The sequence below is a fragment of the Phoca vitulina genome, unplaced genomic scaffold (genome assembly GCF_004348235.1).
Source record: "Phoca vitulina isolate PV1807 unplaced genomic scaffold, GSC_HSeal_1.0 scaffold15, whole genome shotgun sequence".
Lineage (NCBI taxonomy): Eukaryota > Metazoa > Chordata > Mammalia > Carnivora > Phocidae > Phoca > Phoca vitulina.
In genome coordinates, this window is record NW_022589718.1 from 14,827,761 (window position 1) to 15,070,725 (window position 242,965).

Sequence of the window (242,965 nt, forward strand, 5' to 3'; positions counted from 1 at the left end):
TTTTCAGTCGTAAGAAGAGTAAGTTCTGAGGCTCTAATGTACAGCAGTGCCGACTATGGTTTCGTATACTTGAAAGCTGCTGAGAGTAGACCTTAAGCATTCTCACCGCCACAAAAAAAAAGTTAACTATATGAAGTGATGTGATCTTGGTAATCATTCCACAACATACACCCAATCATCACATTTACACTTTAAATATATACACTGACATTTGTCAATTATTCCTCAACAGTTTTTTAAAAAATGAGAACAGTAAAACATCACCAAATAAAATATCTGACTGAGAAAAAGGATACTGACAACTTGTAATGCTGAAAGCCTTAAAAAGAAATACAAGAGGAGTTTGTCAGTACCTGGGCTATTTTGCAAAAAGGAAAAATCGGCCCAGAAATTAGAAGTCTGACTTAAAAACAAACAAAACAAGAGGGAATATTTCCTTGCCCAAATCAGATTTCCCCACTGCAATTTCAGCTACTGATGAGCAACTACAGAAGCTGGCAACAGATAATTACGGTTTTGCTGTGGCATGAATTTGATTTCTAAGGTTAAGGCGGCTACGTGGAAAAAAATCACCTAAAAAGTGTGCCAGTGGACCTCCTGGCATCCACATCTCAACAGTGATGTGCTGTTCTCTACTACTCTGCCCTGGCCCAACTCAGTAAGGACTTGAAGGAAATTCTCTGAAATTTTCAGCAATACTTTATGGTATATTACATGGTGCTATTTAGGATTCACAAAAATTTCAGCATATACCCATTTCACCCCCAAAGTTTACTACATAAATGTAAAACACCTAGATTTCCTTGTTTTACTATAATCCATATCGGTTTGTCTAAGGGCATCACATTCCCTTGTGCCTTCTGTTATCCACTTGTTAGTCTTTATTCTTATTCTACAACTACCGCTCAAAGGCAAAATTCATTCTTCCCACAGCATTGTGGAAAGAATTCTCAGACCAAGAAAAATGCCTCCTTTTTTCCTATACACCAGGGCTGGAAGCTTCTATAAAATTCATTTAGTTAATATATAAATCATTAAAATAAAGTAGCAGCACAACTACTAATAGAAAGGAAAAGAGAAGAAGCAAATTGTTCATGAAAGCTATAGGGAGAAATTCAGTATTTTTACCTTCTAGATAACAGTTTTGCTTTTTCAACTCCGTAAACTCACTTATGTTTTTAGAATTAGTTAAGAATTAACTATTCAACATTTAGTGGTCACTATGTAAAATCAACTTGTAATAAAAACATAAGATATGTTAAAAAGCATTATTTGATTTTATTACCTACTCATAATGTTGGATACAAATGCAAAATTAAGTGGTGACCCTTATTTTTAGTCTATTTCAAAGCATGGTTTCTTAGATTTAAGAATTAGGGCAGATTTGTGTCACAAGAGGGAGCGGAACCAAAAAATGAAGTCCAAAAAACCCCCATGGATATGTTTATGTGTTATAAAGTCTGAGCTACAGCCCTTATATTCCTTCAAATGGAACTTTCTTCTGACTTTCTATTAACCTCACCAGTAACTGAATTCTTAACAAGACCCTATAATCCACCACAAGTCTTCCAACTACAAATTGAAAAGAAATGTAGGCAAATATGTGTATCAAGTACTTTATGAAATTCACCATGCACAGCTGAACTTCATATACAGAATTCAAAAACCAAAAGGACTGTGATATTCTTAAAACCCAAAGGCTAGACAAGGCCTTCCAATCTTTCCTGCACTGTAAGAAATGACTCGATCTAATGATGTTAATGTAGAAATACATTATGTATTTTAATATCAGTAAGATATGACATTCAAGGGGAGTGCCAATAAGCCTTTGCATTTTAAAACCAAAAGGGACATATCTTGGACACCTTAAATTATAAAAGTCAATTCTAAGCAGGAACTGTTACTGTGTAACAAATACTGCTCATATCAAAAGTGCTGGTGACAAAAAATTCAATATGCCCTCCCCACAGAATCTGTTCACACACATTTATATATAACTGTAACTGTAGTAAGATTGTAAATGTTTAAGGTGCTTAAATTTTGCACCGCAGGACTAATTCAATAAGTATTCATCTGCTACCTCTTTGTAGCAACTCCAGTTAGAGTGAATGATCCATGGGCAAAGGGCAAAAATGCTGTTATTTTCTAGAATGTGGCATTTGTGGAGCTGGAGTGCCCTCTATTGGTAACGAAGAAGACACACTCATCAGCTGTCCTGCATGCATTTTCTCATTAATTCGGAGTTCACATCCATCTTGAAGCATTCGAACTGCTATTCGGGCAATGTTCTTAGAGTCGTCAAGACCACTGTGAGGCCGCCCATCATAATCCATTCCTAGTTTTTCAAGCATTATTGTCAATTTGGTTTGGCTTCTAGGAACCTGGAAAATAAACAGCTTGGTAAGTAATTCCTTAGTATTCTATAAGTCACTATGAAAAATAAAATGAAAATTAACAGTAATAGCTAAAGTTAGGCAAAAGACAAATACTCTTATAACTCAAACCTTCAGAGCTTTAAAAAAATTATCTTAAGTTAGAGATGAAAATACATACAAATAGGTAGAATCCTCAAGACATCTAAAGAGTCTGCAGTTTTGTAATTTGACAAATCATTTATGAAAGGAAATGTATTGCTCTGGACATCTAAGTTGAAGCTCTACTATTTTTTTTTTTTAAGTAGGCTTCCTGCCCAGCATGGAGCCTAACACAGGACTTGAACTCACAACCCTGAGATCAAGACCTGAGCCAAGATCAAGAGTCGGACACTTAGCCAATTGAGCCACCCAGGCACCCCAAAGTTCTACCATTTTAACCCGAACATTCTTTTCCATGGTATTTTACTATGATGTATTATTTTATTTGACAGACTCCTTAGACAGATACACCCAAAAAAAAAAAAAAAAGACCTAGCCTTTCTATGACTAAAGATAATTAAGATCCAGCATGAAAGAAATTATCATGTGGTATTTTTCAATCTATTTAAATACCTGCTCCAATTTAATAAATGTAAAAATCTCACTCCCCAGATTCCAATATGCCCCTCCACTTTTGAGAACCACTATTCTATCTTCTGTATATGTTAAGTTTTATATTCTGTAGTTCGTATAGCTATGTCACCTATACATCTTGGGGCCTCAAGTTCTTCATCTGTAAAATAAGACTAATAGTTAGTTACACTCCTTACTCACTGGGTTATCGAGAGAATCACAAAGCAAATGATATAAAAGCACCATGATAAACATCAATAATTATCCTATTGTAATACCGCAATGCATTCTGGTCCTTTCGCTAAGTATCACCTAGAAAAATGTGCTTGCAAAAATAACTTTTCCAACACACTGAACAACTTAGGTGAAATGGACTATTCCTAGACCCATACAACCTACCAAGACTGAATCATGAAGAAAACAGAAAATATGAACAGACCTATAATAAGTAAAGAGGACTGAACTGGTAATCAAAAACCTCCCAACGAAGAGAACCCCAGGACAGGATGGCTTCAATGGTGAATTCTACAAAACATTTAAATAAGTCTTAACACCAACCCTTCTCAAACTCTTGCAAAAAACTGAAGAGGAAGGAACACTTCCTAAATCATTTGATGAGCTTAGCATTATCCTGATACCAAGGCCAAAGACACTACAAGAAAACTAGAGACCATTATCCCTTATAAATACTGATGCAAAAATCCTCAACAATACTAGCAAACCAAATTCAGTGGCATACTAAATGTATTATATGCCACAACCAAGTGAAATTTATTCTTGGAAAGCAAGGATGGTTCAACATACAAAAAATAATCAATATAACAAACCACATTAACAGAATGAAGGGAAAAAACACATGATCACCTCAATTGATGCAAAAAAGGCATCTGACAATAAACACCCTTTCATGATAAAAATACTCAACAAATTAGGAACAGAAGAAAATTACCTCAAAATAATAAAGTCCATATAAAAAAATTTAGAGTGAACATCATATTCAATGGTGAGAAGGCTGAAAGCTTTTCCTCTAAGATCAGGAACAAGATAGGGATGCTCACTTTCACCACTTCCATTCAAAATAATATCAGAAATTCTAACCAGAACAAGTAGGCATGAAAAAGAAATAAAAGGGATCTGAATTGGAAAGGAAGAAGTAAAGTGATCTTTGTTTGCAGGTGTCATGATCTTATATGCAGAAAGTCCTGAAGATTCCACCAAAAAACTGCCAGAACTAATAAGCAAAGATAGCAAAATCACAGGATACAAAATCAACACACAAAAATCAGGTGCATTTCTATACACTAACAATGAAGAATCCAAAAAGGAAATTAAGAAAACAATTCCTTTTCAGTAGGAAAAAAAAAAAAAATTTTAACCAAAGAGGTGAAAGACTTGTACATCAAAAACTACAAAATGTTGCTGAAAGAAATTAAAGACAACATAAATGGGAAGATATCTGTGTTCATAAATTGAAAGATTTAATATTGTTCAGCTATCAATAATTATCCAACATGATCTATAAATTCAAAGCAATCACTAATAAAACATTAGCTCAAAATGGATCAAAGACCTAAACCTAACAGTCAAAACTATAAAATTCTTAGAAGAAAACCTAAGGGAGAAGTTTCATGACACTGGATTTGGCAACGGTTTCTTGGATACAACACCAAAAGAGACAACAAAAGAAAAACTAGATAAACTGGACTTCCTAAAAATTTAAAACTTTTGTATATCAAAGGGCACACTATCAACAGAGAAAAGCAGCCCAAAGAATGGAAGAAAATATTTGGAAATCATAGATCTGAAAAAGGATTAACATCCAGAATATATAAAGAACTCCTGGGCACCTGAATAGCTCAGTCGGTTAAGCGTCTGTCTTCAGCTCAGGTCATGATCCCCTGCTCAGCGGGGAGTCTGCTTCTCCCTCTCCCTCTACACCTCCCTCCTGCTCTTGCTATCTCTCTCTCAAATAAATAAATAAAATCTTAAAAAAAAAAAAAAAGAATTCCTAAAACTCAACAGTAATTAAAAAGAAAAAAAACAGACTTGATTTCAAAATGGTCAAAGGACTTGAACAGACATATCTCCAAACACATACAACTGGCCAATAAGCACACAAAAAGCTGCTCAACATTACTAATCATTCTGGAAGTACAAATCAATAACACAATGAGATACCACTCCATACCTATTAGATGGCCATTATTTAAAAAAAAAGGGCAAGAAAATGGAAAATAAGTGTTGGCAAGAATGCAGAGAAACTGGAACGCTTGTGCATTGCTGGTGAGAATGTAAAATGGTGCCACTGCTGTGACATGGAAGTTTCTCAAAAAATTAAACACAGAATTACCGTATGATCCAATTCCACTTCTGGGTATATACCCACAGAACTGAAAGCAGGGACTCAGTTATTTGCACATCCACATTCACTGGAGCAGTATTTACAACAGCCAAAAGGTGGAAGAACCCAAGTATCTACCAACAGATGAATGGATAAACAAAATGTGATATAAATATAATGAAATATTATTCCACCTTCAAAAGGAAGGAACTTCTCAAGCAATGGAATTATTATTTAGCTTTACAAAGGAAGGAAATTCTGACACATCCTACCACACGTATGAATCTTGAAGACATTATGCTAAGTGAAATATGCCAGTAACAAAAGGACAAATACTGTATAATTCCAGTTATATGAGATACCTAGAGTGGTACAATTCACAGACAGAAAGCAGAATGGTGGGGCGCCTGGGTGGCTCAGTTGGTTAAGCGACTGCCTTCGGCTCAGGTCATGATCCTGGAGTCCCAGGATCGAGTCCTGCATCGGGCTCCCTGCTCAGCAGGGGGTCTGCTTCTCCCTCTGATCCTCTTCCCTCTCATGCTCTCTGTCTCTCATTCTCTCTCTCTCAAATAAATAAATAAAATCTTAAAAAAAAAAAAAAAAAAAGAAAGCAGAATGGTGGTTACCAGGGGCCAAAGGAAGGGGGAATACAGAGTCACTCTTTAAAAGGTATATTTTCAGTTTTGGAAGATGAAAAAGCTCTGGAAATGAATGGTGGTGATGGTTCCACGACAGTATGAATGTTCCTATTGACACTAAACTGTGTACTTAATGGTTAAAATGGTAAAATTTGTTATGCATATTTTGCAAATGAATCAGAGATAACATGAAAAGTCCTAGATAGTGCCAGAAAAATGATTAACTCTGTTAAACAAAGGCCAATTCACTCAATCATGTCTAAAACTTAATAGCTGTGTGAAAACCTGGATAAAGAACACATAAACCTCACACTTCCTCTGGCCTGGCAAGGAAAAGTTCTCAGCAAGATGACTGACTTGAAAAGTGAATGGTAGGAAAACAGTAGGCCAAAATTTGCTGAGTGGTTTGAAGAAAACCTACAAAAACTAGCCTAGACATTTCATTACATAAACCGATTGAAGAAATCTCTGTAAGACCCTGTAAAAAACATTTAATTTCCAGTGACAAGATTCTTGGATTTTGAAGAAAATTGAGTCTTCGGAAAAATCATATTGCAAAAAAAATCTTAAATGTCCACACTTTTGCTTGGGCTTGACAGTGAGAAAAGTTATTTGCAAGTCTCAAGACCTACTGAAAGCCATCTGGAAAAAAATGTAGAAAATTAGACAGTATTTTTCTTCCCTTTGAACACAGAGTACGACCAGGTTAAAAAAAAAAAAAACCCTGTTTCTCAGAATCTTCTGCTCAGCCACAGAACCTGACTCTGAAAAGAGCTTTGTAATGTAGTCTGATCATACTCTAGGGATGAGATTTACTGATCTGCCTTTAGAATAGCTGCAGATTTCTGCAAAAGAAGAGGGTCCAGTCATTCATAGAAAAGCAATGAACATTTTGCCACGGATTTCAACCTTTTATATGCGTAAGTAAGCCTCTTCTTATTTAACAAGATGAAGAGCAAGGGTAGAAGGTGTCTATTTTCAGTGGAAAACGAAATCCATGAGAACTTATCTCAAATCCAACCCAGAACTGAGTATTTGTACAGGAAAAAAAAAAGACAAAAAAGACAAAAACAAACATAGCTTTCGCCTTCCCAAAGTATATTTCATTCTTCACTTTTACTTCAAAAATGACATTTTAATGCATATACAGAACTACTAAAGAAATAAACATGTTTGTATAATTTTATAAATGCTGAACCTACACTGGAGTATGATCATACCATACATAAGTTTATTTTCTAAAATCTAGTATAAAATTGTCTATAACCTGTATTTTTATTCATATTGTTTCAGCCTACTTACAGAAAAATCAAACCCACTTTAAGTTTAAGCCAGCTATTAAGCAGAAAAGTATTATGCTTGCCCTATAAGTTTCTTAAACGTATGAAAAGGAAAGAGGTAATTTCAAATTTAACGATCTCCACTCCCAAGAAAGGTTGGGTAAAAAGTCATTTTTAGTTTTAAAAAGGAGAAAAGAATACTTTGTACATGCCAAAGACTATACATTGTTAGCATCCTATATAGTAAAAATTTGTGTCAAGACTTTTAGGCCTACTTGAATAAAGAAAACAAAACAAAACAAAAGAAGAAAACATTTTAAAAAGAAAAAATGTTACATTGACTCAACTTCCACTAATTGGCATTAGAGTTGATTAACTATTAGGAGCAAGGGAAAACCATATAGAAAAGAGCAGCCTATCCTTTCTGAACAGGGAATCTGCTTCTCCCTCTGCCTGCCGCTCCCCCGCTTGGGCGTGCGCTCTCTCTCTGGCGAATAAATAAATATAATCTCTAAAAAAGAAAAAAGGAAAGAGCAGCCTAACAAATTGGTCAACATAAACAGATCCACAAAAAAAGTACTATTCTCAAAAAAAAATAAAAAATACTACTCTCTACTTAAAAGAGCACTGGCAATGTTATTGCCTTACTGTATCTACAACTTTCTGAACACTCTAATGTATTGTGAGCTGTGCATGTTTTTATGCAGACTTGAAAATTATTTTATGGCTTTATTAATTATTAATAATTATCCTTAGAATAAATAGAGTTAAAGGTTTGAGAAAGACACCCTAATGTAAGAATGCATTGTCACCTGGGAGGTATAGCAAAAAAAAAAAAAAGCAAACCTAAAGATGACTGAGCCCCTACAAATTTACATGAAACACAGAGGATAGAGGCACATTTGAATTAATATCACAGGACATAATTAGCAAAATCCAGACAGTGGGAAAATGGAAAAATGGCTCCATTTCTTTCTTTCCTTTTTTTTTTAAAGATTTTATTTATTTGTCAGAGAGAAAGAGCACAAGCAGGGGGTGTGGCAGGCAGAGGAAGAAGCAGGCGCCCCCTGAGCAAGGATCCCTTTGCAGGACTCGATCCCAGGACCTTGGGATCATGACCCAAGCTGAAGGCAGACGCCTAACCGACTGAGCTACCCAGGCGTCCCAAAATGGTTCCATTTCTTAAAATAATAACAATAAATCACTAGAGAAAAAAAAGGAGGTGGAAAAGGAATTTAGAGATTAAAAAACTTAAAAGAGACATGTCAACCAACTTTAAATGTATGGACCTTATTCTGATCCTGATTCAAATCACAAAAGGTAAAAGGAAAAAAAAGAGGTGAAGGGGATTAAGAGGTATAAACTCCCAGTAATAAAAAAAAGTCACAGGGATGAAAAGTACAGCACAGGGATACAGTCAATAATACTGTAATAACGCTGTATGCTAGCAGATGGTAACACGTATCGTGGTGAGCATGGCATAATGTACAGAACTGTCCAATCACTATGTTGTATGCCTGAAACTAGTAAATGTCAACTACACTTCAAATTTAAAAATTAACTAATTAAATTAAATTTAAAAAGAAAACTATGACCATTTGATAATACTAAGGGATTACTGTTGATTTTTTTCTAAGTGTGATGATGGTATGATAGTTATGTTTTTTAAAACAGTTCCTTATTTTTTGGAGCTATATAATGACATGTTTACAGATCAAACGAAATACCATTTGAGATCTGCTTCAAAAGAGTAAGGAAGGGGCGCCTGGGTGGCTCAGTTGGTTAAGCGACTGCCTTCGGCTCAGGTCATGATCCTGGAGTCCCGGGATCGAGTCCCACATCGGGCTCCCTGCTCGGCAGGGAGTCTGCTTCTCCCTCTGACCCTCCTCCCTCTCATGCTCTCTGTCTCTCATTCTCTCTCTCTCAAATAAATAAATAAAATCTTTAAAAAAAAAAAAAAAAGAGTAAGGAAAGGGGAAAGTGGGTAGAGATACAGATGAAACAAGGTTGGCCATGAGCTTATACCTATTAAAACTGGGTCATGAAGGTTCATTATACCTGTCAACTTTTGTATATGTTTGTAATTTTCCCTAACAGAAATTTTTTTGAAAAATCACAAAATGAGTGAAAAGATAAATTCACAAAAAAGGAAAAAAAATTTACTAAATATAATCAAAGGACTAGTATCCAAGATAAATATCTATAAACAATCACAAATTATAATCTACAATTACAAAAGGACAGACCACCCAATTTTTACAAATGGGAAGATTTAAACAGGGACTTCACAAAATAAATTCGAATGGAAAACAAGCTCAAGCTCCACCTCAGGAGTAATTAGGCAAATGCAAATTAGAACCTTAATGAGATGGCATCCCACATCCACCAGATTTATAAACATTTAAAATGTCTGGCAATACCTGATGCTGGCAAAGACGTGGAGCAATTATAAATTCACCCACTCTTCTGGGGAGAGTGCAAATTGGTATACCCCCCTCAGAAAACTACTTTTGCATTACCTAACGTCAATGATGCACGTATCCTATGAACCAGCAACTCTACTCATAGGTTTATACCCTGGAGCAATGCGTGCACAAAGGCACCAGAAGACATGTGCAAGAATGTTTATAGCACCACTGCTCCTAAAAGCTCCCAAAATGGCCAACCAAAATGGCCAGGACAGATACACTCTTATATATTCACACAATGAAATTCTCCACGGCAATAAAATAAACTAACTACAACTATATACACAACCTCAATAAATCTCAAACACAATCTTGAGGAAAAAAGCAAAATGAACAATACAGCCAGTACGATGCTAATTATACCATGTTCAAAAAGAGGCAAAAGTAAACTATATGGTATAAGGATACACACACAAATATTAAAACTATAAGGAAAAACAAGAAAATGATTTCCATGAAAGTATGAACTATGGGGGGGGCCCCTCTGGGAGAAAGGAAAGGAGCTAAGTGACTGGAAGTTACAAGGGATTTCACTTCAAACTCCACTTTTCTGTATGTACATTTCTCAGCTTTAAAAAATGTTAAAACTACAAAAAATGTTTTTAAAGGAAAGCACCTTTTCTCACAAAACTACTTTAGGATTTGCTTCACCAAAATGAGGTTGTAAAGAAAAGAAGATGACACAAAGTCTAACACATGATAGAGAAGCAAGATAAGAATCTCCTGGGATGATTTTAGAAGAAGCCTGACGAACAAATAGTTCAGATTAGAACAGGATTAAAGGCTATAGGAAGGTAGCCTCCAAGGAAAAAGTTAAAGAAAGAAAAGAAAGGGAAAGAAAGAAAGAAAATGGACCACTGAGTGTTTTGAATACAGAGAATGATTTACAGTTTGAACAGAAAGTGACAGGATAAGAAAACAACTGAAGGCACTTGTAAAAATCTGGGGAGAAGTTGTGAACACTTTCCACTGCTATAAGAATGGAAGCACTGAATAATGATTTGATTATAAAGATAATGTAACTAATTAAGAAGACATGCAGAGGGGAAGGACATGCAGGTATGGGGGCTTTCTCATAGAGCTAAATCTTCATCTTCCACTGCAGGAACTCCATACATATTTCATACTGAAAATTTAAGAAATAGGATAAACATATCATTTAGAAGTATAATGGTAAATATTGGAAGAAATAGCTACAAAAAGTTGAAAGTGTTTGCCTCAGGAGAGTAAGGAGAGTAAGAACCAGTACTGGTGAGGTCCACCGTGGATGAATGCCATTTTTCATAAGCCTTGTAGTACTACTCAAAAATTTACACTACACATATGTATTAACTTTGATAAAATTAAAATTCAGTGGGGAACATTTGTTCCACAAACAATTCACATACTGAATACCTCCCCCAGTTTCAAACCCCTCCTGAAGATCATGTATTTACAGTTAACCTATTCAAATAATGGTAACAGATTGAAAGAAAAATAGCTCAACTTCCTAAACTCATATGATCATCCTCATGTTTGGATTATAAAAACTTACAACTAAAGTATATGGCCTTTTCCTGTGAAAAGCACCTAGTAAATAACAACATACATGCAAAATGTAATAAATTTATCATTAAGAGCAGTATAATCAATAAAATGGAGAAATTTTACCTTGTAAAAGTTTCCATATGACTTTCGAATATTGATCCACTTTTTAGCAAAAGGAGGATATTTGAGCCTGCTCAGCCGGCACTGAATGTTCAGGAACTTACTCATATCCCACGAACTTGTAAAATCAAAAACAGGGGTAGAAAAATGATAAAATAAATGCTCTACTGTTCTTACTAGTATTTTAAGTCATTCTAATTTGTTTATTTACATGTCACCTTTCTTTCTGATATTCACACATATCATCAAGGTTAGAAAATTAACCTACTTCCAAAATACCAATCCAAAAATAAGTAGAAGTCAGGTATATCGAATTTTTTTCATAAACAAATCTTACTAGGCTAATCATGATCACTTTCATGGTTCTGATTACTTGGGCAAACCTCTATCTTGTTAATTATTTTTTCATAATCCTAAAATAACTCTGCTAAGCTTATTTAATGCCAGGTTTATTTTATTAGGAAGTTCTTTGAGGGTATGCTTAGAAACAAAATAAAAAACAAATGAACAAAATATTTGAAAGATGAAAGTAGTTGGTAGTAGGTGGTGAATTTGAATACAATTTGTTCTGTTACAGCATATGTTTCTACAACACTGGTCAACTTACGTAGTTAAGTAGGAAAATACTGATTGTATAGTATGGAAATCGTGTTGGTTCATACACGGTTTTCCCCAGGGAAGGGAGTGATACAAGAGCCACACAAATTATAACCTTCAGCAGGAAAGGAAAAAAGCTCTCAATTCAGCTGTAGTGCCAGTAGGAGTACTTTCAGGTATATTTTTTTTAAAAAATTAAAAACGAGTGCCTGTCCCCAGGATCCTACTGCCTCTGAGGCAACTCCCACTAACTCTGAGCTGCCTGCCTGAGCTGTCCAAACTTTCTGGAGGTATGAGCTATGTCCCAGAATGTGAGGTTTTTACAGAATCACACATACTGTGTTAGGACAGAAACACCTATATACTTGAGCAAGAACATTGCTCATTCATGTTTAAAATCAACAGATTTCTAAAGAGGTCCACCAACATTTTCCCAAATTTCTATTTTTAAATTATAACGTGACTACACTCAATGCTTTTTTCCTATGTAAGGGTCACTAAACCCTTTATGTAAGTGACATCTCAGTTTTAGTGTACAATCTGTTCATAGTTTGAAAGAGAAGTTGATTAGGAGACTTCCTTCTTCAAGCTTAATAGCATTAGGGTATAGGAGCTGCCTTGGCACAAGGCCTATAATCCTTGTTTCAATCCTTCTGATCTTCCCTCTAAGCTTTCCATCTAACGAATGCTTTTGAGCACACATTCTGAGTTCAGACTACAAGAAGCATTAGGGAAAATGATCAAGTAGCAGAAGTCCTTACTTTGAAAGGATTTTTAATCTCCCTGCAAACAAATCTTACATAAATAAAGTTTAGATATCAGAATAGTCAGATGGCAGCACAAATGGTACATATATAAAGACTATGAGACATCAAAAAAAAAAAAAAGATCAGTGTGAGTTGTAGTATGTGGAGTAAAACAAAAGAAGGCTTTGAATAATAATAATGAAGCAGTAAAGGAAGAGAGCTTTCCAGTAGAGAGGAGAGTATGACTATGTGCACAGAGAAAGGACACACCATGTGATTCATGGCCAGCATGCACAGAGTGGACAAGAATGGCAGGTGGATCAGGCTACACAGGTGGGGTGGGTTAGATAAGAGAACCTTGAAAGCCAGACTAAGAGTTTGGATTTCTTTGAGCAAGGAAGTATCACGATAAAAACTGACTTTAGTAAAGTCATTTTAGTTTTACATATTAATATTTATCTTTCCCTAGTTCTCTAATTCTGGATTAAAGTATTATCATTCTTTCCCTCCTTATTTTTTGATCCTTAAGATGCAAAGCTTAAGTAGAACAAAACAAAACAAGTTTAAGTAGAAATAAGAATGTGAAAGGAAAAATATGGTCTCTTATAGGAGACCCCAGAACTATCAGAAAATACTTTTTTGTGGTTATTCTAAAAGTTAAATGGTTATGAACATCTTTCATCTTAAAAAAGTAGATAAAAAAGATAATTTTCCTAAATACTCACCCATCTGTCAATATGCAATATTTATACTTTGTTCCTAATTCCTTCAATTTCATCCAGTCAATTACTTTTTTTAGTACCTGAGGGAAGGTATCAGCTCTGTCTACCTGATCCTGAAGATATAAAAGTAAAATTTATAAAAATAAGAGTAGCTACATGTAGTCCTGCAAATACCCAGACACAAAAGTCAAAAGGAAACGAACAGTAAGAGAAAGTCTCATCTATGATATTTTAAACTCTACATGATTTCCTTAGCTGAGATCCACCTAACATTTCATTTTTAAGATAATTAAAAATTGTTCATAACCAGGCATTACGGACGCTTTCAACTGAAGCATATAATCCTCCCAAAATTAAGAATTATGATCATCCCCAGTGTTTTTGTTTTTTTTTTTAAGACCTCAACCCAGTGGCTTACTATTTATCCAGAGTGGAGAAGAGGGAACTCTCCTCCCAGCTGAAAGCCATGGCCTTCTAACGTGGTCTCCCTATCTCAAAGCTCAGATCTTTCCACAACAGACGACACACCACTGCCAGACTGATCTTCCTAAATTGATCCATCACATCACTTCCACACTTAAAATCCTCCAAACATTCCCCAAGGCTTTCAGGATAAGACACACAGGCTCTTCATGATGTGGCCTCCCTCCGCCTACCACTTTAGCTTTATTTTCAACCACTTTCTTACCAGCCCATACACACTTGAACTCTCCCAAACTACTTACCGTTCTGCTGTGCACACCTGAAATGCCCATTCTTTCCTTCCTATTGACCTATCATGATTCAGCCCAAGTTCACTAACTTGAAGAAGTCTGACACTGGCCAGCTCTCCATTCTCTCGTCGTAAGATGCCCATAATACCCAGATAAAACACTGACTTGTCAGTCTTCCTAACCATTCTGTCACTACCGGTCTAGTCTGTCTGTCCTCCTGATTATAAGTTGTTGAGTGAGCTGAGGAGACTGACTTGACCATCTCTGTATCCCCAGTACCCTGGCAAATACTGTAGTAGGCACTCAAATACTCGTTGAGTGAATGAGTAAATGAATAAAGGAACCAAATTAATGAACAAAGAGCAATTAGAATACAATAAAAAATCAGAGACCTAAAAAAACATTAAGCTATGTATCAAGTCAGGTTATAAACAGATACATTTCAATCTTCCTCTAAGTCCACCATGGTAACACTTACTTTACTAATGATCTAAACAAATTAAACCTTTGGTTTCATCATTACAAGTCCTTAAGAGGAAAGGCTGAGAAAGATTTTACTAGGTATAAAATTTGCTTTTCTACTTTTTTAATATTATAATATGAAAAATCTTTACCAAGTAAAGTACATTAACTTGTTTACAATAATAATTTTTTAAACTATGAAATAAAACCTAATTTCAGAACCTCTTTCAAACTCCAGAAAAAGGAATATAGACTTAGAACCTGAGTAATTCCAGTTAGGTTGATGCAGAAATCAGAAAGTTGTGTGTTAATCTCTGGTCTCACGTACTGCTGGAACGTATCTTCCTACAAGGGAAAAAGAGCAAGTTAAAGTATTTTCTATGACTTCAGATATAGGACACAAAATACATAAAACATTAAGCCACAGGAGACTTTAATTTTATAGGTGCTCATGGTATAGCCCTTTCTAGAATTTTAACAATTTAAAGATAATTCTCCACTCCCAAAGCACTCTAATTTTAATTATGTTTCATAGTTTAAAAAATTTTAAAGAGTGGCACCTGGCTGGCTCAGTCAGTCAAGCGTCCAACTCTTGGTTTCAGCTCAGGTTGTGATCTCATGGGTCATGAGATCCAGCCCCAAGTGGACTCCCCACTCAGTGGGGAGCTGGCTTGAGATTCTCTCCCTCTGTCCTTCCCCTGACTCATGCTCTCTAATAAATAAATATATCTTCAAAAAAAAATTTTTAAGATGGGGTGCCTGGGTGGCTCAGTTGTTAAGCAACTGACTCGTGATTTTGACTCAAGTCATGATCTCATGGGTCATGGGACTGAGCCCCCATCGGGCTCCGCGTTGAACATGGAGCCTGTTGGAGATTCTCTCCCTTTGCCCCACCCCCCCCCCACTTGCGTGTGCACACAGGCGTGCACTCTCTCTCTCTAAAATAAGTAAATAAATCTCAAAAAAAATTTTTTTAAGATAAAGCAAGTATCTGAAAGCAAGACTTCAAACCAAAGATTATTTTCTTGAGGAGCAAAATGTTGATAATTTTGTTTGTAATATTTGAAACCGTAAAGCTTAATAATGCAACCTCAACTTCAAGTTACTAACAGCTTTTTAAATAATAATAAATTCTTTGAAGAAATGCCAATCTTTGGTTATAATAAACTAGCTCTAGATTACTACTCTCTCATTTACTCTTGACTAGTCCTTATTTTTATACTGATTCCAGTAAACTGAATTCTGAACAGTCAAAACTGAACTACATGAACTACATGCAGTAGTTTAAAGGGTGATAATACTATATTTTGGTAGCAATTTTAACCTCTTCAAGAAGCTTTCACACTTGCCTTCTCATAATCACGACAACTGTTATCATCAAACCTCAGATCTCAAAGTGCTTTTTCCTCTATCCTAATAATGCCTCCCTAAACTAGAACATGCTAAGTCACTTGTTAAAACTTAAGACAATTTCAAAGCCTAAAGTGAGCAATCATTAATACCACATAGATACAGAGAAAAAGACAAAGAATATTTTTTGTGACAGAAGATTCAAAAATTAAGAAAGGTAAATGTTTCATTTCCTAAGAATAAATTCTTTCTTCACACTAGTGTATGAAGCCAATGAGTTATAAAGGTTACTATTATAAAAGCAAAATTAAAAGAACAGCAAAGAATGTTTGAACTTCAAAAGTTAGATGCTCTTTACTTACCAGACACACTGAAGAAGGAAAAATTCCACTAAATTGAATTTCACAGATAAATGAAGGCTTTATCCTTTTAAGTATCAGTATTTTTATAATTTTCAATGAAAATCTTCCTCTTTTTTTTTTAAGATTTTATTTATTTGACAGAGAGAGAGAGAGCAAGAGCAGGAACAGAAGCAGGGCGAGTGGGAGAGGGAGAAGCAGGTTTCCCGGTGAGAAGGGAGTCCGATGCAGGGCTCGATCCCAGGACCCTGAGATCATGACCTGAGCCGAAGGCAGACGCTTAAAGACTGAGCCACCCAGGCACCCCGAAAATCTTTCAAAAATAAGCTGCAACTTCCCTTACCAATACAGGCAGGTAATATCAAACATACTATTAATAAAACTTTATTCACTATTTAACACGTTTATCAGAATGATGCTATAGAGAACAACTATGCACTTGTTGACCAAATATTTAGGAATCACTTAAGTAAATTACATAGTAAGCTAACAGGTGATAAGGGTTAGTAAACATTTAAGTAGACCAGGTAAGTGGGATCAGAAAAATGGGGGGGGCTCAGCTACCATAGTAAATAGGTCATCACCTTTATGCAGAAGATGAGAACTAAGGAAGGCCTGGAAGGAAGAGAGGGAGGGAGGAATTAGCAGCAAGACCTCTGGAGGAAAGGAATTAGAACTAAAGCCCTGGAAGGTGAGAGGGTAGAACATGACTGGCATTTCTAAGAAACAGCAAGCAGGTCAATAGGGCATAATCAGAGGTAATAAGAGGCTAGCTCATGTTAAGGAATTTTACTGAGTTAAATGGGGAGCCACTAAAGGGGTTTAAGCAGAGAAGGAAAATGATTTGACTTATATTTTATAAGGCTCACTCTGGCCACTATGTTGAGAATTGGCTGTAGGAGACAAGGAAGGAAACAGAGACTGGTTGATGGTGAATGCAGTAAATCCAGACAAGAAATTATGGGGGCTCAGACTAGAGTCGTAGCACTGCAAGTAAGTGGCTGGGTTCTGGATGTATTCTGAAGGCAGAGCAAACAGGAGTTGCTGTTGGTCTGGATATATGATAGGAGAGAAACAGGAGTCAAGGATGACTCCAAGGTTTTGAACTGAGTAATTAGAAAGACAGAGTTGCCATCACTCAAGCTAGGGAAGACTGAACATACAATGGGTTGAGGATAAATTCAGTTTGGGACATGTTAAGAGGTCTGTTTAAATATCCAAGTAGAGACGTTAAATAAGCAGACTGGATTTGGTATAGAGGCCCAGGTTGGAAATATAGATTTGGAAGTCATTAGCATACAGTTTCTAAAAGCTTGGAAGTAGATGAGATTAAGAGATCTATATAGAGAAGAGGACCTAGGACTGAATCCTGGGGCATCCAGTATTAAGAGTTGTGAAGAAAAGGAACCAGCAAAGGAAATTATAAAGGGGAACCCAATGATGATGGAGACAAATCGAGAGAATGAGGTGTATTGATAGTCACTTGCAAAAAATGTTTCAAGGAGAGAGTGGTCTATTATACCAGGATTTAGGTAAAGGTCCAAGATGACACTAATGAGTGATTTTAGTGGAGTGATGGGATTGCAGACAGTGTGAATTTAAGAGAGAATTCGAGGAAAGGGCAGTATGTACCTTTTTCAAAGAACAAACAAATAGGGTAGTTGGCGGGGAAGTGGGACAGAGTGAAAGCTTTTTATGTGTGAAAAGTAACATGTCTGTATGTGATGGGAACAACACAGTGAAAGCAATAAATCATTACTGTCTCAACGAGGGAAAAGAATTGCTAGAGCAATGTCCTTGAGTAAGAAAGAGAAAGTAGAATCTAGTGAGTTATGCAAGATTATTACCTTCATAGCTGTCATTTTTCCTTTTAATTTACTGACTTTAATCTTCTTTGGACAAAGAAATTATATAAATAGTGTGATTATAACTAAGAGGCTCTGAACAACACTAAGAAAAAAATCTATGCATTTTAATACACAAGGCTTTTTATACTTGCTCCCAATGCGTTGGCAGCAACTGAGGATAGCACAGAAGTAACTTCTGGATAGATGAGATGTTGATATACCCTTGCTCAGATTTTACAAGGCAAACAGTACTATTTGGAGAATTCCTGCTGAGTTCCTGAACTAATAATGCAGTGACAGCAAGTATCTAAAGCATATACATTATAGGTCTCGAAGCCAAGGTTAGGAGTGTCATTTCCACACTAAACTTTTCACCAGAAAGATGGCCAGTTCTAAGTTGAAAGGCGATTTCTGTAATTTGCCATTTTTAGAGATCACAACATATAGTAGTCTACAGCAGTGGTTCTCAACCCCAACTGCATGTCAACTGAGAAGCTTTAAAAACATGCTGATGTCAGGGGCTCCACCACAGAACAACTAAATCAGAATCTCTGGGATGTGGGCCAGGCATTTTTCCACCCTCCCTAGGAGATTCTGATGTCCAGCCAGATATGTGTTCCAAGCAAACAGAAAAAAAAAACAAAAAAACAAAAAACAAAACCCTCTAATTTTAGCTACTGGAAAAGGAGAGAAGTAGCCTCTGAAATTATTTCATTACAGCTTTTCTATTAATCAAGGTGATACAAAGTACACAAGAGAAAACAGCCCACTTTAGAGTTCTCATTCTAGCTTTAAAACAGCAAATGAGATCCCTGGTCTACTGAGAACACCAGAATAATTGCTGCTAAAAATAAAATTGAAATACAACAATTCACTTACTATTTCTAAGGTATGGGTATTCAGTAAAACCACAGGAAATTCAATTATCTCATGTATAAATTCAGGTGGGTTACCCTCTTCACAAGTGGCTTCGAAATCAATGATACAAATGTAGTCGTAGTAACTGTCAGCACAACTGCCCTCTTTCAACATGAGCTTCTGCTTCTTGTAATAGTTTTTCAGCCTTTTCTTTAGCACATCCTTTACTCCTCTAAGGAAAGAAGAAGAAAATGAACTCTGAGGTGAATTCTACAATCAAGAATCTGAAGTCTTACCTGCTGGCACTGGGTTGAACACTGGCAGTCGCAGTATAATTTAGCAAATATTAGCTAAAATAAATGTAAAGAAAACAAGACTTAAAGCTAAGTTAGCAAAGAATTAAAATCAAATGTAACACAGCATCAATATTTTCCTTCCCAAGCACATAAGGGCATTTCTCCTATACTAGTATTTCAAACCATAAGCCTTGTTAGCATGTACCACCTACAAAGCCATACTGCCTTATATATCAAGGTGATCTATGTATTACAAAAACTGAAATTAATGTTGAACTCTTCTACAGGCCAAACACAAATTTCAGAGTATGACAATTTAGATAAATGGAACATTTATGCTGTCTCTTTCCTTTCTTTTGGTTTTTATAGGTTAAACAACTAAAATATCCATATGAGTACGAAAGTGCTATGAGCCTAGCATGTAAAGTTGAATGTCTATTAGCTACTTAACTAGGAAAACTCATTTAGAAGATATCCTAGTGTAAACCATGTCCAGAAGAACACTGTCATACTCAGTAGGTTCTTAATTGGAAGCAGGTTTCTTCATTTACCATGGGTAGAATCTAATTAAGGAGATAATAGGTATTTTCAAAATATATGTTCCACAAATGGTGGGTGGAGAAAGGGTTGTTCTAAAATAGATAACAATGGGGGCGCCTGGGTGGCTCAGTCGTTAAGCATCTGCCTTCGGCTCAGGTCATGATCCCAGGGTCCTGGGATCGAGCCCCGCATCGGGCTCCCTGCTCCGCGGGGAGCCTTCTTCTCTCTCTCCCACTCCCCCTGCTTGTGTTCCCTCTCTCACTGTGTCTCTCTTTGTCAAATAAATAAATAAAAATCTTTAAAAAAAAATAATAAAATAAAATAGATAACAATGGTTGGTAATGGTGGTCACATTCTTCAAACAGTAAATACTTCTAAAAATTTTTTAAAAGTCATGACCAGTGCTGACTTCCTTCAGGTTACTTGTATGAGTCCTATTAACAGTTTATAAATACAAAATGGCAGTATAAAATAAGAGGATCTAAATTGTAATTAGTGTGTAGTAACAACTCAGGTATTTTGGTCAGTGACTATTAAAAAAAATTTTTAACCTTTTATTTTCCTTTCTAAACTACCAATGAAAAGAAATCCTATTCATGAGAATATTAAAATGAGTGGTTTTAAGACAAAATGTTTTAATATGTTTATTTGCTTGAGATTTTCTAAGTTACCAAAATCTAGGAAGGAAATCCCTTAACCCCCTTCATATTAAGGTACTGTGAGTGACCTCTGTGTCATGGGACAGCTCTGATTCCTTCGTCTTAATTTCTCTTTCTTTCTTGGAGAAGCTACGCTTACTTAAAGGGCTAGCTGCAAACCTAGTGGCAACACGAACAATAACCAGGTGCTCCAGAGAGAGACCTGTCGTCTTCAACGTCTCCTTTGCCATCCACATCCAAATAACCACCACATTTGCCAATTCTAACTCAGAAACAGATTCAGAATCTGGTTCTCCTGAACTGTCTCTGGTATGGCTCCCATGAGCTCCTTGGACTCTCGCAAATGCCTCTAATGCCACAACCCTCCTTTTCATCCTTTACCCCACTTGAGAACTACCCACTAATGCCAACTTCCTGCTAAAATACCTGCAGTGACTCCCTTATGCTTATACGTTAAACAGACTTCAGCATACAGTTCCTTCACAACTTGGCTACGACCTATCATTTCAGTATCATCTTCACATGCTCCCACTCCCCATGGTACATCGAACACTGCAGGGAAAACACTATATGAGCCACTGCCTAATATGTGATACGCTTTCTTGTTTTGTAACTTTGGTTGTACAACAGCTGATGAGAAAGCAAGATTATTTAAGAGAAAACATACCTACAGAAATTAGTTTTGAGTTCTGTCTCAATTACTCTCCATCCCTTTTCTCTTTGGCTTATCAATTCAATCATCACTCCTGAATTCCTAAGCCAGACTCTCTTCTTTATTTGCATGCTGTGCTTGGCCAGACCTCCAACACAGCACTGGTCACACTGTATTGTGATTGTCCGTATATATTCCCAAAAGACTGTCTGCTTTCCAAAGTGGGGAATATACATACCTATCTTACTTTTATAACTTTAATGCCCAGTGTAGTGCTTAGAAATCAGTAAGTGCTTACTGAATAAATGTGCAAACATATAATTAGATCTCTAACTGCCATGCAAGTCACAAGTAAGCAACTGATCTTCACTCCTAGGAAGGACAAAAAATTTGCTCAGAAAATCTTCACAGGGGGCGCCTGGGTGGCTCAGTCGTTAAGCGTCTGCCTTGGCTCAGGTCATGATCCCAGGGTCCTGGGATCGAGCCCCACATCAGGCTCCCTGCTCAGCGGTAAGCCTGCTTCTCCCTCTCCCACTCCCCCTGCTTGTGTTCCTGCTCTTGCTATCTCTCTCTGTGAAATAAATAAAATAAAATCTTTAAAAAAAAGAAAAGAAAAGAAAAGAAAATCTTCACAGGTTGTATCTTCATAATAGAGTCAGGAGGAAATGAGGTAAAATTTTTTGTCACAAGTTATCATGCAGACAATCTAAAAGGGAAAAAAGTACATGTGTGCTCTTTTGAAAGCAGTGAAACTCTATTTTAAAGCAAAGAGGAGGAATTTTGCCTAAAGAGAAAAAGGATACAGGGGGACCCAGAAACAATAACAGTTTTCATCTATTGCATGCAGTCAATTTTTTTCTTAATGCCTGGCAATTGAACTGTCTATCAAAAATATGCATGCTTGGGGCGCCTGGGTGGCTCAGTTGGTTAAGCCACTGCCTTCGGCTCAGGTCATGATCCTGGAGTCCTGGGATCGAGTCCTGCATCGGGCTCCCTGCTCAGCGGGGGTTCTGCTTCTCCCTCTGACCCTCCCCCTTCTCATGCTCTCTCTCTCTCTCTTTCTCTCTCTCAAATAAATAAATAAAATCTTAGAAAAAAAAAAATATGCATGCTTTTCTGGATTCCAAAGGTCATTCTTACCCCATGCCCCAAGTCGAAATAAAGTGATTTGTTTTGCAAAAAATTACTAAAAACTGAGTATGTATACATCTCATTGAAGACAGACAGACACACACACACACACACACACAGAGTTGGCTAAGCTGCATTGTTTTCTCATTCAATATACAGTTAAACATAACACATACTATCATTCTGCATACTTTTAGAAACTAAAACAGAAAAAAATATTTCCTGGTAGGTGATTTTTTTAAATTACCTGGTTTCAAAGAAACCCTCTTTATAAAAATAACACAGACAGAATAATATATATATATCTCCAATCTCATTAATAAGATATAATTAAGCATCAACTAAATGATCAACTAAAAAAATTTAAAACAAATTTAGTATAAGATAGCTGCTCCTATACATTGTTGGTAGATTGTCAAAATATTCAGACTTAAACTCAGCAATCTTAGTCTATCATCTAAGAGACTCTCAGAAATAATCAGAGTTGCACATATTCACTTTAAGAATGTAAATTATAGCTTTTATCTGAGTATATGGTAGGATTACAGACGACTGTTAATTTTTCAGTGTTTTCAAGACTTTCTGGGATGAACGTGTACTACTTTTAAATTTTTAAAAAGTTATTTTTATTTACCTGGTTTCAAGCTTGAATTCTGAAAGTTTAGCTCTGAGTTCTTCCTTACTCATTCTATTAATGCATCCGTTTGTAATAGCAATCTCTTTGTAAACTGGGTCACTGAAATCACTTGCACTGGAGGTAATGAACTTAGATCCTTTTGTTTCTTGGCCATCGAATCTACATCGTTGCTTTTTCTACCAAAAAAAGATATAGCTTATAATTAATACAAACATCTTAAAGATTCAAACTCCTGAGGCCTACTCATGCTACATGTTCAGTGAAAAGTACATAGAAAGAAGAAAGACGTGTTTCCAATACAATTTACCCTGCTGTTCTGAGTCATGAAATTTCTTAAAGGAAATGAAGCTAAGTAAAAATTGTACTGGTGTTGGGAGAACTTCAAAACAGAGCCCCTGCTGACCATTTACTAGCAGCATGACCTTGGATAGTTACTTATTAGCCTCTGATCTTCAGTTTCCTTATCTATAAAATAAAGAATAATAACTGTTCCAAGTGGCATTTAGTATTTGGTAATTGTAAATAGTATTTAAACAAGGTTATTATAGGGGTGCCTGCATGGCTCAGTTGGCTAAGCATCTGGCTTCAGCTCAGGTCATGATCTCAGGGTCCTGGGATGCAGCCCTGTGTCCTGCTCCCTGCTCAGCGGGGAGTCTGCTTGTCCCTCTCACTCTGCTCCATCCCTGCCCACTCAAGCTCTCTTTCTCTCTAATAAATAAAATCTTAAAAAAAGTTTTTTTAAATAAACAGGTTATTTTAAGGATTAAATGAGATTATGTGTATCAGCTCCCAACACCATACCCACTGTGGCAATTAATGGGATCTTTATTACCATCATAGACTATAGAACAGACCTTTTCACAAATGACATTCTAAAATTTACAAACTCATTTTTAAATGAACTTTTACAACATTATGCATGTAAAAGTCAGTGACTTCCTGAGAATTTTTTTTTTTTAATGATTTTATTTGAGAGAGAGAGAGAGATCGCAAGCATGTGTGAGAAGGGTAGGGGTAGAAAGAGAGAGAATCTCAGGCAAAGTCCCTGCAGAGCACAGAGCCTGACTTGGGGCTTGATCCCATGACCATGAGATCACGACCTGAGCCAAAATCAAGAGTCGGACACTTGACCGACTGAGCCACATAGGTGTCCCCTGAGAATTTTTTAACCTGACTTCATTTCACTAAGTTAACAGAAATTGCCCAATATAAAAACAAAATGGACTAGATAGAAATCTAGTTCAAAACTTCCTAGAACCCAAAGCAAAGGAAGAAATGTACTCAGTTTTAAAACACACAATTTCTAAAACTCACATTTGTAACAATTATTCAGAAGAACTATAGTTACTGTATTATAAATCTTTATTCTTTCCTTAAATCAAAATCTGTGTTGAGAAAAAACATGACTCAACTGTAATCAGTCCACAGGTAGTCCAAAATTATTAATATGCTAAATATCAGAGTTCCATTTATAAGTTAATTATTTTCCAAATGCAATGTCACAAACATTAGGTATGTTCCAGAATTTTCTTTTCTTTTTAAGATTTATTTATTTATTTATTTGACACAGAGAGACACAGCGAGAGAGGGAACACAAGCATGGGGAGTGGGAGAGGGAGAAGCAGGTTTCCCACCGAGTAGGGAGCCTGATGCAGGGCCCAATCCCAGGACCCTGCAATCATGACTTGAGCCGAAGTGCAGGCGCTTAACAACTGAGCCACCCAGGCGCCCCATTCCAGAATTTTCAAAAAGACTTTGGAACTTACCATCAATCCACATTAAAATTTGTTAACTTAAGTCATAATTTACCACACTGTCCCCATGTGAACTTTAATGACAGATTAAGAAGGAATAACCATGGACAGGCCAAAGACCCTGACTTTGCACTAATCCTAATGGTTCAGGAACTGTTTCTCACTCAAAGTTCAATTTAATACAACACACATTTACTAGAAATGCAATGCTAGGTATTGTGCTAGAGTACTCAAGAATTACTCCTATCTCCTCAGAGGAAGAGATCAGCAATCCCAATGTGTGAACTGTCCATAAACTGAAGAGTAACTGTATTAAAGCTCCTTGTTGACAAACGTTTAAAAAAGTTTATTATGCTGATCTTTGACTAAAGCTAAGGAAATAACTAGCTTTCAATAATACTTTAAATTTATAATGCCTAGCTACTTTATCACTAGAATTTAATTACGATAATTTATCTCGTGTCTTTAAACTTACATTGAATTTTAAACTTCATCTTCAGTCAGGTTAAAATTTAGGTCAACAATGAGTAACAGTTCTTCTACCAAAACAGAACGGTCAATTTAAGCAAATTTACTCTTTGGCTAAGTCCTCTCTGATTCATTTGCTTAATTCTTATCTAAAACTGTAGCTACAAAAATTACCCACAAATAACACTAAGACCTCTTTTAAATCTGCTATAAATCAGATTTTTGTAAAGGAAGATCTGCTTCCTCTCCCAGATTCAACTCTAGCTCTTTCAGTGAAGCCCAGGGCAGTCAAGGTCCAGTTCTCAGTGATCAGTGTCTTCTCCCAAATTTAAGGTCTACGCTAATGGTTTCCGAAGGCTGCTCAAGTCAATCCACTAAGGAGCAGAAAGAAAATATTAAAAACCTCACATGTACTATTAATCTACTAAAATGCATAATTAGTTTACTTAATAATACATAGATTAACAGTGGCATCCTCCCCGATGTCTATGTCCCCCTGTCACACCTCACATAAAGTTCTGGACATATAAATGAGGAAAGGGTGGACAGATTCCATAGTATGGGGAGGAATATTCACTCTCACAGTTTTGTGACATTCTGCAATTTTCGTGTGTTCAAGTAAATGACTGTGTAATTTATATTATCCCAAATAAGAAGACGTTTACATTATGGGAAGTGATCATAAAAATCTTTTATACCAAAAAGAGGCTTACTATCTTGCCTTAAGTACTTAAAACTGTTTTGAACTTCAAGTTAAGTTACATATTTTCATTTACAAGACAGGTATTCCAAAATTGCTGTCATTTTCTGTGATGAGAAAGGGATTAATAGCTTGAAATTTAGAAGACCTCTTTTAACAAACACAACTTGTTATTTCAACATGAAAGAAAATGTTTTAACAATAAGATAAAAAGGTAACTTTGTCAAAAACTTTTCTCTGTGGCAATAACATTTTAAACATAGTTATTTTGGAAATGTTTTCATTATTTTATTGCCAAAAAAACTGCATTACCTACAAAACAAAAAACTTTTGCAACTACATACTAAAAATAAAAACCTTAGAAGTATAATTTAGCTTGATTAAATTTCTTCCAAAAGAAAAGTTTTGATGAAATTGGAACCTATTTGCTTAAAAATATAAAAATGCAACACCTATTAATTTACAAAAACAACTGACATTAGAGATAATGAAAATGGACTTAGCTGACTTCCAACAAAATACTTTGCTTGAGATTGAAAAAAAAAATTGTATCACCATTTATTAATGGTATCGACAGTAAGTTTTTAACAAATATGAGTCACTAAAACCAATTTGGAACATAGATCTAAGTCTTAAGTCGCTATATCTCAAAGTTTTAAGACTTTCAAATATAATGAAGTATATTCCATTATTTTTAAACCAACTTACATGATGATAATCTCAGGATTAAAGAGGGAGGTGGGTGGAAAAGTGGTTCTTTAGAGAAAAGAGGCATGGAAGGCCTCTTTACTATCTTAAAGAAAATGCAATAACTATGCAAAGACCCAAAAGAAGAGCATGCAGGACAAAGGGAGCATACAAAGATCCTTAAAAAGAAAAACCATCCACCATAAAAAATAATGAAGCCAGGGGCTCTGAGAGCAAAAGGGAAGAATAGTGTAAGGTGAATTCAGCAATGGAGGCAGGAGCCAGGTCCTGCAGGACGGCAAACTGAAGACTAGGAAGGGGAGAAACCCAGTCAGATTTATGTTATTAAGATTATTCTAGCTGCTATGTGGAGCCCTAACTGTAGATGCAAGAACAAGAGCAAGGTACCCATTCTATGAAGTGCTCAGAATACGTTACTGAAATGAAATGACCAATTTTAGTATTATTTACAATCTGCAGCGCTAGGCAACAATAACTTATATCTGTCAAATAAAATGAACAAATAAGTTTTAAGACCGTCTTCAAAATTTTGCTCTGTAACTCGGATCTACCAATAGATGTCAAAATCATTACGGAAAATAAGTCATACGATAGGTCTGTATGAAATAGTAGCAAATGGGCAAAAAGCTCCAACTAATAGGCACAACCACCTTCTGTTAAGGCTGGGAGGTAATGGGCTTCGGGTCTTAAGAAATGACATACCTAGAGCATAAGGGTGCGCTTTTTAAAACATAACCTACCAATCACCTATAAGGGCTAGACAGAATGACTACAGCAACAGTGTGCACAAAATATTTAGAGCAGAATTCCCACCAGAACTTGTAAAACCACAGTTCACACACTTCTCGACTATTTCCTCACATCCAGAGGGTAATTAGGGCGAGAGGGGGCTGCGCGACAACCAAGGCACCGGAGCTGGGGACAGGGGAAGCGGCCGGGGCTGGGGTCGAAGGGCACGCAGGCTGAGGTTTGTGCGGAACACCCTAAGAGACAGGTCTGGAAGGGCTGGGCACCGACGGCCGGGCGCGGGCGGACTCACCTCGGGATTCGGATGCTGCGGCTCCTCCCCACACTCCGACCTGGGAGACTCCAGCCGCGCGGCAGCCACGGCCTCGCTGCCAGGCTGTTTGCTCCGCTCATGCTCCATGCCGGCTGTCACGTAAGAAGACAGTTGCTGGAGCCCGACCCTCGCTCACTCTCACTCGGCCAAGACCGAAAGCCTCGCCTTTCTCCGTTGAAAAATTACCGGGCTCGCGTTCCCGCGGCGGCGGCCACACAAACTCGAGCGGACACCTCCCACTTCCGGGAGCGTGTGGCGTCCACACGCCGCGCAGGCGCAGTGAGCGGGCGCGCGCGGAACGCTATCGCATCTGGCGACCCGGGAGGGAGGAAGGCGGTGAGGAAGGCGCGCGCGGGAGAATATGGGTGTTGGCGTCTCCGCGCGGCGAGCGCGCGAGCGTTCTGTTGCCATTACGCAAGAGTCTAGCCTAGTCACTGAAGATACCACCAGAGCACACGATCTCATCACCATATTTTCTAAGGAGAAAAACGAGGCATACCGTGGAGAGAGGTGAACTTCAACCGTGACGAATAACATCTGTAAAACAGTTTACATTTTCCGTGAGGAGTTTAACGTCTGCTTCTGGGGGAAAGAAAATGGGACTGGACTTACTAAAAACTAAGCAAAATACATGAAGACAGCTGTTTTCAGACATTGGGCTACAGGCAATTCTGGACTGTTGGGCCTGAAAGAAAACAAGCAAACAACATGAGCCTTATATGGCTTTCTGCCCAAAGTCACTTTCCAGTTTGAGGTGCAGGGAAGGGGAACCCCGAAAAAGACCTAGAGTTTCACTAGGAAGACAGGTCTTATTGAGTTGAAAAGACATGGATTGGAGTTTAGGGAATTTGGGGAGGCCAAGCTGGTCGGAATTTATGAGTTGGAGTTCATGGAGAAAGAGCTTCAGGATCTACGTAGGAATACCCTTGAATCTTTAGCTGAATAAAAATCCGTGGATAGGTCATGTGAAATTCCACAAGGCCCAGAAGGAGCAATTTTGAGGAGCAGTAAGCCAAGCAATTCTCAAAGCTCACACAGGACTAGGACTCGTTTGAGTTCCCCACAGCCAGAGTGGAGAAACTGTTGAATATGCGGAATATGCTGTAGAGACCCCAGAAGTGTCATGCCTTAGTTGTGAGGTAAACTAGCCTTAGACTCTGGAGTCTAGAGTAAAAGCTGTTGTAGACCCTTCAAGACCTTAAAGCCCCCAAAGGATCGAACTGTTCAGTAACTCACCTGACTGCCTACCAGAACAAGAGACTACAACAAAACTCAGGACTCAACAACATTAAGTTGAAAATACCAGGCATCCACCAGTTAAAAATTAATAGACATGCCAAGTACGTAGGAAAATATATCAGAATAGGTCAGACACGCAACAGAAACATATTCAGAGATGACACAAATGGTGGCATTAACAGGCAAAGACTTTAAGCATCTACTCTAAATGTACTCAATATGCTCAATGATTTAAAGGGGGAAAATGATGGGAGAGGAAAGATTTTTTCTTTAAAGCAAATAGAATTTCTGGAGATGAAAATTATATTATCTGAAATTTGAAGCTTCTGTGACCTATGGGACAATATAAAAAAAAAAAATTTTTGGAAGAGGACTTCAGCTGCCTCCATTTTGACCTCGAACTTTCTAATTAAGTTCTTCTTTCCTGCTTATCTCATAACTTAGGCAGGAAACCCTGAGGGCAAATTATTCCCTGGTGGGAACTGAAACTACCCCCTCAAGCAGTAAGGACTGCCTTGAGCCAGCAAGACCCCACCCATGATTGACCCGAAGACTACGGTTGACTTGACTTTCATTGCCCACCTGTGTATACTCACCCACCTTTGTCCCACATTTTCCCTACATAAACCTAGAAGTATTTTCAGCACTTTGAAGCATCTTTGAGATGCTAGTCCACTATCTTCCCAGTGTTGGCCTCACTGAAATAAATTTCCTTCTTGTTTTACCACCACTAGTTTCTCTGCCTTTGGATTTTGTGAGTGGTGAATGGCCGGACCTGGTCTCTTTGGGACTACCCCTTAGAGCCAGGTGCTGATAAATATAAAGAATACACCAGGCCACATCATAATCACACTGGTAAAAACAGTAATAAAGAGAAAAAAACTTAAAAGCAGCTAGAGGGAAAAAGGCATAGAACATAATAAGAATTTTTATAAACTTCTCATTAGAAACTGCAAACCAAAAGTAATGAAATGGTAACTTTAAAGTGCAAAAACAAAACCAACTGTCAGCTTGGAATTCTACACTCAGCAGGTTGAAACAAAAACTTTTTCTGACAAGCCCAGGAAAGCCACATCCTGAAGTAAAGTCATCCCAGCTGACTTGCAGACCTGTGAGGAAGAAAAATAAATGCTTTTTGTAAGCCACTGGGGTGGTTTGTTATTCAGCATTATTTTAAAAATAGTTAAAGTACAGGATCATTTCAAGTCACATGGCCTTGGGTGAAGACAAAATTCCCTAACAGAGAAAGGGACACAATTGGAAGTCTACCACAAATGTTTTACTTCTGATATTACCGGCTTCCTCCATAGTGGACTGTATGTTTTCCCTCATAACTATAGATTTACCTTTGTGTTTACAAGCTGAGGTTTATAGACTCAGAAACTATAAAGATTTCTAAGATACAACTGAACCAATACTCTCTTTTTGCCAGATTTAGTCATTTTCTCTTTAGATTATGACTTTGAGTCCTGACACACAACTGCAGAAATTGATGAAAATTACTAATCTCATCTCTCTGTCACCTAGAAAATGCTTTTTCTCTCAAAGGAGAAGAAAATGATCCAGTAAACACATGTCAGGATCCACACTACATTAACATTAATAAGCACTAGTTAACTGTTCCACTTGAACTTTTTGGTATATCAATGTCAACTGTTAAGAAGATTCACCATCAAGGAGTAATAATTTATCTACATTGCAAATTAGGTGCTTATACCTTAAAAAAAATGCCTGTATGTATGGGAATAAGATACAATAACCATTCATTTATTCAACAAATATTTATTGAGAACCTTTTATATGCTGGGAATGAGCATTGAACAAAATAACAAAAACTCTTTGCCCTAGTGGAGTTTACATTCAAGAAGTGGAATTAGACAATAAACAAAAGAAATGAGTACAATGTTTACACTATGGAGAAAAATTAAGCAGGTAAGTGGAATGGGGGGTGTCCTTGGGGTGGGGGGCAGGAGGTGGTTGCAATTTTAAATAGAGTGGTTATGGGAGGTTTCTCTGATGATGTACTATTTGAGCAAAGACCTGAAGAAGGTGAGGAGTGAAGGAGTGAACTGTGAGGATATTGGGTAAGAGAATTTCAGGCAGAACAAGTAACAAGAGGCCTGAGCTGAGAATGTGCCTGGAATGATCAAGAAATATCACAGTGTCCCATACTTTTCTTTGATTGTATGATATCCACATGTAGGAGACACAGATTTTTTTTTTTTTTAAAGATTTTATTTATTCATGAGAGACAGAGAGAGAGGCAGAGGGAGAAGCAGGCTCTCCACAGAGCAGGGAGCCCGATGCGGGACTCAATCCCAGGACCCTGGGATCATGACCTGAGCCGAAGGCAGATGCTTAACCAACTGAGCCACCCAGGCATCCCCACACCGATGTTTTTAAATGTTGACTTTGCTGTTACTTTCCACATAACACTGAGGGAGAAATGTCAATGATCCTAGTGCCTTCTGCCTAAGAAGATATGTGCCCTAGTTAGCTAAGGAAGAAAGCCTCCCTGAATGTTTGAGGTATGGCACAAGCCTGAAAGAGAGGTTTAGAGTTGCTTATTCTCTTATTAACCCCAGTAAAAAAATGTACCTGCTCCTGGATTAACCCACTGTCAGTGATAGATCTGGGTATAGGTATTGTTAGATAGTGGAGTTTGTAAATTGTTCTAGGCTGAACTAAATATGTGAGCTTTGCAGAATTAAATTTGTTTCTAAGTCATTTACCCATTGCTGCCTGGTGCTACAAGTTGTGTTTCTTGTTCTGTGTTTAGGTTTGTATCTGAGCACACTTCCGTTCTATTGGTCTGTGGTGTCTGTTCTTATATCTTTCCCATGTTGTTTTTATTGCTTGGCTCTGCAATGTCTTAATATCTTCTTAAAAAATTCCTCCTTTTTACTCTTCTTTTTCAAGACTGACAGCTATTTATGGATTTTTGATGTTTCACATACATCTTAGGACAAGTTTATTGCTCCTTAAAAATTCATCAAAAATTTTTATTAAAATTGAATTCACTAGATTAATTTGAGGAGAACTGACATATTAAGTCACCCTATTCAAGAGTGTAACTATTTATTCAGGTAATTTTATATGTCTTTAAAATTTTATGATTTTGTCCATAAAAGTCTTGTACATTCTTGGTTAAATTAATTCCTAGATACATTATGATTTTTGTTGCTATTATGAATGGTGTTTTCTTTTTACTTTGGTTACTTGTGGTGAAAAAAATACTACTGATTTTTTATAATTCCTAAACTTTCTTATGAATATTAATAGTTTTTTAAAATTCTGTCGGTTTTTTCTAAGTTGGATGACTATTTCTGCAAATAATGTTTTAGCTTTATTTGTCCTACACTTGGACCGCTTTTCTCTTTTTCTTTCTTATCCATTGGCCAGGAGCCTTGATAATTTGTTAACGGTAATGGTGCTAGTGCTGGTCTCATGGGAATTGCATATAAATAAATCTTCTCTATTTAGTATAATGTTTTCTGCAGGTTCAAAGGTCTTTTCCTTCAATATTTTAAATATAATACTTTATTTTCTTCTTGCATCTGATGTTGCCTTGAAAATCTGATATCAACATGATTCTTGCTCTTTTTTAAATGATCTGTTCTTTCTCTCTGGAAACTTCCATATTTTATTTTTGTCATCGATGTTCTTAAATTTCTCCACAATGGGGGCACTTGGGTGGCTCAATCGGTTAAGTTCCCAATTCTTGATTTTGGCTCAGGTCATGAGATCGAAACACCCCCCCCCCCCCCGGTGGGGGCCCCCTCGGGGGGTAGAGCCCGCTTTAGTTTTTTTCCTTCCCCCCTTCCCCCCCCCCCTGCCCCCCCCCCCTCACTGGAGCTCTCTTTAAAAAAAAAAAAAATCCCCACAATGAATCTAGGTAAGGATTTTTTTTTTTTTTTTGTCTGTTTCGTTTTCTGGATGCCTTTCATTTTTCTTTAATTTAGAAAAACTAGCCTTCATTATTTCTTTAAATGTATCTTCTTATCCAATTTTTTTCTCCTTTCTGGGACTCATAATATCTGGATATTGGCATTCTGCTTCTACCTTCCATGCCCTCCATATCTCTTATCTTTCTTTTTACATTTTCCATATCTATATTTTTGCTCTGCCTTCTGGGAAAGCTCCTCAATCTGATTTTACAAATCTCCAACTTATTTTCCAGCTGCATCCACCCTGCCATTTTTCCTATTTTTGTTTTTTCCCTCCTACTATTTTATTTAGTCAAAGATTAACGCAGGGACCTTCAGTTAATTTGCTTCAGGAATTTAGTTATATGAGGAAGGCAGTCATTAGACTATTATTAAGAAACAAAGACAAAAACTGAACTTAAAAGACTGGAGAGAGGGAAACAGCCACAGACATTCTGGAAACAGTGATTGGTATACACATTTCAGGTATATGGTTAGCCAGGAGGTTGAATAAGACAATAGAGGGGGATCAAAGAGAACAATTTTAGTGGCTTGTGGATTTTTAGAAAACCTTGAGGATTTTAGTTGGGAGCCTGTGTACCAAGCTGTCATGCCTGCCAGTGTCTTTGCAGCAGCACCCCCACCTTGTCAAGGCCAGATCTGTACCATCTCCCTCTTCAGAATGTCTCCTTTTTCATAACTCGTATTTCCACTTTTAAATGATTTCTTATTCTTATTCATATTGCTAATATCTTCCTTCACCTCCTTAAGTATATTCATCATGCATATTTAAAATTTTTTGTTCATCTGTTCTAGTAATTCTGATTCAGTTGGTATGTGTGATTCAATTTGTTATCTTCATTTTATGGTCTCTTTGCTCCTCCACAGGTGCCAAGTTATTTTGGCTTGTGAGCTCATGTGCCCATGGAAACTTCTGGTAATGTGAAATTGGGGAATAGGCATGTGTGACCCTCCAGGTGAATTTAAGAAGTCACTGAGCTCCAATCACCATAAAATTAGTGCTAATCACTTCCACTTATTGCCATCCACCAGGCAACTACTCTTTGAGAGTTTCACCTTTAATCCATTGGGAAGAAATATCTTTGAGAGACTAACTCCCCAGTTCATAATCCATCAACTCTGGAACTTGGGGTGCCAGAAAAGGGTGAAGAAGTCAATGTCTCAAGTGAGCTGGACAACGTGTTTTATTTTCATCAAGTCTTCTCCCCTGCCAGGTGCCCTAATGCTTCTACCCTGATGTAAGACATGGGCAGGATTAGGATGTTGCTGCTGATGTCCTCCAAGCCTTCCATGGCTGCTCCCAGTTGCCTGCTACCCCAGGCTGAGCCCACCCCACTCCCCAAATAAACACGCGTACCTCCCACACCATTTCAAAACTACCTTCAGACTCCCAAGGAGTTTCTCCTTTTGTTGTGGTTGTGATTGTTCATTTCTCAGATCCATGCATTTTTCTTAATTCTAGAATTTTTCTAGGGTTCATGGGAAAGGAAGGAAGCTAATGAGTTATGAAACTACTTCCTTATTTCTATAATATTAAGATGTACAGTGTATTAGTTTCCTAGGGCTACCATAGCAAAGTATCCCAGATTGGGTGTCTTAAACAACAGCAATTTATTTTCTTATTATTCTGAAGGCTAGAAGTCCAAGATCAAGGTATGTGCCAAGTTTGGTTTCTTCTGAGGCCTCTCTTCTTGCTTGTAGATGCCATCTTCTCTTCTCCCTATGTTTTCACATGGTCTTTCCTCTGTAACTGTCTATGTCCAAGTTTCCTCTTCTTGTAAGCACACCAAATATATTGGATTAGGGCCCACCTTAATGACCTTCTTTTAACTTAATTACCTCTTTAAAGACCCCTGTCTTCTAAAACAGTACATTTTGAAATACAGCAGTTAGGACTTCAGTATATGAATTTTGGGGATACACAATTCAGCCCATATGGCATTTACATTCTATTTCGGAGCTATAATTTCACATTTGATTTAGCTTATTTCTCATGTTTTGACTTTCTCCCTCACCACCTAAGATTTTATGGTCCATTATCATAATTAAATCTCTTTGCAACATCTTAAATTCATTTCCCTAAAAAAAAAAAACCCATGATGATAAATCTGTCTACCTTCTGCATACTTGCTCTGAGTTCTGAGAGATGCCTTAGAGATCACACAACAGGTCACCATATCATCTGGGTGTTAATACTCCCTGGCAACCCTAGCATTGTTTCTCACCTCATTTTGCCTTTCCTCTTCACAACTCCTACTGTAAACCTCTGCTCTCACCTCCAACCTCCAATCTACTTCCTGCTTATGCTTACCTCCTGCTTCACAAAGTAAGGCAGAAAGTAACTATTTTAGCTTTCCACCTCCAAATCTTCACCTACCCATATCTGATCTTATCTTTATTTAAAACTTTGATATTTTGTTCATCATAGATTTTTTTGCATTAATTTTTATATATTACACTGGAATAATGTTTATCTTAATTACTGAGTTTTTGGTGCTTAAATTTTGCAAGTGAGTGTCTCATTTGCTTTACCCTAGTCCCAGCCCTGATCCATCCATCCATTCTTCCCTTCTTCAATTTCTGAGTGAATACCACTACATGTTCTCTGAATTCCCATCCGCTCCTACATTCTTAGGAAGTTTGAATTTTGTATAATCCATTCTCTCTTCTGTATTTTCCATCTTTTCCTTGCAAGTGGACCTTTCCCTTCTGTATTTAAATGGGCTCAACTCAAAATTTTCCAACTTAAAAAGACAAACCAAACAAAACACTTTCCTCAACCTCAGAAGCCCTACAGCTGCTGCCCTGTCTCTCTCTTTTCCTCTTTGGAGCTAAACCTCTTGAAAGAAGTGTCTCTCTTTCCATACCATCCACTCACTATATAATATTCCAGAGTTTGGATTCCACCCTTATAGTCCAGGGCCTTTACTTCTCCATTGAGGTCACCAGTCACCTCCCTGTGGTTAAATTAAACAGTAGGCTCTTCTCAGAGCTCATCCTACATGAGCTTTCAACAGCATCCAACATTGTTGGCCACTATTTATTTACTGAAACACTTTCTTACTTTGTTTCTATGACAACACACTTGCCTGGCTTCCTTCCTTTCTCTCCATCCATTCCTTCTCAATCTCCCTGGTCAGTCTCCTCTCTTGTATTCAGTTGTTTAAAGCAGAAATCCTGGGGTGCCTGGGTGGCTCAGTCGTTAGGCGTTTGCCTTCGGCTCAGGTCATGATCCCAGGGTCCTGGGATCGAGCCCCGCATCGGGCTCCCTGCTCTGTGGGAAGCCTGCTTCTCCCTCTCCCACTCCCCCTGCTTGTGTTCCCTCTCTCGCTGTGTCTCTCTCTGTCAAATAAATAAATAAAATCTTTAAAAAAAAATAATAAAATAAACTAAAATAAAGCAGAAATCCTGGGGCGCTTGGGTGGCTCAGTTGGGTAAGTGCCTTCAGCTCAGGTTTTGATCCCAGAGTCCTGGGATCAAGCCCCATGTAGGGCTCCCTGCTCAGTAGGAAGTCTACTTCTCTCTCTCCCTCTGCCTCTCCCCCTGTTCCTTCTCTCTCTCTCTCAAATAAATAAATAAAATCTTTAAAAAATAAAGCAGGAATTCTGTCAGGGCTGGATCTTAGGCCCTCTTCTTTTCTCTTACATTCCTTTCTCAGTACAGATTCTCACCCTAAGTGTTCTTAGCATTCCTCTAGCTTTATTTACTATCCACTTGCCAATGATTCTCAAACTTACACTTCTACACAGGTCTTACTTCTGAGCTCCAGATCCACATAACTAATTACCTACTCACAAACACCTCAAACTCAACATTTCAAAAAGTGAATTCATCATCTTCCAACCAAAACCTGCCACTTCTCTGTCATTTCTTTTCTCAATAAATGGTTCAACAATGCACAAAGTTATTCAGACCAGAAATATAGGATTTACTTTTGACTTTTCACCTTCTTCACCTTCCTTAATCAAGATGGCTACAAAGCTCAGAATGACCTGGTTATCTCTCCAGGTTTAGCATGAAATATCTTCTCTGTCCCATAATTAACTTCTTTCAGTACCTCAGCATTCTATGCTAGTTCCCATCGCAGGGACTTTCCAGCCAATTTCTCTTATTCTTTAGGTTAGAGATTAAATTTCACTTCTCCAGAATGTTTCTCACAAGTTCCCAGGTTTTGTTAAGATTCTACCCTTGATGAGCTCTGCTTCCTTCCTTGGCATGTTTGTTAGAATAAAGATTTGACTGTGTAAGGAAAAGACCTTAAATAGCAGTAGCTAAAATGACATAGAATTTCATTTCTCTCAGAAGTTCAAAGGGGTGCCTGGGTGGCTCAGTCAGAAGAGCACCTGCCTTTGGCCCAGGTCATGATCCTGGGGTCCTGGGATTGAGCCCCACGGCAGGCTCCCTGCTCACGGGGAGTCTGCTTCTCCCTCTGCCACTGCCCCTCGCCCCCCCACTCATGCTCTCTCACTTTCTCGCTCTCTCAAATAAATAAATAAAATCTTAAAAAAAAAAAAAGAAGATGATGTCCAAGCTTGGCTCTGTAATGCAAAGATATCAAGGGCCCAGAGTCCCTCTATCTTGTTACTCCATCATTCATAGTATGTTGACCTCATCCTCATGTTCCAGGCAGCTTGGCATTCTGTGTGCATTCCAGCCAGGGGAAAAGGAGAAATTGAAAGGGAGAATGTGCATTTCCTTTTAAAGTCACACCAAAAGTTATGCATATTGTTTATGCTTAGATCCCATCTGTTGAAACTTAGTCACATAACCACACACTAGTCACAGAAGAAGCTAGCAAAAATATTGTCTTGGTTCTGTGGACAGTTCAGTATGAAAGTCTATTGTTGAAAAAGGAGAGATCAAATATTTGGTCAGTTGATAGTTTCTGCCACAATCCTGGTGAACACACATATCCATGTACACCCTTCTTTGCACATAAAGCACACTCATCTTTTTTTCAGTGGAGACAACCCCCAGATCCTACTCAGCTAATGCATCTGGCTCAAAGGTTACAATCTCTGGGTGATGTGCAGTCTTTTCCATCAGGCTCAGATGGGGCACTTCTTAGTTCAACCACTTAAAAACCAAAAGAAAAGTTATCTGCCCTGACCATTCCCAATATAAAACAGTAGGAGCAAGACCAGGATAACTGGAATAAGAATGCTTATTTGGAAAAAGAAGAAGAATAGAAAACATACAAAGTCACTGGGCTATAAAAATGACCAATTCTTGGGGCACCTCGGTGGCTCAGTCGTTAAGCGTCTGCCTTCGGCTCAGGTCATGATCCCTGTGTCCTGGGATTGAGCCCCGCATCGGGCTCTCTGCTCGGCAGGAAGCCTGCTTCTCCCTCTCCCTCTCCCTCTGCTTGTGTTCCCTCTCTCGCTGTGTCTCTCTCTGTCAAATAAATAAAATCTTTTTTTTTTTCAAATAAATAAAATCTTAAAAAAAAAAAAATGACCAATTCTAACTGAGCAGGAACTGAAAAGACTGGGCCCAGATTGATTAAACTCGTGGCAAATGTTTCTGCTCTTAGGGGGACTGGGGATGGGGGAGTTGTCTCTCTCATCTTTATTTTCTGTGACTCCCATCTGATAATATCCATTTTCCTTATATTTGCTTGACAGAACTCCTTTGCTATGTAAAACATTGAAAAGTTTAAATAATTTTATTCAGCTTCAATATATATGTATGCATATATAGTATATTATATATAAATTATATTTTACCTATAAATTATTTATATGTAATATATATAATTGCATATAGTTATATAATTTATTAGACAAATAATTATTATTTTTTTAAGATTTTATTTTTAAGTAATCTCTACACCCAACATGGGGCTTGAACTGACAAACCTTAGATCGAGAGTTGCATGCTCTACCAATGGAGCCAGCTAGGTGTCCCAAATTATAATTACTTTATATATTATGTAAACAACATATAATTTTATACATACATATATTTTATATTTATATATGAATGCACATATATATAATTTATAGTTTAATTCCTTGTTCTAATTCCTTGTTCCTTTTTCATCTTGCACAGTCTCATGTAATTGCTTAGAAATATTTGTGTGACCTGGTATAAATCATGTCCTGTCTCATCTTGAGGACAAAACAAATAGGGTCTTCTGCTCTACCCACAGAATGGGGATGTGTAGCCTTGCCGACAAGCACTGACCTGCATGGCAAATCAGTGACAGGGGAGGTATGTACATATTTTGCCACCTTTGTTAAACAGATCATCCAAGAAAGTTTATTATGCACATTTTATATGTCTCTGTTTATTTTATAAAGATTTTATTTATTTATTTGTTTGTTTGAGAGAGAGAGAGCATGGAGAGGGGAAGAGGGAGGGGGGAAGGAGTCTCCAGCAGACTCTGTGCAGAGCCCAACGTGGGGCTAGATCTCAAGACCCTAAGACTACAACCTGACCCGAAATCAAGAGTTGGACACTCAACTGACTGAGCCACCCAGGTGCCCCATATGTCTTTGTTTAAATAAATAAATAAACATGCCTAAACATACATATTAAAGATTTCAGATTTATTTTGAAATTGAGCAGAATGAAATCAATTTGGGTGTTTGGTATATAAAATAAAATAGATTTTCTATTACAAAGTACTTCAAATATTTATTTACCATTTGAATTATAAATAATTCATTTGAGGGTTATCAAAATTCAACAGAGTCAGATTGAGAAATAAGAAAAATATAGTAAACATTAGAGATTATATTCTAAAAACACATATAATTTATATTTGTACTTTTGTTAACTTCCTAATAACCTTATATTGTATCAGAAACTCATATTATTTTGAAACTTATAGCTTTTCTCTGATTACAAAAGTCATATATGTTCAGTTGGGAAAATTAAGAATATAGAGTCATGCATCCCTTTGAGATGTTAATGGCAATAGCACCAAACATCCTCCCTCTTTCTTTTTCTTTTTTTTCTTTTTTTTTTAATTTTATTTTCTTTCTTGATGATGACCCACAGGCTGTACAATAAGTTAGTTTCTTGAAATGCCACCAGAGGGCGATCAATCCAAAAATTACTCTATCCTGTATAAACAGGCTTTTATGCTGTGGAGATGCTAATGGGTTTTCAGTTTTAGTTTGGGAAGACATCAAAAAAAGAGGAAGTGGAATAGGTTTGGTTGAAAATGTATCTGAATAAGTGTTTAATTTTTTAAGAAGTTTCATCACTACCCTTTCTGGAATCTAATTATACATTCCTGAATATAGCAAACGTTTATTGAGTGCTTCCTGTTGTGATAGGTGCAGTTAAAAAACAGGGTCCTAACATTTTACAATTTATACTTTCTCTGGGGAAAGAGGCATACATAAACAAATGGATTAGGATCCAATTTGTTTTGTACCACACTAAATATTTGAATGCAGTAAAGGACAGGATTAATTCTGCTAAAGACAAATAAGTGAGAAGAATATTTCACAGAAGAACTGAACCTTAGAAAATGAGTAGGCACATTGAATTTCCAGGTTAAAGTGGTGGATTTAACATGTGAATTTAATTTTCTTCCCTCTTGAGCAAACATTAAAAATAGGAAGTATTTTGTTTTAAGACCTAAACCCACAAGGATTAAGCAAATAGGAGAGGAAACAATAGCAACAAATTTTGGAAGCTGAAGAACTGACGGATCACTGGTAAGTGACTTAACAGACCTGAGAAAACAAAATCCCAAGCTGTCAATGGGAAAGCTGAGAAACCAACTATATTTACACAGTAAAATCTGCAAAGGGCACAATTCCTAGGCCCGTTAAGTTACAACCACAAATCTAGGACTGGAGGTAAAAGGGAGAGAAGACCTAATATCAGGAGGACCAAGATGAAAGCTGTTTGAGAAGAAATTAGAGCCCTAGACCCTCCTTCACCCTGGCAAAAGTCTGGATGTTTATTTTCATTGATGGGGATTAAGAGATCTCTTCTCCAACTTTGTCCCCAGAAGGCAGCAGTTAGACCTTTATCCTGTAGGTGGGAGATTAGTAGACTCTTTCCTGGAGGAATCTGGCCATCCAAAAAGAAAATATTTAAAGATACTGACATCAATATTTCCCCAGTAGCCTCCCCACCAACATCTCCCTATAGTGAAACTTATAAGCTCACTCTTACTTTTGACTAGACATCAAAGATTACCAGACATCTGATGAAAGTCTGTTATATAAAAGATAGAGATCAAAACAAATAAGCTCAAGCAGAAGAAGCATCTTGGAGGAAACAAATTATTCAAGACTTAAAAGCAACAGTTATAATCAAATCCTCAGAGAGATAAGAAGGGATATTGCATCCATTGAACAAGAATCAAGGCTATGGAAATGGACAATTTAGGAAAATAAAAAACTAAAAAGAGCTCTTGGAAATTAAAAACACAATAGCAGAAGACAAATACTTGTGCTGTCCAGTGTGGTAACTACTAGCCACTAGATTAAAATTCAAATTACTTTAATAAAATTAAAATTCAACTCCTCATTTGCAATAGTTGCATTTCAGATGCTCGAAAGCCGTATGTGGCTAGTTGCTAAATATTGGACATTTCCGATAGAGAACATTTCCCATCAGGGCAGAAAGTTCTGTTGATACCACTCGAGAAAGTAAGTTTGAGGACTTCTCTCAAAAAGTGGAAGAAGATGACAAAGAAAAGATGAAAAAAAATCACAGGACCATCCAGGAGATCAAAAAAATTGAATAATAGAAGTACCGGAAGGAAAGAAGAAAGAAACTCAAGGGAAGAAAATAATCAAAGAAAAATTTCAAGAAAATTTCTTGGGACTGAATGATATAAGTCGCCAGGTTAAAAGAGCCCAATAAGTGTTTAGCTCAACAGATATACTTTGAGGCATATTCTTGTGAAATATTATAATACTGGGCATTAAAAAGAAGATATTACACATTTCCAGACAGGAAAAGTTAGTATCATTTCTAGTATTAGGAAGCAAAAGGGCTTCTGACTTCCTAAGACCAACAGTGGAAGCAAGAAAACAATGTAATATGTCTCAAAATCTGAAAGAAAATTATTTGCAATTTAGAATTCTATACCTAATCAACTATTTATAGAGCATGAGACTAGGACATAGCTGTATTCAGACATATAAGGTCTCAAAATCTTATCTTCTGTGCATCCTTTCTCTACTGAGGATATGCTCCACAAAATGTGAGCATAAGCCAAGAAAGAAGGCAGAGGATTCAGAAAACTGAAGATCTAACAGGACTAGGCAAAGGGAATCCCCAGGAGGATGGAGAAAGAAGATCCAAGGATAGCAGTATGAGTAAAGATGAAGAAGACTGAAAGTATCTGGTATGTACGCACCAGACTTATAGTCAGAGATGCAGTGGAAGGAAATTATCCTATACTGAAAAATTCTTAGTATTATAGTATATTAGCATTATATATTCTTAATAGTACAACAGGCAAGACCAATGGCACATCATTTTAAATTAAAATAATAAAAGATTATGGAAACATCCAGGCAGAAAAATACTAGCACTCTAAAAACAGAACAAAAATTAGGCCATCCTCAGTTTTCTCTGAAATATTAAATTCCAGAAGTCAGTTGACAATATCTATAGCATTTTGAGGGGAAAAGTTTATGCCCCAAGAATTTTTCACTCAGGGGCACCTGCGTGGCTCAGTCGTTAAGCGTCTGCCTTCGGCTTGGGTCATGATCCCAGGGTCCTGGGATCGAGCCCCGCATCGGGCTCTCTGCTCGACTGGGAGCCTGCTTCTCCCTCTCCCACTCCCCCTGTTTGTGTTCCCTCTCTAGCTGTCTCTCTCTCTCCCTGTCAAATAAATAAAATAAAATCTTAAAAAAAAAAAAAGAATTTTTCACTCAATCAAGTTTCCTGTCATGTGTGACGTAAGGTATGCAAGGGCCCATAAAAAAATACTTGAATAAGTATTCCAAACAAATGAAAAATAATTAGATGTAAAATGAGCATTTCATGATATAATTTTGTCTGTCTTGAAGGCATTTCTTTAGTCATCATTAAAATTACTAAACTCAACACCATGGAAATCATGTAACAGAGCTCTTAAATCTTAGTGTGCATAAGATAACCCAAGGAGCTTGGGAATAATGTAGATTTCTGGTCCTTATTTCAATTTTTTTACTTCAACAATCTGGGCAGCCTCAGAGTCTTCATTTTTACCTAACATTTCAAAGATCCTGAGTAGGTATTAACACTGACCATACGTTGTAATGGAAATAAGACAAGATAAACTACTCATTTTCAGACTTGGTTACAAAACAACTAGTATTAAGATAAGGAATAGAAATTTAAATTATATTTAAACTCTGTAATCAGAGGAGTACTGTGGTTCTAGAACACTGTTAAGAGATTAGATAGATGCTAAAATTAATTTTTAAATAATTCCAAATGTATAGAAAAGTTGCAAAAACAGTTTAAAGAATTCCCATATCCACTTCACCTAGATTCCCCAGTTTCACCTCCTTTGCTCTTACTTTCTTCATCCCCCCCTTTATTTTTTTAAAGATTTATTTATTTATAAGAGAGAGAGCACACGAGCACATAAGCAGGGAGAGGGGCAGAAGGAGAGAGAGAAGTAGACTGCCTGCTGAGCAGAGAGTCCAACTTGGGGCTCAATCCAGGACCCCTGGATCATGACCTGAGCTGAAGGCAGACACTTAACCGACTGAGCCACCGAGGCACCCGCAGCACCCCCTTTAATCTTTAGTCTGTGTTTGAGCCAGTGAGTACAAGCTTCAGATGAGCTGCTCCAGCACTTCTACATGCATAAATGTGTACCCAAACAAGGACACGCTCAGATCTCGCCTTAAAATAGTGATTTCTTTTCTTTTGGATATATACCCAGGAATGGGATTGCTTGGTGATATGGTAATCCTATTTTTAATTTCTTGAGGAACACCCATACCCTGTTACTATTTTCCATGACTGTACCAAACCAATGTATCTGTTTGTTTACATCAGGCTTCCTATTTTATTTAAGGAGTTGTAATCCATTCCTATCAATTTTTTAATGTCCAAATCAACCCACATTTGCCCAAAGGATTCCCTTTAAGCCAGTTCTGTGTCCTTTTTGGCATGTTTCCATTGTTTTTGCCAACTTTCTATGCAACAAAATATTTCAAGTGTTCCATGTATTTCCCTGCCCTGGCCCTGGAATCAGCCATTTCTCTAAGGAGTCCTGGTTCATTTTAATGAAGAATAATATTTGGAAACCATGTACTCATTTCTACTGGGATTCCATTGCATATGAGCCCTGTCATGAACAGAGCTAGAAGATATATACATAATCTATATAACTATTTCTGTATTTACCTATCTCTATTTATATAAACTATGAGTTCACATCAATACCACCAGTTTCAACCCAGCACCTCAGATTTCACCTCCCCCTCTCATATATGTTATTTCTTACTCCCACAGTAAAAATCCAGTTCCCATTATTCTCAGTATAGTTGTTTGCTTATTCCTGTATCCCTACCATGCTGTCTCAATTTCCATGAGCCCTACTGTCTCCTCACTCAGCTATCTTATTTAAGTTTATATCTATGCAGGATCTATCACTTGTATTTATTGAGAAGAAACAAGCTTCTCAAAATAATCCATGGGATACTTAACTTTTAAAACCTTAGTTCTCATTCAATCTCCTGGAAATGTGATTTTCAGTCACAAAATAAGTGATGACCACACTGTTACAAAAACATTGAATTAATTTTTGTCCTGTAGATTATATTGATTGAAGAAACTGGAATTTGCTTACTAAGGCAAATGAACTCACCAGACACATGTTAACTGATTATATTCTTATGTAGGTTCTTTTATTAGTTAGAAAACTCCAGGCTCTCTGGGGCTTTGCTTTCTATTTCAGCATATTCAATATAAAATGTATCTTTAGCAGATCTCAATCCAAACACAACCGGAAAACTGGTTCCTTTGATGTACTTATGAAATACTTTCATTAACGATGAAATAGTACTGTTAGTATTTTTATACATATGCCAATCAAATCCTTTAAAACAGCTCTGTGAGTTAGGGCAGGTCTGTGGTCCCACTTGATGGAGAAGGAAAGTAAGTGCCAAGAGATTCAGAGAGCATTCATTCAGGCTCTTATAGCTAGGAGTTGACTGGTTCAATTAGAACTACATTTCCTACTCCAAATCCAGTAAACTTTTCATTATTCTTTGGGAAAGAAAATATAAAAAAGAAACTGCACTTATATAACACACACAAAAAATCGTGTCTTTCCTAATCTATGAAAATATTTCCATTTTAAAAAGCAGTAAGCCTTTTTCCCTAGAAAAGTCAACCATGAGGGAATCACTCCAAGAGTGTGGACAGCACCATCCAATTTCCTTCCTATACTTGCTGAAGTAATAATCACTGCATTGCCAAAGGAGATAGATGCCAATCTTTCCACCATCTTCATTGCATGACATACCATAGCCCTATACACTTGCTTATCCCATACTGGCCACAGTTTCTGCCACACACACCTTTGCTTAGTGTGGTTCAGTTTCAAAGCATCACTGACTAGAAGTAAAAGGTCACAAGTCCATTGTTCTGCTTAAGTTAAACTGTAGTTAATTCATTCCAGATAGAGAAAATTTTCTTCTACTCTGAAAATAAACTGGAAAAGATACTCCACAACATCAAATTGATTATGCAAGGCTATTTGTTAGAGAAAGATAATATGATTAATTATTTTATTTTGGTTCTACTTACTTATTTTAAACTACCCACATGTCTTGTTTTTCATCTAGGAGAGTAGTAATAGCTAATATTTATTAAGCATGGTTATAAATGCTCATCATGTACACATAAAGGATATAAAAATGGGTTTCTTCCTTTCCTGGTTTTGGCTAAGGCATGAAGACCATAGATATTAAATATCAAAGTGAGTTGTAAGGCAGACCACCCCAGAAGGCTTTCAAAACAGGATTCAGTTGAAAATTAGTTATACAACTCTTGACTACTTCAGCCAAGTCAAATACATAAAAAAGTTGAGATTGAGAGAAAAATTTTGAAGAAAATATATTTGGAGAGAGGTACTTTCTGGATCCTTTCCCATATGCACCAAAGAAGTATGGTGAGGATGCTTCCTTCTTCATCTCAAGTCAAGAAGGGTTTTCCCTGGGAACATCCAAAGCTTCATATGTGTTCCATACAATGAGGAAGCACAGTGGATGGTTGTCTGACTGGTATCTGGAGCATCTAGAGGGTAAGAGAGAAGGGTGGATTAGAAGCATGATTAACAGAACAGAGTTGCTGCTGTATTAAAATCAGCTTGCCCTCCCAGAATGTCAGGACAAAGAGTCCATGAGTGGACCAGGAGGGACGGAAGGCTGGCCTAGAGTTTTCTTGAATTCTGGCTAAGGGAATGCCTGCAAGAATAATTGGTCTCCAGCAGAGATTCTGTGTGGAGTGAGCAACTGAAAACACATACACACACACACACACACACACACGTGCGTGGCCGAGCGGGGAGCAACCAGGAGAAGATACATTTCCTTCAACATGGGAAGTGCAGTTGAATTGTCATGGTGGGGCACTCTGAAACACCAGGAAAAAAAATTACCTTTAACATTTCCCAAGCCAGAAAGTGGAAAATCATCTTCCAAAAATACCAGTTAAATAAGAACTTTTCTGTCCACCCCCTGGTTATCAAACTGGGAGAGCAGGATTGGAGGGGTAAGGTGAAGAAGTAGAGGAGACTTGTGCCCCGTATCTGGTTTCTCAGTAGAGGACCCCAGCTAGGGGGAACTTGGAGGAAACTGGAACCATGTTAGTATATGGAGCATGACTTCCTAAGCATCAAAACAAGATTGTGTTTTGCAACTTAATGGGGGTATAGAACTTTTTATTATCCAAGGATAGTTAGAAACATTAGGGAACTGCCTGATTTTTCATTCAAGAAAGACCTCCCACCGAATAAATTTTAAATAGACACTGAGAAACAAAATAAAGGTTCTTTCTGATTACATCACATGAATCTTAATTACCCAACATCTTTTTTTTTTTTTAAGATTTTATTTATTTATTTGACAGAGAGACACACAGCGAGAGAGGGAACACAAGCAGGGGGAGTGGGAGAGGGAGAAGCAGGCTTCTCGCGGAGCAGGGAGCCCAATGCGGGGCTCGATCCCAGGACCCTGGGATCATGACCTGAGCCGAAGGCAGACGCTTAACGACTGAGCCACCCAGGCGCCCCTTAATTATCCAACATCTTGGTCACACATGAATCATTACATTGAGTTCTCACAGCAACCCAGTGAGATAAATCTGTTGTTCTCATTTTACAGATGTGGAAATAAGGCACAGAGAAGTAACTTGCCTAAGGCAATACAGCAATATAGGGTGGAGCTGGGATTTGACTATAAAGATTAACCCCCCCTTTTCTTTTGAAGATTTATTTATTTATTAGAGAGAGAGCATGAGCCAGAGGGCAAACAGAGATGGAGAGAGAATTTCAAGCAGACTCCGAGCTAAGCAGAGCCTGACACGGGGCTCAGTCTCACCACCCTGAGATCATGACCCTGAGATCATGACCTGAACCGAAACCAGGAGTCAGATGCCTAACCGTCTGCGCCACCCAGGCTTCCATCTGGGGGGCCCTTCAAGAAGCAGGGTGGTGGTGAAACCATCTCTAGGTGGATGGTGGCAGCTGAGGGAGCAAGGTCAGGTTCCCGGTGGTAGTAATGCCTTAGCAGTGTGCACTGTCTTGCGCCTGCATCAGACTGGGCGATGGGCGACAGTAGCAGCCGTGTCCTCATTCTACTGGCTTTCACAGATAGCCCTCCAGTAATGTGCCTCCTTCCTAAATTACTGAGGTCCCATTCTGTTGCTTGCAAACAAGATCCTTGCTGATGCAAGTGAGGGAAGTGAAGGGGATTAGAGGCACTCTGATCTAGTTCTCAGGAGGGAAGACATTCCTCTTTTTTACCCCTTAGATTTGCCTCATCACATCAGGCTGCTCAGGAGGCTGCAACTTGGACTGGGCTTAGAGAAAAGGGGGTCCAAGAGGCTGCTCATCCCACTCTTAGGGGCAGCCCCTGGAACTTCTGTCTGGCCCAGGCCAAAGGAATCCTTCACATCATTTAGCCTAGCTCACAGCTTGAGAAGCTTAGAGTAAAAGCCTCTCCTCATCACCTTCTCTCTCCCTCCCTCCTTCTCCCTTTCTTCTCCGCTGCCCACCAACCCCTCTATCTGTCTGTCTATCATCCATCTATATATCTCCTTCTCTCTCTCTCTCTCTCTTTTCCTGGTAGTAAGAAAGGACAGAAGTGATTAGGAGCCTGACTCTCCCACGCTGTTCTTTCCATCTCAATACCACAGATCATCTTAACCCCTTACACCAACCCAGTAAGCTATGCATTATACATGAAGGTCCTAGTCTATGTTGTAGAACCCTTAGGGCCAGAAAAGTGCTGGCTATGCACATCTGGGACTTGCATTTACAGAGCATAAATGGACAGAAATGAGAGGTTCAAGGCTGAGAAAGCCAAAGAAGACAGGAACAGATTCATTTATGGACACTGAAAATCTATTAAATCCCCCTCCATCTATGTTCAAAGGAAATGATTTAAAGATTTTTTTTTTTTTTTTTTTGCTTACATCTTGGAATGTCCACTTCTTCACGGAGGCAAAAATGTTGTATATGAATCTTCAATCTAATATATTTTATTCCATTAAATAATAAGATGATGATATAGCAGTTATTTATTGAGCACTCTCTATCAATCATGGTACTGTATTATTTACACATATTATCTTATTTAAGCCTCATACTTGCATCAGGCAGGTGCTATAACCTTCTTTGACAGAGGACATTGAGTCTTAGAGAAATTAACCAACCCAAGGTCATACCACTAGATGATATTTCAGGATGCATACTACATGGCCCAAATCTCCTTTGTAGAAGCATCCATATGTATTTAATTACTAGGTAAAAACTCCAGACTGGAAAAAGAGACAAATGTTCACTCTTTTGTTTCCAGTTGCCAGATTTGTATTCTCCACATGACTGCACATTAGAATTACCTGATGAGTTTGTAAAATTGATGCTGTGGTCCTTCCTCCAGCCATTGAAGTCAGAATGCTGTGGGTAGATATTCACGGTAGAACAAGTTAAGCTAACCACATGGATTCAGATGGAAAAAACAAAGGAGACCACCACTGCATTGAAAATATGATGGTAAATTTAAATTCATGGTTAGAAGAATGTGAACTAGAGAGGGGGCGCCTGGGTGGCTCAGTTGGCTGAGCGTCTGCCTTCGACTCGGGTCATGATCCCAGGGTCCTGGGATTAAGCCCCGTATTGGGCTCCCTGCTCAGTGGGGAGTGTGCTTCTCCCTCTCACTCTCCTTCTGTGTGCTCTCTCTCTCTCAAATAAATAAAATCTTAAGAAAAAAAAAAGAAGAATGTAAACTAGACAGAGAAAGGGATAGGACTACACAGTTTTTAGCTTCAGTGAGTGGGAGGTTAAGTTGATGGGGTAGCAGATAATGAAACAAATGTAGAGTCACTGGTTTTCAATTTTTTTTAATTTTTAAATTTAGATTTTATTAAGTAATCTCTACACCCAACATTGGGTTCAAACTTACAACCCCAAGATCAACAGTTGCATGCTCCACCACCTGAGCCAGCCAGGCACCCCTGGTTTTTGATTTTATAACAAAATGTGTTACAAGTATTCTAAGCCATGAATTCAGAAGGAGAAAACTGTTGCAATGATAGTAATTCTCAGAAATAATCTCACTGGGGATAAACAGTATACAAAATAAAGACATAAGACCAATAACATTTGCTAGCATTTACTGAAAAAGAGGCCCACAATGACGAATGCCCAAATCTCTTCCCAGGGGATCCCAATGGGCAGCCGGAATTGAAAATGACTGCCTTGCCTCCTTCCTCTCAATTACTCTTCCTACCCTGCACATCCTCACTTGCTATATGGTATATGGCATATAGGACCTGCCTGTGATTTATGTTATTTCCAGATAAGCAAAAGGGACTTCGCCCTGTAGAAGGGATGCTGTGCTCAAGGCAGCTTGACCTGGTTTCTACAGAAGGCAGGTGTTTGGAGATGGAAAGACTGAGAATAGTGCATCTCATTCCCATTTCATTCAGCTCATCCCTGGTCACGTATTTGCTACAGCGTTATTCCCCATGACTGAGCTTCAAAGGCATCACCTGGCCTTGGGGCCAGCTGCATTTATAAAATGCTTAGAAAAGCTTTTGGAGAGACCTAGCTTTTTTTGTTTATGAATAAGCTAGTCATTTCAGTCCCCACCAAAAGTGGCAAGCATCTTTCATTGTGATCAATTTACCACGTGTGATTTTAAAACAGTCTGGTTTTCGGCAACTTTGCCTTCCATTCTTTGACTCACATCTCAAGTCAATGAATAAAATACACTGTGTTCCTGTTGGAGTCAGAGGCCTGTCTTTTAGAACAGTAGTTTAAAAGGTAGAGTGTTTTGAAATTACCCTAGGGGATGTTTGGAAATCCATGTGGGAGGGAGGATTACTTACCACATTATTTGGGTAGCATTGCTGGCATGGGACAATTCTGTCAATTTCTGAATATCCCATCAGATATTTGTCTAAGAAAATCCAACAACCCAACACCCTATATTTATAATTATCTGAGCCCAGAACCCAACTCCATTTTACATATAAATACAACATATCTTTTGTGTGGTTTTATTTTTTTATTTTATTTTATTTTTTTTAAGATTTTGTTTATTTATTTGAGAGAGAGAATGAGAGAGAGCACATGAGAGGGGGGAGGGTCAGAGGGAGAAGCAGACTCCCTGCCAAGCAGGGAGCCTGATGCGGGACTCGATCCAGGGACTCCAGGATCATGACCTGAGCCGAAGGCAGCCGCTTAACCAACTGAGCCACCGAGGCGCCCTTTTGTGTGGTTTTAATACACACCGAATTCCATGAATGCAACTACAATGTAAAAAGAGGGAAGCTCATACTCACTTTGTTTGCTTTACTAAGAGTTGCTTGCCATTTCGGAAAATCCTGTCACTGATTTGGGATCTTTTCCTTCCCAATATGAAACACCTGCATTAGCCTTCATTTGTAGCTGTCACTTTCAAGTGGGACTTTATGTCTACTTCATTATGTCTTCCCCTTTTGTGCCTTTGTATTATATTATTATTACTTTCTTTTTATTTCTCCTTTATATTTTAGAGTATTGTGTTCATTTTTTAAAAAATATGTGATAGGTAATTGATATTAACTATGAATGCATTTTAGAATACTTAAGGAGGTGTCACAAAATATTTGTTATAAAAAGTGAGTATGGGGTCTAATAGGGTTGAGAACTCTTCCTTTAGAAAGCAATGAAGCCTTGCTTTTTAGGGGCTGGATTCAGAGGAATCTTGAACCTCAATATAAGAACTTAAGATAAACTTCAAGGTATAAAATGTGCAAGTTGTTTTCGAAACACTATCTGCTGGGAAGTACCAAGTTTCAGAAAGTTTCAAAAATAAATATAATTACATCATATACTGCATGTTAAATATAACCATATATGTAATATATAGTATGCACTGGATGTGCATAATGTGTATGTATGTTTGTATATAAAATATCAAGAATAGGGGTGCCTGGGTGGCTCAGTCGTTAAGCGTCTGCCTTCAGCTCAGGTCATGATCCCAGGGTCCTGGGATCGAGCCCTGCATCGGGCTCCCTGCTCCGTGGGAGGCCTGTTTCTCCCTCTCCCACTCCCCCTGCTTGTGTTCCTGCTCTCTCTGTGTCTCTCTCTGTCAAATAAATAAATAAAATCTTTAAAAAAATAAAAATAAAAAAATAAAATAAAATATCAAGAATAATGCAGGCAATTGTATGAATATGAGCTAAGGTGTAACACTTTCCCTTCGTGTAACTGTTTGAAACAAGCATTAACTCTGAATTCCAATAGTTCTAACTCAAAAGCATAGGACATAATTTTAAAAATTTTCAGCTGGATTAATACAGTACAGGACTTCATCATGAAAACATCTTTGCATACTGGCTTTTCTTCAATGCCTGCTCACCAGGCCTTAAAAGAGAGATCCACACCCATGACAGCAGCGCTTGGCTTTCTTGGGAGGTTTCCTTTCCCAATTCTGGTGGAAGCCTGATCTTGTTTTGTTGCAGTTGCTATAGGAGCAAGCCCTGTTGCAGGGGTGACTCCATACTAAAACAAATACATGCAAAAAGCTGAAAAGCAGATTTCAGCCTTCAAGACTTCAAACACGGAGGAATGAAAACAATCTGTGCAATTTAAATAGAATAAATCCCAATGCCCCCAGGGGAAGTGGGTGTTTATTTTTAGGCTGTAAGCACCACCAGCCAGGCTTTACTAATGACAGACTGAACGTCCAGAACGGTGTGTAAGTGTGTGTGTTGTACTGCAGGTTTATGGCCCCGAGCGGGATGGGAGGAGGGGGAAAAACAAACCAGCACCGCGAAGGGCCTCCTTCCCAGCTGTCCAACCCACCATGCTCGCCGAGCATACGTGCTGCCTGCTCTCTTGTTAGTCACGACAGCCCTTGGCAGAGAGGGACTGATTGCAGAGAGGCTAGCTCAGCGTCCTGGCCATCGTGGGTGCGGGGGCGTAGCTCCTGGCTCGTAGGCGACTCGCAGGGCTGGGCGGGCAGGTGCACCCAGAGGGATTCTGGCGGTTAGGGCGCACACGGCGAGCACCTGCCAAGGCCCTGCAGGCAGAGGAGGGCGCACTATGCCCGCACCAGCACAGCGCGAGGGAGAACCGGTCCCAAGACGGCTGTGCAAAGTAGACGGGGAAGAAAAGCATTCCCGCGCCTTCCCTTGTAAAACGTGGCTCAGAGCATCATAGTCCTGCCTTGGTTTCAAAATGCTACTTTTTAATTGTGTTATTACTGGCCTTTTATTATTACATATTGGAAGACAGAATTAAGTTATTAAAATTAAGTTCTTAAAAATTGTAGCTATGGTTTTACAAAAAAAATGAGCAGAAAGTACAAAGAATTCCAATGTGCTCCTTCTTCCCTCCCAACAGTTTCCCGATTATGAACATCTTGCATTAGGGTAGTACATTTGTTACAATTGACCAATCAATATAGATACATTATTATTAACTGGAGTTCATAGTTTACATTAGGGTTCACTCTTTGTACTGCACTGTTCTATGGGTTTTGACAACTGCATATCCTATATGGATTATAGTATCATACAGAATAGTTCCACTGCCCTAAAAATCCCCTGTGCTCCACCTACATCACTCCCTCTTTCTCCTCTCCCCCAACCCCTAGCAACCATTGATCTTTTTACTGTGGGCCTACTTTTGCCTTTTCTGGAATGTCACATAGTTGGAATTACATAGTATGTAGCCTTTTCAGATGGGCTTCTTTCATTTAGCAATATGCAAAGTCTCCTCCATGCCTTTTCATGGCTCGATAGATTGTTTTTTTAATCACTGAATAATATTGGGGCCCTGGGTGTCTCAGTTGGTTAAGCATCTGCTTTTGGCTCAGGTCATGATCCCAGGGTCCTGGGATAGAGCCCCAGAGTTTGGCTTCCTGCTCAGGGGAGAGAGTCTGCTTCTCCCTCTCCCTCTGCCTTTCCTCCCCCACCCCCACCCTGCCCCACCCCCACTCTCTCTCTGTCTCTCAAACAAATAAATAAAATCTTAAAAAAAAAAAAAAAAAGATTTGGGGCGCCTCAGCAGCTCAGTCGGTTAAGCGTCTGCCTTCAGCTCAGGTCATGATCCCAGGGTCCTGGGATAGAATCGAGCTCTGTGTCAGGCTCCCTGCTCAGCAGGGAATCTGCTTCTCCCTCTCCCTCTCTGCCCCTCCACCCCACTCATTCTCTCTCTCTCTCTCTCAAATAAATAAATAAAAAGATTTATCAATGAATAATATTCTTTTGTATGGATGTTGTGCAGTTTATTTATCCATTCATCTATTGAAGGACATCATGGTTGCTTCCAATTTTTGACAGTTACTGGCTTTTTTAATGTAACTGTAATTAAGAGATTACAAATCAAAAGTAATCTTGATACCAGTATTTATTAACTGAACATGATTTTTAATGACTTTCTGTATCCAAACACATTTGGGCACTCTGATGTTGTTCACACATTGGTCTAATGCCTCTTTGGCGCACTCTCCTTGTGCAGATCAGGTACACAGTGATATATTTTAATTATTATAAAAATGATACCCACTTCAGGTGAACATTTTCCAAACATGAAATATAGAAAGTGAGAAGTAAAGCCCCACTTTCACACTAGTCCCTAGTCCCATTCCCACTGCTCAGAGGCAACCACTCTTTTTATTTTTTTATTAACATATAATGTATTATTTGTTTCAGAGGTACAGGTCTGTGATTCAACAGTCTTACACAATTCACAGCTCTCACCATAGCACACACCCTCCCCAATGTCCATCATCCAGCCACCCCATCCCTCCCACCCCCCTCCACTCCAGCAACCCTCAGTTTGTTTCCTGAGATTAAGAGGCTCTCCTATGGTTTGTCTCCCTCTCTGGTTTCATCTCGTTTCATTTTTCCCTCCCTTCCCCTATGATCCTCTGCCTTGTTTGTCAAATTCCACATATCAGTGAAGAGGCAACCACTCTTAACATTTTTATAGGTATCCTACTAGCCATTTACTCTTCATATACAAGCATATGTATATATTATCTTCTTTGGGGGGATAACAAAATATGCCTTTTGGAATATATGTGTGAAAATAATTTCTAAAGAAGGTGTCCTGCTTTTGCTTTAACAAAGTGCATTTGAAAATGAAGTCAAATGGAGCACTTATTTTAAATCCACTTTTTGGCATCTTCAACAAGAGAGAGACTGTTGGTTCCTTTTCTCCAATATGTTACCCAGTTCCCTGGTCCCTAGAGCTACACCAAATGTGCAAGACATTGTATCACTCCTAAGCAATACAAGAGTTTGGAAAGTGCCTTCCTCTGTCTAATCTCCAAATGAAAATTCTTAGATCAGCCATTACTTTATCCTCTTATTCTCACGAGATTCTTGGTGATGACACCGCTACCCCATGAAATGGCTTGTCTCTTCCCTGCTAACCGAAGTTCCACTCAGCAGTTCTCATATAGTTCTAGCAGAATAAACTCCTGAGGTGCGGGAGGGTTCCCCTTTAATTTTCCCAAGTATTCATACACAAAGGTGTTTTGTAAAAAGCATAACTCTTCCCTCAGATATCTGCCAAGCTCTTCCCTCAGTGTTCTGCCAAGCACATCTGAAATTCTTTGGAAAGTGAAAATAGGAAATAATACAAGTTCCTAAAACTCTATTAGGGGAAATAATAACCACAGTAGAGGTTCAAAAGTTAACCAAATATTCATCATTTCCATATAAAAGTCCCGGTCACAAAAACCACTCCCTCTTGCCCTTGCCTTCGCAATTGGAAAATCTTTTTATAGAATAAAATATTAGTGATTTTACATCGGATCTTTTAACCTCTAGGAGGATTTTTTTTTTTTCTTTTAGAAGTGTCTCGAGCGGTGCCTGGGTGGCTCAGTCTGTTAAGTGGATGCTTTCAGTTCAGGTCATGATCCCAAGGTCCTGGGATCCAGCCCCATGTTGGACTTCCTGCTCAGCAGGGGGTCTGATTTTCCTTCTCCTTCTGCTCCCTGCCCCCCACGCCCTCTCTCTCATTCTCTCTCTCAAATAAGTGTCTGATTACTCAGGTTTGAATATCACTGTATTATTAAACTATGTTGAGAGAGGTATCTCGTCTCAATATGTGCTGTAACTGAATGAATGAGGACACTCATTGGCACTTGGGTTGGTTCCATTGACAGACCCCTTTCACAGAGAGGGTTTTGCTCTTTTTAAGTTCGGTATATGAGCAAAACCATAGGTCAGTAAGAGAGTGCTATAACTGAAATTTTATTCAGTTCTTGTTAGTCTATTTCAGTAGGCTCTTGAGTATCAACCAAATAGAAAAGTAGAAATGAGTGGGAAGAAGCCAAACAATGGGCATCAAGAAATACAAACTATCCAGGGATTTAATAGTAAGAGACGAATAATGGGTTTCATCTGATGCATATGGAATATTAATATTTCATTTATCTAAATTGTACAGATAAATGTGTGTAGATAGGAGAGATTGGGGTAATCCATTTTTTGCAGTTACGTGACTCTGTTACGAGCAAGTAGTCACATCTGTTCTATTTCTGACCAGTAAATGTGTAATATAAGGAAACTAGAGTGGGAGAAAATGGCTCATCTTCTCTCTGTAAAATCCCTAAATCTACATGTGCCACAAAGATTAGGGTGTATGGAAGTGGTGGGGTGAGAGAGGAGTAAAGCCAACCCAATACATTATCACATGGTCTTCTTGGGGTCCTAAATTCCTAAAATTGGGTAGGTTAGAGGGTACCATTTCCTGGGGAGAGGTCTTGCTTAGGGAAGTTGCTGAACACAATGAATCACTTAGCTGAATGTTGTATCACTACTCAGATTATGCTTTGAAACAATAACTAAACAACTTGGTCACTGAACAGCTTATTTATAAGTACATGCAGGCTACTCATTGGCATAGAAGGCATTCTCCAGCCATGAGAATCAATGATACTCTTGAGTTTTCCCATGATTCCCCGTACGTGGTACAGGCTGTCTGAGGAGAACAACTAGCCAACTGGTCTGCCAGTGAGCTCAGAGTATCACAGCAATTCAGTCTAACAAGCATGAGTGACCTGAAGATTTGCAGCTACTTCTTACTTTGAAGTATCTTCAAGTTCAAGAACTCTAGCACTCCTGCATTCACACAAGGTCATAGAAACAAAACCAAAACTCCTCCCTGTAGTTAAACAGGTCAATGGGCTGCTACAACCAAATGCACGTTAAATTTTTTGTGCCCCTCAGAAGGACACAGACTAGTAGGTAGAGAAAATTTCTTTTTTTTTTTTTTTAAGATTTTTATTTATTTATTTGACACAGAGAGAGAGAGCACAAGCAGGGGGAGTGGCAGGCAGAGGGAGAGGGAGAAGCAGGCTCCCCACAGAGCAGGGGGAGCCTGATGTGGGGCTTGATCCCAGCACCCCAGGATCATGACCTGAGCCGAAGTCAGTCACTTAACCAACTGAGGCACCCAGGCGCCTGAAAATTTCTAATTTTGTTTTAGTTTTAAATTTTATTTTTCCTAGGCTTTTTTTTTTTTTTTTCGGTCAGGAGAGAAAATTGGTAAAAAGGAGTTTTGCTTTGAGGTTTTTCTTTTGCTGTTGGTATCTGTCAAGTACACTTTGCATACCTTGTTATGACAATCAGCTGTTATTCATAAAAAGTCATTTGTATTTTCTATGTGGTTCTTTCTTTATTTATTTTGGTATTTAACATTCCACTGGGCATCAGAGATGTGACACATACCATCCTAATTAAATTCAGATATCATGTCTGATGATCCTATTTCAACCACTTAATTGTTTTATTGAGCAATTTTAAAGACCCATTTGTTCACTTTAAGATTCTATACACTAATCTGATAATTTTCCTTTCAATTTGACTAATAATGCAGGAAGGGGTTAGATATTTACAGAAAATATTTCAAGTAATTGGGAACAATTGGTGCTTTAACATTTGCACACTTTCCATTTGCAGAGAGGGTAATAAAACCCTAAGTAATTATAGTCAAAGAGCCCTCCAGCTGTGCCATTCTGAGCACATAAATCACATCTTGTCAATATCCCATCAGTCAGATGGGCCAAATAGCAGTAATATATTTATGAATTCTGTATAACTATTAATAGAATATGAACAAGCAAATCTGAAAGGGTTCTATCTAGAATAGGACCTATTTTCATAAAAGGAAGGGAGAATTCCTATTTGAGATAAAATGAGTTTATTTCTTGCCATCCACCCTGTAGATAGTAGAGAGGAGAGATTCATTTCTGTTTCTTTCTGACTGGGTAGGAAGACACTCTCCCACCCACCCTACCCCCATGCTGCTGATACTATATTTCCTTCTGTGGCTTAAGGAAGAGGGTTCATGGTTCATTCTTGGCAGAATCCGAGCCTGTATCCAGTTGTCAGGGCACAGGCAAAGCAAGAGAACAGACCACCCACTACCAATCTGGGGGGCTTTAGTCAGGTTGGCTTTCATTGCCTCAGCTGTAAATTAAGATATATGCCAGAAGAAAAAAGTTATACATTTCAGTAACCTGAATGTCCACAGGTATGATAGGTCTATGGGAGCAAGCAAGTTCCTGTTGGAATTAGTGTCTGAACTCTGTTAACTTCTTAGTTCCAACATACATGGCTGTGAGCCTCAGTCTCCACAATTATAATTCTCCTAGTTGTCGACAGATGAATGGATAAACAAAATGTGGCATACACATACAGGTGGAGTATTATTCAGCTTTAAAAAGGAAGGAAATTCTGATGCTTGCTACAACATGGATGAACCTTCAAGATATATGCTAAGTGAGATAAGCCAAACATAGAAGGACAAATACTGTGTAATTCCACTTATATGAGGTAACTAAAGTAGTCAAATCCATAGAGACAGAAAGTAGGGTTGAGGTTACCAGGGGCTGGGGGACGGGAGGAATGGGGAGGTAGTGTTTAATGGTTTTAGTGGGTACAGAGTTTCAATTTAGGATAATGAACAAGTTCTGGAGATAGATGGTAGTGATGGTTCCTCCATAGTGTAAACATACTTAGTGCCACTGAACTGTATACTTAAAAATGATAAAAATGTTAAGTTTTATATTATGTATGTTTTACATAGTAAAAAACAGATGGCATTGAAAAAAAATTTTTAAATAGATAGTTCTGGGGGCGCCTGGGCAGCTCAGTCGGTTAAGCTCTGCCTTCGCGGCTCAGGTTGTGATCCCTGCGTCCTGGGATCGAGTCCCGCATCGGGCTCCCCACTCAGCAGGGAGCCTGCTTCTCCATCTCCCTCTGCTGCTCCCCCTGCTTGTGCGCGCTCTCTCTGTGTCAAATAAATAAATAAAATCTTAAAAAAAAATTAGTTCTGTTACTTGTTCCTGAGACACCCCAGAATTGTCTCACATTTACTCAGAAGCAAATTGGGTCTCGTTCATCATTTTGGTTTCCTTATATAAGTCCTTTGCTCAGATGTTTTTGAGGAAGGGATCATTTATTCACTGCCACCGCTACCAGTGTCTCCCACAAAAGGGGGGAAAAAAAAAGGCTACTTCCCTTCTGGCTAAATTGCCTACGCTACATAGCCTCTCACACCCTGAGTGGCACACGTTCCCCTTTCAGTCCTCCCTGAGGGCTGAACACAGCTGAGCTGTGTTCCACAGAGAAATGGAGAAAGCACCCCTCTCCCTGGTGCTCTGAGCCACATCCTGGGCCTCAGAGCAAAATGCGTGTGCCTTGAGGTTCCCCAGTTCATTCTAGAACAGCTTCTGTCTCTAACCCATTTAACCACAGGGGCTCAAAACTGGCCCAACACCTGTGAAGAGAAGCATACCAGGCCAGCCCCTCTGTCGTCCTAACTTCTTCCCCAGGCTTCTGCACAAAAACACTGCCTAACTACTTACTTTAGCTAAAACTGAGAAGCAAACATGGCCATTTACTTGAATAGTAACTCAAAGTGAGGAAGGAGATGGCTAGGTCCTTCCCCCAAATCCTGCTTAGACTCAGCCAGAATGATCTGGTCACAATTCTAAAAACCAGGTAGTCTTCCAGGGAGCTGCGGCTCTCACTAAGCATTCATCGTATTTTTTCTATCTCTTGTACAAAGAACTGGTTGATCCAATGACTGTTATTGGTTAATACTCCTCTAAGTAGTCCAGAACAATTGGTCAGAATGTGACAGACATCCCAGCAGTCAGGGAGTCAGCATGGGCCAGTGGGCTACAGAGGAGTGGGACATGGGAGGGACTGGGTGCTCAAAGCAGAGCAGCTGCAGGAGGGACAAATGCTTCCTCTACATTGTCAAGGTTTGAGAGACAGAGAGAGAGACACAAAGATAGAGTGTGAGAGACCTATATTCAGTTGAGGTGTGTCCTCCAAAAGGATATGCTCAAGATCTAAGGCCTGGTACCTGTGAATGTGACCTTATTTGAAAATAGGGTCTTTGCAGATGGAATCAAGTTAAGATGAGGTCATATTGGATCAGGGTGGGCCCTCAGTCCAGTAACTGGTATCTTTATAAAAGAAAGGAGAAGGAAATTTGGATACAGAGAGACACACACACAGAGGAGAAGGCCATGTGATGACAGGCAGAGAATTTGGAGTGGTAACAGCTACAAGGCAAGGAACAGCAAGGAGTGCCAGCAGCTACCAAAGGCTAGGAGAGAGGCAGGCAACTGATTCTCTTCAGAGTCCCCAGAAAGAACCATCTCGGCCAAGACCTTGATTTCATACTTCCATCCTCTTGAATTGTGGAAGAACACATCTGTATTGTTCTAAACCCCCCAGTTTGTAGTAATCTTATAATGGAAGCCCTAGGAAACGAATATGAGACCCATGGGAGAAGGTTTTCTCAGAGCAAGTTTGTAGAGAAGGCTTTACTTCGGTTTGCTATTGTCTTAGGAACAATGTGAGTTTAGTAACTAATGAAGTTTTCCTTTCTGCTTGGGCCACCAGAAAGTTCTGCATAGACTTCGTGATCCAACTATAGGACGTTATGGGATAAATTCGTGTGTGTTCATCTCTTTTCTCTTCCTCTGATTCTGAAATCTCAGTGTATGTTCTGTTATTGATTTATTTAGTACAAACTCTTTTTTATTTTTTGGACGAAGGGGAGAAAAAAGGTAGTAACTGGATAAACCTGTCTTTCTCCTCCTTCCCCAGGGAAAAGAGCTATTATTAGCCCAGATTATTAGCTCTGAAAGAAGGTAGACTACTTTCTGAACTGAAATGACCTTCTCATTTCAGAGTTCAGAGTTCAACCTTCTCATTTCAGACCTGAGAAAATGGAAGCCGAAGGTTATATGAGTACACACTAGTAGACGTTACCCTCTGTGTCTCTGATTATTCAAAACACTTTGCCAATTGGGTATCGGGTGTCTGATAGGGAGACAGCAGTAACTGGAATTGCGTACAGTGTTACAGACTAATGATGCCAATTGAAATTATTTATGTTGTTGACTATTAATAGGAAACATTTTATCCTTTAGTAAAATCAAGTGGCTACTTACCTACATTTTTACTGTCAGATTCTCAAAGCAAAAAAAAAACAAAAACAAAAACAAAAAAACCTCTTGAGTTATTCAACTTTTTGTTAATTACAAAATTAAAAACTTCTAGCAGAAGACATGTTCCTAGAAACGGAGGGCTGGATTATTTGGATCACCTTAAAACAATTGGAAAGTTGAAAAGTATTGACAAGTGGTGACTGGCTACTTTTTTAAAAGGCTGTTTTCAGAATAATATATAAAATTGGGGAGGGGAGGGAAAGGAGGGGCTATCAAAGCTGCGATGCCCTGAGGGTACTGAAGGCAACACCCAGTCGGCTAAATTGGTTTGCCCTGTGGGGTAAGGGGGACAGAAGTCCAAGTCCATCATAGTTCTAGAAGACTGTCCCTCTAACACTTAACTACGAAGTACAACACCCTCAGTGTTAAAGAGTTAAACAGAATTAGGGGTACCTGGCTGGCTCAGTCAGAAGAGCATGCGACTCTTGATCTCGGGGTTGTGAGTTCGAGCCCCACATTGGGTGTAGAGATTACTTAATCTTAAAAAAAAAAAAAGGAGGCACCTGGCTGGCTCATTCGGTTAAGCATCTGCCTTCCTCTCAGGTCATGATCCCAGGGTCCTGGGATCCAGCCCCACGTCGGGCTCGCTGCTCAGCGGGGAGCCTGCTTCTCCCTCTTCTCCCCACCTGTGCTCTCTCTCGCTATCTCTGTCTCTCTCTCTCTCAAATAAATAAATAAAATCTTTTTTAAAAAAGAGTTAAACAGAATGAAACAGGCTCTTCTGCCTCACAACCACAAGAGACTAAAAAATGTTACCTTGGAGCTGAACAGACAGGAGAAAACAAGGAAAAGAAAAAACAGATCCCATGGAAAATTGGCCACAGATCAGTCCTCACATGCATTTTCATTCTGGGTTCATATAGTCTGAGGGACCCGCACACCTTAAGTGTGATTTAAGGTTGTTCCCAAGTAGTAGTTGGTGAAGAGAACAAAGGCAAAAGAAATGTAGATAAAACTAAATTCCCTTACAACTTGCAGCCCAATGACTAGTACTCGAAACAGGCAGAGTGACCTTCCTCAAGGAACTCAACGGCCTTAATGTTAATGCTTTACTAGAGGCAAAGAGCAACCTTAGCTTAACATTAGCCTGACAACCAGGATCTGTAAATCTTCTTTAACACATGAAAATCCCTTTGGAAATCCTTTATCTCACACCCCCCCCAAGATGTGTGTTAGCAATCATCCTTCAAACATATGGCCCACTGATATACGTCTGAAGGGTCTCATGACTAAGGTTTTACTAGACAGTAGTAAATAAGCTTATCTTAGCAGCAGCTAGCCCCTCAAGGTTCTGGAAGGCTTGCTTCCAAATTCCTTGGAGATTTATGCTATCTCTAACCCCCACCAGCTAAAAAGTGTATAATCAGCCGCTCCTCACAATCCTAGTGCAACTCTTTGTGCCCAGGGGTCCTGCCCCGTGCTTTACTAAAACCACCCTTTTGGCACCAAAGAAACCTCAAGAATTCTTTCTCGTGGTTTGCACCCGGACCTCACGTCACCCCAACATCACACCAGAAGTGTTCTTTTCTGGGACTCTGACGGCAGCAAATGCAAAGCCTCGCAGGAGGAGACACACTCAGCCTTGGCATTAGGAACACCTCACAAGCAGTTGTCAAGGGCGATGGCAAACACGCAGTTACAGGTAACCAGGTGCACAAGACAGCAAGACTACGTGAGGGAGAACCAGCAGAAATAGCAGCAGAAAAGGGCTGCAAAGACTTAAGGCATCAGAATTCTCAGACTCATTATAAAACTACTTCACTTACCCAGTTTAAATAAATAAATGATAAAATTGAAAATATTTGCAGGAGACTATAAAAATAACATGGATCGGTTAAGGAACAAACAATGTATATACATTATAAAATCTCTATATATTATAAATCATATTCATAAATGTCTAGATGAGCATCTTTGACAGTAGGTTGGATACAACAGAAAATTAGTGAACGGAAAGTAGCTCAGGATATATTATCAAGAATTTAGAACAGAGAGTCAAAAATATGGACAACTCAAAGCAGAGCAAAGAGACCTGGAAGAGACAGAGAGAAGAGCTAACACACATTTGAAAATTGTATGTCTTGGGGGCGCCTGGGTGGCTCAGTCGGTTAAGCGGCTGCCTTCGGCCCAGGTCATGATTCCAGGGTCCTGGGATCGAGTCCCTTGTCAGGCTCCCTGCTGAGCGGGGAGTCTGCTTCTCCCTCTCCCTCTACCTGCTGCTCCCCCTGCTTGTACTCTCTCTCTCTCATATAAAAAATAAAAAATCTTAAATTAAAAAAAAAAGAAAAAGAAAATTGTATGTCTTGGGGCGCCTGGGTGGTTCAATCGATTAAGCCTCTGGCTCTTGATCTCAGCTCTGGTCTTGATCTCAGGGTTGTGAGTTCAAGCCCCACCACTGAACTCCACACTAGGTGTGGAAACTACTTAAAAAAAAAAAAGTGTAAAAAAAAAAATTGTATGTCTTCCCTTTCCTGAAGATGGCGCCGAAAGCAAAGAAAGCCCCTGCCCCTCCCAAAACCGAAGCAAAAGCAAAAGCCTTGAAGACAAGAAAGGCGTGCTGAACGATGTCCATAGTCACAAAAAGAAAAAATAAATAAGAAAAAGTTCAGCACATCACCTACCTTCCAAAAGCCCAAGACACTGTGTCTCCAAAGGCAGCCCAAAAATCCTTGAAAGAGCACCCCCAGGAGAAACAAGTTGATTTCTATGCCATCATCAAATTCCCCATGACTATTGAGTCAGCCATGAAGAAAATAGAAGACAACACACTTGTGTTCATTGTGGGCCTCAAGGCTAACAAGCCTGTGAAGAAGCTCAATGACGTTGATGTGGCCAAGGTCAACACCCTGATCAAGCCCGATGGAGAGAAGTCATATGTTGGACTGCCTCCTGACGATGATGCTTTGGATGTTGCCAACAAAATTGGGATCATCTAAATTGAGTTCAGCTGGCTATATCTAAATATAAATTTTTTCACCAAAAAAATAATTATGTCTTTTAACCATAAGGACTCTTAAAATAACCACAACGTCATTATTAGACCTAAAAACGTATAATAATACCTTAATATTATCAAACATCTAGCGACTATACATTCGATCAAAATCCTAGAAGGAGAGGAAAGAGAGAATAGGGAAGATGCAATACTTAAAGAAATAATGATTTAGACTTTTCCAGAGCTAATAAAAGACGCTGTTTCCAGACTCGCTAGTCCCGTTAATACCAAGAAGGATAATTTAAAAATCCATACCTAGATACGGCAGAGTGAAACTGAAGAAAACTAAAGACATAGTGGTGATTGGAGAAAAGGAGAACAGCCAGAGGAAAAGTCAGATTACCTTTGTAGAAAGTGCAGTTGGACTTTGAGTTGATTTCTGAGCAGCCAGAGAGGTAGCCAGAAACCAGTGGTATAATATTTTCAATATGCTAACCAAAAACAGCTGCCAACTGATGATCTTACATCCATGACCTCCGAGATGCGGTCTGCACGTGCATTTTGTGATTCTAAAGTTTTGTATTTTATAAAATCACCTACAAAATTATGCACAGATGCATGTGACCTGTTGGTTTATATTACCATCAACAGGACTAAGAATCAAGTTAAAAGAATCATGTGGCTAAAATGGTCCCATTCATACTTTCTCATCTATGTGCTTTGAAAAACAAAAAATAACTAGATCTGTGTTTACAAGTGTGTTGTGAAGGGGTGCTCTCAGAATTACTAATTGCTAGAACCTTTTGGGAAAGCAATTGGCCTATGTATTGAGAACCTCAAAGTGCTCATTTCCTTTGGTCTGGTGACTCTACTTTTGGGGTACATATCTGAGAGAAGATAGAGCGCATGGTATACATACAGTACACAGCAGCACAATACGAAAACGTCTTTATGCAAAAGATGTGCATCAGAGTATGTCTATAATAATGAAAAACTGGAAGTAACTTACAAGTCCAACAGTTTAAGGGATAGTTTAGGAGACAGTTTAAAAATTTATGATTCAGGGGGGCGCCTGGGTGGCTCAGTCGTTAAGTGTCTGCTTTCGGCTCAGGTCATGATCCCAGGGTCCTGGAATCGAGCCCCGCATCAGGCTCCCTGCTCGGCGGGAAGCCTGCTTCTCCCTCTCCCACTCCCCCTGCTTGTGTTCCCTCTCTCGCTGTGTCTCTCTCTGTCAAATAAATAAATAAAATATTAAAAAAAAAAATTTATGATTCAGGGGCGCCTGGGTGGCTCAGTCCATTCAGCGTCTGCCTTCAGCTCAGGTCATGATCCCAGGGTCCTGGGATCGAGCCTTGTGTTGGGCTCTCTGCTCAGTGGGGAGCCTGCTTCACCCTCCCTGTCTCCCCCTCCCCCGTGCTTGTGCTTTCTCTCTCTCCTGCTCTCTCAAATAAATAAATAAAATCTTTAAAAAAACTAGAAAATTCATGATAAAAATAAAAATAAAAGTTATGACTCAGTCATACAGTGGGATATTTTGCAGCTATTAAAATAGATGTCTACAATAGAAGTAATAGAAGAAAATACCTGTGATCCAATATTAAGAAGAAAAAGCAAGATACAGGTTCCTACCCTCGCTCTCTTTTTCGCGCCTGACCGCCCCCATCATGGGTCGCATGCACACTCCCGGGAAGGGCCTGTCCCGGTCGGCTCTGCCTTCCCGCCGCAGAGTCCCCACCTGGCTGAAACTGACGTCTCACGACGTGAAGGAGCAGATCCACAAACTGGCCAAGAAGGGCCTGACTCCCTCACAAACCGGTGTGATCTTGAGAGACTCCCATGGCGTTGCACAAGTACGTTTTGTGACAGGCAATAAAATCTTGAGAATTCTTAAGTCCAAAGGACTTGCTCCTGAATTTCCTGAGGATCTTTACCATTTGATTAAGAAAGCTGTTGCTGTTCGAAAGCATCTTGAGAGGAACAGAAACGACAAGGATGCTAAATTTTGACTGATTCTGATCGAGAGCCATATTCACCGGTTGGCTCAATATTGTAAGACTAAACGAGTCCTCCCCCCACCAATTGGAAATATGAGTCATCCACAGCCTCTGCCCTGGTCGCATAAATTTGACTATGTACTCAAGCAATAAAATCATTGTCTAACTAGAAAAAAAAGAAAAAGAAAAAGAAAAGGCAAGATACAAAGTTGTTTCTATAATATGATTTCCTGCATAAAAATATTTGATGGAAGCCTATAAAAATGCTATATTGGTTGCTGTAGGGTAATAATATTATAGATGATTTTTCTTCCTCTTCCTCATTCTTTCCTGTACTTTCTGAAATATCTGCCACAAATATGTATTATATGATATTCAAAAATTACTTTTGGATCTAATTGGCATTTCTTAAGTTGGATGGGGAGAATCAGATAGTCATTTTATCATTTATTTTTATTCCTACATTTGTCTATCATATTTATGTGATATAACAATTAATAAAAATATAAATAGATGACTAGTAGAGTTAGGTTTTAACCATATATAATGCTACTTAGAAGTCAAGAATCAAAAGATGAGAGGTGCCTGGGTGCTCAGTCGGTTAAGTGGCTGCCTTCAGCTCAGGTCATGATCCTGGGGTCCTGGAATCAAGCCCCTTGTGTTGTGTCGTGTTCCCTGCTCTGCAGGGAGTCTGCTTCTCCCTCCCCTTCCTCCTCCCCCCGCACCCCCCGTCATGTTTTCGCGTTCTCTTGCACACACTCTCCCTCTCTCTCAAATAAATAAATAAAATCTTAAAAAAAAAAGAATCAAAAGAAGCTGTGTCCCTTATTTTGATCATTCACAGAGGCTATAACTCAATACTAAAAACTAAAGAAAGTAAAATGGAGGAGAAAGAAATGTGTCATTTGTAAATTAAATATTAATTTAATAAATAAAAACTCATTTATATGTCAGATTAAGAATACATCTAAATTATCTATTTAAATAAAAATAATCTCATGCTACATTCTAATGATAAACAATAGACTTAATAAAAGAAAAAGTTTATCTCCTTTAGTGGTTAGGGAAATAGTATCTTCTCTGAAATAAAATCACTTTCATAGATTATAATTTCAATATTATTGCAATTGTACACACACCCAAACACACATATATACATACATATATTTATCAAGAATTTCAGGGAGCCAAAAATATGAAAAATATAAAGCAGAGAGAAAACACCTGGAAGATACAGTAAGAAGGTCTAACATACATTTTTAAATAACATATATTACTTAAAATATATACATGTATTCTAACTTAGAATTTTATACATTATATAATTTCAAAATTATGCAAATGTGCCTTGAATGAATATGACAGTATGGATGTGACTTGAACCTGTCTGGGTGGTCCCAAAGAGGGTCAAGTGTGATTAATGAGATGGCAGTGGGAGAAAGATTTTATTAAAAGCCAATTCCTAGCCACGTGGGTGTCTTCTGTTTTATCCTCTCCATCAAACCTGCTTCTGCTCTGTATTCTTTATCACTAAGAGTAACCCTAGTCTCTCCTTCATCTCCTCCATCCAATTACCAAGTCCTGCTGATTTTACCTTATAAACATTTCTCAAATATGTCCCCTCTGCCTTATCCTGCTCTCATTTGCCATATTGAGGTCTCATTCCCTACCTGGAATATTGCATGAGCCTCCTGACTGGTTTCCCCTACCAGGTCCCACACAGCTGCCAAAGTGATTTATATGACATCCATTTCTGATGACATTATTGCCAAGCATTCCTTCTGTTCCACAAATATTTATTTAGCATCGCTTAGGTACCAGATACTATATTAGGTACTGAAGATATATCAGTGAAAAAGACAGATTAGGTTCCTACACTCTAGGAACTTATATCCTAATAAGAATAAATAATTCAAAGACATGCTTGGATGCCCCTTCTAGGCCCTGATTGCCCATACCTTCCACCATCCTACTTGTATATGGCTGACCCTTAAACATCACAGGTTTGAACTGTGTGTGTCTGCTTACATCAGATTTTTTTTCAATAAATACAGTATATACTATAAATGTATGTTCTCTTCCTTATTGATTTTCTTAATAACATTTCCTTTTGTGTAGCTCACTTTTTTTTTTCTTTCTTTATTGTAAGAATACAGTATATCATACATCACACACTCTTGGTCCCTGTGAAAATTGTGGGAAGAGGGAATGTGGATGCTTTGATCTGGTCATAGAGAAATATAAGCCCTATGCAAGCATGGATGAGGTGCTCCTGTCCAAATTTTCATTTTTTTCTTACCTTGTGCTATTCTTTAAACTATCTGGTGCTAAGTTCTTCAGTAAGTGATTAGGAAGCATTAAGTAATTAACCAGGAGCAGCAGAGAACCTGTGGTGATTACCCCCAATCCCTAAATGGAGAGAAAATTGCAGTAAAAAAAAAAATAAAAAGACCTATTTTAGTCACAAATGAACAAAGAAAATAGGCAGAGCACCTAACCATAATTGCTAGTTAAGCTATTAACCAAACAAGATCCACTCTCCTTAGGCTGGGTAACATTGAACACCGGGAATAAATAAGCAACAACAGCAAAACAAAAAGCCACGGAGCCATCATAAGATGGGGTGCAAGGCAGGATCAGTGTCAGCGACCATGTTTAAGCAGTAAGAAAAACCCAACCTAAACATGTTTAATCAACAACAAGGATTCATGGGATAATAAAACGGAAGATGTAGAGGTAAGGAAGAGAACCAATCGGGGAAGGTCAACACTGCCTTTGATAACTTCAAAATTCCGGTGACTTAACTCAGTATAAATTTGTTTCTCCATGCAAGTGTTCAGTCCAGTGTTCCTCAGCAAGCAATCGTCCTGGGAAGCTATCCTCCAAGTGCTTACTCAGGCTGCTTCCATTGTGGTTCTCCATTCAGTGAGAACACTGGAAAAGAAAATGGAAGATCACTTATGAGGAGTCAGGCTTGAAAGGTGAGATGTCAATCTGCCACATTCCATTGGCTAGAACTCAGTCACATGGCCACACGTGACTGTTAAGGGAGCCAGGAAATGTCGTTGAGCTGTATGTCCAGAAAAAGTGGTGAATGTTTAACTAGTTTTTGCCAGCTGCAGTGGGAGCTAAATGTTCTCTAGCTTGGATCCAGTAAGAAGCAGAGCACCTCAGCCTCTGCCTTACAAGCATGAGACTGAGATTCCCCTTGATTGGATTGCTGAGTCCACAGGCACATCCCTGAACAGATGAACTGACCGAAGGATTGCCATGGGCTGGTGGCCTTCAGCCCACCTCTTGAGCTGAAGGTCGGGTCCGCTTTCCTGAAATGTCAGGACTCCATAGGAAAGAGGTAAATATCAGAAAAACAATGTAAGTACTATTAGGAAATGAGAATAAGTCCTGCATTGGGCTCCCTGCTCAGGGATCCTCCTGAGCCTGGGGATATGACTGAATCCATAGAGAAGAGTGATCCCAGTTTATATTAGAAGACCACATGGCTGGATATAAGAGAAATTAATAGTGGAAAATATTCCACTATCTTCCATAAATCACATAGGGATTTATTCAAGGAAATGGGCATATAATTTTTTTGTATTAACAACATCAAAACTCTATGCATTATTTGGGGATGATAGATTTTAAACCTATTGTTTCTTCTGCTGGTACTTTCAGTCTGCTTATTATTTCTAGAGAATGTCTCTAAAAATAAATGAACTGATTATGCCCTTTGACCCAGCTAAAGGCAACATATTCATTATCCATTCTATCACATAAGAATAGAAACAGAACCTTATTTCTAGAGTTCCATGCTCCTTGATCTTGTGAAAGTTTTATTCACTTTTAATATTCTTTGTTTTTCAAATTCACAACAGCTTTAATGTACTCAAGACCCTCAGATTGCCACTGTCTTTCAGGTTTTAGGTTTGGGACTTTGCTGTCCTTGATTCAGAGGATGAATGTCCAGGAAACTTCCCCCTATAAAGTTAAAAGTGCTTTGAAACATAGAGCATATTCCTGAAAGACCAACTTACATTCTGGCCAAACCTGTTCAGTGAGGTTTGCCATCCTTCACTAAGAGCTAGGCTGGGTGTTGACAGCCAGGGGAAGTGGGAGGAAGGAAGGCTACACAGAAGAAGGACAGGGGAGGAACTGAAGAGTGGAGCTTTGTTCTCTCTGTCACAACTCCAGCCAGGGGCAGCTTCAAAGTAGGGATCACCATCTTTTAACTCTGTCACACCCGGAGACTACATAGCTCAGGACAATGCACCAATTTGACAAACATTTCTTTAGGGATTATCATACTCTAGGCTCTGCTATATAATGCAACCCCCAGTGAGAGGATCAAAGTGTGGAAATAATTTAAATATCATTCAGTGAGTATATAATGAATATTGGGACAACCACAAAATTACAAGATGAACTAGAATCATATGTATTGATAGGGAAGGGTACCCAAGATACATAGTTGAGTGGAAACAAGTTTACAGAAGAGTATGTATATTATGGTCCCTGTTTTTATTGTTTTTAAGAATATAAATAATGACCAGAGTTGTATTTACAGTGAAGCTAACCAAGTTTATGGCTCAGGAGCTCTTGCTTACATGACTCTCTTTCAAGACCCTGAAATTAATTTTGTATTTTTTGTAAAGAGGTTCTCCAAAACAGCATTAAGTGTGAGGTACAAAACCTGAATCATTCCCTGATATTTATATATGACAAACATTATGGCCAATCATGGTTATCTTGGACTGTTTGAGTGTGGAGACTTTATATTTTTCTATTACCCAAAAGAACTGCCTCCTACTTTATAGTCATCCCTTCCCTCACCCATAACCAGGGCAACCCTCCCTGTGTTTCTACACCTATTCTCTGACTGAGGTCATTCGTGGCCTTGGTAAACAGAAATCCATTATTCAAGTAGAGATTTTATGCCAGCCAGCCAATAGGACACACTCTATCATTATCTTCCTCCAAGTTCTACTTTTCCCACTTTTCCTACTGACTGGCCTCATGATCTTCCACTTCTTTCTCTTTAGGTTATATTCCCTTAGTCTTCTTGCTCTGTTTCTCTCCTACTCTGCTCATTTTCCAACAACAAGCAAAGACAAAAAATGTGTGTTTCTAGGATGAGACTTTATTTCTTACTAGTGATGAAAATTGTCTAGCACAATAAATGTGTCTAAAATCTGTTTAAAACTTAAGAGAAATAAAAATAGCTCTTAAAATCTACAAAACCAATAGTGATGCTTTTATCTTAAATAGATTATGGTGCCTTTTGTCTATCTTTTCCTTAAGGAGTAATCTTCGGTGCCCAGAGAAGCTTAGGGCTATTGACTGCTATCTAAAATTGACTTTGGATCAGCTACTCTTTTTTTTTTTTTTTAAGATTTTATTTATTTATTCATGAGAGACAGAGAGAGAGAGAGAGAGAGAGGCAGAGGGAGAAGCAGGCTCCCCAAGGAGCAGGGAGCCTGATGCAGGACTCGATCCCAGGACCCTGGGATCATGACCTGAGCCGAAGGCAGATGCTTAACCATCTGAGCCACCCAGGCAACCTTAGCTACTCTTTCTTAAGCATCTTAACCTTTCTTTTTATTTTTCACTATAAATCAAAAGACAACACTCAGTCAGCAGTTCAGTATAATTAGTAGACAATAAATTATTTGATCATAATGGAATCAGTGCATTAATTATCTGTGATTAAATCTCATGCGTGTGAACTGAATATGAAAGAAGCATAATTTGGGGCACCTGGGTGGCAAAATTGGTTAAGCATCCAACTCCTGGTTTCAGTGTCCTGAGATAGAGCCTGCATTGCTCGGCGTGGAGTCTGCTTGAGATTCTCTCTCCCTCTCCCTCTGCCCCACCCGCTCATGCTCACACTCTCTCTCTCTTTAATATAAATAAATCTTAAAAAAAAAAAAAGAAAGAAGCATGATTTAACTATATCTTGTATCAGTTCAAATTAGGTTCAGCTAGGGGGTGCCTGGGTAGCATAGTTGGTTAAGCGTCCGACTCTTGATTTTGGCTCAGGTCATGACCTCAGGTTTGTGAGATCAAGCCCCACACTGGGCTAATGTGCTGAGCGTGGAGCCTGCTTAAGATTCTCTCTCTCTCCCTCCCTCTCCTCTGCCCCTCCCCCTAAAAATGTTTTAAAAAATTAGGTTCAGCTAATATAACAGTTTATACTTCGCATATAACAGTTGGCCACTTTCTCTTGCAAAGGGATCTTACAAGTAGGCAGTTTGGGGTTGGTGTGGCGAAGTGCTCCAAATTCATAAAGGACTCAGTCTCCTTCTGGCCGTCAGGTCTACTATCTCTAAGGTGTGGCGTCTGTACTAATGGTCTAAGAAAGTAACTGCTGCTCCAGCCTTCTCATCCACGTTCCAGGCTGGCAACCGATGAGGACAAATAAACACATAACACTTTATTTATAAGGAGATTCCCTCAGAAGTACTACATAGTACTCTTACTTGCATCTCTATGGCAACCACCTAGTCTTCTGACCCAGTCAACTGCAAATGAGACTAGAAAATCTCATTTTTTAACTGGACTTCAATGCATCAACTGAAAACTTGGGATCTGTTAGTAAAAGAAAAGGGGAGATTCAACGGGGTGGAGGGATTTATATTCTCTGCCATTTGTTAATATAAATAACATCATGATGATGTAAAGATGCTCCATCTCTTTTCATAATACTTTGAATTCTATTAAGAGTTAAAGCACATAAAAATCTGATGAACAAAAGAGTAAAACCTGTTTCAATCAGTATGGTATATCATAAGAGCTTAAATGGATTTGCAGTGTCAGCAGTACACAAATGGGCCATGTTTGTGGAGAGGTTGATTGGAAGGATACAGAAGCTTCAAGGAGCAACCACTGTTCCCTGTCTGAAGCATTTTGTTTACTGAGAACTGAAAAGTGCGTATCAGCTCTGTGCCTGACTGCAGAATTCAGTGCCAGAGGACAGAAAGAACAGAAGGTTCTCGTCCCAAAAGTCATTTCCATTTGGCCTTAGAAATAAGTTAAATAGATCCTTCAACTTTTCATGTATTCACTATATACAAAAACTCTCAACATAATGCTAGAAGACCATCGACAAGTCAGTGTGTGATTTTTTTTCCCAACCACTGGCACGGAACAGAAGTGCCATAAGTGATTGCCTGTGGTTCTAGTGATGGGCAGTAAGAGTGTAACTAAAGGAAGAAAGGGTTTAAGAAAGAATGGGTAAGGAAATCCGGATCACAGATTGGGGAGTTAACATTTATTGAGTGCTGCTATGTGTCAGGCACTTTACGGAGTGCTTCACATAAACTATAGGGTAAATATTGCTATCCCATTTTCAGATGAGGAAGCTAAAGTTCAGATAAGTACTTTCCCATGGTTGAACAGGCAGCCCTGAGAGGGAGCGGAATTTGAATGCAGGTCTGTTCCAAAATCTATGCCCATTTCAGTACAGAATTCTCCATGAAGGGTGGCATCACTGTATTGTAATCCAAGCCTCCCCAGCTGGGAGGTTCTGGATGAGGTCACATTGATACATTGAGGTTTCACTAGCTCTAAGTCCCTACTGCCCACCCAAGAATTCTACCTGGTGAATCAGTCTGTACTGCTACCTTCACTGGCCTCTTCCACCTGGGAAAACTCACCACCACTGACCTTGACAGCTTTATGCAGACCGCCCCCCACCGTGAGCCTCTCGGTCCTGACAGTTCAGTAGTCTCTTTCACCGTCCGAAGACTGCTCCGCTCTTTCTATATCACGCTCCGTTGCTCTAGGGCCACAGATTTGGGAAGTGATTTGGTGGCATAGCAGGATTGATTGGTATATGTGTTTCATTAGCTCAAGCATTTCTCGAAGGCCTCTGTAAGAGGGAGAGGTAGGTGAGCAGGAGCTCATGAACCTGGCTCTTCCGGAGATGAAGCTATCGCTTTAGTGAGAGGAGGCAGACAATAAGCATGATAATTGCTAATTGTAGCAAATGCTATTAAGAAAATAAGCAGAGCAAAATAATAACAAGTAATGGGAGAGGAGGTGGCAGAGATTTTTGCATTAAAGTGTTAGAGCTTCTAATAAGATAGCTATTTTTTTTTTCACAAACACAGCTTTTTTTTTTTTTTTTTTAAGCTCCCCAGAGCAATCACTCCTATCATGGTAGCTGGGCAGCTATAAAATGGAAAAGCAGTCATGATGCCTTCCCTGATACCATCATTCCCCTCTAATGGCCACACACTGTTGTGGAGTCCACTTTATCCTATTCGCCTCTTTCATCCCTCCAGATTGGTGGCTCTGAAACCAACGTTACCAGAATCACCGGCAGAGTTTAAGAATGCGGATGCCTGGGCCCTGCCTCTAGAGTGAGTTAATTTGGGCTGGGTCTCAGTCATGGGTTTTTAAAGTTCTCAGATGATTCCAGTATGTGGGCAGGGCTGCATCTCAGTGCTCTATAGCAGTGGGTCTCAAACATGAGCGCACACCAGAACTGTCTAGAGGAACTGATCATTGCTCCGCAGGCTGCTCCCCATTGCCTCACCCAAGTAGGGGGCCTGGTTGCTTCAGTAAACTCACGGTGGCTCCTGATTTTATTGCCTCTGGTTCTCGTATGTAGGGCCGCGCTGCTCGAACTTTAATGGGCATATGAATCACATGGGGATCCCGTGAAAATGCAGATTCGGGGTGACTGCCAGAGGGAAATAGGGAGATGTTGTTTTAATAGGTGTAGAGTTTTAGTTTTGCAGAGGAAGAGAGTTCTGGAGATGGGTTGCGTAACAACCTGAAGGCACTTAACACTACTGGAAGGCACACTTAAAAATAGTGAAGACAGTAAAAAAAAAAAAATAGCGAAGATGGTAAATTTTGTGCTGTGAATATTTTAGCACCCTTTTTTTTAAAAATGCGGACTCAGTAGATCTGGGGCAGGGCCTGAAGTTCTGCATTTCTTTTTTTTTTTTTTTTAAGATTTTATTTATTTATTTGAGAGAGAGAATGAGAGGGGGGAGGGTCAGAGGGAGAAGCAGACTCCCTGCTGAGCAGGGAGCCCGATGTGGGACTCGATCCCGGGACTCCAAGATCATGACCTGAGCCGAAGGCAGTCGCTTAACCAACTGAGCCACCCAGGTGCCCTGAAGTTCTGCATTTCTTATACGCTCCCGAGTGATGTGGACACTGCTGCCCAGGGACTGCACCGGAAGAAGCAAGGGTTCAAGGTGCATCGGGGTTACCTGGATGACTTGATTTAAGGTCAGTTCTCCACTCCCATTTCAGAGATCTTGATTCAACATGTCTGAGATGGGGCTCAAGGGTAGCTGCTCAGAATTCCCCACGTTAAGAGAGAATGTGAGAGGTAACCCTCCATGGGCTTCACTTCCAAAAGGGAGAAAGATTATTCGCAGGTACAAAACTGATTCTGGTATTTTATTTCATGTCCAAATAAAAGTTTCTGTGTGTTTTACAGCTCTATAAAATTCAGTGTCCTTCCTAGTTCAGAGAGTTGGGAATGGAAAAGATTTTCCTCTTCCATTGGAAGAGGGAGTAGAGCCCCCCGAATCTAATCAGCCAGCACCCCCTTTGGCCGACTGTGGGTCATGGTTGTCCTGGAGCTCTTGGAAAATGGCAGCCCTAGCAGATCACAGCTCAGGATTCCATGTTGGGCCATACCTGACCGAGTATCCTCCCCAGACCTCCTGTCCCATGCCGAGAACAACCCCCCAGTCCACACCATCTCCGGTTCAGAGCCAGACCCAGTAACCCCCCAATCCACACCCACTCCCGGGAAGTCTGAGGACCCCGGAGGCAGGCACACATATAATAGTTACTACTTCTGTGCACCTGCTATATGACAACCTTGGCCCCATCATTTCATTTAATCCTCTTACCAATTTATGAGGACTCTACTGCTGTTATCACCATTTTATGGGTGAGAAAATAGAAGCTCGGGTAGTTAAACAACTTACCCAAAATCATAGAGCCAGGATGTGACAGAGCCAGGATTTAAAACTAGCTTTGTCTGGCAAGGATGCCCCGGCTCTTTACACGATGGAGACTGGCTTTGCCTGGGCCAGGAATTTGGGCCAAGAGTGGCTTGAAGTTCAGGAGCACTAATTAGCACTGGAGCTGTGACTTGGATGCCAGGAAAGAGCCTTCGCATTCAAAGTGTGCTTCACCACTGCTCACCCTCCCCACTTCATAGCTCTCTCTAGGGGGATTCTTATTTATAGTAAATTGCACTTAGCTTTCCTAGCAAGTAATAAAGATTTTAAAGAGCAACTGGTTAATCTAAATGAGTCCATGGTTGATAGAAAGTATAAGAGAAATTCGTGGGACAGGGTGTCGGGTGAGGTGTTGAGGGAATTTTCTCTTAGATAAGATTTTTGAACCTGAAAGGGCTTCTGGGTCATCTGGTCCCATTTTACAAACATGGTTTACTATAAATTCCCCCCCCAACTTTTTTTTTGTCATTTAAACCCCTCCCCCCACCACCTTGTTCTAAACAAGAATTGAAGATGAGGTTATTGAAACACAGGTCTAAATATGTATTCAGCATTTTATTGAGCACCCCTTTCCCTGATTCTGAGCTCAAAATATAAAACCCAAAATAAAATGCATGACCCTGAGACACTCAGTGTCCTGTGTGTATATTATTTTCTTGGGTGCTGAGGCAGCTCCGCGGAAGGAGGAAGCAGTACAGTGCCTGGAAGAGACATTGTAGCTGAGTCTTGAAGGATGGCAAGTGTACGCGTTTACTACGCCAACAAACGGGGCAAGAACCTTCTAGGCAGAGAGAGCCAGGGAAGGTCAACTGGCAGCCCATGGCAAATCATCTTCTGGGAGCTAAGGGCTTGTGGGGAGAAGGAGCAGGGTATACACCAAGAGCAGAAGTCAGGGTCAGAGAGGTTTTAGGCATGGGTGAAAGAGTGAGGGCCTTTAGCAGAGGTGTGCAGGCCAGGCTAGCCACGCTGCTAGGAGGGCCGGCACCGACGCCCCGGGGCTGGGCAGAGGAAGTGGGACTGGAAGGGAAGGAGACCGGGCGCTTGCTTTCACTCAGCTCTCACAACGGTACTTGGTAGGAGTTGATCCAACCAGCCTGGGTCTGAGATTCAACAGCAAGGCCGGAGAAACATGGAAGGAAGACCTAAAGAAGCCACTGCCAGAATTTGAATCTGAAAGGAATCTTTTTTTTTTTTTTTTTTTTTTTAAAGATTTTATTTATTTATTTGAGACAGAATGAGAGAGAGAGAGAGCACATGAGAGGGGGGAGGGTCAGAGGGAGAAGCAGGCTCCCTGCCGAGCAGGGAGCCCGATGCGGGACTCGATCCAGGGACTCCAGGATCATGACCTGAGCCGAAGGCAGTCGCTTAACCAACTGAGCCACCCAGGCGCCCCAGAATCTGAAAGGAATCTTAATGCCTTAACAACAAGTACAAGTATTGCAGTTAACTTTTTTCAAGTATGAATGAACCTGAAGTGAAGTTCGCTTAAGTTAAAGGGATTTTTCCCCTCCCTAGGTAATTCTATTGGCTCATCCAGGGATTTCTTTTTTTTAATTTTATTATGTTATGTTAATCACCATACATTACATCATTAGTTTTTGATGTAGTGTTTCATGATTCATTGTTTGCGTACAACACCCAGTGCTCCATGCAGAACGTGCCCTCTTTAATACCATCACCGGGCTAACCCATCCCCCCACCCCCCTCCCCTCTAGAACCCTCAGTTTGTTTTTCAGAGTCCATCGTCTCTCGTGGTTCGTCTCCCCCTCCGATTCCCCCCCTTCATTTTTCCCTTCCTGCTATCTTCTTTTTTTTTTTAAACATATAATGTATTATTTGTTTCGAGCGCTGTGAATTGTGTCATCAAGGGATTTCTGAAAGCGCTAATAATGACCAGTGAGGCAGGTGTTATTTCGGTACTTAGTCCGCGCCCCACACTCGCCCCTTTACAGCGTTACCTTGCTGCCCTGCTCCTTCCAGCTTCCTCTCGGCCCTGCCAAACCTGCTGTCTCAGCAGCACTGGACGGACTTTGCAGGCTTCCTGGCAGTGTCTGTGGGACCATGAGGTCAGGGTGACCTGATTCCTGTTTGCCCAAACACAGGAGAGCGCAGTGTTTTTTCAATCTGTTTTTCAACTGCTGATACGTAGCGAAGTGGAAATCTCTCTTCTCACCCACCCCGCCGCCCACACCTGCACAAAGGCAACGCACTAGCAGTAACACAACAGTGAGAAGACTTTTCTTGGTTATTTGGCCCCCAAAAGATGACTTCGTTGGGAGGTGGCGGGGGAGGACTTTGCTCCATACGGAGCCACAGAATGTTTGCTAGATTCAACTTTGTAGTTGAAGAAACTAAAGCTCAAACAAGGTACGTAACTTAGATCTGGTCATAGAGCTAGTTAGTGGCAAAGCTGAAACCATAAATCAATTCTAACTCTTAGCCAGTACTTGTCTACTATACCTTTTCTTAACTCCCTCTCAAGGCATTTAAAAAAAGAAGTATCTAGAGAAACAAAATGAGCCCCGGAGAGCTAATCATTTAATGATCAATCACATTGGCCCCTTAATTAACGATGTAAGTATTCCCCTGTAACATCTCATAGGGAACGTTTTTACTGAACCATATTAGTTTCTCAGATATTTCTCCTTTGACTCTTGCAGCCATCCCTAAAGAAATGGCCCAGAGGAAAGCAGAATTTCAATTCAAAAAAGAATCTTTTAGGCAGAGAGAACTCTTGCCAATCTGAGCATTTAAGCTTCCAAAAATGTATTAGATAATAGAGAGTAAAAGCATTTATATTCAGGAGTCTAGGAATCTGCATATACTTTATAAATATTAAGATAGTATTTCCAGAAAATTGGAACAGAACATGAAGAATATATTTTCATATTTTATATATGTGCAGCACAGAATTCATCTCCCCAACTTTAACCTAAAATCTATGTAGCAAATCATCCTTTACCAAAATTACTTTGCTCTGAATCTAAATCAACTGGGAAAAAAAAAAAAAGTGCCTGAAGCCTTGATGGGAAGAAATTTATCCTCTAAAAACGAGGTCTCTTGTAAACAGAGGCTGCTAAAACTGGACAAGAAGGTTACCAGGTCACGGTCTTGGCATTTCATGCTCTATCCTGCCACATTCCAAAAAGGATTTTTAGCCATTGGAAGACATGTTCCAGGATCGAAGGAAATGTAATTATTTGAAAATTATGCTGATGTGGTTTTATATGTGCTGAGTTGTTATCATCGCCAGGATTAGATTTAGTTTTTCAATTCATCTGAATTGCAGTGCATCATAATTAACTTGTTTTTTTGGTTTTTGAAGTTGTTGTTTTTTTTTTTTCTGGACTAAGAAGATGTACATCATTTAAAGAAGAATGTTCCAACTACTTGGACCCACTTATTCCACTTCTAGGAATTCATCCTAAGGAACTATTTCAGTAGGGAAAAATGCTAATCATGCAGAGATGTTTATAATCAACTTTATTTATGATGGCCAAGAAGCAAGAATGAGTAACAACTGGACAACGGTTAAATAAACTATGGCAGTAATTCAGTTAGAATAATATGTGACCATTAAAACTGATATATAGGAAAGCATATAAGAAACAATCACACGTATTATACCTCGTAATTTTATACTTCTGAGTTCACAAATTGTGTTTATGTTACATTACCTCATTTATTCTTCACAACAACCTTGTGAAATAGAAGCAATTCTCTCCATTTGCTGATAAGAAAACAGACGAGTGAAACTGAAGTGGTTTGTCTGAGGTCACTCATGAAATATTCAACACATTGACCACAAAGGTTTAAAAACTATACATACATAGAGCAAGATTGGAAAGACCGTAACAAGTTGCAAATAGTTGCTCTCTTCAAACAAAGTGTTTTTCTCCATGGATGTGTGTGTGTGTGTGTGTGTGTGTGTGTGTAAAACTCCTTTAAACACTGAATACTTCTAGGATTATTTATCCTAATCATTGAAGCTATGTTCTTCAGCTTCCTTATTAAACATCAAAATCTTGAGATTACCTATGACATAGGGTCTCTTTGCTTTTTGCAAATATACACAAACCATATTTATGTCCTGCATTCCCATACAGACAGGAAGATTCTCTGGGGTGGCCAAACAAGTGCCATTCACATCTACTTGCCTACTATTCCTCCTATTTCTTTCTTTCTTTCTTTTTAAGTAGGCTCCACACCCAGCATGGAGCCCCACATGGGGCTTGAACTCACAACCTTGAAATCAAGACCTGAGCTGAGATCAGGAGTCAGACACTTAGCCAACAGAGCCACCCAGGTGCCCCACATTCCCCCTATTTCAACACTGCTGTGGCCACATGGAAGCCTTTCCCCACTCAATCTTGCTTGAAGCGTTTACTTATATAACCTCTCTGAAAATAAGACCACAAGTCCTTCGTGTTTGGAAGTTTTCAGAGCTGCTTTGAAGAGAGGTGCCCTATAGCAGCCAGAGTGATTTGACAGATGTATGTGCTAAGCTTTCAGTTTGTGCTTCTTCTTTAATATGACAAATATCGCATCTCCAATATTTTGTTCCCTCTGTTTCTCTTTGTTCTCTTTGTTCTCAATGTCTTTTCTAGAACGTAAGCATTCTCCATTGGGAATATTCATTCTGATTCAAATATCTCCAAAGCTTGAACAAACAGCATAAGACAGGATCATGATCCTCTTTGTCAACACAGAAGCGGATGTTCACTCTCATGGACATCATCTTTTTCTCATCCGGCATGAACAATTTCTGTTCAAAACATACTTTTAAAGGGTTCCTGCCCGGCTGCAACTTGATTGTAAACACAAATATCGCCAGAGGAACTGAACTCTTGAAATAGTTTTCATTTATAAGTGGGCATCCAGCAGATACAGTGTGCGTGTGTTAACACTCCCAGGTCTTACGAACCAAGAATACTTCAGCAATCCCAGTTTGAAAAGCATTGCTCCAACCCCATAACTTTTTGGCTAGAGCCTTCTTTTTCTTCTCCCCTTCAGAATCAAGCTCTTTGAAAGAATTGTCCACACATATTATCTCCCCTTCTTCCTCTGAAGCATTCTGGCTTCAACCCCTGCCACTCCACTAAGACCGACCGTCCTTCCAGCAACTTCTTTGGAGAAATCAGCGGGCAGGGTTCAAAACCTACAGCAATGCTGTGCAGCTTTTTGACTCTTTTGACCTTTCCTTGCTCTTCTCTAGTCTTCATGACCCAATAGATAGTGCTCCTCCTAACACCCCACAGCCCTTGCATCGCCACGTACACCATCCCTGGACCGGTCTCCTGTCAGTGACAGATGGGAATTGATGATAAAGACTAACTGCCCACTGCTCAAGCGGGACAGCTCTCAGGTGCATATGCTTCACTGTTGCTAAGATTTCTCCCAAAAGATTAAACCTCAATGTCCATAAGGGTGACTTGCTTGATGATACGCCCTTTTGTTTTCTTCTCTTCCATGTTTCTCCCTCTCACTTCCATGCCACTATTTCTTGGGATCCCCTCCGAAATAAACTACTTGCATTCAAGTCCTTGTTTCAAGATCTGCTTTTGGAAGAACCCCCCAAAAGATACTGGATTTCTTCGGGGAAGTAGTTACTTCTTTGGGACTCTAGAGATGTGGGGCTGCTAGTCCTTCCATTGGCTGAACGTACCCAGTAGGCAGGAAACCTGCATGACACAGTACAGGGGTGACCTCTACGAGATTAGAGGAGCACAGAGAAGGTTGGGGGGTGCATCAGTCAGAAATGGGGCATAGCAAATGGAACAGAATCAGCATAGCACTGTTAGAGGTGACGTGCTAGTCGGCCATCCTTCTTGATAGAATCCCATGTGGCCACTGGACTATATGGCTCCCCAGGATTTATTAGGTCCACGTGTATTTCCTGATTTTCTATAACAGACACACTTTGCTTTTGCAACAAGGAAAAATTAAGAAAATGTATAATAAGAAATAAAAATCATGCTTTTAAATGAAATGAGTCTTCTTTATAAAAAATACGCATTGTAAGTTCGTGACTCAGAAGAGCCTAAAAGTCTAATTTGGTCTTCATTTGGGGTCAATCATGATTAACGCATGACACTATAATTAAAATAGCAGTATCTCTATATAACAGTGACCGCTGGTCTCAGTTTAGGGCACAGATGAGAAAACAAGCAAAATCCAGTGTTGGATTTTATACTGTTGAACAGGCTCACTTATAAAAGCTGTGTAAGGTTTACAAAAGTTATGCTTAGGGGAAGCAATAATGACATATAATTTCAAGTCTTTTTTTTTTTTTTTTTTTTAAGATTTTTATTTATTTATTTGAGACAGAGAGAATGAGAGAGAGAGAGCACATGAGAGGGGGGAGGGTCAGAGGGAGAAGCAGACTCCCCGCCGAGCAGGGAGCCCGATGCGGGACTCGATCCAGGGACTCCAGGATCATGACCTGAGCCGAAGGCAGTCGCTTAACCAACTGAGCCACCCAGACGCCCTATAATTTCAAGTCTTAATGGCTTTTAAATGTATTTTATTTAGTTCTTCAGGATAGACAAATTTAAGAAATGTCTGGCCATAGAAGGAAAAAGACCAACAAGAAACAACACCATGGATATTTGTTAGAATATATATTGCCAGCCCCTTCTTCCCTCAGAACAGTCATTCTTTCACTTAAAAAAAAAAAAAAAGAATTTGGTTCAACTGATGTTAGACTTTCTAGCAATAATCAGGACAAAATTTTGCTCTTTTGATAACATTGTTTATTCTTTTGTACATGGATGTACATTACACAGTACCCAGAGCAGATTTTTCTCCTCCTATCATTATGTCCCATTAGGACACTGGAGCAGAAGGAAAAATCAGAACATTGTTAATATCTGGCCTGAATGTACTTGATTTTTTTTTAATCGTGGTAAAATATACATAACTGAAACTGACTCTTTAACCCTTTTTAGCTCTACAGTTGATCAGCATTAACTACATTTACAGTGCTGTGCAACCATCACCACGATCCATCTCCAGAACTTTTTCCTCTTCCAAAACTGGAACTGTGCACCCACTGGATAATAATTCCTCATTCCCCACCCCCCGGACCCCTGGGAACCTCCATTCTACTTTCTGTTTCTACAGATTTGACTACACTAGGTATTTCTTATAAGTGAAATCGTCCAACATTTGTCCTTCTGTGTTTGTGGCTTATTTCACTTAGTATAATGTCTTCCAGGTTTATCCCTGTTGGAGCCTGCGTCAGAATTTCATTCCTTTTTAAGGCTGAATACTATTCTATTTTTTACATATGCTACATTTGTTTATCCATCATCTGCTAATGGACACTTGGGTTGTCCCACCTTTTGGTTATTGTGAATAATGCTGCTATGAACATTAGTATACAAATAACTATTTGAATCCCTGTGAATTATTTTAATTTTTTAAAAAAAGATTTTATTTATTTATTTATTTATTTATTTATTTATTTGGGTGGGGGAGTGAGCACGTATGAGCAGGGGGAGTAGTGGAAGGAGAGGGAGGGGAAAGAATCTTAGACAGACTTCCCTGCTGAGCAGGGAGACTGAGTAGGGGGGCTCGATCCCACGACCCTGAGATCATGACCTGAGCCGAAACCAAGAGTCAGACACTCAATCGACTGAGCCACCCAGGCGCCCCCAATTTTATTTTTAATAGAAATTTCATTTCTAGCCTATATAGCATGTGTGATGTGTATTTAAACTCTATTGAGAGGCTTTCTCTTTGAGAGGTTAGAACCCCAACGACTTCACAAAGTAATCATACAGATGAAATATTTTTACGATTTTGAAATACAGATAGAAAATAGGTATAAACAAGGAGAGAGGCTTAACACAAAGGAAATAAAGGTGCAGCTTAATGATAGAATCTAAATATCAAATACCACAACTCCTGCAATACAGCCTGCATTTCTCTCTTTACAGGTATTTGTCTTAGTTTCCTGGAAGTGAACACAAATAGATGAAAACTTGAGAGGCTAGGTTAGAGTATTCTTAGAATACTTAAAAAAAAAATTTTTTTTTTTAAAGATTTTTATTTATTTATTTGAGAGAGAGAGAATGAGAGAGAGCACATGAGAGGGGGGAGGGTCAGAGGGAGAAGCAGACTCCCTGCCGAGCAGGGAGCCCGATGCAGGACTCGATCCAGGGACTCCAGGATCATGACCTGAGCCGAAGGCAGTTGCTTAACCAACTGAGCCACCCAGGCGCCCAAAAAATTTTTAATTTAATACTGTTTTAAACTCTTCAACCTTATTCTGTGAGTTTAAGGAAAATTAATTTTGTTAAAAGCGGACTTTTTTTTTTTTTTTTTGAATCTGTGTCTTCACAGAGCTGCCATCCCCGGCATCTAGGAACTTTAAAAGAGATTTTGTTTTGGCTTCAAATGCTGTCAGATGTTATTCACACCGTGAGTGGGTTTTCTATAAACACAGCGAGCACGCTGACCTTGTCAGAAGGTGAGATAGGACAAACAAAACAGATGGTCAGTTGTGCATCAGCCCACATAACCCCAAAAGCTGATTCTTATTTTGAAAACCACGCAGGGGTGCCTGGGTGGCTCAGTTGTTAAGCGTCTGCCTTCAGCTCAGGTCATGATCTCAGGGTCCTGGGATCGAGCCCCGCATCGGGCTCCCTGCTCTGCGGGAAGCCTGCTTCTCCCTCTCCCACTCCCCCTGCTTGTGTTCCCTATCTCACTGTCTCTCTCTGTCAAATAAATAAAAATCTTTAAAAAAAGAAAGAAAGAAAGAAAGAAAACCACGCAGACACAGTGTTTAGTGGAGTCAGTTTGTAGCTCAGGTGAGCTTTTGACCCTAAGCCCCTGGCACTGCTCCTTGTAGCCTCCGACTCCAGCGGTCGCTGGGTAACCATTTTGAAATGGACACCTAGCAACTCTTAACTGCCGTCTTCCTTTTCTGCTCCATGATTTTTTGAACAGACTTATAAATCCCAAATCCAGTGGAACGTCAAAGTCCAGGAGGGAGGAGAGAGAGAGATCTTCGACTCTTACTACCTAACCTTTACATTTTTAAAGGCTACACTTCTTGGCATTTCTCCCCAAATTCATTAAGTATGTACTTAGATATAAAGGAGACAAAAGCTAAAGGTATACTGTTTGGCCATTTAAGTAACTCTTTTGTGAGGATGATGAGTTAATACAAATTATGCTCCTGACAATTGTTATTATCCCATGCAAGGGCACATCTTTTTGTGAGCAAGAGTCCACTTTATGCATCCCTTTCGTTGGCCCGAATAGGTGCTTAAGGATAGCACAGAACGACTTACGAGGCAGTTATATCATGAAAAGTTGTGCACCCTCATTTTGTTTGAGGGATCCAGGAATTGAAGGGTTAAAAGGTAGGAAGGAAAAGGTACAAGTAAAATCTGTATTAGTTGGGATTAGATTCATCTGTGACAGGAAATTCAAATAAAGAGTGAGTTAAACAAGGCGGAAGTTTCTTTTTCATTCTATGTCAATTCAGCTGGCTTGGTGGCTCCGTAATCGTGAAAAGAAGATAAGCTTCTTCTATCTTCTTGTCCCCAGCCTCCTCAACCCTTGTCTTCCACCTCATGTCCAAGATGGATGTTCCACCTGGGCAACGAGGAAAGAAAAAAAGTGAGGAGAAGGGCAGCCCCTCTCATTTTTAGGACGGTTACAGGAAGCTTCACATTCCACTTCCAACTAAAGCACAGTGTGAACGTACACTTTCTTTTTTTTTTAAAGCAGTTTTTTTTTTTTTTTAAGATTTTATTTATTTATTTGACAGAGAGAGACAGCGAGAGAGGGAACACAAGCGGGGGAGTGGGAGAGGGAGAAGCAGGCTTCCTGCCGAGCAGAGAGCCCGATGCGGGGCTCGATCCCAGGACCCTGGGATCATGACCTGAGCCGAAGGCAGACGCCTAACGACTGAGCCACGCAGGCGCCCCGAACGTACACTTTCTTTTGCCTGTAGTCTGCCACACTCCACACATTTCCAAAGTTACTTCCTTAGACACCTTTTCCCCTCACCTCCCACCCCGGGCATGAGGTTGTTTCATACAAGTGTGATTCAGACAGTTTTGTCACATTCTGCATTCCATCCTGGGATCCCTCGGCTTCCTAAAGGATTTGTAAATTTGCATGCATTAAGGTTCTCTCTTTGTGCCATAAGATTCTACAGGTTTTGTCAGGTATAATTTTAAATATTAATAAAATATACCATTTTGATATTTTAAGGAATTACATTTAATATTTTATTATCAATTTAATATATATGGCAGCAAATGATTTATTTAGGGTTGCACAGCTATTCAGCGGCAGAGCTAGGATTCAAACCCAGATGAGTGAATCTCCAAAGCCCCCTTTCCTACTGTGTCATTTTCTTTTTTCCAGAATCTTAGTCTCGAATCTTCTCATGTGGTAGGGAAAACTTTAGATTTCCCTGTGCAGAGTTGCTTGTTCTTTCCCATATATTGGCATAACAGTCCCTAGGTATCAGGTCAGGTCTGGAGAGTGGGTATGGAAGGGTTTGTTTTTAGAATTGCCAACTGCCACTGGATGAAAATAGCACAGTGACAACTGATTTGATAATAGATCAATGAAGGGGCACAGATTAGTCGAAGCTGTGGAAGGAGCCTCACTAACGGTCATTTGGAAAAGCCATCCCATCATCTATGTTTCTTTGTCCTTGTCATATCAGTATCTTAGGTCAGTCAGCGCCCAGGTGCAATCTCTGCTACCTTCGCCGCCCAACAACCAGTGGACACTTCCATTTATCCATCCCTCGCCATCTCGTTGCTCCGCTGTGCCCTCTCATGTCTCAGTTTGTAATGTGCTCAATAGGGTTGCTCCCCTTACTGCTGTTAGTGATGGCTGATGGCTGTGGAAGCCGAAAGAAGATGGAACTTGTGTTGTGGCCAAGGGAGGAAATGAGCATTGTGTCAAAAGGTTGTAGTCTGAGGAAGAAAACCACTAACTTTCGCATAGAAACTCAGCTAAAATTCAAAATAAGGCCACTGGATTTTTCTCTTTTGTGACCTGTCACTTCAATGCAGTCTGTGGTGGAGACCATTAACTGTGTTCCCTTATTGATTCTCCCGTTCTTCCTTAGTAACAGAATTGTTGTATGATACCAGGTCCATGGCCATCCAGAAAAATGTCTTCCAGACTCTCTGGAAAAGTAGTACCCACAGGGGTACATGTTACCAACAATTTGGGTACTGTTATATATGTATACTGAAATTGAACAATTAAATACAGGGATGGGGGATGGTAGGAGCCCAGGATCTCACTGTTGGAGCAAAAGGAGGAGACTAGAATGATCCACGTGGTAATGGACTGAAGTTGGAGACATCTCTATGAACTCATGTTTGGCTTAATATAGATACAAATAGTTACATATAGAAATATTTGTGCATATGTGCAAATATCTGGTTTAGTATATGCACATATAGTCCCTTTCCCTTTCAGCTGGGAAGCAAAGACACTCCAGTAACAATGATCATATCCATCATCCAGAACCTGATTCCTAATACCATTCTCCAATAAAAGGAACCAGGTTCCTTAGAGAAATAGGAGGTTCTAGGACTGGGACATGAAATATACAAGATGAACCTGGAACATCTTGTAGACCCAGAAATTAAGGAAGTGTTTCAAAAGACACATACGCACACACACACACACACACACACATACACACACACACACAATGAAGGAGCATGTTAAAGGGACAAGGAGCCAAATAAAAGAGCTCTCCATGGCCAAAGCTGGAAAAATTTGAGCAAGAAAATAAATAAAGAAGGATTTGGGGGGTTTTAACTCAAAGTATTATTTTAAAAATCCTTGAATCCATTCTGATATAAATAAATGACTGAATTAATAGGAAGTTCAAATAATTTATGCAGATACTCTGCCCTCAAAGAGGTGGACCATAACTTTCTACTCTTTACGTATAAGCTGTGCATATTTTGACTTCCTTCCGAAGAATATAGAATAAAAAGGGGGAAAAAGAGGACAAAGTTACTTGAAAGGTATGGTAGAGAAATCTGACAAAATATTACCTCAGCCACTTGATCAAAGTTAGCATCAACAATATAAGTCATGTTGATAATATACACCCTTGACATTATGTTTTGCAAATGTCATTCTACCTCTGTGGTCTTCCTCTCAAAAACATTTAACCCCATTCTGATGAGAAAAAGATGAGACAAATCACAATTAAGGGATGTTCAGCAAAATACCTGACCAGTACTCCTCAAAACTTGAGAATCTCTCATAGTCAAGAAGAGCGTGAGAAGATATGATCATTAAATGTAATATTGCATTTGGGTTGGGATCTTGGAACAGAAAAAGGGCAATAGGTAAAAACTAAGGAAATATGGATAAAGCATGAATATTAGTTAATAATAATGTATCAGTTTATGAATCATTAATACACTATCATCAATATATTATTATATCAATTGTAACAAATATATCATACCTATGTAAGATGCTAATAATAGGGAAGACTAGGTATGGGAAATACGGAAATTTACTGTCTGTAATTTTTCTGCAAACTGCTGTTTTTCTAGAACTGCTCTAAAAGAAACCTTATTTTATTTTATTTTTTTTAAAGATTTTATTTATTTATTTGACAGAGAGATAGTGAGAGCAGGAACACAAGCAGGGGGAGTGGGAGAGGGGAAAGCAGGCTTCCTGCAGAGCAGGGAGCCCGATGCGGGGCTCGATCCTAGGACCCTGGGATCATGACCTGAGCCGAAGGCAGACGCTTAACTACTGAGCCACCCAGGCGCCCTAAAAGAAACCTTATTTTAAAACAATGATATGTGAAAAGTGCTTTGCACATGGTAAACATTCATTATGTGTGTGTTGACCTGCACTAGTTGTATTATCAGTACAATTTCCCCAAATGAGGGAACAAACAGCTTCCCTGCCCTGGAAATTCTCTATCGTGAGCTAGCACTCTGGGAATTTCTCCAAATTCCTGTGGGGTTAGTTCCACTCCCGAGAGGGAGTATAGAACATGTTTTAAGAATGAAAACAAACAGCCTCTTTTTTTTTTTTTTTTTTTAAACATCTAGAGTCTGGAACAAATATAGACTTGAACATTAGAGAGTAGGGAGTGCCATGTGAGCACAAAGCTAATGTTGAAACTGACTCACTTCACAGAAGATAGAGATGCAGCGAGAACAGACTGATTAGTCACATCACCCTGCTCTAATTGTGATTACAGAAGCCAAACTTTTTATGGGCAACACCCAATGAGCCAGACTAAACAGGAGGAATTAAGAGAGTATTTAAATCAGAGTGCTGAATGATAACACCAGCCTCATTGCTTCAGAGAACCTACACCAAATGCAAGCCCAACAGCCTGGAGCAAAGTAGGGAAAAACAACTCTTTCAAAGAGCTTAAGTAATCCAGTGACAGAAAACCGAGCCCCACAGCCTGTGAAGGGAGGGGGGTACTCAGGGGAACCGGGTTCTAGGAGCACCCAACAAGATGAGCCATTGATCAAGGCAGGGTTTCTACTTCTTGCTCTTACATAGCTGAGTTCATGAGCTTTTTTCCTGCTGATTTTTTTGCCCCCCCCCCTTTTTTTTAAGTAGGCTCCACACCCAGCATTGGAGCCCAACATGGGGCTTGAACTCATGACCCTAAGATCACGACCTGAGCTGAGACCAAGAGTCAGATGCTTAACCCGCTGACCTGCCCAGGCACCCCTCTTGCTGATTTTTAAAAAAGCATTTCTTTTTCAGTAATTCTTTCCTCATTTGTTGCTATTTTTCTATGTCACCTTTGTTACCATTCACAATTAAGCAAGCAAGCAAACCAAAGAAGTTCCAAGTGTGAGAACTTGATAGAAAACAAAAACCGTATATGGGTCTGACTCTTCATAATGGTTCTGTTGTGGAGGCATCTGAATTGGTTACTGTAAACTAGTGGGTTACAATAGGGTTCTATATTCCTTTAAGCTGTAGGTATTAGAATTGGTAAAACTTTAAGGCAGGCATGAAAAACTAAATTCACTGTCTTGCAAGTGAGAGTAATTGATGATGAATGTACAAAGTCTCCCAAATAAATGTGGACATATTTTGAGTGAATTTTGTTTATTACTAAGAATTATTTTGAAGGCACTTCATAATATACATATTTATAATATACAAATGGCCTTTGGTTCTATATAGCTCATGTAATGTGTCAGCATTTGGAAGAACATTAATTGTTTCTTACATTTGTATAGCTTGCTACATTTTAAGGAGTGTTTTTGATACACTTTATCCCAGTTGTTGTCATCTTGTTGACATCCTTTTCATCTTAGCCCAATTTAACTTAAGTCTTAGATAGTTGGGGCGCCGGGGTGGCGCAGTCAGTTAAGCAACCAACTCTTGATTTCGGCTCAGGTCATGATCTCAGGGTTGTGTGACTGAGGCCCATGTGCGTCTCTGCGCTCAGGGTGGAGTCTGCTTGAAATTCTCTCTCCTTCTCCCTCAGCCCCTCCCACTCATGCTCTCTCTCTCTCTAAAATACATAAATCTTAAAAAATTTATATCTTAGATAGTAAAACCAGATCCTTCCAAGAAATAACCCCAGAGTGAAAAACGCAGTAAGATACTAAAGATACTGAAATAGTTTAAAATATCTGGCATTACAGAGAAATCTAGAAACCATTATATCCACGGTCCTCTAGCTTTGCTTCTTTCCTGGATTTCATTCTTGGGTCATGTCAGGAAATCCACAAAAGTTTCCATCTTGGCTACACTTCAGAAGCTTTTAAGAATCGTAATGCCCAGACCACACCCCAGATTGAATAAATCAGTATCTCTGGGGGTGGGATTCAGGTATCAGTATTTGTAAATTTTTCAGGTGATTTCAAAATGCAGTCAAATTTGGGAGCCACTGTCCCTATTTAAAAAGGGACTTCTCAATAAAAAACAAAGTGTGTGATCCACCTGGCACACTGAATTTTGGGGTTAAATCATCTGTAGTAATGTTTGAGGAATCAAAAGTAAAATTAGACTTGAGAAAATCTCTTACTGATACCACATAAAGGATTTCCCTCATGTTTGCAATAGATTTGGGGTGGTAGAATTCATTTTAAATTAAATGGGAGACAAGCATAATGAAACTAATTGGTAAATTACTTACAAACCATATATTTCTGCTAAGATAGGAACTTACTTTGTGAATTACTGGATATGGATTAAAGAACAAGTTCTTGAAAGAACATTTACAGTAACTGAGTCACCTGCTGTCACAACAAATCAGTTTCTTACCTGAGAGACTTTCAAATTCAGGAATAGTAAATGCTTTTAAATGAATTATAATAAGCACAAGCTATAATTAAATGATGTCGGGAGTCAGTTGTTCAAGACGAAATACCCAAAATTCTCTAAATCTAGCTCTAAGATTGACTCATGCATTGATCTTTAGGGCTTTAGTTTTTCCATGCTTTAGTCTTCCCATCTGTAAAATGGAGTATATTCTCATCTATTTCATGGAGGAATTAAAAGAATTAATTCTTTACAAGGCACATGGAAGGTGAAAAATACATTTAATTAAATTCCATGAGAGTTCCTATGGAGGTTGCTGAAGATATGACTGAAGTTCATTGTTCTACCTAGACGTTAGTCTCCTTAACCATATGTTCATTTTCAACCCTTTGTCCATTCATTGATTCAACAAATAGTCAATTGTGACTTACTATGTGTCACCACCTAGGTGGTAAAAAAAAATTCCCTGTCCTCATGAAATTATATTCTTGCATGGGAAAGAGACAACAAACACACACACAAACAAACATATACCAGGTAGTGATAAGTGCTTAGGGAACAGATAGGAGGGGATATGTAGAGGGATAGAGAGTTAAGCAGAGTCGTAGAGGGGATCCAATTTAATGGGGGTGGTTATAGATGGTCTCTAGGAAAGACTATAAGAAAAAGGGGAGAAGTTGTTCATGCAAAAATCTTAAGAGAGAGATTTCTTTTTCTTTTTCTTCTTTTTCTTTCTTTTTTTTTTTTTAAAGATTTTATTTATTCATTTGAGACACAGAGAGAGAGAGAGAGAGAGAGAAAGCATGAGCAGGGAGAGAGGCAGAGGGAGAGGGAGAAGCAGGCTCCTCGCTGAGCCGGAGCCCGATGTGGGGCTCAATCCCAGGACCCTGGGATCATGACCTGAGCCGAAGGCAGACGCTTAACCATCTGAGCCACCTAGGCACCCCTCTTTCTTTCTTCCTTCCTTCCTTCCTTCCTTCCTTCCTTCCTTCCTTCCTTCCTTCCTTCCTTCCTTCCTCCCTCCCTCCCTCCCTCCCTCCCTCCCTTCCTTCCTTTCTTTCTTTCATTCTAGGAGAGAGATTTCTAAACAGAGGGAACCATAAGTGGAATGTGCTCAGGATCTTCAAGAATAATACAAAGGCTATTGTATCTAGGTCAGAGTGAGTGAGGAGGGTTATTTTAAATTAATATATTAATATTAACCCATGCATCATAAGACCAAAGTACCTAGATAAGATCAAAGTGACTACTGTTCCAAGTAGATGGTGATGGCTTATAGGTCAGCATAGGAATTCCAAAAAGGGAGCCTTGGGCATTCTTAGTTAAATATTTATTAGTACCCATTATATTCTAGATTTTAAAAACCTGCAAATGTTGTTCTTTGGAAGTATATATTTTTGAGAATATATACGTAGGTTCACCCTCAGTTTGGATGAGCAAACTCAACTACATTAATATTAAGTTTGCGTTAGGGTTTAGGCAGATTCTATGGTGATGCTACATCAATTATTTTTAGTCTAGTAAAGTTGCAAAGAAAAAAGTGACTCCTAAAAAGTAATGACACTGGAATGAGACTCCAAAGGAATAATTTGTATTTTCTCTATGCTCTCAAACACGTCACTAGATTTATTGATTAAGTTGAAAGATCATTCAAAATAACACAGTGAATTCTTTCTAGTTTATATCTTACAGACTATAGTACTGAAAAAGGAAAACGTATTAAGATATTCACAATCAAAATAGGAAGGAAAGTTTTTAAAAATAGTAAATATGGACAGCAAACCAAAAAGTAAAGAAAATAATATAGTGGATAATGCACTTTGGTAAAAAATATAATCTTTATTTTTATTTCATTTAGCAGGTTAACAGCAATACCTGCTTATAGTTTTGCTCTTTTCTCTCTCTTTTTAAATTTAATCAATGCATGGCCAAAATTGTTTCATCTATGCCCAAATGACAGGTGTCATACCATTTTATCTATAAATATTTTATTATATATCTTTAAAAGGTTGTCTTTAGGGGTGCTTGGGTGCCTCAGTTGTTAAGCGTCTGCCTTCGGCTCAGGTCATGATCCCAGGGTCCTGGAATCAAGCCCCACATCTGGCTCCCTGCTCAGTGGGAAGCCTGCTTCTCCCTCTCCCACTCCCCACTGCTTGTGTTCCTTCTCTCATTTTGTCTCTCTCTGTCAAATAAATAAATAAAATCTTAAAAAAAAAAAAAAGGTTGTCTTTAAAAAAAGAACAATACTTCCTTTATGCAGTCAGGGTTCAAATATACAAAACATAAAATTTACCATTTTAATTATTTTCAAGTGGACAGCTCAGTGGCACATTCACATTGTAGTGCAACCATCTCCAGAACTTTCTCATTTTCCCAAAAGGAAATTTCACACTCATTAAACAATAACTCCCAATTCCTCCCCCTGTTCTTCCCCAGGAGTATGACAACCCCCATTCTACTTCCTGTCTCTATGAACGTAACTACTCTAGACACCTCCTAGAAGTAGAACCAGGCAATATCTGTCTTTTGTGACCGGCTTGTTTCACTTAACATATCTTCAAGCTTCATCCATGTTGTAGCATGTGTCAGAATCTCCTTTCTTTTTAAAGGCTGGAGAATATTTCATTGTATGTATATGCCACATTTTGTGTATTCAGTTGTCTCATAATTCTTCTTAACTGTTTTATTCCGGTCTTTATTTGCAAATTCACTAAATTCTTTAGGGACAGCACTGCACAAAAAACATGTGGTAGTGATATTTTTCGAAATCCAAAGAGACAAGGAATCTAAGAATCAAATGACAGAATTTAAACCTTTATAAGACCTTCATAGGAGGGGCACCTGGGTGGCTCAGTGGGTTGGGCGTCTGCTTTCGGCTCAGGTCATGATCCCGGGGTCCTGGGATGGAGCCCCACATCGGGTTCCCTGCTCGGCGGGAGGCCTGCTTCTCCCTCTCCCTCTGCCTGCCACTCCCCCTGCTTGTGCTGTCTTTCTCTCTTTGTCAAATAAATAAATAAAATCTTTTTTTTTTAAGACCTTCATAGGAGTTCAGGCAATCTGAAGTTAACTACTTCGAAAATAAAAACAAACCGCTCTCCACAGTTTGTGAAGCCAGCTGCTTTTTTTGTTTGGTGGGTATGATATCTGTCACATGATGAGACAGCATTGCAGAGAGTCCAGAACCAGCAAGGCTGGCTCTGTCTGCCCAGTTTGGCGGGTCGGGAAAGAGAACTGTGCCCTGGCGTGTTGATTCAGCACCCCTGGCAAAGACATGGCCCGTGTTCAATCCCAGACAGAATTTCCCAATACATCTGCAAGTTGGCTTGCGGAGCAACAAGACGCCATGTACCTGCATCATCATCAAGTCACTTCCAGTGTGGGCTCTTGAAAGAATAGGGAACGTCAGGGAGACCGATGTGAATAGGTATTTTGCATTATTGATGTCAAGCAGGAAATGAAAATCTAAAGATCTGAATTCATTAAGGTTAACTATATATTGGTGGGCTTAGGGTCTTAGAAATACAGTTCTATGACTTCTCCCAACTTTTTTCCAACCTATTGTTTAAAAATATTATATTAAGGTTAGCATCAGGATTATATAGAGATAATATGATGTAAAATTGCTCTTAATATATATTAATTTTAAAATACTTTAATTGGTCAAACTAAATTAGCAAATTGTGTCCAATTTCACATAATTGTAAAGTTTCCATCATTTATGTGAAATATAATTGGTTAACTATTTTAATAAGTTTTTAGCATTTTGTAGCTCTGTGTACATAAACAAACCTCTCCTGTAGCAAAACTCCATGTACATGAGAGAGGAAATAATAGTATTTACTTCACATTCCAATATGATAGTTGGAAGACATAATAATATTCACCAACTTGAAGTGCGAGTAAACTGAACATATTATAAAATACAGTTCTCTAATCACTAGTTAGTTCTTTAATACCACTAAGTAAAAGTGCTATTCAAAATATGCATAAATGGAGTATCATAGAATATTAATGTTAAATGGAATTTAAAGGTTATATAACTCAGGGGGCCATAATTGCTTTGGATTCATGAATTGAGAATCTGAAAAAAATACGCATCTTCTCTCTCAAAAAAAAATGCATATAATTTGGCTTATAATTTCATATGTTCCTAGACTGTCTGATGCCTTAATTAAGCATCTTAGTAATTCAACTCCTTCTTTTTACAGTTAATGGAGTTGAGAGTAATTTTGGCTATGTGGCCCACCCACAGCTACAGAGTGAGGTAGGGTAGAGAGTTCACTCTAGTTACAAAGCGATTTTTGCTTTCACTTGGTTATGAAATGTCTAAGCAAGAGTTCATCTAAACTTATGCAATTGGTAGAAGGCCCATGGGCCTAAATGTCCCGAGCTGGCCTCTGACAGCGCCTCAGATTCTCACACGTGGGGTCTTCAGGGAGCACATTTGCATTACCTTGGACATTAGGCACTGTCCTCTGTTCAAATGCTGGCCGAAGGCAAATCTGATACGGGTCACTAGCCCAGACTCTCTTTCTCTCAAGCTGAATTCATGCTTTGAGACTCTTGGCTTCCTTACGTGCTGTTGACCTTGTACCTTTACATACTTGCCCATTTGTCTGTAGAACAAGGAGGAGGGGCTAGAGAATGTGGTGTCAGACGAGGGGGTGAGGCAGAAAACTCTCTTTACCAGGATTAAAGCTAAGCAAAGGCAGCATTTTCAGAGCTTCACGTGCTTCAGATATTTTTCTGTAGCTGGAAGTGAGAGTTCTGGACATGTATTGTATTATAATACTAGGCAACCATATTCCTGATACTGTTGAAAAGTATTTAAAAATGCCCAGTTTTAAGAGTCTCATGCAATTAACTTGGAGAAACTGCACATGTTGGATCATGGTTCTGTTAAGGCCAAGAAGGAAGCTTGGATTGATATTCCAGATCAGAGAGGGATTTCTTTATGAACATCTTTGCTCTCAAACAAATCATAAATTGAAATGTGGAAATATAACATAAATCCAACAAGTGCTTTTTCTGATCGCTTGAACAAAATATATGTACTTTTTTGCATGACTTTCTTTTATTTTTATTTTTTATTTTATTTATTTCAAAGATTTTATTTATTTATTTGAGAGACAGCATGGGGTGGGGGGTAGGGAGGAGCAGAGTCTGAACCGGGAGTCTGCTGGGCTGATCCCAGGACCCTGAGATCATGACCTGAGCCAAAGTCAGATGCCTAACGGACTGAGCCACCCAGGCGCCCCTGCATGACTTTCTTTTAAAATATAACTTAATCGTTATATGTATTGGAAATATTTCCTGTATTTCATTTTCTTTAGCTTATGATGGCACTTTTTTCCTCTAATGTGTCATGAAATGGCACCCGTATCTGCAGATTTATTTGAGCTGAACTACTTTACAGTGGGGACAGCCCTCATTGTATTTATCTGAGAGGATGAATGGAGGGGACACACGGAGCGTTTGGGGAGTTACAGCTAAAGTTTTGGAAGTCTTCAGCACCTCTGGTTTCTCATGGATATTTCCATTCTAATTGCTGAGATTATACATTTTCTCGATCAACCCACCAATTTTAGTTTCTTTTTTTATTTTTTTAAAGATTTTATTTATTTATTTGACAGAGAGAGACACAGCGAGAGAGGGAACACAAGCAGGGGGAGTGGGAGAGGGAGAAGCAGGCTTCCCGCAGAGCAGGGAGCCCGATGCGGGGCTCGATCCCAGGACCCTGGGACCATGACCTGAGCCGAAGGCAGACGCTTAACGACTGAGCCACCCAGGCGCCCCCCAATTTTAGTTTCAAAAGCAGTCCTAACCCAGAATCCGGTTGTACTGATCCATACGTTGTCTTTGTAAATGCTGTTCAGACTGACTGAGCAGTCTGAGATGGCTGGCTACACTCAGAAGGCCTTCTGGTTCACAGTGGTATTCTTACTCTGCTTTTCTCCAGCAGCCCTGGCCCAAAGCCTATCTCCTTCTTGCTCTCATTGCACTTCCTTGAAAGGCTGCAAGAACTGAACACACTTTAACATATTCTCCTTTGTTTCCAGGACTATTCACTTCTCACCCCTTCTGCTTTGACGTGACTATTTCCTTCAGTGGTCTGTAACTTGCCAACTCACTTCCAGATACAAATTTCTAGGCTAAGATTCTGTTGGTTTCAAAGAGAAACCAATTCAAGGTGCTCTAGCAAAAGCAGGGGATTTATTATAAGCCTTTATGGCAGGGAATGTAGCTAAGACTCATGAATACCAGGCAAGAAACCAAAATGTTGGAAATTCAAGAAATTTTATGTTCTCTCTTATATCTGCTATCGTTTCACATCAGCCTTTTTCTTTCTTGGTGGACTGGCTTTCTTCTCCTCCCAAGTCCCTCTGATAGTCTAGGGATAGCTGCTCATGGTTTCCAGTTTAACATCTGGGCCCATAAAAAGACTGACTTTCTTACTCTCAGTCCTGAAGGGGAGCAGAATATGCCACTTCAGCACAAGAATTATTTTGAGCTGAAGGCAACTGAGAAGCAGATACAAGAAAAGCTTGTATCTTCCCCCATTTGCCTAAAAAGCAAGACATATATTTACAAAGGTATCCCTCTCTACCAGGCAGGATAAAGGTTAATCCCTGAGGACAACTTTAGACCCTCATCAATAGAGAAAGCGCTGATTTAAATGTGCATTATCAATCCCGCTGCCCCTCACTGGCCTTCCCCCACCTTTTTCTTTGTCTTCAGCTGAAGATGCTATATGAGCCATAGTTCTAAGCCACCCGTTTGGGTTACTCGTTTTCCCCTGGGTATCTCCCATTTATATATACACGTTAATAAACTTCTGTTAGTTTTTCTCTTGTCAGTCTGTCTTTTATTAGAGACCTCAGCCAAAAACTGAAAAAATTATAGGTAAAATTATTTTTCCTCCCTTACAAACTTAAACTCCTATGATAAAGCTCCTCTAATTTTTCTAGTTAATCTTGAAGCATATTTTTATTTAATTTGTACATCACGTTAAACTTGTTTTTAAAAGGCTTATTTTAGAAAGCCAATGTAAAAATAATAATAATAAATTTAATATTCTGTACTAGAACAAAACCCAAATTCCTGACACATGAACTTTATACTCCTAGTTTTGAAAATATAAATTAAATGTCAATATAATTGTACTCAAGAACCACAAAGACCATGGAACAGTATTATCTTACAGAGGAAGGGAAAAGCTTCCTCAAATTGTTCTTTAACATCTGAAGAGCCACTGCAGTTTGGGAACAAAGGAACAAGACTTAGGAGTCCTCTAGACTTCCCTCAAATATGCTCTGAGAGTTTTGAAAAGGACACTAGCTTTTTAACTTCTCAGAGGACCACACTTTTGAAGACTGTCTTAATCAACAGTAGACAATACTTTATTTGTCCACCTTGATGAAGACAAGAGAGACAGAAGTCTTCTTAGGTTATCTTGTATTCAGGCACCCTGCACAGAGCCTTATGGAAATATTTGTTGGGTGAATAATGAAGCCACGACCAACTGCTTATATTTCAACACACCATAGTTCCTTATACTTACATAGCATTATTCCAAGACATTTCACCATTTCATAGGATGAGGTAGGGTAGGTAGGGAATCAGGTTTTATTGTTCTGTATTTCAGAAGAGGAAACAGAAACTCCTTTTTGCTACAGGAGTAATAAAATTTCAGGAAGAACATAAATGTAACTTTGGCTTCCCTGTTTTTTAATAAACACATGGCTTTATTATAATAATAATCAGAACTATAGTTCTTTGGGAAGACTTCCCATTTTTGATGGTATGCTGTACTTTATGATACGTATTCTACTGTGTCATTGTAGATGTCACCGTGGACTGTATTTATTTTAGAAATAGAATGTTTCACAAGGAGGATGCAATATTTCCATGTCATTTATTGAAAAGCTAGCAGTTAACTAAATTTACTTTTATTTATTTTAATATTTTATTTATTTATTTATTTGAGAAAGAGAGAGACAGAGATAGCAACAGAGATAGCAAGAAGAGAGCATGAATGGGGAGAGAGGGAGAAGCAGGCTCTTGCCAAGCAGGGGCTCGATCCCAGGACCCTGGGATCATGACCTGAGCCGAAGGCAGATGCTTAACCGACTGAGCCACCCAGATGCCCCAATTAAATTTGCTTTTAAAAATGAAAAATATTCGAAAATAATGGATCGTGGATCACCACATCAAAAACCGATGATGTGTTGTATGGTGACTAACATAACATAATAAAATTTTTAAAAAAATGAAAAATATTTTTCAAAACTATGCAGACAGAGGCAAAGTCTCAAACCATTTGTCTCACTGTTGCCAAATCCCATGAGGAAACTTCTTGCATTTCAGCCTAGTAACTGAAACTCCACTGCCAAGGCTGCGCGCACCACCCTTGGAGGGAGGGCCCAGAAGCTGAAACCATCTGTCACTCAGCACGCCAGGGAGCTGCTAGGTCTGTGGGAGTGCTGCCTTGTTCTACCATTCACAAAGGCACCCAGAGGCACCTTTCACAAAGATGCACCATATAGCAGCTCCCCGTTCATGGCTAACCTTCAGCATTAGGCACAAAAGGGGTGGGGGACATCCTCTCTGCTCCGCATGCTCCCTATTCCCTCCTCCTGGACATGCTTCATCTCAAAGGGCCAAGTGTGCTATAGTTAGCGCCATTTGTCATGACTATTTCACAGATGTTTTCCATTTATCTTTTTCTGGAATGATTTTCCTTCTTTTTCTCTGAAAGAGGATGTTTGCAACAGGATTGGCATTGAGAATGATGGGGGGTGGGGTGAGGGGTTCAGGGGCACTGCTACTTACAGACCCCCAGGGCAAGTTCTAGAATTCTAGGTGACATTGTGGCCAATCCTTTGGCCTTCAGTGAAATTGTCTGGATCCTGCAGAATCTCTTCAGCTGAAAGTACTTCCAACGGATGCTAAAAATACATTGCAGTTTATTTTCCTCAGTAGGGAGCATATGTGTTCCCGCTTGACCTGGAAACACAAAGAGAGCCAATGTTAAATTGAATGCTGCCCATTCCAAGATAAATTTGTTTTCTGTAGTGCAGGGGAAAGAAAAAACAACAGACATATTGGTACAATTTTGCCTTTGCTCTCTGGGGGAGTCAGGGTCTTGAACACATTTTTTATGCTCTGTTGGTAGTTAAGTGACCACTCAGCCTTCTTAGCCAATGCTGATATAAACTGGCTTGCATTCAAATCTGATGGTGAGTCTAACGTGGATAAGGAAAACTTCAATTTTGGGGTTTTTTTTCCCCCTAAACAAAAGACAAAGGATGTCAGATTCTTTGTACCTAATCTTAGCTTGACAATTTCGTTTTTTACCTTTTTTTTTTTTTTTTTTTTTTGCTTAATGCTCTTCCCAAAAGACAGACTCTGAAATGCCTTCTATTTGAAGTATAGGTTTTTATGGACACTTGTATTAAATCCTTTCTCTCCAAATAGACAAACAAATCAAGCACAACTTATCTACAAATGGCAGAGAAATTCTGTTTCCTGCTGTAACATTTAACAACAGATGTTAAACCCATTTCTTGTAGTTTGGAGATACTGTTTGTTTCAAGCATTCGGTATTCCAATATGACATTCTTCAATATTGTAAGAGCAAAGTTCAATTTCTCCAGCTGGTACCACTTCTCTATAGCTTAAAATACACAGTCTGCTGACAGTGAACAAGACCCATTCCCCTCCCAAGAAATAGCACAGTGATTAAAACATGAGTTTTGGACTCTGCCTTCCTTGGAGTCTGGATTGCACCACTCAATAGTTCTGTCTTCATTTTTCTCCATCTGTAAAACAAGGAGAAAAATGGAACCCACCGTTCAGGGCTATTGTGAAGATCCAATGAGAGCCTGCATGAAAAGCTTATGGCACAGTGCCTGAGCACATAGACAACCTTTAATACACATTAGCTACTGATACGGGTGATTATTCTTTGATATCTTGGTTAGTCATGCCCCGTAGCAAAGAGATGACATGACTTCCAAGATCCTTTGTGGCTAAACTCTCCTATGTCAATTCTCAAGGTTTCTTTCTTTCTTTCTTTTTTTTTATTTATTCATTCGAGACACAGAGATACAGAGAGAGGGAGAACATGAACAGGGGGAGAAGTAGAGGGAGGGAGAGAAGCAGGCTCCCCGCTGAGCAGGGAGCCCGATGCGGGGCTCGATCCCAGGATCCTGGGATCATGACCTGAGCCGAAGGTAGACGCTTAACCATCTGAGCCACCCAGGCGCCCCTCAAGGTTTATTTCTAATCCTCTTCTTCAGGACAAGCCTAAAACCTACTTTGCCTCTTTCTGTTCTTCCCTTGATTTCCTCCACTCCTATCTCCAACAAAATCAAGCGAAGGACAATATGGCTTGATTAAAATCGTGGAGGTGAGATTTTTCTCTTACTTACCTTTATCCAGGCACAAAGGAGCATTTTTGCTGTTATTGGTTTTTTAAAGCCAAACATTAGCTGGATCTAAAATTATAAGAAAGGAGAATGTGGGAAGCCCTTCCCTCTTTTCATGATAAAGGCAGCATATACTGGCCTCTCCAGACTTCAGGGAGAGAACTAAGTAAATGCTGTAACCCACTTCTCTAGGTCTCATTTGCACTGAAGGCTTAAGGGAGAGCCAAATTACCTTTCAAGACTAGACAGGTAGTTTCCAAAGTTAGTTAGAACCTCAAGCTCATGACTGTCCTCGCTGATAAGTCAATAAGCATATATTTACTAAGTAAATCAGAACTATTTTGAAAATCTAAAGCAGCTGAAGCAAGGAAAATGCTGCATTTCTGGGAAGCTGTACTTTTTGAACTCCTGAAAGGTAAAAAGAAAGCAAGAAAAAGGGCTCTTTTGAAAGACCAAGTTAATTAATTGTGCTGGCTTCTTAGGATTGCCTTGGATTTAGGTGTAGAATGTCTCCTACCCTGGGAAACCCCCTCAGGCTTGGGCACACTGGGACATTTGGTTACCCTAAAATACTTGATTAAGCTGTGGTCGATAAAACTAAAAATCAGTGGAAAAGGGTACTTAGATGATTTTCCAAATTAAGCATTTTTAATATAAATAGAATCATATAAATACAAACAGGAAGAGCATAATGACTAAATATTTTCATAAGAAGCTATCCGTATCTCAGCAAGTCCTAGCAGGTTTGTCCAAGTACTTGTCATAGTGGGTCATTTCATAGCACTTACTCTAATTGCAAACTTGATTCCTACTAGGAAATAATTAGCCTTTATAAGGCTCTTTTTGAAAACCCCAAACTTAACGTGACACCAAATATCCTATGGACCAAGAAGGGAGAAAGTTTCCTAAGGGAGTTGCTTACCGTTTTTCACAATGGGAGGTCAAGGAAGGAGAAAGGGTAAGTTCCCCTTTAGGGAGCAATGCTGCTGGCACGGTGGGGATGCAAGCCAGATTATGGGGCCCAAGGAGGGAACCAGTGGAGAGGAGCCTGACCACTGGCTCCAGACCACTTATGTAAGATATTTGACAGGGCAAAGAAGTAAAGCAGTGAGACAATAGCTAGGGGGTTAGCAAGGTCAAGAGAAAAATCCGTCAAGCTGGAGGAGGGGCGCCTGGGTGGCTCAGTCGTTAAGCATCTGCCTTTGGCTCAGGTCATGGTCCCAGGGTCCTGGGATTGAGGCCCCCCGCATCGGGCTCCCTGCTCAGCGGGAAGCCTGCTTCTCCTTCTCCCACTCCCCTTGCTTGTGTTCCCTCTCTCGCTGTGTCTCTCTCTGTCAAATAAATAAATAAAATCTTAAAAAAAAAAAAGATGGAGGAAAGTTGAGTTTGTTGAAGACACAGCGAAAGAAACCAGAGCTTACTTGGAGCTTAGCTAGTTGCTAGGCTTAGCAGGGGGGAAGCGAGGGGTACCACTGCCCCCAGGGCCATTTAGACTATTACTGACAGACATTTAAGTAGAAGACTCTTGCTTGAGTGCCCAGGATCCTCTCCTCTAGCAAGCCACCTCTTTAAGGCCTTGCTTAAGACCCAGCCTCCTCAAGTGTGCTCTCCCATTCCCCAAAATGACTGAAAGGACTGGTGCCCAAGCAGAGTCTGCACTCTGGGAGGAAGCCCATCTGCATGGAATGTTATTATAATCATGGCAGCCCCCCAAATGAAAACAACCTCAGAGTAAGAAAAATAGGGTCAATGAAAAGATTTGCAAAGTTTATAGATTAGGTCCATGACATTAAACGTCGAAGGCAAAAAAATTTTGAATAATCAGAATCCCTCTACTCCAGACTGAGATGATTTGCCCTTTGCTTTCAGGAAAACCCTGACGTGCGGGGCCATCCCTAACTTTTGCAGGACCTGGTGTGAATGGGGGTGGGAGGCTGGGGGAATCCTTGAGCAATTTGATCTCCCAAGAAGTTCCTTCAGGACCCAGCTCAGCTCTCCTTGTTCACTACCCACATTTCACCTGTGGTGTGGGAGCTTCTGGGACCAGCCTGGCCCCAGGAGCATCCTCCAGTTACAAGGTGTGGGACCAAGGCTGGATAACCATCCCTGGGGCAGATTTCCAGACGGAGATGTCCAGCAGCTCTCTTTGAAGAGACAAACTATTACTACTGAAATAACCGCACCAAATATGGGTCCCCGAATGACAACAAGCTCACGTGAAGGGAAAGCAACAGTGCGCTCGGTGGTGCAGTTAACCAATCACATTTAGTCTTGCGTCTCTGAAAACTATTTGCTTCAGCATTAACCAGTTTAGAAGCAGTGATGGAGGCGACATCCAGACACCTAATAGGTTTCCGGGTTCTGGTAAATTCTGAAGAAATTATTTATTTAGTGTAGATGTGATCTGAAGGAAACGTCCTCACAGAGGAAAAATAAACCTTAAAATTGAGCATCATTTTCTTGAACTAACAGCAAAAGAACTGTACAATGGGGATATGGGATTTGTTGCACGGCGTTGTTGTGAGGATAAATGGGCTACCCCACATCAAAAGCCCTGGCACTGCGAGCCCCCCAGCCCCAACCCCCCCAGCGAAGCCGGCAAGAAGCCTGCTCAAAGCCTTCCCCAGCGGAGCTGAGGACGTCGGTCTCAGTCGGTCCGGCACAAAATAGAGCCTCAGTAAATATTTACCAAATGAATGAATGGTTGCCTGCTCTAGTCCTTCTTTTGTTTAGTCACACTCTCGTTCTAAGCTCCTACAATGAAATCCAGGCCCCTGGATTCTGCCCGTTCCATTACGGCGTGGACGTAGGGCCAGTGGAACGAGAAGGGCTGTAAAGAATGAGTAAGGGAAGCCAGCGGATCCGACACAGGAGGGAAGAGAAAGAAATCCTTAGGAGCGGAGGGCCAACAAAGAGCCAGAAGCAGGCGCACCCCAGCGGGACAACGCCGAAGCTCCGCTGCGTAGCCGGCGCCGGGCTCCCCGCGCGCGTCCCGCCAAGCGCAGGGCACGGTCCGGGCCCGCACCCGCCCGGGGTGCCCTCAGCCCCGCGGCCGGCGCTCGCCAGCGGCTCCCGCCCCTGGGGCGGTGCCGGGAACACGCGGCGCCTCCGCCGGTCACGTGGGGGCCGCTTCGCCGGGCGGCGCTGCCGCTTCCCGATCGCGCCCTCCCAGTGCCGGGGACGCGGCGCTCGCGCTCCCGCCCGAGCCCGGGGAAGCGGAGACAAGGAGGCGCCGCCGCCGCCCGCCCCCCACCCCCCCCTCCTCCCGGCTGCGCCCCCGGCCCTGCGCCCACAACATGCCGGCCGCCGAGCCGCGCGCCGCCCTCCTCCAGGGGCTCACGGAGGCGACGACGCTGCCGGCCGCGGGGCCGCGGCGGCGGGGGTAGCGGGGCCGGAGTGGGCACCGAGGCGCCGCCGCGAGGCGGGCAGAGCGGGAGGAGGAGCAGCAGGCATCCTCCGCGGCGCGGCGGGCGGCGGCCCTGCCGCCCCGGCGCGCCCATGGCCCGGGAGCAAGGAGAATGCGAGCTGCACTGCCCGCCGGCCGCCGCCGCCGCCTCCCCCCGCGCCGCGCGCTCGGCGCCCCCCGGAGCTGCTCGCGTCGCCGCCGCCCCCCAGCTGCGGGCGCCCGGCCGCTGGCTGCGCTAGGAGCCTCGGCCGCCGGTCGCCGAGGGCTGGTGGGAAGGCAGGAGCGAGAGGGCCCGGGAGACTGGCGCCCGCGCGGGCGCAGCGCGGCATGTAGCTGCGGGCGCCCGCGTGTGGGTGTCGGCCCGGGGCCCCGCCATGGCTGGGAAGGACAGCGGGCACCTGAAGACGGTGAGGCTGTGGCGGGACGCCGCCCTGCGCGCCAGGAAGCTGCGGACCAACCTGCGCCAGCTCACGCTCAGCGCGGCCGGGGGCTGCCCGGGGGCGGGCGCCGAGCAGCTCGACTGCCCCGAAGCCCCCCAGCTCGTGCTGCCGGCCAACATCGGGGACATTGAGGTGCTGAACCTGGGGAACAACGGCCTGGAGGAGGTGCCCGACGGGCTGGGCTCGGCGCTGGGCAGCCTGCGCGTCCTGGTCCTGCGCAGGAACCGCTTCGCCCGGCTGCCCCCGGCCGTGGCCGAGTTGGGCCAGCACCTCACCGAGCTGGACGTGAGCCACAACCGGCTGACCGCCCTGGGCGCGGAGGTGGTGAGTGCCCTGCGGGAGCTGCGCAAGCTCAACCTCAGCCACAACCAGCTGCCCGCCCTGCCCGCCCAGCTGGGTGCCCTGGCCCACCTGGAGGAGCTGGATGTCAGCTTTAACCGGCTGGCACACCTGCCCGACTCCCTCTCCTGCCTCTTCCGCCTGCGCACGCTCGACGTGGACCACAACCGGCTCACGGCTTTCCCCCGGCAGCTGCTGCAGCTGGCGGCCCTGGAGGAGTTGGACGTGTCCGGCAACCGGCTGCGGGGCCTGCCTGAGGATATCAGTGCCCTGCGCGCCGTCAAGATCCTCTGGCTGAGTGGCGCCGAGCTTGGCACCCTGCCCAGTGGCTTCTGCGAGCTGGCCAGCCTCGAGAGCCTCATGCTAGACAACAACGGGCTGCAGGCGCTGCCCGCCCAGTTCAGCCGCCTGCAGCGACTGAAAATGCTCAACCTCTCCTCCAACCTGTTTGAGGAGTTCCCTGCCGCGCTGCTGCCCCTGGCTGGTCTGGAGGAGCTCTACCTTAGTCGCAACCAGCTCACCTCGGTGCCATCCCTGATCTCGGGCCTGGGCCGGCTGCTCACCCTCTGGCTGGATAACAACCGGATCCGCTACCTGCCCGACTCCATCGTGGAGCTGACCGGCCTGGAGGAGCTGGTGCTGCAAGGGAACCAGATCGCCGTGCTGCCCGACAACTTTGGCCAGCTCTCCAGGGTGGGCCTGTGGAAGATCAAGGACAACCCGCTGATCCAGCCCCCCTACGAGGTCTGCATGAAGGGGATCCCCTACATCGCTGCCTACCAGAAGGAGTTGGCCCATTCCCAGCCTGCCGTGCAGCCCCGCCTCAAGCTGCTCCTGATGGGCCACAAGGCTGCTGGGAAGACCTTGCTCCGTCACTGCCTCACTGAGGAGAGGGTGGAGGGACACCAAGGAGGAGGGGACAAGGAAAAGAGCTACCCCCCTTCCGCTCCTCCTGTGAGCAAAGGCATCGAGGTGACCAGCTGGACGGCTGATGCTTCCCGGGGACTGCGGTTCATCGTGTATGATTTAGCTGGTGATGAGAGTTACGAGGTGATCCAGCCCTTCTTCCTCTCCCCAGGAGCCCTCTACGTGCTGGTGGTGAACCTGGCCACCTATGAGCCAGCCCGCTTTCCCACCACCGTGGGCTCCTTCTTGCATCGGGTGGGGGCCCGCGTGCCCCATGCCGTGGTGTGCATCGTGGGCACGCACGCAGACCTGTGTGGGGAGCGGGAGCTGGAGGAGAAGTGCCTGGACATCCACCGCCAGATCGCCCTGCAGGAGAAGCATGACGCAGAGGGGCTGAGCCGGTTGGCCCGGGTGGTGGACGAGGCACTGGCCCGGGACTTTGAGCTGCGCTCCGCCAGCCCCCATGCGGCCTACTATGGGGTTTCAGACAAGAACCTTCGGCGGCGCAAGGCCCATTTTCAGTACCTGCTCAACCACCGGCTGCAGATCCTCTCCCCGGTGTTGCCTGTTAGCTGTAGGGACCCTCGCCAGTTACAGCGGCTTCGGGACAAACTGCTCTCGGTAGCGGAGCACAGGGAGATCTTCCCCAATTTACACAGAGTACTGCCTCGATCCTGGCAGGTGCTGGAGGAACTGCACTTCCAGCCGCCTCAGGCACAGCGACTGTGGCTCAGCTGGTGGGACTCGGCCCGCCTGGGCCTGCAGGCGGGTCTGACCGAGGACCGGCTGCAGAGTGCCCTTTCTTACCTGCACGAGAGCGGCAAGCTGCTCTACTTTGAGGACAGCCCCACCCTCAAGGAGCACGTCTTCCACAACCTCACCCGCCTCATCGACATCCTCAATGTCTTTTTCCAGAGGGATCCTTCCTTGCTGCTGCACAAGCTGCTCCTAGGGACCAGCGGTGAGGGCGAGGGCGAGGGCGAAAGCGCCCCAGCGATGGCGACGCCCACCCCGGGCCAGGAACTGCTCCGGGCCACCCAGCTCCATCACTACGTGGAGGGCTTTCTGCTTCACGGGCTCTTGCCAGCCCACGTCATTCGGCTGCTGCTGAAGCCTCACGTCCAGGCCCCGCAGGACTTGCAGCTGTTGCTGGAGCTGCTGGAGAAGATGGGACTCTGTTACTGCCTCAATAAACCCAAGGGCAAGCCCTTGAATGGGTCCACGGCTTGGTACAAGTTCCCGTGCTACGTGCAGAACGAGGTGCCCCATGCAGAGGCCTGGATTAATGGGACCAACCTGGCCGGGCAGTCTTTCGTGGCTGAGCAGTTGCAGATCGAGTATAGCTTCCCCTTTACCTTTCCGCCCGGCCTGTTCGCACGCTACAGCGTCCAGATCAACAGCCATGTGGTGCACAGGTCGGATGGGAAACTTCAGATCTTTGCATATCGAGGAAAGGTTCCCGTGGTGGTCAGTTACAGACCTGCCAAGGGGGTCCTGCAGCCAGACACTCTGTCCATTGCCAGCCACGCATCCTTACCAAATATATGGACGGCATGGCAAGCCATAACCCCCTTGGTAGAGGAACTGAATGTCCTGCTTCAGGAATGGCCTGGACTGCACTACACCGTGCACATTCTCTGTTCTAAGTGCCTTAAGAGAGGGTCGCCCAATCCACACGCTTTCCCAGGTAAGTGGGGAGAGGGATGTGGTTCTTCTGTGGCAGTGGTTTAAGACGCATTCTTTGAAGATACTTGTTTTTCATTTATTTGATATTTGCTTAACCTAGCAGGTTCCCCAGGAAAGTTTTCCAGGGTAAATACAAGGCAGGTGGGGGGATAAGCAAAAGACAGTAAATACATGAGCAAAATGAAATGGTCCCCAGTATCGTACTCTCCTAATAAAAAGACCTAGACTTCAAACGTGGTTTCCAGTCCCACTTTTGGATTTTGGATCTCCTTTCCCTCTTCCAGCTGAGCCTACCTTTCATGGAAGGAATTTCAGCCAGTTGAACAGAAGATGGGTCGCATCTGACATGAGCCTCACACTGAGCACTGGGTTATTGCGCATCTTAGACACATCTCCGGGGGGTGCTCTCAGCTTGGGATGTCATTGTCACCATCTTTTGTTTGAATTCAGTGTAATCATAATGTAAACATTATTGCTCAATTTTCTTAGGAAATTCTAGAGAAGAATGTTTTGTAATCAGGGTGAATGATGGATTAGTAAAGACAAAAATTTCAGTCTGAAATGCATGACTGAGTGCTGGGATCAGGGTTACCCAGCACACTGGAAGGCAGGGAGGATGGATGACTGAAATCTCTCCGGGGAGTTTCCTGGGTATTTCCTGCCAATTTCGTGCTTTATAGAGGTCTAAGGTTTGCTTTTTGCTAAGTGTTAGAGAGTGGAGCTTTTTGGTGATATTTTGTAAGAGATGGAAGGGACAAAAAGCTGACAAGAGTTTTGTGTGTGTGTGTGTGTGTTTTCCTTTTTCTCTTTTGGGGAATGTTTTGCAACAGACTTTTTTCTGTTTCACTTTTTTAAACCATTATAGGTGAGTGGGTGAATTCCAGGACTAGTAGTCTGGGATTTTCTGAGCTAGGTTAATTGATATCCTAAGTCTTTAGTTGGGAATGTGTCCATTTCTCACACTGGAGCATTCTTTAAAGAACTCTGATTTTGGGGGTGCAGGCATGGTTAACAACATTCCAAGTGACCTGAGGACAAGCCCCAGTGATAGCATCATGGCCAGTTTTTCCCCTTGGTCCCCACCCCCAGGGTGCATTGAGCAGTGCTGAAATGAAAGACTGCAGGGCACTCTGATCTTTGTCCTAGTCTGAATGCAGCTCGTAATAGTATCAGGAAGCAACTGGACACCAGTATTTCCAAGGGTAACATCTCCCTGTTGCCCTAGATCTAGACTGAGTTTAATTCTCCAGCTTGAAAAAAGCCGCCATATTCAGTTACCAGTCAATTGAGCTGTCTGTTGTGAGTGATTATCTGGTGTCGTGTCATTGTCTGTGACTTGGTAGACTCTTTAGTTTGTTTTATATTTGCCTTTGTACCTTATTCACGAAAGCAAATACTTCTTTATTATGTTACTAGATTGAATAAAGTGGTTAAGAGTTGCATAGTCACAGAGTCACTTAGTGAAGGAGCTACCTACAGCTGATTCATAATCTAAAGATGGAGCATTAATACATCTGTTATTATCGACAAAGGGAAAGACCCAGATTATTGCACAAGTAGAGATCTGTGTAGGGGAATTCCAAGAACTTTGAGGAGTAAACATAAGGCCAGAATTTTTTTTTTCTAACCTCAGCTCTTTATTTTTTATTTTTAACAGTCATGAATTCCACCAACAAGCATGTGCCACGCTATAGACACTGAGAGCCCATTCTCTTGCTTTTGTTTTGCCTGTTTGTCTTTCAAAGGAGGCACACCTGGTTTGCAATCTAGGCTGTAAGGAAAAGATGATTTTCTCAGTGTAAAAAACAGAAAAATGGTGAAAATTGTCAAATTATCTTATATATCGAGTAGGAATAAGTCATTAGTTGTTCTTGTAACCGAGATTGTGCATTTTTGTCTTATTTATGGTCAGAGTACTAATTTATCTTTTTTGCTTCATTTAGGATTATATTTCTTTGACAAGTACCAAAGGGCACAGAGTAGTGGAAAAAAGATGATTGAGGTACATTCATGACATTAAGAAGACAGGGAAGTAACTGGATGGTGACAGATGTTAACTAATTTAGCATCACAATCATTTTGCAGTGTACACAGATATTGAATCCTTATGTTATTTATCTGAAACTGATATTATATGTTAAATACATCTCAGTAAAAAAAAATAAGTAACAGAAGATGGGAAAAAACACATTTTCCTCTTTCAGATGTTTCTGTAACAGCCATCATTTGATAGTATTTATCACAATTCTGAAAGATTTGGAAGAGCTAAAATAGTAAATAACTAGAAGGCAGTGTAGGAACAGAATTACAATGTTGAGTGTTCCGTTAGTTAGGGCATACATTTAAAAATATGTTTGAGTCCCTAGGTTATTATTTTTTTAGTATTTTATTTATTTATTTGACAGAGAGAGAGAGAGAGCGCACAAGCAAGGGGAACAGCAGAGGGAGAGGGAGAAGCAGGCTTCGTGCTGAGCAGGGAGCCCGATGTGGGGCTTGATCCCAGGACCCTGGGATCATGATCTGAGCCAAAGGCAGGCACTTAACGGACTGAGCCACCCAGGCGTCCCTGAGTACCTAGGTTATTAAAATGTATTTTCAGCCAGCAGAAACCTTTGAATCTATTGGTAGCCTTTTTGTCTTTTTAAGAGGTCATTTTGTATTTTAGAGACATTGAAACAATTTGTTACTTAGTTTTACATGCAATTAAAGTATCAAGTTCCCTCGCAAACTTTTTTTTTTAAAGATTTTATTTATTTATTTGAGAGAGTGCGCACCAGTGGGGGAGGGGCAGAGGGAGAGGTAGATTCCCCGCTGAGCAGGTATGCGATGTGGGGCTCGATCCCAGGATCCTGAGATTATGACCTGAGCTGAAGGCAGATGCTTAGCTGACTGAGCCACCCAGGTGCCCCCAAATTGGTACTTTTTAATAGAAATGACTTGAGCAAAAAACTGTCAGAGAAATTTGAGACCCATTAAAATAAAGTTTACTGGGGGAAAAAAATTCATTTATTTTTTTCAGTGGTAAAAAAGTGGATTTTTAATTTTTTCAACTTTAGGACATTAAAATAAGAATAATTATCAAATTACTATCTCCCTTGATTTTATACAGAAGAAATGTAAAGTTGCATTACTATCTTTAAAGGTGTTTTGGGGCGTGGGGGGGTGAGGAGCCTGACTGGTCCTGTTCAATGTCAAAAGGACACTGCGTTTTCTGGGCTGAGTTGCACTCATGCAGTTGGCCTAGAGAGATATAATGCTGGATTTCTCTTTTCTGATTTTGGTTTACAAGAGGAATGTGATGTTTTGGAAACCCCTCAGCCAACGACCACTTGGTTTTCAAAGTTCTAGTGAGGGGCGCCTGGGTGGCTCAGTTGGTTAAGCGGCTGCCTTCGGCTCACGTCATGATCCTGGGGTCCTGGGATCGAGCCCCACATTGGGCTCCCTGCACAGCAGGGAGTCTGCTTCTCCCTCTCCCTCTGCCCCTCCCCCCTGCTCCTGCTCCCTCTCTCAAATAAATAAAAATCTTTAAAAAAAATTCTAGTAAAAAAAGATCCTCTCATGTTGTTAGATTATCTATTTATCTGATCTAAGCCGAAAAGGTTGGGTGACAAAGAGATGCTTTTGGAAACTCAGAAGAGGTTAGACAGAGCCTGAGTGCCAGGTGTGTTTGCCTGCTTTCTCCAGGTACCGACCTCCTGCCAGTTTCTGCCAGCCAGGCATCCTCCTCCTTACTTGGTGGGATGTTCTTGTCCTAGAGTAAGTTTTTTCCGGTGGAATATTTATTTATGCTTTTGTTCTTTTCTACCAATAGGGCATCTAGACCAGAGGAGCTGAACACTCCTGAGGTTGGATGATGTTGTGGCATATTGAGTCAGATGTGGAAGCTTGGATATAGGTCCGAGCAAGATGCCGGTCCATTCAAGGGATGGAATGAGGGAGGTGGGTTTTTAAATTGGAAGAGTGGATCTTAGTGAGTTGAACTTGGCTTGCATGTGATTTTTCACTAAATATCCTACTTTCCAAATCATTAAAGGTTGTTTTTTTTTTTAGGAATAATTAGGAAACAACCCAAAGCAATAGACAGAGAATTAGCATATGATCGCCGTCATATTTGGTCTCTTTCGTTCACTCGGTGACTCGATGCCTTTCTCTGTCTCCCGAGTGCCTTTTGCCCTTGTTCCATTTCTTGTACACTGTGTAACTCTGAGGCATTCAGCATATTCTGCCTCGCTCTGTTGGTGTTTCTGGATGTCATACTATCTCTTTGATTAGGTTGTTCACTTGCTTCCTCTGAGCAGGAGACCTGCCTGAGGCTTTGTGGCTTTTGTAAGAGCTCAGATGTTTGCTGAATGATTGTTTGGTCTTTTGTGAGAAATACCTTTTTTTTTTTTCTTTGTTATTCACATACTCTGTCAAAATCCCAGGTGGCCCAGTAGTGATCATCTTGCTTTGTCCTGTGTCCCAACTTCCCTCTTCCAGCCCGCAAATGTCCCTCTGGTGTTTCCATTGTGTTTGTATTACTGGTCTTTCCCTTGAATGGGCCCTTCATTTTGACCACTGAAGCAAAGGAGAATTCTTGCCTTATTATAGCTCAGTTTTAGAGTTACTGGAATTTGAGCATGACCTAGTTGTTTGGATTGAATTAGTCATTGTTTTTAATTTCACAAAGGCTATTAAATATCTTTTTTAGTTTAGCTTTATTAACATTGATGCCTCTTGGCTTTTATTTTGTGAACAGCCCTCTTTGAACTCTCGTGGGCTTTGTTTCATATAAAAATCAAAACCTTAATCATGCCGTGGGAGAAAGAAATACCATGCATAATAGAAATCAAAGACTTGAAAGGCCTTTGGAGTATTTAAATTATTTTAAGTATTAGGTGCCTCTTCTTTAAACTCTAGAATAGAATCTCAAGCCCATCTCTGCACAAGTAGTTTAGCATTATCCTCGGAGAAAGTATTTCTTATTTGTTAGCAGATGTTTTATGTCATGCTCTGCTACCTGCTCCTCTACTCCCCAGTAAACCTCACTTGTTTTTGTTCTTAATCATTTACTTCATTTTACCACCTAAAATGTTGTTCGGGGGATTAGGTGAGAAGATGTGTCGAGGAAAAGTTGTTTTCTGTGTCTCTGAAGAAGTGAGGGGGTGGGGCTTCTGGTCTGTAATACAGGAGAGGGGTGCGGGCTGGTGTTGTTGTGAACATTTCCGCTTGCTTTCTCCATTCACCCATTAACTTGCTTCTCTCCATGGGAGCCTGTTTTGATTAAGGACCTGGTCATCCAACTATTAGGGTGCTTTTTACAAAAAAAAGACCCAGGGCAGGTGCTGACCTCTCTTGCCCTCCGTTGGCTCCTGCATCTTTACACTCCTGTGCCCTGGGGTGGAGAGTTGCTTTGTGGTTCCAGGCTCTGTGGAGAGGACACCGGGTAGGGTCTGCTGGTGGCGGGCCCAGCCAGCTTTCCGCTGTCCCTGGTTCAGCCGCTTGGATGGCAAAACCAGTGGCTGGGTGGCTGTCAGGCTGACATTCCTCTGGGGGCTGGCTACCTTTGCTCTAGTAGCTTGGGAGGGCGAGGCCCCATTTGGGCCTGCATTCCCCAGTTCTGCTCTAGCATTAAAGAAGCTGCCCTCTGATCCCCGATTAGCTTCTCAGGTCTGCGCAGAGTGATCGGCAGGCATGCCAGACAGCCCCAGAACACGTATGATGACATTTTCCGCAGACTCTCTCCCATGTGAGGTATGGCCGTATGACTCTGTGGGTACATCCTTTCCTCCGAGTTCTGATGTTCCCTGTGATGGCCCAGCACTCCTGGACAGTGCCTGGCGCAGGGCTGAGAAGATTGAAGCGGGGGTGGGGGGGGGCTCCGTAGAGATTGGTTATTTTTATTTTTATTTTTATTTTTTTTTTTTAAGATTTTATTTATTTATTTGAGAGAGAGAATGAGAGAGCGAGAGAGAGCACATGAGAGGGGGGAGGGCCAGAGGGAGAAGCAGACTCCCTGCCGAGCAGGGAGCCCGATGCGGGACTCGATCCGGAGACTCCAGGATCATGACCTGAGCCGAAGGCAGTCGCTTAACCAACTGAGCCACCCAGGCGCCCGAGATTGGTTATTTTTAAAGAACTCAAGAAATTCTAGTGTTTCTTAATTGATGCCTTGGCAAAGTGCTTTGTTTGGGTTGTTTATGATGTTCTTTACCTTCAAGCGTAAACGTGTATGATTTGCCCGTGCGATTTTTCTGGTGCCTTTATTCCTGCCTCCTATATACAGACATCTCCGAGCTCGGACAGAAAGGGCGGAGGGGTGGGCAAAGGAGGGGCTCCCTGGGAAGTCGAGGTGAATGAAGTGCAGGAGCTGGGTTCAGAAAGCCCTCTTCCCCCGATCTCGCATTTGCTGTCCTCGGGTCAGTCCGTGAGCTCTGCCGCCGCCCCCTGGGCCCCGCTGCTGTTCCATGGCCTGCTCCTTCTAGCTCATCCCCAGCCCTCCCTTGACTCTGTCCCCTAGACGGGCAGAGTGTAGGGGAGGAGAGGGCAGGTGTGGTGGGGGGGTCCAGGGAAGAGGTTTTCCGTGGTTTGTACCAGCTGTTCGCCTTCTTCCCCGTGCTGTTGCTTCCCGGAAGCTCTGCACGGAGTTGGGGTCGCGGGATGGAGTTCCCGGGAGCCTGGAAGAGTCGCGGGCTGTCCCGGATGCGGACGTGCTCCCGTGTGCACGCTGGGCTACGGATGGATGACAGCTCGCAAGCGCCAGGGCCGGCAGGCCTGACTTCTTTGTAGAGAGGGAGGAGGAACACTTCGTAGTTATTTTTATTTTTGGCACTGGAAGCTTGAAAACATTTTCTCCCTTTTCCTTTCTCAACATAATCTCTTAGCTGACAGTTCTGGTGCTTGGTTTCTTAAAGAGTAGATGAGTGAAAAACCGGCAGCAGACCTTTTTTCCTCTTTAGCCTTGTCATTTACAGAAGGCAAAGAACACGAAAGGAGAAGGAAAGTGGGAGTGGCGGGAGAACGAGCAGGACGGAGGTCGTGGGGCACTGCTGGGCACTGGCCGTGGCTTCCAGAGGGCATTGGGAGCCCGGAGGCTGTCTCACTCCCTTCAGGAAGGAACTGCTTGTCCCAGACAGCAGCCTCGGGCACCTGGGCTGTTCTGACTCTTTCCGTAACTCTTGCAGCTCTGTGCACAAGGGCACTTGGGAGAAGCGCAAGGAGGAGAAAGCTGGGGTTGTTCAGACTGCTCTTCGGAGGTTCCTGTTTCATGGGGGTCTTTCTGTCTTTTGAGTGGAGTGGCTTACTGCTCCTTCGTTCTCCTCCTCTACCGCCTCCTCCTTTTTTTTCCTTAATCAAAATCCGTATAACATGAAATTAATTCTTTTTATCATCTGTTTATTTATTATTATTTTTAAAAATATTTTATTTATTTATTTATTTGCCAAAGAGAGAGAGGTAGACCGAGCATAAGCAGGGGGAACAGCAGAGGGAGAGGGAGAAGCAGACTCCCCGCTGAGCAGGGAGCCCGATGTGGGACTCGATCCCAGGACTCTGGGATAATGACCTGAGCCGAAGGCAGATGCTTAACTGACTGAGCCACCCAGCGCCCCTAAGTAAACAATTCCATGGAATTTAGTGCATTCACATTGTCGTGGCCCTCACACCTTAACTCAAGTGCTTCTGGAGGCAAGGAGCAGAGGAGGCTGGTGGCTTCCTTTCTGGGGCAAATGGACTGGAAAATTCTCTCACCAGGCTCTTTGTGGCAAACTTTCCTTCTGAGGCATGACTTGAGAAGAGTAGGGCTTCTTTTTACACTGGGCCTTGAGATGCTGTGTTGATGAACATCTCTTATTATATTTATTTATTTATTTTTAAAGATTTTCTTTATTTATTGACAGAGACACAGCAAGAGAGGGAACACAAGCAGGGGGAGTGGGAGAGGGAGAAGCAGGCTTCCTGTGGAGCAGGGAGCCTGATGCGGGGCTCAATCCCAGGACCCTGAGATCATGACCCGAGCCAAAGGCAGACGCCTAACGACTGAGCCACCCAGGCGCCCCGATGAACATCTTTTAATATGGCTGCAGAGAGAATCCTCTTACTTGGTGTTGATGAGAGGATAGAAAGTAGCTCATGGGCCTTCTGGTCTTTTCTGTGGCATTTGTGATTTAATGGAGGGCTGACCGTAAAGAATACAAAGAAGAGATGCACATATAAGTACTGTGTAATCACTTGTCGTCTTCCGTGCAGTGCTGTTTTTTTTTTTTTTAAGATTTTATTTATTTATTTGAGAGAGAGCGTGAGTGCGGAGGAGGGGCAGAGGGAGAGGGGGAAGCAGACTCCCTGCTGAGCAGGGAGCCCGATGCAGGGCTCCATCCCAGGACCCTGGGAACATGACTGAGCCCAAGGCAGGTGCTTAACCGACTGAGCCACCCAGGCGCCCCGCAGTGCTGTTTTTCTACAGAAATTTTGAGTAGAGCTCTGAAATGATTGGCAAGACCATAGGCAGGAGAGTTAAGGGGATGGACTTGCATTGAAGCAAAATTAGGTTATTACCAGATTAGACAGACAAGTGTACCATAAGTTTATTAGCCGGATTCTGTCATTAATCACTTGAATGCCTGCTGTATACAGAAGTCTGTGCTGAACTAGGAGTTGGAGGAGAATAAAATAAAATAAATATATGGCCTGGGGAGCTGAGTTGGGATTTTGGTTGATCTAATTTTTGATTCTTGTATATATGGAATCTGACTACATCCGGAGAAATTCATTTGCAGGTTTGACTAATTACTGAAAAAGAAAACCTGGCTTTTGATTTTTCCTGAAAAAAAAAATGTGATTGTACTGAGAAAAGTCAGCTACCACTTTGAATTTGCTTGACATGGAGAAGTAGGTGGAAAGTGGTGCCCAAGCCATTCTCTTCCGTTGATTTTCAGTTTGGATCATTTGCAAGAAATCTCAGGCAGATCTTGGAGAGAGATCTTGAAGAAAATGCATTGTAGGTGAGGCTTTCTAAACACTTTGAAAACAAATCCGCTTTCCTGAGCGCGTTCTGTTCAGGAGCCTTCACGTTTCTCAGAACCATTTATGGATTTGCTTCCTTTTGAGAGGGATTGAAGTGATCAGTCATTTCTGACAGCAAAGATTTATGAACACTGCCTCCAAAGATGGTACAAATTAAATTGGATACTGTTATAATAAAAATACAGGGCTGCTACTTACAGGTTTCTTTGTTGAAGGCAGCTTTGGGGAGGTGGCTTTCTGTTCTCAGCATGTTAAATGTTGAGAGAATTAAAGAGTTAATTTTCTTAGATCCTCCCACCCTGAAAATGAAGTGTTTGTATTAGTATTGCGTTACAGTAGTCATGAAATTGGGCGTAGCAGAACAAGCCTCTTTTTTTACTTACTTTCTTTTTTTTTCTTCCTTCCTTTTTTTTGAAAAGAAAGTTTTTTTTAAAAAAAGTATTGGAGGGAGAAAATAATAAAATCAGAAAAAAATGATATTTTCCCAGGGACTCTTGTTTGACTTAGCAACTTTTTTGTTGTTTCAGTAAGATTTTTATTTTTCATGCCATAAAGGCTGTTATTGTACTAATCATCACGCCAGGCTTTCTGAGGGTGTCGGCTTGGGAAGACTGTGGGAGTCAGGGACACTGTTGCGTTCCCACCATGGTGGAGAGACAGTGCTAAGTGCTTCTTATGGATGATCTCGTTTAATCCTGCCAGCAACGCTGGGAGGTAGGTATTATCATTGTCCTCATGTGCAGGTGGAGAAATTGAGCTTTAGAAAGTTAAGGGACTGCCCCCAGAGTGACAGTGCTCTGGGATATCAGCCCTGCCCCTCTGCTCCTACCCACTGTCCTGCTCTGCCCCTCAGGGTTAGGCTGCCCACTGCTTCCTACATGCACCACCTCCCCTCTTCGCTCCTCCTCTTTGCTCCATGTCCAATCTGTAGCACTGAGTGCTGGGCCTGTGGGGTCTGCTAATGCATGGGACCCGCCCGCGTGGAGATCAGCGGGGTCACAGTCAGGTGCTGGGAGAAATGGGATCTCAGAGAGGTTCCTGGAAGGACCACAGTGCAGCTGAGCATTAAAGGGTGATTTCCAGTTAACCACATGAAGGAGGTGGGGAGGGTGTTTCAAATTAGAATGGGATTTAAAAAGTCTGGGGTTGGAGGCTGATACAGATGGTTCAGCGAGCCGTGCCTGGGCGTGGGCGTGTGCATGAAAGCGTTTAGCAATCGTATGATGGAAGAGGCTTCTTCATTCAAGTTACACTTAGGAACTGATACAAGTTTGCCAGGGACCACCGCCGGCCCATACCCTAGAGTTGGAAGCATCATCCTAGCCCGTTCCTCTTCCATCAGACAATGCTGTCTTGAGACCATGGAAGAGATTTATGGCTGGGAGAATGGGAGGGCAGTTTCCAGTGATTTGCTCAGACTTACAATAAAGTTGTTGCCGGGCCGACAGAACACCTGTCCGGTAGAGCCTCATCTGAGCCTGCCGCTGGCCACTTTTCTCCAGTTCTGAGAACGGGGAGAAAAGGAGAGTTGGTTATTCTAACAGCCAGATGGCCGCATGCCTCCATAATCCCTGGGAATGTATCCGAGAACATCGATTTTCCTTCCTCTAAATCTTACCATAACAGATCTTGCAACAGAGGCCAGTTTGGCCCTCACACAATTAGCATTTGATTGTGGACTAAATTTCAGTGTCTTATCTTTGTGCTTTTTTGTGACACCACTGACTGAATATACTGTGTTTTTTGTTTTTTGTTGTTAATTTTGCAGTAATGGAATACCATATTTCATGCATCTCATTTGTTTGGACATCACTTCCCACACTCGGGACAGAGTTTCTCAGATTGTTAGTTGTAGCATTCTACTTTGTCTTTCCTTGCCTCTTACTTGATCAAAATATACCTCAGTTACATTTTCCTTGAAATCCTAGGACAGCGCAAGATATTTTAAATGTTTACTTTGTATTTTGTTTGTATTTACTTTCTGTTTTGAGTTGAAACACTTGGAATTTCGTGTGGCATTTTAAAAGCATTATAATAGGGTGGTTAGATGCGAGGGCTCTTGAGTGGAGGGCTGGGTTGGATTCCCCGTTCCCCCCGCTTGTTAGGGGTTTGACTTGGGGCATCATAATAGTTTCCATGTCATAGGGTGGTCCCGAGGCTCGGGTTCATACGTATAAACTGCTTAGGACAATGCTTGAGGTATTGCAGGAGCTCACTAGATGTTAGCTGCCGTAGCTCTTACTATAGTTATTCCAGAAAGCACAAGTCTAAACGTATATTTGAAAATCTGATAAGCTTATGGATAAAACCCCTCTTATTTTTGTGGAAGGAGTGTAAGTACAGTGTGATTCCTAGTCATAAATACCTGATGCTCTTTTGAAAGTGCTCTTTTTCCCCTTTATTAAAACATTACACAAATTTGAAGGGTAAAAGGAAAAAAATTCTCATGACTGATGTCTAATGTCATTACTTAACACAAATTATTCTTTTTTTTTTTTTTTTCAGTTTTTTTCCCCCCTTAATCTTAAATTTATTAAAACAGGTAGGTAGGGACAATCCCATTGAATAAATATTTGAAATAGTTTTTTTTTTTTTTAAGATTTATTTATTTGACAGAGAGAGAGAACGCAAGCAGGGAAGCGGCAGGCAGAGGGGAGAGGGAGAAGCAGGCTCCCCATGGAGCAGGGAGCCCGATGCGGGGCTCGATCCCAGGGCCCTGGGATCATGACCTGAGCCGAAGGCAGACGCTTAACTGACTGAGCCACCTAGGCGCCCCTAAATAGTTTTTTTTTAACCTAAGTAAGCTATCATGAATATGGTTTCATGTTATTGGTATCTACACAACAATTATAAATGCTTACATAACAATACATCAAAGGGATTTTTACCTTTATTTATTTAACCATTGGACTCTTAAGTTGTTTCAAGTTTTTTGTTGTTATGTATAATTCTCTGACGGTGGTATTTCATCACAAAAGCTCTTTCTTATTTGGGCAGTAATCCCCAAAGTGGAATCAATCAGTCAAAGGCAAGGAATGTCTAAGGTCCAGTACATGTCTCCACTGCTTTCCATGAAGGGTCACAATTCATATTCGTACCTGCTGAGGACACCAGATTGATTTCACTGTACTTCCTCACTATTGGGTATCATCTCAAAAATGCACTAACATTTGGGGCACCTGGGTGGCTCAGTCGTTAAGCGTCTGCCTTCGGCTCGGGTCATGATCCCAGGGTCCTGGGATCGAGCCCCGCATCAGGCTCCCTGCTCGGCGGGAAACCTGCATCTCCCTCTCCCCCTCCCCCTGTTTGTGTTCCTGCTCTCGCTGTGTCTCTCTATGTCAAATAAATAAATAAAATCTTTTTAAAAAAATGCACTAACATTTGATGGAAAACAGTATCTCGCTGATGGTTAAAACTTTAATTAATGAAACGTGAGTGTTTTCCTCTATGAATGTTGCCTAATTTTGTTGTTTCTTTTGTGAATTGCTTAATCATATCTTTTGGCATCATCTTTGTGGTACTTTTCTTTTTCTGTTTTTAATCACAGTGATTTCTTATTTCTTACAACCACAGACTTCAATTTATATTAACTCTTTGCCAGTATTCAAGATAATAACCTTTTGTCTCTTGCATATAAGGTATTTATTTTCTAGTGTACTTCCCCTTTCAGGGTTAAAAAACTTTTGATGTTTTGATGTTTTAAATTTTATCCAATACAGTGTGTTGATCATTTCCTCATGATCAAATGAAATACCATTATTATTTTTCTAAATACAGAGAAGTAACAGAAGGACTCACAGGGAACCATAATCTCTCCACCCATACAACCTCTACCGATAACAAAAAACTAATATCTGTGTGTGGATGGTATGTTCAAAAGCAAAATCCCATCTCTCATAACCTCTCACTCTGAGTTTTCGTTCTCCTCTGTAAAATGTTTCTTGTGATTTCTTCCAAGGAATAGAAAGCATGTATTTGCATATATTTTAAACTGAAAGAGATAATGCTACACTCATTGTTTTGCACCTTGCATTTGGCCACTTAAAAATATACTTTGGAGATGCTCTCATATGAGTCGTTACAGACGTGTGTCTGTATATCAATTCTATTCTACCAATGGCTGTCCTGTTTGGTTGGTCGTATCCTGAAAAACCTTTGATTTTCTCAAGGTTGTTTTATAAATTTTACACTAAGTAAATTCTCCAGTTTCTAGAATTTTGAGAAATATTCAATTTTTTAAAAAAGATTTATTTATTTATTTGAGAGAGAGCAGGGGAGGGGCATCAGGAGAAGGAGAGAGAGAATCCTCAAGCAGACTCCCTGCTGAGCTCAGAGCCCGATGCAGGGCTCTATCCCAGGACTTTGAGATCATGACCTGAGCTGAAACCAGGAGTCCAACGCTCAACTGACCGAGCCACATGGGTGTCCCAAGAGATACTCAACTTTATTTCCTTCAGGGTTAGTAATTCAGGTTTGTGCTTAGAACACTGTTAAGATGCAATTAGAAAAAGACAAATATGTAAGTCAAAATGTTAGGACTTGAAAAGGGGCCTGGGAGTTATAAAAATTTAACTTTGTGATTTAAAATAATGATAATCTTTTAAATTGGCTTTTGTGATGCCTACTGGAATAGGCAGTCAGCATGATTATGCATTTCACAGCCTAATTCATCCATTTTATTTTATTTTTTTAAGATTTTATTTTTTAAGTAATCTCTCCATGTAACACGGGGCTCGAACTTACAACTGCAAGATCAAGAGTCACGTGCTCTACCAACTGGGCCAGCCAGGTGCCCCTAATTCATCCATTTTAATGTGATGTCATGTTTAGACATAGCAATACTGACAAACCTTGCATGTCCACAAATAAATATGCCACGGATCAAAGTAAGATATTGGCAACAAGAATAATGCTGTGTCCATGTGAGGAATTAAAAAAAAATTGATTATGAACTGTATCTCATTAATCCAAAACATTGCTTCTCCTTTTACCCCAATTGTCACCTAAAGAAAAGTCTGCCTGTGCCCGTGGGACAGTTTTCATTTCTGTCCTGTCACCTCGTCCTAGAGTTCTGTAACGTATTTTCTAGACCTCAGCTTGGTTGTTATGCACAGGAGATGCGCCTGGATGTTTTATCCTGGTACCAGTAGGGGTTCAGAATTTAAGAGATAACCTGAACTGTTTGCTCTTCTGTGTGTGTAATGAATAAAGAATGGGTCTAGCCCAGCATACTTAAATGTTTGACCTGTAAAAACAGTAAAGAATTCAATCCTGTTAGAGTTGCTTTTGTGTTTATTATTATTTTTTAAAGATTTATTTATTTATTTTAGTGGGGAGGGGCAGAGGGAGAGGGAGAGAGAATCTCCAGCAGGTTCCCCACTGAGCACAGAACTGGATGAGGGGCTTGATCTCAGGACCCTGAGATCATGACCTGAGCTGAAGTCAAGAGTCAGAGGCTTAACCGACTGAGCCATCCAGGCACCTGGTGTGTTTAAGAGATACTTAATTGTATATTTTGTTTAATGCTAACAAAATCTCCATTTTCTTAGAGAAAGATTTTTTAACAGGGTTCCTTGAAAGGTTTGGTCTTTAAAATTTTCCATCTCACATTAAATGTCCAAATCAATGCAGGCAGTATGGGGGAAAGCGTATGCCACATTTTCTGAACATGTTATTAAATATATATATTCATTGGGATGCTCCTGATATACCTTCACTGCACATTGGCCTGGCATTGCTCTGGTACTTTTCATTAGCGGGGCTTGTTGCTCATGAGTTGCATAGGGAAGAACTGAAAAGAGAGATATAAATTTTCCAGAAGATCACTCCAATGCTTAAACAGCTCACTGGTCTGCTGAGAGCTGGGCTATTTTGTGCCCAGGCCACAGTAACAGCAAATGGGATGCAAAGCCTTTCTAGGAAGCGACTGTCCCTGTTGCTGATATTGCTCACCCCCAGCTGGCTGGTGAGTGGCCCAACCCTCTCCAGATTAGGGCAGGTGTTCTTTTGAGTTTCTTTCTTTTATTAAGCCTCTTGGACTATGTATGCCTTTTCCCTTCCTCAAGAAAAACATAGGCATGCCCTCTGGTTACTATGTAACATAATGTGCATTCTCTCTGATTACTACATTGTTTCCATCTCTTTCCGTGGCATAGAGAAAAGGAAAATTCACTTGTTTTCTGTTTGGTCATTTCAGGAATTTGCCTTGGAGGCTGTGGGGCCAGGCTTTAATGCAGGCAGACAGAGCTTATCAGATCTGTTAGCCTCTCAGCTACTTCTTGAAAACTTTTCTTTCCTCTGAGCCTTGTCTGTGTGACTTAGTGCAGCATTACAAGCTTACCCAAATAGCAGGGATGACTATAGCTTGTTGATGACCAGAGCTATGAAAATTCTCTCACCGAGCCAAATGAACAAACAAATAAAACAACAACCAGGTGACTGTTGCCAATCCAGATACACTGCTGGATACCTGGCCCCAGGTAGTCCACGTGCAGATTGGAATACTCAGGCCATCCCTATTCACGGTCTGTAAATCTTCTGATTTATTGTGCCCTTTGTGATTCGAGCCACGTTTATTCATGGGGGGATTTCCATTGAAATCAGAGCCCACTGTAAACTAGGGGCAAGAATCAGGAATTAAAATGGCGCACATTGTTCTTTGTTAGAAAAGAATCCTGGTTCTGCGATTGTAGACAAATATTTGCTTTTGAAGAATCTGGTGGTGTGTCGATGGCTTTGTTCACATCCAGAGAACACATGCTCTCTGGCCTTGCAAGGAGGCAGGCACATGCATCACGCAGATGATATTATAATGCTTGGAATCTCGGTGCTTGCTACTTAAAGTATGAATAGCTCCTCACCTCCCCCCTCCCCCCCCCCCCCCCCCCCCCCCCCCCCGCAACGTAGCTTGTTTCCGTAATGGGACAGGTCTTTACCCCAAGGAGTCTACAGTGTCCTGTGGGGGGTGACACAGGACAAGGGTCCCATTAACTCTAGCTAGAGATGAATACTGCCATGCAGCTTTCTTGCATTATGCTAAGGCAGCATCAGAGAGAGAGAGAGAGAGAGAGGCCTCATATCTTTTATCTTTCAAAGCCAGCGGATTAAGGAGTAAAGAAGCCTGCACCTCTGGGGAGCTGCCCTGAGCCTCAGTTTCTTCATGGGTATAGGAGGAGAAATCATTCTAACCTTTCCTTAGCACTTGTTCCTGCTCTCACAGCCTCCTTAGATGTCATGAGGATTAAATGAATTAATGGATGCCAACTATCCAGAGAAGTTTTTTATCATACAGTAAGTGCTTAATACATGTTGGCTCATGATCCCTGTTTCTGGGTGAGGAACACTGAGGTGTAGGTTGGCTGAGTAACTTAGCCAGGTGTACGCAGTAGGTGCCAGGGCCCAGGCTCCCCTCCTCCAGAGCATATGCCCTCTGTCACCACCCTGAACTGCCTTTCAGGAAGATGCTAGCTTTCCACCTGTCAAACGTGGGTGGTTGGTTGAATGGAACATGGAATAATGTGTGGGAAAAGCATGAACGTTCAACCCTATGGTGCTGGCCCAGAAACATGAGCTGGCCGTCTGCAATGATGAGGCATCGGGCAGGTGCTGGGGAGTCCGAGGTGAAGAAGGCCCCGATCCCAGGCAGCTGCAGTCCAGGCGGGCAAAGCAAGTGCGAACGTACAATGTAGGTTCTGTGTGGTAAGGGCTGAGATGAACACATCTCCTGGGGCCAGGAGGGGGCTGAGGAGGGGACCCGTCAGGAGCCAGGTGGGTGGGGTTGGATGCCTGAGGACTGGTCTCCGGCTGAGCAGAGGTGGTGCTAGGGCACTTTCTGCCAACCACCAGGGCCACGGAAGTGTCCTAGAGTCGGGGTGGGGGGAAGAAGGTGGGACAGATTATTGGGGGTCAGTTCTTTCACTGCATAGTGCACATGCCTGTCTACCTGATTAGCTAAGATTCTTGGCAGAATTCTTGGCAGCTCAATATAAAGCTAAAATATTTTTTTTAATATTTTATTTATTTGACAGAGAGGGAGAGAGAGAGCACAAGCAGGGGGAGTGGGAGAGGGAGAAGCAGGCTTCCCGCAGAGCAGGGAGCCTGATGTGGGGCTCGATCCCAGGACCCTGGGATCATGACCTGAGCCGAAGGCAGACGCTTAACCGACTGAGCCACCCAGGCGCCCCTAAAGCTAAAATATTTTGATTTATTTGATTATTCCCCTCTCCTCCCCCCAGGGTGAGAGGGAAATATTGAAGGGCCAAATGGGGAAGGGTCACGGTCACCTTTTGTAAGACTGCTCCGGGCAACATGGAAGATGGGCTTGAATGGAGTAAGAACGCAGTCATTGGGAGGGGGTGCTCTGAGGTAAATCCCACAGTAAGTGATGCAGGTCTTGGGGAGCCTCGGGAACTGTCCAGGATGTTAATGAGGTTGAGTTCTAGGCCTCTCTGCCTGGCCCTGAGGGCTCAGGTGTGTCAGGTAACCTTCCTGGGCTTGTGTTTCCTGTCTGTGAGGTGTAGAGCATTTCCCTTTGATTTGGGTGAATGGGATGGGATGAACTGGAACCACACTGAGGTGTTTGTGAAACAGAGAGCTGAAGTGATTGGAGAAGATGAATTTCAACAGGACTGATACTTGTTGCTTGCTGACTTAATTGGCTTATTAGGGTTGTTTACCCACCCTCGTGTGATGGATACCAAGTGAATCCTAGAAGAATTTATAGTCTTTGGTTCTTAAGTAATGGCATTTGCAGAAAAAATAAAGTTCCCCATTTGTTCATGAATTTGGAAGGGTCTTGCAGAAATAAGAGACCTTATAAATATCTAGTAACCTTTCACCACTTTAAAATATCGAGAGGACAAATGATGCTGATGGCAGCTTGCTTTGCATCATGAATTATGTATGCAGCATGCCCTGGAGTTCCTTATGGCCGCGCATAACGAATCATCTTTTGTTCTAGCTTATTTTCGGTGGTGGTGCTTGCAAAAGAAGAGGTCAAAGCAAATGCATTACGGAGATCCGTTTGGTGCGGGCTGATTGCCTTTTGCCATCCTCTTCTCTTAGTTGCTTTTGTTTGTGCTTTGTTTATTCTTTATCGACTGGCTGTGCAGTAGGGGGGATGTGGGGCGAGTGGGAGGGGAAGCCCCCGGTGTTGACAGCTGCAGGTCGGGCTAGAGGCAGAACATAGTGCAGGGACCTCTCCCTGCGCTTCTAAAGCGGTTCTCCTCTTGCCCCCTTCTTCCTCCTCGCTGTGCCCTCTTTAAATTCATCAGGGCAGTGAGTCCCACCAAGATCTTTATGCTCTGTGTAAGAGCAGGTTGGGCCCTAACTACTTTGGAACCTAATAATAAATAAAATAAAATGGAATAAATTATTAAGAACACGCCCATGATCTGTTCTCCCACTAATTTTCTCCAGACTCTTGCAGTTAGAGAGGATTAAACACCATGAAACACAGCAGAGAATTAGATTGTGCTTTTTCTCCCCCCTACCCCTCCCCTAGCAAAGATTTCTTCTGGATCGGAGAAGGATATCAAAGGTACTGTTTAAATCTGACGCATGAAGTACTGATGACTGAAAGCAGAAGCCAGTTGTAACATTGCTTGTTTTAGTCATCCGTAACTGCTTTCTGCAGGGGAGCGGCTCTCTACCTTACGAGGGTGGAGCCTCTCAGACACAGGTGTCACCGCGGGCTCACCTGGAATTCACTAGAAAGGGCCTACCCTGGTATTTCATTGTGGCTTGGTGAGCTGTCTCCTCTTCCCTAAGATGATCACTCGTGGGGATGATCCGAGGCGAAGGTCTGAATCATTGGGAGTGGCTCCACATCAAGGCAAGCCCGAGACCTGTGGTCACCCCGTGAAGTTCACGTCTACTGAGGGCTGGTTCCGATGTATTAGTCAGTTCCAATTTACTGTCAGTTGAAAAAGGTTGAGGCTGGTCATCTCCGTGGTTAATTATGGTTTTAGCTCATACTAAATTAAAAGAAAATCTTTCCAAGAAAAATCATTTTTTGAAAAAGATTTTATTTATTTATTTGACAGAGAGAGAGAGAGTGTGTGTGTGCACACGAGTCGGGGGGGCAGCAGGCAGAGGGAGAGGGAGAAGCAGGCTCCCCTCTGAGCAGGGAGCCCAATGTGGGGCTTGATCCCAGGAACCCAGGATCATGACCCGAGCTGAAGGCAGACACTTAACTGACTGAGCCACCCAGGCGCCCCTCCAAGAAAAATCATTTAACTCTTCATCAGCATTAACCAAAAGCTACAACACCGTGCTCATGCAATATAGAGAAATGAGATAACATCTAGAGTTAACATGTAGGTAGGCATTTGTCAGGATACTCGTTCACTTCACCCCACATTCACTCAGCAGAAATTAACTGTGGCCTTCCAACAACGTAGGGGCGCCGGGAAGATCTGGCAGGAATCCCACTAAGAGACGTCCTTCAGGACCTTGGTCTGGAAAGGGAGATGAGGTTCGTGTACAACTGCAGTAGATCAGGGAGTGAATCTAGACAGAGTGCCATGGGAATCCAGAGGAGGAAGAGACTCCTTCCAGCTGAGTGGGGTCATGGAGGAACTAGAATTCCGCTTAGTAGTGAGAAAGGTGTGCTGTGAATAAGGAAGTTGTAAATGGTCTTTTTTCTTCTAGAGAGAGCATCCGATCCCTGGGCTTCACCTCATAATTTTTGAATGACTATTAGCTCATTCTCATGTAATCATAGCTTGCATTGCTTGTAAAATCCTGGGGTTAAACTAATAATAAAAGAGGAGAAACACTGGTTTTCTAAAATTTTTTTCTATGTGATACATGTAAGGTACATATGCACCTCCTTTTATTTTTATGCCATTTTAGGAACCTCTGGGGTTTTGTTTGTTTGTTTTTTGCTATCTTAGGAACAGCTAAAGGCATACTTTCAGTAGTGTGAGATTAATTTTTAATTTGTGCCATAAAAATGTAACAAAGCTTACATGGTGAAGAATTCAGTGGGTCTATCTACATTATTAACCATTGTGATTTTAATAAAAGCATAGCCTTTGTTTAATTGCATTTTCTGCTAGTACAGGCTTGAAGAGCTCCATCCATCTGCTTTATTATCTTGTTTTCTTCAATCTGAAGTTCTGTTTTGTTTCCCCTTCTCTATTATACTAATGCATCTTAGCAATATAGAACATCGTGTGACTGTATGATGTGTAGCTTAACTGTATGCTAAGAAGAGTCCTCTCTCTCCTTTGGCTCGGTGTCACCTTCTAAATTTTTAGTTATTTGCAAATGATGGGATTATAGTTTTAAAATTGTCTGGTGTCAGATAAATACCTCCCCATTCTCTACAGAAGGCTAATCACGCAAGTAAATTCTTATCGAATTTCATGTCATGATTTTATTTTAGGCTTCCCCGAGGTAGTTGCTTGTAGGGTAGTTCACAAGACCGGAGAGATCCAAGTAGTAACATGAACATTTTCCATCACATTCAGGCAGTTCTGTTTTCTGCAGAAAACAAATGAAGCAGTTATTATGTGTGAGACCATGTAGGAGATTGGAGAAGAGAATCAGTGGCCCCTTTGTATCACCGATCCTTCTTACCAGCTCTGAGAGTGATCTCTACTAGGTAACCATACATAGATTCCTCTTCTAAATCCCCATTTAACATTGGAGTTTTATCTTCTGCAAAAACAGTGTTCAGTTAGGGAGAGCACTTGGGGCAGGTAAAGCGGCTAGGTAAGCGCAGTTTGTAAATGCAGGTAAAGAGGCTGGTACTCAGTGGGTAAGCTTTCCCAAAATTGTCCGGCCAAGTCCCAAGAGACCCAGCCTTGGAGCCTCTTCGTCATCACCTCCTTTTGAGATTGGTTTGGTGCTTTTGTGTGCCTGCATTATCAGGAGGGCAGCCCGAGCAAAGGCTCGGAAAAAGTGAGGAACGGTGTAGACGGAGGACCTCTAGTCTGTTGTAGGAAGAACTCCTGTCCTTGTTGTTCTGTCTTCCCAAGTGAAATAATAGGACACCCAACTGTTTTATACACACCAGGCTTCTGGCCTTTTTGGACTCTGGAAATTAAATCCTTTGAGATACTGAATTTCCAATTTGGGAACAAAAAGTAATGGGGCTAAGGGGCTGTATGGTTTAATATTGGCAAGTCGATTTTTATAACAATTACTAGCAATTCCAGAGAAGTTCTAGGCCGCTTACCCCGAGTAGCCTAAGATTTGACAGTTGAATGCTACAAAATTGTATTCATCAGCCACGTTCTGAAATGAAGAGAAGTCATCCAGTGAGGAATGAATGTCATGTGTCATGTGCTGTTTTTCAGCCTGACCCCCCCTCCCCCCCCACCACAGGGTTTTCCTGGGCTGGGTCTGGTGAGTTAGTATGCCGCCTGAGTTTGGATAACTCGTTATCTCCCTGTCTCCCTACCCATCGTTAACCACTGTACCCAGGAGCTTTCCAGGTTTTGCCTTTTGAGTTTTGTTAAACAAATGGTGCTAGGTCTTTATGAGGAAACAGCATCTAATCTTCTAATTTTGAGGGTGAAACTTTTTTTTTTTTTTTAACCTTAGGTGGAACCCTCATTGATTAGTTTGGAAACTAGATATCCTTTTTTAGTAGCTAATCTGTGATTCATACGTAAGCCAAAAGAAATCGCAAGTAATCTTTAGGATGAGAAAACTTCAGTGCTATGTTATATAACTTTATATCTCACTTCCTACTTTTCTTTCTTTTCCTTCTTTCCTTCATTGTGTCTGTCTGCCTGTCTTTCTTCTTTTAAGTAGTACCTAGAGCACATAGGTGAATTTAAAGGTAAAATGACTGCCAAGTGACTCCAGATCCTACGGGTTTTATCCTGGGATGCAGCTGGGAAAATTCATTTTACATGATAAAGAAAATAAATTTCAAAACCATCTGGTAGAGAGCTGGTATAAATCACAGGAAGGGAATAGCTAATTTCATGCTTATTGTGGTTCTTATGAGATAATGTAAATATATATTTGAGTATTTTAGGAAGAAGAGATTTGAAAGTGATTTACCAAACCAGTTATTTGAATGGTTCCGCATTTTGACCTGCCCGAAACACATCAAAGTTAACATGAGGGTAACTTTTCATATTTAGGGTATGAATTTGGCCCAAGGAACATTAAATATATTTTCACTTGGCAGTTTTTAATATGAAGACATTGTATCTACCAATGTGGGAGTGGGGGAGGGGAGCAGAGGTGGCGGAGCGGGGTCAGGGCCGTTTTGTTGCACAATTCCATTGCGTCAGTGGAAACCGTGCACCTGGAGTTGGGCAGTGAATACCCCTCAGGGCCATTAGCAGCAGGCCTATTGGGAATACAAATGGAAGGACTTTGTTCATTGATTTATTCATCTGTAGTTATGGCTGGTTAAAAGTAAAGTCCAAATTCACAGTGAACCAGGTCACAGTCAAGATTTAGGACCAGCACCCAGGGAAATGAGTCTCTGAGACAGGCCAAAGGTGTAGGAATCAGATGATCAAGAGAGAGGTTAGGAACTTTTTGGTAATGTGGTCTGGAAAAATCTAAGGAGTAGAAACCAAGAGTCCAGGAGGTCATGGTTGGTGGAACAAGAAAAGAGCTTTAGTGGTAACAGTATAGGTGAGAGCCCATTCTTGGTAAGGTCAACTGGGTAGGAATTCATTATGCCTCATCTATGTAGGAAGTAGATGAAGGGCTTTGAAGTCCCACTGATATGAATGGAGGGAGCCACTGTTAATTTAAAGAAACAGGGGTGGTGGTGGTGATGGGAAGAGCAATAGCATCAGTTAGAGGTCTTAGGATATGTCCATCGGGAGTGAACTGTCCTAGGGGGAATCAGTCACAAGTTATTAAATTATTTAAAAATAGGTATTTTAAGTTGAAGGATTTATACTACCTGATTTAAATACTTCCTTTGAAGCTAGTAATCAAGATAGTGTGGTATTTGTGTAAGGATAGGCAAATCTATGCAACACGGTAGACCGACGTATATGGTTACTTGATTTTTGATTGACAAAAGTACGAAGAGAGGGAAGGGTAATATTTTCGAAAAATGGTGCTGAAACAATTAGACATCTGTATTCATAAAAATGAATCTTGACCCATACCTCACACCATACACACAGATTACCTTGAAATAAATCAGAGATCTAAACGTAAGGGCCAAAACTATAAAATCTTACAAGGAAAACATAGGAGAAACTCTTTGTAAACTTTGGATAGGCTAAGATTTTTTTTTTAGCACAAAAACTATATAAGAAAAATTTTGATGTATCAGACTTAAAATGAAAAACTTTTGGTCTTCAGAAGAACTGTTAAGAAAATGAAGAGGCAATCCATAGTTCAGGAGAAAATATTTGCAAAACATATATCTGATTCAAAACAAAACTCTTACAACTCTAACAGTAATAAAATCCAATTGAGAACTGGGCAAAATATTTGAATAGACACTCTCCAAAATAGGAATATGAATGGCAAATAAGCAGATTAAAAGATAGCAATATTATTAGTCATTAGGGAAATAAACTTGAAACCACTAGGAGATACCACTACATACCCCCTAGAATGGCTAAGATTAAAAAGACGGACTATACCAAGTGTTGTTGAGGATGTGTAATAGGTCAGGCTCTCCTGTATTGCTGTTGGGAAGGCAAAATGGTATAATCACTTTGTGAAACTGTGGTTGTTTCTTTTTTTTTTTTTATTGCCATGAATTTTTGTTTCATTTTTTTTTATTATTATGTTATGTTAATCACCATATATTACATCATTAGTTTTTGATGTAGTGTTCCATGATTCATTGTTTGTGTATAACAACCAGTGCTCCATTCAGTACGTGCCCTCTTTAATACCCATTACCAGGCTAACCCATCCCCCCACCCCCCTCCCCTCTAGAACCCTCAGTTTGTTTCTCAGGGTCCATAGTCTCTCATGGTTTGTCTCCCCCTCCGATTTCCCCCCCTTCATTCTTCCCCTGCTGCTATCTTCTTCTTCTTCTTTTTTTTAACATATAATGTATTATTTGTTTCAGAGGTACAGGTCTGTGATTCAACAGTCTTACACAATTCACAGCGCTCACCATAGCACATACCCTCCCCAGTGTCTATCACCCAGCCACCCCATCCCTCCCACCCCCCACCACTCCAGCAACCCTCCGTTTGTTTCCTGAGATTAAGAATTCCTCATATCAGTGAGGTCATATGATACGTGTCTTTCTCTGATTGACTTATTTCGCTCAGCATACTACCCTGCAGTTCCATCCACGTTGTTGCAAATGGGAAGATTTCATTCCTTTTGATGGCTGCATAATATTCCATTGTATATATATAGAAACTGTGTTTGTTTCTTAAAAAAACTATTTACCCATACAACACAGCAATTATATTCCTGTGTATTCACTCTAAGGGAAATGAAAATCTATGTTTAAAAAAAGATTTATATGCAAATGTTCATAACCTTTTTTTCATTAGGGCCCAATACTGGAAACAGCTTGTTTGGTGAATGAATAAACAAATTGTGGGGTATTACTTAGCAATAAAAAGAAATGAACTACTAGTAAAACAGTGTAGATGAATCTCAAAAGCTTTGTGCTAAGTGAAGGGAGCCAAACACAAAAGATCACATACTGGGGGCGCGTGGGTGGCTCAGTCGGTTATGCGTCTGACTCTTGGTTTCGGCTGGGGTCATGATCTCAGGGTCATGGGGTAGGGCTCCACGCTCAGCTGGGAGTTTGCTTGAGATTCTCTCTCTCCCTCCACCCGTCCCCCATCATGTGTGCACTCTCTCTCAAATAAATAAAATCTTAAAAAAAAAAAAGCACATATGGTATGAGTCCATTTATAGGAAATTGTAGAAAAGGCAGAATGCTACATTGACAGGAAGCTAGTGGTGTGGGGAGGGGATGTCTACAAGGGAACCTTTGTTGGGTGATAGAAATATTCCACACCATGATTGTGGTGATCACAAAAGTGGATACATTTGTCAAAACACATCAAATTCTACACTCAAAATCAACGAATTTTATTTTATGGAAATTAGACCTCATTAAAGCTTTAACTTACAAAAGTAAGTTCTGATTAAAATGATTTCCTTAGGTCTCCAGAAACAACACTCTTTTTTCACATGAACGCAGTTATATGCCTTGTGATCATATCCTTTATATGTGAATATTTTGGTCAGTGAAACATGTTACTGAAGATATATCCAGGTTTTCTACCTTAACTTGTGTGGTTGATTATACTTTATTAGGTCGAACCGCAGGAAATGTTGATATCTAGTGTTTTTGACCTACAAAAAAGCAGCAATTTCATATGGTTCAACTAATAGGAGACATTTTGTTTGCTTTCTGATTCATTAGAAAGACTTTTGGCAATGGCTACAGCTTAAGACTACGTTGCAGTGGTTAAATTCCAAGGGTTTTGTAAGACAAGCCTCAGTTTTTCGTTCTAAGTTATGCATTTTTATTTTACCTCATTGTGCTTTAATTCGGTTCAGTAGATACTTTATATATCTCCGCCACCTTGAGGGCTTTGACCTTGGAATTACAGTGGATGGATATACAGATGAATTTGTTGCTCCTGCCCAAAGGAATTTAGGTGACGAAATTAAAAGTCAGGTGTAGACTTTGTCATGGTCACAGACGAGACTAAAATACAGCTCTTGGTTGTCATTGTCTCCGTTGTAGCGATTATAAAAAGGTATTTGGGTTTTCTTACTGAAGAAATAAGGGGCTGTGGACTTGTATACATAAACATATATACATATGAACCTGAAGAAAAAAATGGAAACAAGACCAGCAATTCGGTTTGCCTGAAAACTAGAGCATTCTGTCAAGAGCAAGCTTCCCTTAACAGTTTTCAAGAGGAATCGGTACAGTTTGCCCTTACTTAGTGGATGACCTCCTACTGACTCATTAGTTATTGGTTGAATGTATTGAGCCATTGTCTTAAGTGAGATGATGAGTGCTTAAGGAGATTTGCTTCTGGGTGTCTTCCTAGTCTTCCATTTGGAGTGCAGAAGACCAGTTGGACAAGTGGCTGTCACTTCATTCTATGACTAAACTTCATTGTTTGCTAAGATGGTGACAGGGGCCACACTCAGCATCCGTGAAGAACCCTGGGAAACTCCAAAAGACATATTTTAGAGAACCCAATACAACAGTGACCAGTGTCTGTCACCTCGATGCCCTGTTTTCTTAGGTGTCTAAGTGGAGACCCATTCAAGCAAAATGGAAGAGAAGAGCGGAATGTATGCTTTATGTTTCCTAACTATGGTATGTTTTCTCCTCTTTCTAATAATTGAGTGCAGAGGACGGGGAGGGCAGGTGGTTCTTCTTCTTATGTGGAATGGAGTTATCCTAGCAATTGAGATGAGATTGTTGACACCTAGCACATAGGCTGTTTTTGGACATCTGTCACAGAAGAGAGTGTACCCAAGAAACGATGTTATGGAAGTGGGATGGGTTTCCATGTTTTGTTCTGTGCTCTCTTTATGGAATCTCAGGTCTGTGTGTGTGTGTGTGTGTGTGTGTGTGTGTGTGTGTGTGTGTTCCCTCTGACAATAGCCTTTTGATCAAGGATTTGCAGCTACGAGAAGGGGCAGGCATATCCAAATGAAGTCCTTCAGTGGTTTTTTTGGTGGTATTTTGGAACAGTAGAAGAGAGTAGAAGCTTTGGAGCCAGCCAAATATGGTTTCAAATCCTGCATCCTCCATGTAAGGTGTTTTAATTCTGAGCAAGTTACTTAATTTCAAGCTGCCATTTTCCTTATCTGAAAAAATGGGATTAATATCAGTTGTCACTTAAAATTGTTGAAAAATAGACACCAAATGCTAATATTCTTTTTATTTTTTTTAAGATTTATTTATCTGAGAGAGAGAGGGGGAAAGAGAGTGCTTGAGCAGGGGGAGGGACAGAGGGAGAGGCAGAGAGAGAGTCCTAAGCAGACTCCGTGCTGAGCACGGAGCTGCACCCTGGGCTCAATCTCAAAACCCTGAGATCATGACCTGAGCTGAAACCAAGAGTTGTCCACACAACCAACTGTACCACCCAAGCACCTCATTAAATATTCTTTTTAAAATTATCATACAGTAAAATTAACTCTTCTGGGTATATAGTTCTATGAATTATAACTCATGTATAGATTCATATAATCACCACCACTAGCAAGATACAGAAACATTCCATTACTCTCCAGAAAACTTCTCCTGCTGCTCCTTTATAATCATGCCCTCCCTCTGTCCCAAAGGCTTCTTCTTGAAAAGGGCCTTGGGGTACAAATTATGCTTAATTTATATTTTATATCACCCCAAATTTAGGAAAATCTTCAGCTTATGATAAAAAAAAGACATCTATATGTTAGGAATTACTTTTCTAGGTTGTGGCAGGAGCGTGGGGGGTGCAATATGGAATTTTTTCTTTTTTCTTCTTCTCCCCTTCCTCCTTTCTCAGGATAATATCACTTACATATTCTTGCGCATTGGAAACGCCAGAATGCAGAAAGTCTAATTCCAAAACTACTTCCTTTGCTTTGAGAGATTCTTTCTAATGTAATCATACATTGACATGAAATTTAACAAAACTGTGTTTTGTTCCACATTTAACATTAGTCCCTACCAAATTTGTAAAATATGTACTTTGTGTATAAAATCCCTCCATCTTTGGAGGCAATTCTTTGAAAATGGATATCTGCCCTTAGGTTATCTGCATTCTAACTAGCCTTGCTGTCTGTTATGGCTTAAATTGTGGCTCCCCCCCAAGATAAGTTGGCATTAACCCCCAGTACCTCAGAATGTGGAGGTCCTGGAGATAGGGTCATTACAGAGGGACATCAGTCAAAATGAGAATGTTATGGTCGGTCCTAATCCACTGTGACTCGTGTCCTTAGAAACAGGGGCAATGTAGACTCAGACATGCGCACAGGGAGAACGCTGTGTGGATACGAAGGTGGGTATCAGTCAGGGTGGAGCAGCAGAAGCCAGGGCACACCCGGGATTGCCAGCAACCACCAGAAGCTTGAGGGGACCTGGGTCAGCCCTCAGAGTTGGGACCATCCTGCCAGCACCTAGGTCTCAGCCTTCCAGCCCCCAGAAATGAGACAGTACATTTGTGTTGTGTAAGCCACCCAGTTTGTGGTATTTTGTATGGCCGCCTTGGGAAACTAACACACTGTCTTTAATAAAAATGATGTTTAAAAATGACAGTTAGTGTGTTGGAAGAAGGGGCAGCTGGTGTTTGATGAGTTTGGAGCCCCAGTGCTGATGACTTCTCTGTCATACGGAGGATGAACAATGTTTGATACCACCGTGTGTAGAACTCATCACTTCTTTTATCCCCCCCCCCCTTTTTTTAAGTGGTTTTAATCATTACTGTCACCATCTCCTCCCTTCCTTCTTTCTCACCTCATCTCCCTCCCTTTCTCCTCCGGATTCTCCCTTCTCTCCCACTTGGGCTGCATCTGCTTCCTCCCCAGAGCCTGTTCCCTTCCTCCCACTTTGCTTTGCTCACGTGTCTCATCACTCATGGCTTCACAGAGAAGATGTGAAGTGAATGATATTGGACCTTCGTAGAGTCCTTTCCCCTGACTGGAGAAAATGATTGATTGGTAGGTGCTTAGGGGTGACCGCTTCTTTAAGATATCATATTTTTGTTCGAGAAAACTCCCACCAGATCCCAGCTTGGATTCTAGACAAGACTCTGCTTTGGGGTTTTGAAAAATGTAATATTTGAAGACCTACATGTATAGGGCATATTGAGTTAATTATTTGCATAATCTACTTAAACATTCTTTGATCCCCCTGGGACTTGCAGTGTGTGTGGACCTGGCCGCCTTGACCCTGTCTTCCACTTCCTCACCCCACCTGTTCACCTCAGTTCCCTCAGCCCCGCTTCCTTGTCACACGATCTTTTTGCTGTTCAGTATTGGAACGTAGCTGAAGGCCAGCAACCACACTGCACAGTTTCCCCTTAAATGTATGACATCACCTCTCTCAAGTGTCCCCTGAGAATGTGAGACAGTCCTGCTACCCAACCCTCGTCGGTTTACCTTCTCCCTCTCAGGGGTGACAGTTTCTTATTTCTCTTCTCCGTGAGTGTCCAGCAGCCTTTGTCCTCCTATCCGCTAATGTCTTTGTTTCTTATTTTACTGGGAAAAAAGGAGTAGGATGAGAACTTCCTCATCTTCCTGGCACTATATCTGCCAGCTTAGTGTATCTGTCCCCATATCCTGTCTTGGCCTTGCCTGTCCCATAGACGAGCCACCCCTGTCCCAGCCACTTACTCAGGGACGCCTTCTACGCTTGTCTCCTCTGAAGCCTTCAGTTCTTACAGTGAGTGCTCCCCGCTCTCCTGCGCTTCACTTTCCCCTCCACCTGATCATTCCTGTGCGCCTGTAATATCTCCTTTCTTGAACAACCAAAGCATGTTTTTTACCTGATGGTCCTCTCTTGCTGTCTCCACCCTGTTTATAGTAAAGTTCCTCAGAAACATTGTTCATCCTCCGTATTTACTTCCTCACTTCCCATTCTTTCTCTGAAGCCCCCCCTTTTTTTCTTTTAACAAAAAAAGGATTTTATTTATTTATTTGAGAGGGAGAGTGCACACGCAAGTGATAGAGCACAAGCAAGGGGAGCGGCAGAGGGAGAGGGAGAAGCAGGCTTCCCGCTGAGCGGGGAGCCTGACGCGGGGCTCGATCCCAGGACCCTTGGTTGATGACCTGAGCCGAAGGCAGACACTTAACTGACTGAGCCACCCAGGTGCCCCCCTCTGAAGCTCTTTCAGTCAGACTTTGTCCCCACCATTTCTCCAGAGCTGCTCTTGTCTTGGTCTTCAGTGATGCCCATGTGGTAGTGGCCTCGTCCTCTTCCCACTGGACCCCACTGTCATTCCCTCCATCCTTCTGGAGACACTACCTTGCCCTGGCTTCCTGTTTCTTTGCTGCTTTGGGGATCATCCTACGCGCGGTGGTCTTCTCGCCTCACTATCTGCTTTGCCCAGTCGCCTTTGCTGGGCGTGCTTCCTCGCCCCAGTGTCCTCGTGTTGCAGGCCACCAGGGTATGTCTTGCCTTAGGCTTCTCTTCTCCCTCTGGGGAAATCAAACTTTGCTGTGAAGGGCCCCATAATAAGTCTTGTGGGCTTTGCGGACCATCTCGTGTGGTCGCAGCTACTCAGTTCGGACGCTGTGGCACAAAAGCAGTTGTTGGTGTCCCATAAATTTGAGGGAGTGTAGCTGTGTTCCAGGGAGACTATTATGGACTCTGATATTTTAATTTCAGACAGTTTTTACGTGTTGAAATATTTTTCATTTTTCGAACCATTTCAAAAATGTCCAAAAGTCTCTGAGCTCACAGATCATACAAAAGAAGAGGTGGCTTGTTTGCACGTAGTTTGCGGACAAGTGCCCAGTATCAGGAAGCGATGTCATCCACTCCTTGGTCTTCATGTACCATACATATGCAGATGAACGAGAAACTTGGATCTCCAGCTCCAACTACCCCTTGAATTTCAGGCTAGCATATTTAGCTTCCTATTTTGTACCTCCATTTGAATATCTAATAGACATCTCGTGTCTAAAATAGAGCTCTTGATTTTCCCCCCCTCTCAAGACTACGTCTTTCCCTGCTGAGTGAATTAAACCTCAGTAAAAGTGTGGAGGTAATGCAGCCATCCCAGATTTAGAACTGGAGTGTGGTGGGGAGGAGAGGGGGGGACTCCGGAGCCAGACTTGGATGCACATCCCAACATTTGGCTTCTTGCTAGCGGTGTGACTTCGGGTAAGTTACCCGACCCACCCCCCTTCTCTTTAAATATGAAAAAATACTGACTTTAATGGGACGTGAGGTTGATGAATAATGTGCCCGACATAGGGTGGGCTCAGTAGATCATTAACAGAAACAGGGTAAAAGCTACCCATATGTAGCTTTCAGATGAAGGAAACATTTTTTATAATCTATTTCTATAACAGAATAAAGATAGCTTACCAAACCGTAGTATCAATGAAAGCGTCAGAGAATACAGAAGGATATTCAGATAGATAACAAAATCTGGCAGGTTACAATTTCCATAGGTAGGGTATATCTGTAAACTGGAAGTCTCACAAATCTCTTGCCAGTTGAACACTATATTGAAGGGTGGTATGGGTTGCATTGTGTCCCCTTAGATTCCTATGCTGAGGTCCTAAGTCCTGGTACCTCAGAATATGACCTTATTTGGAGACACTCTTGAAAAGAGGTAATCCAGTTCAAATGAATTCATTAGAGGGGCTCAGTCCACCATGGCTGGTGTCCTCATAAAGAGTGGGAACTTGGAGACAGACAAGCACACAGGGAGAGCACAGCCATCTACAAGCCAAGGAGAGAGAGAGAGGCTTGGGACAGGGTTTGCCCTGCCAGCCCTCAGAGGGAACCAGCCTTGCACACACTTGGATTTGGGGCTTCTGGCTTCCAGAATGGTCAGACGGTACATTCCTGTTCAAATGTGTGGTACTTTGTTACAGCAGCCCTAGTACACGAATTTAGAAGGGATCGGGAGGACTTCTGCAGCAGGACCTGACTTAGGGATATCTGCTCACACCCTCCTTGTTCTCTATTGCCTGAGTTGTGCTCACTGTCCCCCGTTGTTGTGAAGGAGGAGGGGACTCGTGAGCGAGCGACAGCTGCAGTTACACTTGGGACTGAGATCGGAGAAGCCCAGCCTCACTGCTCTCGAAACTCTCAGCCAGTCCAGATCCCACGAGCCTGTGAATTCGAGCAGCATTTCCCAAAGTGCACTGTGTGGATTAGCAATCCCAGGAGATCTTCTGAAAAAAAAAAAAAAAAAAAAAAAAAGGTTTCTGGTCAAATTAGTTTCAGAAAAGCTATATTTTTATAGAGCTGTTTTTGAAAAGCACCAAGTATCTCAGCATAGGAGAAAGCCTCTGAGAAGTTCCACAGTTAAGAAACATGGTGAGCCTTGTTTAGCCAAGCATTTCTCAAACTTAGGTGACTCCAGAACCTCTGTGTGTGTGTGTGCGTGTGTGCGTGTGTGTGTGTGTGTGTGTGTGTGTAACACTTGTTAACATCCCTTAGAGCTGGTGTTATATAGGATATACTTTGAGAAATGCTGATAGAGAAATGTTGCTTGTATTCATTGTATAGCTTTTTTGACTCAAAATACCTTATCAGTTATGGATATTTTCACTTTCCTTATATCTATTTAGCTCTGATCCATGGCATAAACTTTCTTTTTATAGTTTTATTGAAGTGCAGTTGACCTATGATAAACTGCACATATTTCAAGTGTACAGTTTGATAAGTTTTTTTAAAGTAATCTCTATACTCAACGTGGGGCTCGAACTTAACATTGCCAAGATCAACAGTTGCGTGCTCTACCAACTGAGCCAGCCAGGTGCCCCAATATAAGTTTGATGTATGTATATACCCATGAAACCATCACCACAATCAAGATAATGAACATATTTATCACCCCAAAAGGCATAATCATTTTAATATAGTAATCGTGGTATCACATAATCATTTTTTTTAAAGATTTTATTTATTTATTTATTTGACAGAGAGAGACACAGCGAGAGAGGGAACACAAGCAAGGGGGGTGGGAGAGGGAGAAGCAGGCTTCCCGCGGAGCAGGGAGCCCGATGTGGGGCTCGATCCCAGGACCCTGGGATCATGACCTGAGCCGAAGGCAGACGCTTAACGACTGAGCCACCCAGGCGCCCCCATAATCATTTTAAGTAGTATAGACCTAGTTTGTAGCTCTAGGTCCCAATAAACAGTTCAGTATTGAATCTGTAAATGGATGGGCCATTTAGAATTTTCTTACGTATCAAAGGGTAATAAAAAGAGGGTGAACAAAAGCACTTTGATTTATTTATGTTTAAATGACGTGGAGACATCTGAGTCTGTTTCCTTCAGTATATACAAGCTACATCTCTTTCATAGAGCTGTTGTAAAAAGTAAGAGAATGTGTGTAAAAGTGCGTAACAATGCCTGGCACATTGTAAGCACTTACTAGACCATTTCCTTCTTTTCCTTCCTGGTTCCTTAGTCACCCCCCGACCCCCTTCCAGTTTGTGTCCAGGTATTAGACAGATGGCTATCGCTCTGGGTCGGATCAAAGGTGGTCGGACTTGGAGGGAGGGATTGACCCAGAGTAGTATACACTGGTCATAGTATTAGAGCATTTTGCTTGGTGCCGCTCAGGTATTTGAATCATCTTAGTTTTTCTCAATCTGTTTAAAGAATGTTTTCCCAAAAGTTGGTGTTGATAGATTATTGGTAACTTTGTGTCCATATCAGTAAGTGGGGCAGATGAGCAGACGCTACCGGCTAACGAGAGAGGAAAAGTGGCTTTAGGTTTTAGGCAACTTTTAAAGTTAGTTTGTAAATGTCACCTTTTGTTAGGTTAACAGAGAGTTAAAAGTCATATAGTTTTATTGAAGTGCAGTTGACCTACGATAAACTGCACATATTTCAAGTGTACAGTTTGATAAGTTTTTTTAAAGTAATCTCTATACTCAACGTGGGGCTCGAACAGAAGCTCACAAAACAGAAGACTGATTAATTTTGAACTCATTTTTTTAAAAGATTTTATTTTTAAATAATCTCTACAACTTGTGTGGGACTCGAATCCACAACCCCGAGATCCAGAGTCACATGCTCCACCAACTGAGCCAGCCAGGTGCCCCTGAACTCATTTTTTAAAAAAGTTTTATTTATTTATTTGACAGAGACAGCGAGAGAGGGAACACAAGCAGGGGGAGTGGGAGAGGGAGAAGCAGGCTTCTCGTGGAGCAGGGAGCCCGATGCGGGGCTCGATCCCAGGACCCTGGGATTATGACCTGAGCCAAAGACAGACAGACGCTTAATGACTGAGCACCCAAGCGCCCCCTGAACTCATTTTTAATTAAAATTATTCTTAAAATTAATTTCATTATTTTAATTAATTTCACTTGTCAGTTATTTGTACTCACTTTTGTTTTTAATTTATACGCATATTATGTTATATATATACTACTTATGTGTATATATTATATACAAATATGTGTATGTTTTTATTTGTACATTGCTTATTGAATGTGGCTGAGATGACTAGATTATTTGTAGCTAAATAAGAGGAAAAAGAAAGTACCTAAGTCCAGAAAGTTCACATGTTTATTTCAAGTCAGAAAAAGTTGGCATATTTTGGCTTGCACGGAATCTCATTATGGAGTCAGAGATCTGAAAGGGATATTAAATTAGAAGCAAACCTATCCCAACCAATGAAAGTTAAGTTGACTGTTTAATAGTTAACTAGTGGGGCCGCATCTGGAATTAAATCTTTCACAAACTTTATGTTTAAATCTTTATTGCCTTGAATTAATGCAGTCCCCGCCCCCCTTTCTGTTTAATGGCCTGAATTTGTTTTTGGCTTTTTTACAATTTTTTTTTTCTTTTTAGATTTTGGCAGTGCTTTCCAAAATGTTTCCTTCTGTACTGCCTCCAAAACAAAATTATAAACAGGTTGACTTTCTTTTTTTTTTGATGCATTAGGAAATCGTGTTTTTGCTTTTCTGACTTGTAAATGTGTCTGGTTTTGAGTAAGTTCTAATTTCGGGCCTTGAAAGATGAGAACTTGAATATACTTATTTCTCTGCATCACCTAGAGAATGATGTTGGCTGTTAGGAAAGCGTATCAACAGAACCCTGGAGCTGCAGAGTTTCCTGTGTGCAGTACCCAGTGGGTGCCCGTGATGGGGACCCTGGCTGCTAGGGCTGAAACCTCACGGGTACCATCCCTGAGCTCATCGGTTTATCAGACATCATGGCTCATGTGCTGTGTGCCATGACACTGCTAAGTGCTGGGGATGCACAGATGAATGGGCTGGGAATAAAAGGGAATTTTATTTTTTAAAGTGTTAGTATTTTTAACACCGAGACATGAAACCTTGTAAGTAAAATAATGTTAAGCTAATTACCCAATTTTAAGTCTTTGAACTATTGTCTTTGATATGTTCTGGGTTTTCCACCAGTGGACCCCAAAGCCTTACCTAATGCACCTGACAGCCCTCATGTCCTCTTTACCATAGTCTAAGGCAATTCCAGCAGGAAATAGGTACATACCACCTATTTCTTTTTTTTGCTTCTTTTTCTTTTTACCTTCCTTCTGCTTTTACTCCTGTGATCTGGATATCAAGGGGGAAATGAAGTAGCCCTTCGTAAGGGGGTTCAGGTGACTTGTAGGCTGGAGGCATATCTGTGCCAGGCTGGGCAGATGACACCTGCCAGAGCGCCTAGCGCCATCAAGAGAGAATCACGTGGGACTGGGGCAGGTCACTCCAGCACTGTCCTTGCTTGACCCCACCTGACCCGTCCACTCTGTGCCTTGCCCAACTCCCTTGGCTGCTGGCACAAAAAAAAAAAAAAAGACCTCAGGATATAAAAGGGAGAGTTAGTTTTCCAAATATGGGCCCAAAATCTTACTTTCAGAGCTGTGTACATGAGTAGTATGTGGGGAATCCCTCATTTCAACAGAGATGGTGAAGATCGTCCTCTAAGTTGTATCTGAAAGAGGCAAACTCTCTTTTTTTTTTAAAAGATTTTATTTATTTATTTGACAGAGAGAGACACAGCGAGAGAGGGAACACAAGCAGGGGGAGTGGGAGAGGGAGAAGCAGATTTCCCGCCGAGCAGGGAACTCGACGTGGGGCTCGATCCCAGGACCCCTGGATCATGACCTGAGCCGAAGGCAGACACTTAACGACTGAGCCACCCAGGCGCCCCTGAAAGAGGCAAACTCTCAAACCATGCTAACTCTCAAAGCACACAAGTCATCAAGATTATTTGGCATTGTAAATAACTCGGTTTATTTGCTCATCTGTCTTTTTAAAATCTGTTTTATGGCCAGTATTCTCGAACTCCTTTTAGATTAGCTCAACACTAACCTGCTTCAGATGCAAGGAATGGCAGAAAGCATAATGAATGTTCTTCACAATGGTTGAGATTTTTGGTTTACACATGAAGATGGTGTGGCATTGGTAGAGTTCAGTTTCCTTATCCAGATGACCCTTACTGAGCACCTGCTGTATGCAAGCCACATTGCCCTGTGCTTTCATGTGGGTTCCTTTGAAGTTATCGACACAGCTCTCTGAGTTAAGCAATCCCTGGAAGTTTCTGAAACTTCAACCAGCTTGGGGATTACTTCTTAACACTGTAGATAATACTCCTGAAGGAGGAATGATGGGTGATGTCCCACTGGTGGGGAAGAACACTTGGAACACTTAAGCAAGTTCATGAATCAGGATTATAGAATCTGTAGGATAGAGAATTCTAGAATAAAAAATTCCATAGTATTTCTTTTTACTACAAAAGGTAGAGAATTTATTGGTGTGCTAAATTAGGATTTAGTGGCTCCTTTGCCTGTGTTTTTCAAAGTACCTGGTAAGTGCCTGTAATCCTCCATTGTAACCTGTATTGTTCTTGTTCAGGTCTGGTTCTCACCAGACAGTGAGCTCCTGGGGGTCAGATACCATATCTTACTCATCTTTGTTCTCCAGGGCCTAGTGCAATGTTAGGGCTGCCAGATGGAATACAGGATGCTCAGTTAAATTTGAATTTCAGATAAACAACAACTAGTTTTATTCTAAGTATGTCCAATATATACATATATTGATAAACTTGAGTTTTATATAAACAACAAATAATTTTTTCGGGTAAGTATGTCCCATGCCATATTCAGATTTAATTGGTAATCCTGTGTTTTTATTTGCTACATCTGGCAACCCTCTATAATGTCCATTACTTAGAAACTATTTTTTTGAACCGAAATGGTATAATTCTACGATGACCACAACTAAGGCAAATCAAGGTGTTTAGGGGGCTTGGTCACGTCCATGAACTGTAGGATGGAAATTGCAAATAAGAGTAATTACCCTCCTTCACAAGTAGTATTAGTGAAGATGGACCATTTCACCTGCAACAACTAGATAGCCTTGATTATAGAAATAATGTAGCGAGGACCTGAATTACTGGGTTTGCTAGTGTTCCTCGCCTTCCGTGAGCCAGGCACTCCTAATCCAAGTTTTTTATGTTCCTGAGCCGCCATCTTGGGAGATCATGCATATTGCCAAATGAAATAGTTGTCTGGGATTATGGAACTGTGGTTGAGTCAAGTACTGGCCCCCTTCACCCTTTCTCCTTTTCTGTTCCTCTCATTGCAGCTCTCCAGCACCCTGCTTCCTTCCTGAGAGGTGAGCAGGGACAGGCAGGAACGGAGATTGTCATCTGTTGAGCTAGAGGGGATTAGAGCAGGGTATGACAACGCTAGGTATTTTAAATCTCCAGATTTTTGCGGGGTGTGTGAGTATGTATATGTGGGTCAGTGTGTATACAGAGCATAACTACATAAGCATGAGTGATCTCCCCGTTTTCCTGGTAGGAGAAAGTGGAGCGTGTAGGGATGAAATCAGGGGCTTCAGAGCAGAGACACAGGCTGATTCAGGCAGTGGTTGCTGCTGAGAATAGAATCAGGAGCTCCTGCCTCCTTTGGGTAATATTGGTTTTTTAGGCCATCTTCCCATCCACAAAGTAAGACTCTGAAATAGGTCTGGGTATAAATGTTTTTGTGGAAACATAAACAGTCCTGACCTTAAGTATTTGGAAGTGAGGACTCATGCCCTTCTCCCAGAATATAAATTTGACTCAGTAGGGCTAAGAACAATTACAGCCTAATACAAGAAACCGTTTAGCAGACGTTGTTCGGCTGTCAGCCAAATTAGAGCTTTGCATGGTGGGGTGTGTTCTGTTGGCTGTACTCTATTAGGGAAAGCAAAAATAGAAAGCTTTTTTCTCTAGACTTGAGAACCAAATCAATGTATGGTCATTAAGAGCATCAGTGGCAAATGGCCACAGAAGTTGCAATCTCAGCCTTAATGAGGGTGTGCTGGTGTTCTGAAAACACAGAATTTGCAAAGAAACAAAATGCTCCCATTGGTTCTGAGGCCGCTGAAAGCAGCGGACACTAGATAGAAAACCTCGCGTGGTATGTTTTCGGTAGTCGTGCTAATCACATGTGTACGTGCCAGGCACTCCGGCCACCTCAACCCTCTGGAAGAGAATCTCTGGTAGGGGGGTGGCTTGCATGGTGCTGGAGCTGGCTCCCTTGAGAGGAAGCTGGCGTCCCACCCCCACTCTCTGGGCCCCTCAGGAGGGTTTCTGAGGAGCGTTCAGTCCTTTGTAGGGATGCACTTGGTGGCCGGGAGTTTACATTGCAGCTTCAGCTGTGCCCAGAGAAAATATTTATTCTCTGTCTCCGTGGTCTTACTGAGAATGGAGGACACGGTGATTGTTCTTGAGGTCACCAGTGCCAGAAAACCTTGTTCACGGGAGGCATCGAAACTTCCTATTTTCCATGTACCTTAGTTTAACATTATTGCTAGTGTTTTGCTCAGATTAACTTCCCGTGTTTGTTTTTATTTTAAGTCCATTCTTTAGTTGAAGTGTTACTTGGTGAATGGAAGGAGAAAAATAAAGCAAGGGGAAGGGGTATAATATGGAAGAATAGAGTTTTGTTTCTAGTCCCGTTTTGCAACAGTAGATAAGTACTTTAAACTTGTTATTCCCTGGTTGTTGAACAAGACACTGAAACTCCATTTTATAGTACTACATGGTGTATTGAATTTGATTAAACGGCCAAGCAAATCCATCACCTTGTCTAGACTGCAACTCCACATGCAGAGTTTGAGAGGCTGTTTTGTGGCATCCAGACCTTACTTCTAAGAGCGGTCTGCACTGATCTGTGAATTCACGGAGCAGGAATTTTGCTAACTGCTCATCGTGTGTCTGTCTGAGGCCCAGTGTCCTCCTCACTTGCCAGTGTACTTCTCATTCAAATGACAGAAACTTTGCAAATATTAAGGACCAGAAATATTAAGGATACTAAGCATCAGTATTTGGGATCCAACAGTAAATCCAGTTCCTAGGAATCAGGCACCCAAATCTAAATCATAGCACAAATGCAAAGGGCAGCTTCTTTTTGAGAGAGTGGGGAATCCTGAAAACAAGCAAAGCTTAATAAAAAGGGAAAACAAACTTTGGACTGGTAATTTTTGTAATTCACCTGGCTCTGGAATTTTCTCCTAAGTCCTTGAGGCAAATTTCCATTCATAGCCCTAGGCAACATTCTGGATTATGAAGCAGAGGAGGTTTACTTTAAGAAGCCAATGGGCTGTAGGCGATGAGTTCCCAGAGCAGTAAAACCATCCACGGAGCTGTTGGAGTGTATCTGGGACTTGCTAGAAGAGGGAGTGGCTGCGTGGGAGATGGGGGCAAAGAAAAGTTCTGCTGAGGGGTGCCTGGGTGGTGCAGTCGGTTAATCACCTGACTCTTGATTTCAGCTCAGGTCATGATCTCAGGGTCATGAGATCGAGCCCTGCGCTGTGTTGGGCTCCGTACTCAGTGGGGAGTCTGCTTGTGATTCTGTCTCCCTCTGCCCTTCCCGCTCATGCTTGCTCTCTCTCGCTCTCAAATGAATAAATAAATCTTTAAAAAATAATAATAAAAAAAAGTTCTGTTGAGATTACACTAGTGGTAAAGGGTTAGGTGGGTTGATGGATAGTGTGGTGGTCTGGGAATTCAGGGTCCTCGGATATTATTTCTACATATTAACTCTGTGACTTTGGACATTTCAACGCTCTGGTCCTATCAGCTAATCTTTAATATGAGGTGCTGGATTAAGTAACCCCTGAAGTCTCTTCCGGTTTAAAATTCTGCTATCATTTAGAAATACACTGTCAGGAAAATATCAGTGCCAAAGTCTCCAATACGGCAAGTATTTTCAGGTTCGGTCTCAGTGAGAGTTACTTTTGCTATTAACATTTTATAAAAAGTGGGAAATTATTAGTGTGTGTTGTCACACCCATGTTAAAGTTGTTTGTGTTTCAGGTAATGAAAGAGAACTTTAGGTGACTATTAACATTTAGCAAGGGGTGTAGCTGAGAGTTGATAGTTTATAAGGGCAAACTAGTTTAATAGCAAGCAGTTGCCACTGGATTGAAAAGTTTACAATTTGATTTTTCATTTTTATAGCCTCAAACCTGGTCAAAAGTGGATGATTCATATAAAATTATCTTCATTAGAACAGGCATAGTATTAGCCTTCAGTGTTGCTCGGGGTAAAGATTTCAAAGTGTTGGCTTTACGTATTTTAATTTTCCTTGATTTTCTAAAAGTTTCTACCTAATCCTGAGAAAGTCTAGTTGCTTCGTCAGAGACTTGACTGCTTTCTGTCTCAGAGTATTTAAGGAAAGTACATTTTCTCAAAATGGAATTTTCCCTGGGTCATACCAGTCAACTAGGGCTCTGAGCCATAAATTATCTCCCAGGGTTTGGTTCCCTTTGAGAGAAAGGGAAAGGAGATAACTTTTGCTCTTGCTAGAAAGTAAAGCTTATCTACCCCTACCTATTTGCAGTTTAAAGAAAGGACGAGTGTATATTTATACAAAAGGGTAGGTCCCTTGACCACAGTAAAGCAGCTACTGAGGCTGCTCGTTTTGCGTCCAGGAGACACAATGTATTTTCAGGCCACAGGAGGCTCTTTTGGTGCCAGACTCCGGGCTGAGTTCTGAGGGAAGGTACAAATGTGCAACTGAGTAAATACCTTTATGATAACCCCATGTTCTTCTCGCGGACATAGTATTTGTGTGTGTGTGTGTGTGTGTATAACATATACATATATATGTATACATGATATACATATTAACATACATATATACACAGAATGCATGTTGCTAATGTATAATAATATATACAATATATATGATGTTACTATGTAGTTGTATATGTTACTATATATTATATTGCTATTTAGTAACGTATCTTACTATTTTTATATTACTTTGTCATTTATTTATTTTTTTTAAGATTTTTTATTTATTCATTTGAGAGAGAGAGACAGAGAGAGCACAAGCAGGGGGAGAGGCAGAGGGAGAGGGAGCCTGATGTGGGGCTCCATCCAGGACCTGGAGATCATGACCTGAGTCGAAGGCAGATGCTTTACCATCCGAGCCACCCGGGCGCCCCTATGTTACTTTGTCATTATAGTAGTATATATTACCAACATAGAATATATCTACATATCTGTATGTATAGATACATACCTACGCACATACATACATGGCTGGGTAGGTGAAGGAATGAAAGTCTGTGACCTGTTCACTTTCAGAATTGCTTCAGAGTGTTCTACTTTACTATGTACTCTTACCCATGATGCGTGGGGCGAAATGGTAAGTGTAAAAAGCAATTTAAGAGGAAAGTAGGTTTAATGGATGTTTGGAATCAGAGGTAAACCTCCTTCCCACCTTCAGGGAAAAAAAAGAAGTTGTTTGATTTAACCGCTTTTTTCTGAACCAGTCTTGTGTGTGGAAGCCGATATCACACTGAGTTTGGTAAAAGGAGCTGTGTGGACATTTAATTCTTTGTGTTAAGTAGCCTGTGGGCTAGTGGCTTGCCATATAGTAGTCTGTGTTTTTCAGTTGTTTGGGGTTTTGTTGGTGGTGGTGGTGGGGTTTTTTTTTTTTAACCTAAAAAAAAAAGTCCTCATGTAAGGACAGAAAGCCTTGTTTCAGTTTTCTCCTGAATGTTTTACTTACTGTTTAAAAATGATTATCCAGCTCTGCTGCTAACCAGACGGCTGGCCTTGATCTCATGAAGTATTCTAATATTTCAGTTTCAAGTTCAATGATGAGGGGATTTTGAGTTCCCCATGAGTTCTGTTTGGTGATACATTTGTGTCTCTTTATATTAACAGTGTTCCCTTTTATCCTTTGCTCGAGATGGAGAAGCAAGTGAAATTGGATGACTCTTATTTTTAAGCCTGACTGGCTCTTCAGAAAATGACAGGAGAGTCACTCCCTCAAAATGGCTAACATGTTCAGCTGTGTGTAAATTGGGGTTATAATCCTTTCTTTGAAGACTAGGAGGAATGCTATTATGATAAATGTGCTGGAAATCATTAAAGACGAGAGTACATTGGGACACAAGTGGCCATCCCGAGCCATTTGCTGTCGGGCGGGACACCCTCTGCGTCCCGTGCAAAGACCGAGAAGCGCGAACGGATTAGCCATGGCCGCGCGGGGCGGCCCGTGTGGGGCCCGGCAGACCCGGGTGAGTTTCCGAGCAGTGCAGTTCTGCCGGCGTCTAGCTGGTGCTTTGGCTTTTCTCACCTCTCATCCCAGCAGGGAGGAAGACAGGCCAAAATCGGAGGGGGTATTTGTGTACCTGTTTGTGCCTACTTATGAGATACCAAATATGCTCCCCCTCACATTGTCTGCAGATTTTTTTTTTTCTTAAGCATGAATGTGGTGGGAAATGGAGGTTGTTCAGCCATATGGGCAGTACCGAGTATCGGTTATACTAAGCAGAACAATCTGACTTTATTTATTTATTTTTTTTTTAAAGATTTTATTTATTTATCTGAGAGAGAGAATGGGAGACAGAGAGCATGAGAGGGGAAGGGTCAGAGGGAGAAGCAGACCCCCCGCTGAGCAGGGAGCCCGACGTGGGACTCGATCCCGGGACTCCAGAATCATGACCTGAGCCGAAGGCAGTTGCTCAACCAACTGAGCCACCCAGGCGCCCCAACAATCTGACTTTAGATGACTGCTATTTGAAGTGGTTGAGAATGGAAATATTCCTTTCACCACTATGATAAAGGCAGAATTTTAGTCAATTTTCATGTTTTCTGAAGGTCTGGGATGTGCAGGGAATTTACTGCAAAGTTGTCTTCATTTAGGTAGTTAATACATGACGATTTTAAATATGGGTTGTTTTTATTTCTTAGTATATAACTGCTTGCTTTCTTAACAATGAATTTATATTCTATTTCATATTTCTACATTTTAAGTAAATCCTTTCTACTTCGGAGAATCTTCATCTCAAGACTTTTCTAACTAGTTTATTGGAAGCAGAAACTAAAAATCCTATGGCTGTACCTTCTAGGGACAATAAAATATGTTTATTGTCCATGCATTAAAGCAGGAAGGAGGAGATAAAAGATGCTTGTAATCTCACCAACTCCATGAGAGTTGAGAGGTGGGTTTGAGCTGAGGAAATTTTAAATTAAATGTTTTTAAAAAACCCCAGAGGTTTTATGGGGATAGGCAAGGGTAAATGCAGGGAGGTGAGGTAGGACTCTTGCAGTAGTCCAGGCAAGGAATGTGGTGCCTTGGTCTATATACTAGCTGAGGAGTTGGTAAAATGTAGTCATATTCTAGCTCTGTTTGGAAGATAGAGCGAAAGGGTTTGTTGATGGTTTGGCTTGGGCTTATGAGAGAAAGCAGTCAAGAGAGACAAAGGTTTTTGGCCTGAGAAACCAGAATGATGGAGTTGCCGTTTATCAAGTGGGAAAGACAGGGAGAAGAGGAATTTCTGAGGGGAAAAAATAAAAAGTTGAGTGTGGAACCTATTTAGTTTTTTTATTATGATAGTTATTAAAAGCTATTATTGGCTCATTTAATCTTCCCAATGCTTTTCCATAGACATAAGTGTGCTTTTATTAATAAATCTCAGGGCAACGCTAAGCTTAAGCTATGTAAACACTGGATCAAGGAGAGAAAAATTTAGGATAAAGATCAGAAAAGGCCAGTTAGGAGAAAGCACCCCCAGGAGCATGATACAAGCCCCAGCAAGAGAGTCTTATAAAAAGCAATTTAATTAAACTGTAGGCTTCTAATTGAGAACCTTTTTCCAGAAGGAAAAGTGTTCCTGTGTCTGGCTCTAACTGGGTATGCACCAGGTTTGCACTTTGCTACCCAATGTGCTGTGTGATGGGGCTAATACTACTAAAAAGGAATATGGATTTTCTGATACATCATAGATGGATCAGTTGCAATCTTGCCAGTATTGGTTTTCACTGTGAAAATAGCTCTGCTCTTTCCTCCCTTCCCCCCACTTCCTCCCTCCCTTTCTTTCTTCCTTTCAGAACTATTTCTGATTTTTATGCGAACTAACCTAGAAAAGTCCATTATTTGTTTAGCTGATTATACCTGACAAAGAATCACAATATTGAGTAGAGTGTAAAAAAAAAAAACTACTTTATTGTCTTTGTACATGGATGAAAGCAGGCCAGTTTAAATCTCTGTCCCTAGCTTTAAGGGAAAAAGAACATAACTGCATTTACTTATTTATTTTTTTTTAAAGATTTTATTTATTTATTTGACAGAGAGAGAGAGAGAGAACACAAGGAGGGAGAATGGGAGAGGGAGAAGCAGACTCCCTGCTGAGCAGGGAGCCCGATGCGGGGCTCAATCCCAGGACCCCAGGATCATGACCTGAGCCAAAGGCAGTCGCTCAACCAACTAAGCCATGCAGGCGCCCCAGCTTAGTCCATTTTGAATGTCCTCTTATTCCTCCTCTTATTGCAACTGAAATCAGTTCTCATTTTCTTCCTTTTTCATCTTTTGTTGTTGTTCATAACTTCATTCAAGAGTCGCTTTGTGATGCTGACAATATTTGGGCCTTCTTTAAAAAATAAAGCAACAGCCTAAGTGCCCAGTATTAGAACCTTAATTTGCTGATTTAGCAGTGTTCATGGAGCACCCCTATGTGCTAGGCACTGTTTGATGCCTCGGGATGCAGCAGTGACAACCAGTACCCCTGCACCCAGGAGTTGAAAATCTAATTGGGGTGGGGGAACAGTAGTCCAGTATGCAAATATGTGACTTTGTTTGGAGTATATATACAGAGAGCCCTGGCATAGAGAGGGATGGCAGTGCATGGGATGATCTGAGAAGGGAGCATCTGAAATCAAGATCTAACCTTGCATGGCCTCCTGGCTTATGGTCAGCTGGGGGATGGAAGCCAGCTTCCCTCTGCAAAACTCAAGCATCTTGGGGTACCCAGGTGGCTCAGTCAGTTAAGCATCTGCCTTCAGCTCAGGTCATGATCCCAGGGTCCTGGGATTGAGCCCCATGTCAGGCTCCCTGCTCGGGGGAGCCTGCTTCTCCCTCTCCCTCTGCCCTTCCCCCTGCTTGTGTTCTCTCTCTGTCAAATAAAGAAATAAAATCTTTAAAAAAAAACCAAAAAACAAAAAACCTCAAGCATCTTAACTGTGTAGTTTGAGATCTTCTCAGATAAGAAATTAATGCAAGAGTCATGCTAATTTTTTTTTTTTTTAAGATTTTATTTATTTATTTGACAGAGCGAGAGAGCACAAGCAGGGGGAACAGTAGAGGTAGAGGCAGAAGCAGGCTCCCTGCCGAGCAGGGAGCCCGATGCGGGGCTCGATCCCAGGACCCCGGGATCATGACCTGAGCTGAAGGCAGACGCCCAACCATCTGAGCCACCCAAGCGCCCCAAGAGTCATGCTAATTTTAAACAATGACAGGATTGATGTATGGGCCCATGCATATTTTATTTGTATTTTTGTAAAGAAACCTGCGTAAGTGTGAATAGAGTCGTATCTTGAAGAAGGCTTTACTGTTTTCCAAAGTGAACAAATAACGCATTTGAAGCCAGCATCTGGTGAGAACAACTGTGGGTTGTTTGTCCCAGTTTTACAAGACGTAGTAATGTTGGGACCATGATTATATAAGTTAGAATCTTAACGGTTTTCGGGCTGGAAGGGAAGAACTTTTGGGGACTGTCTACTTTGATTTCTCCCATTTCTTGGAATGACTAAGCTGATGGCAGCTGGACCCTCTGCCCGAGGCTCTCCCCCCTCGTGAGTGAAAGGGCTAGACTGGAGGGAGGGCTCTCCTCTCCATCTGTCACACTCTTCTAAGTGATTAGAATTTGTGTCCCCATGTCTTTCAGCATGACACCCATACAGTCAGAGTCCCAGAGAAGAGCAGATTTTTAATCCTATTAAATTGATCCTACAATCATACATAAAATAGGTTTCTGCTATTTATAGTTTGTCCTTTTAGGCGGGTAATTCTGCCCCAGATAATGATAAAAAGAGAGAGAATTCCTCAGTTTCTATCTTTCCATTTTTGATTCATTATCACTGACATTAGGGTAAAAGCTAAATTTAAGATTAATGCCAGTCTTCTGTTTCTAGCCTGTAAGATGTGGCTGAATTTCCTAGTGCTTGTGGGGAGGGGGCCCAAGGTGAAGTGCAGGGCAGAAATAATCACACTTGTGCCCTCCCTTCTCTCCTCTTCCTGTTCCTGGCCTCGGCATCCACCCTGAACCTGTCCGCCTTTCGCTCTCTTTCTTTCTCTCTCTCACACAGATCCCTCTCTTTCTCTCTCATTTTCTTGCATGCAAACCAGGTGCCTACTTTCTTGTTTTCGTATTGGCTAAAGCCAGACCAGTTTGCAGATCAAAATTGCCAGAACATAAGATAGAAAACTAAGAGATAATATGGAATGCCGTGAACATCCTTAGGTCTTAAAGTGCCAGTTGGGAAGAAATTCGAGGTAGCATCCCGGGATTTCCTTGGGACAGTGCAGGTGGTTGCCAGGATTAAGGCAGTGCTTCTCAAACTTGAACATGCACACAAGTCACCTGGGCATCTCTTTCAAATGGATGATAGTGATCCAGAAGGTCTGGGGCAAGGCTGGAGGTCCTGCATTCCTAACCAGCCCCTAGATGCCGCTGGTGCTGCTGGGCCAGACCACACTTGTCAGCATGCTGTCAGGGATGGACTTCTTAGCAGGGTTTGTACGTTCCTTGCCAGTCACTTAAAAGTTGAGTGATAGACTGTGTGCTGAGGTAATGTCAGTGTCTAAATTAGTCAGCTGAAATTACAGTCTCTCAAAAATGTGTGGAGGAGTGCATGGGCTTCTTCCTGGGCTTCCCTTTCAAATCTACATCAGGAAGTCAATGACTTAGATCAGGTTATTAAAAAGGAAAAGCCTGTTTACTCTCCACCTCTCACATTGCTTTCTTTCACTGTGGAATCAGACCCTGATTATTTTTAACTGCATGCCTTGCCGAGACTGAGGAGGCATTTTTGTTTCTAGTACCAAGACAGAACACATACCCCTCTTTCTTTAAATTCAGAAAATCTTACATCAAGTTGCCAAAATAGGATGGCGTATTTCCCAAAATTACGCAGCAACATAAGGGGTGACATATTCTGGGATTGGAGTAGTAAGATCAAGGCTTTTGTATGATCAACACATAACAAATACAGGGTGGTGTAGTGTCACTGGGGTGGGGGAGACTTTGTGGAGCAGTGAAGAACAGGGAATAGTGGGCTTCTTATTCCTGATCTGTCTCTGTAACCTAGAGTGAGCTCCGTAAGACTCGATGGGCCTTAGTGTTGTCATTTCTGAAATAAGGATCCTCTACTTGACTATTGAAAAGGTCTTGGCGAACTCATATTGCCTCTTGCATTAAGTGTGCTTGCTTACAGGGAGCTAGTGATTTGTGTGTGCTGGTTTCATTCCCATAAGACAACAAAAAGAAATATCTTTGCATAGTCTGCCATCAGTATTTTTAGCAAGTATCCTTTTAAAAAAAAAAAAAAGATTTTATTTATTGAGAGAGAGAGAGGGGTGTGCGTGTGTGTGCGCGTGTGCACACAGCTCGGGGGAGGGAAGGGGCAGAGGGAAAGAGAATCTCAAGCGGACTCTGCTCTGAGCACGGAGCCTGCCATGGGACTCGATCCCACGACCCTGGAATTGTGACCTGAGCTGAAATCAAGAGTCGGACGCTTAACTGACTGAGCCACCCAGGTGCCCCTTTGCAAGTATCCTTAAGGAGATGTTGCATATGTAAGTTGATGATTTTTATTAGGGAGCTTTTCTTTGTAATTGCCCTCCATTTTATTATTTTCTTTAGTTATTTAGGGTTAAAGGAAGATATTTAAAATATTACATACAAGTAAGCTTTTAATGCCTAGGTTTACACACAATGTTACCTTGCTTAAAACCAACCCAAATGGGAGAATATACTTTTGTATAAGAAGTGGATTAGTTAAAAAAGGATTTATAATAGATAACAATATGTATTATTGGTAAGTTCCTTTAAGAATTTTTTAAGTGTTCCCTTCCACACCATCATTTTGGGAGCACACTTATAACACAAAGCAAAGCAAATCACTAAATCAGACTTCGAGGCAGATAGAATTACAGTAGACGCACAGTGATGTGGGATTGGGGAGCAGGGATTCTAAGTATCCGTAGCATCCAACTATAATGGACTCATCCCTACAGGAAAGTTTAAGAAATGATCATCCATTCAAAAAGATTGTGCCTTAAAACAAGTGGAGGACACTTTGCTCTCGTGTAGTATGATATGTTCGGTGGTGGACTTGTGACCAGTGATTTCATGGCTGCCCATCCCTTGAGATTTGGGCAGGGCAGTGCAGATGGTAATGAGCCATCTTGTTACATCGTTGGAGCCTCCCAGATAACAGGGGACTGGGGACAGTTGGGGCTTGGGTGTATGTTTTGATGAGTAACAATCCTTTAAAAACATTCAGTTACAGTGCACAAATATGCAAATCCTTTTTTCCATATACTAGAACGCATCCAGACGCTAATGGGGCTTTTCCCTCCAATTATTATGCTCATTTTGAGTTGATATCAAAACTCTGGAAATACTCATCTGGGACAGATCAGGTCCAGACATTGAAGGTACTGGATCTTCTACCATCATTTTAAATGAATTTAGATGATTTTTATTTCTTAGAAACAGTTGGATTCAACCAGGTGATTGTTACTCCTTGGGCTCATGTTCCAAGTGTATCATGAGAATATTCCATTGATATGTGTAATCAGTAATGTATTAAATTGGGACGCCTGGGTGGCTCAGTCAGTTAAGCTCCTGCCTTCGGCTCAGGTCATGATCCCGGGGGTCCTGGGCTCGAGCCCTGCATCAGCCTCCTTGCTCAGTGGGGAGCTTACTTCTCCCTCTGCTACCACGCCCCCTGCTTGTGCTCTCTCTCTGACAAATAAATAAATAAAATCTTTATTTATTTATTTGACAGAGAGAGAGACAGCGAGAGAGGGAACACAAGCAGGGGGAGTGGGAGAGGGAGAAGCAGGCCTCTCGTGGAGCAGGGAGCCCGATGCGGGGCTCGATCCCAGGACCCTAGGATCATGACCTGAGCCGAAGGCAGATGCTTAACCGACCGAGCCACCCAGGCACCCCATTAAATAAAATCTTTAAAAAAAAATGTGTTAAATTGTCTGAACCAAACTGATAAGAATAAATAATATTACCTTTGATTGAGAGTCTTGATGGTCTTAAGAGTTTGTTCATATGTAGTCATCAGGTTTCCAGAGCAATACATGAGGAGGGTATAGATTGGGTGTGTATAAGAAAACTGTGGCTAAAGGCAAGTAGTTACTTGCCCAAGGTCACTTAGATCATAATCTGTAGAGTTGGGACCAGAACTAGGATATCTAATTTTTAGTTCGGTGTTCTCTCTGATACCATGTGTGATGGTTAATTTTATGTGTCCACTTGACCAGGCCAGGGGATGCCCAGATAACCAGATTCAACATAGCTTCTGGGTGTATTCATGAGGGTGTTTCTTAAAGAGATTAGCATTTGAATTGGTGAATGGAGTAAAGCAAATGGCCCTCCCTAATGTGGATGGGCATATAATCCCTTCCATTTACCTTGAAAATAAAACAAAGAGGTGGAGGAAGGGGCAGTTTGCTCTCTGTCTGACTGTTGATCTGGGACATCAGTCTTCTCCTGCCCCGGGTACTCCTCATTCTCAGGCCTTCAGACGGGGACTAGAGTCTACACCATTGGCTCTGGGCTCTCAGGCCTTTGAACTGCACCCCCGGCTTTCCAGGGTCCCCATTTTGCACAGCGTGGGAATTCTCATGCTGTCTGCAAGATGGGGACCCTATGTATATATATGTATATACATACACACACACACACATATTTTTGATTTATTTTTTTTAATATATAATCTTCCTCCCCTCTCATTATTGGTCCTGTTTCTCTGGAGAACCTGACTACTACACCATATTAAAGGGGACAGTCTGGCTCATTTATGATGGTAGCTTTCAAAGGTTTACAAAGCTTTACAGTTTGACAAGGCTTTTACATAGATACCACCTTTTCTTCACAAGTTGAATAATAATGTTATCTTTAAATTACTTAATGTCTGTTGAGGCTTGAGAAGAACCAGTTTTACTTCATTTTCTCTTTCTCAGTTAATTTTTGCGTAAAATCTTCTAAATTTAAAATCCTGATTTCTTTTTATTCTCTTTCCCCAGGCATGATTTTCTTGAAAAGGGAAGTTGTAACAGTAATTACTATCCAGAACAAATAGTTCCTGTAGGAAATGTGCTTATTGATCTCATAAAATTTAGTGCTCTAGTTTGTCAATATTATTCTCTTATTCTCTCTCTATAATGCTTAATAGTATTTATCTTTTAAAGTAGCAAATTGTGACTGAAGTTAAAGTCTCTCTTTAACATGCATAGAGTTAAGTATCAGACAAGTCCTGTGTGTATCATCATGTATTCCTTTGCTTAATTTTCATTCTGTTAGACAAAGAAAAAGTCCTCTAAAATAACGACATGATGGATACTCAGGAGGGGAAAGAGAAAGTTGAGGATATTGTGTGGATTTTGTGTATGAGGTTTATTAGAAAGACTAGGGTATGGAGGGAAGAAGGACAGGCCTTTTGCTTTGCTTTAAAAAATTTTTTTGATTTGAAAGCCCAACAGAATAACTTAAAAAAATTTATTGATGTATAATTTACATAAAATAAAATGCACCATTTTAAATTTACTGTTCGATGAGTTGTGGCAAATTTATACACGTGTATCATCACTGCTACACTCAAGATTATATAGACTCCTAAACATTCCCCCTTTCCAGTCAGTTCTTTCTTGTTCCAGTCTCAATGACCACCAGTGTGCTTTTTGTTACTATAAATTAGGTTTGCATTTTCTAGAGTTTCATATAAATGGAATCATAAAGGATTATCTTTTGTCTGGCTTTTTTACTTAGTGTAATGTTTGTGAGATTGATCCGTGTTGTTGCATATATCAGTAGTTGGTCCTTTTTCTTGCTGAGTGCATTTCATTTAGAACTATACCACAGTGTGTTTATTATTCATCTGCTGATAGACATTTAGGTTTTTCTCAGGTTTGGGTTATTATAAATAAAGTTGTTATGAGCATTCATGTACAAATCTGTGTGTCAGACATATGTTTTCACTTCTCTTGGGTAAACATCTAGGAGTGGAATCTCTAGGTCACACTGTAAGTATATATTTAACTTATTATAAGAAACTGTCAAACTTTTTTCCAAAAGGATTACATAATTTTATTTTCCCACTAGTACTGTATGAGTGTGCTAGGTACATTGGGGTATTATCTTTATTTTAAGCCATTCCAGTGGATATGTGATTTTAATTTGCATTTTCTTAACTAATGATGTTGAGCATCTTTTCATGTGTATTGGCTATTCATATGTCTTCTTATGTGAAGTGTCCATTAAAACCTTATGCATATTTTCTATTGGGTAGTTTGTGTTCTTATTGAATTCTAAGGGTTCTTTATATATTATGGATGCAAGTCCTTTCTTGCATTACTTTCCCACCCCCTTTTTTTATTGTGGTAAAATAACATAATATTTATAAATTTAGCCATTTTTAAGTATTCAGTGGTATTAAGGACATTTATATTATTGTGCAACCATCACCACCATCCATCTCTAGAACTTCATCTTGCAAAACTGAAACTCTGTACACATTAAATAACTCCCCATTCTTCCTGCTCCCCAGCCCCTGGCAACCACCATTCTACTTTCTGTCTCTATGTATTTGACTTTTCTAGGTCCCTCATATAAAGGGAATCATATAGTACTTACCTGGTTTATTTCACTTAGTATAATGTCCTCAAGGTTCATGCTTGATGTAGCATGTGTCAGATTTTCCTTTCTTTTTAAGGCTGAATACTGTTCCATTGTGTGTGTACACCACATTTTATTTATCCATTCGCTGTTAGTGGACACTGGGGTTGCTTCCATGTTTTAGCCAATGTGAATAATGCTGCTATGAATGTGGGTATAGCAGTATCATTTTGAGGCCCTGCTTTCGATTCTTTCTTTCTTTTTTTTTTTTAAGATTTTATTTTTGCAGGGCTCCTGGGTGGCTCAGTCGGTTAAGTGTGTCTGCCTTCGGCTCAGGTCATGATCCCAGAGTCCTGGGACCGAGCCCCACATCGGGCTCCCTGCTCCACAGAGAGCCTGCTTCTCCCTCTCCCACTCCCCCGCTTGTGTTCCCTCTCTCGCTGTGTCTCTCTCTCTGTCAAATAAATAAATAAAATCTTAAAAAAAAAAAAAAAGATTTTATTTTTGCTAGAGAGAGAGAGTGTGCGAGTGTGCGCACAAGGGGCACTATTTTTCATAGCACCTGCCCTATCACACATTCCCAGCAACAGTGCACAAGGCTTCCGGTTTCTCTACGTCCTCCTCACTTTATTTTCTGGGTTTGGTTTGGTTTATAGTAGCCATCCCAGTGGGTATGAAGTGGTATCTCATTGTGGTTTTGATTTGCATATCTTTTCACGTGCTTATTGGCTATTTATATATCTTCTTTGCAGAAAATCAAGCATTGCCTCATTGCTTTTAAAAATCTTTTGTCCTCAAAGCCTAGCAGGATAACTTACTTGGCCATCTGTTTTAAGAAGAGCTTGTCCACCTTAGCAGAACATTTGTATCATCATTTAAAAACTACAGTGATATGAACATCTAGTTGCTGATTACATGTGATAATAGTTCATATTTCAAATGCTAAATGAATACTTTTAGACATGGAACATAGTTATGTTTTGTGAAAGTCACAGGGTCACTATTTCCCCATTGCTTTCCCTGACACAGTTCAACTTTTATAAAGTACCTAAAGTTTTTGTTTGTTTGTTTGTTTTTGTTTTTTTACCTAAAATGTTTTTACATGGAACTATGTTTTAGTCCCTACATTAAGAGATAAAATGAGATTCATACACGTGTAAAGAGCCAGTTTAAATGAACAAGATAACTTACTGTGGACAGAAAAGAGGAAAGAAGAAAGGTTGGTTCACTTACAGAAAAATTATGAAATTCAAAGAGGAAAAAAAGAATCAGATTTTTCAGACCCATGTAAGTTGAAGGGGGACAAAAGAAAGCCATCTCCACTTCATTGTTCTCTCCTGAAATAATATTGCGCATAAGACCTTGAGTTCATGGACATATGGATCCATCGCCCAGGAAGTGTTTAAAATGGAAAACTGGGTACTTTTTCTAAAAAGTTTAGAGCCTGAAATTTGCATTTGAAATAACAAACTTCTCAATCACAGCCTGCATGTCATCTTTCATTTCGGTGTTTAGTTTTCTCCTGTCTTGCATATAGTGTTTTAAGTCAGATATATCCCAGATCAGGGCTCAGCAAACTTTTATGTAAAGGGTAGATAGAATATTTTTAATTTTGTAGGCCATAGAGTCTCTGGCAACTACCCACCTCTGCTGTCGTAGCAGACTTGAAAGCAGGGTTTTACCATCTTGGAAAGAAGCCATGGATAATACGTAAAGGACTGGCAATAAAACTTTATTTATAAGAGCAGACAGCAGGCCTTACTTTGCTGATACCTGTTCTCTCAGGGGCCCGTGCAAAGTTTAATCTCAACACATGGTTAATGAGAGCTGTCTGTAAATGTTGACCCTTCCACATGGTATTATTGGGGTCCCAGAAGTTCTCAGAGGGTTAAGTGATTTTTTAAAATTTTAAAGGTTTTATTTATTTATTTGACAGAGAGAGACACAGCAAGAGAGGGAACACAGCAGGAGGAGTGGGAGAGGGAGAAGCAGGCTCTCTGTGGAGCAGGGAGCCCGATGTGGGGCTCGGTCCCAGGACTCTGGGATCATGACCTGAGCCCAAGGCAGACGCTTAACGACTGAGCCACCCAGGTGCCCCGATTTTTTAAAATTTTAATTTGAACTTTTATTCAGTGACTCAAATCCAGAGGGAGTAAGAGAGAAAAGCTTTATAAATATTTATAAATGCTAAAACTTAAGTTGCTGAAATAAAAATTGGTTCTCATAAAAAGATAATTATATAGCAAGTTTGGAATTCAGTTTTGGTTTCATTTCCTTGTGGAAACATCTTCATTGTGAGGAAAATTAGGAAATTAATGAACAAATGTTTTCCCGAGTGGGAAGTGCTGCTTGACCAGGCTCTGAGGACTACCAGGATGGCTGTCACACACAGTTCCTGCTCTGAGGCACTTACCATCCTGAAAAATTAATCAAGGCCCATGAGAGAGAATATTTCTGTAATTGTGTGTTTTTAACTTTTGGAGGGCATTTTCCTGGAAAATGAACTTTCTTGAGGTATAATTTGCATACAGTCCAACTGTAACTTTTTTAAGTGTATGACAAATTCCATGAGTTTTGACATGCCACCACCATCTCCATCGAGATAGGGAACATTTCCATCTTCCTAAAGGTGCATCAACCTTCTCCCTCACCAAACCCCAGACAACCATTGATCTGATCTGCTTTCCGTCACTGTAGATTAGGGTTGCCTGTTCTAGAATTCATATGAATGGAATCAGATAGTATATACTCTCTTGTATCTGGCTCAGGGATTACTAAACTTTTTTGGTTCATAATACCCTTAGAGAATCAGTAATTTTTTTCATGGTAAGCCAAAAGCACTACCTAACAGTTCCATTAGGTCCAGAGAACTCAGCTGAAGTACTTTGCATGGTACTTGGCGTTGCTATGTTTCCCTCATAAATTTGAAATATTCTGTGGTACACCTGTGTGAGTCCATTATGGTGCCCTGGGTTGACTTTAGTGCACAGTTTGGGAACCACAGATCTAGCTTCTTTTACTCGGCATCATGTTTCTGGGATTCACTCATGTTGTTAGATGTGTTAGTAGTTCATTCCTTTTTTTTTTTTCTCCTCTGAATACTATTCCATTTTCAGAAATATCACAGTATATCCATTCACTTGATGAGGGGCATTTGGGTTCCCATAAACATAAGCATTCATGTGAAAGCCCTTGTGTAGGCCAGATATTCTCCTTTCTCTAGATTAGAATTATTAGCTCATATAATAACCCATGTCTGACTTTATAAGAAACTGCCAAACTTTTCTGAAGTGATCATACCATTATACTTCTACCAACAATGTACGAAAATTCTAGTTGCTTCAATTCTCTCCAATACTTGGTATAGTCAGCTTTTAAAATTTTAGCCGTTCTACTACTGGGTATGTTGTATATCTTAGTATGGTTTCAATTTGTGATTCCCTGATGAATAATGTTGAGCATCTTTGCATATGCTTATTTGCCTGTGTGTGTGTGTGTGTGTGTGTGTGTGTGTGTGTGTGTGAAGTGTCTGTTCAAATCTTTTGTCCATTTTTTAATTGGGTTGCTTATCTTACTATTGAGTTATAAGAGTATGCAAGCCTTTTGCCAGATGTATGTATAAAAAAGATTTTTCCCCAGTTGGTGGCTTGCTTTTTCATTTCCTTAACCTAGTGTCCTTTGAAGAGCAATAGTTTAAAATTTCACCGTATCAGGTTTTTTTCTGGTTAGTACTTCTTATTTGTTTTTGCTCTCAAGATTAAGAAAATTTTCCCCTAGATTTTCCTCTAGAAGGAAATATCATGCTTTAATGTTACAGTGTTGACTTTTACATTTAGGTATAGGTTCCATTTCAAGTTATTTTTTGTGTATGTCATGAAATCAGGGTTGAGGTTTTTTCCCATCCAGATATCCAGTTGTTTTGGTACCATTTGTTGAAAAAACTGCTTTCCCTTCTGAATTAACTAGACCTTTTGTCAAAAATTGATTGACCATGGATATGTTTGTCTATTTCTGAACTCTGTTCTGTCCCATTGGTCTGTCTGTCTGTTCACGTTACCTTGACCATTGTAGCTTTGTGATCAATTTTGAAATCAGGCAGTATGATGGAGAAGGATGTATTTTTACATTTGATTTCTTTTATACAACTATTTTTTTCCAAATGTATTATTCAGTAACTATACCTCTGAAAACTGAAATAAGCGTATTTCTTTTCAAACTTGGACATTAAACTGCCTTTAAAGGCAGAGAAAGTATACTGAGCATAAAGGACAAATGATATTGCTTCAGTGTCAGCCTCGATGACCTTGGGCCTCCGTTTCCTTGCCTGTGAAATGAGAAGATGGGTCTAGAGGACTCTAGAATAGTGCTCACTGATGTCCCATTTGAGTCTAACTAACTTGTAATTTTATATGGCTCATCAACAATTTTCTCTTTAATTTGTACACTATGCTGTGATTCAAGTTTTAAACTAGCCAAGCAAAAACAGTACTGAAAACCAAAGAGTTTAATGAAAACAATGACTGACACTTAATAATAACTTTGTACCCTTTTAGTGGAAATGCTTCAGGAAATCTTGATGCACAACTGGACTCTTTCTTTTAGGAGCTTTTATAGTTTTTCCTTACTTTGGCCTAAATTCTAGCTTGGTGTTTCAACACAGAACTCTTAAGTTATTAACTTAGTTAATGGCCCCACGGGCCAGAGGCTGTGGGGCCGGCTACCTCTCATATCAGGGTCCATGGATAAATCTCCGAACTGGAGAAAAGCAGAGGTCATCTAGCCCCCCGGTCTTCAAAGTGTTCCTTGGACCAGCGGCTTTGGCCTCACCTGGGAACTCGTTAGAAATGCAGGATTTCAGGCCACACCCCAAACCTACCGAATCAGGCATTCACAGGTCTGTGTATTAAAGGTTGAGAAGCACTGTTCAAGTTGGACAGTAAGTATCTTCTCCTTGGCCTTCCCACCAGACCCTCTGGCCTCTAGACATCTCTGAGGGTAACCCCACAGAGACAGTCTGTTCCATTTGTGGATAGTTCTGTTTATGTTCCTTTTTTTTTAAATTGATGTGAAATCCATGTTCCTATACCTTGTAGTGTAACTCGCAGGCATCCTTCAGTGCTGCCAATGTGCCAGGCACGGAGAACACAGAGATAAATAAGACAGTCTGAGTTTTCGAAGAACGCCATCTAGTTTAGACACAGGAATGTCCATGAATGGCCTGCAGTACCGTGTGATGACGTCCGTGAAGATCATGGCTGGGGTGCTGAGGAAGCACGAAGGAGGGAGTGGCTGATTCTGTCAGAGTCACGGTGTTGGGCAAGGCCTCCAGGTGAAGGGTGGAGCGGGAGTGTGCTAGCCACGGGGAAGGGCTTCCGGAGAGGGACAGAGGTGGGATATTTCAGACAGAGAGCGGAGCTTTGCAGAGGCCACGGAGAGATGTCAGGTGCTGGGGGACCCGGAGAAGTTTGATATTGCTTACGCAGGGGATGTGACGATGGTCCGTCACAAAGGGCCCATCCATGCAGTGCCGAAGGCGTTAACTTTATTTAATCTAGGACACTGGGGGAGATAGATTTGTATTTTAGGAAGGTAAGTGCTAGCTGCACAAGGCCAAAGGAATCTGAGGGCGGTGAGGTGGAGGCAGGGGGCACTCCCAGCCTGTCGTCGGCAGTCCAAAGGAAAGATGATGAAGCATGAAACTGGGGGTGAGCAGCTAGGGCTTGGCCTCGGGGGGCCATGATGGGTCTGCCTCAGAAAACCAAACAACAAATCCTTTCCCCTGCATTCTTCATGTTTGTTCAATACCTAGTTATTACAGACCAATTCTTTCTAGAGACTTTGCTCGGGTTGGGGGATGTGTAAATAAAGAAGGCCTGGGCCTTGCCCCCCACCCCAGAATTTCACTGTTTAGTGGGGCAGGGGACATCTCAAGTTGTTCCTTCTTCATGTGATACTGTTTTATTTTTAATTTTTTTTTTGTCATTTTATTTTTTAAATTTTTTTCATGTGATACTGTTTTAACTCCTTTATCGTTGGCTTTCTTCCTCATGGTAATGATCTAATCAATATTCTCCTTAAAGGGTGGTGTCCAGAACAGAATTAAGTGCTTCAGATAATGTAGAATACCTGAGCAGTGTAGTACCCCCTTTCTATTAAAATGGCCTAAGATACGGACCTGCTTCGTTGAAGGTCATGTATCATCACTTTAACTCTTTAACAACCATACATCAAAGCTACTCACAGAATTCCCGAGAACACCTGCCATGTCTTTGTTTCCACGTTACTTCCCATTCTGTATTTGTAGGCTCTAACTACATTCCTTTTAGACATTATCTTATTATACGTTTCCTGTTGCTCCAGGCTTTTGAGTTGTTTTTTTTTAATCTCTGGTTTCAGCCTGTTAATTTGTTCTCTTGGTTGTAAGCTAACTGAATGATTTATGAGCTCCCTTGTATATTTCCACCAGCATCGTTGAGATGCCCGTGAGGATAGGACCTGCATCTGAGTCCTGCCAGATGTCGCCTGCTTTGCACTGTGCCTTTTGGCATGAACAACGTGGCATTTCTAATCAGTGGGGAAAGCAAACTCATCACTGCATGGTGTTTAGGAGCTGGATACCTGTTGGAAAAAGAGAAAACTGGAGTCTGTTCTCATTCTTTAGATAAGATATGTAAAAATAAATTACAGATGGCTCTAAGATTTAAACTTTAATAACGAAGTCATAAAGACTATTAGAAGAAACATGAGTAAATTTTAAATATATCTTGGAATGGAGACAGAAGACTTTTTCTCCCCCCTAACCATGTCCCAGAACGTGGACGCCATAAAGGAAAAGACGAACTTTCCAAAAAGGGACATTTCATATGAAAATTAAAAGGTTCTGTTTGGCAAAAATTCCATAAATGAAGTCAAATGACAAAGAATGTACTTGGAAAAATGATTGCGGTATGTATGTCAGAGGGCCAATTCTTTTCATATGGAAAGAATTCTTAAAAATCAATAAGAAAAAAGATGGACAATGAGGAGGTTGAACTGATATTAACAGAAATAAGCATATTAAAACATCCTAATCTTTACTCTGTTTAGAAGTTCAATTGAAAACAATGAGATCTCACTTTTCTACCTATGAGAGGACCATGATGAAGTTTGGTAATACCCGCTATTATAGATGATACAAGGAAATAGGCAGACATATATAGTTGATGAGTGTTTTTGAAGGTCATTTGTACAATATCTATCAGAATTTAAAAGGTCATTATCCTCAGACTCAGGAATTCTACTGACCCTGTAAATATTTTCCAGCAAGTATGCAAAAATAGCTACATAGATATTTGTTGTAACAGTGTTTATAATGGGGAAAAAAATGAAAGCAAATCATGTCGGTAGTACACAGTGGAACGCTGTGATGATTTAAAATGTTGCAGTTCTCTGCGGCGCCTGGCTGACTCAGTCCGTGGAGCATGCAACTCTTGATCTCAGGGTTGTAGGTTTGAGCCCCATGTTGGGTGTAGAGATTACTTAAAAATATTTAAAAAAATTTTTTAATAAAAAAAGTTGCAATTCTCAATATCCTGATTGAGTCAAGATATTAAATGAAAAAGCAAATCCGTGTGTATAGTCTGATATCATGTGTTTTATAAAAAAGATGTATATCGGTCAGGAAGGTATTAGCTACAAATAATAAAAAGCCCGAGTGGGTGTATTTATCTTATGCCACAGGAAATCTGCATATGTTGGCAGTGCAGGGTTGGTACAGGGACCCAAGTATGCCATCTGTGCCTCACGCACGCTGTCTTTCATTTCTACGTCCCTAATTGTGTGGGCCTCTGCCCTCATATTTTTTTCCCTTCATCCCAGCAAGATGGCTGTGCTCTACCAAGCCCCATGTCTGGATTTCCAGGTGGGAAAAAGATATAAAGAGAAAAGTAGGAGAAAGGGAAGACGTCTGTATCATAAAAGCCAGAATGTTTCCAGAAATCCTCAGCAGACTTCTGCTTACTTTTTGTTGGTTAGAACTATTCCACGGCTCTCTAGATCTTTAAGGGAAGCTGCAAAGGTAAGAATTTTAATTAGGCACATGTTTTTCCCTCACATGTAATGAAGGGTTCTGTGATTATGGACGAAGAGGAGAAGGAATATTAGGTAGGCAGCTAGAAGTGTGGCACTCTCTCTCTCTCTCTCGCTTTCTCTCTTTCTCTCTCTCACACACACACACACACACACACAATCTGTGTTTGCATATGATACTTCTGGAAGGTACTTGAGAATTGGATAACAGTACAGTCTTCCTCGACTTACAGTGGGGTTATGTCCTCATAAATCCGTCGTATGTCCTGATAAACCTTACCGTAAGTTGAAAATGCATTCAATACACCTAACCTCCTGAACATCATAGCTTAGCCTAGCCAACCTGAAACGTGCTCCGAACTCTCACATTAGCCTCCAGTTGGGCAGAATCATCTAACACAATGCCTATTTTATAAGAAAGTTAGATACCTCATGTAACTGTGATTGACTACTAAAGGTGGAAAGCAGATTGCATGTGTAGGTACGGAGTGGTTGTCCGGGTGTGTGGGTCGCTTACCCTCGTGATCATGTGGCTGACTGGGAGCTACAGCTCTCTGCCAGGGCCTAGCCTCCTGAGAACGGATCACACCGCAGGTCGCCAGCCCGGGGAAAGATCCAGATTCAAAATTCGAAGTGTGGTTTCCACCAGATGCATATGGCTTTCACACCATTGTAAGTCCTGGATCATCTGTAGTTACCTCTGTGGAACTGACCAGCAGTCAGGAGAAAGAGGGGCATTTATTTTTCACTTTATATTGTTAATTCCCACTGAGATTTGTTTTGGGGTTGGGGGGGCGATTTCCTTGAGTTTATTCTGTACCTGACATTAGTATGAAATGGTTCCCATAAAGAAGGGAGCTAAGCCCTTCCTCATGAGCATGGTCTGATGGAGGGGCAGGGCAGAGGGGGCCCAGGTGGGCGTCCTTTTGAGAGACCCCCGGCAGGGGACTTGGATGCACAAGCAGCAGAGGGTGAGCAGGAGGCTGCCCAGGCTGGCGGCTGACAGTGCCGAGCCAGGCAGGCTGGGAGGGGGCAGGAGCTGCCCCGGATCCTCTCCTCAGGGTCCTCCAGCCCTGTGTCCTCGTCTGCCACTGGGATGGACTGCATGGCAGGGCCTCCCACGGGCTCCTCAGACAGCTGGGCTGGGGGCTGGCTGGCACCAGGGTCACAAACCCTGCACACTTCCGCTGCTTCTGGCTTCCTTCTGGGCCAGGGTGCTCGAGCTGCGGGTGCCCCCAGCAGGTGCCTGGGCCAGGGGCAAGGCCCGGAATTTTTTTTTTTTTTTAAACAATGAATATGTGTTAAATGTAAAGGAAGGAAGTTGATAGGAAGTTGACATCAGTGCATTATCAGAACCCCTTGGGTACAGCTGTCCAGCCAGTTGGTATCTTGGACTCCTTCTAGGTCTGAGCCTCCTCAATTATACAAGCTATAATTTATACGTTTTCCAGAAACTAAAGAAGAGGATTAAGAGTCAGCCTCTTTGGTCACAAAAGAAACCTAGCATTTTGAAGATGTTCTTATTTAGTCTTCGTTATGGGCTGAATGTGACCCCCCCAAAAAATTCATATGTTGAAGTCCTAGCCTCCAGCACCCTAGAATGTGACTCTATATGGAGATAGGATCTTTTTCAAGATTTTTCTTTTATTTATTTATTTTTGTTAATTAATTAATTTTTTTTTTTTTATTTTTTTTTTAAAGATTTTATTTATTTATTTGAGAGAGAGAATGAGAGAGAGCACATGAGAGGGGGGAGGGTCAGAGGGAGAAGCAGACGCCCTGCCGAGCAGGGAGCCCGATGCGGGACTCGATCCAGGGACTCCAGGATCATGACCTGAGCCGAAGGCAGTCGCCTAACCAACTGAGCCACCCAGGCGCCCCTATTTTTGTTAATTTAGACTGAACGTGGAGGCGGGGCTCGATCTCACCACCTTGAGATCACGACCTGAGCAGAAATCAGGAGTTGGTCGCTTAATTGAGCCACCCAGGCATCCTGGAGATAGGGTCTTTAAAAAGGAGATTAAAATTAAATGAGGTCATGAGGGAAGGCCCTAACCCAATATGACTGGTGTCCTCATAAGAAGATGAGATTAGGGGCGCCTGGGTGGCTCAGCCAGTTAAGCGTCTGCCTTCGGCTTAGGTCATGATCCCAGGGTCCTGGGATCAAGCCCCCCATCGGGTTCTCCACTCAGCAGGGAGTCTGCTTCTCCCCCTCACTTTGCCCACCCCCCACCCCCCTGCTCATGCATGCTCTCTCTCACTCTGTCTCAAATAAATAAACAAAATCTTAAAAAAAAAAAAAAAAAAAAAAGATGAGACTAGGACCCAGACACAAACAGAGAGGGAAGACCACATGAGGGCACAGGGAGAGCAGGGAGAGAACAAGATGGCCATCTATGAGCCCAGGACAGAAACTTTAGAAGAAACCATCCCTGTTGACACTTCCATCTCAGACTTCTAGCCTCCAGCATTGTGAGAAAACCACTTTCTGTTCTTTAAGCCGCCCAATCTGTGACATTATATTATGGCAGCCCTAGCAAACAAATACATTCTTCTATCCCTTTAAACTTTGGTGGGGATAGTTCCGTGTTTTACAGAATCTCAGGATAGTCGAGATTGCCCTAGGCTTGGCTACTCCCGTCTTCTTTTCCCAGGTGAAAGCTGGTCTCCAGGGTGACTAGGCTGGGAACCTGGAAATACTGAATGTGGGCTGGGACAGATCTCTGACAGGGCTTTCTAAAGGGCCTCCTTGCTGTGAATGCCTCATTCCCGGGTTCCTTGGAGCCCTGGCTCCAGCTTTCTTGCCTGGTCTCTGATCCATTTTCTTTCCTTGAACTCTAGGACCGATGGATGCTCTCCCTCACTCTGGCCTCTGATGGCTAAATCCATCTTGATCACAAACAATTTTATCTCTTACAGATGATCTGCACCTGAGTGGTTGGGATCCTGTATTATATGAGTTGCCTTAAAATACATACTGGCAAGAATTATATTCCACTTCTGATGGAGCAGGAAAGGGTGTGTGTGTGTGTGTGTGTGTGTGTGTGAGTGAGTGAGTGAGTGAGAGAGAGAGAGAGAAAACCCTTGCCCTTGAAGTTTCAGCTTTTGGGGTCTGCACACCTCCAGCTTAACACTCTGCCTGAGCCAGGGCCCTGGCCTCCGCCAGGACCAAAGGACTCTGAAATGGCCTGCAGTGGTCCTTCTTTAAGGGAGGCTTGAACTTTTGGGGGGCCATTTTCCCTGTGCCAGTGGATAATGACTGCAGGGTCACCCATGTGCTGGGTTAGGAGGGAACCAGGCCTGCATTTCTAACAGCTGTCAGTTGACTGAAGGTGAGCAGAGGTTGCCTTCACGGCATTCCCATCCCTGCTGAGCCCCTGGAGAGGGAAGCCTCATCTGTGAGGTTTGCCTGTCTGCTCACCAGTCTCTTCTCAGGAAGTGTGTAGCCTGGGTGGGATGGGGTCGCCTCGTTGGTCAGCAGGTCTACCTTGTGGACAGGCCGGTGAGCACAGAGCTGCACAGATGGAAATATTTAGGTCTGGCTAAATGCACACAACTGAGCTCCTGGAAGCTCCTGGTTTTTACTAAGTGGGGAATGAAACGCACTTTTATTTATATAGAAAATTAAATCTTGCTCTTTTTGTATGGTTTATGATTTTTTTTTTTTTTCTGCTCTAGGGAACTTTGCCATGATAGCGAAGAGTAACAGACCTTTTCTGTGAGCACTCAAACTCCTATATATACAGGGTGGCTGAGTTCTTTGAAGCCTAGGGAGACAGATGAATATCTGAGAAGAAGGCTTTACGGGCCATATCATATCTTTTCTTGGGGCCCTGACTGTTGTCTGTGCTGGGTGTGAGACAGAGCCACACATACCATCCTCTGGGTACCAGTGGGATGCGGTCCCTTGCATCGAAGCATGAGGGGGGTAAAGTAGGGAATCGATGAGAGGGTGGCTGGGGAGAGCCCAGGCCATGTTTGTTTGGCCTGTTTGAGAGATTGTTCTACTTCATGCCAAATTTGCGAGGAGTCTAACTTGAGAAACCTAGAAAATTTAGTAGAAAATACATTTTCACAGTATTTTAAGCTGGAACAGACTATTTTAAGCTGAACAGACCCTGAAGATAAACCAGTTCAGCTTCTTCCTTTGGCAGCTGAAGGACTGGGGCCCAGAAGAGTCAGGGTTTGTCAGGAACGTGCAGGAGTCAGTGCAGCCCTGGGAGTAGAACCCAGGTCTCAGTGTCATGCTTGCTCTCTCCTTTCCAGTAGCGATGCTTACTGGGCTTTCGCAAAGCATCTTCCTAGATATAGAGAAATACCTTGTTACTCATAAAGCCAAGTCTTCAAAAGTTGTTTTTATAATAACTTATGAGAGCTTTGTAATTAGTTGAAAATAATACCTTGTAGTTAATGAAAGAAATGGTTATGCTCAGTAAAAGCTGTTTATTAATTATTATGTTCCAGTCAGTGCTTGCAAATTAATTTAAGGGATGAAAAGCAGGATTATGTCAGGAGTTAGAGTGATCCTCAGAATCTAAGGAAAGGAAACAAGTCCAAGCTTTCCTTATGTGACTTGGAACTTGGGACTGGTGTGTGTTGCTCTGTTCCTCTGTCCCAGTCTCTCTCTGAGTCCCCCGCCCCCCATCCCCTGTCTGATGGGCCCTCAGGTCCTGTCATTCAACTTGTCGGTCACCTTGACTCCCATCTCCAGTCCCCTGACTTGATCCCCTACCCCCACCTCAGTCCCCTGTCCCCCAGCTTGGTTTCCCTCCCAACTTCTGTCCCTCTCTCTCTCCCTAAGGACTTGCCCCCATTTTTTTCTCCCCTCAGACCAGCTTCCTCTGCAGCTGACATGTGATGCAGGTGACCGCCCCAGCCTCTCTCTGCTTCACTCACTAATTCTGTCTCTCACCCCAATTCCCAGTTCCCCACGGAGCCATCTGATCCGCCTACTTCACCTTTTCTCACCAGGCTGCGAGTTGCTGCCACTCTTCAGAACGGGCTGCCTGTGGCCGGGTGGCCAGCCCTGGGCAGAGGCCAGGGACCCTGGGGGCCTCAGGAGCCCTGGGAAAGGCAGCCGGCCTCCAGCTAGACCCCGTGTGTATGACCTCGTTCAGTCCTCACGGTGGGCCTACAAGGCATGCAGTGTCGTCTCTCAGGGGGGCGTGGACACCTGGGCTTAGTGTCCTTAAAGCAGTTTGCTCAGGGACCCACTGCCGGGAGGTGGTGCAGCTGGGAGCCAGCCCCTGAGGTCAGCACTGCACCCTCCTCCTCCTCGTGCTGGGCTCTTCTGAAGCGAGTCCGCGCATTCCCGGGAAGTCACCATGCTCTGATGCTAGGTAGACCCAGCTGTCTTTTGCATGCGTTTTGAAGTTACTGTTAAGGCCCTTGGGCTGTCTGTAGACTTGAGATCAGTAGGATTTTATGAAAACCTGGCTTGAGACCCTGCGTGATATCTACTAACATCTTCACACGCTTGGGGCCCGACAAGGATTTCTTTGATCTAGGTCAAGTCCTCGCAGAAATGCCATAGTGAGATTTCAACATCATGAGCTGGTTGTCAGGATTTTAAAAAGCGCCCCCCCCACCTCTTTTAAAGAAAATGCAAAGCTCTGGCATAAATCAAATTTTTAATCAGTGGAGATTGGTTTATATTTTCGTAGCCCCTGGCACCAGTAAAGATCTTACATGGACAGAAGACCTGTAAGTGTATTTGGGAGGGAGGTGATCCTTTGCACACCATCCTCCTTGCTGAGCAAAGATGGTTAAGTACTTCCTTGCATTCCGTGAAATTTGCTGCGATGCAATCTAAGAACCGAGAAATGGAGGGTGGAAATGGGCTTAGTAGTAAGTGACCTTCTGTTTCCACTCCCTCCTCCTTGTTCTTTGACCTCCTGCTGCAGGGGCCTTGGGGGCACAGTAAACCCAGCACAGAAGCCGCTAATCCCCCAGCCTTTCGTTCTGGCTCCATCCAGCAGCTGCCCCCTCTCACTCCGAGGCCAGGCAGGGAGCCGCTCAGACCAGCTGTGTAACCTAGACCCAGATACCTTCCCCTTCCAACTCACGTGCTCTCTCACCTCTGTTGGCTTGTAAAGGAAGAGGGGTAGGAAAGGATGCGGAAACTAGAAGCCTCTGCTTGCTGGAGGAGCTTTTCTCTGTCACTTGTGCTATTTTTTCTTAGATGTGTGATCTGGGTTTGTGAAAAGCTTCCAGTGGCTTCTCCTTTTAGATCATTTCATTCCACGATGCAAATGGCATCTCCACTGAGTCTGGAATCACGCTTAGTACTTGGCCAGAGCCCCTTGCTTCACCACCTGGCCAGCTGACTGCAGTTTGCCCCGGGGCACTCCTGATTCTGAGATGCCACCAGCGCAGGAGTCCGCCTGCCCTGCAGGAGGGTTGGGGGCGTGGGGAGGGGGCGGGGAGGGCTCCCTGGGGAGGACCTCAGGGCGGGGCTGTGGGCGGCAAATTCACCCTCCGGGGGCACAGGAGACTGTTCAGGAAATGGGTGGGGGGGGGAGGGTGGTGGCAAAAAGCAACCAAACAAAAGGGCCCCATTAAAAAATGGTTGTGTGACATGAGTCTATTTTTGTAAAATTGTGTGAGTGTGGGCAGGGGAATGAGGGCCAGGGAAGAGAAAGATACTGATATCAGATGAATGAAGAAATGGCGAACAAATGTAGTTGTCACTCTGACACCTCTGTCAGCTAATATGCAGTCAGAGGAAAGAAAAGAATGTTGCACTTATGCTTCTGCCTGATGGAAAAGAAATCAACCAAAAAAATCCCTGGTGTGTAAGATAAGCATTCAGTATGTCTGAGCTGAGCAAGGAGAGAGGCAAGGAAGGGGACCTGGGGGACGCCTGGGTGGCTCAGTCGGTTAAGTGACTGCCTTCGGCTCAGGTCATGATCCCGGATTCCTGGGTTGAGTCCCGCATCGGGCTCCCGGCTCGGCGGGGAGCCTGCTTCTCCCTCTGACCCTCTCCCCTCTCCCCTCTCATGCTGTTTCTCTCTCTTAAATAAATAAATAAATAAAATCTAAAAAAAGGAAGGGGACCTGGATACTTGGGAAGGGGGAAAGGGAGGAAAGGGAATTCTCACTTTTCCTTTACACGTTTTATGTTAATTACTTGTTAAAACCAGCACGAGTTAACTTTTTTATAATTAAAATAATAAATATAAAGAAATCCTTAAACAAGAAATCTAAAGAGAAAAAAGGAAAAAAATTAAACTTACACTGGGGTAGATTATTTTAAGTTTTATCTTTATTTTTTGGTTTTAAATATTCTTTTCTTTTCTTTTTTTTTTTTTTTTTTAAGTAATCTCTATGCCTGACATGGGGCGCAAACTCACAACCCCAAGATCAAGAGTCACACGCTCTACTGACTGAGCCAGCCAAGGCTCGACTTAAGTTTTATGTTTAATAGGTAGTCTCTGTAAGTGGTGGGTATCTTTCAGAAGGCTCTATGGGGAAAAGAAAGTCTTCTCTCTTGTCCATGGCCATCCATCCCCCGCCACCCCCCGCTGGAGACAGCCAGGATTCCCGGGTATCCTTGCAGAGATGCTCTGTGTTTTTACAAATATATATGGCATGTATTAATAGGGGAAGAGAGAGGTTTCCACCCCCCAGCCTCCAAAATAGTAGCAGAATAGAAACACTGCTTTGGGCCATTTTTTTTTTTTTTTTTTAAGTTAAAAATACACTCTGGACATACTGATACATGTAGAGCTGTCTGGTGTTTTTTTTTATTGATTGTATGATATTCCATTATCTAAGCTGTTTTTATTTTTATTTTTTTTTAAAGTTTTTTTTTTTATTTATTTTTTGACAGAGGGACACAGCGAGAGAAGGAACACAAGCAGGGGGAGTGGGCAGAGGGAGAAGCAGGCTTCCCGCGGAGCAGGGAGCCTGATGCGGGGCTCGATCCCAGGACCCTGGGATCACGACCTGAGCCGAAGGCAGACGCTTAACAACTGAGCCACCTAGGCGCCCCCTAAGCTGTTTTTATTTAACCAGGCTTCTATCAATGAGCATTTGAGTTGTTTTCAGTCTTTCACTTTAGAAACCATACCAAAGACCTACTTGGGACTATATCCTTTGACATTTGTGGGTATAGCTGTAGAAGAAATACGTCAAAGTGGAATGCCAAATTTCTCTCCAAAGAAGGGGTACACATTGACTCTTCCTCCAGAAATGTACAAAAGTGCTAGATGTTCTTTAGAGGGTCCGTGCTGCCTTGGAGGTGGGATATACCATAATGGTAGCAACAGGGATTTGGGGGAAGGTGATAGGAGAGTCAGGCCTTTTCAGTTGCTCTTCTGATAGGCCCGTCTCTTTCCAGAAGTTACTTTTGCATAAACTTTGGTTTCAGGTGAACAAGGATATGAGGAAGAAATGAACATTTAGTGAGCTGCTACCATGTGCCAGGCAGAGGGTTAGGTCGGTTTCATTCTTCTAGCACTCTTATGAGGTATATGTTTGGCGTTTCTTATCCACACTTCACAGATGAGAGCAGGGAGGCTCAGAGAGGCTAGATAACTTCCCCAAGGCCACACAGTGGGTAAGTGGCAAAGCCACTTCTCAGACTTTGTCAGTGCACTCATGCTCATGTTGATCCTCCTCCCCTGTCTCTTGGAAATTTAGAAATCTCTGTAGCTCTTGTGTTGCAGAAAATCTGGGGATGCACTGGAGCAATGAGCTAGTCATAGAAGACCGACGTCACCTACGTCTGACCTACAGATGTGTGATCTTGCTTGTGCCTCAGAAATCCCTTTCCATGGGTCTGTGGGGTGGACGGACAGAGTTTGTTGTGGGGTTATGTGGATTGTCCGTAACCTACAAAGGGCTGTGTTCCAAAAATTCCTTTTCGTCTACTGACTCTAAAGGGGAAGACATAGTCCTGAAGTGACAGTGCTCTAAGTGCTGGTTTGGCTTCCGGGCTAAACCACAAAAGCCATATAACCTACAAAATTCTGGAAGAGTATTCGTGGCCATATGTCTTGGCACTGTCCATAGGGGAATGTGTGGGTGAGGACATAGGGATAGATAAGGGCTAAGAGGCCACAGTGAGGATGAAGATACGAAAGGCCAGAGCTCCCACATTTGAGGCCTGGGCTGGCTACAGTGAGGCTGGGGCTGGGGCTAAGGAGACAGGGCGAGAGAAGGCTTGCTTTTTGGAATCATTAAAAGCATCACTGCTAAGAGGAGTGAGGCCACTTATTATTTTCGAAAGTCAAATGTTTGTAGGTTGGCAATTGCCTATACTTTTTTGTTTCAAATGGCTTTATTAGACTGGTAACCTCTGATGCAAACTTGGCTTCAGTTAAAGAGTTTGGATATAATTTGGCATACTTTCTCAGCTCACGAAATAAAGGAGCTTTTTCCCCCATAAAAAGCAGGACAAATTTTCTCATAGATGCTGGAGAGCACTATGCGCGCATTTTCTGGTGTAATTTCCAGTCTAAGTGGAGAGACAGCGGTGCTCTTTTGAGCTGCTTTTGTGAGCCAGCACTGGGTTCCCCTGGGCTTCCAGACTGAATGGGAGCCAGTGTCTTTACCCTTAGCCTCGTCTCCTAGAAGTTTGGTGGAATGGTGTTGGATGAACGAAAGCGTAAGTCTCACTTCTGTGTGATAATACTCTTAACTTTGTAATAGGCAAAGAGCAATTTCCTGAAGTGGAAGAGGAAGAGAGGAGAAAGAAGCCAAGCTTCCATGTCTCTAGGGGATTAGAGGCACATGGGCGTCTGACCCCTTGACTTCCCTTATATGTCAGCTCTTGCATGTTTGTCCTGTAGAAGCTGTCGTTGGTTGTCCCATATTATTGGTCCTCCTCAGAAGTTTACAACCATCAATTATCTCTAACTACTTCGACCTACTAATTTTATAGCCATTGGTGGTTGGCGTCACCTACCAATTATTACTAGGTATTAGACGCTATGTTGTTGTTGTTTTAAAATACTTTATTTATTTATTTGAGAGTGAAAGAGCAAGAGAAAACAAGCAGAGGGGAGGGGCAGGCAGAGGGAGAGGGAGAAGCAGGCTCCCTGCTGAGCAGGGAGCCTGACACGGGACTCGATCCCAGGACCCTGGGATCATGACCTGAGCCAAAGGCAAATGCTTAACCAACTGAGCCACCCAGGTGCCCCTATTTAACTTAATTTATTTATTGCCCATTTTAAAAACTGGGTTTCTTTGTTTCCTTATTGAGTTTTGACTTTTGTTCTTTATATATTCTAGATACAAGTCCTTTAAATCCGATACATCCTTTGCAAATACTTTCTCCCCATCTGTGACTTGTCTTTTGATTCAGTGTCTTTAGAAGCATTGAAGTTTTTAACCTTGATGACAAGCTAACCATTTAGAAAGGAACGATTTCACTCATAGTATAGGAAGTACTTCAGATCCAGTAGCCACACTTCACTTTTAGCTAGGATAGAGTAACAGAGACTATATTTACCGTCACATCTGAAAAAAAAAAAACAAACCAGCAACGTATATAGAATGATGATTTTCAAGACCCCGAGCATCAGGCAACAAAGGACAGTGATCCTGAGAGATGGGGAACAAAGGAAGTGGGCCTCATAACTGCCCCAGCTTAGCACCCTCGGCTGCCGGGTGGGGAGGACACCAAGGCATCCTGGCCGGCTCCCTGAGTGAAGGAGCCAAAGGGAACTAGAGCTTTAGAGTTAGCAGGACAGAGGCCTGGGGAAGAGAAGGAACTCCAGAGATCTGCGGAGCAGCGTCCCCTGGAAAACCCAGCAGGGTGCTGCTCAGAGCCTGTATGAGAGGAAACCCTACGACTGGGAAAAGAAGCGGGGCGCTAAGAACTTATTTCAGCTGGAGTCTCCCCTACCCCACATCCAGAGCACTAAATAATTCGTGGTACCTCTGCTCCCTCCTGTCTCCTCCGCTCATCCCTACTACTCTCAAAATAACCCATTTTCAGCGGCAGTTCAGAAGAGGGCGTTTTTAGCTACACTTACAGGTTTCCCTAAAGTGTCTCTGAACTGTGTCATCCTTAACATTTAGAAAATATTTGAAGATTTTGGCGTTAGAATCTCCCCAAGGGGATTTTGACTCTGTAATGGCTTTTCAGTTTGAAAAAGATAGCAGAATCAAGTAAGACAGAAAAGCAGGGTGATTTCCCGGGGCGCTTCTGGTTGTTGCCCCCGGCCGTGGTGCGTGGAGGAGGCAGTGTGTGCGGGGATGTTTGGCAACCGGCCCTGACTGGGCATTTGTATACCCTTTGGAAGGAAAGGCTGTAGACTTCGGCCCTAAGGGCTTGACTGTGCACTGACCAGTGTCAGATTTGGAACCAGAGACCTGAGGGAACTTGAGAGGCTGCCTTGTATGTGCCCTCAATCTGTGGATTCCCCCATTGATTGATTCAGGTTTTCACCATGTCCTGAGGGCCTCCTGTGCGCCAGGCACTGTTCTGGATGCTGGGGATCCAACAGTGAGCAAGGAAAATCTCCACACTTGTGGAGCTTACCTGGTCTAACAAGAGACACACCATCTGTGTCAGGTAGACAGAAATCTTATGAAGAAAAATAAATCAGGCAATGGAATGTGCAGGGACGGGGAGGTGAGGATGCCATTTCATACAAGGTGGTCAGGGAGTTTTTTTTGTTTTTTGAGTTGGTGATAGTTGAGCAGAGACCTGAATGAAGCATGTATGGGGGATGAGGGGAGGGTGGGGAGCAAAGTGGTCAGGACAGGGAGCAGGATGAAAGCACAAGGGCAGGAAGTAGACAGGAACAGATCACATGGGACCTTGTAGAACTTTGTGAGGACTTGGGCTTTGTTCCCAGCGAGGGTTCTGAGTACAGTGACATGACCTGATCTGCATTCTAAAAGAACCCATCCGGCTTTAGTGGGGAAATGGACCATGGAGGCCAGAGGTGGGCTAGGAGGGCACACCTGCTAGGCGTGGGCAAGGGAGCTGATCAAGTGGTCAGATAGGTTGGGTGTGATTGAAATAGAGCAGCAGGATGGCTGATGCTGTGGGATGTGAGGGAAAAGGAGGGTCAGGGTGGCTCTACATTTTTTGTCCAAAGTAGCTGGAAGAACGGAGTGGACACTTATGGACATGGGGAGGACTTGGAAAGGAGTAACTTCGGGGAGGTAGGGCCAATGGAATCAAGAGTTTGATTTTGGACATGTCAGTATCCAAGTGACCATGTTTAATAGGTAGTTGGATCTTGGTCCGATACTCAGTAAAAAGCTCGAGACAAGGTGAATGGAGACCCAGGCAAGGCAAATGGCCTAGTTGAGTGGTGGGTTCTACATAGACCAAACTGCTCAGAGAACTGGCTCCTCCTCGGTACTACCCTCTCCCCACGTGAAGCTAAGCCCGTTTGGGTGATCCCATACTTTCTAATTGGCTTTAATGCTTTCACGATTATGTTCTTTTCTTTCTCTCTCTGTATCTAGCTTTCAGTCTGGAAGACAGCTGTATCTGCTTCAGGATGAGGTGCCACTGAGATATAAAGGATTCTTTCTTGTTTGTAATTGCAATTGTAAGAGGTTAGAGAGGCCAAGGAGTTCTGGGTTTCCGCCGTTCATGCAATTTAATACTTTTCAGGTCATCATGGATGCTTGTTGGTTGTTTATAATGGCCCCAAGTCCAGTCTGGATCTTCCGGGAATGAGACTCGGGCGAGGGGGGGGTGAGTAAAGGGAAGCTCATGTTGGGGGAGGACCTCGCCCCCCCCCCCCCCCCCCCACTGTAGGTTCTCCTGTAGGGTTTGTTTATGCATGTGGGAGAGATCAGCCATGTGCAAAATAAGCAAGCTGGACCATCTCAGGGCTCCTTCCAGACTTAAGTTTGTGGGTTTCTCTGGTCTCCCAGGCCCTTCCTTGGCTTGCCCGACCCAGGCTGACATTCACTTCTTTTTCCTCCCAAGAAAAATGAACTTGTAGAAATCTTGTCATCTTCCTTGTTAGGAGACAAGCAAATCTATGGCTTCTGATAATCCTAGCACTTCCGAATCAGGTCGATTTTGATAAGGCTGTTGGGCCAGTGTTTCAAATTTCAGTTCAAATCATAAAAGTTCCTCCCATTTACAGTTGAAAGGAAAGCTACGGTTGGAGAGAGACAGTTTTAGTCGGAATGCTTTCATGCTGTCTGCGTTCACTTCTCTGAGCCTGGAACCGTTTCCACTAAGAAGTAGGTGACAGGCTATCCAAATAAAGAGTAACCTTTTGAAAGCACTTCAGGCCAGCAGTGTGGGCTTTTTATAATCCTCACTTGCCTTTTGAGAGAGGGAGGGCCAAGTTGGGTTTGGGCTCTGCTTCCCCCCCTACCTTCCCCCATACACACTTTGATCTGTGAAGCATGTCTAATCCTTAGCCAAGTCTGTTGGAACTTTATCCAGAGCAGGAAAAAGGGAAATATTTTTCCTTTCTTGGGTGGATTTGTATTTATATAAACCCTTAGCAATGAAAATGGAGCCAAGTGGCAGGCACATGCATGTGAGGAGAGGCAAGTTGAGTCAGTGGTGGAAGAGGCCTGGACCAGCTTTGATTTGGGTCAGACCCTGGCAGACCTTCTAAGGGTCAGTGAGGACAGGGCGGTGTAAGTCCTCATGGGCATTTTCTGAGGGACGAATGTATACGTGGGGCCATCACCAACAGCCTGGCTGAGCCAGCAGCCGACGGGTTACCTTCAGATCACAGCTCCGGTGGGATTTGTGTGTGTATGGGGTGGATTCATTCACTTCATGTTTGTTGTTGCTACTGAGAGAATAGTGTTGTAGAGGGCCTTGGCTGTCCTCTGTAACTTCAACTCTGGAAGCTTTACTTTCTCACAGTGTGTCCATTATTGATTGACCTGCATGAATTTGTCAACCCTTTCTGGACTAGCCCTTGGCACTTCCTGTGGGTAGTGAGTTTTAAAATGTGCTTGCCATGGTCTGAACGCTTTCCTGTCAGAAAACTACCTCATCTAAGTTTCCAGTGGTGCCTCATGGTTCTGCCTTTCTAGGATGCATCGGGCTTTATTTTTAGACGTTCTAGAGAAATCTTGTATATAATCTAAAGATAGGATATCTTGTTATTGTGTTATTGCACTTTGTATATTATTTGGGCTAATCTGGGACTGATAAAGACTCCGAGACCAGAAAGTGTAAAGAACTTTGATATAATCTTTTATTTTGCTGGGTTCACTCTTTTAGATCCAAAGGCAAAGCCCTTCCTAGTAGGCTCCTGAACTTCCTGCAACTTCCCTGGAGTCATTTCTCCTCCGTGTAATAAATACCACCATGGCCAGGTTCACCTGCTGTCCTAGATGTTTATTCTGGCCCCCAGGAATATTTATCTTGTGTCTGCTGGAACCTCACACTTTAAAGTGGAATCCTCATGAAGCTTCTACCTGGTATCTCGTCCCAGTGCAGTGATGAACACTGGGGGAAGGAGACTCTGTAGATCAGAGACCCTGAGGCTTTTCAGCAGGTGCAGAGTCTAGGCACAACAGCAGCCTGGAGGAGGGGGGTATGGGGCTCTAAATCCGCTCTAGGTGATAGAAATAGGGGGCTGTAGGCAAGGCGATTGCAGCAAGCCAAGCATGAGGAAGTGGTAGGAAAGAAGGCTACAGAGGATTGGATGTATGTGAATAAAAAAACAAAAAAGGAAAACAGACTTGAGGACAAGGAAGTGTGAGCCTGTAATGTGAAGGAAGTGACAAAATTCAGGTGGAGATTTGAAAAGAAATCGTGTTAGCAGGTTTTTTTTCCTTCTGGTTGAACTCTGGTCAAATGCTTTGGAAGGGGTGCTGTGACCTTAGGTCTCAACTCTTGATCCAGAAGAGAGCAGAGTACTTCTCCATCAGGGAGGGGCTGAATGCAGCCCTTCTTGGCGAAGCATGCCCGAGATACTAGTCACTCCTTCTGTCCCTCAAACAAACAAACAAACAAACAAACAAAGCTTTATGTAATTAGTAAGCAGACATTACTATTAGGACACTCCTCTCTTGGGAATTGGGCCAAACAAGGAAAAGCTGAGTTTGCCCACTCCAGACGGAGCACCTTCCATAAAAGGAAAAATTAAAGGTATCAGTCGTTTGTGCCCAGCGTGGGGTTCCTGCTCGGCTTGGCTTCTGTTATTCATTAGGAGAGTCTGAGGACTTCACAGGTTAGAATCACTGTGTGAGTCACAGAAGTAATCAAGATTGTGATCTCTGTTTCTCCTTCTGCCTGTAACTGTCACCACCACCACCACCTTGGAGGATACTGGGGAGAAGTTGAAGCAACGTGTTGAAATTTAGTTTGTTTAGTGCAGTCTGACGAGCAGGCCCTGAAAACTTGCTGAATTTAGGAACTGAGTTGCACCTTTAGTTCAAGGGCATGTCCAAGAACCCCAGTTGACCTGCTTCTGTTTGGCTTGATGATTGTACTCTTACTGATGAGACTTCACAAATTGTCCCCAAAGCATCAGGGCATAGAAGGCCATTTGAATATTTTTTTAAAAAAGAAATCCCAGCTTTCAGAATCAAAACTGGTCTTGAGAATTCAACAAATGGCTGGAGACAGAAATGTCTTCACATTGTTAAATTGCCCAGAACTCAGTAGATTCCTACATTTTGAAGAATCGCAGGGCTGTATGTTGAAAATGAAAACACAATTTTACGAGAAGTTCATAATTTCTGATGGTGTGAGTTTTTGCAGTTGCCTTTAGAATTCATACCTTGGGATGTATCCAGTTATTAAGTGGTCCTCTCATTGACTCATTTCCAAGAGGAACTAACTGAGCCAAAAGCAGACTCTGCTCACAGGAAGAATGCAGCATCTCTGTGGCTTTGGGGAGCCTTTTTGGAGTCCCAGAACTCTCTAGAAGTACCTGTAGCCAAGTGCTGGACAATGTCTGCAGGTATTTCAGCTGACTTCCAATGACCCAGGAGGAAGATTCCTGCTGAACCTCTGGGTACCCCAGCCGGTTTCCTGGCAAGCTCAGTGGGCACCTTCCGGGGAGTTTTGGGGGTGTCCCAGCTGGCTTTCCCATGAATTCAGCGGCACCCACGGAGGGAATTTTCCAAGGACTCCAGCCGGTGCCCCTTCCAGCATCTGAGTGAGCTTGACAGCATGCTCTCCCCACGCCCAGACAGCTTCCCAGGGAATTTTGTCAGCACCCAGAGGATAGGTGCCGGCCTGCCGGCTTTGTCTGGCCTACGGTTCCAGGGGCCGGCACCATACCCTGTCCTGAAGAAGAGGACCATGAGAAGGACGACTGCCAGAGATGGGCACAGTTCCGGGCTCCGAAACGGAAGACCCGCATCTGTTTCTGCTCTTTACAGACTCGCTACACTCCTTCCCGCACGTCACTTTCTCGCCCCCCCGCCCCCGCCCCGCCGAAAGAATTAATAATCAAAGGGCTGAGACCAAAGCTGCTTAACAAAATGGAATTTCTTTTAAAGACTACCAAAACACACAACCTGGTCTATTTATTTTATTTCTTCTGAGCCGTGGCCAATCAGGAGGCGCCCAGCCGTGGTCCTGAGGGAGGCACCGTGGTGGGAAGGGGTGCAGGCATAGGGGGACCCTCCTCTGAAATGGCAGCCAAGTCTACAAATGGTTGGTTATGTGGAACCAGCAGGTATTGGGGGATCTCGTCTGCCTCTTCTCACACTCGTAAGTGTGCATGATGGCATGTTTTTAAATTGAACGTTTTAATGTTGAATGTTTACTTCTCCTGTGTATATACTCTCTGGGCTTTATTTCGTCTTAAGACAAGGTGTCCTGTTCCCTCCTTCTGGCTCTCCTCTTCCATATAAAGTGACCGTGGAGTTCTCCGGTGTCTGCTGTCTCTGATAACTTGGTGGGCTTGCCAAGTGGGGGGACCTTCGTGCTCATGGTTTCGGACGATGCTGCCTTTACCCTGAGGAGACGTGGGAACCATGCATTCGTGCACCTCATGGCCGCTACTCGAGAGTCGCACTTCATTAAAATACAGCAGTGGACTTGGAGGGGCGAGGGGTGTGACTTTTAGAATAGTAGAGCTGAAGGTACCCCGAAAGACATCCAGATAATTTACTTAATAGAACCTATATCATTGTTTGTTTTAATACCTAAGACCACTCTGCTTGTTTTGAGGGATGTTCATAACTGAGATCTTTATCCTGGATCAGGAAGTGGGTTTCATTTACACTGAAAAGAAGTGTTTGGGGCGTTTAATATTGTGATTTGAGTCATTACTATGATCAGTTTGTAGTATTTTGAGTAATGTGCCCAATATTTGAGAATTCTGATACTTAGTAGAAAAAGGTGAAAAAGAGTTTGTTCCACTTATCTTCTGTTGATTTTTTTTTTTTTTTAAATCATAATAAGACTTAGCATTCTGTTCTTCCACGGAGGGGGGGAAACAGTTGATGTGGTAGCTTTTTAATGCCAGAAATCTCGAGCCGGAGTAATTAAGAACAGTTTTTCATAATTTTCAATAATTTTCATAATTTTCAGTAATTTTTCATGATAAAGCCTAATACAACCTTAGTGATTGCAGTGTTCTGTGCATGAGGCCAAATTTCTGCTTCTTCAGGAAGACGGATGGCATTGTGTACTTACTGCACATGAATAGAAAATCTCCGACAGAAGAGAATGCATTAGCATTTACAGCTGGCCTTTCCCTTCAGTTGTGAAACATGCTTTTGTCTTGTTTTACTATTGACTCAAACATAATAATAAATAAATAACCTCAGGACCATTTCATCTTGAATGGCCCATTTCACTCTAAACTCATTTGTGTTCTTTGTCAGTTGCTCTTTCTAATTAGAATGTACTTTTAAGTTGACTCTGCCACCCAGAAATGTCAGTCTCATAATTTTTAATGACTGCAGAGGATCCCACCTTATTAGTGTGTAGTAGTTTTTCATCATCTCCCCGTTGTCGGACATTTGAGAGGGTTACCAAGTTTTCACTGTTTTGTAAATAGCGTGGCTATGAGCAATCATTGTATAATTTTTGTCAGAGAGAAAGGCCTTGAAGCAAGTTCCTGAAAATGGAAATACACCAGGTCACATGTATATCTGTCCTCACTTTACTGCTAACATGTTTTCTGTAAATGTAGCTTTTTTTTTTTTTTTTTTACAACTCCCACCAACTTTGGGATTTATTTCTTAATTGCTTTTGCTAGTGATGACAGATGTGTAATAAATCTAATCTTTTTTTTCACTTGAAGTTTTCAAATCTCTGGCGACATGGTGTTTTGCTGGCAGATGCTTTATGGTCTAATCCTTGCGTATTGCTTTGCTATAGAGAACCTGGTTACTGATCATATATTTGTAAATGAATTTTTTATATAGTTGGAAAAGTAAGTTTTTCAAAAAAAAAAATTTCATCATTATAGTAATAGTGTCAGGAATTTACTAGATGCCAGATACAACATTTAGTACTTCTTATATTATCTAATTTAATCATCATGATATCCCTGCCCAGGACAGTACAGTAGTGTGTCCTGTCAGTTAAGAGTGGAGTCAGATAAATAGACTATTATGCAGCCATCAAAAAAATGAAATCTTGCCATTTGCAATGACGTGGATGGAACTAGAGGGTATTATGCTAAGCAAAATAAGTCAATCAGAGAAAGACAATTATCATATGATCTCACTGATGTGAGGAATTTGAGAAACTAGACAAAGGATCATAGGGGAAGGGAGGGAAAAATGAAACAAGATGAAACCAGAGAGGGAGACAAACCATAAGAGACTCTTAATCTCAGGAAAGAAACTGAGGGTTGCTGGAGTGGAGGGGGGTGGGAGGGATGGGGTGGCTGGGTGATAGACATTGGGGAGGGTATGTGCTATGGTGAGGGTATGTGTATTGTGTAAGACTTGATGAATCACAGACCTCCACTCAAATAATAGATTATACGTTAATTAAAAAAAAAAAAGAGTGGAGTCACATAGTCCTGGGTCCAAATTTTGGCCCTGCCACTCCTTCCTTATGAATGTTGGTGAGTACTTAACCCTGAGCCTAACTCTCCTGAGGATAAAAGCTGTACCTACTTCATAGGGTTGTCGTGAGAACTAAGTGATGTAATAACATTTATAGCATAAGCACATAATAAATGCTTGATAAATGTTAGCTGCTACTGTGATCATCGTTTTTTCTTCTGGGGTTAATGTGTGTCCTTCACCTTGATGTATATAACAGCATGATAATAAGGTAGAGCACATGGTAACGAATGTTATTGGGTCTTCTGAGATCGTGTCCTCCACTCTTTGAGGTCTTTTCCAGTCCTGCAAATCAACAGTAGTCTGTCCTTCTCATTGCTCCTCTAACATTTTGTAACTTTGCTTAGGGGCCCCTATCACACAGGACTGTAGTTCTTTTTATGCACATTTGACTTTCTCTGATGCTGGGACCCTTCGTATCAGAGGCCTTGCCTTAGACTCTTGTATCCCCGCATCCCCTCACACACACAGTAGGATCTCCCTATTTAGATACTCGGTGAATGGCTCTATTTTAGTTTAGCTTTTTTTTTTTTTTTTTTTAAGATTTTGTTTATTCACCTGAGACAGAAAAAGCATGAGCAGGGAGGAGCGGCCAAGGGAGAGGGAGAAGCACACTCCCGGCTGAGCCAGGAGCCCGATGTGGGGCTCGATCCCAGGCCCGGGAGATCGTGACCTGAGCCAACGGTGTGGCGCCCTTTAGTTTGAAAATCAAGTTTGTGTTAAAGAAATTTGAGACAATGAGCTTCTATTTTAGTAGACAACACTAGTTATGAACCACTTTTTGTATTTGTGGTACGTTTTTTGAGAAGAAGAAGCTACTTTCCTTATTTGCTCAGCAATCTTAGCCAAATCTCCCATCCTAGGAATCCCGGCAGCACGCGCTAGCCTGTGGGAGTGCGTGGATGTGCTGCGGATTGTGACCCGTGCAGCCCGGTGCTCCGTTTTGTGGGGCATCAAGTGAATTTTTCGGATGCGTGAGCCCTCTTGGTACCTCAGCTTTCATGCTGCCTGTGTGTCTGGCCACGCTGCTGGGAGGAGGACCCAAACAAGCCGGTTACCTGGTTCTGGAGGATACTGGGAATCGGGGTGGGGGGGTGGTTGCACTAAAGCTGTTGGTTTAATAAAAATTGATAACGGATGCTTACTGGTCTACTACAGATTATTTCAGCTCTGGCTGCTTCCGGAAACCAGCAGAGCCAGCAAGAGAGCCCCTGTGCTGGGGGTGGGCGCCCGAGTCGGGGCTTGGCATCTGCAGCTGGATCCCGGGCACTCAGGCAGCTGAGAGAGGCCCGGGTGAACTTCCAACCAGGAGAGCGTTCTCAGGGGAAACCAGAGAAGCTGAGTCTGTGTTCAGGCCTTGGGGGTAATCTTGGGACAGAAAGTGCAAATTGAAAATATCCCATAAGGAACCAGGGAAGAGTGGTCCAGGACCAGGGTGTTACCAGGCCTGGGGTGTTCAGAGCACCCCCTTGCAGTCCTAGTCACGTGGTGGCTGGGTTGGGTCAAAGATGCGCAGCTCTGTGGGACCTGGAGCAAATCCGTTAAACTCAGAGAGTTTCTGACTTAGAACATGGTGTTTGGGCCGGATGACTTCCAACTATTCATCCAGCTCTAACGTGCTATTATTACTTTGGTTCGTTTTATTGCTTTGATAGCATTTAGTGTTTACATTTTTAACTTGCATTTTTATATTTTGGAATATTTTCCTAGCTGGTGTCAGAGTGTAGCTCTGATACCCATGTATCCATGATATAAGCTAGTCATGCTAAATTAACTTTGCAGTAATTGGGTGTTGACAGTAATTTGGTTAAGGAACTTCAAATTATCTTCAGTTCATATTGTCCAAAGCCATATAAAAATGCTCAAAGCAGGAAACAAATGCCTTATCATAAAAGTACAAATATGTCAATGCTTAGTTCATTATTTAAAAATAGTGTTTTAAAATTGCTCTTCTAGGAGATGTGTTCTGGCATAAAGAAGCAGTTCCCACTCTGGGAGGTCTCGGAGGGTGGTGGCAAAGAGTAAGCTATCCAGAGATGACCTCCCAAGGTCACATGCCGAGTCTGCCACTTGCTAGCCCTTGACTCAGGGTACGCCACATAACATCCCTGACCGTTAGCCTCTTCATTTGTAAAATGAGGGTAACCCTCACAGAGACATCGCACAGATGAAATGAGATGTACATTTAAAGCTCTCAGTACAAGGACCGGCATGTGGCCATGCTTTATCACTGTGAGTTCTGCTGAAGGTGGGGCCTTTAGAAATAGGGTATTTTGAGGCAAAGGATTTTTTTTATTATCCTTTGTTGGCTTAACTTCAGGATCGCTAGAATCTCAGATCCATTATACAAGCGATGGCTGCCAAAGAGTTGACGGTTTTTTTTCAGTAGCAGCTCTCTGTAGTTGGTATCCATTTTGTGTCCTTGGTTTGGTCTGTTTAACTTCTAGGTTTAAGTAGGGGGATTTAGGCAATAACAGGTACCATCCTCAGCTAGCTGCTGGTTATTGCGTTTTCTCTGAGCGAGAGCACCATGCTAGCCATGAGAAGAGAGAGAGGGCAGGCCACTGCCCATAAGTAGACGAGGCGGAGGGGAGACGAAGGAATGGAAGTCATCACTGCTCTTAGGGATTTAATGATCTAGTTGGAGAGCGATTGTATCCGGGGTGTGCAGAGCACGCAGATTTCCCCTGGGTATTGTGGTAATCCGTTAAGTTAATTGTCTGTTTTTACTAGACCCCATTACTCATAACATTATGCTGGTGCTTTCAAATCCTCACACATACCTACCTAGCAAATCCTCTTGCCAGGGTGAAGCTGGGCTGTTTACCTTGATAATACCTTTAGTCGGCTGCATTTCGAGATCATTTCTGCAGGGCTTTGTTGAAATGCTGCTACAGTCTGCCTGAATCCCATCTGCCCCCGAATGCTAATTACGGACACCTTGGCAGCCCTTGCTTCTCCGGGCTCTAGGGATCCTCGCTCAATTCGCCGCGACATCTAGATAAAGATCTCCAGAGTCAGTCTGTGAAAAGGAAGGTGAGGAAAATGCTAGCGGAGGCTGTCTTTGTCTGGAACGATGGCCTTTTCGCCATAACCATGAGAATGTTCTCCATGGTGACGCAGATGAGAATTAAGGCAGTGGAGTGGGAGCGGGGCCAGTCTTGTGATTCTGGGTGCATATTTGTTCTCTGACTCCATTGTCTGGAGACCCTTTACTTGCTCACTACCTGCCCTCCTCCCTGCTTCCCCCATCCCCGAGCGCTGTATTACTCTGTGAAATGGTCCCATTCGTAAGGTACATCTCATGAATGCATTTTCTCTCTCTTCCTGCAGGGGAGTTGCTGAGTCAGCCCAGACCAGAAGGAGTGGCAGAGATCATTTGCCCTAAGAACGGCAGCGAGCGAGTGAATGTTGCCTTGGTTTACCCACCTACACCGACTGTGATCAGCCCCTGTTCTAAGTGAGTTCCAGACGTGGTCCCCTGTCCCTCACTCCTCATCCTGCCTCAGTAGTTGTGACAACAAAAAGCCAGGTTAAAGTACCTTTTGGCAAACCTCGAAGACTCTCCCAGGGCAGACCTAGATATCTAGGTGACATAGACACCAGGGCTTATGTAGCAAACTAGGAATTTTTTTTCTTGTTTGTGATTTTTTTTTCTTTGCTTTGCTGATAAAGGAGTGTTTAACAGCTTTATTGAGCTATCATTCACATACAATACAGTTCACTCATTTAAAGTATGTAATTGACTTCTGGTATATTTGCAGGTATATGCATCCAAAAAGAGCATTTTTTTTTTTTTATGGATCGTGAGAACAGTGAGGGCCCATTAAATAAGAAAAGCCTACAGAAAATCTGTAGATTATTTTTCTTTGTAGATCTCTGATTCTCAGTCCTTAGTAATCAGCGGCTGTGCAGAAGGAAGCTCCCACCTTCCCCCAAAGAATGTGCATGCGTGAGCTAACTTGGCTACAGTTAGTATTATACATCAGACTCATCCTGGGTTGGGTTTTTGTTTGTCTCTTTTTGTAGTATTAGGAACCAAACAGGCCACTCCTGAACTGAGATGAAATACCTTTTCACCGCAAATCTTGAAAAGTGGCGGCTGCAGTCTTCTGGGAGCCGATCTCGTTATCTGGGGGATGGTGGCGACGTGATCTGTACAGCAAAGTATTCAGACAGCAGACTTTCATTTTTCTTTCTAGTTGACCACATAGAATTTTTTTTCCATATATATAAGCTTTTTATAGGGCGCTTCTGAAGTTTGCATTTGAAAATGGTGACCCGTCCTCCTCATCTTGAGAAACTTGCCGTGAGGCTGCATTCCAGAGAGCCCTGTGCCGAATGGGGCTCATGCCTCTGCCCTGAAGTGTCCCTTTTCCTGACTTTGGTGTGTTGTCTGCAGAGCGAGGGGTTCAGTGGGCGCTCATTCCTTAGCAGCTGCCGAAGAGGGCCGTCCCTTTCTCCAAAGCGGATGACTCATTAGAACAGCCTTAATTCATCATCTTTGCTGGAAAATATCACTGAATGCCCAAGGGAAACTCTTAGCTCAGGCTCTATAAGCAGAATGCTATTTTAGCGAACCTGCTGCGCATGGTCTAATTCATCACTAACGTGCCCCTAAGACATTGTGAAATCGCAAAGCTCTTCTTAGGATTACATAGTAACTTCCTATTAACCAGAGCATCCCCTGTCCCGAACATATCAAACGACAGCAGTGTGATTGTCCTTTGGCATACATGGGTCCCTTTCTTTCAGACACACGTAGGGAAAGCCTAAGGGGATTTACAGAAGTCGCAGGCTGTGACATGGAGGGCAACAGTTTGCAATATGCTTTGCACTTGTGTAGATTTTCCTGAGCCAGCAGAGATGTTAACCTCTTGTTTTGCCGTAGCCACGTGGCATTTCAGAGGCGAGCTAGAGGTAGAAGTTAACATACTCATTTGTACGAGAAATGACCGTGGCACTGAGCCAGCTTTATCCGTGTTTTCCCATGGGCTTCTCGCCGTACTGCCACAGAAGGGCATTTACACCAGCCTGGAGAACATGCTATCAGCCCCTCTGTCTCTCACACTTTGTTCTACCTACCTGACTAAGCAGCTTGAAGGTCTTGGGTAATCAGAGCCGCAAAGCCTCCCAACGTCTAGATGCTGGAGAGAATACCTTTAGGGATCGAACTATTTTTGACCTAGTTATATGAGTAGTTTTATTTCAAAATGGATTTTTCTTTTTTTTTTTTTTAAGTCTCTTACAATGGGCAGCAGGTTTGGAGTGAAGTCTCAGTTCTAAATGAAGGAATATCCGTAAAAGCAAACATAGACATGCAGGCCTGGCCTTGCCCAGCGGAGGGCTGATTCACACGCCGATGACAGGGTATTGCAAGTAGGAGATTCCGGGGACTGAGGAGGAAAACTGTCATGGGAAGTGGTTGTCATGGGGTCACAACTTGGGTCAGACCCTGACAGACTTGGGGCTGCCAGCAGGCAGGTGGACTTGGCAGTCTTGGGCTATCACCGCACTGGCTTTGCAACTCCAGCCAAGTTAACTTCAGCAAGTCATGGCGAGTGATTTCTTACTTCTCGGTCAGCCCCTAAAATGCAGGTGGATGGTAGAGATCCGTCTTTCTGAATCAGGCATATATATCAGAATTTCCAGGGGGAAGGGCCAGGTGCTAGTCTGCAAAACGGTCGTCCCCCTGCTGATTCTAATGTGTGCGTGCTGGCCTTTCTGATCGCTGGGGTCCCGTCCCTGACTCGAAGGGTGGGCTCCCTTGCCTGTGGGCTTTATCCTTGGTTACAGAGCCTCTCTCGGGTCAGTAACCAGTCGTCAGCACCAAGGCAACGCTGATCCGTGCTACGTGGATCAGGATTTTATTGCTCAAATCAGGAAAGGGTTGAGGGTGACAGGAGCACTCTTAATTATGCCAGGACAACAGACCTCAGCCAGAAAACTCTTCCCAGACCTATCAGAATCATCACCCTCCACTCCTATGTCATTGATCTAGATCTCATGGTGGTTTTTGAAAAGACAATCCAAGCTCTTTAACCAGCTTACTCCTCTCCTTTACAGGTCAAATCAGAGACTTGTCATTTAACTTGAAGCTTGCCTCTGACCATGTATAAAATAATGGTGCTGCCATGTGCTTTATAAAGAAAAACCATCGACGACTGTTATTTGATTGGATCTTCCGTATCAATTCCAAGCTTTTCTGTTTCTCATTTAAAAATTTTTCTATGTTTTATTTCCCTATGGGGAGAGACAGAGAATAAAGAGTAGGTAGTGATTTTTTTAAAAAGACGACTTCCTTTCATCATTTGTTTTGGCGACTGGCGATTCGGGTCGCCACCAACTTTCCACTGGGAAGCGGTCATATGAATGAGATGCCGCCCCTCTGCCTCACCCTCCAAGGGGATAACTGAGGAGCTGAGTGGCTTCTTGTCCTCTTTGTTGATTACCAGATAGAAATGTGAGTCATCTTCAGACTTTGGCTCTCCTGGGCTGATTTTCAAGGATATTTGCTTTTGAGATGAGGTGAAACTTCACCTCGTAGCACATTTGCTAGGTTGCTCTGAAAAACTCTGACCTCCTTAAGGATATGTGGGTTCTGTCTGATAGGTTTTTTAAATAATGCAGTGATTATTGACATATTACTGTGTGGTACAGAGCCATCACCACGGTCTAATTGTAGAACGTTTTCATCACTCCTAAAGGAAATGTGTGCCCGTTTGCAGCCGCTTCTGTCTAATGCAACACCTCGTTCTGTGCAGTCAAGAAATTTTTTCGTGTCACTTTCAGGAATGGTTTTGCCGCCTGGTGTGTTGATATTACGCAGATTTGTGAGTTTCAAAGCAATTCTTATAAAGTGTTCTTGTTTGCCTAATTCAGTCCAAAGGCAGTGAATCGCGTGCCCCCACCCTGCTGCCAGCCCACCGTTGGACAGCAGGGGTGAAGTAGAGCTGCTTGCAGGGAGAGTAGCCTCCTTCAGACCGTTTTCTTTTTTTAGTATAGGTAGCATTTTTTAAAAACATAAACTTTATTTTGTAGAGCAGTTTGAGGTTCACAAGAAAACTGAGCAGAAGGTACAGGGAGATCCCGTGTCCCCCGTGCCCCCACACACCATGACTTGCCCCACATCGACGTCCCCCTAGCAGAGTGGCACATTTGTCACAGTGGATGAGCCCACACTGACACGTCTTTGTCACCCAAAGTCCACAGTTTACATCGGGGTCCACGCTTGGTGCTGTCCGTTCCATGGGTTTGTGTATCCACCATTATCGTATCAAAACCAATATTTCCAATGCCCTAAAAGTCCTCTGCGCTCCATCTGTGTCATTCTTCCCTCCCTCCTCAACCCCTGGCAACCACTGATCTTTTTTTTTTTTTTCAGCTTTAGTGAAGTTTAATTGACAAATAAAATTGTAAGATATTTGAAATGTTCATCGTGGTGATTTGATATATGGTACATTGTGAACGGGTTCTCGCCATCTAGTTAATCACCCCGTCCAACACCTCACATACTCATCCTTCAGAAATTCTGAATGGGGGTGCCTGGGTGGCTCAGTTGGTTAAGCGACTGCCTTCGGCTCAGGTCATGATCCTGGAGTCCCTGGATCGAGTCCCGCATCGGGCTCCCTGCTCGGCAGGAAGCCTGCTTCTCCCTCTAACCCTCCCCCCTCTCATGTACTCTCTCTCTCTCTCTCATTCTCGCTCTCAAATAAATAAATAAATCTTGAAAAAAAAAAAAAAAGAAATTCTGAATGGTCAGCCTACCTGATGCCTAGACATGAAAGGGATACTGAGTCTTGGACATTACAAGTCACAAGAGGCAAAAATATCCTTTCAGTGGGGAAAGGAAGGAGAAAGTAGATTCATTTTTTAAGTTTATTTTAAAAAAATTTTGTTTGTGAATTCCTGCCTCTATCCTGCCTGCCCCGCACGTCGAGACACTTAAAATTCCAGTTCAGAAGGGAAGTGTGAACTTCTTTAGGCAAGGGGCAGCTCACTGTTTGCTTTTTATTTTTAGGTACCTGTAGAACATTCCTCTCTCTCGTTTCCAGAGAGGTTTAGACCAACCCTGCCTCTGCCAAGTAACATATAGGCTCCAATAAGCTGCCAGATGACCCAGGTTATCTCCTGATTTTCATCTAGGAGACAGAATCCAATAGGTTAGCATCTAAAAATGTTTTACCTTAAGGCATACTGAAATGCAATCCACATTCTTCCGTGCGGTTTCTTAATGGACTTACCCTTGAACGTACAGGAAATGGGACTGTATCATTTTTATCTCTTACCAGCTGCCCATCTTTCCGGCGGTGGCCCCACGTCTGTGTGCGCTGCACGTGGAGTGTTGGACACGACCACGGAAGTCAGTCCGGATCGGGGCAGTTCGTGTGTCACCAAATTGGAAAACACGGGCTGGTTTGAAAATTGTTGAGCTAATAAGCTTTCTTCTTTTCCAGAAAGTACAACTGAGGATGAAAGGCAGGGCCGAGACACTGCCTTTCAGAACTACCTTTTAAACTTGGGTCATTGCATACATACTGTAGCATTCCCATTCAAGCAAGACCCCGGTAAATTCCAGCTTCTTACTGTTTATAAGTAGTCCCAAAGATACAGTGATGACCACGCACAGGAATTTTGGCAGTTCCATTGTTATGACATAAGGATATTTAAGACCCATGGAAACAGCCCTTTTATAAAAAGTAGGTTGGAGACTCTGTGGCCTTTATCTCATCAGATAAACAAGCAAAATACGTTAGACTGCACTCAGATTAGTTAGTATGGACTTGATCATTTTCTTTCTTTCTTTCTTTTTTTTATGAAATCAATGGAGCAACATGAATTTGGCTTTATAACGATGGGAGAATCTTCTACTGACCACAGAGTTGTAAAGCATGATGGGTGGGGATGGTATTTCGGAAGAAAGGGAGCTCAATGTGGAGGTGGCCTAGGAAGTGTATCACGTTGATTTGCTCTGTTTTTTGTAAGGAGTGAGACAGCTCATTGCCTCGCTGCATTCTAGGGCCAGGAGAAATAGTGTCTGTTGGATTTAGTGCCCCGTCAGCCACACTGATACTAGAATTTGTTCCTCTCTGCTTAGGTATCTCCATACTTTCTTGGAAAATTAAGTGGAAAAGATAGTGCTTCTTTCCCCTATGTCATCATTTTTCTGTACCCAATCTGTGACTTTAGGAGCACCAATTTTTAAGGGTAAGTCTCTGGGAAGCAGAGAGGGTTTCTTAAATAGATAAGGGCTTCCTAAGGCCTCGAGAGTTTAGGGGGAAAACGGGTTGGGGTGGGGTTTGGGATGAAGAGATCCTATACGGCAGTGCATTTCAAAATTACAAATCCTTTGCTTATCCCGAATCAAGAAGCCTTTGGGGATTAAGAATAAGGAAACTGCCTGATTCTTTTGCCTAAAACTATGATATTGCATGCATTAGTCATCTTTAGTTCCTTGCTGGAAAAAAAGAAGTCATTTAAAAAAATTTATTATGCACGGATGTCATATCGGGAAAATCTCAAGTGGATCAACACAGCAAATAGCTTCTTAAAAGTAGTGTTTGCATTTACTTTCTCAAGGCAGTTTGGGCTCCGGAGTTACGCTGCCTGAGTTCGAATCTTTGCGACTTGTTGGTACTGTGACTATAGACCTCTGGCAGATGCAGGTTCCAGAAGCGGTTGTCTTGTGGGGTTGTTGTGAGCATTTAGAGAGACCGTTGTGAGGGGAATGGTTGGCACGATGCCTTACAGAGTGCACAGCACTCAACAAACAGGTGCACCTGTCCCTACTAAGCTTTTTCTACCAGGAATGTTAGTGGTGTGCACTGTGGGTGGCCTATCAAGGTAATCCTAAAAAATAAAATTTCAAAATGCAAATCTAGATAATCTAGATCCTAGAATGAAATGTGCTCACTGACTTGCCTAGCAACGTTGAGTTTCTTAACTGAGGTGCCTGCCCAAGGAAGGTAAACGTGTGTGCCGGGTAGGTGGGGAAGAATGTTGGCTTCCCTTCCCCTTCACCCCAGAGGATCTGTGTCTAAGGCCCCCTGCAGTGTCCTAACCCCATCTGCATGGGAGAAAGAGGAGATGAGTGGTATCATTTCTTTCATATCATGATCACAAATGCCTGTGGTACCTGCTGAGCCCGTCAGAGCAAAGCCCCCTAACTCATGTCCTCCACCAACCCTGTAGGTCACACAGGGCAGGGAGCTCTGCGCTCCAGACCCAGCCACGTTCTGACAGCCGCAGGTACCGAGCGGCGCAGCTGGGCCTCAAACCCACGTCGTAGCTCCCAGGCTCAGCGCCGTTTTCACACCAAGTTCTTACTTACACGTTTGTTTCAGAATGTAGTGTAATAACAGAACGTTGGAGGTATGTAGAGTAAGGCCAGCAGGTCAGGGCTCGGGCAGGAGGCAGAGAGGGAGGAACCGGGCAGGAGCCTGTACTGTGTTTTCCAGGGGAAGGTGCTGGCCGGGCATGGCCAGTCTGAGTAGTTTCAGCGGGCTGTGGGGCGTGGGGGCAGTCGCTGGGTGTCTGGTACATGGCCCTGGAGTGAGGAGGGCAAATAGAGAGCGGCCTGAGCTGTTGGAGCCTGATAAAGGAGGTGGCCCGCAGGGTGTGGGCTCTGCAGAGTTGGTCTGTATTGAGAGGCGCACTCATACTGGAGTTGTGTGCTATCTCTGGGAACTGCCTAACGCTGGGAGGGCAGTCCCGCCAAGGGCAGCCAGGGCCCAGATGTCAAAGCATCAGAAAACAGAAAATAAAAGACCTGGTTAGTACGACATGGGATAGCTTCAGTTTCAGCCTAAGCTTCTAAGTACCTTGAAGAACTGTGCTGTGTTCCGGGAAGAGCAGGTTCAATAACCCGAGAGGATTGTGGGTCTGAGCCTCTGTGCTGACCTCTCTTGCCGGCGTCCCACTGCAGCTCCCCGGGAGGTCCCGTAGGCTTTGTAGGTATGAATTAGGGTCTTCCCCCTCCGTGTTCTCCATCAGTCTGTGCTTCCCGCCACTGCTTTGCACCCACTGCCAAACTAGGAGTCTGTCAGCTGCAAGGCCGCCCTTTCCGTTGTCCCCCCACGCAGCCTTCCGCTGAGGCCTCTTCTCCGGTCTTTTCAGGGTGCCTCGACATGAGTACCTTGGGCCAGACAACTTTCTCTTTGGCCCGTGCTTTCCCCTAGATGCACCTGTCCCTACCAAGCTACCTGTGTTTGAGTCTCAACTGGCCTCCGTCTCTCTAATCGTTTTTTCCTTCAAACCAATATTATCTTTCAATGTCAGACCCTGCCACTGCTCTATTTAAAAGCCTCAGATGGCTTCCTAATGATTATAGACTCGAGTTTAAACCCCTGGGCATGACTCACAGCCCCCATCCACCCTACTGATACGTGCAACACTCCCTTACTGTGGGAGGGAGGGGTCCACCATACAGCACGCCCAGCTGGGTCTCAGCCCATGGAGAGCTGCCACCCCTCCTCTCCTACCTGGTGAAGAAGGCCCGTTGTCCCTAAGGCCAAGGTCACGTGTCAGCTCCCCTGAGACGCCATCTTCAGCCCTTCTACTGTAATCACCCTTTGCCTCGCTTCTTACACACCGCCATGACAGTAATGGTCTCATAGTATCTTGGCTGTTTTTCACCTGTGACTTTCTCATCGCATCTTATTCATTATTCATTCAGCAGGGCTTTGTTGAGGATTTACCCTCCAGGCATCATGCCAGGTGCTGAGGCTGCAGGAATAGGCAGACAGACCCTGCCCTCATGAATCTAAGAGTCTATTTGGGGAGAATGGGAATCAGAGACTTAACCAAACAAACTTGTGAGTGTCTAATTACAATTAAAATGTGATCCCTGCCTCAGTGGGTGTATCAACAAAGTCCTGGGGGGCACCGAGAGGAAAGAACTCTACCAGGAAGGATCGAGAAAAGTTGTAGGAAGTGGCATTCAGGTGGATCTCTTGGGATGGAGAAGCAGTGTGAGGTGGGGAAGGTTGGTGATGTGATGGCTGTTTCCTTTCCTGAAGAGCCTAAACATGAAAAGTGGTATCAATGTGGAAATATACTCAAACTGGTTTTCCTTTTTTCTCTCTTGAACAGTGGACGATTCCCTCTGGGTGCCCTGGCTTAGACATTCTTGTGTTTCTGTCGTACGTGTGGCTCAGGGGAACAGACAGCCAGACACAGCTGTCTGTGTTTCCAAAGGCTCCTTAGAGTCAGTGAGAAAGACATTTGCCCAGCACACCCCCCCCCCCCCAAACCCAGAGCTCAAACCGCCAAAGGTAACTGCTTGGTGGAGACGTGAGTTGTCACGCTGCCATCCTCTTTACCGTTAGATTTATTATATTAGTACTTGAATTTGAGGCAGTTTTCAAAACTTTCTCTACTGGGAAGTTTACTATAATAATAGGCCTTCAAAAAGTCCTCAGTCCTCTGAGTGCCAGAGAAACACGAAACCATCCCTAGGGCCCTGAACGTCCCAACCTTGCTTTTAGCTGTGCAGCGTGCTTGGGAGTCAAATAACCCTCATTAAAGGCTGGCCCTGCTGTGTACTGGTGTGTCCCCCCGGGCAAGTTCTTTACCCTCTTGGAACCTTAATTTCCTTCTTGGTGAATGCAGAGTAGGATGGGCTTACTTCATGGGCGCGTGACGAATTGAGGATTAATCAAATAATGCACTGCAGTGAGTGGTGTGACTCCTGGCATGTAGTGAGTAGCTAGTAAATGGAGGGTGCAGATTTTTGGTAAAGTAGCTAATATTATACTCAGTCTCCTTAAAATCAAGCAGCACTGATACAGATGGAGGGTGGAGGGTCTGCGTGTCATTATAGGAAAGCCGATATAAGGGATGGGGACCTCTGACATTTTTCCGTCTAACCACTTTGTCTGAATCGAATGCCACTCTGTTTAATTAGGTGGCGATGCAGGAGTTTCTTCATTTCCTATTCATCTGACTCTGGCTTTTAGTTTGACAGCCTTGCCTCTAACGCGTTAGGCCAGGTAGACATCCTAAACTAAGAGTTCTCACTTCTCAGCATGGATTCCTACTTGTAGAGGGTTATTTAGCCTGTGTGTGTGTGTGTGTCCGTGGATGTTTCTTGAGAGGACCCAGGGCTGTGGTTAGAGTTTGGGGTTCTTGATTAGAAATCTAGTTCAGCTGTGAAATTACAATGGATTAGGTGGTTATTACTAATTAGTATAGTTCCTCTTTATGTCTGAACTTCGTGTCACGAACAGAAGCGTTTGCCCAGCTTTCTAGTGAAAAGACACTTTCCTTTGAAGGATCATGAGTTGCCTGACATTTACATTTTTATAAGGAATTCCAGAAGTAGAAATTAAAATCTGCCAAGAAACACTGATTCCTATGATTGCTTCTGGTTCTTATCATTGAGAATCTCATCCTCTGTCACCTTTTGTCATTGCTCTGCTTTCTTCTCATCTGCCCATATAGGAAGAACGTTGGTGAAAAGCACAGGAACCAATGACTTCTATGGCTATGGAATTTCCGTGGAGAAAAGAGAGCATCCGAACTCACCTGGACCATCTTTCATACCTGGCAAACCCTCTCCATGCTCCCGCGCATGTTCCATGAACTTGAGCGAATAGACGTTCGGGGTGCTCGCAGAGCAGGGCATGCAGCTGGCCGGTAGAGGAAGTGGGGAGGGGCAGGGGGAGGCTGGGGGAGAACATGGAGCAAATGTTTTACAACCCGAACCTCAGAACTGTGATCCTCCGAGGAGAGCGCTACTTGAAGAAAAGAAAAAAAAAAAAAAAAAGTCGAATGGCTTCTCAGGGATTTTGTTTTCTGTGCACATAAAAGCCATATTTCCAGTATAGGTGGCCGTGTTTGGAGCACTCAGATTTCAGTTCTGTTAAATGTGAAAGAGGGATCGACTGACCGTTCATTGCTGTTCCGTAACTAGTGTAAAATATGTATATGTTTATCTTTATTTTTATAATATGCAAATACATTTAAATTTATACAGTTTGATGCTTCTAGCGTTAGTTCACACTGGGTGCAATATTCTGCATGAGAACTGTGCCGAGATGGGGCTAATTTCTTATTTTAGCGTAAGACCTTTTTGTTCATTCTTTATTCTTCAATCCGTCTGAGATTTTAAAAAAAATCTCTCTGCCCACGGATTAAGTGCTGGGGTCATAGAGGCTGCCAATAATCAGCAAGAACCTTAAACGTGTACGGCAGGCAGTCTCCTCCCCTTCTTTTAAATGAAGGTCCCCCGCCTGTAAGGCTGTTTGTTGGGCGGGCTGGTAGGAGTCCTCTGTCCCCCTGCCCGCCTGTCCACTAGCACCAGGCCGAGTGGTCCTTGCTCCAGGCTGGGTTTCGTGTCGACAGTGAGTTGTCACTGACTGATGTGCTGATGGAGGCCTGGCGCTGGGATTCTTCAGGGGACAGGGACAGAGAGGGGTCAATGAGTCCGTGGAAAACCCGAGTCTTTCAATAGCTCAAGATAATCAGGAGTCAGTTGTGAATGGTGCAAAGAGCTTTGCTAACGAGTCCTTTTTTTCTCTCTCTCTACAACAGAGTCTGTGAAATTTAGCAGAGCACTCTGCCAGCCCTCCACATCTGGCTGTCAGACCTTAAGATAGTGAGTTGCCTCACTGGAGAGCATAATCCCACATTGGTTATTTACAAATGCAGAGCCTTGATAGGATGGTCACCTGCCAAGAACTAGTAAAACCATTGTTGTTCAGTCTCCACAGAGTGGAACATGAAAAGCAAAGCAGATTGCTCTCTCATCCACTCCGAATCGGGGCCAAGCGTATCTGCCGCAGTAGTAACACATTCTGTGAAGAATGGAGAGGACTCTGTTTACAGCTGCCTCCTCTGCGTGTTGATGGGGGAATGTGTAAAACAAACTGTTTCTCACCAGTGTAAGGCATGAAAAGTGAGTCAGCTGGTATTATTCTCTTCCTTCTTTTATAAAGTATTGACTCTTGCAATGCCAGTATACGAAGTCTCGACGTATTCTTAAAAGGAATAACAAACTAGCAAGTGGTTGCATTGTGAACAATCCCGAGTTGATTTTCGTAGATTTTGTGCCCCAGGAGCTGAGACTCCAGAACCTCAGTTAAACGAGTATGATTTCTCACGGCCATAAAATCAAATGGGATCAGACTATTTCTGCATTTTTGGATACTTGAATATGACACCTCAGTTTTGAGATTTCATTTCCTTTTAGAACACAGTCACAAGATCACCTGCTTAATCCTTTGGTCAGTTCTTGTGTGAGCGTGTGCGTGCGTGCATCTGTGTGCGTGTGAGCCGAATGGTAACATTTAATTGCTTTATGGACCATTGAATTGTTGGGCACAGGAGTTTTGTAATTGGCACGAGACAGTTCCTAAACTGTCAGATTAACTAACTTTGACCAGTCTTTTGCAAGGACTCTGAAGGATGTGACTTCGGGCTAACTCCCCAGGGGACCATATTAAATGGAAAAAAAAAAAAAAGGCTCCTTTGGGTGACATACCCTGCAAAATGTTTGTTATTCTTATGAACATAAATGCCCACATTCTTAATATCTGCTATTTTTTGACAAATGATGTTTTGTGCTGTCATCTGAACCCTAGAGAAGCAGTGTAAGAAGAAATCTTGGTGTCACGTGTTTTAGCAAAATGGTCATTGTGACTGAGGGTCACGTGACCAGAAGAAGCTCCGGAAAAGCTCGAGACCTTGCTTCAGGGTCGGGGGAGGGTTGGAGATACAGAAAACACTCTGCTGTACCGGAATGTTCAGTGTCAAAGCAGGCCGTTGCATACCTGGGAAGACTCAGCCGGCCGAGGCTGACGGGCGGGTCACTAAAGCACAAGGGGCGTCTTTTGAGACCCAGTGATCCCTTGCCTCGCAAACAAACGCCCTTCGAGTTTGTTATGGTTTCTATTCCTGCAACCTGTGGTATCAAAACCACTTCCTGGAATTGTAACAGTGCTGCCAGGATAAATGTTTTTCCCCCTTCTGAGAAAAAAAAAAATGACAGTGCTCATATTTGACATTTGTGCATTGGACTCTTTTGAATGAATAAAAAGGAAAGGGTTTGGTATAATTCCTGATGGGGTGTGTGTGTTCTTTTTCATGCCACAGTTTGTAAATTGTAATTGTGGTTTCCCCTTGAATTGTCTTGACTGGGCAGAAATTAAAAAAAAAAAAGTCAAAAAAGTTCAATAAAAATACAAAGAAATGATGAAGCAATTGTATTTGCAGAGTTTAGTTATTTTTGTTTTTTCGTTTCTTTCATTTCAGTTCTAGGAATAACTTTTATACATTTGAGTCGCTTTTGAGCTAATGGGAGATGGATGGTGGCCACGCTACTGGGGGGTTGGAGTCCCCAGAAGGAAAACTGAAGGGTCCCTGTTTAAAACCATGCCTCTTTTCAGACAGCAGATTCAGCGCTTGAATATGGGCTCCTTCTTCAATCAGACCCTTTATCAGCGCTGCTCCATTATACTCTTCTGTCAAACTTAGGCATCGACCACACTTTGCAAGTTCCCTTTTTTTTTTTGATTATGTTAATCACCATACAGTACATCATTAGTTTTTGATGTAGTGTTCCATGATTCATTGTTTGCGTATAACACCCAGTGCTCCATGCAGAACGTGCCCTCTTTAATACCCATCACCAGGCTAACCCATCCCCCCACGCCCTTCCCCTCTGAAACCCTCAGTTTGTTTCTCAGAGTCCATAGTCTCTCATGGTTCATCTCCCCCTCAGATTTCCCCCTCTTCATTTTTCCCTTCCTACTCCTAATGTCCTTTCTTAGCAGAAGGCCGGGTCTCCGCCGCGTGCATATTGCCCCGGGCGTGGGGAGGGGTCTGTATTCACCGGACCTGCAGGTACTGGGTCAGAGACGAGGGAGAGAAACTGTCAGCTTCTACAGGAGCTGCGGCCTCCAGGGAGGGACTGAGAGGTGGATTTCCTCACGCCTTCAAAGGCGAGAAGGCAGGTGAAGCCTCTGGGGGCCTCCGATCCAGACGCACCTCTACCGGCCCGGAAAGCTGACACCTGGGTGTGGCCATCAGAATTTTCAAAAGGGGGGCGCCTGGGTGGCTCCTTAGGTTGGGCATCTGCCTTCGGCTCAGGTCCTGGTCCCTCCTGGTCCCGGGGTCCTGGGATCCAGTCCGATTGGGCTCTCTGCTGAGCAGGGGGCCTGCTTCTCCCTCTCCCTCTGCCTGCCTATCTGCCTGCTTGTGCTCTCTCTCTCTGTCAAATAAACAAATAAAAAATCTTGGCCGGGGGGCCCCCCCCATAGCCCATTCTGGGTGCCAGGAGAGTCCTCCATCCTGCTGCTGCCCTTCCCGCTGAAGAGAGTAGTACAGGGAACATAACTGGTCATTTGGGGCCTCGTTGTTTTGGTTTCGTTGTTTTTAAACCGAGAAACTCGGAGTTCTGCGAACTTGCTGAGCACGGCCCGGATTCGCAGGTGCTGGTGGCGACAGCTACGGTGAATGATTTAGCACCTGTCATTCCCTCTCCAATCTGCTCCTACCTCACTGTGAACTTTTTGAAGTTGATTCCAGGTTTGCTTTGAATACACAGTGCTCCAGAGGTGGGGGCCGCTCAGGCGTTGGGTTCAAAAGCCCAGGGGTTCCCGCGTCCGGGCCCCCGGCACCCAGTGGTGGTGGGAATGAGGAACGGCCCTTGCCCGCCAGAACTAGGCGCTCTTGCACTGACTCCTGGAGCCGGGACGCAGAGTTGCTGGGAGAGGTTTTATTAAGCAGCTGATCCTTGGACATTGCCTGGGTTTGAAGGCGTGAGGAAATCCACCTGGCAGCAGAAACCCCATGTGAAGACTTAAGCTCAAGTAAGAAGCGTCTTTTTCATCTTTACATGCAAGAGATGTCTTTGGATGAAATGATTTCGTTCTAAACACTGAGACTAATTTAGGTTTCTCAAACTGCTCCATGAGACGTTCGTTATCTCCTGAGATACTAATGCATATTCTTCTGCAGAGGAGTGCGAGATCAAATAGGTTTGGGAAATGCTGCGTTAAATAACCAGTTGTTGCCGCAGGCCTCTGAGAAGTGCTTAGAAGCGGATATAGATTGCGAGCAGGGAGAGGGCAGAGGGGAAGGGCCCTCCGTGCAGCATTTCTCCGCGTATGAGTGTGGAAGGAAGCCTTTCCCTAGTCGGCTGCGGATCCCCTCCGAGAGCAGGTTTTCCAGGGTCTGGGGCTGCCCCTTGTGGGCCAGGTGGTCATAGCATCAGGCGATGATCACTGCTCTGGGGGCCTTTTATGTTAGCAGGAGTGATGAAGAGCGCTCACTCCAGACCACCTCCGCTTGAATCCTGGCCCTGCTATCTATGCTCCTCATGTGCAGAGTGGGGGAGACCAGCCTACCTCATACAGTTGTTATAAATGTCAAAAGAGGTTCTGCGCATAAAGGGCTTATGACAGCGCCCAGCACTGGTGAGCACTGATCAAATGCAGCTAAGCTCATTCTCTTTGTTTGCATGGTGCCCCTTTTTACCAAGAAAGCAGGCCTCAAGCCTGAGTCTGGAAGGAAGGAAGAAAGGAAGGAAGGAAGAAGGAGGAAGGAGGGGAAGAAGGAAGAAGGGAAGGAGGAAGGAAGGAAGGAAGGGAGAGAAGGAGGGAGGGAGGAATTTTTAATAATTTTTGGTTTTATCATATTTACTAATTGGTTATTTGCCCTAGTGATAAAATGTTTGCTTTAAAAATGAATGCATTTTGGGGTGCCTGGGTGGCACAGTCGTTAAGTGTCTGCCTTCGGCTCAGGTCATGATCCCAGGGTCCTGGGATCGAGCCCCACATCGGGCTCCCTGCTCAGCGGGAAGCCTGCTTCTCCCTCCCACTCCCACTGCTTGTGTTCCCTCTCTCGCTGTGTCTCTGTCTGTCAAATAAATCAATAAAATCTTTAAAAAAAATAAATAAAAATAAAAATGAATGCATTTAGAAATAAATACTTCAAAATAGAAAGAAAAATATTAAGTGACTAAATGCAGGTGGCACACAAGGAGTGAAAATATGGCAAAAAACTATGAAAATGGTATGTGAATGTCTGGGTACTGTAATGGAGGGACACAATCTAATACAACCCATGGAAGGACCAGGAAATTGCCCTGTGAGTCTGGACGACCCCAAAGCTTTTTATTTATTTATTATTATTATTATTTATTTTAGAGAGAGAGAGAAAGCGCATGAGCAGGGGGAAGGGCAGAGGGAGAGGGAGAGAAAGAATCTCAAGCAGACTCCTCGCTGAGCATGGAGCCCATCACAGGGCTTGATCTCACGACCCTGAGATCACACCTGAGTCGAAACCAAGAGTCGATGCTTAACCGACTGAGTCACCCAGGTGCCCCAGAAGAGCCCAAAGCTCTTAAGGACACTCCCACAGTTTTAAATTTTCCACCAGAAAAATTTACTGAAAGATTAACAAAGAATTATTATTAGAAAATTAGTATTTTTTAAATTTGAAATTTAAAAGAAATTTCACTACATCTTAAATGGTTCAGTGCAGCCAAAAACTTTTCATATAAACGCAACTGAAATTTGAATGGGAAAATTGATTTTGTGCAAACTTTAATGTTTTCCTAGAAGACGCTTATAGACAAAAAAGTTTTTCTCTGAATATTTTACTGAAGCCAGACTGAAAAAGTAACTCCTGTTCTCACTCATCAGAAATAAAAGCAGAATCTCACTAACCGATTTGTCTCCTGGCTTTATAGTCACTCAGTACTAGAGGAATCATGGCATGAAATGAAGCTGGGTACAGGCCACAGGCCCGGTGTGTGTCAAGGGGTGGATGAAATGCCCGGCAAACCAGCGATACGTTCCTTCTTTTCTTTCCTACTCCAGATAGTATGCCAAGGTGGCAGATGAGCGGGCTTCCAGAGCGACAGAGTAAGGAGCTCAGGGTAAATTCTCTCTCAACTAGGAGAAAGTGTTTTTAAAAACACACACAGGCACGCCTGGGTGGCTCAGTTGGTTAAGCATCTGCCTTTGGCTCAGGTCATGATCTCACGGTCCTGGGATGGAGCCCTGAGCCCTGCTCATTGGGGAGTCTGCTCTTCCTCTCCCTCTCCTTCTGTGGTCTCTCTCACTCTCACTGTCTCTCAAATAAATAAATAAAATCTTTAGAAAACACACACACACACACACACACACACACACAGCCATGGTCATTTCAAATCTCCAGAAATTGTCCTAAGGACATAGAGCAAATGGATAAATATTCATTCAAGGAAACCTACTAAATACAAAATCGACCAGGGTCTGTGACTTTTGAGATAGGGCCTTCCTGACCCCTCCTCCCCCACAGCTCCATGTTCCAGAAGTGGTACCCTGGGCCCTCGACTTTGGAGAGACGTGGCCAAGAAGATGGAGGTTCTCTCTCCCCCTGACTCCCTGTCAGGGGCTGCAGTTGCATTTTGAGAGAGGCAGGCTGCTTGCATTTCTCATCCTCCCCAGCCCTTTGTGGCAGAAGCTCTGTTCCAGGCAAGAGTAGCTGAGAGGACCCGGGCCTCCTGCTTGCAGGCGGAGCTCTAGGGCAGTCAGGGTGGGACAGAACCGTCCCTGCCCCTCCCCAGCCCGGGAGAGGCGAGCCAGGAGGACCACTTCCTCCTTCTGCTGTGCCCACTTGTGGAGCAGGGGTGTCACTGTCAGAAAAAGCGGATCCCCACCCTCGGTTCCAGGGCAGAGGCACAGGGGTCAGTCCCAGAGGAAAGGCAGGCCATAAGGATGAGTAGCACCACAGCTCTGCCCGCGAAGACTGACTTTATTTGGAACAGAGCCTGGAGAACAGCATGCCTAAGGATGTTGTCAAAACCAGTGCGTAGCTTGGTGGAGAGTAAAGGAGGCTTGGGGGCTCCATGATACACATAAAGCAGCAGAGCAGCCGGACGTTTAATAGAACCAGGGAAAGAGCCGAGAAGAGAACTCCTGGGATCACAATCAATTCTGGGGGTGCTCTAGGCTGCACCCACTCAGGAGTAATCAGAGCAGGACATGGGGCAGACTTCAAAGCATCCCCAAGCCACACCCAGGCCCACCATCACAGGGCAGAAGCCTCCCTGACACAAGGGGCTCAAACATAACCTCTGAGCAAACACCGACTGAACAGTAAGCTACTCCCACTAAGGGGCTACTCCTAGGAAGGCAGGCTTGCAACAAAAATCACACTCATTCCTGGGAGCCTAGAAGATTGTGCGTGTCCAAGACTGAGCTCTCTGAGGAGTAATCAGAGAGGAACTCCATGCTACTAGTCTCTGGCTGAATGTGGAACCAAAAAAATGTAAATTCCCTGAAACGTGGTAGCAACCTACAAGCTACACAGGCATCCAACAAGTAGAGGGCAAAGATCTAACTGCTGGCTTACGCACAACTTTTGACCAGTAAGTGACTTATGCAGAACCAGGGGCAACCCCTAGTTTGTGGGGCTAAAAGATAAAAATCAGGAGGGAAATCTGAGCAGGGACATCAAAGAGCCCCAATAAAGGAGACTATGGAGGAGATGAAAAAAATTGTATGATTGCACGTGTCTTCTTTCTTTTCTTAACTGATTTAAAACAATCAGACAAAGTAATCCATATATAACAGAATATACACAAACATAATATATATTTGACAACATGAGCACAAAGGAAGCAATAGAGTAAGGAAATGACATCAGATGGTAATTGAAATCCAAAGGAGGAAATGAATGAGCCAAAAGGGTAAATAATAAAACTATTATAACAAATGTTACAGTATATACTTCCTCTTCTCCTTCCCTCAGCATCTTTAAAAGATGTTATATAAAACAATAATTACAACAATGTATTGTTTTTTGTAAGATGTGGATGTAATGTAAATTAACAATAACAGCACAAAGAAGCATGCGAGAAATGGAGTTATGTAGGAATAAAGTTTCTGTATTTCCTTGGAACTAAGCTAGTATGAATCTGAAGTGGATTCTGGTAAGTGAAGATATATGTTGTAAGATTTAGAACACCCCTTAAGAAAATAATTCAAAAATACACTTAAGAAGTTAATGGAATTAAAATGTTACACTAGAAAATATCCACTTAATGCAAAAGTAGACAGTAAAGGAGGAATAGAGGAACAAAGAAATGAGATATACAGAGGACAAAAATCAATATGGCAGATGTGAATCTAACCATATCATTAATAACCATATCATTCATATCAGGAGATTATTTTTTAAAGATTTATTTATTTATGAGAGAGAGAGATTGAGTGAGCAGGGTGGAGGGGCAGAGGGAGAGGGAGAGAATCCTCGAGCAGACTCCCTGCAGAGCACGGAGCCTGATGCAGGGCTAGATCCCAGGACCCTGAGATCATGACCTGAGTCAAAATCAAGAGTTGGCTACTTAACCAACTGAGCTACTCAGGCGCCCCAATGAGATTAAGCAACTTAATTAAAAGACAAAGATTGCCTCTTTGGATTAAAAAATTATGTTCTGCACAGGAGGCAGATTTTAATATAAGGATACAAATAGGCGGAAAATAACAGGATGGAAAAAAATAAGCCAGGCGAAAAACAGCCACGGTAAAGCTGAAGCAGCTATGCCAATATCAGACAAAATAGACATTAAAGCACACCCACATACAAAAATGTTACTAGAGACCAAAAGGGACATTTCATGGTGAAAAAGAGTCAATCGATCAGGAAGGAAAGGAAATTTGGGACATGAACAAAAATATAACAGCACAGGAGTCAGTAACCAATGGGTCAAAGAAGAAAACACAAGGGAAATTAGAAAATGCTTTGAGATGAATAAAAATGAAAACACAACATACCAAAACTTGTAGGACATAGCTAAGGCAATCTGCATAAAGGCATGCCTCTAAAAAGAAAATCTCAAATCAATAACTCTGTTAACCTAGGGTTACCTGGGTGGCTCAGTCGGTTGAGTGTCTTGACTCTTGATTTCAGCTCAGGTCGTGACCTTAGGGTTGTGAGATAGTGCCCCGGGTCAGGCTCGGCGCTGGGCAGAGGAGCCTTCTCTCTCTCTCCCTCTCCTTCTGCCCCTCCCCTCCTTTAAAAAAAGGAAATAACTCTGATAACTTAGGCAAAATGGACAAATTCCTATAGATAAAAAGTAGCAAAACTGACTCAAGAAGAAGTAGAAAATCTGACCAGACCTATACCAAGAAAAGAGATTGAATTGGTAATTTTAAAACTTCTCACAAAGACTAGGATCAAATGGTTTCCATGGTAAAGTATACCAAATCTTAAAAGTACTGATAATAATCTTTCTCAAATTCTTCCCAAAAATAGAAGAGCACTCTTCTTCAGAACATTTATGAGCTATTAAAACTCAATAAGAAAAAGATAACACAATTTAAAAATGGGCAGAGGATTTGAATAGACATTTCTCCAAAGAATATATACAAGTGGTCAATAAGCACATAAAAAGATGCTCAAAACCATTAGCTCTGAGAGAAATGAAAAGCAAAACCTTGGTGAGATACCACTTCACACCCACTATGATGGCTACCAAAAGAAGATAGACAATAAGTGTTGACAAGGATGTGGAGAAATTGGGACTATACATCATTGGTAAAATGGTAAAGACACTTTGGCAAATGGTTTGGCACTTCTTCAAAATGTCAACCATAGTTACCTATGACTGGGCAATTCCATTCCCCCCACTCCAAATTTATACCCAAGAGAAATAGAAGCACACATCTATCCAAAAACTTGTCAGCAAGTGTTTATGGCTACAATTCATTATAGCCAAAAAGTAGAAACCATCCAAATAGACACCTACTGATGAATGGAAAACTAAAATGTGGTATATCCATACAATTGAAACATTATCTAGCAATAAAAGGAAACTAAGTACCGATACATGCTATCACTTGGAGGAACCTTAAAAATATAATGCTAGGTAAAAGAAGCTAGTTCCAGAAGACCACACATTGTATGATTCCATTTATATGAAATAAGCCAGTATAGGCCTATGTAGTGGTTGGTTGGAACTGGAGGGAGGAGAGGTAGGGAATGACGACTAATGGGGTAATGGGTTTCTTTTAGGGCAGTGTGGTAGTCAGGGTTCACCAGAGAAACAGAATCAATAACATATATTGGAAAGAGATTAATGAAAGCATTGGCCTACACAATTATGGAGGCTGGCAAGTCCAAAATCTGTAGAGCTGATCTCAGTTTGAAGGCCATCTGGCAGGAGAATTCTCTCTTACTCAGGGGAGGGTCAGGCTTTTGTCCTGTTCAGGCCTTCAACTGGTTAGACGAGGCCCACTCATGGGGGGCCATCTGCCGAGGGCACAGGCTTCTGCGAGAAAGACTCAGAGAACAAAGGGAGTGATGGAGCCAAATTGGGAATGGAGTGATAAGGTTTGCAAGTGAAGATACAATACTGAAATAAAGGAAAATATTATAGGGCAATGAGTTGTTAGACTGCTGGCGTGCAGCATGATAGAATCTGAGGATTCAAAAGGATATGGAGTCAGCAGGCTCTGCTCATAAAAGCCTTCGACAACACTGTGCCTACCGAACACAGTTCAGATTCCTTGGTCAACCGGCATAAACCTAACTCAACTCTATTTCCTCTGCAGGTGTACTTGAGACTCTCAGGGCAACCGTACCCCAATTCTAAGGGAGACACCTTTGCCTGCAGGTCTTGCTGGCCCTCTGCCAGCCTGGCATTGCTGGTTGAAGTAGGCAGGGGCATCTTGTGGCCTGGTATGCAAAAATCGTCCGGGCCAGCAAGTGTCCTGCTCCTAGCATTAGACATGGAAGAGCCTGAGCCAAACAACAGTAGGAGCAGGGGGACTGCTGTGACATGGAGAGAGGAGTCAGAGTGGCGATTGGAACCACTTCCATACCGAGACCTGGCTGAAGCAGAGGAAGCTGGCTGTAAGAGAGGAGAGCTGACCAATGCCAAAAAGCATTCCAGAGACCACACCTGCTGTGGTCCCTAGAGTTGGGGGTCCTTAGAGTTGCCTCCATTGTTCCAGTCCAAATATATTATTAAAAGGAACCAGCCATTGCTAGAAGTAACTTGAATGGATCTCTGCATATGCACCAAAAATACCCGGCTGGAGCAGGACCTCTTTCCCAGGAATTCCTTCCCTCCGTTACCGGGCACTCATGACATGCTAAGTGCTGTTTGGCCCTGCTGGAGATGAGGACACCACCGGGCCTCTGCATACACCTGATCTTGTGGTCAGAGATGATGTTCACTACTCACACTGAATTCCTTAGCCCCACTTGCACTCCCCTGGCCATGTGCCTTTGACTCATACTGTTCACAGTGGTTCCTCTTCAGAGAATTCCCTTCACCTGCTAAATGCTACACTTTTCCATGTAGCCTTCCAGAATCTCTCAAGCAAAATTAATTTCCCTCTTTGTTGTGCTACATCGCGCTTCCGTAGCCATCACGACACTCCTGCTGTTTCGCCTTGAGTTAGAGTTGTTTATATGCCTATCTCATCTTCAGGAACTTGAAGTCCTTGAGAATAGGAAATAGGCCTGATTCCTCCTCCCCCCATGGCCTATCGCTGAACCTTCCACCTGGGATCCCTTCAATGCATGTTGGTTCAACTGAATTAAATTCAGCCTATGAGGAACAAGGGAGGGAGAAACCAAGGAGGACATTCACCCTTTTCTTTTATTCCCAGCTTCCACACCCAAGCAGATGGCCACAGAATGGTGGCATATATCTGAAGACTTGTCCAGCTGCCTTCCTACAAATCCAAATCACTAGCTGGGATGAACTAGTTATTTTTTTTAGCCTCAGCATGTGGTCAGTATTGCCTAGCTATGAAGAAGGCAAATGAAATACTTCCAAGTGCTTTGAACTGGCAAACCTGTGTTTATACAATTACATGACAACAAGCTAATGGGATGGCCTTGCTGAGGTTTAATGATGTTGAGGGCAGGAAATTACAGTCCCCTGACTACATGTTTCACTGCAGATCAGGTTGCATCTCATCGGAAAGGAATCTTGATTTGGAGCTATCCTTTCACATAGAGGGGGTTTGCTATAAATAAGGGGCGAGAGAACTGAATTCTTAAGTGCGTTTTATTTCTTCCTGATAGATGCATACGAGGATAAGTGGATGACTGTCAGCTTCAGGGCTGCACCAGAAAATTCCACTATTTGCAGGTGACAGCAACATAAATAATAAGGGAGGTCCTCTCACGAGTCCAGGCTTCTTTCTCAACCCATTCTGCCAAGCTCAGCTGACATTGCCACGACTCTGTGGACATGGGCCAGAGAGGCACCGAATGTAGTACTAGAAAGTGCACTTAGCTTATGATCAGAAGACCTAGTTAAAGACCCAGAGAGCCACTAACAAGCCATGGGATCTTGGGTATGTCTCTGACTTCTTAATTGCTTATCTGCGTACTCGATAATTGCTCAGGGTCCTTTCCACAATTTGCATCACATCTATGAGAGTTCATTAGACTGTTGTCCCACATCTACAAAATTACTAGAGCTGACTCACCAACATTAGGGTCATTTTTCTAATTGACCTGAACCACACACATGTTCTGGCCTGCTTCTCCTTGTGACTAACTCTGCATCGGTCACACGGTGGCCTAAGGTAATGGGATTTGGTCGGGCCGTGACACTTTCCTCTTACCCATACATGGTATGAAGGAACCAGCCTCTCAGACTCATGTCTCCTCAGTAGCAGAGTCTAATAGCTATTGAACCAATGCATGTGGTCACTGGCCTTCAAGGATTTTATCATGGTGTTATTTTTAAACTCAAGTGAAAAAAACTAAATGTTCAAGTTCTTAAGTAGAGAGGTTGGATGAGTGATACATTTTCTGTGCAAGGGTGATGTCTTACAAAAATTCAACATAGTTAAAGGAAAACAGTAAATCTAGCTTCATCAGAAATATTTACACCTGGGGACACCTCTAGAATGCCTTGCTTGAAACCCATGTTTTCGAAACATGGGCTGACCAGGCTATAATAGGAGCCATTTCTGAGGCCAAACTCCCCAGATGGAATCTAAAAGAGACTTGTGCTGCATTTTTAGGATTGTAGAATGTAGATGCTAAGAGGGATCATGTCAGTAAACCCACCTGAGTTTTGACATCTTGGGCCATCTAGTGCTGTGAAGATTCCTGAGCAGTGCACCTTTCATGTTTGCTTCTTTTGCACTCATACGCTGAGGTCATGGCAGTGGAAGCTGGACCATTCTGGAAAGTGATTAGGAATAGCTATCAAAGACATCAATGTATCCAAATTTTATTCCACTCTGAGGAGTCTACCCCAGCTTTACAGAAATATGGTCAAAGCTACGTAGGTAAGAATATTTAGCAAAAACTTAAAGCAACAGGCATCCACATTGGTAAGGAAGAAGTAAAACTTTCACTATTTGCATACTACATGATACTATATCCAGAAAACCCAAGACTCCACCAAAAAACTTCTGGAACTGATAAACAAATTCAGTAAAATCGCAAGATACAAAATCAATCTACAGGAAATCTGTTGCATTTCTATACACCAATAATGAAGCAGCGAGAAGAGAAATTAAGAAAACAATCCCATTTACAATTGCCCCCAAATAATGAGATATCTAGGAATAAATCTAACCAAAGAGGTGAAATACCTGTACTCTGAAAACTGTAAAACACTAATGGAAGAAATTGAAGATGACACAATGAAATGGAAAGACATTCCATGTTCATGGATTGAAAGAAAAAATGTTGTTAAGATGTCTATATTATCCAAAGCAATTTACAGATTTAATGCAATCCCTATCAAAATACCAACAGCATTTTTCACAGAACTAGAACGATTCTAAAATTTGTATGGAACCATAATAGACCCTGAATAGCCAAAGCAATCTTGAAAAAGAAAGCAAAGCTGGAGGCATCACAATTCCAGACTTCAAGTTATATTACAAAGCTGTAGTGATCAACACAGTATGGTACTGGCACAAAAATAGACACATAGATCAATAGAACAGAATAGAAAATCCATAAATAAACCCACAATTATATGGTCAATTAATCTTTGACAAAGCAGGAAAGAATATCCAACGGGGAAAAAGACAGGCCCTTCAACAAATGGTGTTGGGAAAACTGGACAGCAACATGCAGAAGAATGAAACTGGACCACTTTCTTACACCATATACAAAAATAAATTCAAAATGGAACAAAGACCTAAATGTGAGACCTGAAACCATCAGAATCCTAGAAGAGAGCACAGGCAGTAACTTCTCTGATATTGGCCATAGCAACTTCTTTCTAGATATATCTCCTGAGGCAAGGGAAACAAAAGCAAAAATAAACTGTTGAGACTCCATCAAAATAAAAAACTTCTGCACAGCAAATGAACAATCAACAAAACTAATAGGCAACCTACTGAATGAGAGAAGATACTTGCAAATGACATATCAGATAAAGGGTTAGTATCCAAATACATAAAGAACTTATAAAACTCAACAGTCAAAAACCAAATAATCCAATTTAAAAATGCGCAGAAGACATGAACAGATATTTCCCCAAAGGAGATTTGCAGATGGCCAGCAGACACATGAAAAGATGCTCAGCATCACTGATCATCAGGGAAATGCAAATCAAAACTACAATGAGATATTATCTCACACCTGTCAGAATGGCTAAAATCAAAAACACAAGAAACAACAGATGTTGATGAAGATGTGGAGAAAAAGGAACACCCGTGCACTGTTGGTGGGAATGCAAACTGGTGTATCACTGTGGAAAACAATATGGAGGTTCCTCAAAAAGTTAAAATATTACTACCCTATGGGGCACCTGGGTGGCTCAGTTGTTTAGTGTCCAACTCTTGGTTTTGGCTCAGGTCATGATCTCAGGGTCGTGGGATCAAGTCCCGATGAGGCTCTGCGCTCAGCACAGAGTCTGCTTGAGAATCTCTCCCTCTCCTTCTCCCTCCCCTTTTGCTCTCCCCACCCCTGACCCACTCATACATATATGCCTTCTCCCTCTCTCTAAAATAAATAAAAAATAAAATCTTTAAAAAAAATTACTACCCTGTGATCCAATAATCACACTACTGGGTATTTACCCAAAGAATACAAAAACATTAACTCAAAGGGATATATGCACCCCTATGTTTATAGCAGCATTAATTACAATAGCCAAGACATGGAATCAGCCCAAGTGTCCATTAACTGATGAATGGATAAAGAAGATATGCTACATATTATACAATGGAATATTATTCAGCCATAAAAAAGAATGAAATCTTGTCATTTGCAATGATATGGATAGAGTTAGAGTATAATGCTCAGTGAAATAAGTCAGAGAAAGACAAATACCAAATGATTTCACTCATATGTGGAAATCAAAAAACAAAACAAATGAGAAAAGGGAAAAATAGAGGGACAAATCAAGAAAGAGACTTTCAACTATAGAGAACAAACTGATGGCTACCGGAGGTGGGTAAGGGGATGGATGAAATGGGGATTAAGGAGTGCACTTGTGTGATGAGCACCAGGGGATTAAAATAAAAACTTAAAAAAAAAATAAAGCAGGGTGCCTGGGTGGCTCAGTCAGTTGAGGGTCTGACTTCAGCTCAGGTCATCATCTCAGGGTCCTGGGATTGAGCCCTACGTCAGGCTTCTCACTCAGCGGGGAGTCTGGTTGTCTCTCTTCCCCTGCTCCCTCTCATGCTTTCTCTCTCTTTCAAGTGAATAAATAAAAATCTTTATAAAAAAATTTAAAGCAAAAATAGGGAAAGGATTCAGGAAAGTATATGATGGGAAATGACATTTAAATTATGCTTCTGAATGTTTTATAATAATATACAAAAATTTTGCTACAATTTTCAGTGAAAAAATGAGGTTGCAAGTTTTATATACAATATTTTTTCAATGCTTATGAAGATAAATGCACAGACAAAAAACTGAAAGACAAAATGCTAATGGGGCTTACTTTAGATTTGGGAGGACAGGTGATTATTTTCCCTCCTTCTTTACACTTTACTCTGCTTTCCAAATTACCCACAATAAGCTTTACCTTGAAATTACAATATCATTACAAAAAGCTGATGAGTGTCCCACCCTTATCTGAGATTGCCTTGTCTCCCCATTCATCACCACCATCCCTTTCTCCCCACAGATACGCTGAAAACGAGGAAATCAAAGCCAGAGAATTCAGTTCTGCTGGTGAGGATTACAAAGGTCATAGTCCATGTAGACAGGTTTAGCGGAGAGTTCCAGGGTGGGTGGGTGGGGGCAATATCCTATCTATTTTCAAATGATTACCTTGAAGACAATAGGAAGAAGCACAGCAAGATGAGCATCTATGGATGACTGCTTGTTCTTGAAATCCTACGCATCAGCCAAGGGCCAGAAAAGAGTGGGCTGATGTCAGCCCAGCTCATCCTCCAAGGAAAGCCCGGTGATCTTCATACTTTTTCTTGGAATAGAACAGCCTTCTTATTCAGTGAAAGCCCGAGACTTAAGAAGTTCCCAGCATTTTGCCCATTAAATTAACTCATCCTTGAAGAAGTCAGGGTGGTGCTAAGGAAAATCAGAGAGCAGATTCAAGCTTTGGGCCTTTGGGCCATATGCAGCATACAGGCTTTCCTGCAAGTCCATTGTGAGTGTGCCTTGTACATTACACAACGCAGGAAGAAATCACGTATGAAATGCTGGAGCTGGGGGCTAGAATCACAGAGGAGGAGGTTAAGAGCATATCCAGGTTTTAAAAAACATACAGATACACACAGAGTCTGGAGGGAGATTCCCCAGGGCATTAACCTTTCTGAGTGATGAAATTATTGGTGATGTTATTTTCCCTGTGATGCTGTCCTGTATTTTCCAAACTTCTGAGCATGTGTTGCATTTCAGTATAAAGAAAAGATTTATTTTTTATTTTTAACATCACAATGGAGGGATATGTATAAAAGTACATAGACAAGACTCAGAAGGTGGTAGAGTAAGAGATACATTTTAATTTTCATTTTTATACTTTCTTTGCATTTTCTAATTGTTTTACAATGAAACTGGTTCCATTTCCCATCAGGAAGAAAAAAACAAAACTTTTACTTAATTGAGTCCTAAATGGATTCTGGAGAAATGTTTGTTTTCACAGCTAGATGTCTTTTATTTCCAGGGTAGGGGAGGGATTTTTCTCAGCAACTCATTGGCTCTGGTTCCTTAGAGATCCGCCTTGAGTCTGATGCTGTCAAAAGTATTTATCGAGCATTTATTAAACAGTTAAGACTGGGCAGGAATTCATGGGCTTCGTTCATTCATTCACCAAACAGTTTTGCTATTCTGTACTTTGAAGGCGTTGAGAAAAACATTGGTCTCTGCCCTGAAGACACGGTCTTGAGAGGAGAGACAAGTTAACATACAATTACCTAACAGCAACGATTCTTAAAATTCAGCATGCTCAGAATCACCTGTGGCCTTCTTATACCCTAGACGGCTGGGCTCCACCCCAAGACTTTCTGATTCAGTCTGGGTATCCCACGTGCTGCTGGTGCTGTTGGCCCGGGTCGGACCTTCAGAGAATCCTTGTATTATAAATGCCGGAGAGAGAGAGGGGCCTAGGGGCCCTGAGCTGTCTCCATCAGACTGTGTACTCTTGCTGAAAGGTAGGGAAGTGGGGAAGGGAGGAGGGGAGGATAGGCCCACAAGGCAGGATTTGCAATCAGTCTCTAGAATCCTTGAAGCCTTAATAGGTAGATGTCCAGGTCACCACACCTCCTCTTTCAGGATCTGGCAAAAGCCATGAACTCTTTCCCTGCCACTCTCTGAGACAGAATTCTCCTAACGCCACTTCTCTTCTACCTCCTCCCCAAACTTTCTCCACGCACTAAAAAAGCTGAGGTTCCACCTTCTCCAAAGAGAGGCCCCACCCTGTAGGTGGCTAAGAACTGGCCTCAAACTAAAAAGGAATCCATAGCATTAAAACTGTTCTGAGGCCCCACTACAGACTGAATGTCTGTGGCCCCCCAAAATTCATATGTTGAAACCTAACCCCCACTGTGATGGTGTTAGGTGGTGGGGTCTTCAGGAGGTGATTAGGTCATGAGGGTAGAGCCTCATGTCTGGGATTGTGCCCTTATAAAAGAGACCTCAGAGAGCTCCCTTGCCCCTTGGCCATGGGAAGGCTCAGCAAGATGGCCATCTATGGACCAGGAAGCAGGCCTTCACCAGACAAGGAATCTACCCGCACCTTGATCTTGGACTCCCAAGCTTCCAGTCTATGGTGTTTTGGTATAGCAAATCCAACAGAGTTATGTATACCAGTAGACAGACAAGGAGCATGACCCCACCCCCGGGAGACAGACCACCAAAATACAAGCCCTTCAAGGAGAAGGCTTCACCAATCATATTAGCACCGTTAGGCTCTGCAGAGATTCTTCCAAATGTCTGTGTAGGTTTTCCTGGGAGAGAAGAAAAGAACCAATGTCCACAAGGCTGGAAATGCTAATAAAGCTGACCATGTTTGGCAGAATCTTTGCTAAGGATGCAATGTTCCTATTCAGTGACTGTTTTATAAGTGCATAATGTAACCAATGGTTTATCCAAGCCTGTGATCATAAAATGTTATAAAGGGTTCCTATATTATTAAAATAGTGAGGCCACTTACAAAATACTTTCTAGATGAAGGTCAAAAAGATGATTCCAGTGTTTCCCGGGTAGAAGTTCAGCTATATATAGACTAAAAGCCAAACAGAAATGGCATGAGCTTAATTATCTCCGCCCACGAACATTGTATTTTGTCAGTTCGGTCAGAGTTTAAGTGTACTGGGACAGCTAACTATTTAAAAGGATTTATAAAGTTGATAATTTTGTAGTAGCAAACAGACCCTCTAATTTATATTTTATATAAATTTGAAGTTTCACATATTAGGTGCTAGGAGTTACATCTGCAATCCTTAAAGAGTCTGTAAAGGTGAGAGTCAGTACATCACATTTTTTTCTTAAACAAACATTTGTGTTTAAGGAATAAATATAGGAATAGCATATAGAGGGAAAACTCTGGAGTCAAATTCATGCAGGTGAAATTAGTTGTAGATTCTCTTTTAAGCTGGTGAATTTTACTATCCACTCCTCTTTCCCTCTCCTTGTCTTTTTTTTTTTTCCCCTCTCCTTGTCTTGCAGTTGATCTGATTTACCTCCCTTATGTCTGATGAATGGTCCATAGAGGGTTTGGAAAAAGAGAAAAACAAGAGGCTTAGGGATAACATTGAGAATGTCATCAGTGAGCACATTTCTGCCAAAATGCTTCATTTTAGCTCTGGATGGGTTACAGATGTAATTGATTCAAGCCCTTGTTGGTGCATTAATTCAGGGCATCAGGGGATCATATCCTCTTCTCAAAATGCTTATCATGAGTGTAAGCAGTAGCCAGCCCAATTTGGCGTAAGCTAATGTTTGCTATGTGTGATACAGTGATGGGGTGGAAATTACTATAACTACTTTACACATAGGACAACTAGGACAATAGAACTACAAATCTCTGGGTTTTTTGTTTTTTTTTTTAATGGCCATTTATTCTTTAGAAATATCACCAAAATGATCCTTAGAAATAGGTTTTACTACGTGTGCGGAAAAAAAGTTAGATTTTTTTTTCTTAGCATACACCTGAGTAAATTCCAGAGGGGAATAAGGAGATTAAGTATAAAAATTGAAATTAAACAAACATTAGGAAAATAAAATGAATTGATTTCAGAATGTGGTTGAATTTTCCAACAAGAGCCATGAAGGAAATCACCACATTTGATTGTATGCATCTTTTGAAAATTCTATCCATCTGGGATGCCTGGGTGGCTCAGTCAGTTAGGCGTCTGTCTTCGGCTCAGGTCATGATCCCAGGGTCCTGGGATGGAGCCCCGCACTGGGCTCTCTGCTCAGCAGGGAGCCTGCCTCTCCTTCTCCCTCTGCCTGCCGCACTGCCTACTTGTGATTCCCCCTTGTCAAATAAATGAATAAAATCTTTAAAAAAAAAGTTCTGTCCATCTAAAAATGTCATAGACAACATAAGAAAGCAAAGACAAATTTATTATTTTATTATTTTATTTTTTTGCAAAAGACAAATTTAAAGAAATATTTGCAACATACAGGAATGAAGGTATGGTATATTATAAAAAGAAATCTTAAAAATCAATGAAAATCTAGCAAAGTGGTCAATCTATACAATTCACAGAAGAAGAAATATAAGTCACACATATATATGAAAATATTGGACTGCATTATTAATGAAATTCCCCCTTAGAACAATCTTAGATTGTTTTGATATTTGTTTGTAAAAACAAAGATTTTTAAAGATGCCAAATTGCTGCTAATAACTGTGGAGAAGTGGTTATACACATCTACTCTATAAAGTGTAAGACGGCCAGGAATTGGCAGTAAGTATAAAGGGCTTTTGAAATGCCTGTTATCTGTTTTCTCCTGGTCCACTTGGCCTGATATCTTTTTTGTTTACAATTTTAATGAAGTATAATGTGCATGCAATAAACTGCACATATTTAAAGGGCACAATTTGATAAGCTTGACATACACATACACCCATGACACTGTCATCAATCAAGAAAATGTCCCCCAAATGTTTCTATATAATATCCATTCCCTTTATAATCTATTATAATCTATTCCTTTATAAGCTAGTGCTCTTTTGACCTCCATCCGCAAGAAACCACCACTGTACTTGCTGTCGCTATAGATTAATTTACATCTTTAAGAATTTTATATAAATTACATAATACATTTCATCCTCCTTTTTTTTTCTTTTGGTCTCTACTTTTTTCACCTAACATAATGATTGTGAGATTTATCCATGTTGTTGCATGCATCTGATTTTTCCTTTTCATTGCTGAGTAGTATTCCATGGTATGGGTGTACCATCACTAATGGATGGATTCACCTGCCTATTGGCATAAAATTGTCCATTTTATTTTTCTAGACATTTATTCTAAGGAAACAATCATGGACTTGTTCAAAGATTTATGTATATGTATATATATACACTTATATATCCATATATATATCCTAATACATATATATTACAGTGTTACTTAGATTACCAAAAAAGCAGAAGCTACCAATATGTCCAACAATAACAGATAAATCAAGCAATTATAATCAATCCCACTCAAAGAAATGGAGCATTTAAAAACCGTATCTTCAGATAAATTTTTTTTTTTTAAAGATTTTATTTATTTGACAGAGAGAGACACAGCGAGAGAGGGAACACAAGCAGGGGGAGTAGGGGAGGGAGAAGCAGGCTTCCTGCCGAGCAGGGAGCCCGATGCGGGGCTCGATCCCAGGACCCTGGGATCATGACCTGAGCCGAAGGCAGACGCTTAACGACTGAGCCACCCAGGCACCCCTCTTCAGATAATTTTTATCAAGACAAGAAATTTTTATCAAGAAAGACAAGAAACGGGTGCCTGGGTGGCTCAGTCGTTAAGCGTCTGCCTTCGGCTCAGGTCATGATCCCAGGGTCCTGGGATCGAGTCCCACATCGGGCTCCCTCCTTGAGGGGAAGCCTGCTTCTCCCTCTCCCAACTCCTGCTGCTTGTGTTCCTGCTCTCGCTATCTCTGTCTCTGTCAAATAAATAAATAAAATCTTTAAAAAAAAAAAGAAAGACAAGAAAGTCTTCATATATAATATAAACTTTGTAAAAAGGGGTACAAAACCCATTATCTGAATTTTTAAAGAATAAAATCATAAGAAGTACTAGAAGAAAGCAGGAGGTAAATCTGTTATTACATGTATGTGAGGAAAAGTTTTCTAAGACTCAAAGGCCAGAAGCAAAAACAAAATAAAACAAAAAAGTAAAAAGATGGTAAAAATCTTTTGATTAAAATAAAATCTTTTGCCAAAAAAATGACCAGAATCAAAATATACCTGATAAACTGCGAGGAGATATTTGCAACATTTATCACAGATTAAGGGATAATGTCCCCAATGTATTAAGAACTGTTTAAAATTAAGGGAAAGAAGACCAAAACTAGATAGAAAAAAAAAAAAAGATAAAAGATCATTCACACACAAAAAAGATCCAAAAATAGCCTAAATATGTGAAAAATATTCACTCCCCCCAAAAGAAAAAGTTCAACCCCACCCATAATTAGGGAAATACAAATTACAACTTCACTGAAATGCCAGTTCTCACCTATCGTATTGGTGAAAATTAAAAAGTATGACAATATACTCATTTTGAGCATTGTTGATGAGAATGGAAACTGGTATAGTGCCTTGAAGGGGATTCTGGCAATATCTAATAACCCCATTATCTAATTAAAACTACCTTTTGGGGGCACCTGGGTGGCTCAGTCGGTTAAGCATCTGACTCTTGGTCTCAGCTCAGGTCGTGATCTTTGCGTTGTGATCAAGCGCCTGGCCGGCTCCCCATTCAGCGGAGAGTTTGCTTGAATTTCTCTCCCTCTGCTCCTCCCCCTGCTTGTGAGCTCACACGCGCTCTCTCTCTCAAATACCTAAATCTTTAAAAAACTAACAACCAAAAAAACACTACATTTTGACCCAGCAATTACACTCTTAAGAATTTATCCTGCAGATAAACTCCAGCAAAATGAAAATACATGTGCACGAGTTTATGCCCTGCAGCATTAAAATATTGGAAACAGCCCAAGGGCTGTATACAAGAGGGGTTGAATAAACCATGATCCACACAATGGAGTACTCTGCACCTAAAAAAGAAGAATGAAGATCTCCCAATGGACTGATATAGAATAATTTTCAAGACGCACTGTTACGTGAAAAAGCTGTGTGCAAAGGAGTCTCTATGTTTTACTACCTTTTGTGTAACAAAGAAATGGGAAATAAGAAAATATTTACATGCCTGTTTATTTGTGTCAAAAGAATGATAGGAAGGATAGACCAGAAATAAATGAGATTGATCACGTTTAGGGAGGTAGAATGGGTGAGGGGAGTCACGCTTTTTTTTTTTTTTTTGGGTAGAAGTACATTTTATTTATTCATTCATTCATTCAACAAATAGGTATTAATCATTATAAACTAAGGTTGTATAGGGAAAATGGCATATTTCTAGGCAACATGGAGCATGCTAAGAAATATAAAGGCGTGTCCTTGGAGAGGTCCCAGACATACACAAACATAGGACAATGCAAGTTCTATTTATTAAATGCCTAAAATGAACTTAGCCCTGTACTACATGACTTATCTTAGATTACTACATTTCTTTTTTTTTCTAGTTTATGTTATGTTTTTTAATGTTTCAAATATGGAAACCTGAGAATGTCACTGCCATGTTTAAAATTTGCAATGTCTTTCAAGTAAATAAAGCCCTAAGTCACAAGGATGGCATGGAGTCACGCTTTTTTGAGTAAGCTTTTTGTATAGTTTCGATTTTTAGAAACGTGTGTATTCTTCACACACTGAAAGAATAAATAAATAAACAAACACATTAGTAAATAGAATCCATTGGGATGTGGGATAAAAGCTGCAAATAGAACATGAGCAGAAACAAATAATCCTAATGGTATTTAAGACAAAGGACAACCATACAGAAAGGGAGCATAGGGAACCAATTAAGGAATTTTTGAACACAGTAACTTGATTTTATGCCCTCAGGCTAAAGACAAAAACTATTGAAATTATTGTAGTTAGTGGGGGTTTGGGCTCCCCCCCCCCCCCCGCCCCGCAGTGGTATATGTTAGCAATTCTGAAACTATGTTATGGAGACTCTTAGATTGAGCAAATAATGGGATCCAGGTTTTTCACCATCAGAGAATAAAATTACAAATACACGAAAGGAGAAGCCTAGAATATATCCTGTGGGGTTGCACTGGAATTGGAGGTGTTAGTGTAAATACAGTTATGAAATATATAGATTCAGGAATGAACATGAATCTCAGGACACAAACATATTCTTGGTTCTGTTTGCTGAGACCATCTATGCCAATGGCCACCCCAGGAGCGATGAACACGTTTAGTGCCCACCTCTGGTTTTTAAATGTCATTCTCCAAGAAAAGGACCTAGAGTACTTGGAGGACTGGCTGATTCCAGGGTGAGAACTTCTTACTGTGCAGATAAGTAAGGACGTTGACAAAGGATGTTGGGCGCATCTCAAAAAGACTTTGGAGCCAGATCAAAGGGGTGCCCACTGACCAAGTCTGAACCAATGTGAGCATCAGAATAAATAGAGACTAAAATGAGAATCTGTGGGTACTGATATTGAATAAATAAGTGAATAAATAAATGAGGAGGAGGGAAAGCATTTCCTCGCTGGATAATGTAAGCTAGTAAATGAGGCATGATGGAATTAGAGAATTATCAACATTTATAGTCACCATAATGATGATTGATTCAGGCCAAAATCAGCCAGGATGGTAAAAATAGTAGGTAAAAGCAATGCAAGAGTCATAGGATATTTACATAGTATTAAAGTTCTCCCCACAAGATAGTTTTTTTTTTTTTTAAAGATTTTATTTATTTATTTGAGAGAGAGAGAATGAGAGAGAGCACATGAGGGGGGGAGGGTCAGAGGGAGAAGCAGACTCCCTGCCGAGCAGGGAGCCCGATGCGGGACTCGATCCAGGGACTCCAGGATCATGACCTGAGCCGAAGGCAGTCGCTTAATCAACTGAGCCACCCAGGCGCCCAAGATAGTTTTTTATTACAAAGGGTAAAATAGTATCATTTACAGTAGAACATGTTGGCAGACCCCACCTTAACCGACCGATCAAACTTGACGTCACCAGTAACACGTTAACACCCCAGCATGTGGCCCGATCTGATGCCCCGAGAACAAAACGGCCTTGCTTCTATGCCATTCCTGCTGAAGATGTATATACGTGGATCTAATTAGGAGGAAACAGCAACAAACTTCAAGCTCTCTTACAAGATAACTGGTTTGTATTCTTCAAAAATGTCCAGCAAGAAAATCTTCAAGAGCCAGAAAGAAAGGCTAAAGAACCGCCCACATTAGACCCCAAAAGAAGACTAAATTCTGTTAAGTGATGTTGGACTGGCCCTGGGGCCGGATTTTTTTTTCCTTCTGCTAAAAGAACAATGAACAATTGGTGAAATTCCGTGGCGAAATTCTGTAGATTATATAATATGATGGTATCGCTGTTAATTTTCCAATTTTGTTGAGTCTGTGTGGGTATGTATAAGACTGGTCTTGTTTTTAGGAAATACACGCAGAATTATTTAGAAGCCGGGGAACAGTTTGCAATTTTTTATCAGATGGCTCAGAAAAATATAACACATATGGGGGGAGGGAGATAAAAGGCAAATATGATTAAATGTTAATATTTAGGGAATCTGGGTGAAGAGTATCCTGGAATTCTTGATACTACTTTTGCAAATTTTCTGTAAGCCTGAAACCATTTCAAAATAAATGGGAGAGCTAGTGAGGGGAAAAAAGAAAAAACGTCTTTCTCCTTCCCTCCCTCCCGGCCTCCCTCCCTTCTTCTCTTTCTCCCTCTCTCTCTCCTTACCCCCTCTCTCTCCACACAAACACACAGGAACATGTCTGAAAAAAATGTTGCAAAAGTGTGAGTAGTGTTTATATCTAGATGGTGGGACATTCCATTCAAAATTAATTTTCTTGCAAAGGAAGCAAAGGTGAAAATAAACAAATGGGACTACATCAATCTAAAAAGCTTCTGCATAGGACAAGAAACTGTCAACAAAATGAAAAGGCAACCAACGGAATGGGAGAAAATATTTGCAAATTATATATCTGATGGGGAGTTAATATCCAAATAATGAAGAACTCCTACAATTCAATAGGGAAAAAACAAGCAGTCTGATTTAGAAATGGGCAGAGGATCTGAATAGACATTTTTCCAAAGAAGACAGACAGATGGCCAAAAGGTACCCAAAAAGATAACCAATGTCATTCGTCATCAGGGAAATGCAAATCCAAATCACAATGAGAGATCACCTACCACCTGTTAGAATGGTTAGCACCGAAAAAAAAAAAAAAAAAAGACAAATAACAAGTGCTGGCAAGGATGTGGAGAAAAGGCAAGCCTTGTGCACTGCTGGTAGGAATGGGAATTGAGGCAGTCAGTATAAAAAAACAATATGGAGGTTCCTCAAAACTTTAAAAATAGAACTGCCATGTGATCTTGCAATTCCACTTCCGGGTATTTATTCAAGGGGAATGAAAACACCAACTCCAAATGATACCTGCCCATGTTCATTGCAGTATTTTTTACAATAACCAAGACATAGAAGCTATCTAAGTGTCCACTGATAGATGAATGGATAAAGAAAATACACAAGAGAATATTATTTCGCCTTAAAGAAGAAGGATATCCTGCCCTTCATGACAACATGGATGGACCTAGAGGGTATTATGCTAAGTGAAATAAGTCAGACAGAGAAAGACAAATACTGTATGTTCTCACTTAGATGTGGAATCTGAAAAAAACGGAACTTATAGAAACAGAGGGCAGAATCGTGGTTGCCAGGGGGTGGAGGAAATGGGGCCCTGTTGGTCAAAGGGTACAAACTTTTGGTTATAAGGTAAGTTCTGGCAACCTAATGTACAGCATGGTAACTACAATTAGCAACACTCTATTATATACTTGGAAGTTGCTGAGAGTAGAACTTATATGTTCTCACCATAACAACAACCACAAAAAAGGTAACTGCATGAGATGAGGGATGTGCTAACAAACCTAACTGTGGTAAACATTTCACAGTCTGTACTTGCATCAAATCATCATGTTGTACACCTTACACTTACACTATGTTGTCTCTCAACTCTATCTCCGTAAAGCTGGGGGGAAAGAGAAGAAAAGTAATCTTCTTTATGCTTTTATATTTTATACAGATGCAACCATGGGCATGTATCTGTTTTTCTAACATATACATATATTTAAAATTTTCAAAAGCACTACCGAGGGCTGTCATCCTTGATGTCATGATGGCATCTTGTCCGTTCAGCTGTCTTGCCCATATCACTACTCTCCTCGTGTGTGGTTACACCCATCTGGGCCCTCCCAGCAGCTGCGGCAGGGCCAAAATAGTTTTGAATGGGATTGTGACAGTAAGACAGCTGTAGTCTCTTAGAGTGTCCCATGTTTGTCCCCTGAGGCCATGAGTATATCATATAACAAGGAATCCTAAGAATGTGCATACTCCGGTGCAGAAACACCCTGTGATTTTCTGGGGGGCATAAGAGGTCCAGAGTGATGAACTTGGACTTGTGTACATTGTTAAAGTGTCATTGATTTTTTTTTTAGAGTGAATTGTTATTTATTACAGATTTATAAAACCTGCCCTCTTGATCTTTGTGTATCTTGGAAAAGTATTCTTTTTCCTTTATAGTTTTAAAAATAAATTTTAAAACAGCATTTCTCACAATATGGGGCATAAATCACAGAGAGACATTAAATGCTAGTTTGATTAGCTAACGGAAAAGTAATCAAAAAAGGGTGAGGGACTGGCGTGAGTAGGACACCCTGCAGTCCGAGCTTTAAAGTCTGGATGAATGCAATGGATTTGACCGTCTCTGACCCATGTAGTTAACAGCTTTCCAGTGTCTGCTAGCTAGAGGTGACTTTGGCGGGTCACTGAGTTTTCCCCTGGCTTCAAGCAGCAAAACGTTAAGACTTCGGGATCTCACAGGGTAGGCAGCACTCCGACATTCTCCAAGACTTCCAGAAAGGGCTTTCACAACTATGTGTAAGCCGACATCCTAAATTTTATATCACGAAAAATTCAGTCCTAACTGATCAAGCTCCTCACATCACGAAGCTGGGTCTTTCGTTTAATTTGTGATTTTGGAAAGAGAATCACATGTCTAATCATTCTAAATTCTTCTCATTCCTTTCTGTCACTATGAGAGATCATTCCCTGAATTTATTCTCAAAGGCTGCCGCCTTTCAGATATGGAGAAGAATTCCTAACCCCCCATTAGAGGCATTTGACATGGAGTTTCTATTACCCCAATTTCTGAGCAACCCTCTGTTTGACTGACGATTTAAAATACACTCTTGGGTTAAATGGCATGCTCTTTGGGAAAACCCAACCGATTTTCTGATGTTTACGAAATATTTAAGAAATCAAGATAAAAGCCTTTAGTACTGAACCCTGGACATTTAAAATTTACTTCCCAAATATTAAAACAGGAAGGTATGACAGTAAACATGTATTATTCTGTACTGAAATTTGACATTGTGTTTAGTCTCTTTCCAGAAAATAAACTTAAATCATGATGAATTAAATGTAAAAATGTAACAAGATGGATAGATGGCCTTAGGGTTTTAGAATTCAAGTGTGTTTCTACTCTTTGCATCATCATTACTTTTGTCATGGGGGTTAATAGACAACACACGTAGCTATTTCAGGTGACTTATTTTTTTTTTTTTAAAGATTTTATTTATTTGACAGAGATAGCGAGAGCAGGAACACAAGCAGGGGGAGTGGGAGAGGGAGAAGCAGGCTTCCCGCCGGGCAGGGAGCCCGATGTGGGACTCGATCCCGGGACCCCGGGATCATGACCTGAGCCGAAGGCAGACGCTTAACGACTGAGCCACCCAGGCGCCCCAGGTGACTTATATATGTAGGAATTCCTTGAATCCTTACAATGACCTTATGACCGGGGAGGGGGACTATTATATCCTTTTTACAGATTAATAGGCATGGGGAGTCAGTAGCTGAAGGTACAGAGCCCAATCCTGACTCCAGAGGACAAGTTTTTAGCTGCTGCATTTTGCTGTGTCTGAGTTATTATCGGAGGCTCATCATAATGTCCCCCCTGCTTTCCTTCTGCCTCCCGGCACTGTTTATGTCTAGTTTCCCCTCTTCCTTGCCCACTGGTGTTTGGTGAATGTTTAACAACCCGCCCTCTGAAGAGCTGATCTGGAGTCTTTGCCAATTTGCAAGTGGCCAATTTCAAATCACCAACTCGATGTCATCGAACGTGGAGTTGGGAAAAGATGGGCAGTAGCACTCTCCATTATATGGTATTTATATCATGTAGATGTGTACCCCATTTTATAGTGTTTGTATCCTCTCACTACGATAGATGTATATAACCTCAAGAGCACAGAAAAATGGTAACGTAGTAAAAGAATTAGGACACAATACACTTCGAGTGTTTATTGCCTTTGTTTTAAATATAACCTAGTTAATTGTAAATTTATATAATCTAATTCTAATTTTAAAATTTAGCGATTGGTTCTCACGAGTCAGTTCTATCAGATAATATATTTTCTGGAAGTACTTTTTAGTGCAAAATTGGGAGAAGGATGAAATTAAGGTATTGGGTTACAGTCTCAATGGTGTCTGACTCTGAGCCTTCCTCCAGACAAATTTCCGTTTCCAAACCTTCTTTTCTTTGGGGGGGAACAGCCGAAAGACGAGTTTGCCCTGGACTGCTGAGAGTTTGGAGTTCTGCTGTGCCACCTGGTGGTTACAATAAGCAATTGCTATCTTGCTGTCTTGCACTCATCCTTCAGGGCTCTTCCTAGTGAAGCTCCTCACCCACCGGGATTTTCAGCCATTAATTAGGCTTCTGGTGGGTAACTTGACTCTTTTAGTTTACAATCTCCTATATGAAGGTCTTGAAGATAAATTCGCAGACGTTGAGCCGAAAAGGACTTGACTAACAAATTAGCAAGGTTTTTTGTCCTCTGGGATTACCACCCCCACTCCAGAGTAGTAGAGAGCATCTCCAGGCTTGGCTTATACATATTAATCTGGATAGTGAATGTCCTGAGAAGTATCCTAAAGTTCTTGTCACTATCTTCTAAGAGGATTACAGGGTCCTCAGCAGATAGGTGTTCACACATTCCATTTTGATAGCCCATGTTTCCAAAAACTAAAGCCATGACCCTATCCTCCATCCCATTATCCTGCCCTTTCCACCACGGACCCTATCTCGGTACATAATTTTAAGATAATAGAAAACATATGTCCTCAGATAGAGATGATATGGAGGCTGCCTTTTGATTGTGAAATCCCATCATGATTTTCTTTAGTGTATGCAATTAAGCACTAACCTTATGTAGCAGGCAAGGGGGTCCTCACCTATTCCTTCCATCTTCTTCGTTTTTGTATTTCCCCACTTAGTATTAATTCATCAATACAACAAATATCTCTTGAGCATAGATATGTGCTGGCCCCTTGGCTAGGAGATGCGGATATGCAGAAGAAGGCATAGATCCTGCCCTGAAGACTCCCCAGGGTTGTGGTAGAGGCAAAGGAATGCATTTGGAAGCATTAGGCAAAGCAGGATTCTGCGGGTTCTAATGCCAAGAGCAACGGACTCCAAGCAGAAGGGCAGGTTTCTCGTAGGGGCATGAAAACTGATGTTGAAGTCTGTGTAGAATTTGGACAGAGGAAGACTATAGGGCCAGGCAAATCAAGGGGTGAGATGCCAGACTGGGAGAATTTTCAGCAGAACCAGTCATGCACTTTGGCTGGAATCAGAACAGCAAGTTCACAAGGCACAAGTAATGAGCGATAACACTAGAAACCAGGCTGGGAACAGATCTTGATGGTCTTGATTACGGTGCAGGAAATGTGGACTTCATCCAGGTAGTAATAAAACATTAACCTTTCAGTGATTTTAAGCAAAGAAGTAAGAGAGTCAGATCCATGATTAAAGAAGCTATCTGTCCAACCTTTTTTGGACACATATGCCAAATGTGGGCTTCTGTTCCTCTTAGGGAAACGGCATTCAAGCTCCTCGCCTGATAAAGATAAGGCCTTGGATTTTTAACAAGAGGTAAAGAATGTTGCTCACTACTCTAGCCACTTCTGGAAAGCTCTGTGTCAGGGAATGAGCAACCATCCACTCATTAAAAGAGGAAGAGGGGTTGCCTAGGTGGCTCAGTCGGTTAAGTCAGTGCCTTCAGTCTAGGTCATGGGGCCCGGGGTCCTGGGATCAAGCCCCGCATCGGGCTCCTTGCTCGGCGGGGAGCCTGCTTCTCCCTCTCGTGCTCTCTCATGCTCTCTCTTGCTATCTCTCTCTCTCTCAAATAAATAAATAAAATCTTTAAAAAAATAAAAAAAATAAAGGAGGAAGAAAAGCTAATTTGAGCAAAGGAAAACAAAATACGCAAAAGAAAGCATCCCAATTAAAAAAGAGAAGGAGGAGGTGATAGGGCAGAGGAAGACGGGCAGGAGGAGAGGGGAGGAGGGACAGGAAGAGAAGAATCAGAGATGGACCCATGGGTGGGGAGGGCTCCCGACAGCCCAGGTAAGATATGGCAGGACTTGAACAAGGGCCGCAGGAATGGATAAAAGAAATTCTGCGGAAGGAGAACTGATGGGTTTTATTGTTATGGAGTTTGAGGAACTAGAGAATTAAACAAGTTTCAGAGAGCATTTCTAGAAGTGAATTGGCACAGAATCACAAAAGACTTACATGTTCCTACCCATTGATCTAGTGATTTTACTTCTAGCAGTCTATCTCAAGATGATCACAGGTGAACATAAAACGTGTGTATCATATGCTTATCACAGTACTGGTATAGCAGAAGATAACTAGAAGCCACCAGAGGAGATCTATATATTTTGATATATCCAGAAGAAGGGATAAATAGGTTAGGTTTCTCAAGAATATTTAATGACATGGTTAAATGCTTTTGTAGATACAATCATGTTAAATTAAAAAAAAGTCAGGATTCCACTTTTGTAAAAACAACCCCCCCAAAACCCTAAAAACTCTGCATATATACAGAAAAGGAAGAAAAGAAAAGCAAGAAAATACTGTGACTATCTCCGAATGATAAGATTGTGGATCGATTCTTCTTTATACTTTTATCAGGGTTTCTAAAATTGTGTATAATTAACCTATATTATTCTAATAAACAAAAAATAATAACTGTAACAAAATATAAAAAAGAAATAACTAAACCTTCTGGCTTAAGTTACGTGCAGCAAGTCTTGTCAAGTATTTAGATTTGAGAGGCACCTGGCTGGCTCAGTCAGAAGAGCTAGCGACTCTTGATCTCAGGGTTGTGAGTTCGAGCCACAGGCAGGGTGTAGAGATGGCTTAAATAATAAAATAATAAATAATAAATAAATAATAAAACTTTTAAAAATTTATATTTGAATATAGTTTATTGCAAAAGCACAATGACTTTTTAAAAAATGATGTTAAAATTCTAGATCAATAAAAAAGAATATTCCTTTTTTAATTTTGAAGTTCAACATAGTTGGTGTGATTAAACTTTAAATTAACTTATGAGCTTCAGGGCAAAATAGGAAAAAACAGGGTCAGCACATTTTCATTACAATGTGTTGCATCTCATGCCAGACCAGCAAGGGAAATACTGTATTTCTAGTTGGTTAAGCGACTGCCTTCCACTCAGGTCATGATCCTGGAGTCCCGGGATTGAGTCCCACATCGGGCTCCCTGCTCAGCGGGGGGGTCTGCTTCTCCCTCTGACCCTCTTCCCTCTCGTGCTCTCTGTCTCTCATTCTCTCTCTCTCAAATAAATAAATAAAATGTTTAAAAAAAAATAAGCACTGCTTTCTAAATTAAATTCCTTAATGAGGCTTACAATGCAGGAGACTGAGTGATAGAGACATTGATATGCTCTGTAACAATGTAATAAACTGATGTGACAGCATCATACATATATGTGTTTGTAACTTTTACAAAATCTTCAGACATAAGATGAAATTCAGTAAAGACAGCTGTGGGCAAAAGATACGCTCTCTGGTGCTTCAGCTAGATCCAGAAAAATAGAAACTAGCTGGCCAAGAGAATATTCTCCAACTTTACTCTGCCTAAGAAACACAGGCTTGCTCGTTAAAGAGAAACAGCTTCCTATGTCTCTCTTCCTAGATTCCAGGTCAGTTGGCCTGGGGCAGAGTCTAGAAATCCTTATTTTAAACATATTAAATAAACACCCAGGTCATATTGGATGCAGGTGATCCGGAAGCCCATTCAGAGAAACATAGACCCTACGGAAGTGGATCGTTGCCAAGTCCCTTCTGCATCTTGCCTCACCAGCGCTTCTCTTAGCAGGCTGTACTTTTAGCAAGATCTTGTAGTCCTGGAGTTCCAAATCAGTAGTCTTCGAACCGGGGTATGCATAGCCCTGATCTTGCACAGAAACTTTACAAGGGTTTCTTGCAAGGTCGTTTTCGGACATTTGTTTACAGGTAGGTCACAATCCTTCTGCATTGAAGGTGCGGCGCCACCAGGGGGCGTCTCTTTCCAAAACGCCCTTTTCGTCCCCACCCCCTCAATCCCCACTCCCCACCCGCCCCCAAGCCTGTTCGTTGCCCAGGAGTGCAAAAATCTCTGTGGTACCTGGCAGAAGAACAGGTTTGTATATCGGTATCTGATGGACTCTAATGTCCGGGTAACAAATGCTTTTGCAAGTCAGGAGCAAAATGAAAAAGAGAGATTTGTCAGCTGACAGATGATTGGCAATGAGGACATGATAGATCATGGTGTAGCTCTCCGTGTATCATTGCAGAGGAATTCAAAGACGTGGATAAAACTGTGGCAACAAGATACCTGTCATTTCCACTTATTTATTTATGTGAATGACCTCTTTGCTTAAGTCTTTTTTGTTTTTAAAGATTTTATTTTTGAGTAATCTTTACACCCAACGTGGGGCTCCGACTCACCACCCCGAGATCAAGAGTCTGTCCCTCCACGGACTGAGCCAGCCAGGTGCCCCTCGATTAAGTCTTTAATAAGGGAAAATAGGAAGAGACTGGATGCTGAACCTTATTTTGTTCGAACTAATTTTGATCTATGGATTCGCGAAGTTAGCAATTAAAGAGCCACATTCGTTTAATTAAATGATGTACTTCCAATGCATTTACGCTTCTTATGTTGAATATTTATCACAATTTGAAAGATACCGATGTTGCTTTGATTAAAATTATTGTACTACTAGTTGTAAAGATAGTCCAAAGGAAAAAAAAATGTAGCGCTTAGAGTTCTATGATGATAGGCAACAACAACTACAAAAGATGCAAATTTCTACTTAGATACATATATTTTGATGGCCAAGAAATATGAAGCATTGTTGAAAAAAGACTTGCAAGCTTAAAAAAGTGCTGCCAAAGGATACAATTCTGGAAGAAATGAAATGGAGTCGAGGAGGAAGAGAAATAATGTCAAATGTCTTACTATGAAAGGAGCTCCTGTATATTTAAAATGAACCGTGGTGGTTATTAAATCTCTGGAGTGCTTGGATTCTATTAAATATATTAGAAGACTACAAGTTTTATTTCTAAATGTCAGCATTTACAAATACATCAGGAATGACATCTTTTGTAGCGATTTAACTGGGATGAGGAAATATCTTTGTCAGCTTAACCACGTGCAAAGAAGTGTGTAGTTTCTACCAAATTCTGTTTCAGGAATGAAAAAGTGTGAGGTCATTCTTTGAATGGTGTGCTGCCCTAGAGTCTCTGGGAGGGCTTGGCTACAGCCTGAGCCCAGGGAGGTGGGAGGGTAGGGGATGTGCTAGAAAGCTGCATGTATTTGCATAAGAATTTTGTTTTTATGTTGCATGGTACAGATCACCAAAAAAAGCATCAATTGTCCATATCCTAAGAATAGCATTAATAATTTTATGGTAGAATTAGGTGGGGACTGGAAATTGATTAAGGAGAGGCACTATGGGAATTTTTCTCCAACAAATGAACATATGCTTGTTGGGGCTCGCGGCCTTCTCTCTATAAGGTGAGAGACATAGTTTTTGCTGAAACTTTTCTCACGTGTCCATCCCAGTCGCTCACCTGCTGGAATGACGTCAGTACCGCCTAATTTTGATCTATGGATTCGCGAAGTTAGCAATTAAAGACCAGCTGATTTGGAGCACGAGGAAGGAGCTACAAAAGGGGCCTCCGAAATCACCGAACAAGTTAATGCCCCCTAAGGTTATTTGATGGACACTGATTGGTTATGGAGAATTCTGCAGGGTGTTGGAACTGTGTGGTTGGAATTTAAGGAAGTTGTGGCTGGGGATTGCGGACTCTGTCCACAGAAACGTGATAGTTGGTGCCATGGGATGTCTTAGGTTCTCCAAATCATTTGTCCAGGCTTCCGGCTCTTCCCAAAATAGGAAATAGAAATTCATTTAAAAGTCTGAACTTAAATAGTTTGTTGGGATTTCGATTCTTTTCACACTCTCTCCTTCCTCTGCTTTTTGAAGACCATGTCCTTATTTTTTCGATTTCTGAATTCTTTTGGTTTTCATACATGTACCCAAGAGCGCAGTGCCTGGCAGCAGAAGGGATGTCCTGCCCCCCCTCCCCCCACCAATTCTCAGAACTATGCCTCACCATCAGCTGAAAAGATGTAAGGCACATTGGATTTTACTGGAAAATGGTATGAACTGTATGGTGCTAGAAGCTGACTATTAGGAAAACCTCTATTTCCCCCTTCCTGTGTGCTTCCTTCACTACTCACACGGAGTACTTCACTCCTGACATTCCTGGTCAGTGAATGCGTGGGTTCCTTCCCCCTACCACACAATTTTCTGTGACACCAGCTCGGCATCCTCCGATTTAACTCAATCCTGCCACTCTCTACCCGGAAAGAGGGGCAGATCCCACAGGCTCATGCTGACTGCCCCCTCCCTCGGATGCCAATCACAAATAGTAGGTTCCCAGGTTACCCACGACTTCTGTGTGATTTGGCTACAAATTGAAGGGTCCCACGACCCCCTTCTCAGGTTCGAGTCATTTGCCAAAGCGGCTCACAGAGCCCAGGGAAACGTCTACTTCTGCTGACCAGTTTGTTAAAGGATTTGGTACAGGATGCAGAGGGGCACCCAGCTGAGGAGATGCACAGGGTGGGGCCTGGCCATAGGAGCCCCTGCCTCCGTGCAGTTGGGGTTCCCCTCCTGGCATCTGGATGTGTTTACCAGCCTGGAAGTTCCTTGCAACTCATGTTTTTGAGATTTTTATGGAAGCTTTATCACATAAGCATGATTAATCATTAACTCCATTTTCAGTCCCTCTCCTTTCTCAGGAGAATGGAGGCGGGGCTGAAAATTCCAAGCCTCTAAACCTGGTGGGAGCTTTCCGGGGACCGGCCTCCATCCAGGAGCCATTCAGAGTCTCCTCATCAGAACCAAGACACTGTTGTCCCCCAGGAAATCATAAGAGTTATAGGACCTTTGTGCCAGAAACCAGGGGCGGAGACCAATATATATTTTTTTATTATCTCACAGGGACTTTTAGTCCTAATGGACCAAAACTTTACAGAAACAAGTATGCCCATGATATTTGGCAAGATACTCAACATCTCTGCATAGCACATTTAAAAAATAGCGTACGTCTTTGACAGTAAAAGTAATGATACAGGGCAAATGATTTGTTTTTTTCTTTTAAGATTATTTATTTATTTATTTGAGCAAGAGAGAGAGAGAGAGAGAGAGCACAAGTAGGGGGAGGAGCAGAGGGAGAGGGAGAAGCAGGCTTCCCGCTGAGCAGGGAGCCCGACGCGGGACTCGATCCCAGGACCCTGGGATCATGACCTGAGCCGAAGACAGACGCTCAGCCGACTGAGCCCCCCAGGCGCCCCAGGCGAACGATTTCTGGCTGTGCCCAGCCCCAGCGTGCCCGGGCCACTGTGCGGAGGGCTTCCCCTGCCCTGGCCAATGCCTGCCCTTAGCAAGTATTAAAAAAGCATTAGAGCCAAATCAAAACAACACAAAATAAAGGAACAACAGCAAGAAAAACCTATTTGTAATCCCAGCAGCTACTATGAATACTTCATCATATTTTCTTCTAACCCCATTCATCCATGGTTTTGACTGTTTGAGATCGTGGACTATAAGGATGTGTGATGGTGGCCGAAAGCCAACATAGTCTGAGAACCAGCCGGGGAGCAGGGGATGGAATCAGAGCAGGGGTGGCTGGTGGGGACAGGCTTCCTGGGACAGTGGAGAGAGCAGCGTGGAGAGATATGACTCCGGGCCCCCGAGGTACAGCCTTTACCTGCTACCTGGAAGAGGACACAGCCTTGGGGCTGTGGAGTCAGGGTCAAGGACAAGGAAAGATCAATGTTTAGAAGTATTTATTCAAATGGAAGCACATAGATGATGGGTGCACACTATGGTGGGTTGCTGATGCTAAGCTCAGCACGAGAGGGTAGTAACTCTGCAAAGATTGAGCTATTTTCTCAACTCTGACAGGGTCACCTGGACAGGGAGTGACACCAGCTTCTTCAGCTGGAAGCCAAAGGCGGGGACACATCTCTCAAGTCTCTCACCTGCTCCCTCAGGGAGCAACCGCATTTCTGCTAATTTCTGTCTTTTGGGGTAACTAAATCGGGAAATATAGCAGGTGTATGGATGTGTGTGTGTGCGTGTGTGTGTGTGTGTGTGTGTAGGATGTCACTTCCTACAGACCTGTAACTCTCTTTCAACACTGCAGTATTATAGCATGAACACTCTGCCAGGCCAAATAAATACACAATATTCTATTTCATGGCTATGCCATCCTTTATTTTTCTGTAATGCAGTATTGTATATATTAAGCTTCTAAGTTGTTATTATTATATATAAAGTGCCCCATGTTTCAACATTTAGAAAGTCTTTCTACAAATCTTATTTATTTGTTCTTTATCAATGCCTACTATGTGTAAGTCACTGGCCTGGGCAACTTAGAGGATCCAAAGATGATTAGACATTGCCCCAGAATTTATGACTTACAGGGGAATTAGTACTCCGTGGACGGAAGCCGTGTTTGGTCTCATGGCTCGGCAAAGACCCTGTGAGACGCGCAAGGTAGGTGATCCTTCTTCATTTGATAGGGGAGAACACTAGAAGGGCAGAGAGGTTATGACCCCTGCCTGAGGTAACACAGAACGTGTCTTTGGCCTCACACTTGATTGTTGGCTGGGTCTGGATTTCTGGGTTGGAAGAATCACTTTCATTCAGAATTTTATTTTTTCTTTTTAAAAAGATTTTATTTATTTATTTAAAAGAGAGAGAGTGCCCATGAGTGGGGGGGGGAGGGGAAGAACAGAGGGAGAGGGAGAAGCAGGCTCTCCGCTGAGCAGGGAGCCCGATGCGGGGCTCGATCCCAGGACCCTGGTACCATGACCTGAGCCGAAGACAGACGCTTGACTGACTGAGCCACCCAGGCACCCTGCGTTCAGAATTTTAAAGGCATTGTTCCATTATTTTCTTACTGCCAGAGTTGCCATTCAGAAGTCTGACACCACTTGGATTCCTGTTTTTTATTGTCCATGTCCTGATTCTTCTAGAAATGTTTAGATTTTTCTTCTCATCTCCAGTTCTGAAGTTTATGGGCGATGTATCTTGTTGTGAGTCTTTATTTATGGTCATAGGCACTCCATGGGTCTAGAGTCTGGAGAACTGTGTCTTTAGCTTGGGGAAGTTTTCTTCTATTTGTCTTTGATAATTTTCTTTGCACTATTTTCTCCGTTCCCTCCTCTTGGAATTCTGATTATTTTGCTGTGTGCCTCCTGCAATGATCTTCTGATTCATTTACCTTTCGCCTCCTCTTATTTTTTTAAAAAAACTGAGAGATTGATTTTCAACACTTTTACTGATTTTTAAAAAATACAGGCTACCAGATTTTTAATTTCCAAGGCTTTCCTTGTTCTTTGTTCTTTTTAAAGATTTATATTCATCTTGTTTCATAGATGCCACACTGGCTTATTTCTCTGAGCATATTCATCATTTCCATGGAATTTTCTTTCGCTCCCTGCATTGTCTCTGTTTCTTCTGAATTCTGGCTTCCACTTGCTTATTTTTGTCTCTTTTACTTTATTTTTGCTTTTGTTTTAGGTCTTCTCCTTAAATACTTGGCAAGTTGTGCCAGGCCATTTATGGGAGAGACTTATTTCTGAGCTGATTGTAAGTTGTGTGTCGTCTGAGGTTAGTGTCTGGTGGGTGGGTTTCTTTGTAGCACGGCTGGGAAGGAACCTCAATGCTTTATTATTGCTTCACTGGGTGACGTCTCAATGTTAATAGCTCCCTGAGGAGGATGCATGTCCCCCCATTACCTGCCAAGAGCTTGTAAGTCTGGCTCCAGATGTTAGGGAGCGGGGGTGGGGGGGCAGAGGGAGGGACCGGGTGGGGTGTTTCTTGGCGCAATATGTAGACTTTCACTTCCATTTTCTGATCTGGCGCCTCATTCTATCCACCGGAGGGATCTTGATAATCATCTCTAAAGAAACTTGTGGCTGTTCTTAAGGTTTCTTGATAACTTACTCAGACACCAATCTAAGCCTGCCTGCATTCTGGCCTTTGTTCCGGAAATCTTGTTACTTCTAATATACATGAGCATCAGAGGGGAAGCCTCGGATTCTATGGCCATGTGTCAGGGAGCTCTTACTGCTCATTAATATTTATACTCTGAGCTGCAGAGATTTTAGTCATTATATACAAGTAAGAAAAAAGAATCAATAAAATGAACATCTTACCAACAACTGCTCAAACACTTGTCAGTATAAACTGTCAACAACGATTATTCGTGTAACGGATGAAATTGAAAGTCTCACGTCACAAGAAAGACACATTTGTTTAGAAATCTTTTTCGGTGACACAGTGTTAAGCGTTGGCAGATACGACCCGCTTAGCCTCTTCCGGCTATTGAAACGAAATTTGAAACGATGCCACCGCTCATGGCTGGGTGACTCCGAAAAGCGCAGGTGAGCAGAGCAGCAATGGATTTTTATAGAGGCAATAAAACCAGTTTCGTTTCATTTTGTTTAGCTTCCTGAAACTAAGGCTCGAAAGGGGAAAATAATTTGATGATTCCTCCCCAGTTAAACCTTGCATACTTCTTTTTTTTTTTTTAAGATTTTATTTATTTGACAGAGAGAGAGACAGCGAGAGAGGGAACACAAGCAGGGGGAGTGGGAGAGGGAGAAGCAGGCTTCCCGCCCAGCAGGGAGCCCGATGCGGGGCTCGATCCCAGGACCCTGGGATCATGACCTGAGCCGAAGGCAGATGCTTAACGACTGAGCCACCCAGGCGCCCCAAACCTTGCATACTTTTTATAATAAAGAATCTTTTTTTACATTGGGTATTTCTGCAGCAATCATACCAAGTCTTCTGTGTTTCTAGGATCAGCCTTCACTTGTGTGGTACATCGAGATACCTTTCCTCAAATACTGGCTAAAGCATAGAATTCATTTGACAAAAGATAAGGGTTTGCATTCCACAGTAAAAGATAAAGCTTGAAGAGCAGAGTCCCCCAGCTGCTGTCAGCTCCTTCTTCCTCTGTCCTCGTGACCAAAGCCCTTCAACAAGGTCCGACTGACTGCTCCATAAAGCCCAGCCTCTGAAACCAGGTCTGCGGGTGGACCAGCCTCGAGCAGAACCATCCAGAGCCCAGCCCCACACTTGCTCCAAAGGTCACGTGGGTCTGAGTGCTCATTCTCTGAATTTAAGCCGGGCCATATCTATTTCCTATTGGTCCCCCAGTCTGACTTCTTCATGAAGCCACCTAGGTCCTTTTTGGCCCTGGTGACTGTGGGATCGGGACCCTTATTTAGTAGACACAGAGATCGGATTCCATGTGCAAGGGGTTTCCTGGGGGTCGGCTGTGAAGGATGAAGCAGGAGCCACAGAAAAGGATGAAGCCAGGACGGGCCAGGAGCCTGCGGACCGGAGGCCCTGACTCTGGGGAGAGAGGGGGCAGGAGGGAGGGCTGGGAGGAAGGTGCAGCTCCAAGGACTCTTGGGCCAGGCTGGAGCGGAGTTCCAGGGCCGAAGCGGGCTCAGAGGAGCCCCAGTCCTCAGCCTTGGCCTTGGCCCGGGAGCAGTCGGAGAGGAGATGCAAGGGTGGCCAGTCCGCTGGCTCCCTGCTGGAGGAGGTCTGGGCCGTGCACCTCCAGGGCCCCCACACTTGGGCACCTTTGTCATTCGGAACTTTCTCGTCCTGCCTCACTGCATTGTTATTTTAGCCTGCATTGTAATTAACGATCATCCTCGTTAACACTGAGGGAGCATTTATGACAGCCAGTTGCTCGGCTAAGTGCTTTATTTGCAAAAGAGAAACAGATTGCTCGGGTCTCAGACACAAGCTCTTCCCCTGAACTTTATCAGTTACTTTTTATTTCTGAATTCATATTTGGGGCCCACATTCCACTGAGAGTAGGAATGCCATCTTAACCAATTCAGGCTTTCTGCTGTGAATTCCGGGGTTCTCACCCCACCCCTCCCTCCTCAGCATTGCATCTCAGTTCCACGGGGGTTCAGAGTCAAGGTGCATGTGGGGGCGTCCGGTTCCTCATCTGTGTGTGTCCACACCGGCATCTTCTGCTGAATCCCACTACCACTGGCCACCTGGAAGATGCCCACATTCGGGTTTCCCATGGAAAGAGCCACAGATAAGGCTACTTCTGCGTTTTGACACCTCAAGTCCTCTCTGGGCCACTGTGACGCCCACCAGTGTCACTGGGACCTTCAGGGGAGCTGTCTCAGCTGCCCTCAGAGTGACGCCCTGTGCGGCCTCTCCTCCGTTCGGGGGACGGGATGCCACGGTCCTGCTGTCTCCCAGGATTCACCCAGGAGGTAAGATATGGGCCACTTCCATCTTCAGATCCTCAGCTCCTCTGGGGGTTTTGAAATCCCAAGCCCTACGGTTAATGTGGGGACGTGGGATGTGGACTCAGAACCCCGTTCTCCGGGTCACCCTGCTGCATTTTCATGTTTGCATCCCTTCTGTTTCTCTCTGCCAAGCCAAGGGGAGAATCTCTTCTCGGGTAGAAAACTGGGTCAGCAGTATTTTTCTAAAATCTATCATTAATGCCCGAGTCTTTGCTTTGGCTAAGTGCTTTGCATGTATTATCTCAATTGTGACGGCAAAGAGTTTATAATGTTTCGCAGAGGCTCAGAGAGGTGAACTGGCTTGGCCAAGGCCACACAGCTTGCAGGTATGAGGCTGGGTCTGAGACTTCAGAGCCTGTGCTCTTTCCATTCCTTGAATTTCCCCTGGAATCATCGGTACTTTCTCCTTTA

General features: G+C 42.0%; 2 protein-coding genes, 1 long non-coding RNA gene and 2 pseudogenes across 5 annotated transcripts; 3 read left to right on the forward strand and 2 right to left on the reverse strand.

Annotated features, from left to right (window-relative positions):
- Nucleotides 1-1,609: 1,609 nt before the first annotated feature.
- On the reverse strand, nucleotides 1,610-27,877 carry ERI1 (exoribonuclease 1). Of its 2 annotated transcripts, XM_032413655.1 has the most exons (7): nucleotides 27,600-27,877; nucleotides 22,928-23,106; nucleotides 19,037-19,247; nucleotides 14,863-14,946; nucleotides 13,430-13,539; nucleotides 11,365-11,479; nucleotides 1,610-2,381 (listed from the first exon to the last, which is right to left on the reverse strand). In XM_032413655.1, exons 1-7 carry the CDS (start codon nucleotides 27,705-27,707, stop codon nucleotides 2,139-2,141), a joined length of 1,050 nt encoding a protein of 349 aa, XP_032269546.1. In that variant the 5' UTR covers nucleotides 27,708-27,877; the 3' UTR covers nucleotides 1,610-2,138. The 2 variants fall into 2 exon arrangements, with proteins under 2 accessions (XP_032269546.1, XP_032269547.1); XM_032413656.1 differs by lacking the exon at nucleotides 22,928-23,106 and having other exon boundaries at nucleotides 27,600-27,867.
- Nucleotides 27,878-63,470: 35,593 nt separating this feature from the next.
- LOC116637747 lies at nucleotides 63,471-63,929 on the forward strand (annotated as a pseudogene).
- Nucleotides 63,930-65,566: 1,637 nt separating this feature from the next.
- Nucleotides 65,567-66,050, forward strand: LOC116637767 (annotated as a pseudogene).
- Nucleotides 66,051-84,692: 18,642 nt separating this feature from the next.
- Nucleotides 84,693-105,951, reverse strand: LOC116637877. The gene is made up of 3 exons (XR_004300548.1): nucleotides 105,869-105,951; nucleotides 100,014-100,187; nucleotides 84,693-85,520 (listed from the first exon to the last, which is right to left on the reverse strand). It is a non-coding gene; the product is annotated as an uncharacterized LOC116637877 (long non-coding RNA).
- MFHAS1 (malignant fibrous histiocytoma amplified sequence 1) lies at nucleotides 105,245-203,326 on the forward strand. Of its 2 annotated transcripts, XR_004300547.1 has the most exons (4): nucleotides 105,245-108,389; nucleotides 190,460-190,586; nucleotides 196,224-196,333; nucleotides 200,567-200,654. XR_004300547.1 is itself a non-coding variant. In XM_032413490.1 (3 exons), the coding sequence occupies exons 1-3, from the start codon at nucleotides 105,392-105,394 to the stop codon at nucleotides 200,598-200,600; spliced, it is 3,159 nt and encodes a 1,052-aa protein (XP_032269381.1). In that variant the 5' UTR covers nucleotides 105,245-105,391; the 3' UTR covers nucleotides 200,601-203,326. The 2 variants fall into 2 exon arrangements, 1 of the variants encoding a protein (XP_032269381.1); XM_032413490.1 differs by lacking the exon at nucleotides 196,224-196,333 and having other exon boundaries at nucleotides 200,567-203,326.
- Nucleotides 203,327-242,965: the final 39,639 nt, after the last annotated feature.

What these genes read in the sequence shown, in the direction of transcription:
- MFHAS1 (XM_032413490.1), top strand. Translation starts at nt 105,392, where the DNA reads ATGGCTGGGAAGGACAGCGGGCACCTGAAGACGGTGAGGCTGTGGCGG. An exon ending in CAATCCACACGCTTTCCCAG is followed by an intron (nt 108,390 to 190,459) that starts GTAAGTGGGGAG and finishes CTCTTCCTGCAG; the next exon opens with GGGAGTTGCTGAGTCAGCCC. An exon ending in GTGATCAGCCCCTGTTCTAA is followed by an intron (nt 190,587 to 200,566) that starts GTGAGTTCCAGA and finishes CTGCCCATATAG; the next exon opens with GAAGAACGTTGGTGAAAAGC.
- ERI1 (XM_032413655.1), bottom strand. Translation starts at nt 27,707, where the DNA reads ATGGAGCATGAGCGGAGCAAACAGCCTGGCAGCGAGGCCGTGGCTGCC. An exon ending in GAATTCAAGCTTGAAACCAG is followed by an intron (nt 19,248 to 22,927) that starts GTAAATAAAAAT and finishes TTCTTTCCTTAG; the next exon opens with AGGAGTAAAGGATGTGCTAA. An exon ending in TATTGCATATTGACAGATGG is followed by an intron (nt 11,480 to 13,429) that starts GTGAGTATTTAG and finishes TGATTTTACAAG; the next exon opens with TTCGTGGGATATGAGTAAGT.